At 38.2% G+C, this 241,023-nt stretch overlaps 1 protein-coding gene across 6 annotated transcripts; it reads right to left on the bottom strand.

Annotated features, from left to right (window-relative positions):
• Nucleotides 1–271: 271 nt before the first annotated feature.
• On the bottom strand, nt 272–219,451 carry CCDC141 (coiled-coil domain containing 141). Of its 6 annotated transcripts, XR_009520139.1 has the most exons (28): nt 219,393–219,451; nt 216,226–216,293; nt 212,145–212,377; nt 209,501–209,623; nt 161,354–161,545; nt 157,930–158,038; nt 149,878–150,131; nt 133,610–133,726; nt 108,264–108,458; nt 85,571–85,743; nt 80,338–80,451; nt 72,030–72,171; nt 69,391–69,510; nt 66,913–67,104; nt 60,621–60,800; nt 53,558–53,737; nt 52,865–52,990; nt 50,861–51,049; nt 49,487–49,666; nt 47,598–47,747; nt 39,411–39,551; nt 38,488–38,676; nt 29,727–29,910; nt 26,703–26,812; nt 11,377–12,230; nt 9,194–9,278; nt 5,495–5,758; nt 272–3,266 (listed from the first exon to the last, which is right to left on the bottom strand). XR_009520139.1 is itself a non-coding variant. In XM_060016516.1 (26 exons), the coding sequence occupies exons 3-26, from the start codon at nt 212,244–212,246 to the stop codon at nt 9,011–9,013; spliced, it is 4,584 nt and encodes a 1,527-aa protein (XP_059872499.1). In that variant the 5' UTR covers nt 212,247–212,377; nt 216,226–216,293; nt 219,393–219,451; the 3' UTR covers nt 7,298–9,010. The 6 variants fall into 6 exon arrangements, 4 of the variants coding, with proteins under 4 accessions (XP_059872499.1, XP_059872502.1, XP_059872500.1 ...); XR_009520140.1 differs by lacking the exons at nt 9,194–9,278; nt 11,377–12,230 and having other exon boundaries at nt 276–3,266; XM_060016516.1 differs by lacking the exons at nt 272–3,266; nt 5,495–5,758 and having other exon boundaries at nt 7,298–9,278.
• Nucleotides 219,452–241,023: the final 21,572 nt, after the last annotated feature.

The following is a 241,023-nucleotide window of genomic DNA, read 5'->3' as shown; positions in this document are numbered from 1 at the left end:
AAAAACTGCTGCTTCCCAAGCATGATTTATGATATTGTTATCACATTTAAATAAAAGTAACCTCTAAGTTCTATTTAGAAATAACTCTCTGAATTGCTACCTAGGAGGAATTTAAATGGATTTATATTCGGAGCTGATATATTTGTATACAGATCTGAAGAGTATTTTCCCCTTGTTTATCAGTAATCTGGGAATCCTGTTTGGAAACACCGGTTTTTAATCATACATTTAAAAAACTGGAGAGTTGTGCTGAGTATTTTATCTTGTGGTATGCACATAAATATATGTCTGTATTATACCGCTGTTAAAATAAGAAATGTCTATTTTAACTCTTGGTCATCAGTTCCTCATGGCACTGGTACCATTAACAAGAGGTGTTTTCCTAACCTGATTAATCATACATCACCTGGGAATTTTATATATTACCTAATTCATATGGATAAGAACTCATACTAAGAAATAGGTGTACACACACACACACACACACACAAACACATACAAAGCACCAAGATCCAAAACTCTTGAAAAGGTTTTTATTAATTCACAATGACATTAATGACATGTGACACACTGTGCTGCATAACTGCTACCAACAATTTCTCACATTTAAAGAAACCGTATAGATTTTCCTAATTCTGAGGTTCTTTGTGAGATGGTGCCATCCGTTAACTTACTGAATTTTTACCTATGATGGGATAGAGTCAGAGCACAGAAGAATGGGATTCAACTGTCAAGAAAACCAGCCTCATAACCTTAGACTGTGGTCATGACTCCCACATGTACATTCTGTTAAGCCTGAGTCATTCTTCATGGTTCATGATCCATTTTTAATTGTAATAGTAAATCAATATTTGTGCAATTATATAATATGCTGCCATAGATTTGAACTAAAACTAAAACTATGACTAAAACTATGCTTTGCTTGCATATCCATTTATAAGTCCTGGATGGAGTTGTAACAGGGCTTCACTGTTTATATGATTAAATTTATAACGCATTTGATAAAATGTAAGTTTAATACTTGGCCTTTGTGGTACGTCAGTTAGTTTTCTTTTAAGTGGTAATGTATAACACCAATTACGTTTTAGACAAATGATATATATGACCAAAAATTACCTTCAAGAACATGGAAATGAAGAAAGTACTTATAGTTACCATCTAGAAAATACAAAATGATTAGTTTCATTGAAGTTTCCTGTTAGATGTAGGTACCAAAGTAGTCATTTGTTTTCCATCTTTTAATTAATTAATAGACCAATATATGACTTTATGAAACCGATTACTTTTGAAAGTATAATATAATGGCTGACATATTTTAGCTCTGATTTCTATCAAGAAACCTTAGAAATATACTAGCAGCATGAGTCCATCCTTGCTGATAGGAAAAGCACTTATCCACGGGAGATACATTCATTCCTGTAGTGCAGCACAGTACCAACTGATAAATCATCCACTCTGGGATTTGATGTCAGAGGCTAAAAGGACTCCTTTTGTTCTAATATTAATATGTTATTGTTGGGGAAAGCTCAGCTTTACAACATTGTAATTACAATGTCTTTCTAATTTTTCTCTTTCAGTGATAATGACAATGGCAGCAAACGATAAAGTTTATGTTCCACATCAAATATTCCCTTGCTCTGTTGAGCACTGTCTCCTTCTAATAATTTACCTCTCTCAAAACCCCCCAAAATAATGCAGGAAGCTGCAAGAAAAATAAAGTGTGAGATGTTGCAACTAGATTACAAGTATCCATGATGTCTGTAATCAATTGTTGGAAAGAGACAAATTCAGGTTGCCCACCTTTTGCCTTGGCCTCAAAAGATGCCTGATTCACCATGATTCTTTTATTGCTAACTCCCTGCCTTTCTCCTGGATACTATTGGTGCAGGCCTTCTGCTTTTGGTGAACTTGCTATATTTATTTATTAGTTCTAAGAGTTTTTGGAAGATTCTTTGAGATTTTATAGATAGAAAATCATGCTTTCTGTAAACAAAAGCATTTTATTTCTTCTTTTCCAATCTACAGAACTTTTGTTTCCTTTTCTTGTCTTATTCACTAGGTAGGACTTCCAGTACAATGTGGGCTGAGAGTGATGAGAGAGGACATTCTTACCTTCTTCCCAGTCTTGGGGTGAAAGTGTCCAGTCTCTCACCATTAAGTATGATGTTAGTTATAGTTTTTTTGTAGATGCTCTTTATCAAGTTGAGGAAATTTCTTCTGTTACTAGTTTTCTGTAAGTTTTTAAAAAATTATCATGAACACATACTGAATTTTCTCAAATGTCATTCCTGAAGCAATTGATATAATCATACGATTTTTCTTCTCTTGCCTGTAGATATGGTGGATTGATTGATTTTTGAATATTGGACCAGCCTGCATACCTGGAAAAAATTCCACTTGTATGTGTAAGTTTATTTATTCACTGTTGGATTGGATTTGTTAGTACTGTGTTGAGAATTTTTGTGTCTACATTCATGAGTGATATTGGCCTATAGTTGTATTTTAATATCTTTATCTGGTTTTAGTACACTGTGGTATACTTAGGGGACAATGTTCATGTAGAAGATGAATAGTTGCTGATTGACTGAAATATACCAAGATGATCCCCTAAATCAAGAAGAGAACTGAGGCCTTGCAGCACAACCTGGGAGTGCTTATTGGCAGCACTGGTTGCTGTCTATTAGTGAATGTCTCTGGGAATTTTTTTTCCAGAGAAAGACGTGTATGGATTTTTCTAAAACATTTTGCATTGGTTTCCTCAGGCTGCTGTAACAAAGAACAGTCGGTCTTCAGTAGCTGCTGATGCAGAACCTGTGGATAAAGGAGGGTCCCACTGCACCATGCTATTTTATGTAAGGGATTTGAGCACTGGTGGATTTTGGTATCTGTGGGGGGAGGAGGTATCCTGGAACCAATCCCCCAGGGATACTGAAGGAGGACTATACCACAAACTGGATGGCTTAAAACAACAGAAATTTCTTCTTTCTCAGTTCTAAAGGCTAGAAGTCCAAAATGAAGGCATCAGTAGGACCAGGCTCTCTCTGAAGTCTCTAGGGAAGAATGCTTCATTGCTCCTCTCACTTCTGGTGGTGGCCACCTCTGGTGTTGTACGGCTTGCAGCAGCTGCATTACACCAACCTGCTTCTGTCATCACTTGGCCTTTTCCCATGTGTCTCTTCTGTGTCTCCAGGTCTGTCATGGCCTTCTTACAAGAACACCAGTTGTGGATTTAGGGCTCACCCTGACACTTCAACCAGTACAGTCCTCTAATTGAATAACAAAAAAAGTCATGCAGACACATTTTATTGTGGCCTCTAACTTCCTCTCAGGGAGCTCCCCGCATACGTTTCCTAGATGTGTAGGAAATTCATACTGCGAGGGAGGATAACAAAGCTGACTCAGTTGCCTCATCCCGATGTTTGGCTCTTTTTCCCCTCTGGTCCTATATTTCCCAACACTTAGTGGAACACAGCAGACAAATCTTTCAGGTTCCCACATACCCCATTTCCTCACAAGAATCTATCGGGGATTTTTGGTGGGGGAAATGTTCTTATTTAATCTGATAACCTAGACGAGGATGTGAGGAGAAATTCTATTACTCCTTTAAAAAGAATAGAAACGAATAAATGGGCATTTAGGAGGCATCTTCTAGAGCTGCGTTAACTTGAATCAAAGGTAGGCCTTTGAGGGTCGGCATGGCAATGGCTGCTAGAAAAGACACTTTGGAGCAGATGGGCCTTTAGCCTTTCTGATCCTGCCAGGTACCTGGTTTCCTACTTTGCATTTCCAGCTGCCCTGCTTGCCAACAGCCTGTTTGTATGGAGGTTTGCATAATACTTATTACAAAGAAAGGCGGCTTTCTGGCATCATTAGAATAACAAGGGTTACAGATTACTTGCCATGGATAAGCTTCCTTTGTATTTCATCTTGTGAATTTTTATCTTCAGAAGATTTTATTATATGATTTTTAATACTAATATAAGATAAAATGTCATTTTGTAGTTATTGGATCAATAAAGTTCTTGCAAAAGAACAGTTGCTGAATGACAAAGGGAAAAGTTTATTTCATTAGCCAGCTCTGGAGCTGTTATTTCACAAGTATTGTTATTAAGTGAGTTCTAAATGGGAAAAGAGACATAGCAGGGAGCCATCAGAATACAGATGGGAAACTTCAAATTATGTACCTATTATTGTTTTGGTTTAAAGAAAAGTCATCAATTTTTCCAGCAATGCCTATAGTTAAAATATGTTTTAATTTCACTAGGTTTTTATTACGTTAACTGGAAATATATGCACACAAACGTTCTTGTCTATACAATTCTTTCTGTCCCCTTGTCCTCTAAGGAGGATAGGGTGTTAATTTTATGGTATAAAAAAGAGGATCCAAAGAAGTGGATATGCCAAGTCCTGGCTTAAACAAATGAAATTTCTGTTGAACAGAAGGAAGAGCTATCTGGCCAAGCAGCCTCCAGAATCAAAGACTTGTTCATCTGGAGGAGTGTCATGCATCCAACTTTCACCCCCAGTTTTGGGTGGTTCATGATGTTATATAAACTCTCACCCACATAAGGAATAATGGTGTGGGGATTCTTGAGGAAAAGCCAAATTAGCAGCTTTGTGTTTCCATTTTGAGGCTGAATTCATGCACAGCTGATAACATTCAAATCTCATCTCATGTGAAGACAGAGGAGAAAATGAATTGTTGTTGCTTTGAGCAGGACACTGTTTCATTTCGTGAATACAAATTTTTTGGCTGTTTGATGCAGCTCAAGATTCTGCTTATTATAAATGGAAAACAGTCTGTCATGCTTTGGCATTTGCATTGACATGCACAATATCAGAGTGTACTAGGAGGAGATATTTTATTTTGTTTCAGCTAACTTACTTCATGGACACGCTTAAAATACTGTACCTACAACAGGAATGTCAAAAGCTTCAGATGGCAATTTCTAGTAAGGCACGGTCATGAATAAAAATAAACAGAGTGGAACAAGATGCAATATTTTTTCCTTCCTTCATTTGGAATTCAAATAATCTAATTTTTTGGATTTGGCTGTTTTTAGATTTACACTTATGAATGAAAAGCCGGTTTTAAATAAGATCTGTTCGCAACCAGATGACTGAGCTCCAGCTACAATAAAATATTGATAATTTGTGCAATGTTCTAAAGAAGTACGTAAATTCTGGTTTTGGCAGTTGGGACTTAGTCACTGAGAGGGGAGACACCCACTTCTCCACTCCACTGCCAGAGCCAGCCTATATCTTTAAGTTTAAAGTTTCAACTGGGGTGCAGCCCAGAGGCTCTGGAGGATTCTCACTTAAGTGTGGTAGGCTAGGTGAGGTTAGAACCTGATTCTGACTGGTCAATGTCCATAACAAGAAAGAATAATCAGGCGACAAATAATATCTTTCTCTTTTGACATTCCCCCACCCATCTCTCCAAAAAAAAAAAAAAAAAGAAGAGACAAATCAAGCTATGCTTATCTTTGCTTACCTCTGACAACAATTCAAGAAATATTGAGTGTGTGACTATGTCTTAAGTGCTGGGAGTATGATGACGAATAGGGCTGTCACAGATGCTGCTGATAAGGATCTCTCGCTCTAGCCAGGAGACAGATGCTCACATGTGCGATTCCAGTGCAACTATTAAGGGACGTGACATGGTCAGCTCAGGTGCTGACAGGGCACATAGCAGGAACATCTACACTGGACTTGATGGGTCAGAAGGCTTCCTGGGAAGGTTGTGTCTCCAAAGGACCTGGAAGGATAAGCAGGAGTTAAGCCACATGAAGTTGGGTAGAATAGAGTAAGGGAGTTCTGGGAAGGAGGGCTGGAGAGAAGTAAGATCATGACAGGGTAAAACCTGAAGTTAAGTATCGCTTTATGGGGGGATTGGAAGGGATGGAACAGAGGCTGGGAATGGAAGCATAGGTACTAAAGGACCTTGTGTGCTACTTGAAGAAATTTAAGGGTGAAGTGGTTAGGAGGTTCTTGCAATAATTTACTTTAAGCCTGTGTCTTAACTATAAGTGATGGTTAGCATTATTGAATGAAACACCTAAATTTTCCTGCTTCTTTTTCCAAATACTTTAGATATTATAGAATATGCAAAGATTCAAATGTAAGGATTCCTATGGTAAGTTTCTCCTGGGATTGAATGTAAAAAAACTTTACCATCAAATGTTTATACATCCTTTTATCAGAAAATAAAAACTGGAAAAAATAATTTTGCCTTATAGGAAGCTCAAAACACATTTTGTGTTGCATTCCTTCAAGGTATCGAGTATATATTCTTTAAAATTTCTTTTGGTCATTTTCACTTTCTTGTTGAAAAGTGTTTTGATATTGCTAACTGTCCAGAATTTACTCTAGAAGTAAACAGGTATAAATCATGTATATATCTCAAAATAGAAACATCATGTCCATTTCCTAAGTTTTTCATTTTTAACCAATACTTTTGGTTCATACTTTCATAGGGGGAATTTTTGATCAAGGCAAAAATGTTAACAGAAAGGATAATCACACTGAAATTAAAGTATAACCAAAAGAATAAGTGAATAGCTAATTATTCTTCACTGCTGTGGGGATTACTAGATAGTCAATAGCCCAGAAGAATATGTAGGTAGGTAAGTGGGTAGGTAGGTAAATGTATGGGTGGATGGATGGATAGATGATAGATAGATAAACAGACAGACAGATACACAGCTATCCGAACTATAACATGAATATCAGCATAATGTTTTATCCCAACATTTGAGCTCTAGGTGTATATGTATACAAATATATGATATATATAAGGTATATACATAAGCTATATATCTCAGATATATGTATAAACCTTAAGCTTGATATAGAAATCAAATATATCAGGGACTTTATATGCCTTCTTTGGTCATCACCATGGATATATGTATATCCCATCCTGCTCCCCAAAGGATTAACATGTACTGGCATGCAACAGGTAAAGCAAACCAGTAATTCCCAGGCCCTAACAACCCCAAACCAAAAATTCAGCCAAGCTGGAGTTACTCAGTTTTCCTGGGTCTCTCTGATGTACACATGCTATTAAACTTCTGTTTGATTTTCTCCTGTTAAAAGAAACTCAACCAAGCTGACAAAAAGGGATGGGAGATCCCACTAAATTAACAAGAAAGAGATAGAGTGAGACAAGAATTTGTTACCTGGTCCTGCTGGCCCTCTTTGGACATAAGTAGGTTTTACTCTTTAGCTTCAAATGGGAATAGCAATTTGGCAAGATATGCACAATACTTGAAACTGGACGAAAAGGACAGGAGAATTAAGAGACTATGAATTCCCTAGGATGCTGTATATATAAGCTTTTAATAGGTTTCTGTCAAAATTTTTAAGAAAATTAAGAGATGAAATTTTTTCATTAAATTGAATACACAGCACAAGAAAATATATGCCAACTTTTTACTTAGCCACACATTTCACACCTTTGGTTAATATCCAGTAACTTTTTAATACCAACTTGAATATATTAAATTTAAATATTTGTATTATTTGTAGACAGGCTTTACAGCAACATAATTAATGCCTCCCCTTCATCAAAAATCTATAATGAATATTCTTTCAACTAAAGATTTTACCCTAACATGACAAGACTACATTTAAAATCTAAAAACAAATGCCTCTCTTATACATGTTTATTTTTTAAAGGCACTAAAATGATGATCCTCTTTTCTGAATAATATATTTCAGAAAGGCACAGAACATTCTTCAATATTACAGTGGTAATTATAAGAAAAGGATAGAATTTATCTTGTCATCCTATTATATACTTTTTCTCTCCCAAGATCTTACTAAATGTATCCCCCTGAGTTTAATTTCAAGTCTTTGAAAAAGATATAGTCTTAAGAAATTAGAAAGGAATTTAAGCTCCAATTCAGAAAACATCATTTTCCTATATGGAAATAGTTGGAAATCACATACTAACACCATCCTTTAAGTTAATATTCAAAAGAAACAATATCTGAAAGAAAACAGTGGGCAGAAGGCAGTGTGATGACAAATTACAGTAAGCAATACAATTACCCTTAGTCTTCATAGAGTACTTTCCATTTTCCAGATCTTTACAAGACATGAAATGAAAACCTTCAGTTGCCCAAGAGGTAGATGATGAACCCATTTGCCAAATGGGAAACTGAGGCACTACTATGCCTTCCCACAGGCTGTAAAAATGGTCAGCAACAGAATCAAGATTAGAAGCAGGAGAAGCCGGTTGCAGCTGTATACACATGGCTGCCCAAAACATGTCAACGGAAGGACAGGAATACTGTTGGTCCACCTCTGCGGCTATGCTCTATCTTGCTCTGTGACACACACAGCTGATGGAGGTTTCAAACTCCATTTAAGGCTAACAGCACATCTATTCTCCAATGTCAAACCCATGAGATGAACAGGAGGAATGATTATTTGCAGTGCCATCCTCAGACTCAGGAATGTAGGCTATGTTGAAACTACATAGAATGTATTTCAATAAATGAGATCAAGACATGAAAAGCAAAATTAAAGGGCATCTTATGCAATAATGAAAATTACAATTTTAGTTCAACATTTCTACTCTTATTCTACAAAGAGATGTTTATGCGTACAATTAAAAATAGATTATCAAACAGTTGGATTTGAAATAAAACACATCTGCATGCTGATGTGAGACTTGATCTGAATGCTCTTAAATTAGGAGGGAATAAACAGAGTATAATTTGACTGTGTTTTATACTGAACACATCTCTTTTGAGAATACAAAATGTATCCTTATTCGCTGCTAATGATTTACTGAGCTCTTCAAATACATTAAAGCACTAAAGAAAATTGGATTATTTCACCGAGCAGTGGTATTCCAAAAAAGCAATACGGCCAGAATGGAGGTACACTGGGTGGGGGATACTTGGTTGGGGATGCTTGGTGGGAGATGCAGGAAAATAAACAGCAGTATTGTTGTCCTTTAGGCTCATAAGAATGACGCCCATTGGTGCCAACCGCGCAGTTACTCCGTGAGTAGCCAGTACATTAGGGACACGCTAACATAGATGACACTCAGCAGGATCCAGTTTATTCTGGTGATGGGCGGCCTGCGGTTACCTGTCACGTGGAGGATGATATTGGAAGAGAGAATGCCACTAGAGTTTTGGGCCCGAGCCACATAGAGGCCCGCATCTGCCTCGCATACCTTCGGAATGAACACCGAATGTCTTGTCTCCTTGTGTAAAACCTGCAAGTGCCCATCTGCAGACAATTTCTGGCCCTTCTTGTACCTGAAGCAGAGAGTCAGTTTTTAGAGTCAGGATCACTGTTTATTCACATCATTTCCAAGTTCTAATAAGCACTGCAATTCGGCCCATGACTACTGCAATATTCTCTAGCATTAGCAGGAACTCTGCAGCAACCACAAATCCCAGTGGGGCTGTGTATCCTTCAAGCAGAGGCTGTCAACTGGTAGCCATAGATGTGCTTGATGGGCTCAGACTGTGTTTTTTAAAAACTGAATTTTTGGACGTTTATCAATTAGAATATTGCATACGAAAATTCAGATATCCAACTCCTCTTAAAAAAACTGGGCCATCTGGTCACACTGGGCCACCATCTGCTCATGGCAACAATTACCCCAAATGGGAAATGGCACCTTCTATTTGACCTGTGTCATTCTTTCAGCCACTATGAAACAGCAGCTCAGACTCATCCCGCAAGATCCGCAGGAGAATGCCAATGCGCCGCTTTAGAGGAAGGTACTTACATAGCACTTCCTGGCGAGATGAGTTCATTTAATTTTTGTGAATTAATTTCATTAGAAGAAAATAATTTCTAATTATAAAAGGCATTTATTCAATTGGATTACTACCGTTAATGACACGTTTCTAAGAGTTTCCTACGAATATGAGCACTTAGCTGCATCATTATACAAAGCAAATGATTTGTTTATTTTGTATACTCTAGGTTCTTGTTTATTTATTTATCCCCATGTTCTTCCACACAAGAAGTGGTGACAAACCTGAAGCATTTTCTATTCCCGTTGCCTAGGTGATAATTTTGCATTTTTCTGAGTGTCCTAAGAATGATTCCCTGATAGTTTGCCAGTTGTTAACTGAGCAAAATTGTTGTAAATTCGAGGGCAAGGTATTTTTTCACAATACTGCAGCAGTTCTTCAACAGTAAATACTAATCAAGTCATTTTTTGTGTGGGCCAAAACAAGAAACACTTCAGACAACATTTTTCTTTGGAGTGAACTAATATTTAATAATGAATTAAATGATAATATTAAATAATAAATTTACTGATATTTAAATTCCTAAATACAAAATTCCTGATCTGTAAAAAACATGCAATTGTAAAGACAACAAAATAAGATAAAAAGCATAAATGGCTGCACTGTAACCCAAGTGCAATTTCTTTTAATAATCTGAGAAACGAACATTTTCTCATAAACTCTTTAGAGAGCTGATCCACACTTCAAGTACCATCAACAGGCACACACAATAATTGAAAGAGTTAATTTAATGTTTACTGAAATAGTATGATAAACAAATGCTATTTTACTTAGTTTATAAGTATAAACTCATGCTCACGTATTTGTAACTTTGTCCTCAAATAAATATACTTAAGGTTGAAAACTTGAAAAATTTCTAAACGTTTAAAAGTAACCCACATATTAAGAAAGTTAGAACTGCTTTTATGATAACAGTGATATAAAACCTGTGTTCTGCCGTTTACTTTTATTAAAACAAATTGGCTAAAAATGGTGATGTGTCTAGAGTAAAACCACATTGTTCACAGCTCAATTATTACATCACCTTTCAAAAATGGCTTTATTACCTGTCACTAGAAGCAACTGTGAAAGAAATATTTTTATTCCATCTTTCACATTGAAGAAATGTAAAAGAAGAAATCTTAGTGAGATAAACAAATATTACAAAAGTGGCATGTGTGACTCTGTTGGAAGAGGGAAAAGATGGAATTGGTAAATGAGAGAAAAGAGAAAAACCCAAATGCTTATGTTTTTTAATTGGATGTTAAATGTCATGCTTATGTAGGAATAAACAATAGGAAAGAAGTTCAAGCACAACCTTTAGAAATGCGGAATGTTAAACTGAAACCAAAAAATAGCACAACTAAGTTGCAGTGCTTTTGGAGTGGTTAAATCATTATTTTATATGGTTACCTTTTCTTTAAGGGTATCAGCCATGCGGCTACAAAAATGAGAGTCGGGGGTTCGATGTGAGATTGAATCATGCAGCGTTGCAGTGACCTAGAATATTAATCAGCTACCCCTAAACCTTTAAGTTAGTGCACACAGAATGATTTGCTCAGTGATTCAATTGGTTTCTGTTTATGGCTTGTCGTTATAGGCTACCCACCATGTCAGTGTAGGCTCTGGAAATCCTGTTACTTCAACTTCCAAAGTCACTGGAGAACCTTCCATGACAGTTACATTAGACAAGAGCCTGGAGAAATTAGGGGCCTGGCCAGCTAGGCTGACCACGCTGTTCTTTGCTGAGGTAACTTTAATCTCTTCTCTGGGAACCATTTGCCTCTGACAGGCCTGGCTGGGGCCTGGCTGAAACCCGAGGCCCGAGCATGCATCCTGGGAAGCATGCAGCCTATGTCGGGTTTTAGTGACGTTATTATCAGCATGCGTTTTCTCCGGTGTTTCTAGCAAACTTCCCTGAGCCTGGGGGTGCTGTTGCAAAGCTCGCGCATGCACTTCACCGCACATGCTCTCTGGAGGTTTAACACTGATTCTGTGGAAGTCAGTACTCTCTTCCGGAAATCTTCGGGATGTTAATGGGGGCTCAGCTTGGAACTGGGGGGAAGGCTTCTCAAAATGACTCGAAAATGTTTCTCTCTTATCATCGCAAGCATCAGCAAAAGCAGCAGGTGGCGGAAGGCCAGATTCCGGGGCCTCCCCTGGACCGCTGGTCCCTGTCTGCATCCCGTGGCTGCTTAGGTGCCGGTGGAGGGACGGGAGGGCACGCGCCTCCAGCTCCATGTCAGACGGAGCGAGGAGGGAATTGGGGCTTTCCGGGAGCGGAGGCAGGGAGACGTCATCGGGCGAGACACAGTCATATTCTTCTCCTGAAAGCACATCCACGGGCAGGAGCAGGCCTTGGACAGCACCCTCTGGGCCGGGGACCAGCTGCTTCACTTCCCGTGGAAGCTGACCCTCTCCTGCTCTATTGACCTCCAAGTCGTCCGCTGGCTTGGCCTGCTCCTTCAAAATGGAAAAGTCAAAGCTTCCAGTTAGTGGTCGAGTTTTCTTTTTCCAGATCTCAAAGTCAACCTCAGAGAGACAACTTGAGAAGACCTGCAGTGAGTGACAGCTGGGGCCCTGGCTCTGGCCTTACAGAACTTGAAACTGTTTGTCTGCTGAAGCTCAGCACAGCCCCGTCCCATGACTAAGGAATCGGTGTAAACCGACCTCCAGCCTCTGAGTGAGAGGTGACAGACCTTGCGACACAGAAGAGAGAAAGCCCTGGTTCTCATCTCTCATGATGCAGTCTCGACTGGATCCACGTCTTTCCAATCATGATCTGAGGAGTCTTCCTCTGCCAGCAAGTTCTGGTTTGGTTTATTTATCTGTCTACACTTCACAGCATTCGTGGTTCCCAAATATCAGATGTTCCCTTTTAGGTGATCCTCAGACCCTCCTAGAATAACCCTCCTTTTTTCTCAGGAAAGCCATTCTTTTTTTTTTTTTTTAAATTATTGTGGTAAAATATACACAACCTAAAATTTACCATTTTAACATTTTTTAAGTGTACAGTTTAGCGGCATTAAGGACATTCACGGTGTCGTGCAACCAACACCATTGTCCATCTCCAGAATCTTGTCATCTTTCCAAACTGAAACTCTGTGCCCATTAAAGACTAACTTCCCCTTCTCCCATCCCCCAGTCGCTTCTACTTTCTGTCTCTATGAATTTGACAACTATAGGTATCTCATATAGAGAAAGCCAATTTTAATGACTGGTTTTATTTTCTAAAAGCCCCTTAGTTTTATTCTTACGATGAAAAATATCTATTGAGCACCTATTATATACTAGGTACTGTGCTAGGCATTGCAGAGATAAATGGTGAGTAAAAGTAAATATAATCCTTCCCTCTTGGAGATGACAGCCTAGCAGGGAGGTAGATATTAAGGGAACAATCCCATGTTGTGGACTTTCGCAGGAGAACACACCAACATACAGCAGAGGAACACTTGCCACTTGTCTTTCTGTCCCATGTGGAGCATAGGTCATTCTACAAGACTGAGAAAAACAGTGATCCATCTCACACTGTTCTAGTATTTCTCTCCACTCACTGACATCCATCTCTGGTTTGAGAAGAGGTTCAAATAACCCTTCTGGCATAGACTCAAAAGAATATTGAAGCTGAAAGGGATCTCATTGATCCCAACCTACTTGTTTTATAACCACTTCATTCTTTGCCTTTCCTCAGCATTTTGGGCACATTTTTCCTTAATTAACAATTACTGGTTTTTGTCCTGTGGCTACTACTTGCACATGAGAAAGTTATGTCTTGCCTTGACTTTGAGTTCTTCATTTTAGCCCATAGTCCTGTTCTGGACATATACTTTACAGGTGATTTTTGAGAAATAAATGTGTTTTCAGATTGAAGACTAGAAGCAAACCAAAACAATGTTCCTTCTACTATCCCACAGATATGACTTACCCTCAGAGAAAGCATAATCCCAGCTGAGAGAAAGTGGTTTCCTTCAGCCATTTAGAAAAAGTTTAAACCCTGGGTCTAAAGTCAGAAGTTCTTAAAAGTTTTTCTCATTAAAAAAATTACCAACGGGATAAAATATTTGCAAATGATGTGATCAACAAGTGCTCATACAACTCAACAACAACACAACAAAAATCTCCCAATCGAAAAATGGGCAGAAGATCTTAACAGACATTTCTCCAAAGAAGACATACAGATGGCCAATAGGCACATGAAAAGATGCTCAACATTGCTAATTATTAGAGAAATGCAAATCAAAACTACAATGAGGTATCACCTCACACCAGTCAGCATGGCCATCATTAAAAAGTATACAAGTGGGCTTCCCTGGTGACACAGTGGTTGAGAGTCCGCCTGCCAATGCAGGGGACACGGGTTTGTGCCCCTGTCCGGGAAGATCCCACATGCTGTGGAGCGGCTGGGCCCGTGAGCCACGGCGGCTGAGCCTACGCGTCCGGAGCCTGTGCTCCGCAACGGGAGAGGCCACAACAGTGAGAGGCCCACGTACTGCAAAAAAAAAAAAAAAAAGTATACAAGTAATAAATGCTGGAGTGGGTGTGGAGAAAAAGGGAACCCTCCTACACTGTTGGTAGGAATGTAAGTTGGTGTAGCCACTATGGAGAACAGTATGGAGGTTCATCAGAAAACTAAAAATAGAATTACCATATCATCCAGCAATCCCACTCCTGGGCATATATCCAGACAAAACTCTAATTCAAAAAGGTGCATGCACCCCTATGTTCATTGCAGCACTATTTACAATAGCCAAGACACGGAAACAACCTAAATGTCCAGCGACAGATGAATGGATAAATAAGATGTGGTACATATATATACAATGAAATACTACTCAGCCATAAACAAGAATGAAATAGGGGCTTCCCTGGTGGCTCAGTGGTTAAGAATCTGCCTGCCAATGCAGGGGACACGGGTTCGAGCCCTGGTCCGGGAAGATCCCACATGCCGCGGAGCAACTAAGCCTGTGTGCCACAACTACTGAAGCCCACATGCCTAGAGCCCACGTGCCACAACAAGAGAAGCCTGCACACCTCAAAGAAGAATGGCCCCCACTCGCCGCAACTAGAGAAAGCCTGCGCAGAGCAACGAAGACCCAACACAGCCAAAAATAAATTAATTAAATAAAAATTTTAAAAAAAGAACGAAATAATGCCATTTGCAACAACATGGATGGACCTAGAGATTATCATACTAAGTGAAGTAAGTCAGAAGGAGAAGGACAAATACCACATGATATCACTTATATGTGGAATCTAAAATATGGCACAAATGAACTTATCTATGAAATGGAAACACAATCACAGATATAGAGAACAGACTTATGGTTGCCAAGGGGGAGGGAGCTGGGGGGAGGGATGCAATGGGAGGTTGGGTTTACCAGACGTAAGCTATTATACATAGAATGGATAAACAACAAGGTCCTACTGTATAGCACAGGAAACTATATTCAATATCCTATGATAAACCAGAATGGAGAAGAATCTAAAAAAAAAAGAATGTATATATATGTATAACTGAATCACTTTGCTGTATAGCAGAAATTAACACAACATTGTAAATCAAATATACTTCAATAAAAAAATTACTAAATAAACACATATTCCGTAGGGAATGCCCCTCCTTCTTTTGGTTTTCCTACCACAGCTTAGTGCCTCTCCTTCCATCTCTCCCTGAATGTAGAATGTTTATTTTCCTTTTCTCAGAGACTTTGATCCTACAACCTCCTGTTCAGACTAAGGATCTCCTCTATGCCATTCTGACAGCCTCTGTTTGAACACTTTTTCTGAATGGGTGCTTTCTTTGAAAAGAAGTTTATGCTTTATTTGTGTTAAGAATAACTTCCTGTATTTATCACAGATCTGCCTTCACTCAGTATCCACCAATACATCAGAATTGGCCTCTTGGAATGACATAGAAGATGTCCGACTGCTCTCCTCTTTTAACAGCCCTTTGACTATTTAGAGAATTGGTCCTGCAACCTCCAGGTCTTATTCTGCCTTAATTCCTGGAACTTTCTTCATTCTGGTCACCTTCGGAGGTCCCACTTTAATGAGCTACAAACTCCTTCATGGGAGGGCAGGGACATTTGTTGATCTGAGGGTCATGCAGGGGCAGGCAACTCCTCAATGACTTCTATGGGTAACATAGGCCCCTCTGGAAAACAATAATGTGTAAAAATTGAAGTTTTGCAACAGGCTTAGGAGGAATTTGGATAAAAGTCTGGGCTAGTTTCCCTACTCCTCACTCGCTCCTGCGGAGGAAGTGACTTACCTAATTGTGGGTTTGGAAGAAGAGACTGAGCCTGCTCAGCTCTGTGTCTTTGAGTCCCTCTCTTTTGGATGTGCCTTCCATCAAGTGGGTGCATCCACACTGGCTCTAATGCATGAAAAACCTCTGTAAGGGAAGCCTCTGTTGTCTAGCTGTGCACCCAAGTGGCTGAGGAGACAAGTCTGTCTCAACAGAGATGAAGTTTGGGGAAACCCACTAGAAAAGTCCAAGCCCTGTCCTCCAGTCCAGCTTTTACTGGTTACTGATTCCTGACTCCTGTGTCTCACTTTCAAATGGTGCTAAACTCAAGAAGGTAATCCAAGGATATTACTTTTTTTTCACTCCCTATAATTCCTGAAGTAGAAAAATACTTTCCACCAAAAATACACTACCGGATAACTTCCACTGACAATAAGAGAGAGTTTTCTCAAATCTTTTTCTAGAAACATTTCAACTTATGTTTATTTCCAGGATTTACTTACTTTTCAGGTGGAAAGTAATCAGTGGAATCATCTCCTTGATCTACATGATATGTTTTTATGAAAGTGACTTTATTAGTTCTTTGTTTGTTTTTATAAGAATCACACGGGACTATTGATTCACAATGTTTTTAATCAACTAAAATGTCCTACTTCCTCTGTCTATTAATACCACTGATAAAAGTGTTGAACACTGCAGAGTTTAGGACAAAGCCAACTGTCTCCCCAGGGCAAGGCAAACTGTCTTCCAGGTTGACACTGATGAACTATTTAACACGCTTGGGCACAATTATAACCTGACCAAACGCCCATTCAATTCACATTTCTCCACTTACCTTAAGAGACATATCGTGAGTGTGTTTATCAAATGACTTCCTGAAACCACAATAAATTTTGTCTATGGCACCAACCTAGAGTTTTCTATTAAATAATCATCTCAGAAAGCAAAATAAGGTGAATTTAACACAAGTTTTTCTGAGTAAATCCCTGTTGGCTTTTGACACTTCTGTCTTTATTCTCAAATGCAAATAGGCGTTCAGATTTTAAGTCACTATGGAATTCTACAAAAATCACTTTTAGAACTCACTGAACTATAGTTTCCTGGGTATACTAATTTTCCTTTATGAAAATGGTTTCCAGACATTCACATGTACCAACTATCTTTTATATTTCTCCACCATAAAGCCATTTTTTGCTATTTGGAGAAAAAAAGTGTGTTTGTGTGTGTGTGTGTGTTTCCAGAAAGGGGTAGATAAATCTGTGTATCTCAGCACAGACAGGGAATATTTGTATCAATCTGATGAGTTCTGGCAACGTGTCTGGGAAACTGATTTAACTCACCAAAACATCGCTCATTCTCAATTTCTTTCTCGTATAGCCTTGGCTGCTCTTTGTCTTTGTTGATTCCTTTTTCTTTTCCCACCTTCTAAAAACATGAATGATGTGTAATCTTGTCTTTAAGTTTTCTAATCTTCTCTATATACTTTTCCACTCAAAGATCTCACCCTATGAGATCTAATGATCATTAACTTTTAATTAATATTATATCTAATGATCATTAACTTTTAATTAATCCTAAATCTATAGCCTTAGATCATATCTCTGTCAGGATTTCTGAACTTTCATTTCCACTGATGGACATAATCACTTGACTCTACAATCACTGCCCTGTAGGCAAAACTCTCTCTCTTATTGTCAGTGGAGCATCTGGAAGAGAAAATATAATGATACTCTACATCCATTGAACTAAGTGTGTAGCACCAGTTCTCCAAGTCCGTAGGGTGGGGAGCCATGTTTGTGGTAAATTTAAGGGAATTCCACAAGGCTTTATCTTCTAAAATGTCTCCACAATAGGTAATCTTATCTTGGTTTATGATTTAATGAAGGTAAGTGGGAAGTGGATAAAGAAAGATATTGAACATAGGGCTTGGTCTATGAAAGGCTTTTCTGGGGAAGGCTCTTGGAAGGGGATTTGGGCAGTCAAGGAGTGACTTGGTACCCTTAAGCACTTGGGGAGGACAAGGTAAGAGAGAACAGAAAGGTGGTGAAGAACCTTTTGCGCCTCCCATTATTTTCCAAAGCAAATGTCTCAAGAACATCTTACTCCGCTTACCAGGTGATCAGGATTACTGGAAGAGGGCCCAGGGACTGTCCTCACCCACTTTGATAAGAGCACTCCACTGAATTGTTTGCTATGAAAGCACTTCCATGCTGCTACTTTATTAATCACTGTGTAATAGATGAATGGCAAGAGGGAAAAAATTTGGCATGGGAATCTATAGTATCATTACAAAACAGCTTATTTATATGCAGCAGTTTCTTGGAGCTCCCTTTTGGTCTTGTGGAAAAAGTTACATGGCTGAAATTCAGGAGAATTGGGTTGCCTGCCCAGTTCTGACACTACTTCCTGTGAATTTTGGAGGGCAAAATATTTAATCTCTTTGGGCCTCAGTTTCCTCAACTGTAAAATGAGATTTGATCAGATGATTGTTAAATCCCTTCTAGCACTAGAATTCTGTAACTCCAAATGCTGGTATCATAAGCCTTACATAGTTCTGTGATTTTAGGCAAGGCTTTTAATACTCTGTGCCTCTGTTTAACCTTAGGGGTTTTTAGATAGTCCTGCGGATTCAGCTTCAGTGCTCATCTTAGGGAATAAAACACCATCGCTAATCTGTTAGCAGTGCAATGGGCACTGCATTTACTGAATTGCTTAATTCTACCAACTGTATTTTTTGCGTCAGAAAAATGAGAAGCACTTTACTATCTCCAGGAAAAAATCCTGTGATGAACATTTTCTTGTAAGAGTTTGGTGGAATTGTTCTTTCTGACTCAAATAATTTTCTGAGAAAGAACAATACCATTTAAGGGTATCACAATTGAATGCAGTGATTCCCACATAAGCTTTTCACTTGGTGCTTCTTGTTGTCTGCCCACATGGTGTTTCATGAACTTGTTACAGCTGACCTATAATATAAATGATAGAGACAGTAAGAGGGTAAATGTGGTTGAGCTGTTTAAAAGTGAAGATTACTGCTGCCCTTTCATTTTGCCAATTGCACGAGAACATATACATGAAATGAGGTCAATGAGAGATCATAGTGTAATTATGGATTTTCACTTTTATCCTAAATATCTGATGATCTATCATGTCTTTTAATTTACGTTAAAGTAAAAGTGATTTCTCAATGAAAGAAAATCTTGCTTTTTTTATTTAAAGGAATCTGTTTCTTTAATTTTTTTCTAAGAAAAATAAATAAAAACAAGAAAGCCAGTTTTACTAAGTATAAATGAGTGTGTTTGCTTTGGCAGCAATCACTTTTGTTTCTAATCTTACTCAATGTGTGTGGTTGACAATGTAGAAAAGTGTGCAGAATTAAAAAAATAAATAATATGTTGTTGGATTTAGTATCTCTTATAACTTAGTTAAGAAAATGTGATGCATTTAATGTTATTCTTTATTATTTCGACTAGTTAGTCTCAGTCAAGGTTGATTTTGCTCCCCAGGGGCCATTTGATAGTTTCTATAGACATTTTTGGTTGTCACAACTGGGTGGAGAGCGGGTACTGCCGGCCAGGAGTGCTGCTAAACATTCTACAATGCACAGGACAGCACCCACAACAAAGGATTCTTTGGGCCAAAATGTCAGTAGTACCGAGGTTGAGTAATCCTGGTTTAGACAATCAGAGTAACCAAAGATCATTTGATATAAGGCTAAAGTCCAACAAGATGATCAAGGTGTGGCAGCTTTCCTTTGCCTCAGAGAGGAATCAGGGTTTAAATGCTACAAGCCCATCCCACGAAAAAAGCCAGCTTGCTTAATTAATGGTACTTGCTGCCTGGTGGTTGTGTAATTGCACTAGACCTTGACATAGATTTAACCTGCAGAAAAGGACATATAAAGAAGCTCTTAAGTACTGTATTTAGTTTAAGAAAAGGTAAGTCTTTCTCCATGAGATGACTGCAACAAGTGGGGAGAAATTTTTTAAACTCTCATGTCACAAAGAGTATATTTTATTTTGTTTGGGAGCAGTTGAGAAAAATGTCAACTCTGCTTGCTCTTTCAGTTCCTTGGGAGAGACACAAACATTGGGAGCAAACTTGGCAAAGCATAAAGTCAAGAGCTAATTATAGTCCAGCAGCTATGAATAGATAGTGAGCAACTTATACTGAAAATCCATCATGATGTGATTTAAATAATGCTTTTGAAATGCATATGCATTTTGTGAATATTTGCAGTTCTTGCTGCATGCTTAATTTATCTGTAATGCATAGGCTTTAAAATAATTTAACATTTCTCTAAATACTTTAGTATTTATATTTCAGTTGCATTCTATGTTTTAGTACATATGAAATATCATCTTAGAGGTAGAGTCTATGGCAACAAGATACAATCTATCAATAATTTCATGTATTAAGGTTTTCCAGGGGGTAGTGTAAAACAACAAAGTCATAACTTGGTGGTATGATAAAGAGGGAGAAGTAAAATTTGAAGTTGGGATTGAAAGGCAGCTAAAGATGGGAGAAACAAAAATAGTTTGGGGAGATGGTGTGGTGTTTGAATGGCTGTCCCAACGCCACTGTGAAATGCTATGGCTCCAGTATTCAGTGGGAGGGACTCAGAGGGAAAGAGCACAGATGAGAGATGAAGGACTAAGTAAGGGATAGAAAAGAAGGGAAGAGGACACTCACATTTCATTTACACTGGAAGATTCAGATTGATAATAAGGCTTCAATTCATTTTTTTTCAATGCACAATGACTCTAACCTCAAAACAAAAGTAATGAATATCTGAGGGTACATAGTTTTCTTTACCTTATTCCTTCCTTTATTGAATATTGTCTGCTTATTTCTCCCTGGTTCTTTTAGTAGGTCAATGCAATCATCGTGGAAGCCTTCCAAATTCAGATTCATCTTTAAAATGTTTCCCTGATGTACAAAGTGAAGCTTAGTGAGAGCCTGGGCCAGGAAAGTTGGGGGAACAGTGCCACACAATAACCACTTGGAAGAAAACATAGACCACTTGCAATCTTTCAGTAAATGTATTCCTCAAGAGACTGGCGTACTCCCACGATGTGATTTATAAAATTATCTCTTCAAGCTCACAGTTCCCTTCCTACCTCACTCCTTTGATAAAGTTGATTGCCAGTAAAAATAGGTTGTTCAAAGGCCCAGCTGGAAAAAAGTCATTGTTATAATAGGATGCACCTACAGGAGCATTCTCTAGAGAGAAAAATCATTGTGCGTGACAGTTTAAACCATCGCAAAAATCTAGGGGAGCAGCCATGAGGAGGAAATGACTGAAGATTCTGATGGAGAACAAAGTAGGAAATTCAGAGTATTTAGACAAGCAAAGTGTTTGGGAGACTCATGAAAAGAGGAAGGTAATATAATTGAGTATGGTAAAGAAAAAAAACAATTGAGAACAAACGATGCTTTGTGGGTGGTGATATTTTGCTCCTACAGTTCATGGGGCTCCGTTTTAGTCATGGAAGTAGAGGGTGTTTGCTAACTGCTGAGGAGCCAGTGTAAGAGCTTTAAAGACTTTGTGAAGATGAAAGGAGCCACAGGTACACCAAGTGACAGGACACCAGTTTAGGATGAGATTATAGGGCAACAGAAGATACTCTATACCACCTGGAATACAGGCATTAGATGGGCCTTAAAGAAACAGGCATGCTTCTCAAAGTGTACATGTTACACCAACTTGGAAGATTTGGGGAGACATTTACTGGGGAGATTTAGCTGTTACTCCCAACTCTAAAAATTAAACTGGTTTGTATTACTGGATAAATTACTCTGCTTTAGTACACACTTGATACCTAATTCCAAAGTGGAACGTAGATTGATACAACCACTATGGAGAACAGTATAGAGTTTCCTTAAAAAACTAAAATTAGAACTACCATATGATCTAACAATCCCACTCCTGGGCATATATCCAGAGAAAACTATAATTCAAAAAGATACATGCACCCCAAATGTTCACTGCAGCACTATTTACAATAGCCAAGACATGGAAGCAACCTAAATGTCCATCGATGAATGACCGGATAAAGAAGATGTGGTACATCTATACAATGGAATATTACTCAGCCACAAAAAGAATGAAATAATGCCATTTACAACAACATGGATGGACCTAGAGATTATCATACTAAGAGAAGTAAGCCAGACAGAGAAAGACAAATATCATATGATATTACTTATATGTGGAATCTTAAAATGAACTTATTTATAAAATAGAAAGAGGCTCACAGGCATGGAAAACAAATGTATGGTTACCAAAGGGGAAAGGGGGGTGGGGGGAAGGATAAATTCGGAAGTTGGGATTAACATATACACACTACTATATATAAAGTAGATAACCAACAAGGACCTGCTGTATAGCACAGGGAACTATACTCAATATTTTGTAACAATATATAAGGGAAAAGAATCTGAAAAGGAATACACACACACACATTCAGTTATATATATACAAATGAATCACTGTGTTGTACACCTGAAACTAACATGATATTGTAAATCAACTAAACTTCAATAAATAAAATAAAATAAAATAAACCAAATTGGCAGTTGTGGAAGGAGTACTAGATTTTGAATTATAACTAAGTTCATACTGCAGACCCACCACTACTGAGTGTGGGTCCCCAAGCAAAGCACTTTTACCCTCTCTGAACTTCACTCTAAAACAAAGAAAACAACATCTACCTTATTACCATCACAAGGTTATTTGGAAATCACTGAGGCAATATTTATGAAAATCCTTTGTAAATCTCAAAATGCTAAACAAATAGAAAGGATTATTATCACTGTCTCAGCCTTGACAGGGATTTCTGGGTCTGCTTTTTAATAACCCCCTGCAAAACAGAGCCACAGAATCAACCTTAAAAACATAAAAACCATACATGTATGCTCTCATAGAAACATCTGTAAAGTGTTAGCAAGCATCATTTGACAGGCTTTTTGTTTAGGCCGTAACTTGTAAGGGCAATGTTGTTTTGTTTTTTAATTAAAAAAAATTTTTTTTAACATCTTTATTGGAGTATAATTGTTTTACAATGGTGTGTTAGTTTCTGCTTTATAACAAAGTGAATCAGTTATACATATACATATATCCCCATATCTCTGATGCCCATTTCTCTTGCCAAAGAGGCCATTCCTCATTTTAATGTCCACCCAAACCAAACGTTTTTGGGCTATTGAATGTTTTTTTTTTTTTTTTCTGTACCAATCCTTTGAGCATTTACTGCAAATGCCAAAACCCTTTCGGGAGAACCTGTTTTCAGCAAAGCATAGTGTTAAATGTTGTGTGGGATGCTAAACTGAACGGGGTTTCCTCAGGTATAATCAAGGAGAGAGGCTGGGATGATCATGGTAGTTATATGTGATGATTATGGTAGGAAGAAACACAGGAGCTATAGCACAGCGATCCCCAAGCTTTTTGGTACCAGGGACCGGTTTCGTGGAAGACAATTTTTCCACGGACTGAGGGGTGGGGGATGGTTTTGGGATGATTCAAGTGCATTACATTTATTGTGCACTTTATTTCTATTTATTATTACATTGTAATATTTAATGAAATAATTATACAACTCACCATAATGCAGAATCAGTGGGAGCCCTGAGCTTGTTTTCACTTGCCACTCACTGATAGGGTTTTGATATGAGTCTGAAAGCAACTGATTTATTATGGTCTCTGTGCAGTCAAACCTCTCTGCTAATGATAATCTGTATTTGCAGCCACTCCCCAGCGCTAGCATCACTGCCTCAGCTCCACCTCAGATCATCAGGCATTAGGTTCTCATAAGAAGCGCACAACCTAGATCCCTCGCATGAGCAGTTCACAGTAGGATCTGCGCTCCTATGAGAATCTCATGCCACTGATCTGACAGGAGGCGGAGCTCAAGCGGTAATGCGAGCGACAGGAAATGGCTGTAACTACAGGTGAAGCTTCGCTCGCTCGCCCGCACTCGCTCCTGCTGTGCGGCCCGGTTCCCCTGCGAAGTGACACAGCTAAGGAAGGAATTGTGGAGGAGGCACTATTTGGGTCTGGCTTTGAGAGATGAACAATTTAGGTCAGAGAGATAGAAGGCCATGCACATGAGGTACAGTGGCCCGCCCTTACCCATGGAGAATATGTTCCAAGACCCCCAGTGGATGCCCGAAACCATAGATAGTACCAAAAGTTATATATATGTACTATGTTTTTTTCCTATACATACACACTTATGATAAAGTTTAATCTATAAATTAGGTTGAGTAAGAGATTAATTAAAATAACTAATAATAAAATAGGATAAGTATAGCAATATACTGTAATAAAAGTTACATGAATATGGTCTCTCACAATTTAAAACTTATGAATTGTTTATTTTTGGAATTTTTCATCTAATATTTTCAGACTGAGGTTGTCTTCAGGTAATTGAAACTGAGGAAAGCAAAACTGTAGATAAGCGGGAACGACTGTAAAAGTTTAGAAGCAGGAGACCTGGGAATGTGGGGTAGGAGACCAGGGAGATAGGAACCTACAATGAATGTAGAAGCACAGTGGTTTGGAAAGACCATCGGCCCCAGAACATTGGAAGGCCTTGAGTCCGAACTTTATCTGGTAAACAAGGAAGAGCTTGTAGTGAAGTGTTCTGAATGTAAAAATGACACTAGCAGGCTCCTCTAGCAGGAGTGAATAATTAGGAGGCTGCTGACTAGCGCAAAAGAGAATCCAAGTGATAGGTTAGGAATGAGAAAGAGAGGGTGCAATGCTGATTCCAGGGGTGTAGAAGGAAGGGGGAAAGTGGAAGGGGGCAGAGGGAATAGAAACAGCTTTCAGTAAGAATAGCCATGAAGGTGAAAAACTGGAAAGGGCCATCACTTTAATGGGTCGACTTTGTTTAGTGGAGCTCACTTGGAGATGTACAGCATAAATGGGAGGGATGCTGTAGATGACAGCAAAGAGTCAGAGGAAGCAGCCATTTTCAGGCTGCGTATCAGAAATCAGAAGAAACACATCCTCAGGGGGTGGGGTGAAGGTGGGGAGGAAACGATTAATGCTGAAAAAGATAATACAAAATATATGGTGTATTCATACATTACTGGTGGCATTATCATTGTAAAACATCTATGAAAAGCAAAGAATTTTTGCGTAGGTAATAATACAAAAGAAAGAAAAAAGCTTCACGTACAAAGATGCTCACTACAGTGTTACTGAAAATGGTAAAGAATTTGAAAAATCTAGATTCTCAACCAAAGGAAAAAGATAATTTGATTGGGTGCCCACTGAATTAAAAGCTTAGCAAACCATTTAGGGACTTCCCTCGTGGTGCAGTGGTTGGGAGTCTGCCTGCCAATGCAGGGAACACAGGTTCAAGCCCTGGTCCGGGAGGATCCCACGTGCTGCGGAGTAACTGGGCCCGTGTGCCACAACTACTGAGCCTGTGCTCTAGAGCCCACGAGCTACAACTACTGAGCCTATGCACCTGGAGCCCATGCTCCGCAGCAAGAGAAGCCAGTGCAATGAGAAGCCCGCGCACCAAAATGAAGAGTAGCCCCTGCTCGCCACAACTAGAGAAAGCCCGCGCGCAGCAACGAAGACCCAGCACAGCTATAAATAAATAAATAAATAAATAAATAAATAAGCAAGCTTAGCAAACCATTTTGAATGGAATGTCACTCAAATTTATGACATGGAAATTCATACAGAAAAAATAGTTGCTGAAAATAAATATAATTCTGCTCCAAGCTGCAAGAGCACCATTATGTCTCAATACCAACAGCAATCACAACAATAATCACAGGTGTCTTCACATTCAATCCTCAGGGCTATCCTGTTATTAGCTTCCTCTATTTCCTCCATTTTATAGATCAGGAAACTGAGACTCACGGCCATTAAGGAATTTACCCCAATTCATTCACAAATCCAATAATTTGGAGAGTTGGTATTCCTAGGGGGCTGTTTTATTCTAGAGCCTGTGCTCTTGATTACCTTGCCATTCTCTCTATCCTAAACAACTGGTTCTTTCAGCCAGTTCTGAAAACAGCACTAATGAAACCAGTTTTGACACAACATAGACAAAAACAATATATATATATACATATATATGTATATATATATATACACACACACACATATATATATATACATACATTTCTCTCTTTTAACCAGATTTTACCTAGACATAGTCATAAACATATTTTCTCTCTATTTTTTTACCAGCAATTTATTTATTCCATGAAAGATGCCAATGATTAGTTTAATATTTCCATGAAGCTAAATGTTCAATGACTATAATACCTGAAGATTAGTTTTATTTTCTCCAGGGCCACAATTTGGAGGAGAAAAAATAACATGTTCATTATTTATGAGCGAAAACGTAAAACTACTTAATATAGACTTTGATTTTAATGGCACACATTTATCCTTTAGGATATGATCCATGAAAATATAAACAAGACACCTTAATAGTTTAGTCCTTATTCTCAGCAATATTTTTCTCTGCAGTGATGGAAAAGAAACAGAATTAATTATCAGAAACAACCATATAATTATGTTAGAAAGCTGTGAAACAAATGTGCACATTATGCCCCTTGAGAATTTCCGTTAGAACATCTTTGTACCAGAAGACACTTGATAAACACATTTTTATTTATATCACTTAAAAATACATATTCTGGTAAGAAGAAATTACCTTTTTTTCTTCAAGCTCTGTGAGAGAGCTACATAATTCAGTAACAGATTCAAGAACCTCTTTGTGTTTGGCCACTATTTTCTCAGCATATTTCTGCCCTTCTTCAAAACCTGGGGAGGAGAAGGGTTAAATCTATTTTTAAAGCTCAAATCCTTAGCAGAAAAAAAAATCCCAGGCATTAATTGATCTCCCCAGTGTCCAGCATAAGGGCTGGTAAATAGTAAGTGCTTACTAAATACTTGCTGAACAGATAAATAAATAAAGGCATTACTGGAAAAACCAAGTATTCTAGAAAAATGGTTACATTTGCTGTGCCATGTCCCTCTTATATAACCTAAATAATGTTTCTATATTAATATTCTTAAAGCTCCATTCTAACCAGTTTTCTCCTTTTCAGAACATTCAGTGGTTCTTCACTACCTAGAAAAGTATACATTCAAGGCCCTCCATAATATGGTTTTAACCTGCCTCTCTCAAAGGTATGTCACCCTAATTCTCTCACATATTTAATCTCTGGACAAACTGAACCAGCAACTTTTCTCTCAAAACCCCATAGCCACTGAGTATTCTTTTCTGTACTGGGAATGCCCTCACCATAACCCCATCTCTGCTTGACAAATCCTACCCACTCTCCAAGGTCTACCTGAAATGCCAACGTCTTTGTAAAAATGTTCTTAATCTTTCCCAACTGGATTTTCCCTCTTCCTATTGGGATAATGATACAAATATCTATCACGTAGTGAGTGCTTATTATTTGCCTGTGGCTAGGCATTTTATATGCATTAGCTAACATAATCCTTCTCTGGTAGGTTCTACTGCTTTTTCCAAATGAGGAATGCAAGGCTCAACAGAGCCTTTTCAGGTGACCCAGACAATAATTGGAGGAGAAGGGATTTAAACTTGGACTACTGGACTCCACAGTTCAGACCAAACTAGAATTATACATTGTTATGGGCTGAATTGTGTCCCTCTCAAAATTAATATGTTGAAGACTCAACACCCAGTATCTCAGAATATAACCATATTTGGAGATGAGGTCTTTAAAGAGTGATAAAGTTAAAAAGAGGCCATTAGGGTAGGGTCCCAATCCAACATGACTGGTGTCCTTATAAGAAGGAGAGACACCAGCAAACCAGGGTGCTTGTGCACAGAGGGATGCCCATATGAAGAGACAGCAAGAGAAGAGAAGCCTCAGTAGAAACCAACTCTGTGAGCACCTTAATCTTGGACCTCTAGCTTCCAGAACTGTGAGGAAATAAATTTTTGTTGTTGAAGCCACCCAGTCTGTGGTATTTTGTTATGGCAGCCCTAGAAAACTAATACACACATTTTATACCTTTCTCACTGCATTTACCATATTGTGATTTCTAGGTACAGAGTGTCGATTCTTGAATGATGGAACTAAGTCTTATATGTCTTTATATCAAGCACAGCTCTGAGTACATAATAGGTACTCAAATTTTTTTTGCGATAAATTTATTTGCATTAAAATTCTGGGTTCAATAATGCTATAAGAATTGATATACTATTTCTAAATTATCTTACCTGATGCAAATTCTAAAAAATGCATAACTTCCATACTGAACAGATGAAGACGCATGCCATTCATTTATTCATTCAGTGATTCATTTATTCAGCAAGTATTTGTTAAGCACTTAGTATATACCGTAATGCAGTGAACTCCCTTTTCTCAAGGAGCTTACACTCTAGTAAGGAGAGCCAGACAACAGACAAATAACCATACAATATGTCAGTTGGTGATAAGGCCTTGGAATACAAACAGAGCAGGATGTGGGATCTTGCATAATGGGAGGGTAATGTAACTTTTATGGTGTCATGTGAGTACTTCCCATGTGCTGAAGTTGAGTGGCACTGAAACATAGTGATTAAATATACTTCCCTTACCCTCAAGGAGCTTATGGTCAGTTGAGAAGACAGACAAATGGAAAGGTAATTATGCTACAGTGTGAAGAATACAATAACAGAGGAAAACATAAACCATCTTATAGGAGCAGAGTGCCTCCAGAATTTTTTAGTACATTTATACGGTATCTATAGTAGGAATGAAACATCACATTAGTCTTCTTTAATTTTTCAATCTATATTTTATTGTTCTTATGTTTCTACCCTTTTCTCTGGAAAATCATTAATAATTCATTCTCAGTAATTTGATGTTAGGGAGTATAGTATATATTGTTCCACAAAATTTTTATGTCTATCCATGCATAGTGCTTCATGTAATAAGAGAAAATGTCCACCTGACAGCAGCTGTGGACAGCCAAATGAAGCACCTGGTGCTACCTTCCTTTGGGGCTAGATTTGCGCTGTCACTAGGAATTACTCTTGGCCTGTAGTTAACAATGTCAGGGAATTCATGAAAGTTATTCCTTTGCACCCTCAAGGACTGTCAACCCCCAGGGGCCTTTTAAATGGGGCCTTCCCTCAGATAGAAAGACTTCTCAGACTGACAAAGTCATGGATAAGAGGAAAGCACAACCAGTGAGATGGTCGTTTGAGTTCTCCCATTTATTCCACAAGTGAGAGGAAGACAAGGGAAAATCTTCCAGCTCTTTCTCATATCCACAAACCATAACGCTCACAGAAGTGAGAGGGCTGTAGACCTCAGTCTTAGCTTTCTACCTACTTTAAGTATAATATTATGGGAGTTTTGTATTTTTTTTGAGGAATCACCCTAGTGGAAATTAGATTTTTTTGTCTACATAAGCTGAGTATTGTTCTGGTTTTATTACCCTGAAGATGAACAACAAGAATGGGGAAGAAAGCAGAATTTAGAAGGAGGGTTTACAAATGGTCATTAAAAATCCACAGGCTTCATCTCCTACAGCCAGGAGTTCCTTCCTCTATTCACTACAGTTCACTTTTGCTCTTATCTTTAAACTTTTCCTTGAATAGGTTGGGGTAGTGAGGACCCTGAGGGCTTGCCATGCTCTGCTTTCCGTTGGATTAGGTTCACTAGAGATGTGTTCAATAGTGAATCAGTGGGTATCTTAAAAGAGACCTCACCATATAAGCGCTGAGCCAGGTCACTGATTTCCTGAATCCTTTCTTCTTGCTGAGGCACTGAGGGTGTGATAAACTTTTTGAACTGCTGAAGGAGAATCTCCACAGCTTCCTTGGTCTTGCACTCTGTGGAATATTTTCTAACTCTTACAACTGTGGCACTTGCATCTTCATACCAAAAGTGACACTAAATTAAAATGGGACAAAGCATAGATTAAAGAGACACCATCCTTCCAAAGTTCTTCATTTTGATCACTGAAATATCAAATTTCAATTTCCTCAAACTTTATATTCACATTAGTGTGAACTCTTTAAGTCCTAAGAAGGAAAACATCACAACGTGATCATATACTTTTGCACTTGGAAATTAGTCAGGTAAGAAAGTAGAAGTATGGAAATCACTCTGATTTTCCTGCCTTCTTAGGTTTGCCTGAAGCATAAGTCCTAAGAGGAATGTTGCAGACTTACAAGAACAGGCAGTCTAAAAAAGCATGTGGGAGGAGCTTCAAGATGGCGGAAGAGTAAGACGTGGAGATCACCTTCCTCCCCACAAATACATCAGAAATACATCTACATGTGGAACAACTCCTACAGAACACCTACTGAACACTGGCAGAAGACCTCAGACCTCCCAAAAGGCAAGAAACACCCCACGTACCTGGGTACGGCAAAAGAAAAAAGAATAAACAGAGACAAAAGAATAGGGACGGGACCTGCACCAGTGGGAGGGAGCTGTGAAGAAGGAAAAGTTTCCACACAGTAGGAAGCCCCTTCACTGGCGGGGATGGGGGTGGCAGCGGGGGGCGGGAAGCTTCGGGGCCACGGAGGAGAGCGCAGCAACAGGGGTGCAGAGGGCAAAGCGGAGAGATTCTCGCACAGAGGATCAGGGCCGACCGGCACTCACCAGCCCGAGAGACTTGTTTGCTCACCTGCCAGGGCAGTTGGGGGCTGGGAGCTGAGGCTTGGGCTTCGGAGGTCGGATCCAGGGAGAGGACTGGGGTTGGCAGCATGAACACAGCCTGAAGGGGTTAGTGCGCCATGGAGGGCCGGGAGGGAGTCCGGGGGAAAGTCTGGACCTGCCGAAGAGGCAAGAGACTTTTTCTTCCCTCTTTGTTTCCTGGTGCGCGAGGAGAGGGGATTAAGAATGCTGCTTAAAGGAGCTCCAGAGACGGGCGCGAGCCGTGGCTAAAAGCGCAGACCTCAGAGATGGGCATGGGACGCTAGGGCTGTTGCTGCCGCCACCAAGAAGCCTGTGTGCAAGCACAGGTCACTATCCACACCGCCCCTCTGGGAGCCTGTGCAGCCCGCCACTGCCAGGGTCCCGTGATACAGAGACAACTTCCCCGGGAGAACGCACGGCGTGCCTCAGGCTGATGCAACATCATAACTGGCCTCTGTTGCCGCAGGCAAGCCCCGCAGTCCGTACCCCTTCCTGCCCCCGGCCTGAGTGAGCCAGAGCTCCCATTTCAGCGGCTCCTTTAACCCCGTCTTGTCTGAGTGAAGAACAGACGCCCTCAGGCAACCTACACGCAGAGGCAGGGCCAAATCCAAAGCTGAACCCCAGGAGCTGTGCAAACAAAGAAGAGAAAGGGAAATTTCTCCCAGCAGCCTCAGGAGCAGCGGATTAAATCGCCACATTCAACTAGATGTACCCTGCATCTGTGGAATACCTGAATAGACAACGAATCATCCCAAATTGAGGAGGTAGACATTGGGAGCAACGATATATATATATATTTTTTTTCCTTTTTCTCTTTTTGTGAGTGTGTATGTGTATGCTTCTGTGTGTGATTTTGTCTGTATAGCTTTGCTTTTACCATTTGTCCTAGGGTTCTGTCTGTCCGTTTTTTTTCTTTTTAGTATACTTTTTAGCACTTGTTATCAATGGTGGATTTGTTTCTTGGTTTGGTTGCTCTCTTCTTTCTTTCTTTTCTTTTTTTATTAGTTAAAAATTTTTTTTAACAATTATTTTTTACTTTAATAATTTTTAAATTTTATTTTATCTTCTTCTTTTGTTCTTTCTTTTCTTTCTCCCTTTTATTCTGAGCCATGTGGATGACAGGCTCTTGGTGCTCCAGCCACGTGTCAGGGCTGTGCCTCTGAGGTGGGAGAGCCAAGTTCAGGACACTGGTCCACAAGAGACCTCCCAGCTCCACGTAATATCAAACAGCGAAAATCTCCCAGAGATCTCCATCTGAACGCCAATACCCAGCTCCACTCAATGACCAGCAAGCTCCAGAACAGGATACCCTATGCCAAACAACTAGCAAGACAGGAACACAACCCCACGCATTAGCAGAGAGGCTGCCTAAAATCATAATAAGTCCACAGACACCCCAAAACACACCACCAGATGTGGACCTGCCCACCAGAAAGACAAGATGCAGCCTCATCCACCAGAACACAGGCACTAGTCCCCTCCACCAGGAAGCCTACACAACCCACTGAACCAACCTTAGCCACTGGGGGCAGACACCAAAAACAATGGGAACTAGGAACTTGCAGCCTGTGAAAAGGAGACCCCAAACACAGTAAGTTAAGCAAAATGAGAAGACAGAGAAACACAGCAGATGAAGGAGCAAGGTAAAAACCCACCAGACCTAACAAATGAAGAGGAAACAGGCAGTCTACCTGAAAAAGAATTCAGAATAATGATAGTAAAGATGATCCAGAATCTTGGAAATAGAATGGAGAAAATACAAGAAACATTTAACAAGGACCTAGAAGAACTAAAGAGCAAACAAACAGTGATGAACAACACAATAAATGAAATTAAAAATTCTCTAGAAGGGATCAATAGCAGAATAACTGAGGCAGAAGAACAGATAAGTGACCTCGGAGATAAAATAGTGGAAATAACTACCTCAGAGCAGAATAAAGAAAATAGAATGAAAAGAATTGAAGACAGTCTCAGAGACCTCTGGGACAACATTAAACACACCAACATTCAAATTATAGGGGTCCCAGAAGAAGAAGAGAAAAAGAAAGGGACTGAGAAAATATTTGAAGAGATTATAGTTGAAAACTTCCCTAATATGAGAAAGGAAATAGTTAATCAAGTCCAGGAAGTGCAGAGAGTCCCATACAGGATAAATCCAAGGAGAAACACACCAAGACACATATTAACCAAACTATCAAAAATTAAATACAGAGAAAAAATATTGAAAGCAGCAAGGGAAAAACAAATAACATACAAGGGAATCCCCATAAGGTTAACAGCTGACCTTTCAGCAGAAACTCTGCAAGCCAGAAGGGAGTGGCAGAACATATTTAAAGTGATGAAGGGGAAAAACCTACAACCAAGATTACTCTACCCAGCAAGGATCTCATTCAGATTTGACAGAGAAATTGAAACCTTTACAAACAAGCAAAAGCTAAGAGAATTCAGCACCACCAAACCAGCTTTACAACAAATGCTAAAGGAAACTCTCTAGGCAGGAAACACAAGAGAAGGAAAACACCTACAATAACAAATCAACACAATTAAGAAAATAGTAATAGGAACATACATATCTATAATTACCTTAAATGTAAATGGAGTAAATGCTCCAACCAAAAGACATAGAGTGGCTGAATGGATACAAAAACAAGACCCATATATATGCTGTCTACAAGAGACCAACTTCAGACCTAGGGACACATACAGAATGAAAGTGAGGGGATGGAAAATGATATTCAATGCATATGGAAATCAAAAGAAGCTGGAGTAGCAAGTATCACATCAGACAAAATAAACTTTATAATAAAGGCTATTACAAGAGACAAAGAAGGACACTACATAGTGATCAAGGGATCAATCCAAGAAGAAGATATAACAATTGTAAATATTTATGCACCCAACATAGGAGCCCCTCAACACATAAGGCAAATACTAAAAGCCATAAAAGGGGAAATTGACAGGAACACAATCATAGTAGGGGACTTTAACACCCCAGTTTCACCAACGGACAATCATCCAAAATGAAAATAAATAAGGAAACACAAGCTTTAAATGATACATTAAACAAGATGGACTTAATTGATATTTATAGGACATTCCATCCAAAAACAACAGAATACACATTCTTCTCAAGTGCTCATGGAACATTCTCCAGGATCATATCTTGGGTCACAAAGCAACCCTTGGTAAATTTAAGAAAATTGAAATCGTATCAAGTATCTTTTCCAACCACAATGCTATGAAACTAGATATCGATTACAGAAAAAGATCTGTAAAAAATACCAACACATGGAGGCTAAACAATACACTACTTAATAACCAAGAGATCACTGAAGAAATCAAAGAGGAAATCAAAAAATACCTAGAAACAAATGACAATGAAAACACGACGACCCAAAACCTATGGGATGCAGCAAAAGCAGTTCTAAGAAGGAATTTTATAGCAATACAATCCTACCTTAAGAAAGAAGAAACATCTCAATTAAACAACCTAACTTTACACCTAAAGCAATTAGAGAAAGAAGAATTAAAAAACCCCAAAGTTAGCAGAAGGAAAGGAATCATAAAGATCAGATCAGAAATAAATGAAAAAAATGAAGGAAACTATAGCAAAGATCAATTAAACTAAAAGCTGGTTCTTTGAGAAGATAAACAAAATTGATAAACCATTAGCCAGACTCATCAATAAAAAAAGGGAGAAGACTCAAATAAATAGAAATGAAAAAGGAGAAGTAACAACTGACACTACAGAAATACAAAGGAGAAGTAACAATTGACATGGCAGAAATACAAAGGATCATGAGAGATTACTACAAGCAACTATATGGCAATAAAATGGACAACCTGGAAGAAATGGACAAATTCTTAGAAATGCACAACCTTCCGAGACTGAACCAGGAAGAAATAGAAAATATGAACAGACCATTGACAAGCACTGAAATTGAAACTGTGATTAAAAATCTTCCAACAAACAAAAGCCCAGGACAAGATGCCTTCACAGGCAAATTATATCAAACATACAGAGAAGAGCTAACACCTATCCTCTCAAACTCTTCCAAAATATGGCAGAGGGATGAACATACCCAAACTCATTCTACGAGGCCACCATCACCCTGATACCAAAACCAAAGATGTCACAAAGAAAGAAAACTACAGGCCAATATCACTGATGAACATAGATGGAAAAATTCTCAACAAAATACTAGCAAACAGAATCCAACAGCATTTTAAAAGGATCATACACCATGATGAAGTGGGGTTTATCACAGAAATGCAAGGATTCTTCAATATATGCAAATCAATCAACACGATACACCATATTAACAAATTGAAGGATAAAAGTCATATGATCATCTCAATAGATGCAGAGAAAGCTATCAACAAAATTCAACACCCATTTATGATAAAAACCCTCCAGAAAGTAGGCACAGAGGGAACTTACCTCAACATAATAAAGGCCATATATGAGAAACCCACAGCCAACATCGTCCTCAATGGTGAAAAAGTGAAACCATTTCCACTAAGATCAGGAGCAAGACAAGGTTGCCCACTCTCACTACTATTATTCAACATAGTTTTGGAAGTTTTAGCCACAGCAATCAGAGAAGAAAAAGAAATAAAAGGAATCCAAATTGGAAAAGAAGAAGTAAAGCTGTCACTGTTTGCAGATGACATGATACTATACATAGAGAATCCTAAAGGTGCTACCAGAAAACTACTAGAGCTAATCAATGAATTTAGTAAAGTAACAGTATACAAAATTAATGCACAGAAATCTCTGGCATTCCTATACACTAATGATGAAAAATCTGAAAGAGAAATTAATAAAACACTCCCATTTACCATTGCAACAAAAAGAATGAAATATCTAGGAATAAACCTACCTAAGGAGACAAAAGACCTGTATGCAGAAAATTATAAGACACTGATGAAAGAAATTAAAGGTGATACAAGTAGATGGAGAGATATACCATGTGCTTGGATTGGAAGAATAAACATTGTGAAAATGACTCTACTACCCAAAGCAATCTACAGATTCAATGCAATCCCTATCAAACTACCACTGGCATTTTTCACAGAACTAGAACAAAAATTTTCACAATTTGTATGGAAACACAATAGCCAAAGCAATCTTGAGAAAGAAAAACGGAGCTGGAGGAATCAGGCTCCCTGATTTCAGACTATACTACAAAGCTACATATGGTACTGGCACAGAAACAGAGATATAAATCAATGGGACAGGATAGAAAGCCCAGAGATAAGCCCACGCACATATGGTCACCTTATAAAGGAGGCAAGACTATACAGTGGGTAAAAGATAGCCTGTTCAATAAGTGGTGCTGGGAAAACTGGACAGGTACATGTAAAATAATGAAATTAGAACACTCCCTAACACCATACACAAAAATAAACTCAAAATGGATTAAAGCCCTAAATGTAGTGCCAGACACTATAAAACTCTTAGAGGAAAACATAGGCAGAACACTCTATGACATAAATCACAGCAAGATCCTTTTTGACCCACCTCATAGAGAAATGGAAAGAAAAACAAAAATAAACAAATGACACCTAATGAAACTTAAAAGCTTTTGCACAGCAAAGGAAATCATAAACAAGATGAAAAGACAACCCTCAGAATGGGAGAAAATATTTGCAAATGAACCAACTGACAAAGGATTAATCTCTAAAATTTACAAGCAGCTCATGCAGCTCAATATCAAGAAAACAAACAACCCAATCCAAAAATGGGCAGAAGACCTAAATAGACATTTCTCCAAAGAAGATACCCAGACTGCCAACAAACACATGAAAGAATGCTCAACATCATTAATCATTAGAGAAATGCAAATCAAAACTACAATGAGATATCATCTCACACCGGTCAGAATGGCCATCATCAAAAAATCTGCAAACAGTAAATGCTGGAGAGGGTGTGGAGAAAGTTGGTGGGAAGTTGAGCACTGTTGGTGGGAATGTAAATTGATACAGCCACTATGGAGAACAGTATGGAGGTTCTTTAAAAACTAAAATTAGAGCTACCACATGACCCAGCAATCCCACTACTGGGCATATACCCTGAGAAAACTGTATTTCAACAAGAGTCATGTACCACAATGTTCATTGCAGCTCTATTTACAATAGCCAGGTCATGGAAGCAACCTAAGTGTCCATCAACAGATGATAGGATAAAGAAGCTGTGGCACATATATACAATGGAATATTACTCAGCCATAAAAAGAAATGAAATTGAGTTATTTGTAGTGAGGTGGATGGAACTAGAGTCTGTCATACAGAGTGAAGTAAGTCAGAAAGAGAAAAACAAATACCATATGCTAACACATATATATGGAATCTAAAAAAAAAAAAAAACTGATTGTGAAGAACCTAGGGGCAAGATGGGAATAAAGACGCAGACCTACTAGAGAATGGACTTGATGATATGGGGAGGGGAAGGGGTAAGCTGGGACAAAGTGAGAGAGTGGCATGGACATATATACACTACCAAGTGTGTGGTGGATGGCTGGTGGGAAGCAGCCACGTGGCACGGTGAGATCAGCTTGGTGCTTTGTGACCACGTAGAGGGGTAGGATACGGAGGATGGGAGGGAGGGAGATGCAAGAGGGAAGAGATACGGGGATATATGTATATGTATAACTGATTCACTTTGTTATACAGCAGAAACTAACACACCATTGTAAAGCAATTATACTCCAATAAAGATGTTAAAAATAAATAAATAAAAAAAATAAAAAGCATATGGCACTGAAAAGAATCCAAATATCAGCTAAAGGGAAGAAAAAAGCTCAAACACACAAAATCCAGCCTATGTAATTGAAATCATTTACAATACATGGATAAATTATTGCCCAAATAACACTCTAATAAATAAATTCTCTTTTAAGAATAAGATTTAGTGTATAGATTGAGGAAATATCATTTGAAGAATAGCATTTGACCTTTTCTTGATAGAAGATAGGCATATTTTCAAAGGACAGTGGAGAATTGAGTTTCTCACTGAAAATAAATAACTGTGATGGAAGAAGTGTCTGACCAAGGCTAGAAACACTTATGCTGAGTGAGAAATAGAAACACATGACTCTGTTAGGAGCTGGCTTTAAATAAGTGCCACAGAAGTACAGCGAACCTATACATCAGTATAGAAGAATGATCATTTCAATCCTCCTTAATGTGGTGTTACATCTAAAAGCTCTATTGCGTTAGTGGGAGAGACATTTTGTATCTCAGAATAATGGATTACAAAGAACGCTCAATAACTTCAAGTGTAGAGCTTCTTCACTATGAAGTATGCCAATAATAACCAACTTGCTACATTTCATGTAATCTGTGTATACTTTGCCATTTATCCTCTTGACAAAAACGAAATAATATCAATAACAATTTTTGTACCTGAAAAATCCAAGTGTCACCTTTCTCTCTAAACATTTTCAAATTCTGTGAAATAAATGTCATTTTTGAGTGTTTTAGCAGATATCCAGCAGTGAACATAATTCCATAATGGTTAAACATATCTTGAGTTGATGTGGTTATGGAGAAATGAGAAAGTCTCATATGTTGCTGGTAAAAAGAGTAAATTAGTAAAATCTTTCCGAAGAGCAACTGGACAATACAATCAGAACCTTATAACATGCATCCCCTTTGGTCCAGCAATTCTGCTTTAGGAAATTAGCCTAAGGATATAATCATGAAAAGAGTCATGATGCATGAATTTAATGACAATAATAGCCAATGCAGCATTGTTTTAAAGCAGCTAATTTTTAAAAACAACACTACAACACAGATAACATTACAACAAGAAGAGGATACCTCTTCTATCAACTCCTGGAGATGCTCAGTCAGGTCCAAATTCTTCCTGTAATCTGTCACAACTTTGTCAAACTCATCCACATATTTCTGCAAATCCCTCATGGCTTCCAAAAGGACATTCACTTTATTATTTGGATAATTTAAGAAAAAAGTCTTATTCTCAACTTTTCCCATTTTCCTTTTCAAAGCCTGTGCAAAAAAAAAAAAAAATATTTAAGGACATTCAATTTTTATTTATGAGGCTAGTTAGTGATTAAATATTGCGGGAAAAACTTTTGTAGCTTCCTCCATTTAATATGTGAAAATCATAATTATTAAAACGCATTTTGGAAAGAATAGGTTTTGTTTCAGATAGTTTATTGATTCAGCAGCAAACATAGAGAAAATTTACTGCATATCAGGATCTATACCATAGTTTGAGAATGCTACTAATGATTTAAAAAAAGACAGTGATCATAAAATCAAATATTTTATTGTCCTCAGTTAGCTCACTGTCTCCCGAGAAAGGCACTCAAATAATCTAGCCAGTATAAGTGACAAGGGGCTGCAGGAACAGGGGAGGAAGGTCCTGACATAGGTGAGTACAAGGAAAGAAAGAGGGGTATACAAGAGGGGGATATGTGTGTGTGTGTGTGTGTGTGTGTGTGTGTGTGTGAGAGAGAGAGAGAGAGAGAGAGAGAGAGAGAGAGAGGAAGGGGAGAGGCTGGGTAGATTTGGCAGAAATCATTTTGGAGCTGCTTCAAGAGATAAATCAATTAATTATGTATTTTACATGAAGTACCCAATTGTTATAAAAATTAAGGATGATCTTTTGAGTCCTAATGCTATAAAAAAGCCCAGGGGTTAGGCATCTAGAATTGAAATGCAAAATAATTTTGCAATAATTGCAGTAGCACGCACACACACACGTACTTTCTCATTACCTGTAATTTTTCAGCATACATATCTACTTGTTGAATTTGATATTTCAGAGCTTTTAGATTTCGAGCTTTTTCATTTTTCTTAGTGTAATTAAACTTCAAATTATTGAATTTCTTTTTGATGTCTTTGAATGACTCTTTGAGCTGCAGTTCAATAAAAAGAAACAGGTGATTTCCTTAAAATGAGAACACTAATATTCACTTGAAATAAATCTAGAAAGCTATACTTCAAAATATTCATAACCTTCGAAATGTATACAGAGTGATTTTCAGTAGAAGACAGGTCTGCTAAGTGAATATATAATGTGAATTTAAATATATCCCCCAAATATAGGTAATTATAAATTGTTCTTAGTATTTTTTGATTTGTAATTTATAATTAGGATTACAGTTACGGAACATCCTTTGACCTTCAAACAAGAAAGTTTTTAACATACGATAGATTTTAAGCAACTCTAATTTTCTTATTTGTATTTATTTATTTGACATCACTTTACAACTCATTCTGTTCTCTGTGTGCTAATATTTGTTCCATATTCCAATGCTCTTATAGCCATCATGAATAAATTTATTAAGCCTCCAAGGAGCTGTCCATGTTGCAGAGGTCAATGGAGTGTTGACATTTAGACCAACGAGGACATTAGTGGGGTGGAAGAGGAGACCCAATATGACAGTCAGTAGGAAAAGGACTGTATTTGTCCAAATCCAATTAAAAATTATTTTTCATGGGCAGTTTCCAGAAGAGATTTACTTCTTAGATATAAGCCATTAACTTCAGAGGTCCTTAAAAAATGGAATGTAAGGTGACAGTTGTTGCCTGTGGTGGCAATGCTAACTTGTATATAAACAGAGTGTATGGCTATACACTGAAAACGGGGCATAGATGATGACTTTCTTAAGAATAAACAGTCCAACTTTACCAGTGAGCCAAAATTCTAAGCAGTCTAGTTCCATTAACAACAACGCTTTCTGTGCCCTTCTCCAGATTCAAGAAGGATAAACATATTAACAGGCAATTCACTCTATATTATCAGCAAACAGAAGTACAGAGAACATATAAACCGTCTCAGATTATATGGAAGCATTTAACAGCCAAGAATAAACAACGTCATGGTTGATAAATTTGAGCTATGACAAGAAAAGTCAGGAAGACATTAAAATTGTTTTCAATGACAGCAAGTAAATTATTTGGGAGGGAATAAAGGCTGGGCCCATGCTGGATTTTAAACTTATAATGCAGAAAAACATATTTGCCCCAGAAAATGCTTGCTTTCTCAAAATGCTTATTTCAAATTCTGCATATTGTAAAAACAGAACCGTGACCTTATCTTTAACATTTTCTGAAGACAACAATCTATAAAGCCCTAGCCTATTTGCATACATGGAAATTATTATACTGATGCAATTTTTGCATTTGCCACAACTATACTTCATCATCAGTGTTGTTTATTTTATATGGTAAATGAAATAGCTGAGCATTAGCTTTAAATTATAAGCACAGAGACCATGTGAAATATTTAAATTGATAAATCAGTAATATTATAAAGGAGTGGAAAGAACTGTAACTTCAAAATTTGAAAATGATTTCTCTGTTAGAACTCAGAAAAATATTTAAAAGATAATATTCAGTTGGTATATTTATGAAATAAACAATATTTAAATTTTTTGACATTTGTTGTTTTAATATGTATGTATTTGTTATTAGTGGGAAAGGACAAATGAAGTTGATTTTATGGGATTAAGATACAGACTTCCTCCTTAGTTAATCACATAAAACTTTGGCAGGAACTTTTTTCCCTTGAAGTCATAGTCTGCAAAATAGGTGCAATAACTACCACATCTGAGGAAACCAGAGATTTTTGTATTAAAAAACATGTCCTCAATAGGGAGTTATTGTAATGAGTACAGAGTTTCTGTTTGGGATGGTGAAAAAGTTCTGGAAATGAATAGTGGTGATAGTAGTGCAACACTGTGAACGTACATTATATCACTTAACTGTACTCTTAAAATGGTTAAGATAGTAAATTTTATGTTATGTGTCTTTTACTACAGCTAAAAATACAATTTTTATTTTTAATAAAAATAAAGTAAAATAAAATGAAAGGAAAAAATACGTCCAGTCACTAACATGTATCCACTGGAAAATAAAATTTTATATTCTTTTTTCCCCCTTACTGTAACATGACATATATTATAAACTTCAGTCTAAAGAAAGGAAGAGGGGCTCTGTCATCAACCAGATAACCACTGGGTTACACCCGCTTGTTTAAGTGGGAAAAAATCAACATCTATTTGAAAACTATATGATAAATGAAGAAAGGCTGAGCCTTAACACTTTAATTCTAAGACATGACATTTAAAATCTACTTTGGATTAAGAAATTTAAGACTGATAAATGATGAGTACAAATTTATTTCTGTTTGCCTCAGAATGTATGCACTTCCACTGACGATGATTTATAAAGCCAAAGATGTTCAGGCGATATGGGTATGTGAAATGGGATCAGTTTCTTTCTGACACATGAGCTCCTTTGACAAGTTGCTGGCACTTTTCTCTTTTGGTCCCACTGGAAATCTATTTTAAATCCTGTACCTTTCCCAGCTCAAATTGAGGACTATGCAGATACAAGAGGAAGGCAGCAAGCGTGAACTACCTTCAGCAATCAGATTTTCAGAAAACATCCAGCCATGCCTAAGTTTCTTACCTGCACATTCCAATACGAAAACTTAACTTCCCATCTAATCTCCACATAACTTGTGATCATATTTTTAAGGGAACTGAGTGCCATGGTTGCTCGGCTGTGGTATCATTGTTCACGCAGCTGTTTCTAACTTTAGTTAGCTTGTCAACAATGGGGAATGGTGTAGATGGCCAAGACAACTGCTCAACTGGAGCACAGAAGCAGGAAAAAACACCCAAAGCTTGGGGCAAGAAAAAGTTTACCCTATTCGAAATCTTTAAATGTTGTTTTAATTTATACTGATAAAATTTCTGAAAGTCTTAAGATAATCAGGAGAAAGATATTTTTTCAAATGAACAGTGCAATTTTCCTATCTTTCCATATGTTCAGCTCCTACATGTTTGCTGTGGAAGAAGCGGACTAATTTAATACAACTATAATTAGAAAAAAAATCATTAAGACTTTAAAACTGCAGTTCTTTTGAAACTAGCATAATGAGCATCTTCACCAAATTTCCCAGGGAGCAGTAAGCCTCTCTCAGGGTTAGGCATAAACAAAAACCTCTTAGAGAAGAAGCAGAAGGGAACAAGATGGACAACAAGGAGGCTGGCTTGCTATTTTTAGTCTTGAGGAAGCTGGTTGAGGCAACTTTGGCACAAGAATGTATTATCTGTGAGTCTGTTGCTGGCAAGGCCAATTTACGTGAGGGACATGAGACATTTTAAAACTAAGAAAATGTATTTAAAACAAGAGCTTTTCTTAGAACTATGGCACACAATTGTCCAGAAGCAAAAATACAAAACAAATAGTCCATTTCTCTTAATGTCCATTTCACGAGCTTAATTTCTTGCCCACCATTTTGCCTACTCCAGAAAAAAAAAGCTTTCTGATTCTCATTTTCAGTAACAGAAAGAAGGCTGCAATGCCATCACTTCCCAGGGATGCCTGTATTTGAAATGAAGGGACCCAAAGACTCATAACTTAACCTGAATGATTTGCTACAATTATTAACAGTAGAATATTTAGGCTTAGTGCTGGAGAGACTTTGGGACAAGACTTTTTGGGCCTCCATCTGTCCAGCAACCACACGGCTGTCTTCCTGTGCTTACCATCAGTCTTGTAGAAGCAGGAAATAGGGCCGCTTGGAAGGAGAAGACAATTGCTCCATTTTAAATTGCAGGTGGCAGCATATCTCAGTAACGGCTATTTTATCCACTCTGCAAGTTTTGTTTGTTCATAATATATTTACATTTTATTTTCTGGACATGATAACCACGATTTTAAACTTTAGCTTTCTATCTTCTTCAGTAAGAAGAGTCATTTTGCAGATGTTAAACACAAAACTTCTAACAGATTCTAACCCTATGGGATGGACATTTTCAGAACAAATTATAATCTTTCCCATCCTCTTACATATACCAACGAAACAGACTCACAGTGGGGCCTGGTAATGAGCAGTTGTGACTGTGAAGTCCCTTGGGCTTTAAGTTGCCTAGACTCTTAGTTTCCTGAGGGCTTTCCTGTTCTTATGGCCTGGCACACAGTAGTCATATTTGTTGAATGATGATAATTTAGTTTTTTTCTTAAAATGATGAATTAAGGTCATCAATTTGGAAAATAGCAATTATCTGTACTATACCATAGTGCTGCCTCATCTATATCCTCTTTTTCAGCTTCCTTTCTTACCAGATGGTGGTTGTCCACAGTCATTTTGTCAATAGCAAAGCAGTATACAATATCAGGAGGTTTAATGTCATTGGTTGTGTATTTGTCTAAGGCAGCAGCATTCCCCTATTCTACAATAATTTATTGCTGCTAATCTGCCTTATCTCCCTGGAACTTAGATGACTGATGGGTAAGATGTTGCTACAGTGTAGAAATTTCAGGCTGAAGTAATATAATTATATGAAAGCTCCATTTGCAAAATTTATTTTGGAAAAATGAATAGCAACCCAATTCTCTCATTACTACACTTTTTTTTTTTTGTGGTACGCAGGCCTCTCACTGTTGTGGCCTCTCCCTCTGCGGAGCACAGGCTCCAGATGCGCAGGCTCAGCGGCCATGGCTCACAGGCCCAGCCGCTCCGCGGTATGTGGGATCCCCCTGGACCGGGGCACGAACCCGTGTCCACTGCATCGGCAGGCGGACTCCCAACCACTGCGCCACCAGGGAAGCCCCATTACTATACTTTTCATCAAACTAATTGTTCATGATCCATAATGAGGCTCCAGTGACAAATTTCCATTAACATCATGTAAATGTAAAGGTAATTTTTTTGGTCAGGTTGCAGGAAGAAAACATGCTCGATATTAACTTATTACATTTCTAAAGAAGACATGTAAAGCATAAGGAACTGATGTTGTTCTGTCATGTAATATGGCAGAGAATATCTATAATGCTTTGTGTATTAAAAGCTTATTTATATTGCCAGGCAAGAAAATGTACAGTGAGATTCAACATTCATGCATACAAATATATCTTTGTGTGAAATGAGTGGGAAAAAACTCCACAAAATCTGGCAGTCTGAAGGGTGTGTTTTCTAGTACACATGGAGAAAATGAGTTTTTACAATTAACTAACTATGGCTTATATAGTATATAAAATTAGAAAATAATAATATTTTACCCAAAGAGAATCAAGGCACAAAACCATGGTTCTTTGTCGTTAAGGAATATCACATCACATTAAAAAAAAAAATCACATTTAGAATACCTCACTTTATTTTATCTTGAGATACTGAGTCCTTTTTTTTTTTTTTTTTTTTTCTGTTATTTTTTGCCGCGCGGCTTGTGGGATCTTAGTTCCCCAGCCAGGGATTAAACCCAGGCAACAGCAGTGAAAGCCCTGAGTCCTAACCACTGGACCACCAGGGAACTCCTGAGTCCTTTTCTAAGGGCCTTTAGTGCACTTAAAACCATGTAATAAAGTAATTTTAGTTGAAATAACCAAATGAACTGTGCTATTATATCAGATCATACAAAGAGCTTGTAACGAGTATTCGAGAAAACAAAGATAGAAGAAGAAAGCATAGTAAAAGGATACATTAACATCAGACCATACAGTGGTTGAATGGGTTCAAACATTACCTGAATGGTGAACTCTGAGTTTAGCAGGTGACAAGCTGGTGCCCAGTAAAAGTTGGTCCCCAATAAATGAGCCTCTGGCCCAGAGCTGACTCCCTGAAACCCCACAGTCCTGAAGCACACTGCTCAAGTGAAAACTGTATACTCCTCAGTTTCCTCATCTGGAAAATGAAAGTCCTCCAAAGCCAATTTCAGCTCAGATCAGTGAACTTCCAAGAAGCACTTTAAATGCACTGGATGCAAAATAATGCATTTCAAAATCAACTGAACAAATCGAATGCTATGCTTCGTCTAGTTCCCTGGTGGGCTATCTGACTTTATTTTTTTATACAAAAAAAATTAGTGTAACATGCAGCTTTTAATTTTACATAATTTTTAAGCACTCATACCAAATACTAATAATGATAATAACAATTAAAATATCAAATATTATCACAACTTAGAATCTGGCTCTGACAGTCACAATACAAACTAGACCACACATCTCTTTATTTTATTAACGGGCACTGAAAATATTCCTTTGGATTATCTTCCCATTAAGCTTGTAGTTGGAAAATCCAGGCTGTGCATGATATACTGTGACATGCCTTGTATATCTCTACGAGGAAGGAAAAGGGAAAAGGGCCAAAAGTTTTCAAAGATCCTTTGAATATGAAACTGTGACTTATATCAAACATTAGTTGGGTTTGAAGCAGAAGCAAATGGGAAGAATCACTCTCTTAATACTTAAGATCATGTTAAAGTGATGTTTGACTCCTGTATCAAAGCTGCACGTATCTGGTTTCTGGTTCCTGTTACAGTACAGACAATCCTGGTGTGTCCCTACTTTGACTGGGAGGGCCAGGCTGGCTCCCAGCAAAGGCTCATCACGAGGCAGCCCTGTAAACAGAACCACTGTGGAAAGGGCCTAAACAGGGAGACCCACCTCCATAAAGGCCACCATGCTTCAGGAAGAGGGAAAGTGAGCCATAGGCAGCTGGGAATAGCCCTTAGCCTGCTCTCTTGTGCTTTCAGTAAAATATGGTTGAACATCACAGCAGAGAGAGAGATCTTCAGCAAAAGAAAAGGAAGAAGAGGAAGAAAAAGAAGAAAGAAAACAACTTTGGGGAAAGATAGTAAAAAAAATTATTTCCATGGCTGTGAATCTAAATTTTATAGCCTGAGGAGAATTAAGATTGTTTTCCTTAAAGTGATCTGGCTGAAGTGGTGCTAACTGCAGTACAGGACCCAGAAGAGGCCGTTCTACTACACAGAGGGCAGACTACACTAGGGGTTTAACACTGAGCGAATTAATGAGTGTCTCGCCCACAGTGACTCCTGAAACACAGACTCAGAGCAGAAACTCTACAGTCCTGTGGCACACTCAACTGAAAACCCTCCATGATGCTGCTTCCTGTTTCCCTCCCACTGAATGGGATCCAAGCGGCCCCTCCTGCTCTCGTCCTCTTGCTTTCCTTCCAGCCATGCTCCTTTCCTGCACTTCTCTGTGGGCTATGGAAGGGCTAGACCACTTGCTAAGTTTAGTTACTCATACTTAAGTCCATGCTCTAATGTTGTTTGATAATATTTGATACTCACTGGTCCTAAATTGTGTAAAGAGGGCATAAACAGAAAAATCAAGAAGGTTCACCACATCTTTTTCCCTCTGCTCACTTTCCTAATGGGTTTGTGATTAATGAACTTAGAAACGTCTTGCTCTAAACAGAGATAAATCTGGAATTGTGGTACCTTTTGTTCTGCTGTCAGTTCCAGTAAGGAACCAGGACCCTCGCTAAGCTATATTTTTCTCCTAGAACAAGTAAACCTTTAGATGGAAAGTTTACCCTGGGAGGATGTGGCTCAAGTTCAGCATGTGTCTGGGGGTTGGGGGTTGGGTAGAATTGAGGAAGAGGAGGTGGAATTAACTGTGTATGGAGGAGGGGGCATGGAGTCTAGGCGTTGTTTTGCCAGAGAAGTCACTCAGTTTGAGTAAATATGAAACCAGCCACTTGACTTTGGTGATAATACTTTGTAGCCTCTGAAGCAACAAGCCTGCTCCCCTTAGCACCCGCTTCATCATGAGTCAATGGTACTTAAATAGCATCTCCGCAGACGGGAGCTGGCTGAACCGGGATGCTATCGCTCTGCACTGATGATGTGTATCCACTCAAGCAAAACAACTGCTGTGAGGGTTTGGGGTGGGTTGGGGAGGAGCAAACAATAAACCCTAATGCCACATTCTAGGTTCTTCCATGTGTTGACAATATACTGACCTCAAAAAGTTTGGGAGCTTAAAGTTCACTCAATCTTTCTGAGCCCTGAGGCCATTGCTTGGCAGATTAAAGGTCAAGGGTAAAAAGAAAGTCTCCTGATTCACTGTGCGTGTGTGTGCGCGTGTGCGTGCGTGTGCGCGTGTGCGTGTGCGTGTGCGTGTGTGTGCGTTCTCACCTCGCTCATCTCATCCCTTGCAGTACAGAACTCCAGGCTGTGGGTCAGGGCCCGCTCGTGGTCTTCAGCCTGGGCACGCCAGTTCAGACTGTCCCCCTCAAGGATGTCCAGCTGCTGCTGCAGGTGCTTTGCAGAAACATTAGAGCAGTTCTAAAAATGACAGAGAAGGGGAAGTGACGAAGGGAACTGGCAAAACAGCGATGAGAACAACATGCTATTTACCTGCATTGTGAAACTCATAAATGACATCAAAAAATATGACATCCTGATTTATTTCACCTTAAGCTTCTTTGAATATAATGATTTCAGAAAGAAGCCAGACACCCAACACCCGATGTTGGGAAAGACAAACCCTTACATTTCCAGTCTTGAAACTTCAGTTTTGAAGATTTGCTCACCACACCCAACGCCTCAGAGACGCTATTCATTGTAAGGTATAATTTTTACTTCAAAAGGCATAAAATATGCATTAGAAACATTTGGCTTCTGCACTATAATTTTCCTGTCAACTTGAGCGTAACCTCAGGTTTATTATGCAAGTGCTCCAACCTCTACTCAACGCAGAGGGCTGCCGAGGCCAAGGGCAGATGCGTACTGGAGAACAATTTACATTATTTGTGCAAAGTGAGACGTCTTACTTTTTTCTTTTTAAAATAAATTTACTAATAAAACAAAACTCTTTAAAAAGAAAGGTCCTTCCTGGGAAAAACATTCTGTTATAACAGAGACAGATATTTTGTATTTGTGTCTTTCAGTTAAGAAAATACTTTAGATCCATTGAATTCCATATAGTTTAGTGGATATCTTAAATGAACTTTGAAATAAAATCAGCCATTACGATTTTTATTAATGTTATACATACTGGATAGAATTAATATAATCTTTTCTTCCCTCAAATTAAGAATTTGGAGAAGGAGCTTTTTAAAATCAGAGCCCAATGTGTTATTTAGGAGAATTTAATCTGGAATTATTTCCATCTCTTTTAGGCTCCTTTGGTAAGGTCAGTCCAGTGGAATAAAGCAGATCCAGTGATGAGTGCCCAGATCCCTGGGTGGAGCCAGGGTTCTTGAGCTTGTCTACCCTGGGGTTTCACGGATAAAGCAGCTTCTCTGGGATAAGACTCTTCACCTATAAAATGAGGGCCCTGGGCCTAACGATCTCTCGGCTACTTTTTGGATTGGACGTGCTAAAGCAGCATTGTCCAACAGAAATACAACTGAGCCACATAAATAATTTTAAATTTCTTAGTAGCCATATTAAAAAGTAAAAAAGAAACAGTGGAAATTAATTTTCATAATATAGTTTGTTTAACCGAACACATACCCAACATGTAACCAAATATTAAAAAACATTAATAAGGTTTTTTTCATATTAAGTCTTTGAAATCAAGTCTGTATCTCACACTTAGAGCATATCTCAATTGTTGCTAAATTTCTATCAGAAATACTTGATCAGCACTTAAATCTCATAGAGTTTAGTAGACTCACATACCCAAATTGTTCCCAATATACTTAAAAGTTTTACAATTTGGGGTACCAGTTTTAAATTTAAATTAATTAAAGTTAAATAAAATTAAAAGTTGAGTCCCTTAATTGCATTAGGCATATTTCAAATGTGAAAAACGAACTGCCATTATAGATAGCACACCTCTATGATTTTTTAAAAATTAGCATGAGAATAGATGTATCAAACAAGGCTTTTAAAATCAGATTTTTCTCCTTAAAATGTTTTTCTCTGGATGTGGTAGAAACTTACCACAAATAAGTAGCCCAATGGTTTAATGTATTTTTTAATTTAACGTATACCAGGCAATGTGCCTGGTTTCTTTCATATTACAGGCCAACTGAAAGCTATATTAGGTATAAATGGTGGTGTTCTAAGTTGCTTACAGGCCGCTGAACTGACGAGATGATGTCCACCCCCAAGGAAAGAGCCAGTTTATGGAGATGGTCTATGTGTGCCTGCTTTTCCCGAGAGCGACTGAGGAGAACCTGGGCATCGTGAGCATCAGCAATTTCCTTTGGCTGTTGTAGAAACTCCAGTTCTCTTGATCTGAAGAGTCGTCCCAGCTGGAATTTAGACCATTAACAATTAACCTTCATATTTTTATGAAGACAGATTTTTTTACATTGAGGTATAGTTGATGTACAATATTATATAACTGGCAGGTGTACAATATAGTGATTCACAACTTTTAAACGTTATACTCCATTTATAGTTACTATAAAATATTGGCTATATTCCCTAAATTGTACAATATAACCTTGTAGCTTATTTTATACCTAATAGTTTGTACCTCTTAATCCCCTACCTCCGTACTGCCCCTCCCCCCTTCCCTCGCCCCACTGGTCACCACTAGTTCTCTATATTTGTGAGTCTGCTTCTTTTTTGTTATATTCACTACATTGTTGTATTTTTCAGATTCCACATATAAGTGACATCATACAGTATTTGTCTTTCTCAAAGATAGCTTTTTTAAAAAAAAAAAAACTTCTTTCCTATAACATATTTAACTAGCAGGTCAACACTGACAAGCCCATCTAAAATTATTAGTATTATAGACAAATAAGTGTTACAATGCTGCAAGTCAATAGGGTAAAATTGAGGGACTAACTCTGTCAGTTCTATTAAAGAAGAAAACACTGTTTGCTCACAGACTAAAACTTTAGCAAGATGAGGCCTGTGATCTCAGTAAATTCAGAGGCTATTTTCAAGGGATTTCAATAAGTCTCCATTTTCTGTTAATAGAGGCTAAGGACTATGAAGTTTTACTGAGCACTCTACTGATATTTGAGATATAAAAGAAATTGTTTTCTTCCCTCGAAGAGTTTACACTTGAGTTAGGGAACAAAAGTAATTAAGAATCAAGATGTTAAAAATGACAGATGTGTGGAATAAACAATAAGAGTTCGAGGAATTTTGAAGAGAGAAAAATCACTCCAAGGGAGGTGGATTTTTGGATGGAGGGACACAGGGCCTAGATGGTAGAGAGGAGACAGAAGGACCTGTCAGATAATGGCAGCACAAGAGTCAAGGCTTGGAATTAGGGATGTGGACGCCATCTTTGAGGGACCCAAGGAGAGCTCACTTTGGCTGGAACATCGGGCAGAATGGGGCCCAGTGAGAGAAAAGTCAGGGGCCAGACTGAGGAAAGCTTCTAATATCAGAATAAGCAACCTGGCCTTTATTTATTACACAATCATTTATTTTTAATTTCATAGTTTAAAACTGAGAGTCTTCCAAACATCCATGATAAGTCTTACCTCTTCTCTGACTTGGTGGAACTGGACAATCTTATACAGGATCTCCTCATAATCTTGGATTCTCTCTTTCTGGTTTTGATGGAGGTGAATTAGGTCCTTCAGCTGTTGAGACTTCTCTTTCACAGGGGCTCCTTTGCCACTTAACTCTTCTGACTCTTTTATAATGTATTGAGCCTCATCATTCAGTTGCTAAAAAGTTGTAAGCAATAAAAGAAATACAGCTTTTAGAGAGCTTTTTACTTTACAACCGACTATATGAAGATCTCAATAACAAATCACTCTCTTATTTGTTAACAAATACTGTTGTGAGCTTCACCCCCATCCCTGCAAATCCAGGCATTGGGCATGATGCTAGGGATATATTATTCCATCCTCATCTTCTCGGAACTTTTTTTAGAAATTAATTTAAACTAATTAAATTTTAAAAACACAAAAAAGTGTTTCAAAGTTAGGTGGTGAAATGGAAAGTCATATATTTCTATGACATACCAAATATTCTGGTCATCTGTTAAGTAAACATATTCTAGATACTCTATGAGGCTGTGACCATCTGTGATATTTAATACAACCAGAATCAGGTGGTATGATAAGAACACCAAAAGAAGACAAGCATAAAAATATATTGGGGAATTATTTGTCCTCTGTGATAAAAGAATGATCAAAATGAACCACCAGCCGAGCAGCACAGTAGCTATGCTGCATTAAAAGCAGTCATCCCAGAATCCACAAATAGCCACCACTTGTAGGGAGGGATAAGGCACCTTCTTTTTACCCAGAACTGCTCAGATAGCCCTTATAGGAATCTAGATCCTGGTGCACAGCTTAAAGAGGAAGCTGCTATAATTTCAGAGCTGGATTTTATGTCAAGGATAACAGTAATGGAAATGATTTAGGCTAAGGAGATAATTTGCAGAAGAGTGACCTAGTAAGGGTCTTCATGTTGAAATCAAGTACGTGGGCGTCAAATATACGCACATCACAGTGACAGAGCTAAAGAAACTTGACAACAGTTCCTGATTTAGAGGAATTTACACACATACACTTACTCATGTGCAGGGACACGTGCACACACGAAATGCAGATACATATGATACAGAGTATAGCAAAGAAACCAACAGATAGGCTAGGAGAATTTTCTAAGAGTTTGGAGGAAAGAGTTCACTGTGGGCCACAGCGGTGTGTGTGCTTTTTGTGAGTGGGGGGTGGTTATGCATTACATTAGTTTTGTCTTAAAGGAACATAAACTAGATATTCCCTAAAGGAATCTTCAAACTTCTGTTTCGGGGTTTCTTTAAAGCCAATACTTGCAAAGTAGTGACAAACAGAAACACAGGTATCTTAACTCTGCAGCAAAGAACACGAATCCAGATAGGAGGATAACATGACTGGCAAACTTTTTCGGCAGCTGTGTCAAGGTCAGGAATGGCAAGAGGTGTGTGTGGGGGGTATGGAATGCACTAGCAATCAGGGCCTGGGAACATGACTCATGGTTTTTTCTCTCACATTCTGAGGGCTCTCTGAGAGGGAGAAAGGGAGAGCACAGCAAAATTCTTGGAATTGTGGTAGGAGCCTGGGGTGCCAGTGGGTGATGACATCACAGTGATAATTTCAGGGACAGAGGACAGCAGAACCTCTGTGTCAGAGATTGCCCATCCTTGTTTTGAGATGTCTGAATCGAAAACATGTCTATACCCCTTAGGAAAGGAATTAGAGTAAATATATATGATAAATACATTAATAAGGAACTAATTTAAATTAAAATAATCTAAGATAAGAATATATTAAGGACCTTTTGTAGCCCAAATGTTTGTGTATCATCAAATATAGCACACTGCAGTTAAACAGGAAGAAAAATGTGTTTTTAAAGTGGATTTTTAGACAAGCAATGCCGTTGTTTTTTAAAAATTGTAATTCATCAGACTGTAAAAATTAATTAGGTGAGCATTGACTGAACAGTTTTTAATACTTTTTCATTCACCCAAGGCCATCAATTTGTTTCTTCACCTGGAACTGAGGTTTCATTTCATTCCATTTTTTCTGTAGACCTAAAATGGTCTGGAGACTCCCTCCAAGGTCAAGTGCAGACACAGGCATAAGTGCTTCCTGAAGAAGTTTTAAGTTGTGAGTAGTCTGAAATAGACGTTAGATAGTTATGCATATGTTTTCTTTGATACCACCAGCAAATACGTCATAATCATTCCAGTGATGACATGGTATGTCATCAAACTTTTCAATTACCATGAAAGCACTCACTACCTAGAGTGAGCCTGTGGTTCTAAACCACCAATGAACAAAAGCACAGGCCCTCTTTTTATTGTGGTAAGATATACATAACAAAATTTACCATTTGAACCATTTTTAAGTGTGCAACTTAGTGGCATTAGTACATTCATACTGGTGTGCCGCCATTACCACTATCCATCGCCAGAACTTTCTCATCTTCCCAAACAGAAACTCTGTATTGGTTAAACTCTAACTCCCATTTCACCCTCCCCTCAGCCCCTGGTATCCTCTATTCTGCTTTCTGTCTCTGTGAATTTGTCTACTCGAGGTTCCTCACATAAGTGGAATCACAATATTTATCCTTTTGTGTTCGTCTGATTTCACTTATGCTTCCAGGGTCCCTCCATGTTGCAGCATGTGTCAGAATTTCCTTCCCTTTTAAGGTGAGTACTACCCATTTACCTGTTCCCTCACCTTTCTAAGTTGCTCTTTGAACGCTCCCCACCGCTGTTTCACGGGCTTGCTTGCAGCGGCTTTAAGTTGCCAGGCTATCCGAAGGCGGCTGAGTTCCTCCCTTTCTGCCTTCTGGCTTTCCATAGTGTTCTCCATAATGTGTACTTCATTTTTCACATTTAATATTTCATTTGCTTTTGCCTGTGAAATTAATAATTATATAATGGCTTTTCTTTCCCAAGAAATAGAACATTTTGCATACAACTATTTGAGGAGGCAAACGCTTCATCATAGCCAAAGCAGAACACAGTTCTGATATCAAGACAAGGCTGGAAAGTCTGTGCACAGGCACAGCTGGGCTCTCAGAACCCATAATCTATGCTTGGACGTCAGCTCCCGAGCTCTTCATGACCCCACTGGTGTTTGAGTCCTCTCCTTTAGGATCTGTTCGTTTCCTCGGGCTTAAAGGGTGACTGAATGAGCATAGGGATCCAGAAATTTTGAAGTTGAGATTATTTTAATGCATAAGTTTTGAAGTGGATTCCACCTTTTATTTTAACACACATTAGAATATGTCAATATCTGAGTATCAGGGACCATGAGGGGGCAGATTGTTGTGGGTCTGTGTTTCTTTCTAAACTATCCCATTGTATATATTGGGTGGGCCAAAAAGTCCCTTTGGTTTTTAAATAAAACTAAAAGACATATTTTTCATTTTCACCAAGAACGTTATTGAACAACGTATTCACCCTTTTGGTCCACTACCTTCTGCCATTTTTCAGGCAGCTTCATAATTCCGTCTTCCCAAAACTTTTTATCTTTTTGAGCAAAGAACTGTTCCAGGTGCCTTTTCCAGTCTTCAAGGGAACTGAAATTTTTTCCATTAAGAGAATTTTGTAAAGACCAAAATAAATGGAAATCCGAAGGTGCAATTTCTGGTGAATATGGCGGATGAATCAGAACTTCCCAGCCAAGCTGTAACAGTTTTTGCCTGGTCATCAAAGAGGCATGTGGTCTTGTGTTATCCTGATGGAAGATTATGTGTTTTCTGTTGACTAATTCTGGATGTTTTTCATCAAGTGCTGCTTTCAGTTGGTCTAATTGGGAGCAGTACTTGTTGGAATTAATCATTTGGTTTTCCAGAAGGAGCTCATAATAGAGGACTCCCTTCCAATCCCACCATAGACACAACATCACCTTTTCTGGATGAAGACTAGCCTTTGGTGTGGTTCATCTCACTTGCCCCATGAGCTCTTCTGTTCCACATTATTGTACAGTATCCACTTTTCATCACCCGTAAAAATTTGTTTTAAAAATGGAACGTTTTTGTTATGTTTAAGTAGAGAATCACATGAGGAAATACAGTCAAGAAGGTTTTTTTCACTTAACTTATGTGGAACCCAAACATCAAAATGATTAACATAACCAAGTTGGTGCAAATGATTTTCAACGCTTGATTTGGATATTTTGAGTATGTCGGCTATCTCACATGTGGTATAACGTTGATTGTTCTCAACTAATGTCTAAATTTGATCGCTATCAACTTCAACTGGTCTACCCGACCATGGTGTAGCGTCCAGCGAGAAATCTCCAGCACGAAACTTCGCAGAACACTTTTGCCATGTTCCATCAGTGACAGCACCTTCTCCATACACTGCACAAATCTTTTTTTGCATTTCAGTTGCGTTTTTACCTTTCTTGAAATAATAAAGCATAATGTGCCAAAAATGTTGCTTTTTTCCATCTTCAGTATTAAAATGGCTACACAAAAATTCACCAATTTTGATAAGTAGTTTTTTAAATGACGCTCATATGACAGCTGTCATATACAATCTAACAAAATTGTTTCAAATGAAGTTAAAGACAACTAAGTGCTACTAGAGCCATCTTACAGAAAAAACCGAACAAACCTTTTGGCCAACTCAATAGAATTATTTAAAATTTTCCTTGTGAGCAGTTCCTCAAGTTACTCTGTTTTGTGAGAACTGAAATGTACCTCTATATACAGTTGTCCCTCGGTATTCACGGCAGCAGGGTGGGAGGCAGGGACTGGTTCCAGGACTCACCACGGATACCAAAACCAGTGGATGCTCAAGTCCCATGGTTGGCCCTCCATATCCGCAGGTTTCAACTAACTGTGGATGGTGTTTATGTTTAGCTCTGAGGTTGGTTGAATCCAGGGATTTGGAAGCAGTGGATATGGAGGGCCAACTGTATCTCTATATTTGTATCTCTATTGTGCACCAGAAGAACAATATCTAAATTCCAAGACTTCTCTTGCCAACTTTCATATGTTCTAGATCTCTGATTTGAAATCCTTTAAACAATGATTTTAAACTACTGGAAATTCAATCAGAGGCAGAAGGATAAGAGAGGTAGAGAGTAAGACAATAGGCTTTTTTTATGTCAAACATCAAAAAAATGCAGAAGAATATTTGTTTGGCAAAACAGTAATTTTTACTTTGATGGCCAGCTTTTCTCAGTAAATCCTTGAATTTCTAAGTAGCAATTGCACACGGATTTCTACAATGGCAATGACAGCTGGGTATCTAAAAGTCACGGGACCTTTTAGATTATAGTCAGAAGATAGTGCCATGAATATGTAACAGGATATTTTAAATCACAGGCCATTTTATTTTAAAATTATTTTAAATGACATTAATATTGCACATTTATATTTTTATATTAATGTAGACATTATAAAGTGTCATTTAATTGAAAAAATACCTGCAGGTGCTAAATGTGACTTCTCCTATGAATTTGGGGATCTAGTAGTAAAATGATGTATTCTGTAATTATGATGAACAAGACACACATATTATGAAAGGCATTAGACAGCCACAGCAGGCCCTAAAGCAAATCATATTTTTATCTATGCTATAAATAAAGATAGGGTATCTTTCCCATATTATTAAGAAAATATTAATCAAAATGTTATATAATACACAATTTAATGTAAACTTGGAATTTGCAGCATGTCAATGTCAACTACAATCGGAAGAGTATATGCTCTGAATGAAGCCTAGAAAAGAGAGCTATGGTAGGATCTGCTGATGCCTAGCTAGCAGGATTCAAGAAGAGTGATTATGCATTTGGCAAACAAATATTTTGGCCACTCAGAAAGATTAAATAATTTGCCTGAGGTCTAGTTAGTAAACACACTACTCATTCTACTTCTGTATAAGGTCATTGGAAAATTTGCCATCATCTAAACAGGGCACTAAATTATCCATTTTCCATGTAGATTCACACACAATGAGTGGTCTTCTGACATCTTGCCTTTCAGATATCTTGATAACTGGAAGGCAGTATTCCATGTAGCATTCTTGGTATTTGCCACTATAAATTAGTAAATTGGCACTTTCATCAAGATGTCTGCCAGATTTCTGCCCTAAATCAGTTTTTCTGATTGTGATGATTTTTAGATGCACTGAAACATTTTTTTTTAATTTCAAGCTTGAAAATCTGAGCCTCGGCAACCCAATCAAGAGCAGAACACTGAGTGGGAAATGCCAGCGGGACTTCTTCCTTCTTAGTAACCAAACTGGTTACCACACTTCAGCAATAATGCTTGTTTAAAAGCCTAATGGTCCCAAAGATATGAAGAGAATAAAAATTGTGTTATACTGGCTTTACCAAATGGCTTTACCATTCATATCGCAGAATGTCACTGAACCAATAAAGTTAAGCATTATGTGGACCTTAATTCTCATCAATGAGGAGGAATTTATTTATCATATGACAGTGGTAAGGACCTTGGGGTAAAGTAGCCATGTTTATAATGTCAAGATACAAGACCACCAAGGTATGTAGTAAAATACACACTGTTGCTGAAAACTCTAAATGGACATTTGAATATCATGAAACCTAAGTTTATTTAGACAAAGATACAAAATATAATTTTGAATGGATTCCTGCTACAGATCTTAAATGCAAATCTGACTGTACAATCTTAAACATTCTAAGTAAGTAATAAAGGACTTCTGTTTTTGGGTAGGATGGAGTAGCTAGTGGCAGAGCAGTGCTTCTGCCTAGAACAACTAGAAAAGCTGGAATAAATGCAGAAAGCATCTATTTGAAGGCAAAAAGAACTAAAGAGGCCAAGACTCCAGAGAAGGACGAACCTGAGAGTGGTAAGCTCACCTGTCACCTCTCCTACCCCAGTCAGGGGCGTTTCCCAACTCTGTATGCCGACAGGAGGCTGATCGTGAGGCTTTACTGGGGAACAGAGAAAACAACAGAACTTTTGACAGACACTAGTGGGGATGGGGGTTCAAGCACACAGCTCATCTTCATCTCAGAACATTGACAAAATACTGGGGCTGAACAGGGCAGTGGATTAAAAAACCCAAGCAAAAGCCTCTGAAAAGCAGAGTGGAAGTTTTTCAGCTATCTCCCAAGACTCCCCAAATTGCAGACCTGCCAGGGGGAGAGACCTCAGAGAAGGCCCCAAGCTCTAACTTGAAAACGCTGAGAGCCCAAGGTCAACAGAATAGATGGAGCATTGACAGGACTGTACTCCGGACTCAACTCCACCAGCTCCTGATTGGCTTAAGTGATCTTCAACCAACACCCACCTAAGGAAAGAAGATAACACCATCTGGAACTCCTACAATTTTTTTATACATAATGCTTGGCATTTGATAGATATTCTCTCATCATCCCAAGATAGGATGACAGAGCTGGAAACCGAGAGAAAAAGTAGACAATAGAAACAATTCCAGATCCAGATGTTGGACTTAGCTGACAAACACTTTAAAATACCCATGATTAATACGGTCACGAAAGTATAGGAAAGATGGAGAAAGAGAAGATAAAAAAGGAGAATTTCACTGGCAATATAAATCTAATAAGAAAGAACCAACTGGAAATTCCAAAACTGAAAAATATAATTTCTCAAAAGGAAGTTAGTAAGAAAAAGGATAGACAAAAAAAGTGCAGTTTGCAAATATGTAAACTCCCTTATGAGTGCAAATTGGAGAAATACACAATGAAGAGAAGGATATAAAGATATACTTAAAAAGAGTAAAAATATTAAAGATAGATAGACAGATATGTTCTAAATGTTCCAAGTAAAAAATAACAATTTTTTTAACAGTAAAGCACCAATATAACATAAGAACATAGGTAAAATACTCAGCAAATTTTCTCTGATGCATACGGATAGTATTAGATAAATTAGAATTATTTAATGCATATTTTGTTTCCATATAGATTTAAGAAGACCGGTCTTTAAACAACAAAGTTTGAAACAATGAAGATAAAGAGGAAATTGTAGCTCAAAGTAGATGAGGGTAGTTAGAGCCCAACTCTTCCAAATGAATTCAGGCTCCAGACTGAGATTCATCACATGTCAGAGTACTGAGAAAATTGCAGATGTCAGTCATCTTTGCAAATCTACAGAAAATAGGAGAAGGGCCAGAAAATTAGAGAAAGGAAAATGCCCTGATTTTCAAATGGGGGAAAAGATGGCCTATGTGATTTACCTGTCAGTAAGCTTGACATTGAAAACCAGGGCAATAAAGTCATCATTGATCAAGCAGATTGTGAGCACTTTGGAAAGAACCCTATGATCACTAGGAGTCAAACTAATTTTTGCCAAATTATATTATACAATTGATAGGATACTAGGTAGATAGACCTTCCTTCGAGCAGTGTCTTCCATTATAGACTTAAGAAAAAGTGGTTAAAATAAAGTACTATTGGGAATGTCCACGATTGTTTAAAAGACTGGTTAATCAATTGATTGCTTAATGGATTGGGGTAGCAATCTGCCCCTCAGACACTTTTATTAAAGATCTAATTGCAGCCACAAGAGGCTTACTTATTAATATACCGAATTAAACCCAGGAGAGATGGCTAATGCAATAGATAGCAGGCTCAAAATTAGTTTAACAAGATGGAATCATGAGTCAAAACTAACAAAGTGATATAAAATAGGAATAAATATAAAGGTTCACATTTGTATGTAAAAGATAAATAGGCGACATGGATATAAAATGGGAGAGACCTAGCCTGGCAGGAACTGCAATAAAAATGTAATGCAATTGCAGTTTTTCCATCACAGGCTTAATATGAACCAACAAAGTGAAATTATTGCTAAAAGTGCTAGTACAACCTTAGGTCTCATTAGTAAAGAATGATGTACACTTTGTACTCTGTGTTGAAGTTGTACTTTACTTCTTGTTTACATGTTATGAATGATATTGACAAATCATGGAAAATTCTGGGAGGAAGGATTAGGATGAAGAAAGAGAGAAAGCTACCTCCTAAATGATAGAAAGGATTTATATCTAGTTCACTGCAGAAAAGACTCAAATTAGATTTTGCAACTGTTTTCAAGGTTTGAAAAACTTTCGTGTGTAAGAGAAATGAAATATGCATACATTTTTCCCCCTGTGGAGCTACAGAGGGTTAGAATCAGATATGAAGACAGCTTCGACTTAACATTAAAAAATAAAAAACTTTCCTAGCAGCTGGCATTTTCTAACAATAAAATGAACAGTTTCATAAGGAAGATACTTGAAATATTGAAGGAGAGGTGGATTAACCATCTTTCAAGAATTCTGTGGAGAACTTCATATGGGCCTGAGGTCGATTCTAGGATACTTTACAGACATAACTTAACAACTAAAGTTTAGGGTACATTTCTAAATATAATGGAGCTTTGCTATGAAAAGATCTGGTATTGTAAGAAATTCTTTGAAATGAAGATTCATCCTAGATGTTATCTTTCGCCTCCGGAAATCTTGTAAGGATCTTGTTGCATGCTTTCAACATAACTCAGAACTTCTGCGTGATCTTCTGAGGACTCTATGTAATAATAATAATGTTACATTTGGATTATAGTCACTCTTTCTTGTTAATAGATAAACTAGCCTTCATGTGATAAACTCACAAGAGGTCTAGGAGCAAAGAAGCACATAAATGCTGGGCTTCAGGACTATTCTAGGTTGAATGGAGCTAAAAAGAACTTCCTAAACCAGCACAGCTGAATAACAGACAACTGAACTTTTAAATTTATGACTCTGACTTTGAAAAGTGATCCTTGAAGAAGGTGTGACTCATTTAATGTTATTCTCACCATATTTATTAAATTAAGGAACTTGAGCCCGAGGTCTTGAGTTAAAAAGCTCCTCTTTAAAAACAGCTGCCACTGCTTCTCCACTGAGTCTGAGAGACGCTCAGCTTCAGCAACACCCTCTTCCTTTCGCAGGATATCAGTTTGGTAAAACTCCCTTAGGCCCTGACATTGCTCCTCTACCTTAAAAAAAAATAAAAGAATATAAATGAAAGTTAAGAACACTTAAAAACATTTTTAAAGAGAAAAATACTAGATTCCAATAAAAGCCTATATAAAACTTAATTGGAACCTACATTTCAGAATTCTTTAAATAATTATTAAATATTGTCAACTTACTGAAAAGACATGAAAATCTATTCAGGTTTTTGACAGATCAGACTGACTGCTACTGGGTAGTAACTTGACCTGACAAGTTTATTATCCAGAAGCCCTATTTACTGTAGCCAAAATCATATTTATGTATTATATATGTGTATGTTTTGCAATTGGAGACAGCTTATGTCAAGGACCAATGTGGTTCCATTTAAAGCTGAGTTTTATAATTCAGGAGAAAGATAAACATATACAATCAAGGAATACAAATCAGAAAGAAATGTAAGTCAGTGGAAAGTTATTCATAATTAGCAAATCACAATTTGCTTCTCATCAGTGATAAACCAGAACAAAAGAGTACAAATAATTATGAATTTTCTGTACATGTATTAATATTAAACTGCCTCCATGAGCAAATCTTACTGAGGTTCATTACTTCACCTCCCTAGAATTATATTTTCTCATTGGCTAACCAAGGTAAGCAATACTAGATTATTTTAAATCACTCTCTTTGGACAGAGCTTATATAAAATCAGATGTGCCTGCAGAACCAGATCATTTAACTGGGTATTGTAGAAATGGTAGAAAATTTTTGACACAAGTTTTTATGCATTTTGAATAATACTTAATGGCCAATAGGATAAGACTCAAAGAGCTCATAACTACTGAAAGCAATATAAATGGGATAAGAAATTTCAGGCAATGGTTAGTCACTATATTTTCAAGATTTCAATATCATTCTTAATTTAATGAGCGCTGCAAAGGGCACTTAGAAACAGAAGTTGTCTCCTCTTTTTCCATAGTCCATTTATTCATGACTGTTTTCCTGATACTTGTTTCCTCAGCCCTGGATAATCTTTCCTCAGTTTTCTGCTCCTACATAATCCATCATGAGACAGTTAAAATACTACCTCCTCCATGGAGTCTCCTAAGATTCCGTAGTAAGAATTTAGCAGTTATTTCATTGGGTTCCCAAAGATAATTCTGGGAGAAAGAGAACCATAAACAGATTATTACAACACAAAGGCAAGTATGCCCACAGTGTTCTGGGCACACTGAGGAGGGACCACCAGCTCTACATAAAGTAAACAGGCAAGAATTTCCCAAAGGAAGCGACATTTGATCTGTGTCTTTCAGAATTGTCCAGGGTGAGAGGGAACAGGAGAAGGGGGCCCCAGATGGAAGGAATAACACGTGTGAAGGCAGAAGTGTGAAACACTGGCTGGTTCAGAGCACGATAAATGATCTTGGTGTGGGTGACATCCAGATAGCACAACCTGAGTGGTAAGAAAGAAGTGAGAGTGATCATTGTGCTGGCATAAAGCCGTCAGTAGGTTTCAACTCGTTTGCTACTATACTCAACAAACTGTGACACACTCTCGTTAGTTTGAAACAACTGACAGCTATCACAATGACTCGGAATCGGCATGACAGCCATCAGTACTTCAATGGGATAGTATGCTACAGGCGGGGGTGTCAATATCATGGGCTGTTGGTTAAATGAAATTCTTAAAACATAAACTTTAATTCATCCTCCTTTTCCAACTGCTCAAAAAAGCCTCCTTGAATGTAAGTGAGCATGATGTCATTATAGGGATTTCCTTGAATCTGGACTAGTTTCGTTTTTTAAGTGAATTAATGATCAACTTTAATACATTACCCATTTTGGGGTAAATGTTATAACTTGCTTCATAAATTACATTTGTCATATAACCTGAATTTCAGGAAGTGACATGATCAGATTTGCTTTAGAATGACCATTTTCTGAAAGGCATAAAGGGGAGAATTATAGGAGGCAGAGAGAACAGGCAGATACAATTTCTTTAAGCTGGGCAAAGGATGATGAGGACCTAAACTGAGAAGGTGATGGTACAAATGAAGAAGGGGAATTCAGAAATCTCTTAGGTTGTCTCTAAAGACAGACATGGGATAGCATGGCGTGTTTTTTTTTTAGATGTTGGGGGTAGGAGTTTATTAATTAATTAATTTATTTTTGTTGTGTTGGGTCTTCGTTTCTGTGCGAGGGCTTTCTCTAGTTGTGGCAAGCGGGGGCCACTCTTCATCACGGTGCGCGGGCCTCTCACAGTCGCGGCCTCTCTTTTTGCGGAGCACAGACTCCAGACGTGCAGGCTCAGTAGTTGTGTCTCACGGGCCTAGTTGCTCCACAGCATGTGGGATCCTCCCAGACCAGGGCTCGAACCCGTGTCCCCTGCATTAGCAGGCAGATTCTCAAACACTGCGCCACCAGGGAAGCCCCTAGCATGGCCTTTGATGTTTGAAAAAACAAGAGGGAGGAGATTGGGAATTAAACTTCAGCTCTGATGTTTACTACCTGTTTGGTCTTACCTACCTAACTTCTCAGAGCCTCAGTTTCCCTCATTTGCAAAGTAGGGATAATAGTAAATAAACATAGGGATATTATAAGGATGAAATGAGATCAAGAATGAAAAGTTCAGGGCCTAGTACAAAAATAACTGCTCATTAAGAAAGGGATCGGAACAGACTTTGAGCTTCTACATAGGACATTTGAAAGACAGTGGGGTCATTAATCCAATGCCAAAATACAGAAGGAAACACGTTTGAGGAAAAGATAACCAGTTGTGTTTTGTTGAGCTTCAGGAAGCTACAGAATACATAGGTAATTAGTATGATTGGAAGTTGAAAGCATTGGCCTGGAGCTCAGAAGAGCTGGGGTTGAGGAACCAGTTTTGAGTTACTGGGAAATTGAAACTATAGGTGTGTTTGTGGGAGGGTGGGTGATTTTTGTAGGGAACATGTATAGAATGTACAAAAGAGGGAGCACAGGCAAGAACTCTGTAACCCACCACACCTTAGGAACAGAGAACTGAATCAGGAAAAAGAACAGATAAAGAAGTAGACAGGCTAATTTCACTTATGTGAAATATTCAAATAAGGCAAATCTATAGGGACAGAAAGCAGAGTAGTGCTTGCCTGAGGTTGGGGGCAGGGGGGAGGGGTGGTGGAAACCAGGATTGGTGAAAAGTATACCCCAGGCCTCTTTTTGGGGTGATGGAAATATACCAAAACTGGAGTGCAGTGATGGTTACACAACTCTATAAATATGCCAAAAATCATTACATCCTAAAATAGGTGAATTTTATGCTATGTAAATTATACCTCAATAAATCTGTTTAAAGTCAAAGGAGGTGAATGTGAGTAACTGGGTTAAATAAATACAGCAGAGGGATTAAGTGGGATAAAGATTGACCGTTTCACCTGTCAACTGGTAAGTAGTAAGTATAAGCTCATAAGAATGGAGTGAAGAGGTGCAAACGGCAGGATGGAAAAGGGGATAAACCAAATGGCAGTGGGATGAGGATTAGGGAGGATCAGGAAGAAGAGAAAAGAAATGTCATCTTCCCATCCCAAGAGTCCAGTTGTGAATGGAAGGAAAATTACAGAGTGGTAGCTTCAGTGAGGGCAAGACTATTTGGGCAGAACTGTAGACCAAAGAGAAGGAAGCAACAGAAAAAGCAAATTTTTAAAATTAGAGGATGGATGCTGAAGCCAGATTCTGAAGGATGTAGGAGCAGACAGGGAGGGACTGATGGCTGATTAGTGCAGCACACATGAGAAGCTCCACTTTATTGGTGACAGTGGAGGAAGGGTGAATATGTCAGTGGGTTTGGAAGCTGAAGGAAGTCAAGGCAGTTAAGCTCAATGGACTCATGTTTTTCAGTCACATACAAGGTAAGGGCATAAGCCGACATTTAGGAATGGAAACTGCAGTAAGAAGTTTGCGACTCACTACTGAATGGGCACCAACTAGAGAGCATATGGGGGGCTCAGCTGAGCCAAAGACCCATAAATTTGTAAGAGCACCAATAAGCACAATTGTATGATTTTCCACAGGAGCGTCTGGAAGCTTGGAAAGAGAAGCTGAGTAAACAGAGTGTTGGAGTGATCTAGTATTGGGAGTTGGAAGTCAGGGTAGAAGGCAGGGAGTTGAGGACATGGGGAATGGAATGGAATGGAATTGAATAAGCACAAGCTGGTGAGAAAAGAGAGAAAGCCTGAAGGTGTAGGAGATTGACAGACTGAGAGCACTGCCGAGGTGAGGACACAAGGCTCTGCCAGGTAAGAAAAAGATTAAGTGAAAGCTGGGAAGATGAAAGGACATGAGGTCCTTCTTGGGAAAGCTCTGTTTGCAAAGCTAAGGTTCCAGCCCTAGTCCCAAAACTCCTGGTCCCAGAGGCCAGAGGGGGCCATGGAAGTAGGCGCTGAGCTAGAAGCTAAGAAGGTACATTTTTGGCAATGAAGATGCAGAAAACCAAGCACTACTTTGTACCCTCTCCACCATTTCAAGTTGAGACAAAAATGTTCATCGAGGGACTTCCCTGGTGGCGCAGTGGTTAAGCAGCCACCTGCCAAGGCAGGGGACACGGGTTCGAGCCCTGGTCCAGGAAGATCCCACATGCCACAGAGCAACTAAGCCCATGCGCCACAACTACTGAGCCTGCACTCTAGAGCCTGTGAGCCACAACTACTGAGCCCGCATGCCACAACTACTGAAGCCCGCGTACCTAGAGCCCGTGCTCTGCAACAAGAGAAGCCACCGCAATGAGAAGCCCGCACACTGCAATGAAGAGTAGCCCCCGCTCACTGCAACTAGAGAAAGCCCATGTGCAGCAATGCAGACCCAACACAGCCACAAATAAATAAACCAGATTAAAAAAAAAAGATTCTTTCTTTTTTAAAAAAAGTGTTCATTGATAGAACAACCTGTCGGCTATAATATCTCTGCCTAACCCTGAGAGTTCCAGGATAAGAAAAAATTTTAAAAATCCAGAATAAAGAAAGATGTGGAAAAGGAGGCAGTGGTTCCCTGAGATTTCCAGGGCCTGTGCGTGGCCTTCCTCCAGAGTGGTGAGAACTCAAGACTCTTAGAGAACGAGAGCTGGCAGAGGAATGTGGGCAGGCAGGATGTGGTCGTGCGAGGTAAGGGTGAGAGTATTGGGAGGGTGGTGGGAGGATGCTACCTAACTTGGGTTGGCTTTACCCCTGAGTGAGCCTTAATGGCTCTACCTCCCACTCAACCAGCAGCCCCTCCCTGAAAGGAGAGTGAACCACGAGCGCCTGGGAGCATTAGGACCAGAGTTAAATGAGGTGGGACTCAAGTGCTTTGCTATGACTGATGTCACCTTCAAGAACCTGGGACCTTTGAGAGATGGAATTCTAGTCTACCAGAGGGAATTTTACAGATTATTTAGTACAAACCAGTCAAAACAATGCCTCAGAAAAAGCTCTCAGAGGAAAATTATTAAAAGCATCAAACAAGACAGATCTGAGACGGGACCCAACAGCCTATAACTTCCAATTGTGTGGATTTTAAACAAATCACACAAATTGCTTAAGTATTCAAAGAGATTCATGACTTATTTTTAAATAGAAAATGACTTATTTTTAAATAATTTTGTTTTATGTTTAGGATATTGTAAATATTTGTAGGCCAGGGGCTTCCCTGGTAGCGCAGTGGTTGAGAGTCCGCCTGCTGATGCAGGGGACACGGGTTCGTGCCCCGGTCCGGGAAGATCCCACATGCCGCGGAGTGGCTGGGCCCGTGAGCCATGGCCGCTGAGCCTGCACGTCCGGAGCCTGTGCTCTGCAGTGGGAGAGGCCACAACAGTGAGAGGCCCGCATACCGCAAAAAAAAAAAAAAAAAAAAATATATATATATATATATTTATTTATTTATTTGTAGGTCATAGTAAAAAGGGTTTCAACACAGCCACTTTGCTTATTTGTCTGTATCTACACATACACACTTGTATTATGTTTTTAGTAAAATAACTTACTCTTTGAGCCTGTGTATGGTGCCTTGGAGAATAAAGGAGCTATAAGTGAGTGTGTGCACTGGGGTGGAGGATCTGGAACGATCCACGAGGGTTCTATCCCCTTAGAAAGCAGGAAGATGGGCAGAGGCCATTCTGTCAAAGAGGTCAGCCCATAGGTACCGTACCTCCTCTGATGACTTTAGAAATGCCACATAAGTTTGCAGGACTTGTGACCTGGAGCTGAGGCTTTGGCCAAGTATGTTTAATTCTTCCTCTAGCCACTTAGCTTTAGAAGAAAGCGATGCCACTTCATCAGGTTCAAAATCATTTTTCTCTGTCAAGAGTTTTGCAGCTGCTTCTGATTCATGTGATGTCTCCTATAAAAACAAGGCACAGGAGGTCAGAAGCTGACAGGGGAATCATGAACACTCACATTCCAATACCTTCTGTACAGCCATCTATTACAATTATTAATTGAACTTGTACCAAAACTCTCCTCAATGAAAAAGGCACATATTTTAAAATTTGAAAAAAAAAGGCACCTTAAAATGAAAACTACCTCAAATTATTCTTTCAGTCTATCACCTATACGTCTTATTTAGAACATTCTACTTTCTGTGTCACAAATAGAAGAAAGTTTGTTTAGTAAGAAAGGTTGTAAAACACATTGGCAGAAATGTTTAAAATAATTTAAATAAAATAATTATACATGATGATTGCTTTATGAAATTTACCAGTCGCTCTAGAAAATTCTTAAACTAATTTTGTTATATAAGAGATGACAAGTTTATAGAAATTGTTCACTCATTTTTTAATTTACAAAAAATGCCATATCAAGTATGCAGTCTTCTTAAAGTCTCCATCTACAACCTAAAGAGTCAGTGAATTTGACTTGCTAGGGTTGCTCTCCTATGTCTTCTTTTGAGTGCAATTTTTGGCACGTGAAATCTAACCACTGATTCAATGGACGAGTAGGTATTTTAGGCACTATTTACACAACTGCCGCAGAGCTGTGTAAAATTTCACGTGAGACCAAGCTAGGATTCAAGCAAACATGAAAGACAGATGCTCCACTCTCATTAAGAGCAAGGAGGGATTGCTCTCCTACTTGTATTTAATATGCTTCCCAGGTACTCTACTGAATGGAGGTAATTTTAATTTACCGGAGCTGCTCCCAGAGAGCCCTCTGGAAGGAGGAAGTGGAGGAGTTTCTCCCCTTGAAATTTCCTCCTTCCCTCTAAAATTTTTTAAATAAAAAAATGAAGGGACTTCCCTGGTGGTGCAGTGGTTAAGAATCTGCCTGCCAATGCAGGGGACACGGGTTTGATCCCTGGTCCGGGAAGATCCCACATGCCACAGAGCAACTAAGCCCGTGCGCCACAACTACTGAGCCTGCGCTCTAGAGCCCTCGAGCCACAACTACTGAGCCTGCATGCCACAACTACTGAAGCTCTTGCTCCTAGAGCCCGTGCCCTGCAACAAAGAAGCCACCGCAATGAGAGGCCCGCGCACCGCAACGAAGAGTAGCCTCCGCCCACTGCAACTAGAGAAAGCCCGTGCACAACAACGAAGACCCAACGCAACCAAAAATAAATAAATAAAGAAATTTATAAAAAAAGAAAAAGTACTTCTCTAAATAAAATATATGAGGCTTTCTTTTTTAAAAAAATGAACTTGAGTTCAGGCATGCATTTCATTTTAGACATTTTAAAAAATGAATTAAAAACAGCCCATTAATAATTGGTTCATCCGTGAGTTTCAGGTGGCGGTGCTGTCTGTGAAGGAGACTCTTGGATAAATTAGGAGTTTTGGATTAACATATATGCACTACTATATATAAAATAGATAATCAAGAAGGACCTACTGTATAGCACAGGGAATTCTACTCAATACTCTGTAATACCTATATGGAAAAAGAATCTGAGAAAGAATGGATATATGTATATGTATAACTGAATCACTTTGCTGTATACCTGAAACTAACACAACACTGTAAATCAACTGTAGCTCAATATAAAATAAAAATTAAATTCAGAAAAAAGAAATGATTGAATAGCGAGGCTGTTTCCTAGAGACCTGGGCACTTGCCTCACCTTCCTAACCACCTGCTGGGGCGGGCAGGGACTTCATGAAGGTTTGGAGCTGCTAGCAGGAATGTCTGAACCTAAGTCCCATGTGAAAGGGGTGAGAGGGTGCTAGAGAAGGTGCCAGGCAGAGGAGGGGGCAGTTTCTGTCTCTAAACATTGGGTGTGCAAACAACATTGTGATTTTTTTGCCTCCTGGAATCTAGCACTGATGCATGTTGCTCTTGGTAATTTTCTCTTGCAACTTACTCTAGCAGAAAATCACAAATAGCCTTGAAGAGGCGCTCTTCTGGCCTCAAGGAGCTGCTAACATCTCCTAGGCTAGGAAAGAGGGCCAAATGAGTGTTTAGCACCAGGCTATAATGCTGAGCTTCCGTGAGCTCAAACGCCCTAATAAATGCACCTGTAAATATACTTTAGATACACATAATGGTAGCCGTTTTTAAGTCATTATCTGCCAGAAGACTAATTTAGAATTGCAGCCCTCAAGGGAGTTAGGATTAAGTTTTATAGCTACTGAAAATAAAGAAAAATCATATTTACAAAACCATAACCATAATAATAACTCATTTTATTTACCTTAGCTTGTTTATCTAGTTCCAGATATGTACTCAAAATCTTCTCTGATTCAGAAAGGCTGGAACCGACATCCATTGCATTAGAAATTACTGGGCTGATTTTCTGAATGGACATTTCCACCTTTAGGAATAAAGAATATATTGCACCCTTAGTAATATATATTGGCATATATGTATGCATATGTGTAGAGGAGATAAATATTACTCTCTACATTCCCATTATACTTTAAATGTATACCAATTTTAATCTAAAAATAGTTTAATATTTCAGTATTTCCTACTTAAATTCATAATGCTGCTCTTCATATGAGGTAATACTACTGACTCACCAATAGAGGATATATGTTTACAGATATTTCTTTTATTAACAGCGATGAGATGTAGGCAATAATCCACATTCTCTAAGAATTTATTATCTATATTACGTAGAAAGGATAATTCACTTGTCAACACATCAGTAGAAATGAATTTTTCTGGTGCATTAAGTCATGATCATACACTGTACACTGAAAGGGGCCCAATTTACAGGTATATTTTGAAGCAGAGGTCCAGCATAGGTATTAGATCACTTTATGGATTACTATATTTAGGGCTGAGGGGCCCCGGGACAGCACCACATGCTGTACATGTAATAACAAAACAGAAACACGCTTAGGCATTTAATTGATGAACGTGGGGGATTATGATTTGATCTTCAATACACATGAATTAGTGAATACAGTGAGGTTTAAGGGGTTCTATTCAATTCAAGTTACTGCCTTGCTCTGACTAGAGTTCATACTTCCCAAAGTCAAATTGGCTCTGACTTGGCAGTAGCCACACAAGCAACAGCAGCTGTTTGAGTTTCTACTGTGTTTTCCACCACCACCAAATTCGCTTGAATCTCAAGCTCCAGGGAATGCAGCACTACAGCTGCCGCCATGTTTGTAATCTCCCTGGACTCAGGCATCAGAACAAGGTTCAAATTCCCATCTCTGGATCAATAACAGGCAAGGAGGCAATTTAGATAGAGACTTGGTTATTTAATGACCTCTCCTGTGAAGTCTATTAATTCTACTTGTGTAAGTCAGGTATATAAGTCCATTGTAGCTAATGAAAAAACATCATTGAAAATTTGAGACCCAGACTTTACAACATGGTTCATTAGCATTAATGTAATTGAGATATTACTAGTTTTTGCTATAACCCCATCTATGGACAAGTAATTTTCTTTTAAATTTATTTATTTTATTTATTATTTATTTTTGGCTGCCTGGGGTCTTCGTTGCTGCGCACGGGCTTTCTCTAGTTGCAGCGAGCGGGGGCTACTCTTCATTGCGGTGCGCGGGCTTCTCATTGTTGTGGCTTCTCTTGTGCAGGATAGGCTCTAGGCTCACGGGTTTCAGTAGTTGTGACACGAGGGCTCAGTAGTTGTGGCTCACGGGCTTAGTTGCTCCGAGGCATGCGGGATCTTCGCAGACCAGGGCTTGAACCCGTGTCCTCTGCATTGGCAGGTGGATTCTTAACCACTGCGCCACCAGGGAAGCCCCCAGACAAGTAATTTTTTATTTAGTCAAATAGTAGCTGCCTGGTTTTATTCCTCTTTGAAAATGGGAAATAAAATTCTTCAAACCACTATATTCACTTTGTAGAAAGGATTTTCACACATATGGTTTTATTCAGAGTGGCCATGTCCTTTGCACTGTCTTGGTTCAATGAATTATGATAATGGCAATTTATTCCTGGAACCCCTAAAACTCATCATTTTTGGTATCTACCTGCTGTTCTTGTGTTGTGTGGTGCCATGTTAACCAAAATGTGCATATTGGAGCCACGCACAGAACCATGTAAATCAAAGAGGACACAATCACAATATACACATGGTTCAATTAACACAGTTCTGTGCAAAATGAGAACTGCCTTTGTGTAAACATGTTCTGGGCTGGGAGGCAGGGAGGATGACACTTTTAGTTTTGGCAACCTGGGGCAGGGATGGTTGATGAGCAGTAGTGAATTACAATTTCATTTTGTTTGAATATAAAGCCTAATGTGGGATGAAGGGAATCGTAAGGAGACACACCCCTATCCTCCCACCGTGCCTGCATGCTGCTGTTCCCATACCATCATCTATTATCACCAGGTAAGGAGCTGCATCTAAATAGTAGCTTATGCATAAAATAGATAACCAACAAGGATCTACTGTACAGCACAGGGAACTATACTCCACATTATGTAAAAACCTTTAATGGAAAAGAATCTGAAAAAGAGTATATATATATATATATATATATATATATATATATATATATATATAAAAAACTGAGGGCTTCCCTGGTGGCGCAGTTGTTGAGAGTCCGCCTGCCGATGCAGGGGACACGGGTTCGTGCCCTGGTCTGGGAAGATCCCACATGCCGCGGAGCGGCTGGGCCCGTGAGCCATGGCCGCTGGGCCTGCGCGTCCGGAGCCTGTGCTCTGCAACGGGAGAGGCCACGGCAGTGAGAGGCCCACGTACCACAAAAAAAAAACTGAATCGCTGTGCTGTACACCTGAAATTTACATATCGTAAGTCAACTATACTTCAATGAAAAATTAAAAATAAAGAAACTTATGCAAACCAAGAAATAAATAGTAGCTTAAGGAGGACACATTTTATGAAATTACCTTTCTTAAATAGCCCTCCACTGAGGCTGTTAATTGCTGTCTATTAAGAGCAAATTCCCTGTGCGCTGAACACTGTTCAGTCAGATGATCAACTCGCCTCTTGATGCATCCCATCATCTCACGGACACCGGTCACCCGAGAGCTGAATGGAACAAGCCAGCTGTTAGTTCACTCCACCCTCATAGAGAGGCCCCAGGAACAGGGAACATTTGAAAATGAACCTTTCATGATAAGTATGACTTGATCAAAGTTACTAAGCGTCAGGCTTTAGGATAATAGAAGTTAAGAAGCTGTAGTCCTGGTACAGCAGAGACCAAAACCAAATTATGTTGTTTTGTTTAAGTCGGTCAGTCCCGAGGGAAAAGATGAGTTATGGGTTTTTGTAACCAGTTCTAATCTTCTCTTCTAAAGGTTCACTTTTTAATATTTCTTTAAGATATTTTGAGAAGCTTACAGCAAAAAACACAGTATGTTTGCCAAGAGTTTTCCTGGGGCTGTTATTTAAAAGCTTCATTTATCTAAAGATGCTCTTTGAATAGAAGTGTAGATCAGCCAATTAACAAAACACTGAATGATCCAATAGGGTAAAATATTTATGTAACACTAAGGTCCTTGTTCTGGATACTTACGAATGCTCAAGGCTGTAATCATTAGGTGAAAACCAAGGTATCACCAACAATGAGGAATCTGATGTACTTGTTCATAAAAAGAAACCAAGCCTCACACTGTCATTTTGTACCTGTGCTGGCCTCATGAGAAAATGAAAAGTGACATGACAGCTCATAAAATGAAAATGTCTTTAAAACAACAAATGAACTTTGAGTTGGACCCCATTTGCTGTGGTCTAAAGACACATTAGCAAGTTTCCTAACCATTTCCAACATAGGCTTACTAGCAATGCAAGACAATGAAAGGACATTGCTGATCCAGTGAGCACTTTAAAATTTTTCAACCTATCCCTGAGATAGAGCCACTCCCAGCATATAAGAAGTTGAAGTCTTTAATTTCCTATCAGTCGTTTCCTTCCAATACTCATAAAGATGAGCTGATAACTCTCACATTTAATTACCCAGAGCTTTAAAAGATCTTGGAACAAGATACAGATTTCAGTAGTTTTACCTCAAAAAATTAATTTATGACTCAGTAAAAATGAATTGAATTAGTAACGAAATGAGGGCAGGATCCCAACTGCCTGAGAGGGAACGGGACTTCACAGGAATGACAATGAGGCTGCCAAGAGTTTAGAGGTCATCAGGCGGCTTGAGAATCTTGTTGAATTCACATGGGATTCAAGTGTGTCCTGTGGGACCACTGGAGTCCCAGAGAAGTTTAACTGGAGGGGAAATCTCATTCCTGACGCCTAAGGTCCCACAGACATTACACTTGAAACAACTTGTTTCACATTTTAATAACTCAGAGACAGTGAAGAGTATAATCAAGAAATCAGGAGAGTTTAGCAAATAATCCTTGTACTTATATCCACAAATTCTGTAAAAATATTATATTGGTAACAGTAATCATATTTTAACTACATTTTAGACTTTGCATGCTAAAAAGGCACTTAAAAGCCCAGTTGTCCTACATGTTATGGTTTTTCTGTACAACATGCAAATTTGGAATGAGAAAGATAACTAAAAAAGAAAAGGTGAATAAGCACTGTGGAAAATAGGTACAGAGAATAAAGCTTGTCATAGTAAATGGGTAAACATTTTCTAAAAATAATCCACTTACTGTGACAAGGAACCATTTTTAATGTTTTAAGTAATCTCTTCTAATTCTCATAACTACCCGATGATCTGGCTATAACTGTTATCTCTGTTTTGCAGATGAGCAAAGTGAGGTACAGAAATGCTCAGTAACTTGCCCAGGTCACATTTATTAAATGGCTGGGCTGGGATTTGAACCTATTCATCTGATCCCAGAGTCCACACTCTTTACCACCTCATAGTACCTTTTCTGGGTCCATGACACATGACGGGGGTGGGGGGGAGTATTCTAAAATTTCACTTTCCCTTGCACTCAGTGTTGATGGAAACAGGGTTAGCCTGGCTGGCATGCTCTTTTGAAATTGGCTGGCTTCTCTAGGTAATGAAATGTCTGTCTGTAGTTTGCAAAGTGACCACTAGAGGGGCACGATATCTTATTCAAATTCACATCTTGAAGGCCCCTCCAGCACAGAAAATGGAAACGGGGAAACAAAAACAAATCAAGCATTCCTTCCATAAATATATTGCTCTCTAGCAACTCACAATTTTAATTTAGATGAATCACAACGAGCCAAATAGGATCTCTTGCTGTCTTTGGATGGATCATTCATTTTTAATTTTCCAATGACCTACGAGATTAGTCTTATTTTGTGGTGATTTATGTCTTATCCTGTATATCTATTGCATTATAAATTAAGGGAAAATACAACATGCTTTTCATTCATTTATCCTCTGTAGCCCTGAGCTACATAGCCTTGTAAGAAGCAGATCAATGCATATTTTCAAATTAAATAAAGTACACTTTGATCAATATTTAAGGGAAGACAAGACACAGATTTAAGGAAAAAGAACATATGCACAGATAGTTACTGTATTAAAAATGTCACTAGTAACGGTTTCTAATTGTTTTTAAACAAAGATGACTTTGCGGGCTTCCCTGGTGGCGCAGTGGTTGAGAGTCCGCCTGCCAATGCAGGGGACACGGGTTTGTGCCCCGGTCCAGGAAGATCCCACATGCCGCAGAGCGGCTGGGCCCATGAGACATGGCCGTTGAGCCTGTGCATCCGGAGCCTGTGCTCCGCAACGGGAGAGGCCACAACAGTGATAGGCTCACATACCGCAAAAAAAAAAAAAAAAAAAGATGACTTTGCCCTTTGCCCAGTTATAGAAGTTTTAGGCTATCCAAAGACTGCCCAATTTCTTCTTCGATGGTTTAGGATTCATAATTAGGTTGACTGATACTTCCCTCCACTGTTTCAAGCCTTATAGGGACAGACTGAATTGCCTGTCCCATGTGCATTCCCTTCTTATTTGTCACTTAGACCACATCCTTAGTACAAGAAGTTCTCAATTATCTTGCTTACCCTAGCCAGCTCCTATCTTCCTCTGTCCTCAGCTAGATCATCTCTGTCTGATCAGGCATTAATCCCTTCCTTCTACCTGATTCCCAGTTGGAGTATATCTGTCACACTCCTAACCCCAGGGCCTCTCCCTCTCCATTCCTCCTTGGTGAAAACCTAGTCTGCAGCTTACAACCAGCCCTATTCTATCATTTTCAGTTGGAAACTTGAAACACTGATTCCAGACATTTCTTCTGAACATTCCAAAACATTTTAAAACATGTATAGCATGCATATTGCCAATTTCCTCAGAGAGTGAAATGCAGATGGTTTGATCAAAGGAAAAATATGACCTCACACTCTGCCAGCAATTCTTACATTAACTGAAAATAAATTAATAGAATTCCATCAGCCACCCAGAAATGAGTCCTATTACTTCACAGTAATATTAAATAAATGATGGGACAAGAACTGGGGACTGATAACAGAAACTTGGTTGACGGGAGTGCCCGGGCATTTTGTTCTGACTCTGATGAAGCCTCATTGCTCATGTGCTGCCTGATGGGGTGGGAGAGGAGCTGCCAGTGGACCAGCTTTCTAGGCCTAACAATCTGTGGCTCTGTAACTTGCATTGGAAATACTGCTTGATCTTTGGGCTACCTGTCTATGAATGGATTAGATGGTTCCTGCCTGTAGTATGAGCATGGGGTACATCAGATTATTCCTGACACTGACTTTGACTTCTTCAAGCATCACAGATGCTCTGGAGTGACAGACTGTGAAGGTTTCTTTAGACATTTGTTAGAAACTCCATCATGGGAGTATTTTCTCCCTTATTCATTGAGCCAGGAGAGGGGAGGGAAGGGGGAAAGAAAAATGATTGATTTTTTTTTTCCCTCCCAGAGAGCAGAGACATATTGACTTCTGGCTCAAAAATAGACTGTTACATTTGCTCAATGGAAGCGGTTGCCCTGTCTTTGCATCTGTTACAAACCAGGGCTGCGAGAAGAGAGTAAATCCCAATGTTGATGTGTTCTAATGATTCTTTCCTGAGAGCACCAAGTTGCTTTCAAACCTTTCATAAATTACTATTGGGAGCCCATCTGGATTAGCAGCTGAACCAGATGCTAAGCACGCGCCAGCTCACTCTATCTCATCAGAAGGGATCAGCTGATCATTTTTTTCTTTCTGTCTATGGACAAATTATACTTTGAAAATGGGAAAAAATATCTTCCTGATCTCTGGACAGGAACGCTTCATGTTTATCATCTCTATTTTGGAGGAAACAATCGCCACCATCTAGTTTTCATCCCTACTTTGAAAAAGTGCCATTCGAACTGTGGAAGGGATATGTATGTTTTTACAATAATTTTTTTCTGACTTAAGTTGTACACATTGAGAATTACTGCCCACCAAATATCTCACACCCACATGTACCCCTTGTATACACATGACAATAAAGAAACAGCAAGTAGTAAGTGGGGCTGAAACTACAGGGTTCCTGGGTTCTGGTCCAGATCCATGCAGAGATGCCCACATGTTCCACTCCTATGAGGCCAGAGAGACCAAAACATGTCCTCCATGAAGGGTCCCATAGCTGGGATTCTCCCTGAAATCAGTAACAGGGATGGGATTCTCCCTCTTGTAAAAGGAGTTTGAAAAATGCTATAGCCCACTGCTGCTGAAGCCAAGGAATCAGACATAGCAGAGCAGTCAGGAACCCCGACTGTGCCCCAACCTGGATTTCTGGCTGCACCTCTGAGAGACCCAGTATCTCTATGGGAGCTCGGGTGACCCTGATCAAATAGCAGAAGACTGATTCTGGACAGGAGACCCTGTGAGTTCAGGCGGAAGTCATTGCAAAGCTGCTAAGGAGGAAAAAAAAAGAGTAGAGAACAAAGCAAGGAAAATAAAGCTGAAGAACAAACACTTCCCATCCAGAAGGACAATCTAAAATTTCAAAACACATGAGGAAAATGAATCCTAAGAAAAGACACTCAACAATCAAGAGCTAAATGTGCTCTACCGGAAATGAAAATAAGTAGAGCAATCTGAAAGTGACTTTATAAATATGTTTCACATCACCAGAAAGATAAAGGACAAATGAGCACCCATAATCAAGAAACAAGAAACTCTGAAGCAAAAGCAGTCAGAAGTAAAACGAAATTGGATAGGAAAAAGAATGAGTTAGGAATCCTAGAAATGAAAACAGTATAGTTATGAAAACAAACAAAAGAATTCAATGGCTGAAAACAAAGGGAAAATTAACAAAAGAGAAAACTCAATATGAGGGATTCATTGGGAACGCAGTGCGAAGAGATAGAGCAATGAAAAATATGAAAGATAGTTCAGACATCTCAGACAGACTGGGAGCCTCCAACATTCTTCTACTGGGAGTTACAGGAGGAGAGAAAAGAGAGAAAAACAGAAAATCAATATTTAAATTGCTGAACATTTTCCCTGATTGATGACATAAATCCTCAAATAAAAGGGGCACAGTAAGAGCTAACCAGACAAATATTCTCTTTTGAGGTAATTTAGAAGATATAAAAATACATTTTAATGTATTTCCTTCCAAAAAGTTTTTCTCTTGGCAGTCCTTTCCACCCCTTCCCCTCCAAAGTTAGTAAGATGCCATATACGTGATTTGGATCCTACCTTATCCTCTTAACATTTTATTGTGAGGATACTCTCTGTCTTCAAATATTCCTCAAAAACACTCTTCTGATATTGGCTTAGATTATTCCATACTGTGCTTGCCCTTAAACTATTGGAACAGTTTCCTATTTTCTGAAAATATTTAGGTGGTTGCACTATTATAAACAACACTGTAATGAGCAGTTTATTCATATATTTGTCCACTCACATCTCTTCCTCTCTTCTTTCTGGTGTTCTTTCCTCTCTAAGCCCTCTCATTGGAGAGTACTCCCCCTCAGCTGTCCAAGGCACAGATTTCTGCCCCTTTAGTCAGGCTTCCTCTGTAGACCCTGCAGTTTCAGACCTTCTAACTCTGGGATCCTTGCTATTTCACATCACATCATCAGTATTATAAATGAATAAATTCATATTGCAATGAGTGACTCCTAGATATTTTACAAGAACCTAATCTAATTAGTCCTACATTTAATAAAAAAGGGTAAACTTTGGGTGCATTCCATACTAAGAGTTTCAGAATTATACAAGCCTTAACAATGGTAACAGATTCAGACTGCAATTATGACATTTATTCAACCCCTAAAGAGAACAACTTAATACAGACATGAAAATATTTGGAAAGCGGCTGAGTTAACACTGTCATAACTCAACTTTGCAATTTCCTAAATTTCAGTATCTGATATTTACCATCTAAATATATCATCAAACTTTTTTAAGAGAAGTTATTTTAAGTTCTTAAATGTTTGGTAGAATTCCTACAAAATGTGACAATAGATGACTCTGATACAAAGGGATTTCTGATTTTGTTTCTTTGTTTTGTTTTATGTTGTTGGAGGGTGGGGATTATTTTTGTTTGTTTTCCACGTAAGATCTTTAAAAATATTTTTGCTATGACATAAACTTCCCTTTATGCCACACCAGCCCCTTAACATTTCAAATCAAGTCACCTAGTATATAAATACTGAGATAAGGAGCATAAAAGAGGCTTCCTACATGGTTGACCTTGAAGGCTGACCTCAAGTTGATGTTATGGTCTGGATGGGGAGATGATGCTGTCACAAGTCAAACAACTAAGAAATGAGTCAGAACACCACAGAGTAAAAAGTGAGATAGAGCTGACAAATACAAAGGAATTAAAAAACTATTGTGTGGTAGGTTTTGATTAGGTTCATCCTGGCTGGAAGATGTAGACCCTTCACCCATCTTAGATTATCAAATTCAACAATGGTCTTCTCAAGTCTCACTCCTTCACTTGACCCACCCTGGTCACAGGAGCTTGGGATTGTGTCTCTCTTCTCTGAAGATGTGGCCCTAACACCCACTGTCCCAAGGGCTTCCTCAGACCTAGATCACACTCCCTTGACATGTCATTCCCTTACTGGCTGTTAATAAGGTTCTGAAAACTCAGGGCCAGGTTTATGTATCTTTGACTATCCTTGAAGCCCAGTGCTGGTATGTCACATGGATGCTCAATAATGTTTTAAATAAACACAAAGAAAGAAAAACTTTGCAGGGAAGGTGAGACTTGAGTTGAAATTAGAAGATAGATACAGCACATTTTAAGTGTGTTAGAATGAAAAAAAAAATCCACATTCACTAAGTGGTCAGCCTCTTTGCTAATGACTGAAGTTGAAAGAAAGGAGACAGAGCTAGCAACCTAACAGAGCAGTTCAGACCTGAACTCCACCCCTTACCACTGTGTGACAGGTAGTAGGTAAGTTATTTGAACCTCTCTGAGCCCCAGCTTCTACACCTGCAAAACAGGGACAATGGTAATAGAAGTATCTGTATAACAGGGTGGCTTGAGGATAAAATTTGTTAATGTAGATAAAGCACACAAGCGTTGCCTTTATTGCCAACGAGCACTTGGACATAGTCTAACTCCCTCCTAACTATTTTATCTTGTCTTTTGCCTTTTCCCCTTGTCACGCTCTCCTCCAGCCACACTGTCCTTCTTTCTGCTACACCTTTGCTGTTGTTCTTCCAGGTCCACTCATCTCCCAGCCACTTGCATGGTAGCTCCTCTCCTTAATCTCTCCCCGACTACAATGTCTAAAATGGTCCCCTCCCCACAGTCACTCTCTAGCCCATTTCACTTTTTTTTTTTCACAGTTCTCATTGCTGTGTAAGAGCATCTCATCTGTTGATTTATTTGTTGGTTGACTCTTTCTTCCCAGCAGAATATAAACAGCATGAGGGCAGGCACTTCACCTATCACATTAGATGCTTGGGAGCACCTGATCTACAAAGACACTCAATAATATTTTGGGAATGAGTGAATGAATGACTGAATAAACCATGCTCTGTCTAAAGTTCATTATCATTCGCAATATCAAACAGGGTAAGTAGTGGTAGTCAACATAAAAGAAAATCGTGAAAAGAGAATGCAAAGTCCCAACTTACCCCTGTTTCTATTTCTCTGTAAAATATGAAAAATCAACATTAAATGAATAACAATAAATGTTAGAGCAAAAGGGCAATACTTAAGGTTATATGAAAGCAAAGTATTCAGTCAGGATGAGGTTTATAAGCTTAAGTTCACCACAGCAAGGTAGAATAAAAACTGGAACAGGGGCTTCCCTGGTGGCGCAGTGGTTGAGAGTCCACCTGCTGATGCAGGGAACGCGGGTTCGTGTCCCGGTCCGGGAAGATCCCACATGCCGTGGAGCGGCTGGGCCCATGAGCCATGGCTGCTGAGCCTGCATGTCCGGAGCCTGTGCTCTGCAATGGGAGAGGCCACAACAGTGAGAGGGCCGCGTACCACAAAAAAAAAAAAAAAAAAAAAAAACTGGAACAGTCTTTTATGCAGGAGCAGAAATTGAGTCAATGCTGAAGCAAGTTTACCTGTAAATTTAAATTAATTTTAGGGACAGGAAAAGCCAAATGAATACTTTATAAAGTAGCCTGGTTTTAGTGGGTATTTCTATGTTTTTGAGTTTTGTATCTTTTTGAATTATAGTTTTGTCTGGATATATGCCCAGGAGTGAGATTGCTGGATCATATGGTAGCTTTTTTTTTTAGTTTTTTAAGGAACCTCCATACTGTTCTCCATAGTGGCTGCACCAATTTACATTCCCACCAACAGTGTAGGAGGGTTCCCTTTTCTCCACATCCTCTCCAGCATTTGTTATTTGTAGACTTTTTAAATGACGGCCATTCTGAATGGTGTGAGGTGGTACCTAACTGGAGTTTTGATTTGCATTTCTCTAATAATTAGCGATGTTGAACATCTTTTCATGTGCCTGTTGGCCATCTGTATGTCTTCTTTGAAGAAATGTCTATCTAGGTCTCCTGCCCATTTTTCGATTGGGTTGTTTGTTTTTTTGTTATCGAGTTGTATGAGCTGTTTGTATATTTTAGAAATTAAGCCCTTGTTGATCTCATTATTTGCAAACGTTTTTTCCCAGGTTGTTTTTTCATAGGTTGTCTTTTGTTTCTGGTTTCCTTGTTTTTGAGTTCTGAATTGGTAGCTCACTGAGAACACAAAAAAGGAGGTTCCTCGTTTTTGCCCAATTATGGAAAACTTCACCCTCACACAAGGTCTCCGACCCAGCACTTCCAATCACCACAGCTTCCTGTGGCTTAATAAATGCATTATTCTGCTTGGCAGCAGGGTACCTTTGGGCTACCTTTACACTCAGTGCTCAGAGATGATGCCAAGCAAGGCCTAAGAGGAGGTGAGGGGGCCGGAATCCAGAGCTTTCAACCTCACCTTAAGCCTGGTTTGACCATTATCAGATCCCATGATAGGTAACTCGCATCATAACTAAATGCAAACGAATGCGCTAAAATGCCTTTGATGTTAAAGTGTACTTAGGTTATGTCACGGATATCACACTCTGAAAAGATAATAAACAATTTAACAATGACTCAGAATTATCACCTGAGCATTAGGGAGGAAACAGAAGGGCAAGGAAACATGTAAATAACCATCATTTATCCTGTGAGGCTGCTCCAATTTCAAAGGTATTTGATTCCAGGTTAGAAAAACAGTGTGGATCTGTTCCTAAAATAACTACAAAGTTCTCAGATTTACTGGGAAGATTCATCTTAGATAAATGTGACCTTCTGAAGTCCTATTTTATTAACTAACTGGAAAAAAATTAGATCTAAGGGTCTCTGAAATTCCTATCTGCCCCAGTACTAAATTTTACCTTTATTACCTCAAGATAAATGTTTATCTGCTCTATTTCTAATATAACCTTCCCCAGTTAGTGAAAATGAATATGATTTGGTACAGCTGACTGCCGTAGTCATATGAAGCAACCATGTAACTCTTAATATTTTGCTTTTAAAACTCTTTGTATAGAAGGTAAATAAATAAGTGAACCAGTTATTTATCAGGCGCTTTCTATATGCCAGAGTGGTGTTATCGCATTTGATTAAAACATCCTCTATAAAATGCATATTTCCATTTTACCGATGAGGAAACTGAGGTTCAGAGAAGTTAAATGCATGGCATTATTTTGGCTCTCACAATGCATGAAATAAAACTCCTTTGAGGGCTTCCCTGGTGGCGCAGTGGTTGGGAGTCCGCCTGCCGATGCGGGGGACGCGGGTTCGTGCCCCGGTCCGGGAGGATCCCACGTGCCGCGGAGCGGCTGGGCCCGTGAGCCATGGCCGCTGGGCCTGCGCGTCCGGAGCCTGTACTCCGCGGCGGGAGAGGCCACAGCAGTGAGAGGCCCGCGTACCGCAAATAAAAAAACAAAAAAAACAAAAACAAAAAAACTCCTTTGATACTAAGTCCTAAGCTTCTTATCCACACCAGTTTTCAAATGTCTGATAGTAGGAATTTTAGTGTTTTGTGTCCTAGTAGTGTGGCTGGCATTCAGAAGTCTAGGAAGCCATTGTGATGTTCAGTAACACATACTTTTCTCTGTGGAATTTATGTTTATTTCCATTGTCGTTATTCTAAACTCTACCTTCACTCCAGCTGTGGCTGCAACTTGAAATCTCCTTCTGCTTCTCTCCCATGGTGGTGACCCAGGTCGTTGGACAGATAAATCATTAGATGAGGAAGGGAAGCAAGTCCCAAATGGTATGCATGGGATTGAGGTCAGTGACTATGTGTAGCTCTGGTTTGTGACTGAGATTCTAATGCGTTTCTATTCAGCTTCTAATGGATTTCTATTCTACATCTACCCTCTGAATCAAAAATGTCCTTTGCCAAGTAACAACTGCACTTTACCTTCAGTTCCTCCTGCAAAACGGAAATAGTATTGATTTGTAAAATATTGTGAAATCTCAGGGCAACCAAACACCTTGGAACTACTATGAACGCTCATATATCTAGGATGTTGACAGAAATCACACTGCTAATTTTTCTTTCTTTAATCCAGTTACCTACCATTAATTCAAGTTTCTTGAAATGGTCCCTAACTATTGCTTCTTCTATTAAGACTCAGTCTGCAACCTGACGAACAGAACTATAGATGTCCCTTTGAAAAACAATATATGTGTAAAATTTAAGACTAGAAGGAGCAAGGAAGGCAAAAAGAATGAGACTAGCTAAGTAAACAAACATGTCGACCATTACAAAATGGATGGCCAAAAAGAATCACTAGAATCCTGAAAATAGACTGTAATGTAAAATAAAAGCACTTCTCTTATATTTAAGTATTGAAAATAAAGCATTACTGATTAGAACAAACAGGATAAAGTTTAGCAGTAATATGTTGTGACCAGCTTTCCTACTCTTAAGACTTAAGCATCAAAACTAAATACGGAACTTCAGTTTCTGGTCAAGAAGCAGGGACTGGATTTACCCTCATGCCTTAAACAACTCAGACATTGAAGGACAGGTAGCACAGGACAGTCATCCCTGAGAGAAGGGAAATGAATGAGGTGAGCCTTATGATTGCATCAGCCTGCTGTCTGGGAGGTAATTTCCAGACCAAAGCTCAGGGAAGTGGAACAAAACAGAGTCCAAAGGATGTACTGTTTTGAAGATACAGAGATCAGACTTAGGGGCGGCCAAGGCATCTAGAATTTCTGGGGCAGCGTGTCAGTGACAGATCTTCAGATCTGGGGAGGGGTCTCTGGCTGCTTCCTGATCCACCCACGCATGAAAGGAAACTGTCTAAGGTCAGGGAAAGTACCACAAGTAAAGAGTGGCCTGAACAGAGAAATAGTATGTATCTGTGCTTTGAGACCTACTTACTAAACTGACATGAGACCAATTACAACTGGAGACCTCACCACTTAATCCATCATCACATGACTCAGATCAATGTCAAACAGGTACACTGAGTCCAGGCACAACAAGTCCAGGCACCCCATAGGATATCTTCTGCCTGGTCCAAGATTCTTATACATTCTAGAAGACTGGGCCTGTAGCAGGGGAGGGAAGAAAGGAGCTCTCATACCCATAGGGGCCAGACATGAGCACACTGGTTCTCCTAGAGCCCAGTGGACACACCATTACCTGATGCATGACATGGAGCCAAAGTAGGGAAGCTTAGTAACTACAGCTACTGTTAGTTTTCCAAAGGTGAGAATTATTTGCCCTTTTCATAGCCTCAGCTTTTTAGCTCCTGCTGGAATATCTTGGATTATTTCTGATCTTGACTTTGCATGGTCCCAAAGCCCTGGTTAAATGTATCTGTCTGGACTCAGATTATCTTCTGAAAAGAAAATTCCCTAAACCCAAATTTACCAAATCAACACTTGTAAGCATGTCTAAAATAGAGCAGAATGAGGGTTTAAACAGAAATAAAATAATTTTTACCACATTTGACCTATTTCATTTTTCCTCAAATTGAATGTCTTTGAGTTTCAAGGGGATTGTGGATATGGAAGATAAAAACAGGGCTTACCCCATTTGCAGAATTTTTTTTGTCTCTGTCAAAACATAAGCCCTGCCATCATTTCTTCCTAGTCAGTATCTGTTCCATCATCTGCTCTTTCTGTCATCTCCATTTTGTCTTCCAATCCCTATTCTTGATCATACGTTCTCACTGCATTCTCTTTCTGCTTCTCAAGGTCCTTCTCTCTCCTCATTCCCACCAATCTCTAAGATATACCAGAGTATATCACACTGATATACTCACTGAATGTGCTCATAAAAACAACCCACCCTAGCACACTGGTTAAGAGCAGGTGGTCTAGGATGCACTAGACCATTAATCTGGATCCACGCACTTGAATTCAAATTCTGGCTCTGCCACTAACTAATCAGCTGCATGACCTTTTGCAAGTCACTTAACTCTCTGTGTCTCAGTTGCTTGTAAAAAGAGAACATTAATAGTATATTCTATGCCTTGTAGAGTTGCTGTGAGGATTAATGGGATAATGCTTCTAAAGCTGTTGAGACAGTGCCAGGCATGTGGTGGGCTCTCCATTTTTAAAAATGTAATTATTATTAATTAATAATAATGTCATCTTTTACTTAGGGTTTTGCTTGGTGAGCCATCAAGCTCATAAATGAAAGGGAATTCTAGAACTTTATTTTTTCCAGAAAGCAACAAAGGGACAGAGTAGACTCAAGGCTTACGAATTAAAAGGGAGGAAGAAATCCCATGGAGATGCTAGGATATAAAAAGTATACAGAAGGAAAGTTCTGTCTCTTCTTTTGTTCTTTCCCTCCTCGCTCCTCAGAAACTCATAGAAAGAAAGCTTTAGCATCTTCAGGTCCTAAGGTCAGAATATAGCCTCACTTCTGGATGAGCAATGCTGTGTTCAGAATTACTGTTGACCAAAATTCAATAGATACTTTTAAGCCATGTCATAATGCAGTAAAACATCAGAAGTAGGGACAAAAAATCATGCAACTTATTTTTTAACAGACTGTGGAAACTGTGAAAAAGCTTGTCACACTGAGGAAGAAATAGACTTCACTTACCTGCAGGAGGCTAGTTGGTTTATTAAGGCTTGTCCCTCCTGCAAAGCATCAGCTGTGCAGTCTTTAATTTCTCTGTGTAATTCCTCATGCCTCGCTGCCAAGACAGGCAGAGTTAAACCCTCTGATTTAAGGAGCTTAAGGTAAGCTTCAACTCTTCCAAGTACATCAAATGCCTGCCAAAGAAAACATACTTTCATTTTCTGCTCATCTAGTTTAAAGTCTACATCAATGTGCACACAAAATACTAGAGATTAAACCAGCCTGTTCAATTTATTGGTTTGCTCATAACCAAAAACAACAATCTGAGTCTTAGAAAATAGCTGTGTAGCTTTAAGGCTCCGTTTAGGGAAACTGATCGTAGTTTAGTTCAGCACAGATAAATGTCAACCCCATAAAATTACCAAAATGGTTTACATTGAGAATGTACCTATACAACACAGTTATAACTATATAAAATTTGGAGAGCCAGGTTTATTTTTTGCACATTCTGTACTGGATACAACTAACGGATGAGATGTTTTAAAAATATTATGCAGACTTTCATAACCTGAACATCTCTGTAATCTTCTTTTAAAAAAATTCCCAATAAATTGCACTTTGAACCTGAGACACCATGGGGAAGTATTCAAAAAATTTTGGGACTTTTGTCCCTTGCCTTTCTGAGTAAAAGATCTTCTGCCTGCTCCATCCAAGGCATCCATCTGTCTATAGAGAAGATTGGAATTTGGTTCTGAAACAGTGCAGAGACTAAGACCAAGGTAATATTTAGCTTCTGACATGTAAAACAGGATTATGCGGGAAGAAACATCACCTTGCAAACCAAGATACTGTCTTGAGAGAAGATTTTTGAATTTCTTTATTTTCTTCCTTTATTAGCAGATCAACAACCAGGTATGGGGGATTAAGCTTATAGAATGAACACAGTAGAGGCCTAGTTGGCATTAAGAAGGGGGAATATATGATATAAAAGCAGTAAAAGAAGACTGTGGCAATATGAGGAAAAGAGAGATCAGAGTGCCATGGTCTTCATAGGTCTCTGATAGCCCACCTGTGAACTTCGGCCTGGAGAGCAGGAGATGAGTTAGGTAAGTTGAAGAGAAGATGAACAGCAAGGGAGCTCTTGCCACGTTGCCCTCTGGCTGTACTGGAAGAAGTCACCTTACAGGGTGTTCCACACCACTCTGAAGAACAGTCCTATCCCAGGAAGCTTGACTGGGCCACCGTCAGCAGGGGCGTGAAGCCTAGCCTTCCTGGGTTGTTACAGTGGAAGCCAGTGAGCTCATCAGGGGGCCACCAGGTGAACTAGGAAGACCCCACAATGAGAGCAATGGTCTCGTGAGTCGACTACCACTGAGAACTGAGAGAGACCAGAGAGGGGAGCAAGGCTGGGTTGATGCTGAGGGAACACAGTTTAAGCCAAATGTAGAGGTTACAGCCATGGACCTGTGTAACAGCACCCATACCTCTGCACCTGGCCACCTTTGAAGGGAGTGAGTTGTTTTTTGTTTTTTTTTTAACTTCATTGAAGTATAGTTGATTTACAATGTTGTGTCAATTTCTGCTGTTCAGCAAAGTGATTCAATTATATATATATATACGGTTTATCACAGGATATTGAATATAGTTCCCTGTGTATATAGTAAGAACTTGTTTATCCATGCTATATACAATAGTTTGCATCTGCTAATCCCAAACTGCCAGTCCTTCCCTCCTCCACCTCCCTTGCCCCTTGGTAACCACAAGTCTATTCTCTATGTCTTTGAGTCTGTTTCTGTCTCATAGATAAGTTCGTTTGTGTCGTATTTTACATTCCACATATCAGTGATATCATATGATATTTGTCTTTTTCTTACTTACTTCACTTAGTATGATAATCTCTAAGTCTATCCACATTGTTGTAAATGGCATTATTTCATTCTTTTTTATGGCTGAGTAATATTCCATTGTATATCTGTGCCACATCTTCTTTATCCATTCATCTGTCAATGGATATTTAGGTTGTTTCCATGACCTGGCTATTGTAAATAGTGCTGCTATGAACATTGGGGTGCATGTATCTTTTCAAATTATAGTTTTGTCTGGATATATGCCCAGGAGTGAGATTGCTGCATCAGATGGCAACTCTATTTTTAGTTTTTTAAGGAACCTCCATACTGTTCTCCATAGTGGCTGTACCAATTTACATTCCCACCAACATTAGGAGGGTTCCCTTTTCTCCACACCAAAGGGAGTGAGTTTTAATGGCAGAATTGGAACTGGACAAGATTTGAATTTACAAATGAAATCTTTCAGATACTGTCATGTGACTTATATGTTGAGATTCTGTTTTCCCACCCATGTCCTCATGTCTTCTGAATCTGCATTTACTGAGAGTGTATAAAGCAAATTCATTCCCATTTATTTAGTAGATAGGAAATAATACAAATAATCACTACAGTTTAATGAGAACTATGTGCTTCTTCTCTACTTCGTGTTTCACAATTACTTTTCATTTTGTCAACAAATATTCCTGATCGTCTGCTGAGTTCCAGGCATATTGTTCTTAAGAGCCATGGGAGGCAGCAAGAAATTATCCCCTTATATGACTGAGGAAACTGTGTCTCAGAGAAGTTAAATAAATTTCACCAAGTCATACCTGTGCTAAGGGACAGATTTGGTATTTGTACTCAATCTGTCTGGCCCTGAGGGCTCTGCTCTTAAATCCTGGGATATGGTGCTATGTAGCAAAGGATTTCTATGGCAGGTTTATGAGAGAGGGGCATTTCCAAGAAGACCGTTAATCTTAGGTGGAAAAGGTAGGATTTAAAAACTTACGTTTTGTAAACAGTGTCTACTTTTCCTTCTTACAGGTGAGAAAGGATACAGAGAAAGATTGAGCTATTTCTCTTAGGTTTATAGGACTGTAAAAGAAAGATAGCTTTATTAAAGAAACTTTGAACCTGAAGAACTCTTCCTTATCTGATCCTTTTTCTTTCCTGCAGTTGGCAACAGAGCCAAATGTCTCAAGATGCTGATGTTAGAAAAGATGATTTGAATTGCTTCCTGGATCTTTCCATAACACACTGAAACACCACTAGGCAATAACCACTGTTTCTGGAATTTTGTTTTATATTTTTAATTTTATTGCTTATTTTGAATAAATTGGAGTCCTTGTTAATCAAGGGTTAGTTTTAAAGCCAGTGCCTAAAGCAAAAATCTGGTGTAGTCAAAATAATCATGAACTCCCTTAAGTCATGCTTAAAGTTTAATATATGCTTATAGTAATACATACTCACACCTAGGACTGAGAGCCACTGAGCTAGGATAAAGGAAGAAATAAGGATAAATCTATACTTAGATGTCAGGACACTCACTTCACTCTTCCTTTAAGATAATTCTCAAGTTCTTACTGTGAATGGGGAAGGGATACAGATTTCAAAAGTGCTTTGTCTTGCCTGTAAGTTTAAGTCCATTCTATATTAATATTAAGCCATTATAACCTTAGTAAATATCATATTTATTGTTGAGAATTAAAGAAGGAAAACATATGAAAGTAACAAGGGCACGATGGTGGAAATGTAGTAAGTACTCAGAAAATATTTGCTGGTTCTTACTCTAAATCTTGATTGATCAGACACATCTTTGAAAAATCACTGAGAAGAGCATGGCCACCTGCTGCCTGTCACTCATCCTACATGGCTTTTTCTCCTTGTGTCCCCACTGAACAGCTGCTACTCTCAGATCCTTGGTCACTGGTCTCATCTTCATAGGAGTCAGATTCTAAAGCCACTTGTACATTAAACGCATGTGTGATGTGACTCCACCCTATTCCTGAAGGTTGTCATAAAAGTATCATTTCCTAATGGCACAGAAATAAATTGAAGAGCTAAACATTCACTAGAAGGAGGAGGTGGTAGATCAAGGACCAGTATAACCCATAACTTAGAATTAAAATAGCCAGATTTTCTTCCAGAGCTTTTTCTCAGAAATATCAAAGTGTCAGGAAAGTATTTATGAATTCCTCTTCGTGTCACACTTAAGAGAACTATAGCAGTAGAAAGGAGGTGAGCGATTTCTTTCCTTCATTAGCTCAACGAATATATTTACAAAGATCTACTATAGGTAAGATGGGCTGGATGCTGTAAGAGAGCTGATTCCTTACCCTTAATCCTAACTTAACCCTAATGGGAATAATCTACAGACACAGATATAGTTAAATTTCTTAATTTTAAGAGGAGACCTCTTTCAAGAGTCTACTGTCTGTGATTGTCTGAATCATATGCAAAGCTTGTTTCTCTTATTCCCACATAGAAAATGATCTAAGTATCATTGTTCTCACTTAATCTACCCCCAGAATAGAAATGACTGCTTGTGTATTTACCAGATCCGTAAGGAACCTGATATACTGGATCCGGCCTGGAAAGAGTCTCTTTGTTGCACACATGGTACAGAACAGGTTATTTCCAGCAAGAACGCTGTGGCCTCCGCATCAACGCCTTTGGAATTCATAGTTTACATTTAGGTTTTTGTCCCCCTCTTTCTTCAAACCTTGTGTGAAGGTCAAATAGAGGTTTTACGAGTGGACTGGAATAAACAAGGATACAGGCACAAGGATAATAGTCTCTCCCTCTGGGTTCTAGCTCTTCTTGACCATTTTACATGGCACCACTCAGTTCTCAAGCAGACGAGGAGGAGATGAATCAGCTCTTTTGGCCCTGGCTTGGGAAAGAGTAAGGAGTTGCTTAGGTTTTGTGTTCTAAGATGCTAATAAATATCTTTCCTTTTTCCCTTGTGAAGCACAGGATCCCAAGCAGGTTGCACCACATGACACAGAGATGATACCAAGACTTGGCACATTTGATTCCTTTAAAAACATCTATGAGATTAATATGTTTAGCAGGAACCATGAATCATGCAGCATAATTCTTATATCATGCTGTTTCACAAAGATGTTTAATAAGTAATATTGTTTACTTCCTGACTAATTTGAAGAGAATCAACATTAAAAGAAAGAAAACAAAACCCACTGTAGAACCCTGAACATTTCCTTTCACGAATCCCAAGGCTGGAGAATGAGTTTGCTCAGAACCTTTATAATTACCAAGGATGCAAAACTTAACTCAGCTTCTAATTAGAGCACTGAACTCCACTATCTGCAGAGATTCAATTTTCCTCTGGGTTTAGTTTTTTAAAAGACCCAGAGCTTCAGTGTCTTTTCCTAAACATTACCTGAGATAACTTCTGGTGGCTCCCAGTTTGGCAAGCTGATTCCTAATTCAGGTCCTGTCCAAGATTTCAAATGCCATGAAGACGGGGGCAACAGGGTGATGTAATTTTCAGCTCCTCATACTTGCTGCCTCCTACTACTGCTCTGGCTTATTCCTTGCCTCTTCAAAGTTGTTGCATCTGGTCCCCAGAACTCCCTCCGTGTTACAAGTGTTACAAGGTCGATCGGTGATGTTACTGAGAGGTGTTTAAAATCACAAGTACCTAAAGCAGGGTTTTACCTCACAATTTGAAAAGCTAAAAAAAACACTGGACAAGAAGGCGTTTGGGATTGAAAGTGGAATGTATCTGAAGCCTTTGATTAACAAGGAATCAGAGGAACTTTATATATTGACCATTTCTTACTTTTTCTGAGATGAGTCCGTCTTAGAGATATATAAACTAGACCCATAAGTAGAACTTTAGCCAGCTAGTCACTTTATAATTTCTGGTTTTCTTTTACGTAAATTGACCCAAATGGTTTTAGGATGATCTTGGGAATATTAACATGGAATATGTCCATTTGCAATGTGCAAAGCACTTTTTTTTTCATTTATTCAACAAACGTTTATTGAAATCTATGGAGCAGGTATGAAAATGAACAAAAGCACTGAGGTCATGTTAGAGTGGCGAGTGCAGTATTAAATGCATATATAATGACAAATGATGGCTAGCACGTAGGAGTGCTTGGCTGTTCTATGCACTAGTCATGTATTAACTCATTTAGATAAAGCAAGGACTCTGTGAGGTACATATAATTGTTATTTCTATCTTACAGATTAGAAAGCCAGATGCACAGGAAAGTTAAGTAACTGCCCAAGGTCACAGAGCTAATAAATGTCTGAGACCAGATTCATACCTAGGCAGCCTGGCTCCAAAATCCATTATATTATGTTACAAAAGTGTCATCCTAGCAAATGTTTCTATATATTCACTTAATACTCCACAATTCCATTTATTTATTTACACTCCAATTCTCCCCTGCAAGATTGTGTACATTTATCACTGATTTTAAGAACTTTCATTACTTTCATTACTAAATGTTCCCTGAAGTAGAATTGTTAGACCATTTTATTTATTTTTATTTTTTTTCCGGTTGGGTGATACAGTTGATTGAAAGGCAAACTCACTTTCTCCAGGAGTTCACTTACACGGAGCTAGCTCCTTAAGAATATCTCTTCCCCATGACAAACCAAGGCAATCAAACCATACCCCAAAGCAGAAACCCAACAGAATAAGGCTATCGGCATTGTCAGATAACACTCAGAAGCAGGAAAAAAAATTATAAAGCTATATGATGACTGTATCTTCAGCACTGCATTTGGCCACATACTTGTTTATTAAATATTTTTTTTCTTTTTAAACTAGCTAAAGAAAATACTCTCGAGCAGGGTTAGTTCTTAAAGCAACAAACAGAAAAAAATACGTATGTGTATATAGTAAAATCAAAGAAGGACAGCACGTCAGAGCTGGCGAGGACCTTGAGCCAGCTCAAGGCCAGTGGCAGATGACGTCCTCATCAACGTCACCTGCCACTCCGAGCGCAGGACTCTCAAGGTCACCCCATCAAGGTGTTAGACCATTTTAGAAAAGAGTAAACTCAGGCTCAAAATGTAAATTGATTCGTCACATAGCCAATCATTTATTCATTCATTCAACAAAATGTTTTGAACACTCGGTGTCATAAAGATGATTAAGACAATCTCTCTCTAAGGACCACAGAGAAATACTATGGGAATAATAAGAAATAAGCAATGAATGCTGCCTGAAGACCTCTCAGAGGAGGTGATACGGGTGATGACAAGTCTCTTTCTACATCACTACCCTCCTTCTCAGATATGACATGGAGAATGAACTTGAAATTTGTGTTCCTGTGTATTAAAGTAATTAATCTCTTCTCTTTCAAAATGATCTAATCCCAACTACCTTGGATCAATATAATCTCTTATGAACAATATAATGTAGTTAGTTGGCCTTGAAACTCCACAGTTTCTAATATTCCACTGCTTTAACTCAATAATTCAAATAATAATTGAGCATCTACTACCTGGAAGACACTGTTCTAGGTGTTCTGGGGAACACAAAGTAAAATTGACATGTTACTTACCCTGAAGGAATTTTAATTTAGCAAAGGGAAGTAAATCTACCCAGAAATATCTGTAATACAAGGAAGAATATACTTACTGCCAATGGAGGGAGCAACAGACTGAAATTATGCATAGAAGGGAAACAAATTAATACATTCATACCTTAGAATTCAGTTGATAGCTTTATTGTGAAAGATACTCATGAGTGAGTGACAACAAAACTGTTTGTCTTGATGATAAGACTATTAAATGTAGACTGAGTTGTGGGCTTTCACGAGAAATGTAAGATGTTAAAGGTATTCCTTGATTTTGACATTTTTTCTATTTTAGATAGATATTTAATAATTGTATGTTAATAGTTTAGCCATCTTTATCAAATGTTTACTGTGGTTTAAATAGCCTGTCCCTCGAAGTGAGAGTGTGGCATCGACATATATACATTACCAAATGTAAAACAGATAGCTAGTGGGAAGCAGCTGCATAGCACAGGGAGATCAGCTTGGTGCTTTGTGATCACCTAGAGGGGCAGGATAGGGAGGGTGGGAGGGAGATGCAAGAGGGAGGAAATATGGGGATATATGTACACATATAGCTGATTCACTTTGTTATACAGCAGAAACTAACACAACATTGTAAAGCAATTATACTCCAAAAAAGATGTTAATAAATAAATAGCCTGTCCTTGAGCTCGAAAACCATGAGTTTTAAAACCATCCTCAGAGGGATCACAGAAGCAGATTAAATTAAGATATCATCTGCGTCTACAGGAGGAGGTTTGCCTCTTGATGATTTTTGCAAGACCTTAAGATCTCTGCATATTTAAGGACAGGTTTAGCATAAGATAGAAACTTCCTAGCATGTTATTCAAGACCGTTCCTGACCCCTTGCCTCTTCTACCACTTTTTGCCTCTCATCACTCCCAGCTTATACCCTACACTCCTGGCAAAATAAATTACCTGAGGTTCCCCAAACAACATTGTACCATGTAGCCTTCCCCTAATTCCTTCTTGCCCAGTCTTCCAAATTTAGCTCACTGGTCCCTCCTCTAAGAGAAGCCTTGCTTGACACTTTCCCTGGGTAAGGTTAAGGATCTTTTCTGTGTTCCCTAATGCTCTAGGCTTACTCCATCATGGCTTTTCCCACAGCACACAACACTTCTGTTTCCTTGTCTCTCCTCTAAACAAGGTTGATGGGGTCTTAAAGGCAAGGATTGTATCTTTCACTGCTTTAGCTCAAGTACCCATATGACGCATGACAACATACTAGCTGAAGGCAAAGGTGGAAGAAGGGAGGGAATAAAAGCAAGTTGCTTTTCTAAGAGAAACGGAAGTTGTTCTGGAAGTGAGAAATTGGAGACAGGCTGCTTAAGAGTTATGAAACTGAAAGTAATTATACTTTCCTTGATGTCTAGTGACAATTAGCTTAATTTCTTGAATTCATTTCTGTCACTTCAAATTCCTTCTGGATAATATTTTTTGGATCTTCTACTTGGACAGGTTTCTTCTTTCAATCTGTAGTACAACTGGTCCATTTTAGTTAATTGTTTCTCACATCTTGGCTAAAATGTATCTATTTTGAAAAAGGTAGAATAGTGTGTATATAAATTTTTTAAAATGTATCAAACTCAGTGCTTAATTATTTTGTTTTTGTCTGAAACAATAATGTTGCTGTAGGCATTACTGTTTTGTAACCCTGTAAATATCTTAAAAAAGCAACATCATCTTTTTAAAAGACATCAACTTTTCAGCAGTGATGGCAGAAGCAGTAGAAGCCATAACAATTATTATATTTCAAAGTGCTTCTGTTATGTTCCTCTGGCTGACCCAACTTTTGCTTCACCTGTGCTTTAAGGCTGATCACCCAAGAACCAGACCATGTAGTTTTGACCTCGGTCTCCCCTGCTTGCTTTCCCCAATGGAATTATATGGCTGGGAATGGAAAGCATGGGAATGAAACTTTGTGACCCATCAGTCATGTTTTACAGCTTAAGGTTCAATCATCGTTGTCATACAAATACAGGCTCATACTGTTCTTCTCTTGAAATATATATATATATTTATCTCTGATTCAAACCACATTCCCTAAACAATGATAAATAGATTTTGGGTGATCAATACATATTAACCACAGCTTCATTTTTGTGAACATGCTAGAAATATAATAAATGAGATCATCTATAATCATGAAAGATGAAAATTTGAGGGGATCAAGACGAGTTACGATAACAGGTGCTATGTTCACATTTCATGCATGTCCTCATAACTCTTAGCAACATCTGGTAACCAGAGAAACTCTTCTCCAATCAGCTATCATCCAGTGTTGACAATCAACCCGTACTTGTATTTGTGGCTAAGTGATTTAGCAAATAGGTTCACGGAACGCAGCAGATAACTCTAAAATGAAAAGGGAATATATCGGGTTCTTTGAGTTACATGGCTCAATCTCCACTTGAATCTGGTTTATGAAAAGCATCAGCAGCATTCAGTAAAGTTTCAGGAAACAAAATTAATACAGATAAATCTGTTGCTTTTCTATACACTAATAATGAACTATCAGAAAGAGAAAGCAAGAAAACAATCTCATTTAAAATCACATCAAAAAGAATAAAATACCTAGGAATAAACTTAACCAAGGAGGTGAAAGACCTATACTCTGAAAACTACGAAACACTGATAAAGGAAATTGAAGATGCTACAAAGAAATGGAAAGACATTCCATTTTCTTGGATTGGAGGAATTAATATTATTAAAATGTCTATACTACCCAAGGCAATCTACAGATTTAATGTAATCAATATGACATTCTTCACAGAACTAGAACAAATAATCCTAAAATTTATACGAAACCACAAAAGACCCTGAATTGCCAAAGAAATCTTGAGAAAAAAGAACAAAGCTGGAAATATCATGCTCCCTGATTCGGACTACATGTTACAAAGCTGCGTAATCAAAACAGCATGATACTAGCACAAAAACAGATACATAGATCAATGGAACAGAATAGAAAGCCCAGAAATAAACCCACACACCGATGGTCAATTAATCTACAACAATGGAGACAAGAATATACAGTGGATAAAAGACAGTCTCTTTAATAAGTGGTGCTGGGAAAACTAAACAGCTGCATGCAAAAGAATGAGATTAGAACATTTCCTCACACCATATACAAAAATAAAATCAAAATGGATTAAAGACCTAAATGTATGACCTGAAATCATAAAACTCCTGGAAGAGAACATAGGCAGAACACTCTTTGACATAAATCATAGCAATAATGTTTTGGATCTGTCTCCAAAGGCAAAGGAAACAAAAGCAAAAAAAAAAAAAAAAAAAAAAAAACAACCAAATTGGGACCTAATTAAACTTAAAAACTTTTACACAGAAAAGGAAACCATCAACAATAGAAAAAGGCAACTTACTGAATTTGGAAACGATATGATCGATATGAGATTCACATCCAAAATACATAAACAGCTGATATAATTCAATATCAAAATAATCTGATAATAAATGGGCAGAAGACCTGAATATACATTTTTCCAAAGAAGACATACAGATGGCCAACAGGCACATGAAAAGATGCTCAACATCCCTAATCATCAGAGAAATGCAAATCAAAACTACAATGAGATATCACCTCAAACCTGTTCAAATGGCCATCATCAAAAAGGCCACAAATAACAAAAGTTGGTGAGGATGTGGAGAAAAGGGAACTCCTGTGCACTGTTTGTGGGAATGTAAACTGGTGCAGCCACTATGGAAAACAGTATGGAGGGTTCCTCAAAAAACTAAAAATAGAAGATGGCAGAAGAGTAAGACGCGGAGATCACCTGCCTCCCCACAGATACATCAGAAATACATCTATACGTGGAACAGCTCCTACAGAACACCTACTGAACGCTGGCAGAAGACCTCAGACCTCCCAAAAGGCAAGAAACTCCCCCATGTACCTGGGTAGGGCAAAAGAAAAAAGGAATAAACAGAGACAAAAGAATAGGGATGGGACCTGCACCAGTGGGAGGGAGCTGTGAAGGAGGAAAGGTTTCCACACACTAGGAAGCCCCTTCGCGGGCGGAGACTGCGGGTAGCGTAGGGGGAAAGCTTCGGAGCCGTGGAGGAGAGCACAGCAACAGGGGTGCGGACGGCAAAGCAGAGAGACTCCCACACAGAGGATCAGGGCCGACCGGCACTCACCAGCCCGAGAGGCTTGTCTGCTCCCCCACCGGGGCGGGCGGGGCTGGGAGCTGAGGCTCGGGCTTTGGTCGGAGCGCAGAGAGAGGACTGGGGTTGGCGGCGTGAACACAGCCTGCAGGGGGTTAGTGCACCACGGCTAGCCGGGACGGAGTCCGGGGAAAAGTCTGGACCTGCCGAAGAGGCAAGAGAGTTTTTCTTCCCTCCTTGTTTCCTGGTGCGCGAGGAGAGGGGATTAAGACCGCTGCTTAAAGGAGCTCCAGAGACGGATGCGAGAGCCGCGGGTAACAGCGTGGACCCCAGAGACGGGCATGAGACGCTAAGGCTGCTGCTGCCGCCACCAAGAAGCCTGTGTGCAAGCACAGGTCACTATCCACACCCCACTTCCGGGGAGCCTGTGCAGCCAGCCACTGCCAGGGTCCCGGGATCCAGGGACAACTTCCCCGGGAGAACGCACGGCGCGCCTCAGGCTGGTACAACGTCATAACCGGCTTCTGTCACCGCAGGCCCACCCCGCACTCCATGACCCTCCCTCCCGCCCCTGCCTGAGTGAGCCAGAGCCCCCGAATCAGCGGCTCCTTTAACCCCGTCCTGTCTGAGCGAAGAACAGACGCCCTCCGGTGACCTACATGCAGAGGTGGGGCCAAATCCAAAGCTGAACCCCGGAAGCTGTGCAAACAAAGAAGAGAAAGAGAAATCTCTCCCAGCAGCCTCAGGAGCAGCGGATTAAATCTCCACAATGAATTTGATATACCCTGCATCTGTGAAATACATGAATAGACAGGAATCACCCAAATTGAGGAGGTGGACTTTGAGAGCAAGATTTATGATTTCTTCCCCTTTTCCTCTTTTTGTGAGTGTGTATGTGTATGCTTCTGTGTGAGATTTTGTCTGTATAGCTTTGCTTTCACCATTTGTCCTAGGGTTCTATCCATCCGTTTTTTTGTTTGTTTTTTTACTTAAAAAAATTTTTTTTCTTAATAATTATTTTATTTTAATAACTTTATTTTCTCTTTATTTTATTTCATCCTCTTTCTACTTTTTCTCCCTTTTATTCTGAGCCGTGTGGATGAAAGGCTCTTGGTGCTGCAGCCAGGAGTCAGTGCTGTGCCTCTGAGGTGGGAGAGCCAACTTCAGGACACTGGTCCACAAGAGACCTCCCAGCTCCACGTAATATCAAACGGCAAAAATCTCCCAGAGATCTCCATCTCAACACCAACACCCAGCTTCACTCAACGACCAGCAAGCTACAGTGTTAGACACCCTATGCCAAACAAAGAGCAAGACAGGAACACAACCCCACCCATTAGCAGAGAGGCTGCCTAAAATCATAATAAGTCCACAGACACCCCAAAACACACCACCAGACGTGGACCTGCCCACCAGAAAGACAAGATCCAGCCTCATCCACCAGAACACAGGCACTAGTCCCCTCCACCAGGAAGCCTACACAACCCACTGAACCAACTTTAGACACTGGGGACACACACCAAAAACAATGGGAACTACGAACCTGCAGCCTGCAAAAAGGAGACCCCAAACACAGTAAGATAAACAAAATGAGAAGACAGAAAAACACACAGCAGATGAAGGAGCAAGATAAAAACCCACCAGACCTAACAAATGAAGAGGAGATAGGCAGTCCACCTGAAAAAGAATTCAGAATAATGATAGTAAAGATGATCCAAAATCTTGGAAATAGAATAGAGAAAATACAAGAAACATTTAACAAGGACCTAGAAGAACTAAAGATGAAACAAGCAATGATGAACAACACAATAAATGAAACAAAAAATACTCTAGAAGGGATCAATACCAGAATAACTGAGGCAAAAGAACAGATAAGTAACCTGGAAGATAAAGTAGTGGAAATAGCTACTGCAGAGCAGAATAAAGAAAAAAGAATGAAAAGAACTGAGGACAGTCTCAGAGACCTCTGGGACAACATTAAACGCACCACCATTTGAATTATAGGGGTTCCAGAAGAAGAAGAGAAAAAGAAAGGGACTGAGAAAATATTTGAAGAGATTATAGTTGAAAACTCCCCTAATATGGGAAAGGAAATAGTTAATCAAGTCCAGGAAGCACAGAGAGTCCCATACAGGATAAATCCAAGGAGAAACACGCCAAGACACATATTAATCAAACTGTCAGAAATTAAATACAAAGAAAACATATTAAAAGCAGCAAGGGAAAAACAACAAATAACACACAAGGGAATCCCCATAAGGTTAACAGCTGATCTTTCAGCAGAAACTCTGCAAGCCAGAAGGGGGTGGCAGGACATATTGAAAGTGTTGAAGGAGAAAAACCTGCAACCAAGATTACTCTACCCAGCAAGGATCTCATTCAGATTTGATGGAGAAATTAAAACCTTTACAGACAAGCAAAAGCTGAGAGAGTTCAGCACCACCAAACCAGCTTTAAAAGAAAAGCTAAAGGATCTTCTCTAGGCAAGAAACACAAGAGAAGGAAAAGACCTACAATAACAAACCCAAAACAATCAAGAAAATGGGAATAGGAACATACATATCGATAATTACCTTAAAAGTAAATGGATTAAATGCTCCCACCAAAAGACACAGACTGGCTGAATGGATACAAAAACAAGACCCATATATATGCTGTCTCCAAGAGATCCACTTCAGACCTAGAGACACATACAGACTGAAAGTGAGGGGATGGAAAATGATATTCCATGCAAATGGAAACCAAAAGAAAGCTGGAGTAGCAATTCTCATATCAGACAAAATAGACTTTAAAATAAAGACTATTAGAAGAGACAAAGAAGGACACTGCATAATGATCAAGGGATCGATCCAAGAAGAAGATATAACAATTGTAAATATTTATGCACCTAACATAGGAGCACCTCAATACATAAGGCAAATACTAACAGCCATAAAAGGGAAAATCTAAAGTAACACATTCATAGTAGGGGACTTTAACACCCCACTTTCACCAATGGACAGATCATCCAAAATGAAAATAAATAAGGAAACACAAGCTTTAAATGATACATTAAACAAGATGGACTTAATTGATATTTATAGGACATTCCATCCAAAAACAACAGAATACACATTTTTCTCAAGTGCTCATGGAACATTCTCCAGCATAGATCATATCTTGGGTCACAAATCAAGCCTTGGTAAATTTAAGAAAACTGAAATTGTATCAAGTATCTTTTCCAACCACTATGCTATGAGACTAGATATAAATTACAGGAAAATATCTGTAAAAAATACCAACACATGGAGGCTAAACAATACACTACTTAATAACGAAGTGATCACTGAAGAAATCAAAGAGGAAATCAAAAAATACCTAGAAACAAATGACAATGAAAACACAACGACCCAAAACCTATGGGATGCAGCTAAAGCAGTTCTAAGAGGGAAGTTTATAGCAATACAATACTACCTTAAGAAACAGGAAACATCTCAAATAAAGAACTTAAACTTGCACCTAAAGCAATTAGAGAAAGAAGAATAAAAAAACCCCAAAGTTAGCAGAAGGAAAGAAATCATAAAGATCAGATCAAAAATAAATGAAAAAGAAATGAGGGAAACAATAGCAAAGATCAATAAAACTAAAAGCTGGTTCTTTGAGAAGATAAACAAAATTAATAAACCATTAGCCAGACTCATCAAGAAAAAAAGGGAGAAGACTCAAATCGATAGAATTAGAAATGAAAAAGGAGAAGTAACAACTGACACTGCAGAAATACAAAAGATCACGAGAGATTTCTACAAGCAACTCTATGCCAATAAAATGGACAACCTGGAAGAAATGGAGAAATTCTTAGAAATGCACAACCTGCCAAGATTGAATCAGGAAGAAATAGAAAATATGAACAGACCAATCACAAGCACTGAAATTGAAACTGTGATTAAAAATCTTCCAACAAACAAAAGCCCAGGACCAGATGGCTTCACAGGCAAATTCTATCAAACATATAGAGAAGAGCTAACACCTATCCTTCTAAAACTCTTCCAAAATATAGCAGAGGGAGGAACACTCCAAAACTCATTCTATGAGGCCACCATCACCCTGATACCAAAACCAGACAAGGATGTCACAAAGAAAGGTCAATGTCACTGATGAACATACATGCAAAAATCCTCAACAAAATACTAGCAAACAGAATCCAACAGCACATTAAAAGAATCATGCACCATTATCAAGTGGGGTTTATTCCAGGAATGCAACGATTCTTCAATATACGCAAATCAATCAATGGGATACACCATATTAACAAATTGAAGGAGAAAAACCATATGGTCATCTCAGTAGATGCAGAGAAAGCTTTCGACAGAATTCAACACCCATTTATGATAAAAACCCTCCAAAAAGTAGGCATAGAGGGAAGTTACCTGAACATAATAAAGGCCATATATGACAAACCCACAGCCAACATCATCCTCAATGTTGAAAAACTGAAACCATTTCCACTAAGATGAGGAACAAGACAGGGTTGCCCACTCTCACCACTCTTATTCAACATAGTTTTGGCAGTTTTAGCCATAGCAATCAGAGAGGAAACGGAAATAAAAGGAATCCAAATCGGAAAAGAAGACATAAAGCTGTCACTGTTTGCAGATGACATGATGCTCTACATAGAGAATCCTAAAAATGCTACCAGAAAACTACTAGAGCTAATCAATGAATTTGGTAAAGTAGCAGGATACAAAATTAATGCACAGAAATCTCTGGCATTCCTATACACTAATGATGAAAAATCTGAAAGTGAAATCAAGAAAACACTCCCATTTACCATTGCAACAAAAAGAATAAAATATCTAGGAATAAACCTACTTAAGGAGATAAAAGACTTGTATGCAGAAAATTATAAGACACTAATGAAAGAAATTAAGGATGATACAAATAGATGGAGGGATATACCATGTTCTTGGATTGGAAGAATCAACATTGTGAAAATGGCTCTACTACCCAAAGCAATCTACAGATTCAATGCAATCCCTATCAAACTACCACTGGCATTTTTCACAGAACTAGAACAAAAAATTTCACAATTTGTATGGAAACACAAAAGACCCCGAATAGCCAAAGCAATCTTGAGAATGAAAAACGGAGCTGGAGGAATCAGGCTCCCTGAGTTCAGACTATACTATAAAGCTACAGTAATCAAGACAGTATGGTACTGGCACAAAAACAGAAAGATAGATCAATGGAACAGGATAGAAAGCTCAGAAATAAACCCACGCACATATGGTCAACTTATCTTTGATAAAGGAGGCAGGAATGTACAGTGGAGAAAGGACAGCCTCTTTAATAAGTGGTGCTGGGAAAACTGGACAGGTACATGTAAAAGTATGAGATTAGATCACTCCCTAACACCATACACAAAAATAAGCTCAAAATGGATTAAAGACCTAAATGTAAGGTCAGAAACTATCAAACTCTTAGAGGAAAATATAGGCAGAACACTCTATGACATAAATCACAGCAAGATCCTTTTTGACCCACCTTCTAGAGAAATGGAAATAAAAGCAAAAATAAACAAATGGGACGTAATGAAACTTCAAACCTTTTGCACAGCAAAGGAAACCATAAACACGACCAAAAGACAACCCTCAGAATGGGAGAAAATATTTGTAAACGAAGCAACTGACAAAGGATTAATTTCCAAAATTTACAAGCAGCTCATGCAGCTCAATAACAAAAAAACAAATAACCCAATCCAAAAATGGGCAGAAGACCTAAATTGACATTTCTCCAAAGAAGATATACAGACTGCCAACAAACACATGAAAGAATGCTCAACATCATTAACCATTAGGGAAATGCAAATCAGAACTACAATGAGATATCATCTCACACCAGTCAGAATGACCATCATCAAGAAGTATAGAAACGATAAATGTTGGATAGGGTGTGGAGAAAAGGGAACACTCTTGCACTGCTGGTGGGAATGTGAATTGGTACAGCCACTATGGAGAACAGTATGGAGGTTCCTTAAAAAACTACAAATACAACTACCATATGACCCAGCAATCCCACTCCTGGGCATATACCCTGAGAAAACCATAATTCAAAACGAGTCATGTACCAAAATGTTCATTGCAGTTCTATTTACAATAGCCCAGAGATGGAAACAACCTAAGTGTCCATCATTGGATGAATGGATAAAGAAGATGTGGCACATATATACAATGGAATATTACTCAGCCATAAAAAGAAACGAAATTGAGCTATTTGTAATGAGGTGGATAGACCTAGAGTCTGTCATACAGAGTGAAGTAAGTTAGAAAGAGAAAGACAAATACCGTATGCTAACACATATATATGGAATTGAAGAAAAAAAATTGTCATGAAGAACCTAGGGTTTAGACAGGAATAAAGACACAGACCTACTAGAGAATGGACTTGAGGATATGGGGAAGGGGAAGGGTAAGCTCTGACAAAGTGAGAGAGTGGCTTGGACATATATACACTATCAAACGTAAAACAGCTAGCTAGTGGGAAGCAGCCGCATAGCACAGGGAGATCAGCTCAGTGCTTTGTGACCACGTAGAGGGGTGGGATAGGGAGGGTGGGAGGGAGGGAGATGCAAGAGGGAAGAGATATGGGAACATATGTATATGTATAACTGATTCACTTTGTTATAAAGTAGAAACTAACACACCATTTTAAAGCAATTATACTCCAATAAAGATGTAAAAAAAATAGTAAAAAACTAAAAATAGAACTACTGCATGATCCAGCTATCCCACTCCTGGGTATATATCCAAAGAAAATAAAACAGTGTTTTGAAAAAATTCACACACCCTAATGTTCATAGCAGCATTATTTACAATATCCAAGATATGGAAGCAACTTAAGTGTCCATCAACAGATGAATGGATCAAGAAGATGTGGTATGTATATATAATGGAATACTACTCAGCCATAAAAAGAATGAAAGTCTGCCATTTTCATCAATGTAGATGGATGCAGAGAGTACTATACTTAGTGAAATAAGTCAGAGATAGAAAGACAAATACTGTATGCTATCACTTATATGTGGAATCTAAAATGTTAAGCAAAGGAATGTATATAACAAAACAGAAGCAGACTCACAGATACAGAGGAAAAAACCAATGGTTACCAGTGGGGAGATGGAGGGGGACCGGCAAGACAGGAATATGAAATTAAGAGATACAAACTACTATGTATAAAACAGATAAGCAACAAGGATATATTGTACAGCACAGGCAAATATAGCCATTGTTTTGTAATAACTTTAAATGTAGTATAGTCTTCAAAAACGCTGAATCACTATGTTGTACACCTGAAAATAATATAATGTTGTAAATCACCTATACTTCAATTTAAAAAAAAGACAAGAAAAGCATCAGTAGCAACACTACTCCTGAGGTCCTATGTGCTAACATCGCCACCTATTGCTCATTCCAGGTACAAACGGTCACACCTCAAGCCAAAGACTAGACATTCTCTAGGTAAGAAACAGACTCTTGAGCTTTGGGTAATCATTAACCCCTAGCAGGATTAAAAGGTAATCAATTTCACTCCTGAAACTACAAAGTAAAGGCAGTGGGCACTCTTGCCAATGTGGACAATTAGGTGATAATTATGTTTTACTGAATTTCACATATTGGAATTACATTGGCTTATCGATTTTTTTGTATGTTTTATTCTCTGCTATATCTCCAGCATTTAGAACAGTCCCTGACACATAGTAGTTGCTCAATAAATATTTATTAAATAAATGAATCCGTAAAGAAAAAGGGTAATTATTCTCATAAATTTGCCACACTACTTATTTAGCAACTTCAATTTAAAAACTTATTGTGACTTTTTTCTAGTAAATAACAATATCCCTAGATATTGATAGGATTGGTAGAGAGAGAGGGACAGGTGACAATAAAAGGAAAGAAGGGAAAAAGAGGAGGGTTTCCAGATGATTGCAACAGAAAATACCAGAAACATACGATAAAAATCTGGATGAAAAAGAAATAAATATGATACGGAAGACATACTAACAGTAGTCCATTCTGCAGATGAGATTATGACATTCATTTCTTTTTATTTTAACCAAATTTTAAAAAGTTAAAGGTTATCTTAAAACTCATATGTTTTGCATTTTACTGAGCAAAAACACTCAAGCTGTTACATTCACTAATTCATATATTACCCATGGCACTAACATTTTTTCACACTGGCATTTGACACAGAAATTGAAGAATATTGACCTAGCTTTAACAAATTTGGAACAAGACGTTGTTTGCTAAAAAATGATTCCATTTATCAAGAGTGAAATTGGTTTTCGAGGTACGTTTCTTTTTTTAAAGCCCTGACGCTCTCTTTTTTTTCACAGTGCTAACATCCTTATTTGCATGTGTGGGGCGAGTCTCCACTGCTCCTACCCATCTTACTGGTGTGTCAAGAATGCCTGGGGAACTGGGACTTGGGGAACTGATGTGACATTTGACACTCTGGTTACCTCTTTTGCTGGCTGGAAAGTTGGGTGAAAAGTCTCAGACACCTCACAGCTGTTGGCAGCATGGCTTCATCAAGGATGTAGACGATCACAATCAGAAAAACCCAGCGCTCTCAAGGCACAATAAAGTGAATTCTCAAAAGGAAAGTTCAGTGCTTTGGAGATAAATTGAAGATGTAAACTGAAAATACTCCTTCACTAGTGAAAACAAAACTTTCAGACTAGAAAAAAATATTTTAAGGGATTTTGAATTTATATTAATACCTTAAATCCAGTGCTTTATTTTAACTAGGATTATTTATGAGTGTTATGCCCAGAATGGGGTAAAATGGTAACTTTATAAAATTTGGAGATTCTACAATATAAATCAAAAAGAAAAATGCCATTTACAAGCCTTGAGAAGAATTTCCTTCTTTAATTTAAACGGATTTATTTACTATATTATTTCATCATTTATTGCTTCTTAATAATATGGTAAATAACTCATTTCAAGAGTCATGATTTAAACATCTACTTTCCAAACTCCAGCTTCCATTTTTGCTGAGGTAAAAGTATATATCATCTTTCAAACTGAATTCTTAGATTTGGAGTTGGAAATTATTTCCCTGATGCTTTGACAAGGGAAAATAAATTCTAAACCTTTCTAAGTACTACTTGGTTACAAAGAATTCTATAGTATGGATGTCCCAACTGAACTAATTATAATTTGAATGCCATGGGCATTCAAATGATGAAACGGGAACTAGAAGTCAAGTGTTTGGGGTTAAGAAACAGGATTTGTTAGGATTTGACCTTAATTATCATATAAGCTTTAAAAAGTAACCACTCCGTTCTTCAATTTTTAAAAAATTACTATTGCAAGAGATATCATTCCTCCTCCTTCAAGGCCCAAGAATAATGTAAAAAGAAAAATTTCCCTGGCAAGCTACCAGATAATGACAGCAGAGGAAGCAAGAGTGAGGGAGTGAGAATGAGACAGAGAAAAATTCTCCATTTTGCAGGACTATAATGTATAGGGCTTATGCTGGAAGCATTTTATCATAGCAACATGTTCTATAACTGTTTTCCTTAGAAACAGCATTAACTAACTGGGATGACCCACTCATTTTGTAGAATGAGAGTGTAATGTAAGTTTAAACATCTTTTATTCAGGGCTTCCCTGGTGGTGCAGTGGTTGAGAGTCCGCCTGACGATGCAGGGGACACGGGTTTGTGCCCTGGTCCGGGAGGATCCCACATGCCGCGGAGCGGCTGGTGAGCCATGGCCGCTGAGCCTGTGCGTCCGGAGCCTGTGCTCCGCAATGGGAGAGGCCACAACAGTGAGAGGCCCGCGTACCGCAAAAAAAAAAAAAAAAAAATCTCTTATTCAAAATCAGGACTATTGAAGAGAAATTTAACCAGCACTTACCATTTACTTAGCTCAACAGATCCAGAAACTATGTGTTTCTTCTCTTAAAACAAAGAAATCCCAAACAATAATAATTTGAACAAATATTTCTTTGACATGTGTTTTTTTCCTACCATAATTCTACCACCTCTATTTTGGAACTTTACTATTCAAGTTTTCCAAGTTTCCCATTAGTAAAAAATTCAAAATTAAGTAACAATTTTGATACCTACCAGGACACTGTATTCAGATTGCTGATGTTGTTACTTCAAATCACAATATACCTACCCTCTGTGGGTTCCCATTCATTTTCTGTCACATTACCGAGTTTTACATCAGTGAAATTTAAGGTATTAATTCCAATAAGGCAGTTTGAAGGTGTATGTTCAATTGGGAAAGGCAGAAATTTTTTCAAACATTACCGCCATCCTCAGATACCCAAGTGATGTGAACACATGAACAGTACCACGCAGTAAGAGCCACCTGCTACAATCAATCTTAAATGAAAATAGAGCACTTCTCCCACTCAAGAAGGCCTGGAAACAGTCCAAATCAAGATCTCCCTTTGGCTGATTTAAAGTGTGTGGGGAGAGATAAATTAGGAGTTTGGGATTAACATATACCCCCTACTATATATAAAACAGATAACCAACAAGGACCTACTGTATAGCACAGGTAATTATATTCAGTATTTTTTAATAACCTATAAGGGAAAATAATCTGAAAAAAAAGATATATATGTATGTATAACTGAATCACTCTGCTGTACACCTGAAACTAACACAACATTGTAAATCAACTATACTCCAATTTAAAAAAAAAGGCAAACCAAGGCAGGGCAGTCAACCAGAGCCTTATGGTTCATGTGCCAAAAGCCTGCAATACTTATGTATCTTCACCTAATAAATGAAAGAGGATTTTTAAAAAGAGAAAGATTTTTTTGGTAAAAGTTTCAAGGTTTTTTTTGGGTTAACCTTGATATATTTTATGATAATTCCATTCCTCCAGGAGAAACACTACCATGTTGGCACAAATGTCCACCTCAAACAGAACAATGAGAGCTCTAAGATAAAAGTCTCCTGTTTTTTTTTTTTTTTTTTTCCAGTGACCTTTTACATGTCAAAGCACAGAATCTCTTAGTTTTGAGTACAAAATAATGGCCAGAGTAGGAATATATTTTAAAAGCTCCTTTTTGCTGCCATCAATTTTGAAACTCTAAGTGGAGTCGAGATTTCTGTGACGTGTTCCAGCCTGTTGAAGTCATGGGTCTCTTACTGGTTTGCCCTGATGACCTAAAATTACCAGCTTCACCTCACACTGACCTTGTTCGCGCTGTTAAAAAAATCATTTGCCTTTTTTAACCAGGTTTTCCTTTCCACCATGAGCCGACCAAATTCCTCTTGAAGCCAATTCAGTTTCTGGTTAGACAGCTGTAGGTGTTCTTTCTCCACATACTCCTTGGAGAGCAGAATCCCCAGTGCCTCACTCTTCAGCTTCTCCACTGCGGAATTCCATTCCTACAAGAGATCACTCTTCAGTTTATTTTACACATCCTCCCCTCTGGAATCTCTGGTAAGACTCAGAGGACATTTACATGTGTTGAATGTATCAGCAACCTGTCGTTATTTTCAAATCATAAAGGAGTCAATGCTACATTCCAGGTTTGAGTAACAAGACGTACGTAAAAAAAAAGAAAGGGACACAGAAAAGAGGTTAAAAAGGGAGAGGGGATGATAGTAGAAAGGGGCAGGTCAACTGGGATGTGTCTGGTTGCCCTGAATTCAGGTCACTTGCCATTTCCCTTAACAATACCTGAAAATATACCCAAAATATGGTCATCAGTGTCTTTCAATCTCTATCTCATTTTTACCTATTTTTATTCATTTAAGTATAAAAACATTTCTCTCCCACAATTTATTCTCACTGGCAATGTGGGCAAATATGCACAAGAAAGGAAGGGAAATCTCATACTATATGGTTGTTTGTGCATCTGCCTACACTTAGAACTGAAATTAAGACCTGTTACTCTGCACAAAGTTAATAGCTGTTATTGTGCAGTATTCTCTCCATCCTGACCCCAGTTTCACCTCTCCATGTTTCACTATTAACGATTTGTAAACATTTCAACAAAGGAAAAGAGGTAGGTTTTTACTTTCTATTGCATGAGGGTGAAAAACAGTAAATAGAGAAGAAAGAAAATAATAAGAGTTGAAGTAAATCAAACATATTAACATTCAATTTATTTGAAGGGAAATTCAAATTTCTTGCAAAAGAACTGAAGACAGATCGAGTTTCATAAAATAATGCTTATCTCTAACATAGGAGTCTTGTTAGCAAATTTTCTGGTACCCATCTTAGCTGAGACTGAGCAGTGAGCATATGCTGTTTGTTAAAGCATCAGAAATTTATCACCAAATTTAAAAAATCACAGTCTGACTCCATCCTGGCTTGCTCCCCACTGCAAAGTGTCCTATTATTAAGTTACATTTGTTACATTATATTGTATAAAATAATACAATTTTAGTGCAATTTACCGCTATCATTTCCATTCATTTATTTCACAAGACAACTAAATACTGTGTACCTGGGACCATGCTGGGATAGATGTCTTGGGGAATATAAAGAAAGAATAAAATATAGTTCTTTTCTTTAACAATACATAAACTATTTTATATAATTTTATATATACTGCATTATGAAGTGTATTAAATACATGCTGTTTCTACAAACACACAAATACACGTACATACACACAAAATGGTAGCATTTCAAATCACAGTTGGTAGACGCTGAAAATAGAAATTGTACATATTATTTTATGGACTTCATAGAATCTGTTCTAGTAATCGTGTAAGAGAAAAATATTTTCATCAATGGATGCAAGAATAAGTATGGTAGATTAAGGCATTGGCATTTTTTTGAGCACCAATTACGAGCTTATGTTTTGTAAGTAAAACCCTCACAAACTTAGGTTAGATGTTATTATTTTCCTAGTATTGACACAGGCTCAGAGGAGTATGTTATCCAAGGTTACATATCCAATACGTGGCAGAACTAGGACTATTCACAGGTTTGTATACAATGCTACATTCCAGGGAACTGAGGGTAGAGAGACTCCAGAATCTCCAAATTTCTCAGTGAGTGCAAAAGCAATACTCTTAGGCATGAAGATGGGCTACGTGAGTTCTCAAGATCCTTCATTTCTTAAAGAGCTATTTGTCCCCATTTAAGGACTGCTAATATGTGCCATGACATTATTTCGTAAAGCACTGTAAATATCCCTCCCACTTAAAAACCACTACTTTAACCTTATCGGGAAAAAGCAAATATTTCTAAAGCAGTTAGCGTAATTTCTGGCATACATTAATAGGCACTCACTAAATATTAGTCCCACTTTTCTTCCCGTCAGTTTTATCATGGTTCATTAGTGCCCCAAAATTTGTTCATTATTTATGGGAATTCCTGTTTCCCAGTTCTAAAATAACAATAGTGGAAGCCTTCTCCAAATGTACTGGTCAGTGTTATGTATTGATCAATAATATGAGATAAGCAAAATAAAGCAGGTTTCTTTACTGCAGTACTTCTTAGAATTTTTACTATGTTAACATGCACTGAGACTCCTAGAGGAAAACATGGTGTGAAACGTTTTGGACAAACTCCTTTGACCAAGAAACCATTTGTTTGCTAATCATCTCAGGGGACCAATGCTCCGGCTGGAACAATGCTGAGAAACACTACAGTTGTGGCTAAAAGGAGCTGAACCAGCTACAGGTTCATTTGCTTTCACAAGTCTTTGTTTCTTTTTTTGTTTTGTCCCAATCCCTCCAGCTACCCAGTTAGTCCGTTTCCTGTCTTTTGGATCCATTCTCTATTTTCTGTCTGTTAAGATCTGTGGGGCATTAATCCTCAATGAACTCAAGTAAGAAATGCTCAATATGTGAAGACATAGAGTAAAGCAGGTAATTCTTTCAAAAAATTGGCATTGACCAGAATCTTCTGTGCTTGTTAGAGGAAGAACACTTAAATATGGAGAAACTAGGGGAGGCCCAGAGAGCTGGGGGAAGGAAAGTGGAGAGGAGGTTAGGATATGGAGAGATAGGTTACAGCCATTACGTGCTCATTCTGGACAAAACTAAACTCTACGGTGTTGGTATCTTAACTGTCTGCAAGAGCGTAAGGGTTGATTCTTCTTCCCGTATGCTAGCACTGTGCTAAATGCTTTACATATAGTATCTCACTTAATCTTCACCACACCCCTACAAGGTAGGAACTATTATTATCCTCAATTTACAGATGGGGTAACTGAGGCTCAGAAGGGTTAAGAACTTGCCCAAGGTCTCAACACTAGTAGGTGGAAGAGCCAGAACTCAAATTCAGGTAGTTTGACTCTAGAACCTGCTTTCTCAACCAGTATCCTGGCCTCAGCTCTGCAGAGAGGTGATAAACAGTGCTTTTTACACCACAGAAAGATTAAACACATTAACTTAGAATTACAGACGTGAAACTTCCATAAGGTCTGGATAAGACCTGGAACTGATAAAAGTCCTTATATGACCCTGGGATTTTCTGATTTGAAATTAGAAGCCTTATTATTTCTAAATAAACACAATGCCTTACATATATAACTGAGAATTTACAGTCAAACTCAAGCTATATTTTGCAACTGGACCAAAATAATAAAGTTCTTCTCTATGAATAAGAAGAGAAATACTTGTTCTCTAACAGAGTTCATAAATCTGCCTTTAGTATAAATTTTGCAAACAATATTAAAGAGAGACTTCTGGAGTAGAGCCAAGTCTTTGAAAACCCACTGTAACCTTGTGCTTCATAATGTGTTATATAAAGTGGACTGTGACCTTCCAAGGAAACTGTAAAGGACCATTTTGTGCCTCCTATCTTTTCTTATTCTCTATCCCCAGTCTTTTTAATTACATTTTCAAATGAACTCTGTAGGCAGTAGATGAAGCTAGGTCTACTCAATATTTCTATGCAATCTTCTCAGAAAATTGGTTCTGTTTTCTTTGGGCAATCTATAGGCAGTTTCTGATGTGCTTCCATACCGTTCTGATGACATATTTCCCCAGCCATTTTTCTTTGGGGATGCTTCGCCTATTTTATTTTTGAGACAAAACTTTCCAGAGTCATCTGAATCCAGCATGCTGTTTAAAAAACTTAGTTTTCCCTGTTGTCCAGGCTGGAGGAGCCCAACAGAGAAAATCTTGTTCCTTTTTCTCTAAGCCATTGCTGTCTGCCTGCTAAGTATTCAACCTCTGACTCGGTTTCAGTCACTTTGCAATAAAATATTTCCAGTACTTGTCCCCACCAGCAGAAAGCCAAAGACTGCCATTTCCTTGGCTTTTCAGTTTGACAGATGGACCTGTGTATCTCTGAGACAATAAAGACGTGTGGCACTGTGTGTTCCTGGGCTCAGGGTGTGTCCACAGGTCACTCCATTACTTTCCTTCTTCACTCACAGTAGTAACCCTTTTAAACTGTACCTTTCAGTATTCCATTTGCTGAGGAAATGGAGCTTCTCTTGCATCCCTTGATTTTAAGGGTACTTTTAAGAGGATTAGCACTGATAGACAAGAAGGCGAAAACCGTTTCTTCTCCCCCCCACTTTTTTTTTAACAGTCCCAGGTTAGCTTTTCAAATAAAATTATGGATTGGTATAAAAATTATCCAGCCATTCAATTTAAAAAATAAAAAAATATTAGCTACTCCAATGGAAAAGAAACAGAATACTCCCAATATGTTTAGTAAGCCTTTATTCACTTCCCTGATGAAGTGGATGGGGTGTGTTTAAATGACCCAGTACCACGTGGTAAATTATTTTCCTTATAAATTTGACTTCAGAATATAATTTTTAAGTGGGAGAAGATGGACAAGAAACAATAGGGAACATATTTATAAACTGCTAAGAAACTATCAGTTGTGGAGATGACTGGCCCAAATCACATGGGGCAGAAGCATGTGTCTGGCTCATGTGTAGGACATGGCCGCTTTGGAGGACATCTCATTAGATATAGCTCATTTCTCGTTCAGTCTTTTAAGTCTACAGTCCCATTTGGTTCAGCACCGAGGAGAATTAACTCACTGACAGCAAATCATAGAATTTTACATGACTGCATTAACAGATGGGACAAACAAAATAAACCTGGCGATTTTAATCAGAGAATATTTGAAAGTCTGCTTTGAGCAGAAAATTTTTGAGAAGAAATGTTTACGCTTTTGGAGAGTGGCAGTGAGCCCTTGAAAAGCTGAAAGTCTCTGATCATGCCGAGCTGGATGGCCAGCTGGGCCACAGTTACTTCTTGTGCTCCTTTCCCAGGCATTTCTCGCCGACATACATAAAAGCAAGGGTCATCTCACTCTTGGATGAGTACCGAGTTCAGTGTCCACAGGCCATCTGAACTCTGCCCTCACTGTGGTGCATTTCAGCAGAGACACAGACAGACTGCAAACAGGGAAGAACTGTGATTTTGTGTATCACCTAGAGATGAAAGAATTGTGGTGTTTCGCTTCCCGGCCATAAGGAAGAAATCATAGCTACTGAATCAAGGAGAGCCTGTGGGCAAGAGCAGAGAAATGGAAATACACTTTTTACTCCAAATTTAGTAAGTGGCCTCCCGCAGGGCATTTTGCTTTCCTGAGCCTTACTTCTCTGCAGTGCAGAAAGAGTCACCACCATTTCACATATGCTTCGGCTTCTCTAGTGAATCAGATGTAAATTCAACGGTGGATTGGCTGTGCTTCAAATTCCTGGATTTCAGGCCCTACTAAAATTTGGGTTTTTAGCTATATTTTCCATAATTACCCTACTGGATTTGGGACCGACAGTTTACAGCAGAAACGACAGATGTCACCAAAGCAATCTTTGAATAATAGTTGCTGCTTTCTTTCTTCTCAGTCCATTCAAATATTCCAAAAGATGCAGGAAAAAACATGGCTTGGAAGCTTCTTGTTTTCTTTATTCTGTTCAGTGCTTGGCCACCAAGTGGAGCCTGTGGTTCAGGCACACAGAGCAGGGTGCTTGTTGCTAATACTGAAGCAAAAGGATGTGTGGCAGAATAAATTTTTTAAATCAAATAAAATCATAACAAATTACACTCATAAGCAAGTCTTCAAAATAACGTTTGGAGCAGAAATACATTTATTTCTTCCTCCTTGGTTCAACATAGTTTTTGGATAAAAATTTAATTACACAGGAAGTCGGGAAGAAATTGTCCCAAGATTTGTGTTTTCTGAGAATCACTATTTTTTCTTTAGTGTCTTGCCCTTGTTTTTCTTAGATTTTTGTTCCTCTTAATCACATTTTCTTCAAGTTGATTAAGTAAGGAGTAGAGCCAGATTGGGGGCTATTGATGTTTCCAATTTTTAAATCAAAATTAATAAAGTCTAGCTGGCCAAATTATTTTCATCTAACACAATTTGCCTACAATCAGTGTGCCACTGGCTGACTAGGTGATTGCAGTTTATATTAATGTCATCAAAAGATTTACTTTTTAATTTTCTAGAGAATCTGTTGGAGATATCTTCAGGATCTCAACATGTAATTCAACCATGGGGAGAATTACTAGGTTTTGATGTTCACTTCTTATGAAGATTTCCCTAAGTCAAGCAGATTAAGTTGGGAAGGGGGTATCTGTATATCTTACCCATAAGGAACATCAGATATAGATTAGAACAATGACTTTTAGTTGTTATGTACAAGATCAATGTAAAAAAACCAATAACATTCCTAGATAGCAACAATAGCCAATTATCTTTTCTAATAAAGATCCCATTTATAAGAGCAATAAACATTATGAGGCAGTCATTTGTTCAACTATGTATTTGGCAGGTCTAGTCTATGCCAAGCATTCTTCTAAATACACCATCTAGGCCAGTGAATTTAGCTCCAGTGTTAGTGATGGTGGTGGTGCACCATGTATTTTATTTTGTTTATAACCAATAAACATGGTAAATCAGTACATTGTCCGGTGAGTTTGAAGATGACCACACTGTAGAATAGAGACAAGTAGAGCAGGTTAGGGGACTCTCAGGTGCCACGCAGGGCGGGAGTTGTGTGCAGTATTAAATATGGTGGTCAGGGTAGGCTTTCTGAGTAGTGAGATTTGAGCAAAGATGGGCAGGAAGTGAGGGGATGAGCCAAGAGGATCTCTGGAGAAAGAACTTTCCAGGTTGAGGGCATAGCTAGAGTAAAGGCTCCCAGGTGGGAGTTTTCCTGCTTGGGTGGAGGAACAGCAAGGACACAGCGCGGTAGAGCTGAGTATGCCACGGAGGAAGCAGGGGAAGAAGCAGTAAGAGGGCCACGGTGGCGGCAGAGTGGGAGGATCCAGAGGCAGGGCCTTGTAAACACTGAAGACTTTTATTCTGAGAGAAGTGTGAAGCTGTTGGAAGGTCTGGGGCATAGGGTCTGACATAACTTTAAAAAAATAATAATAAATAAAAGTACAGGGCTGTCGTTTGAGAATACTTTGCTGGTGGAGGGGTGCAGGGATGCATGCACAGTGATTCCTGAGGAGGCTACTGCAATTAGCCAGGAAAGATGGAGGTAGGTCATTCCCCAGGACAGCAGTGGAGGTCATGAGAAATGATAGGATATTCTGGATCTACTCAGATGACACAGCCCAGGTGATTTCCTATGAGTAAGAGGAAGAAGAATCAAGACTCTTTTCACCTGAGTAACTGGATGGATTGAGTTGCCCTTAACTGAGATATGAAGAACTAGGCAGAAGAGATTTTGAGTGGGAAGAAGAAGAATTCAGTTGCTGACATCCTCTTGAGCCTGTCTCTCTGGAAAGGCTGTGCATAAGCTCCTGAAGTCAGTACCCACCACCCACTTCTACACACACACACACACACACACACACACACACTCACACTCACACACACTCACACTCACACACACTCACAAACTGACATTCCATTAGCAAATACTCTCACAGATTCCTCCCAAATATGCCCTAAGCCTTTTAGACTGGAACAGTCTATTTAAAGGACTATGAAGAATAAAGGCTTCAAGTTGCCTATAAGGAAAATAAGATCCCAAAGCTAAAGTAGCAAGAAGAAACTAAATACCCAGGAGTTTCTAATACATTTTTAAATGCACAGACATGCGTGTAACATACACAGCCAGTGGTTCTTCTTGTTTCTGGAATGCAGAAGCAAAATGACTACAAAAGCCAGCTACCATGAGGTGATGTTGCACCTCAATCCCAGGTAGTAGGAATGTCTCAAAGAAATGGTGTCAAGCCAGTAACATATTCAACACACTCAGTTTTCAAAAGTACTGCATAGTGATAGGTGAGAAGTGACACTACTTTTCAAAATGTGAGGGTTCGGGTAAAACATACTGGTGACATCAAACAATTTCCCTTTACTGTTTCTTGTGATAACTCATACAAAGTGAGATGTGTCTAACCTTTTCTGATTACCCCCTAAAAGCCCCCTTGTGAGCAGTTCCTTTTTGTCTTTCTCAGTCTGGGTTCTCAGGGGCTTACTGAATATGTGAAGAAAAAACTTTAAGTCTCTTCATCACTTAGATGTGGAGTCTAAAAAAGTCAAACTCATAGAAACAGAGTGGAAAAGTGATTTCCAGGGACTGTGGGGTGGAGGAAATAAGGAGACATTGGTTGGGGAGTAAAAACTTTCATCTATGAGATGAATAAGTTCTGAGGATCTAATGTAAAACGTGGTGATTAGAGTTAACGCTGTACTATATAATTGAAATTACTAAGGGAATACACTGTACTATATAACTGAAATTTACATATCCACAAAGATAAATATGTGAGGTAATAGATGTGTTAATTAACTAGATGGAGGGAAATCCTTTCACAACATATACATATATGAAATCATTATGATAAACACTCCAAATAGCTTACAATTTTGTGTCAATTATACCTCAATAAAACTGAAAAAAGAAAAAGTTTAAATCTCTGGATTCATGATGCAGGGAATCCCTGTATACAACTACCAGGTTTACAAAGAATCCAAACAGCCTACATCACCCTTTCTGTGCCTGTACTCCCCGTCAACACCCTGTTACCATCATGGGAGTGTGCAACTGTGCAGCTTCAGAAGAGAAAGTACTGTGGTGCTTTATCCTTAACAGCAGGTGCAACTCAGAGGCAGTGTTGGCTTTGGCCACTCTGCAGATCACTTTACTTTTCAACATTACCTGAAATTGCATTCTTGTGTTTGGGTTAATAAAACTTTCACTTCCAAAAATCAGCGGTGGGGTGGTGGAAAAGAAAAGAAAAAAGAAAAACAGAAGTCAAGGATGGTTAAGAAGTTGGCAGACATTCACACATTAGTGTGAATAGATTGCTTTCCTCTTAACACTTGAGAACTGCAGCATTGCGTCCACCATCACGAAATTTTGCCCATTATTTCTCTGTTGCCTCAGAATCCGGAGAGTTCCCATAGAACTGTGTTTAGTGTGTAGTCTCGATGATGACCATGCTGTAGACAGAGAGACGCATGACTTCCTAGCCAAACTGAATGTCACTTATGAACAGCAGTTTAGAAGTCCAGCCAGGGCTGACTCAGGGTAACATTTTGCTGCCAGGTTCCTGTCCAATGGAGTCATCCACTGACCCAACTAACACTAGCTGCATTTAACTCATGTCCCAGACCCATCTACTGGGTGTTACGGGGAATCCAGAAATGAATACATCATGGCCCTTGTTTTTTAGAATTTCACAGCTGTGGGGAAATCAGACATGTGAACGACTGAAATGCTAGGAAGGCATTAATTGCTTTAACTGAGCAATAAGCAACACTCTAAGAAGGGAAAGACAAGTACTGGAGAGATCAACAACCATTTCAGAGAAGGAATCTGGACCAATGCTGAGCCTATAGATCATCAACTAAAATCACTCCCTAGGCTGAAGTAGATACACAGAGCTTTAGACAGACCCTCTCTGCCCAATGTACTGACCTCAAAATATTATCCAGACATCCTGAATGTGGGTGCTTTGTTTTGCTTCTTAGCCAGTTTCTGTCCGGTCCAATCTTGAACTACATACCAAATTCTGTCCACGGCTTCTGTTTCTGCTTAGATTTTCTGTCTCAGTTGCTAACACTTTGCTCTGACTTCTACTCCTCCCTCCTCCTTGGTAACCAAATTGTGACCTCAGGCTTGCCTGCTTTTTAGCTTTATTCTTCCCATGTCAACTCTAAGATTATAATTAGCAACTAACTTTGAAAAAGAAGAGGAAGAAAATAGGGGAAAAGAGATTCTCTGTGAGGGGTCCAACTAACCCAAGTCTCAGAGGTGAGAAAGTCTGTGGTATGCATGGGAGTGATAAGCAGACCAAGGAAGCTTAGATTCACAGAGACGTACAGGCTTGGGGGCAGGCAAAGGGCAGGTCATGGGGGGCTTTAAAAGTCACAAGAGTCTGTATTTTATTTTGTATCCAAAGGGCATTTTAGGAGATACTTGAGAAAAAACTGGCCTAGTCTCAGCTTGTCCAAAGGTAACTTTGATGACGTCATAAATGATTAACTGCAAAACAGAAAGACAGGAGGCCCAGATGCCAGTTAGGCATGTGGCAGGATAATTTATTGTGTTCTTCCTATATTGTCCTATCTGCCCTGTTTCAAGAAGAAAGTCAATTATTTTCTATGCCCCTCTTGCCTTAGTGAAGTTTATATTAAGACCAAAAGCAGAACTTATCTGCAAGTCATTTTCCCTCCTGCCTTTTGTAAAAAGACTAAGTCCAATAAAGACATTATGAGAGATGTGGTAAATGACAAGGAGATAAAGGTGAGGGCCATACGAAGACAGGGAGATCTGGCTGGTGCCGGAGAGAAGCCTGGATGTGAGGTGAGGCGTGTGGAGGAGATGCAGGGTCCTCTCAGGGCAGTGCCATGAAGACACGCACGGCTTCCCTGGGGACGGCTGTGTATTCCCTCCAGGGAGACTGGAAGTCAGACCAGCCTGGCACCTCAAACAGGCACAGAAGCAGCAGAGCCACTGAAACTGTGGCCTCCATACAGGCTGAGACAATGATTGCCTCAGAGGGAAGCCAAGTGAATTGATGACCACAGTGGCTTCCCCAGTGCTGTGGTGCTATATGGACCCAGGCACATTCACAGAACCCTGGAAAGGGGCTCCAACAATGACAGATTGAATGTGTCGCCAGTCATATGGTGGGAGCTCAGAATCAGGCTTAAGTTGACTAAAAAGCAGTTTTTTAAACAAGCCAGCAATATTTCATACAAATATTATAATTTGTAGGCTCAGATTCATAGTACTACACAATGTAATTGTAGTGGACCTAGTGAAAGATTCTGAGAAACTAAAGTAGTAGGCCTGGGATGAGAAGGCAAGAAGGAGACAGAGGTAAGAATTGACTAAATTTGAGAGATGATCTGAAGTGAGGGGAGAGGAAGAATAATGTGACTTTGAGGTCTCTAATCTGGGTGACTGAAGGGCTGCAATTTCTTTAGCCAAGAAAGAAAAATGGGGGAAGGTTTAGAGGAGAGAATAATTTTAGTTGAGTTAAAGTGCTGGTAAGAAATCTATAAGTCAATCTTCCACAGGAACTTCTAAAAAGAAGACTGGAGTTGACAAGAGGGAGATCTTTAGGTCTAGAAATCATTAAGATAAAACCTATATTATCACTGTGGGATTGGATAACTCCACATGAGCAAAGTATGAAATGAGAAGAGAAAAGAGCCAAAGGTTAAGCATTTCATGTAAAGGGAGACTGGAGGAAGAGATGACATTGAAAGAGATTTAGAAGGAGCCAGGAACCATCAGACAGATGGGAGAACCAGAGAAGGTGGTGTCTCAGAGGCCAAGCTTCAAGTCATCTGTTACTTGAGAAAGAGCAGCTTCTCCTAATGCAGGTAAAGGATTAGTGGGTGGGGAGGCCAGGGAGGCAGAAAATGAAGTAATTGTATTCATTTCCTAGGGTTCTTGTAACAAAGTACAGTTGACCCTTGAACAACATGGGTTTGAACTGCAAGGGTCCACTTAAACACAGGTTTTTTTTTTAATACATATACTACTATGTTTATGATTTGTGGTTGGTTGACTCTGTGGATGGGGAAACCATGGATATGGAAGGCTGACTATGAGACTTGAGCATCCACAGATTCTGGTATCTGTGTGGGTCTTGGAAGAACCAATGCCCCAAGGATACTGAGGGACATCTGTACAACAAAGTCAGTGGCCTTAACAAGAGAAATTTATCCTCTCACAGTCCTCTGATTTAGATTTTAGAAGTCTAAAATCAAGGTATCAACAGTGTTGGTTCCTTCTTGGGGCTGTGAGGATATAACCTGTTCCAAGCACCTCTCTTGGCCGTGTAGATGGCTGTCTTCTCCCTTTGTCTCTTCATATCATCTTCCCTCTATGGGTGTCTGCCTCTGTGTTCAAATTTCTCCTTTTTATAAGTCATACTGAATTAGGGTACACTCTGATGACCCCATCTTAACTAATTACATCTGCAATAACACTATTTCCAAATAAGATCACATTCTGAGACACTGGGGGTTAGGACTTTAACATATAAATGTTGGTAGACACAAATCAGCCTGTTAGTCATGAAAAAGGTAGAATAGTGTTTTAAGGGTTGAGAAGCAATGTTTATGTTTTCTATTTTATGAGAGACTAAATGAGATATTAAGAATGAAGACAGAGGGGCTTCCCTGGTGGCGCAGTGGTTAAGAATCGCCTGCCAATGCAGGGGACACGGGTTTGATCCCTGGTCCGGGAAGATCCCACATGCTGCAGAGCAGCTAAGTCCGTGTGCTACAACTACTGAGCCTGTGCTCTAGAGCCCGTGAGCCACAACTACTGAGCCCGCGTGCCACAACTACTGAAGCCCATGCACCTAGAGCCCATGTTCCGCAAGAGAAGCCACCGCAATGAGAAGCCCGTGCACCACAACGAAAAGTAGCCCCCACTCACCACAACTAGAGAAAGCCCGCGTGCAGCAACGAAGACCCAATGCAGCCAGAAATAAATAAATACATAACTAACTAAATAAATTTATTAAAAAAATAATGAAGAGAGATACAAAATGAAGAGATGGAAAAGGTAGGACTTAGAAGAATGGATGAAAGCTTAAATTTGGAACAGAGGGGAATGGGAAACACACTGGGAGAAGAAAAGTGAAAAAGAGACAAAAAAGGACAGAGAAGAAAAGAGTCAAGTGATTTCGCTTTGAATGACTAAGTGACTGTGAAGTTAGGTTAAAGCCTGGTTGAGAATTTTAAAAGAGCCTGAAAGTTTTGTACTGGTTGTTATGGGGACAAAATAGGGAATTAATGGCTGATAAAGAAAAGAATTTGTAAGGCTAATTGATAATAGATCATTTGCTTTTTAAATAGATCTAATCAGAAAAAGTGTGCTAATTGTTTCATCTTCTTTGAGAATTAGGAAGAAACAGAGACAATGGGTGATTGAGTTTACTCACAAATAGCCTTGGTCCATGCTGAATCGTACAAGGAGGGAAACCAGGAAAAGGTGAAAGGAAAGGGGGGTGGAAATGAGAGCACTTTTGGGTGATACCATGGACACAAGTGTGGCCACAGGAGTGGGAAACTGAAGTAAAGGCCTTTGGAGTAATGAATGTCACAGAAATCTAAGGCCACTGCACTGAATGCCACCAAGTGGACGCTAAAGAGTAGCACAGGAAGGTTGTAGGGATTTAAGGTGTGACTGGATTAAGACATAAGAAAATGTCTTTTTAGGTGTCCACCTCAAAGACTCAACTTCACTATTATTATTATCATAGTAATATTACCTTGAGTTGTGATAGCAACTACAAGAAGCCATGCTTTGTGGGAATTTTTATTTAAGGGCTGACAAATGACAAGAAGGAGGAGAAGCAGGAAAAGGAAGAGGAGTAGGAGGAAAAAGAAAAGGAAAGAATATATATGAAGAATTTTTATAAAAGTCATAACTAAAAAGAAAAAATTTTTCTAAGCATTTAAACTTAACGAGCTGGTGAAGGTTTCATAAGCAGGTGACAGCAGGTAGATTTTCTGAACTCATCCCCTTCTTAGATGAGCATAAACATTCTGAGAGACTCTCTCAGTTAAATTTCTCTTGGAAATGAAAGCATATGGTTCACTAAGCTTTAAATTAACCCATAAGTTAAGGCGGAAGTAGGGTTACCAAGTGAGAAATCCCATCATTTTATAGATTCTTCCCAATGCTTGCAGGCAAATTCAATACTATTTAGACATGTTTTGCCTGCTAGTAATAAAATTGTTTATAATTTATGTTCTGTGAAAAATGACATCTGCTTTTAATTGGGAAGTTCATTAAAAAATCAGACAAGTAAAACAAATTATTTGTTAAAATGAAGACAGAGGATTTGAAATGCACTAATGCAGATGTCTCTACTGTTTAGAGACTCAGTTAATTTCTGCCTTGAGACATTTCAGATTCAGACCTCATTTTATTTTTTAAATTGGATGAAACATTATAAAAGTAACAAACTCTGCTTCATTTTGTAGATTTTCCTTAGAGATGCTGTGAGCTGATTTACTGAAGCAATATGTTTTAAAGTGGTTTTGCCATTTTTTCGCATACCTTCAGTGAAGGAATTTGGGGATGTAATGGAAGTTCAAATATCAGAATAGTCAGCTTCTTTATACAGGTTAATACATACTGAAATGAAAAGAAAATCACTCAACAATGATTGTGAAATACTTTGAAAATATTTGGACAACCTGGGAACTATAATTATACAAACTCTAGATATTGCTACACACTTCCTGAACTACCCAAGAGACCTACAAGTAGCTCCTTTTGTACTAAATAGTTCATGTAAGTGCTATTCCTGTGGAAATATTTCTATTTCAAAAAAAAAGGAACAACTGAACAATTTAAACACTTGTCTTTTGATTTTCAATTACCTGAGTAATAAATACAAGCAACAAAAATAAATCAAGTTCTAAGCTCAGACAATCATGTCTACACCTTAAGAGACTCAAAGATTTATTTAGACTTAAACCTTCCAAGTTCTTACAATGACCCAATATTTCAACTCCATCATTTAAACTCTCTTTCATTCTTCTGCAGTTCTTTCCTCCATAACCTTTGCTACCCAAAGGGTGATCCAGAGACCAACAGTATCAATGTTACATTGGAGTTTGTTAGAAATGCAGATACTCAAGCCCCACCCCAGACCTGGTGAATCAGAATCTGCATTTTAAGGTCCCCGGGTAATTCATGAGTACACTATAGTTTAAGAAGATCCGGTCTACAATACACTGAAAGAATGGCTTTTTACAATCAGATAGATGAATAAGAGAAAAATGATTATGGAAGGGGAAATTTGCAGATGGTATGATCTTATACATAGGGAATCCTTAAAAAACTATTAGAGCTAATAAATTAATTCAGCAGAGTTTCAGGACACAAGATCGATGCACAAAAGTCAGTTGTGCCTCTATAGACTAGAAATGAATAATCTGAAAAGGAAATTAAGAAAAAACAATTTCGTTTACAATAGCACCAAAAAGAATAAAATACTTTAGAATAAATTTAACCAAGGGGGTTCAAGACCCATACACTGAAAATTATAAAACATTGTTGAAAAAAATAAAGAAGACCTAAATAACTGGAAAGACATCCTGTGATCATGGATCGGGAAACCTAATATTGTTAAGAAGGCAATACTCCCAAAGTCATCTACAAATACAATGCAATTCCTATCAGAACTCAATGGCCTTTTTTTAAAGAAATGGCAAAGCTGATCCTAACGTTCTGAACTGCAAGGGAATCCTGAATAGCCAAAACAATCTTGGAAAAGAACAAAGTTAGAGAGCTCACAGTTTCTGATTTTAAAACTTACTACAAAAACCACAGTAATCAAAACAGTGTGATACTGGCATAAGGACGGACATATAGATCAATGGAATAGAAGTGAGAATTCAGAAATAAACCTATACATCTGTGATCAATTAGTCTCAATAAGGGTGCCAAGACCATTTAATGGGGAAAGAATAGTCTCTTCAACAAATTGTGCTAGGGTAACCAGATACCCATATGTGAAGAATGACCCTTACTTCATACCATACAAAAAAATTGACTCAAAATGGAGCAGGGCTTCCCTGGTGGTGCAGTGGTTAAGAATCCGCCTGCCAATGCAGGGGACATGGGTTCGAGCCCTGGTCCAGGAAGATCCCACATGCCATGGAGCAACTAGGCCCATGCACCACAACTACTGAGCCTGTGCTCTAGAACTATGAGCCACAACTGCTGAGCCCACATGCTGCAACTACTGAAGCCCGTGCGCCTAGAGCCCGTGCTCCACAACAAGAGAAGCCATCGCAATGAGAAGCCCACGCACTGCAATGAAGAGTGGCCCCCGCTCGCCGCAACTAGAGAAAGCCCGCACACAGCAATGAAGACCTAACACAGCCATAAATAAATAAATAAAATTGATTTAAAAAAAAGTTAATTAAAAAAAAAATGGAGCAAAACCTAAATGTAAGAGCTAAAGCCACAAAATTCTTAGAAGAACCACAGGAATAAATCTTCATGACCTTGGATTTAGCAATGGTTTCATAGCTTTGACATCAAAAGCAAAAACAAGAAAATTTAAAATAAATAAATTGGACTTCATCAAAATTAAAAACTTGTGTTCATCAAAGGACACTACAGGCAAAGGGGCTGAATAGACATTTCTTCAAAAACTATATTCAAATGGCCATGAAAAGATCTTTAACATCACAAGTTATTAGCTATTTTGGAAATGCAAATAAAATACAACTGATAGTACTTTACACACACACTAGGATGGCTAGAAAAAAAATTTTTTTTAATATAAGAACAAACACAAAAAGTAAGTTTTAGCGAGGATGTGGAGAAATTGAAAGCATTGTACATTGCTGGTGGGAGCACGAAATGGTGCAGCTACTGTGAAAAACAGTATAGTGACTCCTCATTAAATTAAATGTAGAAGTATCATATGACCCAGCAATTTCACTCCTAGGGATATACTCAAAAGAACTTAATGCAGGTATTCAAACAAAAACTTCTATGTGAATGTTCATAGCAGCGTTATTCACAATGGCCAAAAGGTGGGACCAACCCAAATGGCCATCAACTGATGGGTGGATAAACAAAATGTATATTTATACAGTGGAATATTATGCAGCAGTAAAAAGCAATAATGTACCAATATAGGCTACAACATGGATGAACCTTGAAAACATGCTAACTGAAAGAAATCACACACAAAAGGCCACTCATATGATTCCATTTATGACATATCCAGAATAAGTAAATCCATGGAAAGTTGATTAATGATTGTCAGAGGCAGAGAGAGAGAGGAATAAATTGACTGTTTAATGGGTATGGCGTCCCTTTTTAGGGTCATGGAAATGTTCTGGAACTACAACATTGTGAATTTACTAAATGTCACTAAAGTTAGATTTTATGTTATGTTTATTTTACCATCATTAAAAAAAAGTCTCTATTATGTTGTGCTTGTATGAGGCATTGTGCTAATTGTGTATTGCATGAGAATACAACTAATCCTCATAATGACTGCATGAATTAGGTACAATTATTACCTTCTTTCACAAAACGGGGAACATAGGCTCAGATATACAAGAAATTTGCCCAAGCGTACATCAGAAGTAAGCAGAGATGCTAGGATTTAACTCTAGGCGCTGGGAGTGTACCATTCATTCCACTGCCATATTCTGAGATACTATGTATTGCTGCCTCAAATAATGTATGATATATCTACACAGTTTAATAACATGTAATCATTAAGAAAACATATTTAAAATATGCATTTGAATAGAGAAATGCTTATGACATAATGCTAATTGGAAAAATTACACTGCAAAACAACACATACACAACTTTGTACATAAACACACACATACAGTGTATACATACACACACAGGTTTGGAATACTCAATTTTTTGTATATTTCCTTCTCATTTTCATATACACCCATGCACTATGGGTGATTTTAATTTTCTTTAGTTTTACGTATTTTCTAATTTTTCCAAAATAAGAATGTATTATGTAATCAGAAAAATCAAACAATAAACACATTTTTAAAGAGCCACATTCCTGTAGTGGTTCTGTTGATGATAATTATGCATTTAAATTATTCAAATAAGCTTGCAAAAGACTCTTCTACTTCCTTATCTCATAGTTATAAATATTTTGTAACTTTAAACTTGACTTTTTCCTCTGAATAAAGTTTGCTTGGGACCTAAGCATTGGTATTTTTGTAAGATCTCCAAATAATATTATTTAAAGGAACCTAAGGCTAAGGTCACAAATCCAATTTATGAAATCACTCAGCAACAACTGGAAAATATTTTCAATGACTTGGAAAATCGGATTAGATGATGAATCACGGAAGATTATTTTAATCTTGAAGCTGAGGAATGTGAACTCTACTATAGTAAAACATTGAAGATGATGTTTCTTTACACTATTTTCAGTTTGTTTCTCTGGCAGAACTTCAAAGATTATTTGTTAATCAAGGAGTTTACAAAAAATATATAGCCATCTATGAAAATTAAGGAGAATATGGACATAAATGAAATATATGGGAAAATCCTCTAAATCAGTGTCTCTTAAACTTTTGTGTCCATACAAATCTTCTGAGAGAAATTTGTTAAAATGCAGATTCTGACCCAATAGGTTTGGTGGGTGGAGTCTGAGATTCTGCACTTCTAATGACTTCCAGATACTGCTGTCTGGGAGCCACAACTTGAATAAGTCTTTATGTCGCCTTTAAGCCTTTTAAATGGGCATTAATAACCTCCATCTCAAAAGATATCATGCCCCATCTAAAGTTACTCTCATTCAAACTTCAGCAGTTTTCTAAAAGATTATTCTGTCTTCAATATCACTTCTTCCCATTCTTATCATTCACATTTTTTCCAAGGTAATCTTCTAAAATGCAAATCAGTTTAAGCTACTACTCCACTTAAATTGCACCTCACTGATCATCAGGTCTCAAACCCAAATGCTTACAGGGGACAGGCACGTAATGTAAATGAGTGAAGCAAAGGTGGAAGAGGAGGTAATGAGGAACGGTGGGGACTGTGGCAAACCGAAGTACACATGCCTTTTCTCAAGGAAATAGCTATTGCTAGGCTCCAGCCAAGAGCTGCAATGTCTATAGGGAAAGATGAGTCTGACAATGCCAGGTCTTCCATTTTTTAGAAGGAACAGGAAATCTGGATGCCATTTTGATGAAAATATCAATATGTTAAGATTGGCAGTGAATTTTTTTTAATCCCGATTCCCCAAACAAACTACATAAAAGCTCTGGGCATGAGATCCAGATGTCAGTATTTTTGTCAAAGCCCCTGTGCGAGTCTTGTGTGTACCAACTGTAAAGGGCCTGAACTGAAGCAAGAGTTGACACTACAGAAGTGTGGGGATTTATAGTCCACCATGGTGGTATGAAAATTACTTTAAACTGAAAACAGCTAAACAATTAGCAGCCACAGAAAGAAATACGACCTACACTTAAGTGGAGCCTCCTGAAAATACAGTTGCCATTGACCTCTTCCCGGGGAGTTTCCTGATTTAAAGAAGATTGATACTTGGCATCAGGAAGTATAAATTCAACTGCCATATACCTTCCCACTGGGAAACCTCCAGCCAGGAAGAAGACAGACTGCTCATTCCTTTATCATCAAGAAGCCCAATAAAACCTTCCATACTCTCCCACTGAAGCCCTAAAAACTTTTCTTTTGTTGAATTGATCTTTGTAAGACTTTACTTTGGGCTAGTCCATGAGTCGTCCATTACTGGGACTGCCCACGTATACTGTGTGAAAATAAACCTTGTCGTTACTCCTGTTAACCTGTCTATTGTCAGTTAATTTGCAGGGCCCCAATCACTGGAACCAAATTGGAAGAGGAAAAGTTTTCCTCCCAACAGAAGTAAAGGTTGACTCCTGAAGGCAGTTCTTCGATAGACATTATTTCTGATGTGCAGAAGAAGGAATGATTATGTCTCCTCAAAGGAGATAATAAGGAAGCGTTTGTTAACATATTTTAATATACCCTACAACCAACTCTGAACTCCAAACTTTTTTTTTTTTTTTTTTTTTTGCCGTACGCAGGCCTCTCACTGCTGTGGCCTCTCCCGTTGCGGAGCACAGGCTCCGGACGCGCAGGCCCAGCGGCCACGGCTCATGGGCCCAGCCGCTATGCGGCATGTGGGATCCTCCTGGACCGGGGCACGAACCCGTGTCCCCTGCATCGGCAGGCGGACTCTCAACCACTGCACCACCAGGGAAGCCCTGAACTGCAGACTTTGAATTCAAGCCTTGGAGCATCAAATTGATACAGGATAAAGTCTAAGAGTATTTAAGATTCTTAACCGAAGGGTCGCTTATAATCATCCATGTCTGTTATTTCTTTAACTGTTACGTATGTAAGAGGAAAATATTTTTTCATATTCAGTGAAGAAAGTATAATTAATACAAAATTACTCATACTTAAAGGCTGTATTAAAAAATCTTTTAGTTCAGTTCTTTCAACACATTCTGAATAAGGTATCACAATTATTAAGAGATATAAAAGTTGCCATATTTATTTGAATGCATTCCAGTAAGAAATGAGAGAGGAATTTTCAAAGATTATTTAGCAATAATTTACTGTAGACTAACAAGCAATACAGAACAGCTTGCTACCATTGGACTTAGCTTACCTTCTCTATGTTACCAGATTATTTATATGTGTCTCACTAATGAATCCCCAGCTTGAGGCCTTATTTCTACTTTAAAACTTCTTTGAAAGAAACAATCCCCCTTCCTCTCCTCATACCCATACTCAAAAAAAAAAAAAAAAAAGTGTAATATGCTGCTTCCTGTTTAAGGAGATCTAAAATTGGATTCCTCCTCCAGGAACAAGGAATGATATTGTTGAAAAACCACAGACAAAAACTATTTGAATGTTTACACCATGGATGGGAAAGGAAACATTTTTGGACGCACTACTAAAATGTGGGCACCTTCACAAATATTTTCTAATTGAATTATTCATGACTCCTCTTTACAGGTCAGGAAGGTGAGGCTGAGAGAGGTCAAGTGTACCCAAGATTGCAAAGTGAGCGACAGCAGGAATTCAAACCTGTTTTTTCTTATGTAGATATAACCTGAGATAGTATTGCAATCTTTATTTTTAGAAAACTTGCTAATCCAGGTAGGAAGAGGTTAGTAAAGATGGTGAAGGAAAATGTTTGAAGCAAGGTTTCTAGGTCCTTTCAAAAATCCTAACATTGTAAATAGGACCAGCATCATGGGCAAGTGATCTGTATCATCACAGCGACATTTGTTTAGAAGTCCCCATGCTTGGTTTAAGGTTCTGCTGTTGCTGTATTGAAATCTCAATACCTTTTAAAGAAAGGCCTCCATATTTCCATTTTAAACTGGGTCTCACAAATTATGCAGCTTGTCCTTCCTGCAAGGGCCAACAAAGTGATGGTAAAGTTTATAGATAAGAGAACCTTCCTTGAGGAGACAACAGGTGGTTAGCTCTCAGTGTCAGGGCCACATGACTTTCTGGAGCAGAATAAGGTCGATGCCTTAGACAGGAGATATGCTAGGGGATAACTTTCTGGGTGTGTTGCTTTCTTTCTCCATCTGCCTGGTCACTGTTTGTCAATGTATCTTTTCAGGAAAGAAAATAGGAGCCCCAACCCAGTACCAGCCAGAGGAGAGAAACAACATTAGGATAGCACTGGAATCTGACCAGGTGGACAGCTAATATATGAGAGGGAAGCAACCTGACCTGTTTCTCAGTGCGCCCTCTTCAACTCTCCATCAAGTGAGCTGGGAAGAGTATGGGAAATGGGTCTTGGAACAAAACAGGGTCCAGACTCCAATCAGTGGGAGGTTCTCCAAGGGGTCCCCCTCCTTTGTGTGTATCTGGGGTAGAGGGGCAAACCAGAAATGGTGGAGCCCTAATTCTAACAACAGAAGCACTCAGGGGCATCTCCCCGTACCTTGACCCCAATTCACCCAGAAAAGGACAAGTTAGAGAACTGGCTTTCACACCTCCCATGCCTTACCAAGTGAAGTTGCTGGTATCCAAGGGAATATTAACTCACAGGGAAAAATAACATCTGATGAGCACAAGCAACACACCGAAATACCTAAATCAGAATTAATGCACTGGACAGACCAACAATTTAATATATGAATAAAGCACACCTTAGGATATAACAAGGGGCGTTAGACAGATGAAGCAGGAAAAAAGTTATGAGGAAGAATCAGTGTGAGGAATGGGGTATGAAAAACGTAATAGCTGAAGTGAGGAACTCACCAGAAGGGCTAAATAGAAGAGTCAGTGGACTAGAAGCCCAGGTATTATAAGGGATAAAGAAATGGGAGGCTGTTAACATTATGAAGGATAGAAGTAGGACATCAATATCTACGTAATAGGACTTTCCAAAGTTATGCGGCATCTAGGAATTACCATAGTGAAGATCACAAACGACTACTTAAGATCACAAACAGCTACTAGATGCAACCAGTGTTGTGGGAAGAAACACAATGAAACCTATGCCTTCATACCATCTATGCAAATTGAAAACATGTAACTCCATATATATTTTAAGAATGGGAATATGTCTAAAGACACATATTGAACCCATTAGAGTAGGTGCCTGTGAGAATGGGGATGTGAGGAAGATAGAGAATGAAGGGGGAAGTAATAAAATAAGCCAAGAGAATAGCTGACCCGGAGATCTAGGATGAATTAAAGAGTTTGTGTAACTCTATACTGAGGACCAAACATTTAAAAATAAATAAATAAAGATAATGGATGGCTAGCTAGGCAAAAGGAGGCTAAATCACTATCTAAAGTCACTAGAGAGTCACAGAAAGACACTAAAAGAATGTTTCTTCCTTCTGGAAAGAGGATTTAAAAAACAGACATGAATCAAACAGCCTTTTTTTAATACCAGGCACTGTCCTAGGTGCTGGGAATACCAAGATGAGTAAGATACTATCTCCACATTTAAGAAATGTTGCTATTTTCCCAATCTAGTCCTATCATTTCAGCCATCTGTGAAAAGGTGTTTTTCACACTCACATTGCTTTAAATTTAACAAGCATAACAGTTATTATAATCTAAATCCTGTCTCTTTTATGAGACTGAAACTTAAAGGGAGTTTTAAGGTCACTTAGGCCCACCTTCTGTGGCCTCAGAATTCTCTTCTATTTTCCAACCTGCAAAGTTTACTTCCCTGTAATGACCATGCACTGTTATCATTTCTTCTCTAGGGAATGGCTGTGGATAAGTATGACCTCTGAGACAACTCCCGTTGGTCTCTTGTCTCTGGGTTGAACATTGTTAGGACCTTTAACTCTCATCACAGACAAATTGGTCTGATCATTGTTTTCTCTTATTCTACCTTATTTAGGAATGATCACCCTTGCCTAACCAACCACTCATACTCCATCCATCTGCTCAAACCCCACCCTTCTAGAAAGCCAACCTGGATCACCCCAGAACAGAATGTCACTCCCTCTTCTGCATTTATACTGATGGGGTCTCTTTCAACCCATGTGACTCAGGGACCCCTGCTGCCTTGAATAACCAGTTATCTTGACATTGGACTATCTAGTGTCCCAAATTGATGACAATTATCTTAAAAAACCTTTTCATCAATAAGTTATGTTTGAACTTTCATCTCTAAATAGATATTCAATATTTGATAATCTCTAAAGATGCTATTGCGATTAGGGGTTCCAAAGGCCAGCCCATAGTTGAAGGAAAATCTTATATCCTACAGAATGCTTCGTGGGAAGTAATAAAACATGAACTCCCAACAAAGCAAACATACAATTTTTTTTTTTAGAAAATAAATTTATTTGCAAGGATGCTATAGATGCTATAGGAAAATAGGCTTCTCTGCCTCCGTTTCCAAAACCAATTCAGCCCCAAAACTACTTACTGAGTACATGGGGCAATACACAGCTTCTGTATGAGATCTGTAACTGGCTCCTGAGTGGCTCAGGACCCTGAAAGGAAGTAGTCATCTTGTCTGAAATATAATGGTGTTTATCAGGAATTCATACCCTTTTCAAACAATATTTGCTTGGGTATTCATACGGCTTAGCTTATACGTATAACCAAAATGTGTAACTCTGCTATATACATTTATCCATATAATGAAATATGCTGCAGTTAAAGGATATTAGTTTACATGGGAAAATATTTATGATAAAGTTGTAAATGAAATAAAGCATGACTCTAATGCTATGTTTCTAGGGTTGTGTATTGAAAGACTAAAAGGGAGTGCACAGAAATACTAATACCAGTTATCTTAATAATGATTATCTTTGGGTTGAAGAATTCACTATTATTTTTCTTATAGTTATGAAATTTTCTATGATGTACTTTAATAATAAAATATGTATTATTAAAAATTTATTTCTTAAACCACTTAGGTGTACAACATAGGAATAATGATGGAAAGAATATCTATGTTTTTCTATTTATACACATCATCAGAGCTACAAAGGTAAACTGTAAACTATGATATGAGCTAGACTGCGGTTATACATTAACAAATATTCTACTCCAAACTGTCCTCAGGGCTGTGAGAAACCATAATAAATCCACAGTTACAGTAAATATAAGCCCAAAGTATGTCCAAGTTATGTGAATATACCATTTTTATTTATATGTTTTAAGGAAGCAACCATCCTATGCAATTCAGGTCATCTCTTGTGCTTAGCATTTAGGAATTTTTATAGACTTTTCACTGATAAAACTTGAGTATCACACGCACAGAATAAAATGCTATATGACTTCAATGAAAAAAAAACTAATTTCTCAAACAGATAAACCAAATGCTGAAACATTTTAAAGAATTTAAAAAATCATCAGCCATAATAGTCTTTTGTAACCGAATCTTTATCAGTCAGGCAAATATTCAAACCATACACTGTGAGTACCAATGTATCCTGTAGTGTTCAAAGAGAAGCAAAAACCAGCAAATGAAAACATCATGATCCCTATGAGGAGATTTCGGTCTAGATAAACGCAACCTGCTGCCTCCCCTTCCCCCACCACTACAAATCCCATCCTCCCAAACATGTAAATATTTATTTGCTTTGTATTCCTTATGTTCAACCGTTGTCTGTTAGTGTTGGCCCACTGTTTTCCTGAGCTTCATGACCTAGCTGTACGTACAACTATCAACCACCCAAGATATTAACAACAGAAAGTTCTCTAAATCTTGAAACTGATTAAAGTATTCACTGTTCCCACTCAATCTACTACAACTGGACTTTCATTTTTCTGCAGATAAAAATGGAGCACCTGTAAGGAACTTTGGAAAATATTTATAGACCCCACATGTACAAATGAGTCAATTTCCAAATAACAAGACACAATGGCGAGAGGAGCACTGCTGTGTGTCTGCTTTGCTCCCCCGGCTCTCAGCATTTTATGGTTCCATTTTGCACATCCACACACCTACAAGTTGTTGCCTGGCTGGTAGTTATTACTTTTTGCAAAACTAAGGAATGTGAAGCAAGTTAAGGAACTAGGGAAATATAAATGGGAACAGCAAGCAAACTATACAAAGAGAGTTTTTTAGTACTCCACTAAATTACCTACAGAAGTGTATTCAAGAGAAGTCCATGCAGTTTTCAATTATTTTTTTAATGTGTCTCTTACCTTTGCTTTTATTATCAGTTCCTCATGCTTACGAATTAGTTCCTCATTGTCTGAAAGTGATGAACCTAGACTTTGTTCCTGTAAATCTCTTATGGTTTTCTGAAACCAACAAGTAACCTAGGTAAGAAGCAACACAGACAGATCAAATTTCAAATGATTAGAATAAATGAGTAAAAATCCAGAAATCCTTCCTTAAGCTTTCAAAACTTAAGCTACTTCAATTTCTTTTTATATAAACTCATGTGTTAAGTTAATATAATCAGGGTTTTTTTAATTTCAATCTCTACATGCTTAAGAGAAAAAACAAAATAATACCCTAAACTCATGAGAACAATATATCATTTCATTGGATTACATAGCATGAAGAAAATAATTCAAAATCTCCTAGCAAAGAAGAACCAAAATAGATTCCCAAATTTTGGGAATATAATTTCCCAAATTTATATTCCCCTATAAACCATGCATTCTTTTAGAATATAAGATTATGAATCTGAGTGTAGTTACATAGACTCACATGAAGATATTACATAGCATATGTAGAATTATGTTTCTACTATTAAAAGACAATGCAGGGCTTCCCTGGTGGCGCAGTGGTTGAGAGTCCGCCTGCCGATGCAGGGGACACGGGTTCGTGCCCCGGTCCGGGAAGATCCCACATGCCACGGACCGGCTGGGCCCATGAGCCATGGCCGCTGAGCCTGCGCGTCCGGAGCCTGTGCTCCGTAACGGGAGAGGCCACAGCAGTGAGGGGCCGGCGTACCGCAAAAAAAAAAAAAAAAAAAGACAATGCAAAAATACTTATTTTGTTGCAATTGCTGAAAATCTGTATTCAGAAAATGACATGGAGAAGTTATTAAAATTCCATTGACATTATAAATGTCTAAGGGCATAACTCACTTGATTTACAATACGTGTCTTACACAGTGTTAAAACAACAAATAACAAAAGACTTGAAAGAAGCTGTGCTTTTAAAAATGATGATGTAAGTTGACGTGAGACTGATAACATGTGGCCCCTGGATGCAGATTCCTTATCCCAATTAAAGAAAAGAGAGTTGGAGTTTTACTCTCAAATCTTATACAGCATTATTCTCATGATAACATCATAGCTACTGATTCGTAAGAACCCCACTACATGCTAAACAGTTTGGTAGTTGATTTTCGGGCATCATCTTTTTCTCTCAACAACTCTATAACAAGTATGATATCGACACTGTAGAGATGAGGAGAGGTTAAGCAGCTTATCCAGGGCCATACAGTAAGTGGCAGAGCCAGGATCTGTCCCCACACCCACATTACTCCAAAGTCCATGCTCTTTCCACTGTGCCCTGCTACCATCCTTGGGTAACTTAAAGTTTGTGGTCATCAGGGGAAATTACTTCACATCTGAAAAATGAATCCCGGCAGCCCACTCAAAGTGGTGGCACTGCCCAGGATATGCACTAGGTCTTTCTCCAGCCTAGCTTGTCTTGTCTGTCACAGCCTCAGGATTTCTCTGAATTCTTATAACATGGAGAGACATGTGAAGCAGGTGGCCAAAGAGAAAGCTACGTTAGTCCTGAAGCTCCACACAGCAAACATACATCACAGGGCTTCCCTGGAGGTGCAGTGGTTAAGAACCCACCTGCCAATGCAGGGGACATGGGTTCGAGCCCTAGTCTGGGAATATCCCACATGTCGTGGAGCGACTAAGCCTGTGCACCACAACTACTCAGCCTGCGCTCTAGAGCCCGCGAGCCACAACTACTGAGCCCACGTGACGCAACTACTGAGCCCACGTGCCACAACTACTGAACCCTGTGCGACTAGAGCCTGTGCTCCACAACAAGAGAAGCCACCGTAATGAGAAGCCCGCGCACCACAAAGAAGAGTAGTCCCCGCTCACAACTAGAGGAAGCCCGCGCGCAGCAACTAAGACCCAACGCAGCCAAAAATAAATAAAATAAGATAAATAAATTTATTTTAAAAAAGATGGCAAACTTAATGGATAAATGTTAAAAAATAAACATACACCACAAACACACACACACACACACACACACACACTACACACACTACACTGAAGTCATTAGGGTTTACGGAGAATAATACACTCCTTTACCATTACAGGGCTGATATCACAAAGCTGATTATGAGATCAAATGTCTATACCAACACTTAGCATTTTCCAGCATGGAACAGGCAGTAAAATAGGCAGCAACGGGGTTTCTCCAGCTTTCTGCTAATTGGAAATCTTTGTTGACCAGCATTTTAGGCTACTGTCAGTGCAAAGAAAAGAATAACAGTGACCCTGTAGCAGTTTTCATGTGAAGTACGCCTCATTCTCTTCAGAACATTTGGTGATCTGTGCACAATACACATATTAGCCGGTCCCCATATCTCAAGTACGGTGTTTATTTGTTTACAATTATTTGAGGATGGTTTGTCTTTCTGGTATCCCAATTAGAACTAAATGATATGTATTATGTGCATATCAGAACCCCCAGAGAGTATTTTATCAAGAGCTATAACATTTGTACATTAATTTATTAAATTTTTATTAAAATTTCTCACAAAAGAGGCAGTAGGCCCATATAAAAACACAACTAGAGGAATGATTTAAGGGTTTCATCAAAGAAAAATGGATCCTGAACGTAACTAACTTTCAGAGATCCTTTATTTTATTAAGTACTGGGAGTGAGCTTTATTTTTAGCTAACGTGGTAGGAACTCAAAAATCTCAAGAATGCTTTAATAGGGAAAGTTAATATAGAATCTGAGTGAAGAAAACATGGATACAAACAGGTGTTCACTAATCTCTAAAAACAGGTGAAAAGTCTGAACCCTCAGATAATCTTATTAAATTCTGTGAGTCAAGGCTTGTTATCTAACATATGCCCGCAGTGATGAAAGCTGGGAAGGAGCAAGATGTTTTGATTTTTTAAAGGTGTTTACTGACCTCATCCCCTAGATTTGGCAAATACTGTTTCAGCTCCCCGCAAAAGGACACTATTCCCTCGGGCATGGCAATACTAAATATTACCTGTAAGAGAATGTAAGATCTTTGGTGGTATTCCATATATCCTGATCACACACCTGCCTGATAAAGCATACTGACTCTCTAGATCTACACATTTTTACTACCAAATGCATCCTGGGAAGAAACATAAGAACAGGTTGGCATGACACTCAGAAGAAAATGGTTCATCGTCAGGGTGTTACATCTCATCATGAGGCAGTCACATACATGAGCAGCCTCTTAGATCAGATTTACTTTGTGTGCTGGGAGATGCACGCAGAATAGACTCTCAGAGTCCATCTGATGTCAAAGCAAGACACCTTATATAACCGACAGCATGTCAACCATAATGTAAATCAGTCATTGAATCCCGTGAGTAGCTACTGCAGACAGCTGCACAGATATTCCAAGAGCACTTTTTATAAGCATTTAAATTATATCAGCTGCTGTTCGAAAGCCTCAGTGATAAGTACAGTAAATGATGCATCAGGACATTCTATTCTATAGAACATGGTCCCTGCAAAAGGATAAAAACATGAGCCAAGGGTTGGGGGCATGTGGAAAGAAAGGAAGAACACAAAGCATTCAGAGTATGGCCCGGAAATTGGTTCTGGGCAATGATGGATTAAAAGGGAAAACAAGAATATTTTTACTTTCTCTTTGCAGTTCCTACCTTTCAGATTGATCTAAGTGATATGTTTGTGGCCATCCCACCTGTCTGACATGACATTCTAAGTACTCAGTACTCAGAGGAGGTAGAACTAAGGTAGAGAAGGAGTGGGGTAGATCTGTTTTTGCGGAGAGGAGGTGGAGATTGGAGGGGAAACACTTACTAGAGGTTGAAGGGAGCCAGAGAGAAAGGGAAGGGAAATCAACAAAGACGCAAAGAAGGAGCAATCAGGGGTGTTCAATGAAAACCAAGAGCTGCCTTGGGAGTTAAAGAGAGATGCCAGGAAGACTCAGTCAAACGGTGTAGATCTGCTTTTTCCTATACTGTAGCTACTAACCACAAATGGCTACTGAGTACTTGGAATGTAACAAATCCAAATTGAGATGTGTTCTAACTATAAAATAGCTGATTTCATAGACTTAGTATAAAAAAGAATGAAAATATCTTGTTGATAGTTAATACTGATTAAACGTTGAAATACTATTTTAGATATGTTGGCTTAAACAAAATATATTACTGCTTTTCTTTTTTTACGTGACTTTTTTCTCTTTAAATTTTTTTTCACTTTTTTAATGTGGCTACTAGAAATTTAAAATCACATTTATGGCTTGTATTTTATATTTTATTGGATGATTCTGTAATTCAAGGATATTCAGAATATCCTTATTTGTTCAATGTAGATCTAAGGACTGAGTATTAATTAAGGGTAATTTAAAATAGCGGAGTCAAGACAGTGGTGGGATGAGATTATGGTTGGTAAACATGAATAGACCACTGAGTGGTGGTGAGGAAGTAGAGCTAATGACTCTTTCAAAGAAGCTTATTGGATAAGGAAAGGGGGGATTGGTTGACAGCTTCAAGGAAAGCAGAGGTAACAGAGGGGTTCTTTCCAACTTTTTCATTTGACTAGATGAGACGTAAGCATTTTTTGTAGGTGCGGGGTACTGAAGATGCATTAAGGAAAGTTGAGGCAGGAATGTACTGATACCAGAAAGAGTGGGAAGGTGGGAAGAAAGCACTACTGATCTTATCAGCTTTGGGCAAGAAAAGGCTAGTTTTTTCTTGTTGAATGATCCAGTCTCACCTGACCCCTACTGGGAGATAAGAATGAGGAAAGTGAGAGAAGTGAATAGGCCCTTCCCAGAGCGGTGTCAGGTACTATCGGCAGGTCTCAGGTTACCTCACCCAACCCTTATACCTCCTATGGTGGAGGCAGTTGCTTTTTCAACGGATAAGGAAACTGAGCCCCAGTCCTGGTAAGCAATTCATCTAAGGTCACACAACCAACAAGAGGAAAGTCCTACAGGTCAAGGCAGAAATGCCATAGTCAGAATTCATGCTTCCCTGTCTAGTGATTTTTCTTCTCATCATATCCATCTGTAGAACAAAAGGATTCCAGGAAAGAGGAATGTTTCTTATTAGACTATGTTCTTAAGATAAAACTAAAACGCAACACTATAGTTACAGAATCTAATTCTAACATGGAAGTAAGCCCTGTGAATAATCGTGGAGGCTCAGTGGACATACTGCGTTAGAGAGGAAAACGGACATGTGGGCCAGGTCTGCCAGAAGGAGTGCCTTAGAGGAAGAGGCCGGCTGCGGGCAGAGGTGACAGCAAGGACAAACTGAGAATTCCAGTTCCCAAACAGCACGTGCCAAAGACAGGACTAAAACACGGGGGACACAAGCAATAGAAGAATGCTTTCTGACAATCAAGGATAAACAACTCAGGTGGCAAGAAGGTGAACTTTTGCTGCAGCCCAAAGCTACGCATCACACTGCCATAAACCATCACGGTCTCTTTTTCTGCAATTTGTTCTACAATCCAAGATCAGATCTTATTTTTTGATCTTTGTTTAAAACTATGCTGGGGGAGGTGAACTAGCAATAAGTAATTCAAACATCTTAACAGAAATGCTTAAGGGAAGATGAAAATCTCTCCAAATCACTTTCATTTTCTTTTCCATGTGCAGAACAGTTTTTTTTGGTTTTGTTTTTTTTTGCGGTACGCGGGCCTCTCACTGTTGTGGCCTCTCCCGTTGCGGAGCACAGGCTCCGGACGCGCAGGCTCAGCTGCCGTGGCTCACGGGCCCAGCCGCTCCGCGGCATGTGGGATCTTCCCGGACCGGGGCACGAACCTGTGTCCTCTGCATCGGCAGGTGGACTCTCAACCACTGCGCCACCAGGGAAGCCCCAGAACAGTTTTTGACGAATAAACAGTTACTATTAGAGACAAAAAACTGATAAAGGAGGAAAAAGACATCAGTTATGTATCTTCTTTAACTCAAGATGTTTTGATAGTCTCTTTTCCAATTATCAAAGATGCACACATATACAAAGGTATTTTCAATTATAGTTGATAGCCTCAGGTGACAGTTCTAATGTCTACTTTGATTTTGAAGGCATGTTAGTATTATAACAACTATTTCAGCTCCTGTAAGATTTTGTTCTTTTTCTTTTTTACAGTAGGGAAACCAGTTGTCATTATTTTGTATTAGGAAACCTGGTCAAATGTGCTCTGTATTTAAGTAGGCAATAACCAGACTTCAAATAACCATTAGCTCCATTAGGTGATAACGCATATTAGGAGAAGAGGCATGGAAACGTGTCTCTGATGATTGTACTTGAGGGCCTGGGAGCAGAGAAAGAAAAAGAATTCCTGCCAAAAACATGGCTTGGGATGTATTCTGGGACTGATCTAATTATTGGCTTGTTATTATTTGGACTTCATCTCAGAGACTCTAGGAGGACAAAGCTCACAATCTTCTTTTGTGGAACTTGAAAGCCCTCCATGACTTACTGAAGTCAACTGGAAGGTATTAGTAGCTCCTCAACAAATGATCAGATCCCAGTATTCTCTACTGATGTGCAGTAGGAAAGCTAAAATATGTTGTTTGTCTTGAGGCAAAATTTTTGTTACTTTAACAGCTTCACAGATAATCTAGCTCCCTGTCTGCAACCATAATTTTATGTATTTAATTATTCTACTTGTGCTAACATATTTGTCTTCTGATTATTTTGACTTGTCTTAATATATCATTTCTCTTCTCACATCTATATTTCAAGAAAAATGGCACTAAGGGCTTCTTCCCTTCCCAAGATTGCCCTCAACTCTTGTTTGTGTTTAGGCAGCTTCTTAACCTCCAACTACTTAAACAGTCGAAACTATTTAGTCCAATGAATAAAATCAATACAGTAGTAGTCTCTGGACCTAAATTCTATTTCTAGCATTAACTCTGAGTCATTGGTAAGAATCTTACCAGCAGTGGAAGGAAGTCTTTTTTTCAAGAAGGAAACAGAGACCCAGCCGAGTGTCCTGTTGATGTGCATCTCTGCCTAAGATACCTAAGGCATGGTTTTCCCAGTATAACTTAGGGTTCCACCCTAAATGATCTGGAGCCATTCACTGTGTGTGTGTGCGTGTGTGATAGAGAGAAAGAGAGAGGGAGAGAGAGGAACATACAGGGCTACTTGGGAGTGAGACCAAAGTCTGACATTTTCATATTATCATCCCAGATCCTAGGTCATGCAGCCTAAGGGAGTTCATACTGAAGCTTTGGCCTAAACACCTAGTTGTCAGAAAAAATGAGAGCCAGAAACTATCATATTGACAGGATAAATAACTGTTACATTTTACAGGATGTTTTAATCCTTTTAAAGTGTGCCATTTAGTTTGTTTGCTTTTGAGTTGCCCTACAAAAAGCATTAAAATTAATTGGGCCTCTTTGCTTGTCTTTGGGAACCATGAAAATGAGGGCAGAGGAGAGAATGAGTCCCACTCCCTGCCCAGTATGGGGTGGCAGTGGTGTTGAGAAAAGGAAAGCCAACCATTTCCAGCACCAGAGGCAGGGAAGAAAAAGAGCTCAGGATGGTGGAAAGATACACAGGCAGCCCTGGGGCTTAGCAGACAGCTCAAGTAGCAGCTGCTAACTTTGTCACACAATGGAAGGTGCATACAATGGGAGCAGTGAAGAGCCTTTTCCAGGTAGCACACACGTCAAACAGCTTTGTCATCAGTCTTATCACTGCTGAGAAGGTAATTTAGTCACAGTGTGTGTCCCCCAACCCTCTTACCAACTTAAGTAACTGTGCCCAATTAAAATGTTGTGAAGCCATCAGTCCAACTGAATGGTATACTGAAGTGAAAAACTAAGCTTAATGAAAATGTAATCAATTACAATAGGTATAAATGAGCTAAAGAAATAGCTAAAGCGTGGAGAAAGGGAGAGGAAAATTGATTTTTAACTTAATCTTACAAATAAAGTTGACCTTTTGAATAAAGTAGGCTGGATACCAAGCCATGAAATGGCATTTATTCCCCCTCCACATAATTTTAGAAAGCTAAGATTATCTAGTGATTTAGAGAATTGGTATGGGATCTGGGTAATATGTAGGATTTTAATGTGCTGGTGATTATCCAGTAAAGCTCAGAAACTAACCATCGAAAGATGTAGTGATATGGTGAACATTTATTGAGCACTTACCATATGCCAAGCCATGCTCTAAGAATATTTACATATATAATCTTGTTTATTTTTATAACAAATTTATAAATAGACACTATTATTATTCCCATTTTACAGAAAAGGAAACTGGGGCACAGAGGCTGAGTAACTTGCCCAAAGTCATAAAGCAAGTAAATATAAAAGTTGGGATTGATATCCACACCATCTATACCAGAGTCCTCTGTTACTACCTTTGACATGCAGTGTCATTGAAAGTAATGGTAGTAGCAAGCATTCTAATTAGGAGGGGGTTCTATTGCTTTCAAAATCACATTTCTCCTACAAACACTTTAAGATACTTTGTATTTACCCTGGCATAACTTAGAGTGAATTCTAGAGGCAGCCTATGTGCTAAAATGAAATTCTGTGATAAATTTTAATCTGTGAGTGGTTGGAAAGTCATGTATATCTGTTACTGGATTGAACTATCAGATACCAGTATCCAATAATAAGATAATTCAACCCTTATTTAAGTCTTATGCCACCCAATGTTAAAAAGCTATATTCACGGGAAGCGGGGGGAAGATAAATTAGGGGTTTAGGATTAACATATACACACTACTATATATAAAACGGGTAAACAAGGACCTACTGTATAGCACAGGGAACTATACTCAGTATCTTGTAATAACCTATAATGGAAAAGAAGCTGAAAAAGAATATATATATATATATAGAGAGAGAGATAGACATACACACATATATATGTGAATACCTTTGCTGTACACTTGAAATGAACAGAACATTGTAAATTAACTATACTTCAATTAAAAAATTAAAGCTAAATTCAAAGAAAGATAAAACTTTGCTATGTTGTAGCCACTAAGCTAGGCACTTTTGTTACCTCATATTAATTTAAGCTGGTCAACCATTCAAGCTCTAAATCCTAGTTAGAGGGTAGCATCATACAAAGGAGAATATACATGTGTGTGCACACATCTGTGAGCACACACACACACACACACACACACACAGAGTTTTACAGTTGCCCAGCAGGTACAAGACTGGTGCCCTGAGGCTGTGCTTATACGTGTCATCACTGATATCATTTAAATTACCTATTAACAAAGAATATGATTACATATGGTTACATGATTATGATATACATGGTACTCAAATTATAAACACTCCCAAATGTGAATTCTATTACCCATTTTTCCTCCCACAAAGATGGGTATCTTGTAAGCATATGTGATTTGGGCAGTAAAAATATTATCTGCCTTTATGTCTTATTTAATTCTCCTAGATGTCCTTGATACTGTCTTGTAAAAAGAGACCATGAATAACCTAGTTTTAATTTATTTGTTTGTCTCACTTATTCCTGACTGGAGCAATTGAGAAAAATTACATTCATAAATCTTCTTGCCAAGATAATTAATTATGCACGAAATACTCCAAGCTGCTTCTGATTTTCACTAATGAAGCAGATTATCTGCAAAATAAGACGAGGCTGGAGCTGGGAAAAAAGGTCAGCTGCTCATCTTTAAATGTAAAACAAGTGCACTTTTTTACATCTGAAAACAATGATAAAGAGAGGACATGCTATGATTATATTTTTCAGGCTATCACATCCCAATTAAGATAGAAAACTATGTGGTCTTCATTTGCCTTTTTTTCTGCAACTGATGTAAATCTTAAGTCGCCATCATTCTGGTCACCTAATTTCTTTTCCAAAGGAGAATTAGCTAAACTACTATAGTTCAAAAGCATTAGGCTATAAGCATTTAGAAACAGAGAAGCACTAAATGCATCTTTTAAATGGCTCTTATGAGAAGATGCATTAGATATTCAGACATCCACATTATTATTCATTAGCAATCTTTGCTCTAATTCTCCGTTTAATTTTCCTTATTTTTACATGGTTAAAATGATTGACAGAGCTGATATTTTATTAATGGAAGGTTTGACAGTTTCTATGTTCCCTTAAAAAGCAGTACAGAACTGACAAAAATATCTTTACCCTCCAATGAAGCATGTGCCTCTGTGGTTCCACAATGTTCTAGGCTTATCAGGTAGATCTTCCGGGAACATGATAATCATAGAACTCAAATTATTAACAGAGTTACACTCAATTTGGTGTCCCTGCTGCTATTCTTCCCCATTGCATCATCAACAAAACTTTAAAATAGAACATTCAGGAAAAACTTGAAAACTTAGGTAAGTTAATTACGCTTGTACCTATCTGGATTTAAAAATATTTCCTTGCTCACATAATTACCAACACAGTAAACATTAATTATTGTTTCTAATATTGAGAAACTGAAGAGACTCTACTTCTTCATCAGTAAGATATTATTTAAATTGTGCTATATTCAAATAGTGACATACTACATGAAAATTATCTATGGTACTTCTGACATAAGACTATGTCTATGACGTGTTCAATTTGATATTAGGTAATAAGATAGTATGCATAGGTTAATTCCATTAGTTTTTGTTTGCTTGTTTTGTTTTTTCTTTAATAAATGTGTGTGTGCCTGTGACTACGATCATGCTTGGATAAAGGTCTAAAAGGTGGCAGCATGTCAAAGGCTAATCGCAATTATCTGTATGGATAGTAATCTCATCTACAGTTTTAACTCATTAATAAGTGAACATTATTAAGTCACAAGCAGAAAATAATACAACTATATTCTTGTTTTAAATCATTAATTAAGTGCCCATTGAACAGTATGGCTAAGATTATAAAAGTGACTTTTATTTGATCACACCTTGTGAATGCAAAATAAATAATGAAATTAGCCTTTAATGCGAGTCTTTATGTGAGCAAAGAAGGGTAGGACTGGGGGGGTATGTAATGGGTTGGGCCTTCACTGTTCTTTTCAGACATGATGATAAAAAATGTTAATACTAATATAGCAGTTTTCATGTGCCAGGTACAGTTCTAAGCACTTGACATATAATAACTCATTTGATGATTCTAACACTATGGTGTAGGTACTATTACATCACATTTTACAGAAAACAACCTCAGGGAGGTTAAATAATTGCTCAGTTACTCAGCTGGCAAATGGTGCAGTCAGGATTTGAAGCAAACAATCTGGCCCCAGGATCTGTGCTCTTACAAGCACACAGAAACAACAGTGACAGTGATTATTTACTCGAGCTGCTGTCACTGGTATTAGCAAAAGAAAGTGTAACATGGGACGTTTTAAAATTAAGAGCCTTAAATTTTATATTTAAGGAAATGACTTATTTACTGACCAATTTTTAACATTTATTTATTTATTTGGTCTCATGATCTTTTAAAAATTTTTATTGAAATATATTTGATTTATAATGCTGTGTTAGTTTCAGATGTACAGCCAAGTGATTCAGTTATATATATATATATATTCTTTTTTAGATTCTTTTCCATTACAGGTTATTATAAGATATTGAGTATAGTTCCCTGTTCTATACAGTAGGTCCTTGTTTATCTATTTTATTAGTAGTGTGTATATTTTATTTTATTTTATTTATTTATTTATTTTTTGCGGTACGCGGGCCTCTCACTGTTGTGGCCTCTCCCGTTGCGCAGCACAGGCTCCGGACGTGCAGGCTCAGCGGCCATGGCTCACAGGCCCAGCCACTCCACGGCATGCGGGATCTTCCCGGACCGGGGCACGAACCCATGTCCCCTGCATCGGCAGACGGACTCTCAACCACTGCGCCACCAGGGAAGCGCAGTAGTGTGTATATTTTAATACCAAACTCCTAATTTACCCCTCCTCCCCCACCTTTCCCTTTTGGTAACTGTAAGTTTGTTTTCTGTCTGTGAGTCTATTTCTGTTTTGTAAATAAGTTCATTCGCATCATTTTTTTAGATTCCACATATAAGTGATACCATATGATATTTGTCTTTCTCTGTCTGACTTACTTCACTTAGCATAATAATCTCTAGGTCCATCCACGTTGCTGCAAATGGCATTATTTCATTCTTTTTAAGGCTGAGTAATATTCCATTATGCATACGTACCACGTCTTCTTTATCCATTCATCTGTCGATGGACATTTAGATTGCTTCCATGTCTTGGCTACTGTAAATAGTGCTGCAATGAACACTGGGGTGCATGTATCTTTCTGAATCATAGTTTTCTCCCGATATATGCCCAGGAATGGGATTGCTGGATGATATGGTATCTCTGTTTTTAGTTTTTTAAGGAACCTCTACACTGTTCTCCATAGTGGCTGCACCAATTTACATTCTTAGCAACAGTGTAGGAGGGTTCCTTTTTTCCACACCCTCTCCAGTATTTATTATTTATAGACTTTTTGATGATGGCCGTTCTGACCGGTATGAGGTGATACCTCATTTGTAGTCTTGATTTGCATTTCTCTAATAATTAACGATGCTGAGCATCTTTTCATGTGCCTGTTGGCCATCTGTATGTCTTCTTTGGAGAAATGTCTATTTAGATCTTCTGCCCATTTTTTGATGGAGTTGTTTGTTTTTTTGATATTGAGCAATACAAGCTGTTTGTATATTTCCGAAATTGACCAATTTTATTTAAAATAATATTTATCCTTAAGATTATTACTAAATTGATTTTGGTTCTAGACTATTAGGAGTAGAGTCTAAGTGAAAGTCTGGTTCTTTTAACCACAACTGTGCATCTTAAAGCCTTACTATAACTATGGCAGCCTCCAAAAACTAAACAGTATTAAGAAACTTAGACACGTATAACAACAGTAATGCTAAACTCAGGGGAAAGAATAGGAACCGAATGAGAAAGAATTCGTAAGATGTAAGGTTTAACCAAGCAGAGGGAGGACAAGGAAACTAATATTTATTAAGCATCTTTTAAAATGGTAGGCGTTGTACTACATGTTTTACACATGTTATTTCATTTAATCCTTAGAACAACTCTATGAATTAAGTGTTATTATTTCCAATTTAAAGATGAGACTTATTAAAATAACAATGAGGTACCACAATGCACCTATCAGAGTGGCCGAAGTCCAAGACACTGATAACACCAAGTGCTGACAAGGATGTGGAGCAACAGAAACTCTCTTTTAAAAGTGGTACAGCCACTTTGGAAGGCCATTTGGCTGTTTCTTATAAATATACTCTTAGCATATACCATCCAGCAACTGTGTTCCTTGGTATTTACCCAAATGAATTAAAAATTTATGTCCACACAAAAACTTGCACATGGATGCTCATAACAGCTTTATTCATAATTGCCAAAACTTGGAAGTAACCAAGACGTCTTTCAGTAGGTGACTGGATAAATAAACTGTGGTCCATCCAGACAATGGAATATTATTCAGCACTAAAAAGAAACGGTTATCAAGCCATGAAAAAACATGGAGGAATCTTAAATGCATATTAATAAGCAAAAGAAGACAATCTGAAAAGGTTACATACTGTACAATTTCAGTTATATGACATTCTGGAAAAGGCAAAACTATGGAAACAGTAAAAAGATCAGTTGTTGCCAAGAATTAGGCAGGGAGGGATGAAAAGGAGAACAGAGGATACGTAGGGCAGTAGAATTATTCTGTACACTGCAATGGTGGATACATGTCATTACACATTCTTTCAAACCTATAGAATGCACTGCACCAAGAGTGAACCCTAGTGTAAACTATGGATTTGGGGTGATAATGATGTGTCAATGCAGGTTCATCAATTGTAACAAATGTCCCACTCTGATGGGGGATGCTGATAATGGGGGAGGCTGTGCACGTGTGCGAACAGAGGGTACCATGTACTTTCCACTCAATTTCTCTGTGAATCTAAAACTGCTCTAAAAAATAAATTCTATTTTAAAAAAGCGCACCCACTTTCACCAAAACATGAGACCCCATAAGTTAGAAAACTCACCAAGTCAAAAACCTTCTGTAATACCTTACTTTAGTTATTATCAAATCATCTTTCTGATTCTAGGGTTGGCAAGGTATCTAGATCTCCCTCAAGTATATGATTGGATTAGATAGTTCATTTTGAATCTTCATGTGATTTTTTTTTTTTTTACTGCAGAGGATAAGTGGATGAGTATTGCCACAGTCTTGAAGCAGAATGGCAAAATTACTACCTTAAAAATAAATAAATAAAACTTACTGTAGCTGCTTTTTCAATCTTGGGAAATTGTCCTGTGTTTGGGAAGCCTCTTTGCAGATAGAATGTCTCTGAATAAGAGAGGTCGTGGTTTAAAAGGGATAAACTACTCTGTATGATAAAGTAAGAGGAGTTTTTAGTGTATTCTTGGAAGCACTAGAGGCAGGGGTTGGGGGTTATGAATTCAATAGAAAGAAATAAGAGGAAGGTTCTTTTTAAGGGGACAGCAGCTCTGGGAACATGGTGTCAGGTCAGGATTAGGGGAGAGAGAAAAGGACAAAGAGAGAGAAAGAAAGAGAGGGAGAGAGCGCCATATGATATGGAGGACAAGGAACTTTGGAAACAGTTGTCTAATGAACAACTTTAAGTTTATTCTTGTCCTGAGCATTAGTTCTCCTTTGTTATGTCAGAATCATCAGTTAAAGACTATTGCATTGGATAATAGCATTCTGGGTAATGAGCATATGAAGGTGGGGTGGGGGAAGAACTAAATTGGGGAGGCGCTATGGCTTGGCAGGCAAAGCACAGAAGAAGCAGGATAGTGAATGATAGCAGTCAAGACAAAAGGGCTGAAGGTGGAGGGGGGTTGGAAAGTATATAGTGTCTTAAAGGAGGAGATGACAAAATGCAAGCCGACTGTATGTCTGGAGGTGTCTGCATTTGGGTGTCTGCTCTATGTCACCTCCTCAGAGAGGCCTTCTCTGATTCCTTCTCTGATTAAAAGTAGACCAACACAATCAAAATTCACTGCCCTAGTTGATCTTCTTTACGGCACTTGTCATTGTTCATTTGTTTATCATAGGCCTTTCTCATCACACTAAAACAGTGGTTCACATCTGGGGGTAATTTGCCCCCCAGGGGACAGTCAGCAATGTCTGGAGACCTTTTTTGGTTGTCACAACTAGAGTATGTTCTACTGGCATGTGGTGGGTAGAGGCCCTGAATGTTGCTCAACACCCTAGAGTGCCCAGGACAGCCTCCCCAAAGGAGTTACCTAGCACTGGCTATCAATAGAGCTGAGGATGAGAAAATGCACTAGAAGGAAAATTCCTGGAGGAAAAGGACTTCATCTTGTGTGTTACGTATCCCTAGTACTTATAATAGGATCTGGGTACACAGTAGGTACTCAATAAGTATAAGTTGAAAGGTTAATCATTTAAATCCTCATTTTTCCAGCTTGAAAGAACCAGTTTCTCCTGGACTCATATTTGCTACCAGCTGTATGTCTATCTCTCCAGTTCGGATCAGAGCAATAATATAAAATATATGAAGGGACCCCTTTCCTATGCATCCAGACCAGGAGATGTCCTTCCACATCATTTCTCTCTGAAATTCCCTCCAGTTAATCTGTACAGATTAAAGCATGGGCTTGGGGCAGTTATAAATATAGCCATAAATATCCTACCTATTTGAGTTGGGGGTTTGCAAAGAGAGTTCTATCCACGCTTACTCTCAAGTGATCGGGACACAAGGAATGCACAGCAAGCACATTGACAACTGACCAGAGCTGGGCCTGCAGTCTGAGTAATGAGCTCTAACAAGCCTGCAAACTCATCAACCTCCCACCCCAAAGCCCTCTAACCACTGAGCATCCAGACATAGGCCAAGGTCATATTTCTTCATTGGTGCCAGGCTACTCTTCTAAGAACATTATCTCTATTTCGGGCTGACAGACTTTTTCACTGGCATTAGCAGCATCATGCCTCCCCAACATTCAAGAAAATTGCAATGAACTTTTCAGAATTTCAAAGAAATGTAACTAAAGGTAGTGACCTGGACAGAAGCACGAAAGAGAATCCAATAGTAGAACCTAGTCATTTTCAAAACTGCTAGGGGGTATTCTCCCATTTAAAAAATCAGTATTATAATGAGAAGAAATAAAATCTTTGTTTTTATATTACTTGCTTGGGAAAACAACTTGGTAGTCTGAATCAAAGACCAAAAGATTTGACCATGATGACTGAAAAGCTGCCCCAGGAAATGGCTCATCCACATAACAAGCAAACCTCATTAGACAAGGTCAGGGCACCATCAGTGCCCCTTTGTGTTACCTGACTTTCTTGTTGGTCCCACTGACATATCTGCAGAACCTGACTCAATTCCTGCTGCTGTTGCTTCAGGTACTTGTCTAATTGCCGTCTCCTGTCTTGGAGAAGTTCAAGAAGACTGTCAATCTTCAGGCAGCTGTTTTGAGCTCCCTGAATCATCTCGGGATTCACAATAGGTCCATCACACTTGATTTTTTCTATGAAGTCAGTGAGTTGTTGACTTTTGTTTAAAAGGGCTAGAGATCGTTCTAAGAGTTCTAGAAGAAAATTAGAAAAAAGAATAGTGAGATGAGCAAGTTTTTATATAGTAATATTTGGATTCATCATATAATTTAAAATATATGTAACCTTCTATTAAAAATAAGGAATTCAAATGTGTAAACATAAAATGCCTCTAATACAACTGGTCAAATACCTTGGCCCAACTGCTATGGCGCTAACTGCCAAATGGTAGGATGCCGAAGTTCAGTGATGGCATAAATCAGTACAGGGGAGTGGAAAGACTGTGAGATTTGGGCACTGGTTCAGTTGGTTTTTAGTGGTGATATGCTGGTTAAGGTGCCTACTCTCCTTGTAGCGCTCTACATCTTGAGGTGATTGGACTAGATCTGAGGTTTAAAGGCTAATGCCTGCAGTAACCAAACAAAAGCTCAGGTACCCAGACGTCAGGGACTATGACAAAGTGGAAAATACACGACCAGTCTCACAGGATCTGCTGTCACCTAGTGCTGACCAACTGTGGACATGAGGGAATACAGGGTCAGTGTTGATGGGGCTTCCAATTTTTAAAGAATTATAAACACGGATTTTTATGTGAAAGCTTCTGATTTTTAACTGTTGTGTAATTGGTATTTTTTAAATTAAAAAATACTGAAGGATCAACAAAACATCGGCAAATGGGCCACTGGTTTGCGCTCTCTGGAGTAGACAGCATTATTGGTGTGGGCAACATCTGGTAGAAACGGGAGCTTAAGCCTGAAAACTGAAGGACTACCAAGGGAGAGAGTATAGATGGGGGAGTTGAGAGTAGCACTTTGAGGGTCCCCAACCTCACTTGGGGCTCCATTGGAAGAGCCCTTGGGAAACTACCCATTCCCCACAAGCCAGAAAACGTCATCTGTTTCCTGGATTTGTGCAGTCACCTCTTAATTGCATCTCCTCTCCAATCCATTTCATCCATTCTCCATATATTAGAAAGATCATTTCTAAACACTCTCTCTCTCTCTCTCTCTCTCTCTCTCTCTCACACACACACACACACACACACACACACACACACACACACACCCCAATGGCTTCCCAGTGTCTTAGAATTAAGGACAGACCCCTTAACATGATTTCAGTTCTGGCAGGGTCTGGTCCTTATTTTCCCTTTCAGATTGTCTCAATCTCTTTACCTCTATCCATATCTTCTTTAAATACTTCACACATGGTATACTCCTTGTTGCCCCAGAACTTTTTACTACATTCTCTGCCAGAGATACCATTCTCCTCAACACATTCCTTCTCCACCTTTATTCTACTCATACTTCAGGTCTTAGTCAATTGTCAATTCCTCAAAGGACAAACCAGACTGGACCAAATCCTCCTATTAAGTGTTCTCATAGCCAAATGTTCCTCTCATTCACAGCTGTTATCACAGCTAGTTCTACATTTATGCATTGGGTTAGCTGACTAAAATCTGTCTTTGCCACTAGGCTCCAATGCACATATGAGGACAGGGACGGTGACAGTATCCTCAGCACTAGCATAGTGACTGGCACAGGGGAGGTATTCGATAATTTTGTATAATGCTAGAATGAAATCAAATGTATTAAAAGAGGGGGAAGAATTAGAGCTATAGGTGCTAGAGATCAGCAGTCTGCCAGAGATATAAAAAAAGAGATGTTGGGAAGACTTGGGGTTTTGTGACGGGTAAGTGATAGAAACAGAAGCCAAGTCTCCAGGTTGAGAAGTGGGAAGGCAGTGATGAAGTGAAATCAACAGGAAAGGACAATCTTTGAGACATTTGTTGTTAGAAGAAAAAAAAAGGATAGACTATCAGCAGGGTTGAATACACTGCTTTTTATTTTTAGATGGGAGAACTATGAAGAACACCCAGAAAATATAAGTATGTCACACTATTAGAAATGGACTTATCAGTGCTAAAAGCCATGCATTCTGGTTAGTAGCTCAGTGTTCTTCCCACTGCGCTGTGGCACTCTTTAGCATTCTAGCATCTGACAGCTAAAGAACACAGCAATGACTGTGGTATTTGGGTCGATTGTCTCTTTAAACTGACACCTTTTTTTGAGAGATGAAGAGAGACTGAGATAAGGGAAGATGCTGTAAAGAGATATTTTGAGATAAAAAGGAAAGAATTTCAAATCGTTTATGCCATATGACCTAGATCTGTCCAATAAAGTATTAGATGGTGCTATCTGCTCAGAGTAAGAAAGGTGTGATTAGGTGCACTGGGCAATTTGATTGAGGATTAAAAATACAAAAAAACAAACAACAAAAACAACCATATTCTTGGAAGCAGGACAGGGAATGGGATAAGTCAAGCAGAAGAAGAAAAGTCAGGGAGAGCATTCAAATTAAAGTAAATCTCTTAAAAGGAGAAGTGGAAACAAACATGAACAAGATGAGAGGGACAGAGGCAGAAAAAACCTATCTGTCTAGAAAAAATTCTTACGTGCAAGGGAAAGAAATAACTTGAAAATCAGGTGAAAACAAGTTATAGAAGTCCTTGGCTATAAAACTGAAGAGTTTTGATTTGTAGAGTCTTAATGTAATCATCAGTATAATTGATTCTCCATATGTAGGTATACATATTTCCTTACATTCAAGAATTTGTTATGATATTGTGAACAGTTACATACATACACACACACACACACGTGTACGCACGCATGCACACACACACACACACACACACACACACACACAGGAAGTATGGGCAGGTGGCGGGGTTTCCACGTAGTACTTCTTTTCTTCCTTTCATTAACTAGCTCTTTCACAACAGACTTTTCAAATGAAAGAGGGAAGCACAGCTTTCCATGCTCAGGGTATTGCAGACTGACAATGGGTCAGGCCAACCTGTTCTAGTCCCCACAAAATACATATAATTAGCGAAAATTTCCATTTGCAATCTTTTTCTGGTTTTCTGTTTCAACTTTTGCCAAAATGGTATAACCACCACCATGGTACCACCAGGCATGCAGCCTCCTGAGCCCAAGTTAACATGTACAAATGCACCCAGCCTATGGTCAGTCTGTTACCTGTTACTACAGTGGTGCTTAAAGTGGATCAATTGTTCTCTAAGTTTCCTCTGTCAGCTTCTTACATCTTACCATTTTTTTTTCACTGTTTATGCTTTCCTAGCTATTTATTCCATCAGTTGATCATACAAAGTGATGTATTTTTCCTCAGGGGTAAACTACCTAGATATATCATGAACTTCAAGAAATACAAAATCTCTACAGTGCATTTATTTTAATGATTGTATTGTTCTCTATATACAAGCCCCGCTTATGACATAACACCTTGTGATGTAAGGCTAGTAGATAGTCAATAAATTTTTGTTGTTTAACTGTTTTAATTGTAATTATATCTAAAAAAATATTAAAGTATACTTTATATTAATAACTTTACAGTTTGTCATCAATATTAAGTATAAATAACTAACTTAAGATGGATAAATGAGAGATATACACAAGTCAAAGTGAATTTATAGCTTGCTAACCTTTCCAAATGACTATTTTCTAAAAAGCATCAAGGTCACATTCTGACACTGGGAACATGGGTGACATTTCTTCCAAATACATTTTTAAATATTCCAAATATTACTCAATGAGATGGTATTTCTTAAACTCATTAATGGGTATTTTAAAATATACACAAACATAGAGAAAATAGTATAATAGACCCCAAAGTACCTATATCTCAGCTGCATTTAAAATATACATAGAACATCTAAGAAAAAGGAAGTAATAATATGATTATTCCTGTGAGGAAGCTTCTTAGGCGCTATGTTCATTTTAAAAAGGCCATTGGGGGCTTCCCTGGTGGCGCAGTGGTTGAGAGTCCGCCTGCTGATGCAGGGGACATGGGTTCGTGCCCCGGTCCAGGAAGATCCCACATGCCGCGGAGCGGCTGGTCCCGTGGGCCATGGCCGCTGAGCCTGCACATCCGGAGACTGTGCTCCGCAACGGGAGAGGCCACAACAGTGAGAGGCCCGTGTACCACAGAAAAAAAAAAAAAAAAAAAAAAAAAAGAAGGCCATTGGAAAACTGGAAGGTGCAATTGTGATTCTTCAGGGTTTATAACCAATTTTCTCCTTCTTAATGTCCCTGTAGTACCTTGTTTATTGCTCATTTTGCATCTGCTACTGAGTCTTAAATTGGGATTATATACAAATAACACTTAATAAACATACTTTGAGCTGGATGTTATTCTAAACCTTGGAGATTAAGAGATGTAATAATCCCAGTCCTCCAGAGTCTCATAATCTGGTGATGAAGAACAGGGAAATAAATTATTACTACACAGTGTGCCGGGTGGTGTAACAGAGGGACCCACAGAAAGAACAGAGAGAATTCACCAATAAATGTATACATGCCCCATCAAATTGTAGGCTTCCTGAGGACAAGGGCATGTACTCTTTCAACACACTTGACTCTGGTTTTCTCACCTGGCACGGGTTCAGAAAATACTGTTTAATTGTGTGTTGTTGAATTGAAAGCAATCAGTCTGATAAGTAGTCTGGAAACTATGTTTGCTGGGAAACACTTTAACTAACTAGGCATGTTCCACCCAAAGGAGAGAAGACTAGAGAGGACACGTTAGGCTTCAACTATTTCAAGGATTGTCGCATAGTGGAGGGAATGAACGTATTCTGTAACTTTCCAGAGGGTAAAACCTTCAACCCATTCATCCTGGTTCTGATCTCTGAAATGCTACAGGATAAGTCTCTGACATGCAACATAGCCTTAGCATTGCTGAAGAAGAAAATAGTATAGATTCTGACATAAATTGAAATACCATGAATATTAGGGATAAGTTTGATTATAGTTTTTCCAGTCATGTTATTAACCTTCATTATCCTAACATTCACATTTTGTGCTACTCACTGATCAACATCTCACTTATCATAATTGCTAGCTGTAGTTATAGCTATAATTTATTTCCTTAAATTTAAAGATAATAGATATTGCTGTGATATGAATGTCTGTCCCCCTAAAATTCATATGTTGAAATCCTAATGCTCAATGTGATGACATTAGGAGGTGGGGCCTTTGGGAGGTGACTAGGTCATGAGGATGAAGTCCTCGTGAATGGGATTAGTGTTCTTATAAAAGAGACCTCACAGAGCTCCCTAATCCCTTCTGCCATGTGAGGACACAATGAGAAGTCTGCAGCCCAGAAGAGGGCCCTCACCGGACCATACTGCACCCTGATCTCAGACATCCAGCCTCCAGAACGGGGAGGAATAAAATTCTGTTGTTGACAAGTCACCTACTCTGTGGCATTTTGTTAGAGCATCCTAAATGAACCAAGACAGAAATGACATCCTTAACTGAAAATCAGAGTTTTGTTCTTGAATATGTATTTCAAATCAGGTAATCTTAATCATATTCCACTGAATTAGTTGATTAATAAATTTCACCAACTCCCATATTATGAAAACAAAGCCCTTGAAGCTACCCTTTACCCTTGGGCATATGAATTGGGAGCCAAATATCCTGACTAGAGTCTCCTGCAATCCCTGTGCTTCACGTATCACACAGAGGGACACAAAAACGTCATGATAAACATGCCACCAGGATGGAAGAATATTTTGTCATCACAAAAATAAACTATGCTTTCTGTCTTTGGCTAGCACTGTTATCCATCTTTCTAGATTAAGAGGAGGCCCCGTGGACACCCCTGAAAGGCAGGGCATTGGTCCCACCATCAGCTGGATGCCAGGGCCCTGTAGCCTAAGCCCTCCAAATAAAGCAGCATGTGCCCCATGAAAACCGGCTCACTGAGTCACAGATCCTAGTAATTGAAGGAGCCAACATTAACAACAGCATTTAAGCATTCCCTGCTTCTAGCTGCATCCCCAAACATTTATGGAAAAGTCCCTACTTCCACAACCTCCCCCTCCAGTCCCTCCGGAAAATGCTTTCATTTGACTGCCTCAGTACTGAACCTCTTCATCAGAAGCATCAGTCACTGTCAGGTTTCTGGAGGTGAAATTGTTTTGTGATGATCTTGTTGGTGGCATGAAGATTGAATTGAGGCCACAGAACCCATCTCAGTGGCCTGGACTCAAGTCACTTTCCAGTCTCCTAAGAGGAATTTGGGCACAGCTAGATTGCTGTCGCTGTATAAAAATGGGCAGGCCGTTGCTCTAATGCTGATACTTTGCTTTTTGTTTTTTTTTTGGCTTTTTGCTGTACGCGGGGCTCTCACTGTTGTGGCCTCTCCCGTTGCGGAGCACAGGCTCCAGATGCGCAGGCTCAGCGGCCATGGCTCACGGGCCCAGCCACTCCGCGGCATGTGGGATCTTCCCGGACCGGGGCACGAACCTGTGTCCCCTGCATTGGCAGGTGGACTCTCAACCACTGCGCCACCAGGGAAGCCCCATAATGCTGATACTTTTGATGCTGTTTATAACCCCTGCTAGTGACAGGTCCTACAGAACAGTAATCTGTTAAAATTATAGGTATATATGTAGTCAGATCTCAAAAAATTTACACAGGAAAGATTGAGTCCTTTAATCTTTGAGTTTTAGAAAAATAATGATCTACTATCTAGGGTCCTTTGGAGGGTGATATAAACACAATCTGTCTGTGGCTTTAAAAACAACTTTTGTCCCTGTCTAGCACGACCAGGTTTGTGAAGCTAGAAGGTGAGTTAGAACTAAGACAAATGAATTCAGGAAGCCATCCACTTGTACTCAGTAATAATTGGAAGAACCCATTAGGAAGAAAAGAAGTATTGTTCCTATCTATTTATCTAATCTGCTTTCACGGAAAAAGATTACAGTAAACAGGTGTTCTTCTACAAATGCCTTTCTTACTACAGCCCTGGTCCAGCCCAAATGCTGGTGGAAAAGGCCTAGCATACAAATTGTTGGTTAACAACTAGACAATCTTTACAGTTGTTTTGGGGGGAGTTGAAAATAATTTTATATAGTGTTTTATTAGATTTTTATCTGGAAAAAGTTCACTAATCCTTTTTTTTTTAAAGTCCAATAGTGAAGGAAAATTTCCTTATTCAGAGCTGTTATTGAAAGGGTGACCTTCATTTCCTGACCCTTAGAAGAAACAGTCACTGAATTCAACCATTTATTCAATCAAGAAATATTTCATGAGGGGCTTCCGTGGTGGCACAGCGGTTAAAAATCTGCCTGCCAATGCAAGGGACATGGGCTTGAACCCTGGTCTGGGAAGATCCCACATGCCGCGGAGCAACTAAGCCCATGTACCACAACTACTGAGCCTGCGCTCTAGAGCCCACGAGCCACAGCTACTGATCCCATGTGCCACAACTACTGAAGCCCACATGCCTAGAGCCCGTGCTCTGCAACAAGAGAAGCCACCGCAATGAGAAGCCCGCGCAATGCAACGAAGAGTAGCCCCTGCTCGCCGCAACTAGAGAAAGCCCGCGTGCAGCAATAAAGACCCAACACAGCCAAAAAAATAAACAAATAAAATTAATTAATTAATTAATTAAAACTGTATAAAAAAAGGAAATATTTCACGAGGATCCACCAAGTGCCGAGACCTCGCTAGATGCTGAGGATATGTAAGGATGAGCGAGGTGGAAATGGCTCCTCCTCAGGAACTAAGATCTAGCAGACTGCAAAACTGAACCTCCCAGAGGCTCTTCCTCTACCGCCCCTTAGAATCATTTACAACCAGTTCTTTCTTGCAGAATATGACCAGAAATAAGGCTTTATTTAACCTTACTTGGAACAAGTTGAGGTATACATAATCAGATAAATTAAAAATATACTGTCATGCACGAGCATTCCCATATTAACAGCTTTAAAAGCTTATGTGAGGAAGAAATAGTTCTTGCCTTTGGTATGATGTTCATGAAGCTGAAGGAGTGATTTCAAGGACTCGGCACTCTCAAACTCCTGAGTGTTCTGGAGGAAATCTTCCGTTTGGTCTATTTTAATGGCAAACTACAACAGAAATGCAGGAGAAAGACATATGAAAAACTAAAAAACACTGTGCCACTTTTAGTTATTTGTAAACATTTTTCATGAATTAATGGCCTAGCTGATTGTGTATGTGTTTGTGTGAGCATGTGCTGGCTCACGTGTTTGTATGAGGTTTTGTGTTTGCATGTAGTCAGTTTACAAAGTACTAGGATAAGAACTTTCTTCTCTTTCCTTTGCATTCTTTTCATACCTGGAAATATGTTATCTGTGCTGAAGTAAACCAATTTGTTTACTATTCTAATGTGTATTGAAATTTTAAACTAAAATTATTGTGTCCCATAATACAAATACAGCCACTGTCAACATTCTAAAGCAGTTTCTCAAAGAACAACCAGAAAGTTTGTTAAAAGAAACCAACAAAAGTTTGGTTAGCCAGTAACCTACATAATTATTAGTAAATTTAACTTAAGAATCCACTTGAGGTTGAAATATAGTTCATTTTTTTCTCTATAATTAGACCTAGAACTAAAAAAGGTAAGTTTCAGAATAATACATAGTCTAATCCCATCTCTACACTTGATTTTAGCCCGAGTGAGGAGAAGTAATGTGTAATTACTTATACAAAGCAAAAATACATATATTTGTACAGAAAGTGGTCCAAAAAGATACATAGCAAAGGGTTGCCTTTGTGAGAATGAATAGGATTAGGGATAGGTGAGGGGTGGTAAACTTTTAGCTTTTAAATCTATAACTTATAATTTTGTTTGCATTTTTATCAATGATTTTATGTACTTTTATAGAAATAAAAATGAAATTAGATGTAGCAAGAATGAAAAATAGAAAATTTCTCCTCTGTTTCAAGAAAAAAAAGGAAGAGCAATTTGACACCCTAAGTGGTAAGGAACATGACCAGTCTCTCTTTTTGTGTTTCTCCATAGAGGAAGTATGAAAGGGAGATGCTTGAAGTGATGTCAAAATTCTCAGGGGAATAACCTTAGATACAAATTTCAGAAAAGGGAAAAATATACTTGGTTATGCTAGTACAGTATATCCATAGTAGTGGACAAATAACTGGTTTGCTTTAGCACTGTGGTTCAAAGGAAATTATTATCATTTATAAGAGCATTTAAATCAACACATTCACCTTTGGATCAGGTGTAGAATAAACTCATAAAGGTGAAGTATCAGTGAGAAAGACACAGAAGCCTATCACAGTGCCTGTCACCTTTTTTCAAGTTTTATCCAAACTCTCATCTTTGGATTTAGTGATATTTAATATTTTTATGTGACTATTTGATTAACAAGATTTACTACATTTTGATTATTACAATAGCCATATAAAATTCAGTTATAAATGGCATGAAAAGATGAGAGAGCAACTGATGAGCACGTCCCCTTTTGAAATGCAGAGAAGGCTTCTACCATCCTGTTAGAACCAGCAGATGGACACTGTCACTTGGGGACACTGTTTCTAAACTGAAGCACAGTGTTTGAGAAGCCTGTGAGCCTGAAGCCATCTTGTACTATCAACCACGCAATAAGAAGTCATTTTGTATTTCTAAAGAACTCCTGCGTGCACATAGTTCAGTAAGTGGATCCTATCTACATATCGTTTACATCTCTAATTCATTCTATTTCTAATAGTTGATTTTAAAGACATTCTTTGAAGAGAAACTTCAAAGAAAAAGAATAAAACAAAACCCTGGTGGGTAGTTTGGTTCTCCCTGTAGATCACTACAAGAAGTTTTGGAGTCACTGTGTAACTTATATCTATATTTCAACTGGTTTGACACTTTTTAAAAAACAAACCAATAAATAAACAATGCTTTACTCAGAAAAAGCTTCCTTCAAGTTCTATTAACTTTTATCTCGGGGATATTTTCTTTTCCCTACTTTTCTTCTTTCTGCAGGTAGTACAGGATAGAAGTGGCAACAAGGGGACACTTTTCAAAGACACTATTCTTAATTTTACCCTTATTCTTTTTTTTTGAATCACTAATGAAAATTGCTTTGGCATACACAAGGGGCAGGGAAAATCACGTAGGAGTTTTCCATCAGCTAAGTATGAAGTAGTCCACAAAATTGGAAGGAGGATAATATATGAAACTTCATCTTTTCATGAGGAATCAGAGTGCTGGGTTGAATTACAGGTTGACTTACACTTCCTTTTATTTCATGTAATATCTGGAAGTCATTTCTCATCATATAGAAAATCAGCTAGTATTAATGCTCCTACCCAGTGAGAAACAAATATTGGACTTAATGTTTAAAAAAAGATAACTTCCTATGCTCAAATGACCTGAATTTCAAGGGCACTAATACTTATACCCCACTTACTAAGATGAAATGAATCAGATGTATCTATAATTTGACCCCTGTAGGTGTATTTTGCTTGGTTTATTTCTTTTCAGAGAAGAAAACTGTGTGTGGAACTTTTCCCCGAGATGATCTGTGAGTTGGACTTCAGTGTTCAAATTGTGAAAAACAAACCTTGAGAGTTACAATAAGATTTTTGCTCCTCCTTTTAACTTTTAAACGAGTTCATGATGTATGAAATTATCTACCTCAATTTTAATGTTCTATTACTAATCTTCTTTCCTTCATTATTTTGGATTTAAGTCCTGAATTTTCAGTTTGGAAATGTCATATTTTTCAACCTAGTGCTTTATCATAATGAAGCAGTGCTTTCACATCAAAATGAATGTAGTGAAATTTCCAGTTAGTATCTTACACTAAATATAACACCTCTTTTGATAATGTTCTTTGAATCTTACATTTTGAAATTGGGTTCCTCAAAAAAACTTAGGCCCAGGACTTTTTCCTTCCCTTATATTTTAACAAGCTCAGACTATGGAAACTCAACTATATGCCTTAGGAAAGTACTCTATCATATACTATGCTTACAAGTCAAACATTCTATGGAATATTCTGCAATTTCTTTTTCATAAGCAGTAGAAGAAATTGCATCTTCCAACTTTCAGTTAACAAGAACACGTTAGACCAGCATTTCCTAGTAATTCTATCATCAGGGGTAATTATTTGATTTAGTAATTGTATTACTATTATCTAAAGAGGGAAATATATCAAAATGACTTATGGGTAAAAGATCCCATTTTTACTTAATATTTATCTATTTTAATTAACTGTACTTAGTTTTTGTTTGAAGGCCTACATTTAAAATATTAACAATTTTATTTTTTGAAAATTAAAGATTAAATGTATATATCTTGGTTATTCTACCATTTTTTGAACTGAATACAATGTCTATTTGCAGAAAGAAAACATTTTCATGAGTGCTCTGATGTGGAGAAGGGGAAAGTTTTTTTAAACACAAACCTCCAAGGCATTTTCAAAAAATTCAGAGGTCAACCTGAGAAGCTCCCTCCTTCTCTCAAGCATGGAGACCAGGGCTGCCCACGCTTCACCCAGAGTTTTGGCCATGGCATCATAGACCTGGCTCTGATCCTTGTTCTCTTGAGCCGTCTTGTCTGCTTCCTGCAGGAGTTCCCATACTCGGTCTTCCAAAGCCTAAGTCCAGGCAAGAAAAGACAGAGTGTCACTCAATATAAGAACTTGGGATCATATTTTAAACATTTGGATTTTTGAAATTATATGCACTCTAGGAAGGTCTAGAAGAGAATTTATAAACACAAACTGCTGTGCAGGCAGGTAGATCAAGCAGGCAGGAGGGAGCAATGGAGACTGTGGTGAACTGCGGAGCATGGCCAGGCAAAAGACATCCACATTTAAACATTGTTCAAACACTGTAGAGATTTATCAAAAATATACAGCTACAGGGACTTCCCTGGAGGTCCAGTGGTTAAGACTCTGTGCTTCCACCACAGGGGGCATGGGTTCAATCCCTGGTTGGGGAACTAAGATCCCGCATGCCACGGCACAGCACCCCCCTAAAAATACAACTACATACCCAGGGGTACAGAATACTGTGTTGACCTCACATTTCAAAAAAGGAGAACTAATTGGAATACATCTAGAAAGGAGTAATCATGAAAAAACTATTGTGAGAAATGAACCCAGTAAAATTTATTATTTATTCTAAATAGTTGTTATTGTTAATATACTTGTGAAGCTTAGTGTAAATGTTATGAGTAAGTTCTTGAAAGTGAATAGTCATAATGTAAAAATTAGAATATCTGTAACCAACACTACAAATTGTTTGTAGTGAAGCTTAGTGTAAATGTTATGAGTAAGTTCTTGAAAGTGAATAGTCATAATGTAAAAATTAGAATATCTGTAACCAACACTACAAATTGTTTCAACAAAATATGGAAGATGAAGGGCAACATGTGCTTCCATAATTGTCTCATTTGGGGATGAAGAAGGATCCCACAGATCCCATTTTGTTCTTGATATTGGCACCAAAATCAAGGCACAATTTAAAAATATAATAGACTAACAATAACATGAACAAATTCTAAAATGTCAACAGAAAAGGAAACTAAACATGTGCTAATGCAAAATACAACAAAGAAAACAGAAGACATAAGAACGCATTTATTTGGGCACACAAAAACCCAAAATATAGCGATAGGAATATGATTAAATATCAGTTAACACCCAAAAAATGGATGTTAACTTTTCAATTAAAAGACGAACATGGGCTTCCCTGGTGGTGCAGTGGTTGGGAGTCTGCCTGCCAATGCAGGGGACACGGCTTCGTGTCCCGGTCCGGGAAGATCCCACATGCCGCGGAGCGGCTGGGCCTGTGAGCCATGGCCGCTGAGCCTGCGCATCCGGAGCCTGTGCTCCGCAACGGGAGAGGCCACAACAGTGAGAGGCCCGCATACCGCAAAAAAAAAAAAAAAAAAAAAAAAAAAAAAAAAAAGATGAACATTATCAGATTAAGGGGAAAAAAATTCAACTAATTTATGTTTTCTGGAGTCATAAAACTAAACTGAAAAGACGTAACATTTGAAATAAACTGAAAAGAAATAACATTTGAAAAGACATAACATTTGAAAATAAACTGAAAAGTCATAACATTTGAAAATAAGAGGATGAAATATATCAGGCAAAGACAAAAAAGTAAAGGAGGATTAGCAATGTTAATCTCAGACAAATTAGAAATCAAAACAAAAATCACTGTGATTAAAAAATGGTACTCTATATTGATAAATTACACAATCTGTAGGGAAAATAAGGCACTTATGATGTTTACATTTATGACATTTAAATATTTCAAGTAGGTATACCCAGTCAGATCAAAATGCAATAAAAGTAGAAATAAACAACAAAAGGCCAGATGATAAAACAAATCTCTTAGAAATTTTAAGAAAACAATTTAAAGAATAATTCCTAGATCAAATGAAGGAAAAACCTACAATTACAGACTATTTAGGAAAAAAAACAATGTTTAAATATGTTTAAAACCTAAGATATACAGATGACTTTATGCTTAGATGAAATTCATAGCATTAGACAACTTTGTTCATAAAGAAAGAAAAAATATATTAATTAAACATTCAAGTCTAAATTATAGAAAAAGATTCATAAAATAAAACAAAAATTAAAGGGGATTAATTGATTAAATACAAAATCAGAAATTAACAAATTAGAGAAAAATATAAGAAGTTTTTTAAAATGTTGATTCATTGAAAAGCCAAATGAAATATAAAAACATCTGACAGGTGGGATCAAGATGGCAGAGTAGGAAGATCCTGAGCTTATGTCCTCCCACAGACAAACCAAAACTACAACTAGATATAGAACAACTCTTTCTGAGAAAGACCTGAAGAACAGCTCTTCCAAAATTAAGGACAATTTTTAAAAACCACATCAAGATGGGTAGGAGGGGCAGAGATGTGATGTAGTCAGGACACCACACCCACCCTGGTGCAGTGACCCACAAGTGGGAAGGGGTATCACAAACTTGAAGGTCCTCTCTAAGGAGTGAGGGGTTCGAGCCCCACACTGGGCACCTCAGGCTTTGGTACCAGCACTGGGAGGACAAGGCCCCTTAACTAGCTTTGAAAACCAGCAGGGCTTATGCAGAGCTAGAGGGCTGTAAGAAACAGAGTCTTAGAGGGCTTGCACACAGACTCACTCATTCTGCGTCCCAGTGCAGAGGCAGCAGTTTGAAAAGTGCCTGGTGTTCTAGCCAGCCTGCCAAGGTTGCCCCAGCATGCCCCTGGCCCATGCCTGCTCCAGCTCCAGATGGCCTGCCAACGCTGCCCGGCACATGCAGTCTACATTGAAGATGCTCCTACTCAAGACCACACCTTAAAGACTGGGAGAAGTAACTATTTTGTCTAATCCATAGAAAAAAATACAGAAAACCAAACAAAATGAGGAGACAGAGGAATTTATTCCAAACAAAAGAACAAGATAAAACCTCAGGGAAAAAAAAAGCCCTAATAAAATGGAGATAAGTAATTTACCTGATAGAGAGTCAAAGCAACAGTCATAAAGTTGCACATCAAACTCAGGAGGGGAGGGCTTCCCTGGTGGTGCAGTGGTTGGGAGTCTGCCTGCCGATGCAGGGGACACGGGTTTGTGACCCAGTCCGGGAAGATCCCACATGCCGTGGAGCGGCTGGGCCCGTGAGCCATGGCCGCTGAGCCTCCGCATCCGGAGCCTATGCTCCGCAACGGGAGAGGCCACAACAGTGAGAGGCCCGCGTACCGCAAAAAAAAAAACAAAACCTCAGGAGGGGAATGCAGGAACACAGTAAGAACTTCAACAGATTTAGGAAATATAGAAAAGAACCAATCAGAGCTGAAGAATACAATAACTGAAATAATACACTAGACAGGATTAAACCACAAATTAGATGATACAGAAGAACATACACACAGCCTGGAAGACAAAATAGTGGAAATCATCCAATCAGAACAGCAAAAAGAAAAAAGAATTAAAAAAAAATTAGGATAGTTTAAGAAACCTCTGGGACAACATCAAGAGTATTAACATTCAGACTTCCCTGGTGGCACAGTGGTTAAGAATCCACCTGCCAATGTAGGGGACATGAGTTCGATCCCTGGTCTGGGAAGATCCCACATGCCGCGGAGCAACTAAGCCCATGCGCCACAACTACTGAGCCTGTGCTCTAGAGCCCACAAGCCACAACTACTGAGCCATCATGCCACAACTACTGAAGCCCACACACCTAGAGCCCGTGCTCCACAACAAAAGAAGCCACTGCAATGAGAAGCACGCACACCACAAGGAAGAGTAGCCCCCACTCACTACAACTAGAGAAAGCCTGTGCACAGCAATCAAGACCCAATGCAGCCAAAAGTAAATAAATAAATTTATATTTAAAAAAGAGTAATAACATTCGCATTATAGGGGTCCCAGAAGGAGAAAAGAGAGAGGGGCAGAAAACTTATTTGAAGAAATAATGGCTGAAAACTTTCCCCAAACTAGGTAAGGAAACAGAGCTTTCCTCCAAGATCAGGAACAAAACAATGATGCCCATCCTCATCACTTTTATTCAATATAAAATTGGAAGTCTTAGCCATAGCAATCAGACAAGAAGTAAAATGTATCCAAATTTGAAGAAAAGTAGTAAAATTCTCACTATTTGCAGATGACATGATACAATATATATAGAAAATGCTAAAGACTCCACCAAAAAAACTATTAGAACTAATAAATGAATTTAGCAAAGGTGCAGGATACAACATTGATATGTAGAAATCTGTTGCATTTCTATACACTAATAATGAACTATCAGAAAGTGAAATTAAGAAAACAATTCTATTTATAATTGCATCAAAAAGAATAAAATAAACTATGAATAAATTTAACCAAAAAAGTGAAAAACCTATACTCTGAAAATTGTAAGACACTGATGAAAGAACTTGAAGATGACATAAATAAATGGAAAGATATACCATGCTCATAAATCGGAAGAATATTGTTAAAATGTCCATAATACCCAAAGCAATCTACAGATTCAATGAAATCCTTATCAAGATATCCATGGCATTTTTCACAGAACTACAAGAAATAATCCTAAAATCTATATGGAATCACAAAAGACCCTGAATGCAAAAAGCAATCTTTTTTAAAAAAATAAATTTATTTATTTTTGGCTGCACGGGGTCTTCGTTGCTGCGCACGGGCTTTCTCTAGTTGCAACGAGCAGGAACTACCCTTCATTGCGGTGCATAGGCTTCTTATTGCAGTGGCTTCTGTCTGTTGCGGAGCATAGGCTCTAAGTGCACGGGTTTCAGTAATTGTGGCATGCGGGCTCAGTAGTTGTGGTTCACGGGCTCTAGAGCACAGGCTCAGTGGTTGTGGCACACGGGCTTAGTTGCTCCGCGGCATGTGGGATCTTGCCGGACCACGGCTCGAACTTGTGTCCCCTGCATTGGCAGGCAGACTGTTAACCACTACACCACCAGGGAAGTCCCAGAAAAAGGAGTCTTGTGAAAGAAGAACAAAGCTGAAGGAATCACATTCCCTGATTTCAAACTATACTGCAAAGCTATAGTAGTCAAAACAGCATTGTAATGGGCACATACCCTGAGAAAACCATAATTCAAAAAGAGTCATGTACCACAATGTTCATTGCAGCTCTATTTACAATAGCTGGGACATGGAAGCAACTTAAGTGTCCATCGACACATGAATGGATAAAGAAGATGTGGCACATATATACAATGGAATAATACTCAGCCATAAAAGGAAATGAAATTGAGTTATTTGTAGTGAGGTGGATGGACCTAGAGCCTGTCATACAGAGTGAAGTAAGTCAGAAAGAGAAAAACAAATACGGTATGCTAATACACATATATAGAATCTAAAAAAAAAACAAAAAAGGTTCTGACGAACCTAGGGGCAGGACAGAAATAAAGACACAGACATAAAGAATGGACTTGAGGACATGGGGAAGGGGAAGGCTAAGCTGGGACGAAGTGAGACAGTAGTATTGACATATATTCACTACCAAATGTAAAACAGATAGCTAGTGGGAAGCAGCTGCATAGCACAGGGAGATCAGCTGGGTGCTTTGTGACCACCTGGAGGGGTGGGATAGGGAGGGTGGGAGGAAGACGCAACAGGGAGAGGATATTGGGATATATGTATACATATAACTGATTTACTTTGTTATACAGCAGAAACTAACACAACACTGTAAAGCAATTATACTCCAATAAAGATGTTAAAAAAAAAAATGGTGGGGCCAACTCTATGTAGCTTCTCAAGTCTCCTATCCCATTTGTGTGATATTCTGTCTGCCTCTTCTGCTCTTCCTCATTTCATTCCTTGTAAACTGTTCCTCCTTGAAGGAGGCCACCTTTCTTGAAAAGCTACCCCCAGAGTCCCTCAGGTAGACTTTGGAGCACACTTCTTACGGTTCCACTTGTTTAGATTCTGCTCATCACGTTACATTTAAGTTACCAGTCTACAAGCCTATCTCCTTGTCAGACTGTGACTTTTGATTTTGTATTCCTGGCACCACTACATTTCAACCTTGGCTACATCCCTAGTGCCTAGAGTAGTAATTTTATTGAAGACATTCGAAAGTTATTTGTTGAATGAATAAAAAGCTACTCCAAAAAATGAAAGAATCTAAACTGCTAATGATGAAAAAAGGCAAACAATGTTTCAGAGCATATTTTCCTTAGGGATTGGCCACAAACTAGCTTAGGCAAGTTGCTGCATTTTCAAGGGAATTAGCTTCTTCATTAGTAAAATCAGGATGGTGGTTAATGATGATATTCTATATTCTATGACGAGTTTTATTTCAGCAATTATTTTATTTATGGATTTCAATAATCATTTTGATTGAAAAATAAAAAATAGGAGCCTGAACCAAGATGGTGGAGTAGAAGGACGGGCTCTCACTCCCTCTTGGGAGAACACTAGAATCACAACTAGCTGCTGGACAATCATCGACAGGAAGACACTGGAACTCACCAAAAAAGATACCCCACATCCAAAGACAAAGGAGAAGGCCCAATGGGATGGGAGGTGGGGCTAAATCACAGTAAAATCAAATCTCATAACTGCTGGGTGGGTGACTCACAGACTGGAGAACACTTATCCCACAGAAGTCCACCCACTGGAGTGAAGGTTCTGAGTACCACGTCAGGCTTCCCAACCTGGGGGTCTGGCAACGGGAGGAGGAATTCCTAGAGAATCAGACGTTGAAGGCTAGTGGGAGTTGAATGCAGGACTTCGACAGGACTGGGGGAAACAGAGACTTCACTCTTGGAGGGCACCAACAAAGTAGTGTGTGCATTGGGACCCAGGGGAAGGAGCAGTGACACCAGGGGAGACTGAACCAGACCTACCTGCTAGTGTTGGAGGGTCTCCTGCAGAGGTGGGGGGTGGCTGTGGCTCACCGTGGGAACAAGGACACTGGCAGCAGAAGTTCTGGGAAGTACTCCTTGGCATGAGCCCTCCCAGAGTCTGCCATTAGCCCCACCAAAGAGCCCAGGTAGGCTCCAGTGTTGGGTTGCCTCAGGCCAAACAACCAACAGGGAGGGAACCCAGCCCCACCCATCAGCAGTCAGGCAGATTAAAGTTTTACTGAGCTCTGCCCACCAGAGCAACAGTCTGCTCTACCCACCACCAGTCCCTCCCATCAGGAAACTTGCACAAGCCTCTTAGATAGCCTCATCCACCAGAGGGCAGACAGCAGAAGCAGGAAGAACTACAGTCCTGCAGTCTGTGGATCAAAAACCACATTCACAGAAACATAGACAAGATGAAAAGGCAGAGGGCTATATAACAGATGAAGGAACAAGATAAAACCCCAGAAAATCAACTAAATGAAGTGGAAATAGGCAAACTTCCAGAAAAAGAATTCCGAGTAATGATAGCAAAGATGATTCAACCTTGGAAAAAGAACGGAGGCAAAGATCGAGAAGATGCAAGAAATGTTTAACAAAGACCTAGAAGAATTAAAGAACAAACAAACAGAGATGAACAATAACTGAAATGAAAACTACACTAGAAGGAAGCAATAGCAGAATAACTGAGGCAGAAGAACGGATAAGTGACCTGGAAGACAGAATGGTGGAATTCACTGCCGCAGAACAGAATAAAGAAAAAAGAATGAAATGAAGACAGCCTAAGAGACCTCTGGGACAACATTAAATGCAACAACAAGCGCATTATAGGGGTCCCAGAAGGAGAAGAGAGTGAGTAAGGACCAGAGAAAATATTTGAAGAGATTATAGTCGAAAACTTCCCTAACATGGGAAAGGAAATAGCCACCCAAGTCCAGGAAGCTCAGAGAGTCCCATACGTAAACCCAAGGAGAAACACGCCAAGACACATAGTAATCAAACTGGCAAAAATTAAAGATGAAAAATTATTGAAAGCAGCTGGGGGAAAATGACAAATAACACACAAGGAAACTCCCAAAAGGTTAACGGCTGATTTCTCAGCAGAAACTCTACAAGCCAGAAGGGACTGGCATGAAATACTTAAAGTGATGAAAGGGAAGAACCTACAACCAAGATTACTCTACCCGGCAAGGATCTCATTCAGATTCGATGGAGAAATCAAAAGCTTTACAGACAAGCAAAAGCTAAAAGAATTCAGCACCACCAAACCAGCTCTACACAAGTGCTAAAGGAACTTCTCTAAGTGGAAAACACAAGAGAAGAAAAGGACCTAAAAACACAAACCCAAAACAATTAAGAAAATGGTCATAGGAACACACATATCAATAATTACCTTAAACATGAATGGATTAAATGCTCCACCCAAAAGACACAGGTTTGCTGAATGGATACAAAAACAAGACCCATCTATATGCTGTCTATGAGAGACCCACTTCAGACCTAGGGACACATACAGACTGAAAGTGAGGGGATGGAAAAAGATATTCCATGCAAATGGAAATCAAAAGAAAGCTGGAGTAGCAATACTCATATCAGATAAAATAGACTTTAAAATAAAGAATGTTACAAGAGACAAGGCAGAACACTACATAATAATCAAGGGATCAATCCAAGAAGAAGATATAACAAATATAAATATATATGCACCCAACACAAGAGCACCTCAATACATAAGGCAACTGCTAACAGCTATAAAAGAGGAAATCGACAGTAACACAATAATAGTGGGGGACTTTAACACCTCACTTACACCAATGGACAGATCATCCAAAATGAAAATAAGGAAACAGAAGCTTTAAATGACACAATAGACCAGATAGACTTAATTGATATTTATAGGACATTCCATCCAAAAACAGCAGATTACTCTTTCTTCTCAAGTGCGCACAGAACATTCTCCAGGATAGATCACATCTTGGGTCACAAATCAAGCCTCAGTAAATTTGAGAAAATTGAAATTGTATCAAGCATCTTTTCTGACCACAAGACTATGAGATTAGAAATGAATTAGAAGGAAAAAAAATGTAAAAAACACAAACATATGGAGGCTAAACAACACCTTACTAAATAACCAAGAGATCACTGAAGAAATCAAAGAGGAAATCAAAAAATACCTAGAGACAAATGACAATGGAAACACGACGATCCAAAACCTATGCGATGCAGCAAAAGCAGTTCTAAGAGGGAAGTTTATAGCTATACAAGCCTACCTCAAGAAACAAGAAAAATCTCAAATACACAATCTAAACTTACACCTAAAGGAACTAGAGAAAGAAGAACAAACAAAACCCAAAGTTAGCAGAAGGAAAGAAATCATACAGATCAGAGCAGAAATAAATGAAATAGAAACAAAGAAAACAATAGCAAAGATCAATAAAACTAAAAGCCGGTTCTTTGAGAAGATAAACAAAATTGATAAACCATTAGCCAGACTCATCAAGAAAAAGACGGAGAGGACTCAAATCCATAAAATTAGAAATGAAAAAGGAGAAGTTACAAGAGACACCACAGAAATACAAAGCATCCTAAGAGACTACTACAAGCAATTCTATGCCAATAAAATGGAAAATCTGGAAGAAATGGACAAATTCTTAGAAAGGTATAACCTTCCAAGACTGAACCAGGAAGAAATAGAAAATATGATCAGACCAATCACAAGTAATGAAATTGAAACTGTGATGAAAAATCTTCCAACAAAAGTCCAGGACCGGATGGCTTCACAGGTGAATTCTATCAAACATTTGGGGAAGAGCTAACACCCATCCTTCTCAAACTCTTCCAAAAATTTCAGAGGAAGGAACACTCCCAAACTCATTCTATGAGGCCACTATCACCCTGATACCAAAACCAGGCAAAGATACTACAATAAAAGAAAATTACATACCAATATCACTGATGAATGCAGATGCAAAAATCGTCAACAAAATACTAGCAAACAGAATCCAACAACACATTAAAAGGATCATACACCATGATCAAGTGGGATTTATCCCAGAGATGGAAGGATTCTTCAATATACGCAAACAATCAATGTCATAAACCATGTTAACAAATTGAAGAATAAAAACCATATGATCATCTCAAGAGATGCAGAAAAAGCTTTTGAAAAATTTAACACCCATTTATGATAAAAAAAAAACTCTCCAGAAAGTGGGCATAGAGGGAACCTACCTCAACATAATAAAGGCCACATATGACAAACCACAGCAAACGTCATTCTCAATGGTAAAAAACTGAAAACATTTCCTCTAAGATCAGGAACAAGGCAAGGATGTCCACTCTCACCACTATTATTCAACATACTTTTGGAAGTCCTACCCATGGCAGTCAGAGAAGAAAAAGAAATAAAAGGAATACAAATTGGGAAAGAAGAAGTAAAACCGTCACTGTTTGCAGATGACATGATACTATACATAGAGAATCCTAAAGATGCCACCAGAAAACTACTAGAGCTAATCAATGAATTTGGTAAAGTTGCAGGATACAAAATTAATGCACAGAAATCTCTTGCATTCTTATACACTAACAATGAAAAATCTGAAAGAGAAATTAAGAAAACACTCCCATTTACCACTGCAACAAAAAGAATAAAATACCTAGGAATAAACCTACCTAGGGAGACAAAAGACCTGTATGCAGACCTAGGGAGACAAAAGACCTGTATGCAGAAAGCTATAAGACACTGATGAAAAAAATTAAAGATGATACAAACAGATGGAGAGATATACCATGTTCTTGGATTAGAAGAATCAATATTGTGAAAATAACTATACTACCCAAAGCAATCTACAGAGTCAATGTAATCCCTATCAAATTACCAGTGGCATTTTTTACAGAACTAGAACAAAAAATCTTAAAATTTGTATGGAGACACAAAAGACCCCAAATAGCCAAAGCCGTCTTGAGGGAAAAAACGGAGCTGGGGGAATCAGACTCCCTGACTTCAGACTATACTACAAAGCTACAGTAATTGAGACCATATGGTACTGGCACAAAAACAGAGACATAGATCAATGGAACAAGATAGAAAGCCCAGAGATAAACCCACGCACATATGGTCACCTTATCTTTGATAAAGTAGGCAAGAATATACAATGGAGAAAAGACAGCCTCTTCAATAAGTGGTGCTGGGAAAACTGGACAGCTACATGTAAAAGAATGAAATTAGAACTCTTCCTAACACCATACACAAAAATAAACTCAAAATGGATTAGATACGTAAATGTAAGACTGGACACTATAAAACTCTTAAAGGAAAACATAGGAAGAACACTCTTTGACATAAATCACAGCAAGATCTTTTTTGATCCACCTCCTAGAGTAATGGAAATAAAAATAAAAATAAACAAATGGGACCTAATGAAACTTCAAAGCTTTTTCACAGCAAGGAAACTATAAACAAGACGAAAAGACAACCCTTAGAATGGGAGAAAATATTTGCAAACGAATCAATGGACAAAGGATTAATCTCCAAAATATATAAACAGTTCATGCAGCTCAATATTAGGAAAACAAACAACCCGATCAGAAAATGGGCAGAAGACCTAAATAGACATTTCTCCGAAGAAGACATACAGATGGCCAAGAAACACATGAAAAGCTGCTCAACATCACTAATTATTAGAGAAATGCAAATCAAAACTACAATGAGGTATCACCTCACACCAGTTAGAATGGGCCTCATCAGAAAATCTACAAACAACAAATGCTGGAGAGGGTGTGGAGAAAAGGGAACCCTCTTGCACTGTTGGTGGGAATGGAAATTGATACAGCCACTATGGAGAACAGTATGGAGGTCCTTAAAAAACTAAAAATAGAGTTACCATATGATCCAGCTTTCCCACTACTGGGCATATACCCAGAGAAAACCATAATTCAAAAGACACATGCACCCCAATGTTCATTACACCACTATTTACAATAGCCATGTCATGGAAGCAACCTAAATGCCCATCAACAGACGAATGGATAAAGAAGGTGTGGTATATATATACAATGGAATATTACTCAGCCATAAAAAGGAATGAAATTGGGTCATTTGTTGATACGTGGATGGATCTAGAGACTGTCATACAGAGTGACGTAAGTCAGAAAGAGAAAAACAAATATTGTATATTAACACATATATGTGGAACCTAGAAAAATGGTACAGATGAACTGGTTTGCAGGGCAGAAATTGAGACACAGATGTAGAGAACAAACCTATGGGCACCAAGGGGGGAAAGTGGCGGGGGGGTGGGGATGGTGGTGTGCTGAATTGGGCGATTGGGATTGACATGTATACACTGATGTGTATAAAATGGATGACTAATAAGAACCTGCTGTATAAAAAAATAAATAAAATTAAATTTAAAAATTAGAAAAAAAAAGAAAAAAATATATAAAAACACTGGATGGAGAACATATTGAGGTCCTTGCAGAAATGAACAAAATGACTTCAAACCCCTAATAGAAAACAAAAAGCTATTTCTGATTGAAGTCGCTACGTGACATGCCAGTGAGAATTTCAAAACATAAGATATTTAAACGTTAATCCAAATAACAGTGATCTACCTCCAAGGAACAAGTATGTTAGAATACATTTTAGAAAGAATTGTTCTTTCAGAAAAATTCTCAATTGTTTATTTTGTCCATAAATTTTACACTAGTTCCCTATGGTGAAATGATTATTTTTTTTAATGTATGAAAACAATTGTATGACACATACAGATGAGATAGACAGTACAAACATTTGCTAGTCAAAACTGAATGTAGAAATGTAGCAAACTTGACAAAGTTCTATGTTTTGTAAAGTTCAAGTCAGCATTTTGGACTTCATGGTAAATCTAATTGTCTCATTAAATTGAGTCCATTAGTTTCTGAAACCCAGGTTTAAGTAAGAATGCATTCTGGGATTTGTAGTTCCCATGGGCTGAGGACTGTATGAATGACTAGGAAGATATCAACATATTCCTTTTTATGCATCTCTAGGGTATGCCTCACTAAAACAAAGTAAACATATGTGAAAGCAAACATGTTCTGTCATTATCACAACCACATTGCCAATGCTGATATAAAATGTATTCTAAATCAAAGTTTATAGTGATCTCTTGCTATTTCTTCTAATGCTAATAACTGTCCTGACAAATTTGTTTCAAAACTCATCATACAATCCATACTAATGACCAGTATTTTAAGAATAATTGCCATTTGCTGATGGGTGAGTTGTGTTTATCTATAAATATAACAGTCTTTGAATTAATAAATATTACTAGTTTACTGTCAATCTGATTCTAATCTACTGCCAAGCATTTTGGTTATTAGATTACATTTCAGAGTCAGGATGAAGATACCATCTGAAATTTCTTTCCTACAGATGAGATCTGAATTTTGATTTTCTGAAGTTTTCTTGAAACCACACCTCGCCCTGTCAGGTAATTTAAAATACATCCAAGTAAAGAAGAGCATAAAATCTGGTTTTAAAAGCCACAGAGGGCTTCCCTGGTGGTGCAGTGGTTGAGAGTCCGCCTGCCGATGCAGGGGACATGGGTTTTGTGCCCTGGTCCGGGAAGATCCCACATGCTGTGGAGCAGCTAGGCCCGTGAGCCATGGCTGCTGAGCCTGTGCGTCTGGAGCCTGTGCTCCACAACGGGAGAGGCCACAACAGTGAGAGGCCCACGTACCGCAAAAAAAAAAAAAAAAAAAAAAAAAAAAAAAGTCACAGAATTTCTTTTGGCTTCTTTAGAGTTTTGAAATTACCAAACATACAAAAATTCAGAGAATATTTTAGAGTATTCTATTTAAGTCAAGAACAGAACAAAACAAGTTAACCCAAAACTGGGATGTATTTAGAAATTGCCTACATGTTGGATTTATCTATGGAAAAAATAATAACAAGAAAAAACTAATACTGCAGTGAACAAGCACAGCACACAGCATTCTAAATAACTTTCATTACAAGAGGTAACAAATAATACAAGAGGAATGGGATGTTTGCTTCCCATCCCTACCCCTGCTTCAATACAGTGTGTGTCTCTTAATATAAGATACTTCTCTGGGATACTTTGTACTTTCCTATCTTCCAGATGAGCAACCCCTCATTTCCCTCTTCTCTGTAACCCCAGTGAAAATACACTACCACCAGCCACAAGGAAGCCCCCCAGCTACTGGCCCAGATGTCAACTACTCAGTATTACCATTACTGCAGCCTTCCTCTCCGACAGCTCCAAGGCTGCCCTTGAGGGGTCTGTTCCTGAAATAATGCCCTGTGGCCTCCTTCTCTATCTCTCTTCAAACAATTCCTTGGCCAGAATCCTCCTCAAATTTCCAACAAAGTCCAGCTTGTTCATTTGAGCTTCATGGCAGGTAATATTACTTGAGATATCACTTAATTATAACTTGTAACTTAATTGTAACTTGTTATTTGTGTTTTACATGCATGGGGCATGGGTGGAGAGAGAAAAAGAAAAGAAATTAAACAATGTGAATGCACCTTTGTTCAATGTTATCAGCTTCTAAATACTTCATAAGATGTTAATATACAGCAAAAAACCACCCTGAGAGGAAAACAGTGGGGATTTTCATATGAAATTGTTCAAATAGTATTCAATGCCCACTCTTCAGGATATTGTAAGGGATCTCCACAACCATCTAAGAGATTAACTAGATGACTTTTAAGGTCCCATCAAATTCCATGGTTTCGTGATACAATAATCCATTAATTCACTCAACTTTATTGAGTACCTACCACTTGCAAGGTACAAGGATCAGCTGAAATCTAGACTTTGTATGCAAAATGTTCAACTTTGTTTTCTACCACATTTCATACAAAGGGGTTAATATTAAAGCTGGTGTTGGTAAAAGGCTTATGATATCCAAGTTCTTATTGAAATACAAAAATAAAACCATTGTTCATACTATTGAAGAAATGTATTTTTTCTCTCTTGATAGGAAATAATTTGTTTTTGCTATTGAAGACTTTACTTTTTCTTCCTTTCTTAGACACACAAACACTAATGAGAAAATTAAGTTGCTATGGCAGGCTTGTTGGTTTTTTTTTCTTTTTGCCAATAGAATAGCTTTTTTCTTCCCTGTCAATAGTACCTTTCTTTCATGTGAGAAACCCTTGATATGTGACTTTAGGAAGGGCCAACCCTGCTTCCTCACCCATTGACAAGGGAAGGCAATGATATAGGGCTAGCTCACAGGAGTTACCCACCCCAGTTATGAATTGGTCGATAGATGCAAGGACGAAAATGTGATTGATTCATGGATGGAAGATGTTCCAAGCCTGGAAAAGCCTATTCCTCCAGAGTCCTTCTGTGGGAGCTATCTAAAAAGACCTTTCACCAGAGTTACTAAGTTGGTAGAATGTGAACCTAAAGTAGCTGGTTGGCCATCCTACCAGCCATGTGTGAAAGCTCATCCAAGAGATGGAGAGACAAAGCCTTGACAACATTACTGTGTTCCTGATCCAGCTGTGCCTGACCCTCCTACTTACACAAATAAACACATTCAGCAATTTAGTTCACACTTCTCATGGCTTCTCCAAACTGAACCTACTTAATGAATACATGAGACAAATTAAAATCACCTCTGTCTTTGAACTGAGGGTTAGCAAAAGAACTGTATGTGATAAACATCATTATTTAGCCAGTTTAAAAAACATGTGACTCTGGAATATGGTTTTTGAACAGAGTGAAGTGTCAGTCCCTGAAGATCAGTTATTTTCCCCAGCACCCCCTTTCTGACTGCCCATTCAGCCCCTCCCCACGTCCACAATGTCTAAATAAAACTGTTTTACTTTAAATAGTTGAGGATCAGAAATAAAAGACTTAAATTTTTAAGGTCTAACAAGAATCTTGGTTTTGACATCTATAATGAAATATTAACTAATAATTGTGCAGTAATACTATCCCTTCTTTTAGTAAGTAAAATGATAAAATATTTCATAACACTTATTTCAAAACACTTTTGAAATAAACATCATGGGATCACTGTCAAGTTCAGTGTTCAATGATTTCTCCTGTCTCCACTACTTAAAATATGTCTGGATTAACTACCATTTATTACATTCACCTGTCATCACTTAGCTTATCTGTCACAATCACACAGTAATGATAACTGATTCAGAAGGAGTCCCAGGAAATACATTTTCTTAGCTTAGCCCAGAACATCTCAGTGTGGCAGTATGCACAAAGTGACTGATGTCATCTTCTGTATTCTGTTATCTTCTTCGGAGCAGGTATTTTATCAAAATGGCTGAGTCTTGATTTTTAAAAAATTAACAGAGTTGCTGAAAAGTCTGAGTAAATCTGAGCTTTAGGTTATCTATGTCATTGATTTTAGTAAATTGTTATTTTTAGTGTTTTGGCCAAAGTTACATAACATACTGCTAGCCATCTCCTTTGCTAACATTAGGGTTGAGCAATGCTCATTCATCAGATATTTGTGGAGTCCCTACCATGAGCCTGACTTTGAGATATTTTCCAAGGTCACAGAGAGACATATGACATGGTGTCCTAACAATACAGGCTAGTGTGATGTATATATTCCCATAGCATTTGGTAGGGTTGTCCTGGGCATTAACCAGTTCTAAGCCCTTTGCAACCACCTCTGCAGCTGAATCCTCCCTATCTTCCTCTACTGCTCAATGCTCCCAAACCTCAGGCAGTGAACTGGCTGCACAAGCGCGACCTGGGGGAGATTTGGGAAAATGCAGGTTCCCAGGCCCTGCTTCAGAGGAATCTGACTCAATAGATTTGTAGTGAAAAAATGGGGATCTATGTTTCTTAAAAAAAACTACCCCTTGAGTATGATGTGCAACCATGTTTTGGAAGCACTTTTCCACATATCCATTCTTCTGAGGATGGAAAATAGGACAGCTATTCATGGGTCAGTATTAGGGCTTTTAAAAACCCACCAGTTCCCAAAATATTTCTATCACTGGACTTACCAGGGCGCCTGATAATTTCTCCTTTATAGTAGTTCTTTTAACTTTAGGCAGAGGTCATTCTCTACCTAAAATATAGCAGTGATTATTCATTAGCCATAAGATAAAGAGAAACCTCCTCTCTGTGGCATACCTGGCCCTCCATGATCTGGCGACTGCCTACCTGTCCATCCCTATTTGTCTCATGATCTTTTTCTCAATACCCTTCTCCCTTGCCTGTAGCCCAGTGATGCAAAATTTCTTACTGCTCTCCTAATGCTCCACATAGGCTCAGCTCTGGGGCCTTGGTATGTGCTCTTCCTACTGCTCAGCTGTCTGCCACACCTTTTATACCTAGAAAATAATCTTATGAAGAATGCCCTGATTCCTTCCTATACTCTCCTTTTCCCCTGTAACTATATTTTATACAGGTTTCTGCTGAAGCCTCTCTAAACTTACTGGACTTAACTTGTTTAAATGTTCATCTTTTGATGTTTGAAACTTAACTTTAAATAGTCCCCTCCCTCCCCCAAAAAAAGAAAAGGGGAAGGGGAGAGGGAGAGGGAGAGGGAGAGGGGGAGGGGGAGGGGGAGAGGGAGAGGGAGGGGGAGAGGGAGGGGGAGAGGGAGGGGGAGAGGGAGAGGGAGAGGGAGAGAGAAAACTGCAATGTTAATGGAAGAATGTTAACAATTAGTATATCTAGGTGAAGGATCTCTGTAGGATTGAAATTTTTCAAAATGAAAAGTTAACTACCCCAAATGGCCTACCTTTGTGTAAGTTTCTGGAGTATGGGAAGCATCGTACTCATCTTTTTTTTTTTTCTTTGCGGTATGCGGGCCTCTCACTGTTGTGGCCTCTCCCGTTGCGGAGCGCAGGATCAGCGGCCATGGCTCATGGGCCCAGTCGCTCCGCAGCATGTGGGATCCTCCCGGACCGGGGCACGAACCCGTGTCCCCTGCATTGGCAGGCAGACTCTCAACCACTGCGCCACCAGGGAAGCCCCCATACTCATCTTTTATTGCCCACATCTAATACCTGCTTTCATTAACTACTGAATGAATCAGTGAGCGAGAGGAATAGCACATTAATATCTTGATCTCTTTTGATGCATGAGTTAAATTTTACCTTGTGGAAAATAGTTTGAATTCCAGCTGAGGTTGGAGGGGTTGGGGGTTGGGATTGTGGTAGAGGGTCAGGAGCAGAGGAGGCTGGACTTTCTAAGCTGCTGAGACTGTTTCTACAGGGTAGAAGGTGCAAGAAATGGTGAAGTTGGGATGAACTGTCCCCCAGGCAAAACTTGATTACAAAACGTATTCCCTGTGTCAGGCCCCATGCTTTGAGAATTATTATTTTTTTTTTTAGTAGGGGCTGAGGAAGATTTTGCACACCCATAAAAATGTAGCTGTCTATTCATTTGGAATTTCAATTTTCACACAGCAGAAATACTTCTAAGTTACAATTATCAAACTTTTAATTTTATCAGACATTCTGAACTTCTTAATTATTACTTACAACAAAAATAAGTGCCTACCAGTGACCTATTAGTCCAACTTTCCCCACATATTACTTTCTTGATTTGTATCGAAATAATAGTTGACCTTTCCAAAATAATAATAATAATGACTGTAGTTCTATCTTTTTACTAAGATATCTTTCTATCTTTACACTAATGTGTCTCTTTAGCACATTTACTAACGTGCTAAGGAGACACATTATTCCCTTGTAAACTGGAGGACCCATCCTACAAATGAGCTTCCAGTTTCTACTTATGTCTTAATTTGGGAGAAAGTTGCCCTATCAGGGTGTTCCTGGGGAGTTAAAAACACCTGGGCCCTCACCTCATGAGTCTTCTCTGAGCCCTTCTTTACACCCTCATTCCCTGTTACTTACTTTAGAGCATAATAAAGCCCTCCCTTCACCTTGGTGCCTTCCTTAAACTGGAAAAAAGAGGCAGGTGGGTTACACAAAATATCACAGAGAAAAATTAGTTAGACACTATCTGAAGTGCAAAAAAAAAAAAAACCCCAAAACTACTTCAATTTTTCAAACTCTAAAGAAAAAAAAATCCATTTCTTGTCCTTACTTTGGAAAAAAAAAACCATATTCTCAGATATAAAAAATCCATTGTCAGGTTAAAGAAGCCTCAGGGCAGTCACCAAATACAACACTTAGATTAACTGACAGTAGCAGTAATAACATGTTTTGGTTTTGCTTAGTTTTTTTTTTTTTTTTTAAAAAAAGCTAGTTGATTAAACAGAACAAAATGGAATGCCCAGTTGACAGTGTAAGCAGGCTTTGTGTTGACAATGAGATATGGAGCCTCTAAGATGAGCAATAGCTTGCCTCAGGACTCGGTCAAGGCCAGCTTAATTGAAGTTTTCCTCTCCCACTTGTTTAGTCATTAAACTCAGGAAAGTATTTTGGAATTGGATCAGAGAAAAAGACACTCTGGCCAACATCATAAAGCTGGTTATTTAAAGAGATGCTAAAAGGCACTACTTTCCCTTTGGGTTCCAAAAGAATAGGAAATCAAAGCTATTCTGAGATACCTGAAAAATGCACTCTTTTTAAGTGTAGCTTTGAAATCGCTGGTTTTAAGTATAGCATATTTTATGGACATTATACCATCTCAACTGCCATGCAGCACACAAAAAGGATTATGGATTTTCTCTTCAGTGGAGCATTAAATAGTCCTCTGAATAGCAATTTTTTAAAAGAGCAAATATAGGTGGCATATCCTGCATATGTTTTCCTGATACTGCAGAGTCTATCTGTAACACACACTGCAGGATACAGGTAACAGTTTCTGGTTCATAGAAAAAAAAAAACCAAAAAAACAAAACTCAGTTTTACCGCTAAAGTGAAAGCAATTAATTTAGGATACTTAAAAGCAAAGAGTGAAATTTTTGGAAACTTTTGAGAATAGTAGATTGTTAAGTTCATTACTTTTGTCAGTCTCCTGCACATAACATCACAGATTTGTTCTGGCTTTTGCTGTTCTTTTTAACTTACTTTGTTCTTGTTCTTTTTAGAATACTTACACTTTCATTTCTGCCTACCCACAACCTCTTAGTCTTCACATCCCAATTCCAATGCTGCCTCTTCCGTGAAACCTTTCTATTCACCCCAGCCAAAAGCAATTCCTCCTTTGCCTGGATTCCTTTGTCACTTTATTTTCACCTTTCTAATTTGCATGTTACATTTCACTCTATAGTACAATTGTGAAAGAGCAAGTTGTAAATTCTGTCAATTATAAACCAGATGAGAGCACTGACTTTCTATAGGACAGTACAGTATTTCTTTTTTTCAATTTGTTCAAGTTGAAGCTACCGCAAAAGGTAAATAGCAAAAAAATAGTAAAATCAGTGCCTCAAAATTCATATTCTGAAAAAGTTTTGACTTAAAAAGCCAACAGAATTAGATGTTCCATGTGCCATTTTAGTGATTGATGGGCTTCTTATAAAGTAGCCCTTTGTGTTTAGAAGACTAAGATACTAAAACAGTCATTGAGACATTAGTGAAGGATGTTTGCTTACAAATGCTGATGAATCTGCAGTAAAGAAGGGAGGTCAGGTACATTCCAATGACACCGCCGCTCGACATAGTCAGGTACTGGCTAATGATACAGAAAGCCAATTCAGAGAACAAATAAAGCTAGAAAATAGGCTTATTGAAACTTGATTATTGCACAGATATTGCTAATATGATAATTTTTTTTACTATACATGCAATGTAAATATGGTGATATGAAGGAAGAATTCCTTTTTTCTGCTTTATTGTTGATAAACACAACTAGCTCTGAAATGTAGAAAATTAAATTGGATTGCATTGTCAACAAATATATTTTGAAATTTAAGTTTTGTGGGGGTCTATGTTCTGATGGCACAACTGAAATGACAAGAAAATATCCTGGACTCATACTAAGGAGATTTGCTGCAATGAAAATCAACATCACGCTTCCTTCATCAAGAAAGTCCTACTCTGGAAAAGAAACTACAACTGCACTACACGGTGTGCTTAGTGACATAATGAAGATCGTAGATTTATAAAAGCTAACGCATGACATTTGATATCATTTTCTTTATTACGTGATCAGATGAAAGCTGGTGATGGCCAACCACTATTGCATGCTGAGGTACGATGGTTACTGAGAGAAAAATTTTTTTCAAAAACGTGTAACTACAAAGTAAACTTCCAGTGATTCTGTAAAGTAAAAAGAAATAAATAAATAATAAAATAAAATTCATATCCTGAGAAGAAAGGTCATTAAAATTTTCTTTCAGATAATAATTCCTTAAAAGCCAATTTTTAAAAAAATCCAGTTTCCATTAGATTATAAGTTCCCAAAAGCCAGACCACGCCCCACTTTCTTTAGCCTCCCACTGCTCCAAGTTCAAAACCTTGTGGTTTGTCAGTGTTAACTATTATTTGGTGATTCAAAAATACTACTGTGTCTACCAAGCCAACGCTACAGTTTACATGGCTCTATGTACTTGCCATTTTAAGATTAAAATCTCCTTGGATCCCAGTACTTAATACAAATCCAAAAACGTAATACATATCCCAAATATTTCTATTATCTTGGCGTGTGTTTTCCTAGAGACTTCAGGAACTGATAAAATATATTCATGATCTACACCACTGATGAGTGAGGTACCTTCATATTTAGAAAAATAAATGACTCCTACAGCCTTATTTTCATATACGTAGAACATGAATGGTGAGAGAGATGCATTCATTATAAAGACCTATCAATACTGAGGCCTCACTACTGTATACTTCGATTACTCAATACTACATTTTGTCTTGTGTCAGTAATTCTAATTTAACTACATAATGCTTTTAGCAGTGTTCAGGTAGGCAAAGCTACTCAGAACTATTACATATTTTCTTTCTCTATTTTCTTTATTCACACCTTGCTTTATATCAAAAGTAAAATGATTATTCTACAGTAGGAGACTACACTTTAATAACTGCAACACACTCATCAGAAGAACTAAAATAAGAAAGTAATGCAATACTAAATGCTGGTGAGGATGCAGAAAAACTGAATCCCTCAACATTGCTGGTAAGAATATAAAATGGTATAGCCACTCTGCAAAACAGTCTGGTACTTTTATATAAAAATAAACATAAAATTACCATAAGACTCAGTATTTATCCCAGAGAATTGAAAACTTCTGTCCACAGAAAAGACTGTACATGAATGTTCATAGCAGCTTTATTTGTAATACCCCAAACCTGGACACAGCTAATATGTGCCTGAATGGGTGAATGATTAAACAAACTGGTACATTCATACCATCGAATGCTATCTAGCAAAAGAAAGGATGAGCTATGTTACATACAACTTGGATGAATCTCAAGGGCTTTATGATGTGTGAAAAAGACCAAATGCAAAAAGTCAAAACTGTACGCTTCCATTTATATAAATAACATTCTTGAATAATGAAATTATAGTGATGGAAGACAGATTCGTGGTTGCCAGCGTTTAGGGGTTGTGCCTGGGAAGAGATACAAATGAGTATAAAGAGGTAGCAGAGGGAGATCTTTGTGATAAAGGAATTCTTTGGTTGCAGAAGTGGTTACACTAAATCTACACATGTGATAAAAAGATAGAGTACTATGCAAATACATTGTATCAATATCAAGTTCCTGGTTTTGTATTATACTATAATTGAGTATGTTATAACCACTGGAGGAAACTGGGTGAAGGATACCCAGGTTCTTTCTGAACTAACTTTGCAACTTCCTGTGAGTCTAAAATTATTTCTAAAAATGGTTAAAATTAAAAATATATAAAAAGAAAATAAAATCTTGTAAATATGTAAAACTGGATGGAATTCAATGACAGTAAGCATATATATACTAGGACTCTTCTGGGCATCTAGGTCTATATTGTTGCTCCATATTTATTTTTTAATGTTACTTGTATGCTATCAGTCTTCCTCTAGATTGTAAGTTTCAGGAGGGCAATGATTTTCATCTGTTTTGTCCACTGATGAATCCCAAGAGCTTAGATCAGTGTTTGCATACATAACGTATTCAGTCAAAATCTGTTGAATGAGACAAGTGAGACAGTAGATCTATTGCTTTAGCATGTATATGCAATAACTTACGGTAAAAGATGAAAAGATACAGTCTCAGATCCTGATCATGAGAATTGTAATAATCATACCAAAACATCTTTTTATCTCCTTAACTTTCCATTTGATCTTGTCTTTCATTTACTCAAGTAAGTGCAGACACACAGTTACTCTAACTGTTGCTTATGTAAGTTCTCAGTAAACAAAAAATGCCTTGTTAGCCTTGAAGTATATAACTTGACATTGTAAAGCACAAAAATAATTTTAAAAATATGAAGTTCTATTATATTTTTAAAAAATAATAATAGTTAGGACTTCCCTGGTGGCACAGTGGTTAAGAATCCGCCTGCCAATACAGGGGACACGGGTTCAAGCCCTGGTCCGGGAAGATCCCACATGCCACGGAACAACTAAGCCCGTGCGCCACAACTACTGAGCCTGCGTTCTAGAGCCCGTGAGCCACAACTACTGAGCCCACGTGCCACAACTACTGAAGACCACACGCCTAGAGCCCATGCTCCACAACAAGAGAAGCCACCGCAATGAGAAGCCCACGTACCACAATGAAGAGTAGCCCCCGCTCACCACAACTAGAGAGAGCCCACACACAGCAACGAAGACCCAACACAGCCAAAAATTAATTAATTAATTAATTAAAAATAATAATTAACATTGACTTTAAAATGTTGTAACAATATAGTTCAATATATCAGTATAGCTCTTAGTCTCATAGTGATGGGAAGATTATTTAAATAGGTAAGACATGAGAAAATAATTTTGTGCTATTTTATCATTATAATAAGTAACTTTATTATAACAATATAATAATAATACTTTATTATTATTATGATCACTTAGAATCCAAAGAATTCCATAGAAAGCATTTGCGTGTCTCAATACAAGGCTGTATCTTGTCCTGCTACTCTAACCATATGAGGATCTTTAGAACTAAAATATAAAAGTTTAATTTTACCTAATTTTGTCCTTAGCCTGTATGTGAATTATGTGACGTCCCCCACCAGGTGTTCCTCTGGCCAATCCACATTGCCTCCGCCAGGGGCCCTAAGGATCTGCACACCAGAATCTTCCATGCTGGCACAGGACAAGACTTAAGTCACTTTTCCCCATTGGGGACCATGGCACCTTCATTGTAGGCTGTGATGTAAAGCACTTTTTGTGAAATCAAGTGTACACTTCTAGATAGGATGAGGCCTGAGTGCTCAGCTTGTGCCAGGAGACCTCAGGATCTGGCATAGTGGAAAGATCATGACAAACTGGATTTTAATCAGAGTGGGAGTCCCAGCTCAGCCAGTTACCTGCCCTGAGCAAGTCATCAAACCTCTCTGAGAACAGACTGGTGGCTGCCAGAGGCAATGTGCTTTCCTCATAATATTGTCATAAGGACAAAATGAGATGATGCATGGAAAGTGTTTAGCACAGTGCCTGGCCACTGCAGTCTTCTATAAGGTTAGTAACTGTTAGCATCATCTTCATTACTAACAGTTGCCAAAATGTAAGATAATGGTAAGGTCATAAATGTTCTGGAAACCACACACTTCCTTTTATAGGCAGTTTACACCTTTATTTCACTATCAACATAGGATATATACCCTCCTCTGTAAACCATACTTATTGAATTTAAGTTTTAGTTTATACATACGGTATGGAAACAAAATGGCTTTCTGGCTTAAAATATTTTCTGATGCAAGAGAAAGGAACATGCCATGCCTAATTCCAGCTGTGAGAACCTGATTGCACATGCCTATTTGATGGTGTTATCACTCTGCCCTGTTTGTAAGGCACACACATAACTGGCACACACATAACGGAACTCGATGTCTGGTTGGCTTCCAGTTTGAAACAGAAGCTGCAGCTAATGGGCTGCTGAAAACCCTGAGGGCCATAGCTGTCCAGGGTGGAAACAGCCTCTAACTGAAAGCTTGCCGTGGCCCTCATTCAGTTAAGAATTCTTGGGGCAACTCTTTAACTTTCAGTGGTTCCTGTGCTAAAACCAAATTAGTAAAATATCAGATGGTTCTGCTGTTGCTAGGAAATGTCAGTAACATAAGCCATGACAGAAATGGACAAAATTAAGAAAACTAACTTGGAAAATTCTGACATTGTATTGAATCAGTCAATGTGGATTAAAAACAAAAATAAGCAGGTCTTTTTTTTTTTTTTTTTGGTCACTTTTCAAACCAGAGCCATTTACTAAAGACCCATAAAACATCCATTTTAGCAGAAAATCTACTCATAAAGGAAATGCCAGAAACACCTTTCCCTTTCAAAGTTACAACTTATTCCCTTTATAATTATATGTAAACAGAATCAGATATTTTCTTTTCCTCAATTTACTGCGAAAAAATTTCTGTACAAAGATTTCTTTTGTACAGACCCAATAAAATACAGTATTTTAAAACAGATTTAAAATGTATCCAAAGGGCTCTACAACATTATTTTTCATAAATGGATTTTCTTAACTTTTCCTTCTTGGGTATTTGCATACAAATGACTCTTCCATGTCTGCTCCATGAAATGACGTAAATAATATAATTAGAAATAATCTACAGGTGCATGGATTAGATTATTAGCAGTGGTTTCTGTTGTTTGAGGAGTGTGCCTGTACCCTTGGATTTGTTTAGATTTTACTACCTTTCCCTCAGATCTGTAGCTTTTTATGTGACTGAAAAAACAGAGTCCTGGAGGCTTATCAAGAATGTCATTGTGTGTTTTACTGGAGAACTTGAACTCTACCATGCTTGAATAAAAAACCAAAATAAGAACAAAGAGAATGACACATTCCCTAAGACTTGACGAAAGCTAGGACATTGGGAAGTTTTTGTACCAAACAGAAGGATAAATAAATACAAGTACTAAACTAACATTTGTTCACAGGATGAAGCCAAAGTAGAGGAAAGAGACAGCTACTTCTGTCTTAAAGAGTTAGCTCTCTTCCCTGACCCAGAAACAAAACTTCTCACGCCCAATACTCCCACAGCCCCATATTTCAAGTTTGACCTTAAATTCTACCTTCTCCATGAAACTACTTCAGCTAAATCAATTTCTCTTTTCACCCGAACTTGCCTATTGTACTTTCACTATCATCAATTTTCATCTGGGGACCTAATTAATCATCCAGTGCCTTGATGTTGTGATTTCACTGCTTCATGGGTCTCCTAGGGTCATTTCCCGATATGTTATTACGTATTATAAATTTCTAGAGGCCAAAGATGTCTCTTCCGTTTCTTTTGTGCCTCCCCACCCTGAAATGCCAAGTACAGAGCCAGGAACACAGCAGACAGGGAGGCCAGTCCAGCAGAGCAGAGCCATCATGGTGCTAAACAACTAGACTCTTGCAAATCCTCTAAGATCCACGGCCGTAACATTGATAAGAAATTACAGAGTGGTCCTTTTCAGTCAATTGAGAAGTCACATCCTTACAACTCTCGAATGAGTGGGATTTTATACTCCAGCTAATGGCCGAGGCATGCAGCATGCTGAGTACAGACACAGCACAGAGGCACACCACGGCAGTTGGAGTCCCAGCTCCACTGCTTCCCAGCTGTATGGCAAATGGCTTGTGTGTTCATTAGTTTCCTCATTTGTAAAATGGGGATTAAAAGTAATAGTAGCTGATAATCATTCAACACTTACTATGTTGTGAAGCACTGTTCCAAAGTCTTTAAATGTTTTAACTCATTGAATCCTCACACACACCTTATTAGGTAGGCACTATTATAAGCCCATTTTACAGATGAAGAAACTGAGACAGAGAGAGGGCAAGAGTGTAACTTTCCCAGAGTCACACATCTATGCAGCAACCCCGGGATTCACATCTAGGCAGGCAGAGCTTACATGCTCACCTGCAAGGTGTATTGCCTCTCATAAAATTTACCCCTCATGATTATTTTAAGGATTAAACAAATTAATAGTTTTAAAATATTTATTAATACTTGATATTAAATATTTTAAAGTGGTTGACACATAGCAAGTACTCAATAAAAGTCCACGGTATTATGTTTATAGGTATGTCATAATTTAGGCTTCAAAACTCTACAACTAATTTAAACAAAAATGATCTAGATAATAACTTAATATATGCTGACACAATCTCTGCCCAGAAGGAAGCTTACACTCTTAGGAGAAATATATATGCATGTAGAAAAACTAAGCAAACCGATGTTAAAAGTGACACTACCTGATGAGGAAGAAGCCATTAGACCTGCAGGTGGCAATTGTGGCTTGCCCTTGCCCCATCCAGCGTCTTATCACATAGGGCTCTAGGTAGCTCCTTTTAGCAGGTACCCAAGATGATTCTGGTGTAAATACTCATAAACCACACTTTCAGCACATTTATATAGGCCACACTTGAACAGGTACCATAATAGAGTGTGAGACTATACTTATATAAAGAGGTGCTGATTGAGAAGCCCAGCGGAAACAAGTGGAGAGAGATGGGCCCAAGGTGGGGCTGGAGCCCAGGGAATGCTTCCCAGAGGAGGGAGACTTAGCATTCTAAAGCAAGGACATCAGTGATTCACTCGGAAACGCATCCTCCAGCTCAGTTAAAAGAAGAATAATGACACAAATCAGAAAAACTAAAAGTATGAATAATTTATCAGTTCCACCCTGTTCTCTTAGGAGCCCAAATGTTCTGTACGTTAATAACTGAGTCTTCTTAAAACCCTCAGAACTGCTGTGAGCAAGATGAACACGGTATGTGAATACCATTAAATCATCACTATTGTCTTTACCACAGTCCTTTTTTACACATTTCCTTTTTTACTACACAGAGATGAATGGTTCCTGAAATTATGTAAAGGATACATGTATTCACTCATTCACTCATTCATTTATTCACTCATTCTACAAACACAATTTGTTGAATATCTAATCTACGCACAGTGCTATAGGTCCTAAGGGGAAACACGTTCAACAGTCTAATGAAGAAGACAAAAATGAAACATAGACGGTATTCCATGAAACAGATGATATAGTAGAGGTAGGTAGTCTACAAGTTGCAGAGGGGCCTCAGAGGAGAATGTGGTCAACAGCATAAACGGGGAGGATTGCAGACAGGTTTCAGAGAGCAATAATAACTTCCTCACTGTCAAATCTCATGGCACATTCCTCAAACACGCTGCTGCTTCCAACACTATCCAAGACTGTCTTGAAATTTCCTTTTGCCCAAATCTTGTGATGAGACCCTGATTATTTTTGCCTCTAACCTTCCACGGCCCTTTCCCAATTCCATTGATGGCACCTCTGTTCAAGCCTTTTAATGTGGTTGTTTGATGGTAGTTGTTTCTCCTGGTTTGGGCCAGAGTTTCTTATTCTTTACTGTGCATGAGAATTATTGCAAAATCTTTTTAAAATGTACAGGTGTCCCAGCATTCCCTTGACTTGGGTTTTGGGGCCTGGATATATGAGCCATGTGCTTTTCTTTTTTTTTTTTTAAGATTCTTATGCCAGTCAGGATGAGAACTACCTACGTAGGCCTGCCTACCTCTAACTGTCCCATGTGGAGACTGTTCATTTTCACGTCATTCCCTCTCACTGGTTTCCTGAACTGCCTCAGTTCTGGGCCTGGAAACAGTCATCAGACTGAGAACTGTGGAGCATGAAGTCACCGTCCCAGAATTCTCCACCCAGGATACCATTTCTAAGACTACTTCTACTGGGACCATTTGGAATCTGAGAACTGCCTCCTACTCCTCTTGCCCTTGGTCACTTGTGAAAGACCCTCTGATCATCTATCCTCTTTATAATCCTCTCCCTGATTCCTTTTCTTCCAAACTTCACCACTGTATCTCATGGAAATTCAGATTCATAGCAGGCAAAGTCTTCACTAATTCTCACACTCCACTACTTAAGTGAAGGCTGCTCTTCTCCCCTAACACTGGTCTCTCCCACTGTAACGAAATCATCTCTCTCAATCAGCATCACCTTCTTACTTCAGTCAAGTTTGTTGGAGAATGGCCTACTTGTGCTATCTCTGATTCTTCTCTTTACATTTGTTCCTTCATTAAACAACCACAACTTGGTGTCCAGCATCATTGCTCCCCTGAAACTACTCTAGTAAGTGATACCAGTAACCTCCAACCTGTCAAATAGAAAGAACATTCCAATTAAAATGGCACTCCTTTGGCAATTATGTAATAACATCAGGAGGACATCTACTTTTCTTATCTGACAGGCGTTAAGGTTTGGGATTATCATGGACTTTTCCCTCACTCTCTACATAAAATAAATGATCTGATTCTATAATATCTTCTTCACAACTTATTAGTTTAATTCAACTAAAATATATTTCTATTATACATAACATACTGTGCTACCTGCCAAAACAAGGACTTTTAATTTATTTATTTTAACATCTTTATTGGAGTATAATTGCTTTACAATGGTCTGTTAGTTTCTGCTGTATAACAAAGTGAATCAGCTATACATATATCCCCATATCTCCTCCCTCTCGCGTCTCCCTCACACCCTCCCTAACCCACCCCTCTAGATGGTCACAAAGCACGAAGCTGATCTCCCTGTGCTATGCAGTTGCTTCCCACTAGCTATCTATTTTACATTTGGTAGAGTATATATGTCCATGCCACTCTCTCACTTTGTCCCAATTTACCCTTCCCCTTCCCCGTGTCCTCAAGTCCATTCTCTACATCTTTATTCCTGTCCTGCCCCTAGGTTCTTAAGAACCATTTTTTGTTTTTTTTAGATTTCATATGTATGTGCTAGCATACAGTATTTGTTTTTCTCTTTCTGACTTACTTCACTCTGTATGACAGACTCTAGGTTCATCCACCTCACTACAAATAACTCAATTTCGTTTCTTTTTATGGCTGAGTAATATTACATTGTATATACGTGCCACATCTTCTTTATCCATTCATCTCCTGATGGACACTTACCCTGCTTCCATGTCCTGGCTACTGTATATAGAGTTGCAGTGAACACTGTGGTACATGACTCTTTTTGAATTATGGTTTTCTCAGGGTATATGCCCAGTAGTGGAATTGCTGGGTCACATGGTAGTTCTATTTTTAGTTTTTTAAGGAACCTCCATACTGCTCTCCATAGTGGCTGTATCAATTTACATTCCCACCAACAGTGCAAGAGGGTTCCCTTTTCTCCACACCCTCTCTAGCACTGATTGTTTGTAGACTTTTTCACGATGGCCATTCTGACCAGTGTGAGGTGATACCTCATTGCAGTTTTGATTTGCATTTCTCTAATGATTAGTGATGTTGAGCATCCTTTCATGTGTTTGTTGGCAATCTGTGTATCTTCTTTAGAGAAACATCTATTTAGGTCTTCTGCCTAAATTGGGTTGTTTGTTTTTTGATATTGAGCTACATGAGCTGCTTGTAAATTATGGAGATCAATCCTTTGTCAGTTGCTTTATTTGCAAATATTTTCTCCCATCCTGAGGGTTGTCTTTTCATCTTGTTTACGGTTTCCTTTGCTGTGCAAAAGCTTTTCAGTTTCATTAGGTCCCATTTGTTTATTTTTGTTTTTCTTTCCATTACTCTAGGAGGTGGGTCAAAAACGAGCTTGCTGTGATTTATGTCATAGAGTGTTCTGTCTATGTATTCCTTGAAGAGTTTTATAGTGTCTGGCCTTACATTTAGGGCTTTAATCCATTTTGAGTTTATTTTTGTGTATGGTGTTAGGAAGAATTCTAATTTCATTCTTTTACATGTAGCTGTCCAGTTTTCCCAGCACCACTTATTGAAGAAGCTGTCTTTTCTCCATTGTATATTCTTGCCTCCTTTATCAAAGATAAGGTGACCATATGTGTGTGGGTTTATCTCTGGGCTTTCTATCCTGTTCCATTGATCTATATTTCTGTTTTTGTGCCAGTACCATACTGTCTTGATTACTGTAGCTTTGTAGTACAGTCTGAAGTCAGGGAGCCTGATTCCTCCAGCTCTGTTTTTCATTCTGAAGATTGCTTTGGCTATTCGGGGTCTTTTGTGTTTCCATACAAATTGTGAAATTTATTGTTTTAGCTCTGTGAAAAATGCCATTGGTAGTTTGATAGGGATTGCATTGAATCTGTAGATTGCTTTGGGGAGTAGAGTCATTTTCACAGTGTTGATTCTTCCAATCCAAGAACATGATATATCTCTCCATCTGTTTGTATCATCTTTAATTTATTCCATCAGTGTCTTACAGTTTTCCGCATACAGGTCTTTTGTCTCCTTAGGTAGGTTTATTCCTAGGTATTTTATTCGTTTTGTTGCAATGGTAAATGGGAGTGTTTCCTTAATTTCTCTTTCAATTTTTCTTCATTAGTGTATAGGAATGTAAGAGATTTCTGTGCATTAATTTTGTATCCTGTTACTTTACCAGATTCATTGATTAGCTCTAGTAGTTTTCTGGTAGCAACTTTAGGATTCTCTAAGTATAGTATCATGTCAACTGCAAACAGTGACAGCTTTATTTCTTCCTTTCTGATTTGAATTCCTTTCATTTCTTTTTCTTCTCTGATTGCTGTGGCTAAAACTTCCAAAACTATGTTGAATAGTAGTGGTGAGAGTGGACAACCTTGTATTGTTCCTGATCTTAGACGAAATGGTTTCAGTTTTTCACTATTGAGAACAATGTTGGCTGTGGGTTTGTTATATATGGCCTTTATTATGTTGCGGTAAGTTCCCTCTATGCCTACCTTCTGGAGGGTATTTATCATAAATGGGTGTTGAAGTTTGTCAAAAGCTTTTTCTGTGTCTATTGAGGTATCATATGATTTTTATCCTTCAATTTGTTAATATGGTTTATCACATTGTTTTGCATATATTGAAGAATCCTTGCATTCCTGGGATAAACCTCACTTGATCATGGTGTATGATCCTTTTAATGTGCTGTTGGATTGTGTTTGCTAGTATTTTGTTGAGGATTTTTGCAACTATGTTCATCAGTGATATTGGCCTGTAGTTTTCTTTCTTTGTGACATCCTTGTCTGGTTTTGGTATCAGGGTGATGGTGGCCTTGTAGAATGAGTTTGGGAGTGTTCCTCCCTCTGCTATATTTTGGAAGAGTTTGAGAAAGATAGGTGTTAGCTCTTCTCTAAATGTTTGATAGAATTTGCTTGTGAAGCCATCTTGCCCTGGGCTTTTGTTTGTTGGAAGATTTTTAATCACAGTCTCAATTTCAGTGGTTGTGACTGGTCTGTTTATATTTTCTATTTCTTCCTGGTTCAGTATCAGAAGGTTGTGCTTTTCAAGGAATTTGTCCATTTTTTCCAGGTTGTCCATTTTATTGGCATATAGTTGCTTGTAGTAATCTCTCATGATCCCTTGTATTTCTGCAGTGTCAGTTGTTACTTCTCCTTTTTCATTTCCAATTCTGTTGATTTGAGTCTTCTCCCTTTTTTTCTTGATGAGTCTGGCTAATGGTTTATCAATTTTGTTCATCTTCTCAAAGAACCAGCTTTTAGTTTTATTGATCTTTGCTATTGTTTCCTTCATTTCTTTTTCATTTATTTCTGATCTGATCTTTATGATTTCTTTCCTTCCACTAACTTTGAGGGTTTTTTGTTCTTCTTTCTCTAATTGCTTTAGGTGTAAGGTTAGGTTGTTTATTTGAGAAACAAGGACTTTTAAATTTGAGTCTCTTTAAGACTCTCACACTCAGAACTCTAGTCCAAGTTCCAGTGTCTCCATAGACATCTCTTAACTCCAGTGGTTTTTCCATTTAAGTTCACCCTGTATATTGTTTTAAAGGTAACCTTTCTCAAACTCCATTTTTAGCAAACTTTCCCCTACTTTAAGAACCCACTCTTGGCCACAATCAAATCTAACTGCATAACCCAACATGTCCTGCCTTTCAGCCCAAGCCCTTATCCTCCATACAAGTTTTGCCTTATCTCAATATTTCCTGGCAGTGTTCTTCATGTGCCTATGTGTATCTTGCTTACACTTGTCTCAACAGCTTTGCTAACCCATTCTCTGATCTGGAATGTCATTTTGACAAGCAATCCTTACCTGTCACTTGCTTTGAGATCCAAATAATGTTCTCATCTCTTGGGCTCGTAACTCTTGCATGAGCCATCTGTCAGCACCTTGTATATAGTTTTTCATATATTGATATTACCTGGCAATGGATATATTCTGAATATTAATCCTACCTCTTTAAATAAATTAGAGTGGCAGTAATGCATAGTGACATAAACTATTGTGGAACTTGGGCAAAAGCCACTACTGAACTTGTTTAACCATCTGGTAAATGTGAATATATCCTTGATGTAAGGATTAAATACTTATTGCTAGTATGATGACTGGCACATAAAAATGGCCAATAGGTAGTAAACATTATTGCTTCTGCAAGCCTTTCAAGGGGTAGGAACTTGTCCTCATTTTGTAATGTTTCATGGCCATAACCCTTTGTGCACCCAATTCTGATCTGTGTACACAGAGGATGACCTATAGTTATACATTGGGTCCCTAAGTCAATGATGAAAATTCTGGTAAGTATGGTGAAATTCTACGTGTAAGTTTAGCTGGTTGTCTTGTAGAAATATAAACCTGAGTTATTAAAAGTAATCTCTCACAATGACTAATGAATTGGCCAAAATGGGAATTTCAGGATTGAAAATGTTGCTTGGTATTCCTGTGTTTACTTAAACTTTTTTGCAGGCCAGTTGTAAGTCTCAGATAATATGGAAAACCTTATTGTTCTTGAAAGAGAAAGAAAATCCAGAATTTATAATTATTTGTCCTCCTCATCTTGATGAATTATCCAACACTTTTTCCAGGGGGGTGGCTTAGTTCTGAAAAGCAGGACTTACCAGAGATTTAAATCTTTACCACATTTACAGACCGTGTATGTCCTTCTCTAAGTACAAAACACTAAATGACAATAAAAACTGGTGGACCACTCAAGTTACTAGAGATTGTATTTTTTCAGTAACATTTGCATCCTCTCTTTTGTTTATTATTCAGAATTTAGGCCACCGCCTACAACCATAAAGGAAAACTAGTCATATGTGAAATACTTATAAATGAATTAAGCAACACAAAGAAAAATTCTTTGTTAGTCCAAGTTTTATAAATATGCTAACAAAAATATATCCTTGCTCTATATTCATCACTCAAGTAACAAAATATATAGTCTTTAATGACCTGTTAACCAACATTAAGCAAAATTAACCAAGGCATATTAACAGAATCCTTTCAGCTGTTTTTAGAATCTGAATTGCATTTGGCCGCCCATGTTATTAGCACTACTAAGCAACAAAACCATAAGAAGTCCACTGAGCAATATCTGAGAAATGGATGAACAATGAACAACAAACTAATTACATATAAAATCATTAACGAAATGTGCACTAATGCTTTCAGAACTCACAACCAGATAATTCACCATTTAATTACTGCCTTCTACTGTCAGCCTTTCAAACTAGATTAATATTGATACAAAGCTTTCTTTTCATTCTTTCAAAATGCTTATGTAATTTGTTTTAAAGAAATTACTCTTTCAAGTAAAATCAATTGCAAGAGCTAAAACACATGTGCAAATGCAATTACACTCCTACATTTAAAAAAATATTACACTGGGAAAAATATACCTACTCCTGTGAAAGTATCTAATAACACTGCTTTGTTAATCACCTTCAAAAAATTACCATTAGAAATATTTTGGTCTACTTTTCTTTCATTTCTTGTCCCTGAAAGAAATCTCATCTCATAATTATCCTTTTCAGATTCTCCATACATTGGCTTGATTATAAGCAGACTTCTCCTGAGCTAAAAAATAAACTATTTTCATTCCCAGAAGATTTAACCTCCTTTAGTCTCTAAATATTCACTGTCTAATACGGTAACCACTAGCCATTTGAAATGGCTAGTTCATATTGTGATGTGCTATAAGTATAATGTACACACAGGATTTTGAAGATTTAATACAAAAAATTAAAATATCGCATTAATAGTTTTTATAATGATTACATATTGAATGATAATTTAGATATATTAGAATAAATTAAACATATTACCAAATTAATTTCACTTGTTTTTACTTTTATTATTGGGTGAGTTTTGGTAATTTGTGGCTTTCAAAGAATTGGTTCATTTCATTTAAATTGTTGAATTTATGTGCACAGAGTTGTTCATAGTATTACTACATTATATTTTTAATGTCTGTGGGGTTTATAGTGATGCCCCATCTTTCATACCTAATACTCGTAATTTTTGCCTTCCCTCTTTTTACCTTTCTCAGTCTGGCTAGAGGCTTATCAAAATTTTACTGACTTTTTCAAAGAACCATGCATTTCTCTGTTATTGTTCTGTTATCTGTTTCATTGATTTCTGCTCTTATCTTTATTTTTTGCTTCATTCTGTTTGCCTCAGTTTTAATTTGCTCTTATTTTTCTAGTTTCTTAAGGCAAAAACATAGATTGTTGATTTGAGACATTTATCCTTTTCTAATGTAAGTGTTTAATGCTCTAAAATCTACATTAGGCTATTAGAAAATTTAAAATTACATATATGTTCAATAAATGGTGCTGGAATCCCACTACTGGGCATATACCGAGAAAACCATAATTCAGAAAGAGTCATGTACCAAAATGTTCATTGCAGCTCTATTTACAATAGCCCGGAGATGAAAACAACCTAAGTGTCCATCATCGGATGAATGGATAAAGAAGATGTGGCACATATATACAATGGAATATTACTCAGCCATAAAAAGAAACGAAATTGAGCTATTTGTAATGAGGTGGATAGACCTAGAGTCTGTCATACAGAGTGAAGTAAGTCAGAAAGAGAGAGACAAATATCGTATGCTAACACATATATATGGAATTTAAGGGAAAAAATGTCATGAAGAACCTAGGGGTAAAACAGGAATAAAGACACAGACCTACTAGAAAATAGACTTGAGGATATGGGGAGGGGGAAGGGTAAGCTGTGACAAAGTGAGAGAGAGGCATGGACATATATACACTACCAAACTTAAGGTAGATAGCTAGTGGGAAGCAGCTGCATAGCACAGGGAGATCAGCTCGGTGCTTTGTGACCACCTAGAGGGGTGGGATAGGGAGGATGGGAGGGAGACACAAGAGGGAAGAGATATGGGAACATATGTATATGTATAGCTGATTCATTTTGTTGTAAAGCACAAGCTAGCACACCATTGTAAAGCAATTATACTCCAATAAAGATGTTAAAAAAATTAAAAAAATAAAATAAATGGTGCTGGGATAATTGGATATTCACATGTAAAAGGATGAAACTGAATCTGTATCTTACACCACTTATAAAAGTTAACTCAAAAGGATTGAAGACCATGAAACTCCTAGAAAACATAGGAACAAAGCTCCTTGACGTGTCTTGGTAATTATTTTTTTGGATATGACATCTAAAGCACAAGCAACAAAATTAAAAATAAACAAGTGGGACTACATCAAACTAAAAAGCTTCTGCACAGCAAAGGAAACCATCAACAAAGTGAAAAGACAACCTATGGAATGGGAAAATAATATTTTCAAATCATATATCTGAAAAGGGATTAATATCCAAAATATATAAAAACTCTTACAATTCAATAGCAAAAAACCCCAAATAACCCAATTAAAAAATGGGCAAAGGATCTGAATACATTTCTCCAAATTAAATATATGAAAGGCTAACAGGTACATGACAAGACGCTCAACATCGTTAGCCATTAGGCAAATGTGAATTAAAACGACAATGAGAGGGGACTTCCCTGGTGGCGCAGTGGTTAAGAATCCTCCTGCCAATGCAGGGGATATGGGTTTGAGCCCTGGTCAGGGAAGATCCCACATGCCGCTGAGCAACTAAGCCGGTGCGCCACAACTACTGAGCCTGCATTCTAGAGCCCGTGTGCCGCAACGAAGAGTAGCCCCTGCTCGCCACAACTAGAGAAAGCCCACGCGCAGCAACAAAGACCCAACACAGCCAAAAATAAAAATTAATTCATTCATTTAAAAAAAAGAAAAGAAAAAAGCACAATGAGACATCATCGCTCACCTGACAGAATGACCGTCATCAAAAAGTCAAGAGATAATAATGCTGGCATGGATGTGGAGATAAGGGAACCCTTGTGCACTGCTGGTAGGATTGTAAATTGGTACAGCCACTACGGCAAACAGTATGGAGGATCCTCAAAATGTTGAAAATAGAACTACCGAATGATATATTTCTGGGAATATATCCAAAGGAAGTGAAAACAGTAACTCAAAAGATATCTGCACCCGCATGTTCATAACAGCATTATTTACAATAGCCAAGACACAGAAGCAACCTAAGTGTCCATTGATGGATGAGTGGATAAAGAAGATGTGGTATATACATACAATGGAATATCATTCAGTCATAAAAAAAACAACGAAATCCTACCATTTGCAACAACATGAATGAACCTTGAAAGCATTGTGCTAAGTGAAATAAGTCAGAGAAAGACAAATAGCTGTATGATCTCACTTACATGTGGAATCTAAAAACAAAACAAACAAACAACAAAACTGAGCTCATGGATACAGAGAACAGATTGGTAGTTACCAGAGGCAGAAGGTGTGGAGAGGGGGAATTGGAGGGAGGTGGTCAACAGCACAAACTTCCAGTTATAAGATGTAACATACAACACAATGTCTAGAGCTAACACTGCTGCATGATACGGGGGAAAGTTGTTAAGAGAGTAAGGGAGTTCTTATCACAAGGAGAATTTTTTTTCCTTTTCTTCTTTCTTTTTTTAATTGTACCTGTATAAAAAGATGGATCTTCGCTGAACCAATGTGGTGATCATTTCACAATATATGTAAATCAAACCATCACGCTGTATGCCTTAAATTTATACGGTGATGTATGCCAATTATCTCAATAAAACTGGAAAAATAAATAAATAAAAGTAAATATGAGATTGCATTTGTGGTTCACATTATATGTTTCTATTTATTGCTGCTCTCAGAAGTATAACACACTAGCAAAGTATTTTCTGTCCAACACATTAATAAAAGTTTAATAGCCTATGGGAACAGTGAAGCAGAAATCTCAGGCTTTCAGAAAGCAGCTGCAACAGCCTTCAGTGGTTTGGGTTTCTCTAGTTCCGATTATGTAAATACTTCGGATATGTTTTGAGCTGAACTTAAAGTAAAAAAAAAACATGTCCTACGAAACTGAATCTAACAGCTCATGGTTTTTAGAGTTCCCTCTCTACTGACAGAGTAATTAGGATTTCTGTAAGAAAATCAGCCATCTGTATAACGTGAGTTACTGGGCTGAACGGTGAGACTGCCCTCTCACCTTCTCTGTCTTCTCATTTCACTGGCTTGACCCAGTGCCTGAAATTTGTACCATAGAAGCCCCCTTACTGGTCCTCTGGCCTGAAACCTGGGGCTTTGGTTTCCTTCCCACCACTGTGTCTGCCGGACCAAGCAGTGGGGAGAACAGAGGGAGGAAAACGCCATGTGAATTTACAACAAGCTCAGGGACCACAGGTCCTCTGGTCAGAGAGGACCCCCTACCTCAGAGATTCAGGCACCTGCCTGTTGCCTCCATCTTCACCATTGCTGGGGGATTGCCTGGGCTGGGGAAGAGAGAATAGAAAAGCACAAAGCAAAGGCAAAAGCACAGTATTTCCTCCCTTTCTGTCTGACTCACAGAAGTCGTCTTTCTAGTGCTCAGATCTGAAAGAGAAGACTTTTCTGGAACTTTTTCTGTCCATATCTGATGCATACTTCGGAGTGTCAACTTGCTTTTGAATCCAAGCTGGGTAATATTGAAGAGAGAAAAAACAATACTGCTGGCTTGGTGGCCTTTGGAATTCTGGTCTCTTTCCCTAATCTACATGCTAGTCCCTCCTTTTCAGCATCCTCAGCACACAAACATACTGCCAAGGTTTATAGCTGCATTTAATGGAGACAGGGTAGAGGCTATTTATTCCATCTTTCCTGGAACTGGAACTAGTATCCAACTTTAAGACATTAAAAAAAAAAAGACAAAAATTCTAATCTCACTCAAGTCCCTGAACTTCAAATATGTGTTAGGTGGGAGATAGAGGATACAGGTAATTTGAAGATCAGAGCTAACCACAGAATCAGAAGTTTGATGTATTCTCCTGAGGACTAATAGCTAGATGAACTTGTCATGAGAATGATATAGCCATGTTATTTGAAAACATCTTGAGTTTTACACATTTATACTTATAGTATATCTAAGATAAGTCTAGAGTTTAGAAAAGATGCATTCTGGCTAAGGCTAATCAGGTAGGAGTCGTACTAGACTTAAAACAAATAAACAAAACAAAATCCCCTCATTCTTGGTTAAGTACAATACTTACTTATGGCTTTTCTGGAGAAGAAGTATCTGTTGCCTTCTGTATAGAATGAAAAAGGTATATTTTTACCCTGACATTTAATATAACTCAGTATATTGAAGATTGGGAGTGGGGGTGAGTGGGTCCTATGCTACCAGCTACAATCTTACCTCTACTACCCCTCACTTATATTTCTTGAACTGTCAGAGCTCTGCCTTGTCAGTCCAAATCTTGGACCAAGAACCTCTTTTCATAACTAATAAGGACTATGGGTTCTACTTTCCATTAAAAATTTTTGCTTGTAGATTTATATTTTAAAGGAGTATTTTAAAATAATTAACAGCTTGGAAACTACAGGCCTATGATCTCAAAAATGTTAGTTGTGATCCTGACTTTTGACCAAGTTTTCAAATAGGAATATGTTGGTGACAAATAACATAAAGCCCAACCAACACTGGTTTAAACACTCACAGGTTCATCTATGTCACAGCAATAGTCCTAGGGCTCAGCATACTCTTCCACAGTATAAAAGTAGCATAAATAATCAGCTTATAAATTTATTCCCCTATTGTTGGACATTGTTTTGTTTCCAGTTAGGTTATTCTACCAAAAACATGTGAAAAGATGCTTAATATCATAGCAAAGCATCTTCATATCTATATCCTTACTAGTGCTTTCATTTCCAAGGATGAATTCCCAGAGGTGAGGTTGCTGAGTCTCAGGATGTGAATGAGCATTTTACATTTTAATGCTTGCTAGTTTCCAAAATGATTGTGTTAATCCAAATTCTCACCAACAGTATAGTAGAACGCCCCTTTCCTCACATTCTCACCATCACTGAATGTTATCAATATTTTAAACTTTTAATGGTGTATAGGCAATTAAAAATTTATCTTTTTATCATTATTTAGTTTCATTTCTCAGGCCATTATTGACATTGAGTTTCTTTTCACATGTTTATTGGCAATCTGCCTCTCTTCTGTGAATAGTCTATTTTTTATTTATTTATTTTTGGCTTCTTTGTCTTTCTTATCAACATGAAGGAGTATAACCCTTTGACTGTCATATAAATTGCAAATATTTTCCTTCCAGTTCATCGTTTGTCCTTTAAATTGGTCAGTGGTGTCTGGAAAACTCATATTCACCTCCAGGACAGCTCATAAATCACTTTCTCTGTCAAGCTTCCCCTAGTTTTCCTGGCAGAATTAGTCATTCCTTCCACAATATACCCATAATATTCTGTGCACACCCCTGTGTGCTGAATTATAACTACAAACTTTTTCCTCCTGATCAAGAAAGTATATTAAAATTCAAGTCAAAGAGACTAACATTATAATAGATGTCTTTGCATCTGCTTTTCAGAATCATTTTTCCAAAAGTAGATCATTCACAAACTGCAAAATTTTCTTCTTATTTATTTACTTATTCATCATACCATCTTTCATTTTAAAGAATCTTAGTTCTGCTTCTCAACTATCTATCCATGAAAACTCTTGCTTTCTTCTGCCTGTCTCTTTTCATTCATGAGCGTTGCCTTCAAAATCCCTAGAGGATGCCACCATTGCTCTTGCCCTCTGTTCCAGTTATCTACTGCTGTGTGACAAACCACTGCACACTCTAAAGACCTAAAATAACAATTATTTATTGTGCTCATGATTCTCAGGCAGGGCTCAGTGGGTAAGACTTGTCTCTGTTCAGCATAGGTCAGGTTGGAAGCCCAACCAGGTCTGGAGAATCAACTTTCAAGATGGCTCAAATGGCTCGCTCACAGGGCTGGCAAATTGGTTGGCTGTTGGCCAGGATCTCAGCCAGAGCTGTTGCTGGGACCCTCAGTTCTTCTCCACATGGGCCTCTCCGTAGTGCTCCTTGACGTACTCAGTTGGTTAGGTTCCAGGAGCAACTATTTGAAATTACAGGAAGAGAAGGCAGCCAGTCTCTTGAGACTGGACTGGAAACTGGCACCACATCATCTATGCTGTATTCTTTTGCTCAAAGCAGTCCCAGAGTCTGATCAGTTTTAAGGGAATGAACATAGACCCCACTTCTCATTGGGAAGAGTGCCAAAGACTTTATGGACATTTTTAATCTACCGTAATCTTCTTGTATATTGGGTCCTTCTAGAGTTGTCAAAAAAGTTGTCAGTATCTGCTATAACCAAGCCCTGCTCTGTTCCTTGCAGAAGTGTGGAAGATGCTTCTCTTCTTGTAGACTCTGTGTCACTTGGTGTCCCAGCCACAAAGCAATACGATGAGTGCTTCATGTTTCCCACAGGCCCTTCAGCTTCAGCCAAGGAGCCCAACCTTGACTGCTAAACCAAGACAGGGATAAGATAGAGAGCATCCTTTCCAAATTTTGTACTATTCAGGCTCTGTGCCAACAAAATTTTCTCCTTATAGAACTCCTTCCCCTCTAGTAAATCAACTCATATCAACACTTCATTAAGTATGGACATCCTCTGAACTGCGGCTTAGCCCAAACTAGTAACAAATTATTTGTGATATCTGCAATCTTAATGTGCCTTAACTCCATGTCTGAGAAGCCTATTTCATGGACTCTCTAGCCTCTTAAACCAACCTATCTTATAAAAACAATATTTTATAAGATTGCCCATGACACTTTCCAAATACAGAGAATGCTATTCGAATTTTATTTTGCTCCACAGCTCCATACTGTTCACTGGAACTGAACATCTGGGAAAAGAAATACCCTGTACACTAGGAAAGTGTTAAGTCAGCCAGGGAAAATCACTGGGAAGTTTTGCTGTTTCATAGTTGTGAGAATACTATTTTTGTTTTTTAAATATAAAAGTTCTCTATTCTCAAAAGCCTAAAAGAGAAATTATACCACCCACTAGTTCCCACTCCCCCAGGAACCCTGCATTGTTCCTACATTGTTTCAGTGGCCTTTGTCAAAATGATCAGTGAAAATATGCCAGGTACTTTACATGTATAGAACACTAAGACACAGATCCCTTTGAACCAAAGATCAATTAAGTGTTGGAATTTGGAAGGTGCCAATTAATTTCACCTCTCTCTCCTCAAGATTCCAAATCAACTGAGAAACAGACATCAAGGTCAGATATGGATCAAAATATCTGCTCTTATTACTGGTAAAGCTGGACTGGAGGGTGGGTTTGATTTGACTTCCTACTTTTTCTCTTTAAAAATCTAGTCCTTGTGACCTGCCTATGGAGACAACTGGGTCTGAGGTATAGACACATATTTGGCTGCTCTGTGTAGGTTGGATTGTGGCCTTCCTCTTCCACATAGGGACATCTGGCCAAATCATGCAGAAGCAGAGAGACTAGAGAACCTGCAGCCCACGGGTAGTCAGAGTCTGCAGAGAGAGCCTTTGAGGCTGGCTTCCCCATGGTGGCCACTTCTTCCCCTAGTCTCACCAACTGGGTAACACCCCCCACCCCCTCACTCCTAAAGGAAGAGAAGGGAAGAGAAGACATGGGTGAAAGCATCGTCCACAACATTTCTGAGAGAGTAGAATTCCCTAACTTGTGGGTCTATAGGAAACACGAAGGAGAGAAAACGAATCTCCTATATGAAGTAAACATTTAGGGTAAAACACTGCTATGACATAGATAATGTAAAATAGGTTAGTCCTCTTCCAATACTGTTCTAAAGCGTTCCATCACATTCACAACACACATGCTATAAAATTTTCTCTAATATGTAAATATATATAATTCAAGTCACACAGACTTACTTTATTAAAATATATTATTAAGACCATCATCAAGAAAGTGAAAAGATAATCTACAGAATGGGAGAAAATATTTGCAAATCCTATATCTGACAAGGAATTAATATTCAGAATATGCAAAGAACTCCTACAACTCAGTAACAAAAAACAAGCAACCCAATTAAAAAATGGGTAAAAGACATTTGTCCGAAGAAGATATATAATTGTCCAGTAAGCACATGAAAAGATGTTTACCGTCATTAGTCATTAAAGAAATACAAATCAAAACCACCACAAGATATCACTTCACACCTAATAGGATGGCTATAATTAAACACACACACATACACACACAGAGAAAATAACAAGTTTGGGCTTCCCTGGTGGCTCAGTGGTTGAGAGTTCGCCTGCCAATGCAGGGGACACGGGTTCGTGCCCCGGTCTGGGAAGATCCCACATGCTGCGGAGCAGCTGGGCCCGTGAGCCATGGCCACTGAGCCTGCGCGTCCGGAGCCTGTGCTCTGCAACAGGAGAGGCCACAACAGTGAGAGGCCCACGTACCGCAAAACAAACAAACTAAAAAACAAGTTTAACCGGGATGTGAAGAAATTGGAACACCTGTACATTGCTGATGGGAATGTAATATGGCACAGCTGCTGTGAAAAACATTTTGGTGTTTCCTCAAAGACTTAGCACAGAAATGCCCTATGACTAGGCAATTCCACTCCAAAAGAATTGAAAGCAGGTACTCAAACAGATACCTGTACACCAACATTCACTGTAGCATTATTTACAGTAGCTGAAAAAGTGGAAATAACCCAAGTGTCCATGGACAGATGAGTGAATAAATAAAATGTGGTATATCCATATATTTGAAAATTATTCATTCATAAAAAGGAATGAAGGTCTGATACCTGCTACAATATGGATGACTCTTGAAAACATTATATGCTAAGTGAAATAAGCCAGACACAAAAGGATAAATACTACATGATTCTATTTACATGAAATACCTAAAACGGACAAATTCATAAGGGCAGAAAGTAGATTAGAGGTAACCAGGGAAGGGAGGAGTGGGAGTCTTTGCTTAATAGCTACAGAGTTTCTGTTTGGGGTGATGAAAAAGTTTGGGAAATTGATAGCTGTGATGGTTGCACAACATGCTTAATATAATTAATGCCCCTGAATTGTACACTTAAAAATGGTTGAGATTGGGCTTCCCTGGTGGCGCAGTGGTTGAGAGTCTGCCTGCCGGTGCAGGGGACATGGATTCGTGCCCCAGTCCGGGAAGATCCCACATGTCGTGGAGCTGCTGGGTCCATGAGCCATGGCCGCTGAGCCTGCGTGTCCGGAGCCTGTGCTCCGCAACGGGAGAGGCCACAACAGTGAGAGGCCCGTGTACCGCAAAAAAAAAAAAATATATATATTTTTTTACCACAATAATAATTTTTTTAAATAATGTATTCACACTAAATATTCCAGCTTACAGCAGAAAATCACATTATTCCTTATTTAAGGAATAAGTTTTAGTAAGACTTTAAACTTTACTACTAATACATTTTGACTATTCATTTTTAACTAAGTAAAGAGAAACAGGACAAAAATAAACATTCACTGGGTCAGAGATTTAGTCAGAATCAGGGAGTTGATAGATTTATGAGTCAAGTCAGAGGTGAAATTTTTCAGTTTTTTATACTTTAAAAGGTCATTCTTCACTGAATGCTAATATCATATATTAAATACAAATACAGGAGCTAGGGTCCAGAGGTTTTCTTGGTTCTTACAGTTGTAACTCCTTTGCACAATAGCAATGTAGTTACTTGCAAGATGGATACTGAGGGATAGAACGTTCTCAGCAACATTCGTAAGGCATTTCCAACCCCTCTTTTCCTCTTTGACCATCTGAGGATAGTGTTGACAGTGGCCACAGACAGATCTTTGTTACCTGCTTACATCTCCCTCTCCCCTCTCCTGAACTTCTTCTTTCTCATTAAAAATAATGAGTCTGGTTTGGGAATCTAGATGCCTTTAGGGAATGAATGCTTTTTCCACATGACTATGTTTTCCCCACTGAAAATAGGGAAATATTTTTTCTCTGGACACTCCACAGGAATGGTTAAGTACCCTGCTGAAAGGAAAATCAGATCTCTGGGGTATAAGATATTACCAACATTAGAAACACTCATAAAAATTCTGTGTTTCCAGAATTTTTCCCTTTAGTCTAAATTATTATGGTCTGAGATATTTTTCAATGGAAGGCGGAAAATAGCTTTTCTATCAAATTAAACATCCAAATTTCTCTGATATATTAATTATCAACAGCAAGCACTTCTATAAATCATTGCATGTCTCCCCTAGATTTCCTTTTTAGGTGTTTAAGGGTATCTGTTATTATCATAATTTTTCAAATAAAGAACCTGAGACAAGAGAGTCTATCTGCTTTGCCCAAAGCAGAGTGGACTCAGCACAGAACTCCTACACCCTCCCGACACTCCTAAGAGTACATTCTTCTTTATAATTAGAACAAATCCCAGGGCCCTGTGCATAGGAAAAGGACTGGAATGAACATTAAATATGAAATATTATTGGCTTATTGAACTACTAATGTTCCTATCATTCAAAAAGCTCATATTAAAAATGACTTGGTACAACAATTTTCTGCTACAGGTTAAGACTGTACCTACCCTAACAGCATAATAACTAGTACATTGATTAAATTAGTGCTCTATCTATTTGCAATATGGAAATCACATTTTTCTTACTTAAAAAAGTATTTTGTCAGCAAATCTGAAACAGACTTCAGACTCCTTGATTTTTTTTAACCAAAACGATGTTACTACTTAAAATTTCTTGGGGGTAAGTGGCTGGTTTGTTGGGTAATGTGGGGTGGGAGAGAGTATGGGAGATAGACATTAAGAGGTCATGGTTAGAGGCCTGCGTGAAGCCAAAAGGCCTTTTTACTTGAGACCTCATGTTCTTAGATCCACGTACAGAGAGGCAGAATGGTCCCACTATTCCATTGCTTGTTATGGTAAGATCCGCAATAGATATGAACCTTTGATTCATCCTCTCCCAATCATTTTTACAGATAAAAGCGTGAAGTCCAGAAGGCTAGTCCATAGCCAGAAGACGGGCATTAAAGGACAAGACTTTAAAATTGAGAATCACAAGCACCTTCTAAAGATGGATCCTGTTGATGGAAAACACTTTTCCAGCTGAGCTCCTGAATGGACGTAGGTATGCAAATTTGAGCATAGTCGTTAAGGAGAGATGAACTGCTCTGCTTACAAAAGAATTCTCCCTGGAGTTGTGGGCCTGGACAGGAATAGGATTGGGGCGGGGGAAAGAGGTAGCCTGAGAGACCCAGACTGCTGTGAGCTTCCCCACCACTCACAGTTCATCAGTGTACCTGAAAGTGCTGGCTGGGCATGAATTGCTAGCGGAACCTGGGGAAGGGATGTAGCTTCAAATCCAGGTTAACTTTAGAAACAGTCGGCAGGTACACATGAAGGGGCTGGGGACACAGGAGACCTTGAGAAAGTAAACCTCTGTGGATGGGCAAGAATTGCAAGGAAGTGTTGGGTTTCCACAATTCATAATATTAAGCTTTTTGTGTAGCAGCAAAACCTTGAATTGTTGGCCAAACGACACTAGTTAGCAGCACAATTAGTGCTATAACATAGGTCTTTTGATTCCTGGTTCAATGACTGTTCACATCGTGTGTTTTTTAAGATATACCAAGGACTTCCTGGTCGCCAGGGATTTCTTCCTTGAAAGACAGCCCAGAGCCCAGCGCAAGGAGCTGTCTACACAGGAGAATAAATTCTGGATTCTAATAGCCCCCTGCTTCAGTACTAATTCTTTCTTCAACTTCTCAGTCTGATTTACCCTTTTACTTTTACTACTGCTGTTGGTATATGTCAGAAGCAGAACAGATCTGCCTCTAAATCTAGGAAGCAAGTGGAAATTCCAGCCTAGATGTTCAAAGAAGCCAGTAATATTAAAGTACTGAAGACACAGAACATCTAGTCATTGCAGCCTTCTGAATCAAACCTCTTTGATCTTAGTGATGACATTCATTTGCTTAAGAGGGTTATTACTCACAGAGCTGGCTGCTGCACAGGGCTCCGTTCTCAGACGGAGAAACCACTTGTAGTTTAACGTCTTACCTGTCACTGTCTTGAAATTCTTAACAATTTTATCTTTGACTGTGTGTTTTATAAGTGAAGTCCAATGGGACAACAGAGGAAGTGCTGGGGGATGGGAGCTTCATCTCGCGTGTGGTCCTGCCCTCCGGGGGGAGAATCTCTTTGCTATCCTGTCTGCTTTCCCGCCCCTGCTCAGTGATCTCTGTCATCTGCCCTGGCAGGGGTCAGGGCACAGCTCAGGAAGGGTTGGGGTTAGGCCCACACCCTCTGCACTGAGCTGGGACTGAGGCCCAGTGCCTGTGAGGGGTGCGCTCACCCCACATATATCCCCATGGCTGAAGGAGCCAGACATTACATAGCAGATTAAAAAAACACCATGACAGGCCAAGAAAAAGCTTTTTCCTGCTTTTTGAACAGGGAGTCCCACATTCTCACTTTGCACAGGGCCCCACAAACGACATTCTTGTCTCTGATTAGATACCTTATCTGGCGATCTCAAACCAACACTGTTTCTAGATTCTTAACTAAATAATCACAACATATAGGTAATAATAACTCTATTTATTAAAACCATTCTTTGGTTTCAAGAACTCTTAATATTAAATATAAAATCGGATATTTTCAATAGTTCGAGAGGGAAAAAGCCTCTATATTATTTTTGCCAGCAGGTCTCATTAACAATAGGAAGTTTGGATCTGTTGTTGTGGCTTGACAGTATGTTGCATGAAATGGAAAAATGAAGGAATTTTTTTTTTTCCACTGAGGCAGCCAGGAAAAAGAAGGTACTTATTTCTCCACAGTGAAAATATTATCACTCCATATTTTCTATCACATTAGGGAAAGTTGAAAACAATCTTGTTATTTCTCTCCAATGTTGGTGTTTGCTCATAAATAACTATAGTGTTTTTCCATTACCTATCTGGCACTATGTTAACCTGGACATAGGCCAGTGGCATCAGGGGAATCAAGAGGAAGTGTAAGAAACAGCTTTTTATTTCTTTTTAATTTTGTATCTGCTTCATATCTTAATATCTTACCTTAAGCTTGGCCAAAAGAAGTTCATGATCATGAAGAAGTTTTTTGGTTTCGTCTTGATTGCTTCCAATTTCCAGAAGATTGGGCTGTGATTCAGCCAATTGAAGTTGTACCCACTTGCCACACTAAAAATAAAAATGAAATAAAATGTACTTTTAGTTCCTCTTGTTCCTTTCCTTTCACCCTTCTCCTTTTTTTTCTTTTCTTTTTTTAAGTTTCCAGTTACACTGTGAATACTTTATTCTTTCCACAGAGATAGATAGGCCTTACATAAATTGAAATAGAACAGGTCTAACATAAATCCATGCCCTGTCTTTCCTTCTTTTTTTTTATGCTTAGGATAAATTCCTTTCTCTTAGCATACTGGATATAAATTCAAAATTCCCAAATGAGGAATATATACAGTAGATTATGTATTACTGAAGAGTACAAAATTATAGAATAATTCACACACTTTTACATTCTCTCACTCACAAAACTGAACTCTATAAAAATAGTGATCTGAGCAAGTAGGGTGCAAACTTCACCAAAGGGAAAAGGTTTCATAAATGTAATGTAGGCTGATTAGTGTCTTTACACTGACCTTGCTGATCCAACCAGAAAGAATAAACAGCAGATGAAGCAACTGATTTTTCCCTTATTCCAAAGTTAAAACAATATTTTCCAAATTTTGTTGTTGAATATTCAATAAAGTATGTATAAAAGTGTCAGTGAAATTAGATGTGTGACAACTGCTATTTGAATGCAGCCAGCTTGTTTTCCACACTTAGGACCCTTTCATTGCTCCAAGATATAACTCATCATTGCATTTCCTAAGGAATTGCTTTTCTAAGAAGAAACAACCGATGAAGCAAGAGGAACTGCTATGAGGCATGTGCACGTGGCTAAGTGAATTGCTGAAGAGAAATGAGAAACCACATGTCTATTCTAGATCATTAGTGCCCTGAGACTGTTTAGAAATGAGAAGTCCATATAGAGCAGACACAGGCACTTCTACTCCCTTCAGATGGACTTCCCACTTTGAAAAGCTTGGGGTTTATTCCATATGGGATGGCAGTGAACTAAGGGAGCTGGGGAGGGAGGACGGAGGGAACATTCTTAGAAACACAGTTCAGTTAAAATAAGAGTTTCCAGTACAATTTTAGAGGTTTTATTTTCTTACTGTCAATTTACCTCTGATTCATCATTTACTCTGTATGCATTCTTCCTCATCCTACTCTAAGAAATGTTTCATATTTAAGGGAAAGAAAATTTAACTTTTTTTAAAAACAGTAATTTTTCCTCTTTTCCCTCTCTGCTGAAATTTGCAGTTACTCAAAGCATCATAGAATCAAACACGAATTATCAATTTTGCTACTTTTGCTTCAGGCTTCTTTCCATGTCCACTCATTGCCCTTGAAAAGAATAGAGGTCAAGGGACACAGCAGAGGTTCTGTTTATGTAGACCAAGTCTTAAGAGCCCTGGGGAATCGGCCTGGGTAGGCACACTTTGCATTCAGTGCTTCTAGAGTGAATCATTTTGCTCAATGTCAAGTGCTGCTTTCCTGTTAATAATTTTCACATTAACATAAAGTTCGCAGCAATTAAGTGAAAGTAAACAGGCCTGTCGTCTATGCTTCTTACAAAAGGCCAGAAAAGTCATTCAATTAAGCTTGGGGGGGCTCTGAAAGTAACAGGCTGTGGTGAGCACCAGCTTGTTTGCTAAATTCCCTTCATTAAACACTGAATTCCTGAGGTGGTGAGTTGTCTAAATCCAAGCATAAGGCTTCAGGGATTTTTACAGGACATATTCATAGGAAATAAAATCATGGATGCCTTCTTCAACCTAAAGATGTGTGGTCACCTTTGCAAATAAGCAAACTGTTTTACATAAAACATGCAAAAACCTTGAAGGGAATTGCTTTTATAAATTATTTTCCTTGTGGATTTTATTTTTAATTTATCTCTGTGACCTGCCAGGGAGAGGAGAGAGAGATGCTGTGAGCACATGACAAAATAAAATAAAATAAAATGGAAAAAAAAAAAAAAACCTTTAAGCCCCAAGTGGCTTCAACTTCCTGCTGTTAAGGGCAAATTTGACACATGTCCTCAGCACTTTCCCCGGTAGGGTCTTTATTCCCCCAAACATGTGACAAGGATTTACTAGTGTCTTTACCATGTCAGAACCAAAGTTGCAGAGGGCACGTGTCACAGTCTCTTATTAGGTGTTCCCTGCACTCATCATGCCAAAACAATGCCACCCCTTATCTGCTGGGACCCTCCTCTTCCCTCCTTCATCACATCCACTCTCAAAAATCACAGACATTTCCCAGGTCCACTGGACTCCAGCCTGGCAATCACGAACTTTTAATCACAAATGCTTTGTCTTTAAAAACCAAACTGAAAGTATATGGTAAAGTTTGTTGTTGCTTTTTAGAAAAATCAAGCTGCTTATAGATGTTTTCTGGCTAACCGAAAGAGAAACTAGCAACTGGCTGAAACTTCGAGGTTTTTCTCTTAGTTGCAATTTAAGAAAGCAATAAGATGTAGCTGCTGGGTTATTTTCTAAATGCCGTGTACTGCCGATTGTGTGGAATGTTCTTTAGGATTATCAGCACACAGCAAGAAGCCCACAGCTACACAGAAAAAAGGAAGTTGTCAGCTTACCTTTATGATGGCTATAACGATTTTGGAGTCCCCAGCCTGCACAGCTACTGAACTGACTGTCGTCGTAGAAAACTCCTCACCAGGGCTTCCTTGGCTGGACATGGTACATTAGAACCAGAGTTTACGCTTTGGGTAGCCTCCGTACAGTTGTGTGTCTGCTGATCATTTCAGAAGGCAACCACCGGGGTTACTTGGATTCATTCAGGGCAAGAGCTCCCCTCGCACTGATTACTCTGCCAAAAGGAAAGAACAGGAGGTTAAAAATAGACAACCCCATTGAGTTTATCATGAGAGACAGAGGAAAGAACGGGAGAGAATAGCCACACCCCTAGTATGGTAACACTGAACGCCTGTTATTTTGGCCATTATCTTAAATGCAGAGGGCAGCTTCTAGCTCTCTGACTATCAGCTGATGTTTGATAGCAAATGGAAAAAGAATTACATCCTCACAACCCAAATTACTTTAGCCACTGAATCTATACAGTTTTGGTGGGCTTTGAAACCAGCCAGTCATTAACCTGGGTATCAATCTTTTCAAAATTTTTGAAGTCTCCTCCATGCAAAGAAAACTCCCAAAAATGTACTTTACAAATAAGTTCTGGTATTTGTTTTGGGATTAAGCCACAAAATTGTTTGAAATATCTTTTTGGATTAATCTGTTTTCCTAAAACTTACTGCCTTTTGTCAAATGAAATTTATATGAAATGGTCACATTTTCTCAGTCTCAGATTTCTTAGGGACATTTTAAAAAATATTTCAATGAGCAGTTATCAATAGATATCTACCAAGTCAGGATTTCTTTAAGACCATCTACTCCACTGAACAGTATTTTCAAGTCCAGTTGCCACAACTACTAGGAAGTAATATACTTTGCTGTTACTTTTAATTGCAGCAGGAAAATGTTTTGGGTTTTTTGGATTAAAGGTTAAGACTATGTATATTTCGCTACACTTTTTAAAAAAAGGATAACATTGTACTTCAGATTCGGTTTTTACTTTTCCCCCATGCCTTGTGCAGGAAAATTATAGACAGCTTAAATCAGAGCCCAGGATCGGCAGATTAATCCTATTGCTAGAAACTCAGTGTGTGTTACAAGTTGTCGGTGGTATTAAACAGCAGCTGTTGGATTCCCTGTCAAGAAACAGCTGAAAATAACCCTGAAGCTTAGGTCAGAGGTCAGATGCAAACACATCAGAGATACTGACTCCAGAGCTGCTGGAGCCATCGGAAATCTCTGGAACAAAGCCAGAACAGAGGATATAGCAATAAACAGAGTTAAATGAGTCCACTCGCTGTTTAAACCCTTAGCTCAATTTAAAAGCACGATCAGATTCAGGGCCAATATTCAGAAGGCTGAGTCAGCACCACTGTTTTGTTCTGCTAAGGTTCATGATAATATTCTTGAATCAAAGGGGAAATAGTGCTTTTACATATACTTTGGTTTCAGCAACTATTTTTTTTCCCAGAGCATATCCTGGCTGCTCTGCAGTTATGCAGCCATGACCTAGTTGCCTGCTGTTCCAGTGAAAGGAAACCACCCTGGATCCCAGTTCCTGGGCTCTGGGAACTTTACTTGAGGCCAGAAAGGGAGCATTTGGAACAAGCTCGGGAGAGCAGATGACAAGAGACACCATGATGTAGGAAATATTGTAAATGGTTTCATTTTATGGCAGGGATGGAGAGCTTGCAGAGAACCAACCCAGACTCTCTGTAGGGGCTGCCTCAGTGTTGAAGGCGGGCTCCTTCCGCTTTAGCAAATAGTTGGTCCAAACAAACCAAAACAAATTGAGTGAAACCAGTTTTCAGCTAATTGGCCTGAAGGAAAACCAAGAGTTGACAACTGTGTCACATAATCTCTACACCCTAAACTAAAATGCCCAGAGGAGCCTTGCTTAAGCCTTTGTGTACACGGCAAACCAGAACAGCAAACAGTGACCCACACCCAAAATACACAGTGCACTTTCGCCCAAAGTTAACCCTACTGTTAGAAACTCAGTGTGTGTCAAAAGTTGCCTAAAGGCCCTCAGGAGGCGAAGGGAACTTTTGGCAGCAGGCTGCACAGACCACGGCTAGAAATGAGTGGTTATGTCCACAGAGCCCCACTTCAGGTGGATGATTATGTAAAGGGTGTGGAGGGCCGTGTGGACTGTGTGGAATCACAGGCCCACAGGAAGGGAAAGGAAGGAGAGAGGTGGGGAGGAGAGAGAACACCACTGAAAGTCTGATTAATTCCAAGGCTTAAGGGCAAAGGGAATTAGAAATATTTAAGACTTTGTTAAAAGATTAATCCAACAATTCAGCAGCAAAGGTAGTATCTATCTGTGTATAGATGACCTTTCTTTCCAAGCAGTCCCAGAGTGTTGCACAGAAAATGTTTTCTGCATTGGTGGACATGAGCAATAATGTAAACTGCATATACGAATTTAAGTGGTTTCTAACTAATTTTCTTTTAATTCAAATTCTTGGCTTTAAAATCTTGAAAAGACTTGAATCACTTTTCTCTCCCCTTCCCTTGCTTTCTATTTCTTTCCTCTTCAACTCTTTAGTCCTTCTCCCTTCAGAAGCTCTGTTTTTCAGACCTCTCCATCCACATCTAGCTCATTTAGAACCTTGGTCTATATGTCCCTTTATCTAGCATAATATTTAATTGTAAGTTGCATTATTTGGAGAAATAGTTTGGAGAATAGTAAATATATTGTACTAAAGAAATTGCTACACTATAATTATACTTTTTAAAGCTTTTTGAGCTTGTTTATACTCCACCTTCCCTATCATCACCAAAAAAAAAAAAAAAAAAAGACAAAACAAAACAAAAACCCTTACAGGCATTCTCATATTCTTTGCAGTTTATAGAGGATCTTGCAGAGGTTATTATGTCTTCTCTGTTTATCCCTCTGGGAAATGTCTGTTTTTATACCAGCTGAATTTTAGTGAAAAATCCTCTGTGGGGAATCAAAAAGCTATAATTGGATTCTGTAGAATTGCAAATAGCACTTCTTTCCCCCAATTTTTCTTTATTGTGGGAAAATACACATAACAAAATTTACCATCTTAACTATTTTTAAGTGTACAGTTTCAGTGATATTAAATATATTCATAATGTTGTACGACCATCACCACCATCTATCTCCATAACTCTTTTAATCTTATAAAACTGAAACTCTACACGCACTAGACAATAATTCCATTCCCTACTCCCCCAAACCTCTGGCAACCACCATTCTACTTTTGTCTCTATGATTGTGACTACTCTAAGTATCTCACATAAGTGGAATCATATAGTATTTGTCCTTTTGTGACTGACTAATCTTATTTAGCATAATGTCCTCAAGGTTCATCCATGTGGTAGTGTATGTCAGAATTTCCTTTCTTTTTAGGGCTGAATAATATTCCCTTGTGTATATATTCCACATTTTGCTCATACTTTCAGCCACTGATGGACACTTGAGTGGCTTCCATGTGTTAGCTATTGTGAATAATAGCTAACCTTTGCTCTCTACCTTAATTCAGTTATTCTATCCAGAAATATCATTGTCTTCTTCCTTTCATCTATCCAATTCCTCCCATTGTTTAAGACCAAGATAAAGAATCAACTCCTTTTAAAAGTTGAAATACCTACTTATATTCCCCTTTCCTCAAAATTTAATTGTAATTCACAATTTAATAATTGCCTTGAATTATAAACTTGTATTGTTTTCTATTTATTTCACTTCCATTGGTATTATTTCTTAACTAGATTTAAGGCTCCTTATATAAAGGAGTTATGTCTTAATGTCTTTTTTTTTTAAATCTTTGCAGACCACCTCAAGGAGTTATCGTAGAGAATAAAAGAGTTGCTTTACGTAAAGCACTTAGAAGAGGACCTGACATTTAGCAAATACTATATACACACACACACATATATAAATATGTGTATGTGTATTAGTATATATATGGAGCACAGTACTAGGCACAGAATTAGTGCTTATAAATACTGGCTGACTGATTGAATCACATTAGTCATATAGAAAAAAGTTTTGATACAATTCACTCATTCAGTGTTTACTCATGCAACCAATAGTTATGAGCATTTGCTACATACCAGGCACTTACACATTAGGAATATAGCAGTAAGCGAAACAGGTCTCTACTCTCGAAAGGGTGACATTCCTGTGAAAAAAGACCATAAACAATGAAAAACATAACCAAGACAGAGATCCACAGTGATAAAAGCTAAGGGAAAACAACTGGTAGTGGTTAAGTAGGCTGAATCACAAAAGGTTACATTTAGAATTTGACAGAGAAATCAGGGGATACTTTCAGGGTATTTCTATTGGAATACAGAGATTAACAGGAATAATAAACTGATAGTGATTCCAAAACAACAAGAAAAAGTAAACCATACAAAATGGCAAAGGCAATGGGTTAAGGGCTCTGAAGTCAGACTGCCTTTACCTCTCTGTGCCTCAGTTTCCTCAATGCAAATTGGAGATAATGGGAATCTCTATGTCATATAGGTTTGTTGAGAGGATTAAATAAAATAACATTTGTAAAACACTTTAATGCCTGGCACATAGGTGGTGTTCGGATAGTTATACATGATCATTTCTAAGACAACATCTGTTAAGGGATTTCCTAAATCTAGTAACTGTCACAAAATTTGAAATAACTTTTTAAAATTAAGTTGAATTACAACACTTGGTAGGCAACCCAAATGGATGAAATATATTAGAGAGACATAAAATATGCATTACCAGGGAGGAAATATTTCAGTATAATCAAACGGTAAAAAATCTCAACGAGTCAGCATTTCTCTAGAATACCGTCTTTAACCATTCACTTGAGACAAAATTTTCCCTAACTCATCCTTTGTATTATGTAATACTCTTCCTGGCACCTCTCATTTATTTCTTGGTTTACAAGCACTGTCACTTAACATCCATAAGTAAAGTGAAGCTGCTCTTTCCTTTTAAAACAGCCTCCATTCTGGCCATCAACTTATTCTTCTATGTAGGTATTCATTTGTTCATTCACTGAATATGATTAAATATCTAGTAGGTGTAAGGCACTGTTCTAGATGCCAGGCACAAAGCAATAAGCAAAACAAAGTTCATCCACTGATGGAGCTTGCCTTCTGGTGGGGGAGGCACAACCAACTAGAAAACAAACAAACAAGAATACATATATAATGATGTAAAGATGTAATCAGTGTTATGAAGAAAAATAAGGCAGAGTAAGAAGGTGAGAGTGAACAGGGGAAGAGGGATACTACTTTAGGAAGGAGTCAGGAAAGTTCTCCTGAAGAGATGAGATTTGAGTAGAGACCAGGATTAAGTTGAAAAGAGCAAGATATGCAGATATCTTAGGGAAGAACATTCCAGGTAGCTGGGCACACTTGCTATATCTGAAAAACATCCAGTAGGTCAATGTGGCTGGAGCTAAGTGAGGATTGAAAGAAGAGGACACTGATAGAACATTATATCTACCAGGTAGGGGTCCGGTTTGCCTGGACAATCATGGTTTACATCTGTTTCCCTGGCAAAATTACTCTTAAGGCACCTTCCACTCTTTAAAGAGTCCTGTTTGGATGATAAATTATGTGGTAACCCTGCTATTATGCCAAGGTAAGGACTTTGGATTTCATTCTGAGAGAGATGGGACATTAATGTGAGGTTTTCATCCAAGGAATGACATCATTTGACTTAACATTGTTAAAGAAGCTCTTCATGGTGAAGACTGTAGGAGTCAAGAGTGAAAGCAGAGGTAGGATGAATTCCGTAGCACCCAAAACACAAATGCCAGTACAATTCTCCTTTGGGATGTTTCTTTACAGACACTTAAGTTTTACTTAAGAAACATCATGACTCTTTTTTAACAGTTTTACATTCTGTGTACATTGACTGCCATAGAATTCCTTACAATTAAATGTATGTAATGACATAAATCCCTAGCTCCTCCATAAGACCTAGGAGAATAATTATAAATAAGCAACTTCAATATCCAGCAAATTTCCCTTCTATAAGTAGTAAGGAAAACAAAGCAAAACAAAACTTGGGAAAGTTCAAAGAATACCTAGCGTGGTCAAAGATCAAAGACGGCTGTACTTACTATAATTTTAAGCCATAGTTTACCAAAATGATGTGTGAAATGACAGCAGTATCTGTTCAACTATCATGTACATATTTTCCTAAAATTCTCTATTTAGACCAATGTATGATCTGGAAAACTGTCAAATACTTGTGTAGAGTTTAGTTAAAATAATCAGCAAATGTGGCTATGATTGATTTGGCAAAACTTTCTTTTCTGAGTGGGAGAGATGTATATGATACTTCAAGCCAGAAAAGATTTTTTTAAAAAAATCACTGAAAAGCTTTCATGTAGAAAGTTTATTTTTAAAATTTAAACTCACAAGGCTTTCTACCTGCATTGGGCTGTGCACCCAGGCTTCAGTGTAGCAGGGTTCTTTCTCTGATATAATTCCAGTTAACATAATGAAGTGTCCTGAGAGTTACCCTTTAGAAGGGAGGGTGAGTAAATGAGAAGACAAGAGTCTTCGTCAACTTGATTTTGGAAAATTACACTTCTTTTGTTTTTCCATACTGTTGCTAAACTCCAGTTGAGGCTGAGAATTTCCATCCCAGAGTAACTCCCAGGGAGGCCTAAAGAGCAGCAGTCCTTCCAGCTGCTTGGGAACCCAGCAGTGACACTAAGGGTGAGCTGCCACTTCTCCATGCAGCTATAATTTTTGCCAAGGAAGGAAAAATAATATAAAACTCAAGAACACAAAGATCACATAACCTCAACAAGATGGTGTTATCCATGGATTCTAAGCAGGAAGTATGCAAAGAATTAAAAAGAGAACGTTTCTTTTTTTTTAATGACGTTTTATTAAGAAATACTAAGACCTAAAGAACTTAATGTATATGTGCATATATTTTGTATACAATATACATATGTGTGCAGATGATTATACGTAATAAGACTCTGATAATAGTGTTATAATGGGCTTTCTCAGTTGTATGAGGTGATATTTCATCATTTACTGACAGTTTATTGGCAACAGTTTAATGACAAAGCCCTTTTTAATAGAATTCCCCTGTAGATTATGTTTTTAAAAACTTAACTGAGTTTCTAAAAATTTACTGTATGGTTTTTGAGATCTGCATCCTCAGTCCAAGTAAGAATGCCTCACACCAGCATTCAGAAGTCCCTTGCTATCGTTATCTTCATTTTTGTTAATACATCACTCACCCTAGTTGTGGAACCCACCTGAAAGGCAATGATTGTTGAGAATGTCCGGAAGGATAAAGAAGTTACTAACACCTGCAGGAAAAAGGATATTCATATACTCAGGCTTTTAGGAAAAGCAGGAAACAAGATGAGAGAAACTCAGAGAAATCTGGAAATCAAAAATGGAAACAAAAGTAGCAGGTCGTTTGTGCCCCACCCCATACAACTCACACCACTCTGAGCAAACCGGTTTCCTATCACAAATTCCACTCTCACAAAGGAAGGACTTCAAAAGCAAAGTCAATTTACTTTATGCACAGTTTAGATTCTGCTCTGGCATGTCCCTGCCTTAAGCTCCTGCTATCAGGGTGAGTTGAAGGCCTCACCACTAATGTCTCTTGAGCACCTGCTGTACACGGGCCCTGATTTCTTTCATCAGCCCCATCCTCATTAAATCCCTTTAGGTTTGTAAAATTTATAACCAATTAATCTGGCTGGACCTCTCAACAACCTTGTACAGTTGGCCCTCTGTATCTGAAGATTTTTATATAAGGGACTTAAGCATCCGTGGATTTTGGTACCCACAGAAGGTCCTGGAAGCAATCCCCTGTGGATATCAAAGGATGACTGTACTATAGTCAAGGCAGGACTGTTAATTCTGCCGTATGAGTTGGAGAATTGAGGCTAGAGAAGTTAAAATGGCTTATTCAAGTTCATGAAGTGAGTGAGTCTAGAACCCAGCCACTTCCCTCTTACTCCCTTGCTCCAATGCCACAGGGAGTAAGTTCTATCCTAATGTTGGATGAAAAATTATACAGATATCCATACAAACCAGCTAGTCCGCAAAAGTTGAGCATTCTCTGACAGAGCCCTCTGAGTCAGAACACTACACCAACCACCCTTAAAAGGCAACAACAGAAGTACAAAGCCACATATCTATTCTCAGCTTTCCCTATTTGAAAACTAAAGATAAAATACACACATGAAGCAATTTGGCCAGAAAAGCTTTATAACATAGGAAATATACAAAACTAAAATGTCCTGTAAATGACAAGAACCCTTTTAAAGAATCTTCCAAATCAACGTGAACAATCATTAGACAGAACAGCTTTATGCATGGATGTAAATTAACATTATAATAAAACTGATTTGGGTTTGTGTCATAGTTCTTTTTCTGCTCTTGTTAAAATGAAATCACATCAAGGATTTATCACATAGACGAATGGAAATCAATTCTTTAGTAACATACACTATAGGATTGTTTAGTGATTTGTTTAGCCATTTGTATGAATTATGCATTGATATTCATCTTTCTTGGACTTAAAACATGAAAGTATCTGCTTTTCAAATGTCTGTTTAAAATCTATCTTATGTACTTTCAACTTCTCAGGTTCCTAATTCTATTTTATTAATTTCTCCATACTTTAAACAGCTAAGTGTAAATATAAATAATTAAAATAAGACGTGGTTTCCTTGGATTTTCTTTTTCCCATGTACCTCACTGATATTTAAGAAAAAAAATTCATGGGGAGGGGAAATAGCTGTTTTGAGCATTCATTTTGAAATTTACCAGTATGTTGAATATTCAGTCTGTCTTTACTTGCCATTTCATTGGATTATGTCATATAGATAAATTTAATACAGATAAAAAGTAGAGGCATATATGACCATGTTTAAACATGGGCTGACTCCCTGAATACCTGAATCCACTAACTTTGGCCTTTCCACTAGTTTTTCAGAACATATTTTTATGTAATGATTTCCAACTTTTAAACTACCACACTCTGGTCTAATCTGTGAAATTACTAACCCATCACTTCCTTCTTCTTGCCAATGGCATATCATGGAGAAAATTGTGTTGTAATATTAATTAGGTTTTAAAAGATGTTTGGGGAAAATATTTATATTCCTGTGGAGATGTTTAAAGATACTTTGAGGTATCACAAATTTTAGGCTTAGAAATATTAGTATTCCAACTATTTATTTTTTCCAGGCTTATTGAGATACACTTGACATACACCATTGTGTAAGTTTAAGGTATACAATGTGTTGATTTAATATATATACATATATATATTATTAGACCCCCAGAATTCATCTTCTAACTGGAAGTTTGTACAATTTAACCAACATCTATCCATTGTCCCAATCTCTGAGCCCCTGGTAACTACCATTCTATTCTCTGTTTCTGTGAGTTTGGCTTTTTTTTTAGATTCCACATATAAGTGATATCATACAGTATTTGTCTTACTCTGTCTCACTTATTTCACTTAACATAACACCCTTGAGGTCCGACCAGGTTGTTGTAAATGACAGGATTTCCTTCTTTCTCATGGCAGAATAATATTCCATATATATCACATCTCCTTTATCCATTCATCCATTGACAGACACTTAGGTTCTTCCTGATATTGGCTATTGTGCATAATACTTTAGTAAACATGTGAGTGAAGATATCTTTGATATCCTGGTTTCATTTCCTTTATATATACACCCAGAAGTGGGATTGCTGAATCATATGGTAGTTCTATTTTTAATTTTTTGAGGACCCTCCATACTGTTTTCCATTGGCCGCATTACTTCCACTTCTACCAACAGTGCACAAGGGTTCCCTCTTCTCCAGATCCATGCCAACATTTGTCATCTCGTCTTTTTGATGATGGCCATTCTAACAGGTGTGAGGTGATATCTCGTTGTAGTTTTGATTTGCATTTCTCTAATGATTAGAGATGTTGAACATCCTTTCATGTATCTGTTGGCCATCTGTATGTCATCTTTGGAAAAATGTTTATTCAGTTCCTCTATTTTTTAATGGGATCAGTTTTTTGGGGTTTTTGGGGTTTTTTTTGCTATTGAGTTGTATAAGTTCTTTATATATTTTGTATATTAACCACTTATCAGACATATGCTTTGCAAATAACTTCTCCCATTCCATAGGTTGCCTTTTCATTTTGTTTATTGTTTCTTTCACTGTGCAGAAGCTTTTCAGTTTGATGTCACCCCACTTATAAATTATTGCTTTTTGGTGCCATACCTAAAATTTGTTGCCAATACCAATGTCAAGGAGCTTTTTCCCTATGCTTTCTTAGGATTTTTATGGTTTCAGATCTTATGTTTAAGTCTTTAGTCCATTATGAGCCACTTTTTGTGAAAGGTGTAAGATAGGCGTACAATTTCATTTTTATGCATGTAGTTATCCCAACATCAACTATTAAAGAGACTATCATTTTCCCATTGAATCTTCTTAGATTCCTTGTCAAATATGGGGCAGTTTATTTCTGGGCTCTCAATTCTGTGCCATTGGTCCATTGTTTTGATTACTATAGCTTTGTAGTATAGTTTGAAATCAGGAAATGTGATGCCTCTGGCTTTGTTCTTCTTTCTCAAGATTGCTTTAGCTATTCAGGGACTTTGGAGTTATACAAATTTTAGGGTTGTTTATTCTAGTTCTGTGAAATATGCCATTAAAATTTTGATAGGGATTGCATTGAATCTACAGATGGCTTTGGGCAGTGTGGACATTTTAACAATATTAATTTTTCCGATCCATGAACACATATCTTTCCATTTTCTTGTGTCTCCTTCAATTTCTTTCATCAAATCTTGTAGTTTTCAGTGTACAAATATTTCATCTCCTTGGTTAAGTTTACTCCTAAGTGTTTTATTTTTTTTTTATTTATTTTTTTTTTTGCGGTACGCGGGCCTCTCACTGTTGTGGCCTCTCCCGTTGTGGAGCACAGGCTCCGGACGCGCAGGCCCAGCGGCCATGGCCCACGGGCCCAGCCGCTCCACGGCATGTGGGATCCTCCCGGACCGGGGCACGAACCCACGTCCCCTGCATCGGCAGGCAGACTCTCAACCACTGCCCCACCAGGGAAGCCCTGTTTTATTATTTTTGATGCTAGTGTAAATGGAATTTTTTTTTCAGAACAACAAAGTTGTTGTTCATGTATAGAAATGCAACTGATTTCTGTATGTTGATTTAATATCATGCAAATTTACTAAATTTGTTGATTAGTTCTCATAGTTTTTCTGGTGGAGTCATTAGGGCTTTCTGTATATAAGATAATATCATCTGCAACAAAGGCAATTTTACTTCTTCCTTTCCAATTTAAATATTTTTTCTTTCATTTTCTTGCCTGATTGCTCTGGTTAGACTTCCAGTACTATGTTGAATAAAACTGGTGAGAGTGGGCACCCTTGCCTTGTTCCTGAACTTAAAGGAAAAGATTTCAACATTTCACCACTATTATGTTAGCTGTGGGCCTGTTGTATGTGGCCTTTATTATGTTGAGGTATAGTCCTTCTATATTCAATTTGTTGACAGGTTTTATCATGAAAGGATGTTGCATTTTGTCAAATGCTTTTTCTGCATCTATTGAGATAATCATTTGATTTTTATCTTTCATTCTATTAATGTGGTGTATCACATTTATTGATTTGTATAGGTTGAAATTTCTTGCATTCCAGAGATAAATCCTGCTTGATCATTATGTATGATCCTTTTAATGTGCTCTTGAATTCAGTTTGCTAATATTTTATTTAGAATTTTTGCATTTAAATGCATATTTTTATTATTATATAAATTTCAGGTGTACAGTATTATAATCCAGCATCTGTATACACTGCAAAGTGATCATGACCACAAGTCTAGTTACCATCCTTCACCATACAAGTGTGACCCCCTACCCCTACTTTGCCCACTCCCCAACCCCCTTCTCCTCTGATAACTACTAATCTGATCTCTGTATCTGTGAGTTTGTTTTATTTTGTTTGTTCATTTGCTTTGTTTTTTTATAGATCCCACATATTAGTGAAATGATACAGTATTTGTGTTTCTCCATCTGACTTATTTCACATAGCATAATACCTTCAAATTTTGTCACAAATGGCAGGATTTCATTATTTTTTTATGGCTAAGTAGTATTCCATTGTGTGTATGTATGTATATATACACACATCTTCTTTATTCATTTATCCATTGATGAACACTTAGGTTGTTTCTATATCTTGGCTATTATAAATAATACTGCAATGAACATAGGGGTGCATGTATCTTTTCAAATTAGTGTTCTCATGTTCCTCAGATAAATACCCAGCAGTGGAATAGTTGGACTATATGGTAGTTCTATTCTTAGTTTTTGAGGGCTCTCCATACCATCCTCCATAGTAGAAAACAGTGTATGAGGGTGCCCTTTTCCTCACATCCTCTCCAACATCTGTTATTTCTTGTCTTTTTGATAATAGCCATTTTATTTTATTTTATTTATTTATTTTCTGTGGTACACGGGCCTCTCACTGTTGTGGCCTCTCCCGTTGCGGAGCACAGGCTTCGGATGCGCAGGCTCAGAGGCCATGGCTCACAGGCCCAGCAGCTCTGCGGCATGTGGGATCTTCCCGGACCAGGGCATGAACCCGTGTCCCCTGCATTGGCAGGCAGACTCTCAACCACTGCGCCACCAGAGAAGCCCAATAATAGCCATTTTAACAGGTGTGAGGTGTATCTCACTGTGGTTTTGATTTACATTTCCCTAATAATTAGTGATGTTGGCCATCTGTATGTCTTCTTTGAAAAAATGTCTATTCATATGCTCAACCCATTTTTAATTTTATTTTTTTATTTTTCTACCCATTTTTTAAATGTGCAAATATCTACAAATAGTAACAGTTTTACTTCTTCCTTTCACTTTGAGCTTTTCACTGTTGAGTATGATGTTATCTGTGAGTTTGTCATATATGACTTTTATTATATTGAGGTATGGTCCCTCTATATCCACCTTGTTGAGAGTTTTTATCACAAATGGATATTGAATTTTATGCATCTATTGAGATGATTATATAAATTTTATCCTTCATTTTGTTAATGTTATGTATCACATGGATTGAGTTGCAGATCTTGAAACATCCTTGCCTCCTTGGAATTTAAATTCCACTAGAGGGTGGCGTATAATCCTTTTAATGTATTGTTGGCTTTGGTTTGCTAATGTTTTGTTGAGGATTTATGCATTTATGTTCATCAGGGATAGTGGTCTGCAATTTTCTTTGTGGTGTCCTTGTCTTGATATCTGGGTAATGCTGCCTTTGTAAAATATGTTTGGAAGCTTTCCCTCCTTTTCAATTTTCTGGTATAGTTTGAGAAGGAGAGGTATTAACTCTTCTTTACATCTTTGGTAGAATTCTCCTGTGAAGCTGTCTGGTCCTGGAATTCTGTTTGCTGGGACATTTTTATTTATTTATTTATTTTTATTTATTTATTTTTTGCGGTACGTGGGCCTCTCACTGTTGTGGCCTCTTCCATTGCGGAGCACAGGCTCCGGACGCGCAGGCGCAATGGCCATGGCTCACGGGCCCAGCCACTCCGCGGCACGTGGGATCGTCCCAGACCGGGACATGAACCCGTGTCCCCTGCATCAGCAGGCAGACTCTCAACCACTGTGCCACCAGGAAAGCCCTGCTGGGACATTTTTGATTACTGATTCAATTTCAACATTAGTCATTGGCCTGCTCAGATTTTCTATTCGCTTATGATTCAGTTTTGGAAAAATGTGTATTTCTAGGAATTTATCCATTTATTCTAGATTGCCCAGTTTGTTGGCATATAATTTTTCATAGCAGTCTCCTGTGATTCTTTGTATTGCTGTGGTATCAATTGTAACTTCTCTTTCATTTCTGATTTTATTTATTTGGGCCCTCTCTTTTTTTTCTTGGTTTGGCTCGCAAAAGGTTTGTCAATTCTGTTTATCTTTTCAAAGAAAGCAGCTCTCAGTTTGTTGAGATTTTCTAAATTTTTTCACTCTTTATTTCTGCTCTGATCTTTATTATCCCTTTCTTCCAATAATTTTGGGCTTTGTTTGTTCTTCTTCTTCTAGTTCTTCTAGGTGTTAAGTTAAATTGTTTATTTGGGATTTTTCTTGTTTCTTGAGGTCAACCTGTATTGTTTTGAACTTACCTCTTAGATACACTTTTGCTGCATCCCATAGATTTTGGTATACTGAATTTGTTTTCATTTGTCTCTAGGTATTTTTTTATTTCTCCTTTAATTTCTTTGATGACCCATTGGTTGTTCAGTAGCATGTTGATTAACCTCCTATTTTGTGGTTTTTCCTGGTTTTATTTTTCTCATGATTGATTCCTAGTTTTATAACATTGGGGTTGCAGAATATGCTTGATATGACTTCAATCTTTTTGAATTTATTGAGACTTATTCTGTGACCTAATACATGATCTAGCCTAGAGAACATTCTACATACACTTGAGAAGAATATGTATTCTGTCTTTGGATGGAATGATCTGTATATATCTGGTCTGATGTGTAATTTAAATCCAATGTTTTCTTATTGATTTTCTGTCTGAAGGATCTATCTATTGATGTAAGTGAGGTGTAAAAGCTCCCTACCATTACTGTATTGCTTTCAATTTCTCCCTTTAATTCCATTAATATTTGCTTTATATATCTTGGTGTTTCTCTTGGTGTTGAGTGCATATACATTTATAAATGTTATATCTTCTGCTGCATTGACTCCTTTATCATTATGTAATGCCCTTCTTTGTCTTTTATTACAATCTTTGTTTTGAAGTCTATTTTGTCTGATATGAGTATGGGTACCCAAGCTTTCTTCTTATTTCCATTTGCATGGAATATCTTTTCTATTCCTTCACTTTCAGTTTGTGTGTGTCCTTTCTTCTGAAGTGAATCTCTGGTAGGCAGCATATAGATGGATCTTGTTTTTTTAATCTATTCAATCATGCTATATCTTTTGACTGGTGAATTTACACTTAAAAGTAATTATTGATAGGTATACACTTATTGCCATTTCGTTCATTATTTTCTCACTATTTTCATAGTTCCTTTCCGTTTCTCTCTTCTCTTGTGTTTTGGTGGTTTTCTTCAGTGTTATGTTTAGATTTCTTTCTCATTTTCTGTTGTGTATTTACTATAGGTTTTTTTCCTTGTGGTTACTGTGAAGTTTATATATAACACCCTATGTAAATTGTAGCCTGTTTTAAGTTGGTAGCAACTTAAATTTGAACATTTCCCAAAGCATTACCTTTTTATTACCCCCCCCACATTTTATACTTTTGATGACACATTTTACATTTTTTATTTCATGCATCCCTTAACTAATTATTATAATTCTGGTTAATTTTACTATTTTGCCTTTTAAGCCTCATGCTTGCCTTAAAAGTGACTGATCCACTATCTTTATTATATACTTATCTTTTCCAGTGAGATTTTTACTTTTGTATGTTTTATAATTATTAATTAGTGCCATTTATTTTTAGCTTTAACATTTCTTATAAGGCCAGTTTAGTGGTAATGAACTTCTTTAGCTTTTGCTTATCTGGTAAACTATCTTTCCTTCAATTCTGAATGATAGCCTTGCTGGGTAGAGAATTCTTGGTTGGACTGTTTTTTCTCTCAGCACTTTGAATATGTCATGTCACTCCCTTGTGGCCCGTAAAGTTTCTACTGAAAAATCTGCTGATAGCCTTATGAGATTTCCCTTGTATATAAGTTGTTTTTCTCTGGCTGCTTTTAGGATTCTCTCTTTATCCTTAACTTTTACCATTTTAATTATAATGTGTCTTGGTGTGTTTTGCTTTGGGTTCATCTAATTTGGAACTTTCTTGGATTCCTGAACCTGGATGTCTGTTTCCTTTCCTGGATTATGAAAGTTTTTGGCCACTAATTCCTCAACTGAGTCTTCTGATCATTTCTCTCTTCTTCTAGAACCCCTATAATGTGGATGTTATTCCTCTTGATGTTGTTCCAAAGGTCCCTTAAGGTATCTTTGCTTTTTAAAATTCTTCTTTTCATTTTGCTGCTCTATCTGGTTGAGTTCCACTGCTTTGTCTTCCAGCTTGCTCATTTGTTCTTCTATCTCATCCAGTCTGCTGTTGAACCAGTCTGGTGTATTATTCAGTTCAGTTTTAACTTCCGTTTGGTATTTTCTTATATTTTCTATATCTTTATTGTAGTTCTCACTGTGTTAATCCACTTTTTCCCTGAGTCTAGTGAGTATCTTTATGACCATAACTTTGAACACTTTATCAGGTAAATTGCTTATTTTCATTTTGTTTAGGTCTTTTTTAAGGTCTTTTTTTCTGAGGTTTTCTCTTGTTCTTTCTATTGTAACATATTCCTCTGTCTTCTCATTTTGTGTAATTCTCTGTGTTTCTTTCTGTGTATTAAGTAAATCTGCAATCTCTTCCAGTCTTGAAGGAGTGGCTTTATTTAGGAGATGTCCTGTGGGGCTCAGAGGTACAATCCTGCCTGTACACCAGAGCCTGGTGCTCAAAGGGTGTCCTCTCTGAAGGCTCTGTTTGCCTTCTTGTTGTGGTGGAGCCACAGCTGCTGCTGTGATGCACTGGTGAGTGGTGCTGGCTCCCAGACAAGCTACGGGGTCCAGCCATGGCTGCTGCACTTGATGGTAGGTGGGGCTACTGGTTGGCTGGCTGAGAGGACTAGCTGAGGTGCAGAGGTGGGTGATGCTCTCAGTGGGGCATGCCTACTGGCACTAACAGGTTAGAGGGAGAATTTCAAAATTTGCCTGCCAGTGCTGCATTAGCAAGGTAACCTGAGGTTGCAAAAATGTCTGCAGGGAGAATTCCAACTGGTTCCTGTCTCTCTGGCAGATGCTTCAAGATAGTAAGTGGGTCCCCTTCACCTATGATCCATGCACTTTTCAATCTGGTGGTTTTTTTAAAATTTTTTTGGTGGTGGTTTTCAAGTTGAGTGAGTCTGCAGGTAGGCCCCTTAAGAGTGAGTTTTCCATTCTCTGCAGTCTATAGTTTTCTTGGACATACTCCCTGTTGGTTTTCAAAGCCAAACGTGCTTTGGGGGCTCATTTCTCTGGTGCAGGATTTAAGGGTTGAGATGCCTAGTGTGGAACTCAAATCCCTCACTCCTCATGGAAAGGATCCATAATGTTGTGATCCCTCCTGATTGTGGACTGCTGTGGCTGAGGTGTGGTTTTTTCCCCTTGGTGAGACCTTATCTCAGTCCTCCTACCTGTCTCAATGCTGTCCTTTTATCCTGTGTTGTGGAGGCTCTGCCCATTCAGTTTTCAGGTAACTTTCTGAGGGAATTATTCCATATGTAGTTGTAGATTTGTTGTGTCCATTGGGAGGAGGTGAGTTCAGGATCTTCCTATGCTGCCACCTTGAACCCTCTCTTCTTGCATTTATATTCATCAGGGATACTGCCCTATAGTTTTCTTAAAGTGTTTTTTGCAGTATCCTATAGATTTTGGCATGTTGTATTCCACTTTTTTTTTTTTTAGGGCATTTAAAAATTTCCTTCTTGATTTCTTCTTTGACTCATTGGTTGTTCAGGAGATTCTTATTCCTACTTTTTTTTTTAATTTACATTTTTTTCCCATTTAGACCTATGTTTTTCTTTTTCTTTTTTTTTATTTTGGCTGTGTTGGGTCTTCGTTTCTGTGTGAGGGCTTTCTCTAGTTGTGGCAAGCAGGGGCTACTCTTCATCGCAGGGCGCGGGCCTCTCACTATCGCGGCCTCTCTTGTTGCGGAGCACAGGCTCCAGACGCGCAGGCTCAGTAGTTGTGGCTCACGGGCCCAGTTGCTCCGCGGCATGTGGGATCCTCCCAGACCAGGGCTCAAACCCGTGTCCCCTGCATTAGCAGGCAGATTCTCAACCACTGCACCACCAGGGAAGCCCGTCTTCTTCCTACTTTTAAAATCACTTTTGTCTACTTTGGTTTATAGATACCTGGACAAGACAGGAGGGTGATTTGGCTGTATCATCAGCCACCCATAGGTCACAGGGAGATTTGACTGAATGGGCCAAACAGTCCAGGTCAAACAGGTGGTAGAACAAATAATATGGTTAATTTGAGTTATTACTCAATTCAGGAAATTTGATATCCCCTCTCACCATTAGCATCCACAGACTGGTTAGGTTTGAGGACATATGAGTTATGTATTTGGACAGTTTCCTTAATTTTCTCCTTCATGGCTGTCAGGAGGCCTGGAAAAGTAACACGGCTGAAGCAAAGGCACATTTTAATCAAACTGAAGTATGAATTCAAACTCATTTCTTTAAAAACAGAACTTTGAGATTAAGGAATTAGAAGGAAGCTTTTTGGTTCAGAATGTATGCTCCAGAATAATAATGAAGAGGGTGTATTTTATTTAGAATCTCTCCCCAGAATTCCATCTCCTAAGTATATTTGGATGTGAAAATTTTGCAGAATATAACAGGCAGACCAGCTCATGGGGAATTGCAAGGCAGAGGTCTTTGTACCTGTTTTTGTAGCCTCACAGTCTCTGCTCCTTCCTGGTCTCCTCTGCCATGGGCCCCTTGCCTCAGTGCCATCCACTCCTGCCCTTACCTGGTTATTAACCATTTCCCATCAGGGGGTTCGTAATCTAACGTGTTAGTTGATGCTGACTTAAACTATGGCTCCTTTTAGATGAAGCTGCATTGAGAGGAGTCTCTTGACAAGAAAAGATGGCATTTTTACATTCAGAGAGTAGACCCTCAGAACGCAAACCTGTGGTCTTGTTCTCTCTCTCTCCCCTATCATCACACTTGTATCCCTTAGAGAAAAGCCCTGTAAAATGGTCAAATGGGTTAAAAACAAAACACAACAAAAACTTGATGGCATATTAGATTCCATGCAAATATTCATTTATTTTTTCAACAAAGCACTTCTGATGTTCCAGGCATTGATTTAGGCACCAGCAAAACAATGGGAAGGAGACCCATGGGGTCTTTGCCCTCAAGGAATTTGCAGTCTAGGAAGCTCACAGAAAAAAATTTCAATATAGGGCACTGCTCATGTGCCAGCTAACCTCTTATGAAAGAGTTTATGATTTCATATAATTACCAGAGAAACACTTTCAGGTATTTCCTATTGTTAATCTCATTTTATTAGGGAAACTGACCTAGATACATTAAATAACTTATCCAAGATTATGAGGTTAATATGGCTTAACTCATGTCAACCCAACACCAAAAACAAGACTATTAACCACTGGCTCTATACTGTAGAGCCAAAGCTTGTGTAACTCCAAAGCAAACTTACAAATTGAAAAATTATACAGCTAACCCATAAACAACATGGGTTTGAACTACATGAGTCCACTTACATGTGAATTTTTTTCAATAAATATGTACTACAGTATTACAAAGTCAGCACTTGGTTGAATCCACAGATGTGGAACTGTACATATGGAGGGCTGACTGTAAAATTATATGAGGATTTTCAACTGCAGCAGAGGGTTGGTGCCCCTAACATGCATATTGTTCAAGGGTCAACTGTATATTAATAATTTCCAGGTAAGCGCTACACTTGCAAATTCTTTTTACCATCAATCTGACCACAAGAGAGAATTGGTTGTGGTTTGCTAGTCTGGGGACCTGGGTTCTTGTTTCAGTCTATTTCATCTGTCATTAATGTTGATACAACATGCTATTCTTGTACATCTTTATTTACCCCATGGGTTGGGCCTTGTTATGTGTGTGCTTTACACTTTATATGGAAATATTCTACTATAAATATACTTTATATATTTATACTGTAATACTACAATTATTCTCCTCTTCTTGCAAAACTTCATGTTGTTTCTCCATTTTCTCCTACCCTTCCATTTTCACTATTTTCTGGTTGTTTTGTACTTCTCTCTTATACTTTTTCTTCTCTGCATTCTGCATACCAATCTTGTTCTCTCTCTCCATGCTGTATACTGTGCCCATTCAAGTAATACAATCTACAGCTACTGCTTCTTCACTTCCCTTCGTCTTTTGTCTTAATCATCTTTAAGCATATAACCTTTTCTCTTCATTCCTTTAAATCTGCTGACACCTATACTCATCCAGGGATTTTTTTCTTCATTTACTTATGCTACACAAAAAAATTCTTTCAGTACAAAAGAGCTGCTTCTATGTTATGCTATTAAAAAGAAATTTTGATTTCTGTTTTGTTTTGAAAGCAGTCCTAAAAGCAGTGTGGTACTGGCAAAAGAATAGCTACACCAATCAGTAGACAGAACAGCAAGCCCAGAAGCAGGCCAGGAAACTTAAGAACTTATTTTCAAGGGAGTATCAGAAATTAATGGGAGAGATAGATTATTCAATAAGTAATGTTGATAACATTTGATGTTCGGAAAAATCTATCATATTAGATCATTATCTCATATAATGTGCCAATTCTTTTGTATTTAAAAGTGAAAAATTAAAACTGTACAAGAGGAACAAAATTTAAGCTGAAGGAGCAGGACTTAAGCTTTAAGGCAATGTAAGAAATCAAAAAGAAGATTGGTTAATAGATTTCACCATAAAAATAAACACACTAACATCACCAAAATTCATGAAGATTAAAAAAAAATGACAAACTAGGAACAATACTGCTCCAAGTATGATAAAGGATTATTAAAAAACTTCTACAAACAAATAAGAAAAAAGGCTAAGACTCCAGAGGAAAAGTACACAAAAATAATAACCAGCAAATCATCAAGGGGAAACACAATAAATAATACCAAATTATTAAATTATTTTCAGCCTCACTGGCAGTTAAAGAAATGTAAATAAAATGCTTTTTTCAAAAATTTGCAAAGACTTTTAATAAATAACACTTCGTGATGGAAGGAGTGCCATGAAATGGGCATGCTAGCTTTTGATGGGAACCATAGATTTGCTTCTGGAAAGCAATTTAATCATAGCTATCAAAAGTCCTAAAATATGGATACATTCCAATCCAATACTTCCACTTTAAGAAATCAATCTCAAGGATAGACACAATAACAGTTAAATACAAGAATGTTGACTGCAGCATTACTTATCAAAGCATTAAGAAAGAAAGAAAGAAAAAGAAGGAATGAACTAAAATGTTTTGCTTAACAGTAATAATAGTTAAATTATGGTATCTACTTATCATTGACTATTACACAGCTATTGACTTGCACTGGAAAAAAACTAATAAAGGGAAATTTTTATGTTACAATGACTGTAAAAAGCAGAAAATAAAGTTGAATAATTGTATAATATTGTTAGGTAAAATACAAAGGAAATGCATCAAATATAAACTATATTTTCTGCATTGACAAATTATGGGCAATTTTTAATTTTTAATATTTTTCTCTATTTCCTAGGGTACTTTTTAAAAACAATAACTATACTTTATTCTTATATTTAAACAGAATTTTAAAGAATAAAGCAAAAAGGGACAGTTGACCACAATCATCACTCAGTTTCCAACTAATGAATGAGATATGTTCTAAAAATCTACTGGTAGGTCAGTTGTTCATAAATTGCAACATACAATAATATTAATACTAAGTCTCTAGGTCATCCAACAGAGTAATTTACTTAATCCACAATGTAGCTGAAGAAGACCAATTGAATTTTAATCGTTTTGGTAGGAAAATATGTCCCCAGTTCTAAAAGAATACTCTAGGAAAGCCTGGTCCTGTCATCACTGCAGGACTTCCCCGAAGATTCAACTGTGTAGACAAGTGGGTAGAGCAAATAGTCCTATTCTGAGAGTGTTCTAGATACAAGAATAAAACAGATTAGAAAGAAAGGAAAGTCAAAGGTTGCTGCTGACTCTTTCACGTTCCCTCCCAGACTTTATTTTGACTAAGGATAGACACTGGCAATATTACTTATCTTCAGGGATTTGGACGAACGCATCATCCTGGGATTGAGGTACTTGACCCTTCCAATACAGGCATGGCTTCATTAGCATCAACCTGCAGCAACAGAGTTATCATTGAAATCTTCAGAGTATTTTCTTTGCTTATCCATTCTTAAAATGGATCTTTGTCCGATACAAAATAATTTGTTTGAAATAGACCTGAAGAGAGGGATGTAAGCAGATTTAAATGCACATTGTTTTCTCAAGGTATTTAAACCCATGATGTTATCTTCTACATATCTGAGATATTAAGACTTCAATGAGATTTACTTTTTGTAGCATTGTGAAAATAAAAAAGGTATATTCAGTTTTAAAATTCTATCCCCCCAGATTTTCATATTTTTTTTCCTACTTCACCTTTGTTTCAACAGATATTTCAGAATATACTTACTAATACTTGCTAGGCATTTAATATTTAGAAGCTCTTTAAAAATACCCATTTTAACAAAAAAAATCAGAAAGTAACAAACGTAAGAAAATTATGATGACCTATTAATTCCACACCTCAAAGATAACTTATTCAAGTTCTAAAAAGTTATTTTTATTTTTAAAATGGAATAATATTTCTATAGTTTTGGAACCTGTATGTTTTCACCCAATAATATACCATAAATATCTTTCTTTTCAATAGACTTTTACCAATTTCAAAAAACATACTTCTGTAACAACATAATACTTTAACCTTACAGAATAAGCTTATTCAAACCTTTGGACTGTTTGCAATTTTTTATTCTTATAAACATATTTATAATTAAATCTTTTCAAGATTAGACTCTTTAAGTGGAAGTTAAAATTCCAAAGACAGCTAAGTTACAGTTTGGTGCAGTGCAAGGCTATTTAATAAGGGAGTATGATTTACTAACCATTACATTTTATTTAATCATGGTTACAAACTAACTTTTATCCTTATTGTTCACTTCTTTTCCAGTTTTTCCACCTGTTGTTTTTTAGATACTTTTTTGACTTCTTCCTGTCACTGTAATTCTCTTCCTCTTGGTCCTGGCAAAAACTGGGTATTTTTTGTGCTTATTTTAACTTTCACATAAGAGTTTATGCTTATGAGAATACTTTTGGGTAGATTTTATGCAGAAGGTGGAACAACTTTGTGGATACATGTGTCTAATGGGAAATCTAGAGATGTGGGTGGATACTATAGCTAGTAAAATGAAAATATTAATAATAAAGGTACATTCTTTTTCATACACGTATTTTGCTTGTATGTTGAACTGTCACTCAAATGTACCTAACTTAATTGGACAAGGTATAAGGCATGCCAACTTCCAAATTCTGGCAACTCTAAACTCCTGGTAGCCATTCTGGAGCTGCTACTATGTATAGCATAATATGATTAATTGTGTTATTTTAAAATACAGCTAACTTTGTTCTAATATGCATTCCCCAGCCCCAAATACACATTCGCCTTTTCAGTCTTAAAAATGGACTTCTTGAGGGACTTCCCTGGTGGTCCAGTGGCAAAGAATCCGCCTTCCAATGCAGGGAACGTGGGCTCGATCCCTGGTCAGGGAACTAAGATCCCACATGCCCCAGGGTAACTAAGCCTGCACGGCACAACTACTGAGCTCGCACACCTCAACTAGAGAGCCTGCTTGCTGCAAACTACAGAGCCCACGTGCCCTGGAGCCTGCGCACCACAACTAGAGAAAACCAGGATGCCACAAGTAGAGAGAAGCCCGTGAGCTGCAGTGAAGAGCCCGTGCGCCGCAACTAAGACCCAACATAGCCAAAGATAAAAATTTAAAAAAAAAAAAAAAAGGACTTCTTGGTAGGAACAAATTTAGCTACTACCTACTGTGATGAGAACCTAACAACTTCTGACAAAGTAGGACTTAGAGAAAGCCCTGAGTTTCTGTGCTAAGCCTGTGGGAAGGTAGGATGGGGGCTATTGACAAGGGAAGGAGAAGCACAAGGGAAAGTGTGCTTAGCCTCTGTCTTCTAAGACTCCAGATTATTTCAGAATAAAAGAGTTACATTTTTGTTTTAATCAAAGATTTCAGAGACTATTGCTAGAAAAAATTTAAAGTTAAAAAACTAATTTGAATAGATTCAGAAATGCAGAATTCATCAGATTATGTTATACAGACCAGTATGACTTAATTCTCCCTAGATGGGATGAACAATCTTTATTAACAGAAACCAAATTTATTGTCCAAAGTGATAACATACGAAGAAATACATATCAAAATCTGTTGCCATGAATTATAGTTTTTAACATTTTTATTACATTTACAATGTGTGTGGAACATTATAAGGATTTACAGTAGAAGCCAAATATCCCAACCCTTAAAAATCAAATAGGAAAGACTGGATGAATCATACATAAATATCTTTGAACACAAGCATTGGAAACATACATATGATTATAATTTTATAGCCTTATACAGGTAACCACTATATGTAACAGAACAGGCAGGAAGGGTAAGACAAAGGGGATAAAAGTCACTGGAGTGTGAAATAACTATAGCTGGGTGGTACAGAATAAAAAGACAATATTGAAAATATGATTTGTAAAGGCTAAAATGTCCTGCAAAAACATAGCTATCCCCTATGCACAACTGTGAGGTAGAATTCTCCCCACCCCGTTTTCTGGTTTCTTGACCACCATTTGGGGGATTTTCCTGTCCAGATGGTTCTCTCTCACACTGCTGTACCTGGGAATGACTAGTAGTACATGTTCTTTACTACCGCCATTGAACAGAATCTTTTCAGTTATCAGTCTTATTTTACCTACTGAAAACGGGTGGCAAAAGTTAGTAACATAAACTAATGCTGTTTCTTCTAGTTAATATATCACCATGCTTGGGTAAGTACTTTAATCTTTCAAGGAATTAAATTAATTCTAAAATTCCAGGGATAGGAACCATTTGGGGAGCTGTTTCAGGCAGACAGGCATTTGCTTCCCTCAACACCAACTACCAACCGTGAAGAATGCCATTTCTATCCCAAACCCACTTCTAATACTTCAAATATGGGTCATAAAAATAGTTTACACCTTTCTACACATTCAAAATATGGTGAAAATCCAGGACACAGCACAACCACAATGAAAAAAGGTATGGCAGTTTCTTTTAAAACTACCCTGTGACACAGAAATTCTAATCCTAGGTATTCAAGAGAAATGAAAGATTATGTTCACATAAGACTTTCGTTAAGAATAATCATAGCAGCTTCATTCATAATTGCCAATACTGGAAACTGCCCAAATATTTATAAATAGGGACGTGAATAAATAAACTGTAATATAGTCATAGAATGGAATACTTCTCAGCAATAAAAAAGGAACGAACTATTGATACACTCAACCACATGGATAAATCTCCAAAACATAGTAAATGAAGAAGGCTTCTAAGAGTACATGCTGTGTGACTCTACTTATACAAAGATCTAGAATGCACAAATCTGATTTACAGTAGAATAAAGAAGAGGATGCTTGTGGGGACAGGGGGCGGGGGGAACAAGGACTGACTGGAATGGCCATATGGGAATTTTCTGGTAACATTTTATATCTTGATAGCACTGTATGCATTTGCCGAAATACAGCAGATACACACTTAAGATTTATGCATTTCACTGTATGCTAATTTTACATAAAAGTAAAAATGTAAGCAAACATTGAATTCTAGTTAATGATATGTATGCTAAAGTATTTAGTAGGAAGTGTGTAGATTTCTGAAATTTAAAATGCATCAAAAATAATCTGGATTGATGAATTGATAGATGGATAGGTATGTGATAAAGCATAATGCGAACTAGCATCTGGGTGGTGAGTACACTGTAAAATTTTAACTTTTTTATGTTTGAAAAATTTTATAATAAAACGTTGGGGGAAAAAATCCAGGGTGCAATGCTTGCCAAATAATGTTGCTGAGAATTTCATCATTGATCTCATAGCAACATAACCATCAAATTCATCCAAATAGTGTCAACTTAGAAACTTAAGAGTTTGTGAAAGGATATTCCTGAGTGTGAGGTGAGCAACCAGTTTTCAAATCTATGCTGACTGATAATTGTCAAAGTGATACTTCGATCTCCTCATACCTTAATAAAAATAATACATATATTGACAGTATATTCTGAGCAAGTTTCTTGGCTGTGTAGACTAACATAAGAGTTAAGATGAAAAAACATTAAGGGAAAAACCAAGCATAGACATTTTTACTGACTTCTAAAACAACCAGGGTAACAGTAATAGAAGAGATGTGTAGAACCGAAACGTGATGTGAGGCTTGATCATAGTGAACAGGTCTCTTTTTCTGAATGGAAGGACATCTGAACCGTCCACCTGTCTCTTCAGGGAGCAACACATTTAGGGACACCCTAAAGAGATGGCATTTGACTTGTAAATACTTCTAAAGTGGCACCTTGAGATTCACCAAGAATGGCTTCAGAATTTAGTCTTTTGACAGAAACAGTTTTCTACATGCCTTGGATCCGTAACAACGCTGCTCGTAATACCTAAAGCTGGTAACTATTTTTAGTTATTTGCTAAGAATTCCTGTATCATGATACATGGGTATTATGTGTATTGCCTCCTAAGAGTTTTCTAACAAAAATAATCTTGATTCTTTTAAAATTTTACTTACTGCTTTCACACTACGTAGTCATGGTTGTGGCTTTCCTGTGATCTCTTAAGTTCTTCATGTTCTAGTACAGGCTCTGCTTTTTCTTGAAGCACACGGACTAGTTTTGACATGTTCTCGTCTGCTTTAAAATATTACGGTCGTGTTATTCAGCATCATATCTAGGACGCTTTTCAGTCTTAAAACATTCCCCCTTGTTTATGCTATTTCATGGAGCACCCTTAGTTCTATCAGCCTCTATTACAGGACCAGTCTTTTTCTGTTATTATCACTACCCAAGTTTACCAGGATTACTCTTCTCTAACCATAACAGCACTAACGGTGGCCAGATTCATGCTCTTGTTTCTATAGGTTGGTGCTGACTCACTAAGATCCTAAGTATGATTTTTACTTACTTTCTTACTTATTGATGGAACTGTGTCATGTTCTGTCAACCTCAAAGTAGATGATACTCCTCATTTGTCCTCCATCTGGCTGGCCTATCATCCTGTCATAAAACAGTTAATTTGTCAGATTTAAAAGGCTTGCTATTTACTGCCAAGCTCGTTGACCCCACCCTTGGTATTTTCAGTGTATAGAATGGAGGGAAACGGAGCATTGGGAGGTAAGCAGACAAGGTTCCCTTTCCCCCAAGACCCCATGCTTCCACCTGTGACAAGAGCAAGATTAAAGAATGCTCCATTTTCTATTCTGAAAAGATAATACCTTCCACTTTGAAAGACATTTTGGCTTTCAATACTTTTTTAACATGATTGTACTTCATTCTTAAAATTATTTGATATGATTTCTCTATTTTACAGATCCAGAGAAATTTAGTGATTTTTTTACCAAGGTCAGTAAATGACAAAGCCAGACTTTGAAGTCAGGTATTTAAACTCCAAACTCTTTGCATTATATTCACTATAGTTCTTATTTTAGCCTTTATGATCTTTCCTCTACTATTCTTGCCACTATTCATGTATCTTAGCTAAAACTAGATTTTCTGTAGCACACACTAAAGTCAAATAATGTCAGGTGTTTTATCTGTGCTTCATTTTGCCTCATCAAGGTATTCATTGCCCTACATACCAAGAGCGTATTTTCCACTCCCATCTAGAGCTTTTTATTTTTAGAACTGAAAGTTAACACTGGTTAAGTTTGCTAATTAGGTTAACTGGTCAGCTATGTTCCAGCCCATCTTCGTAATCCTAGAGAATTTTTCCTTTCAAGGTTTAAGCAAAGACATCCCAATCATAGAACTCTTGTCATTGATGATATTTACCGATGTTAATTTCCTCTACGGTTTTCAATAGGCTCAAGATGGGGAGGACTTTAGCAATTATAGTATGCTTGGTTTTTAGTAACCTCAGTATTTTATTACGGTCCTGTGAGGACGGGAAAAGTACACAGTAATTTCCAATCTCTCTGGCAGAGAACTTACAATGTAGTAGAAAATTCTGAATTCTTTCTCCAAATGCAGATGGTACAGTGAGACAGGTTCACAATCAATCATGACATTTGTTACAGTGGGTTTATGTATGATTTACTCAGCACCATCAGAAAAGTAACTGTCACGTTCACATTAAGGAGAATGCACTAACTATAATAATAATACACTAAATAGCACATCCCACACATGAACTGACAGGGTAATGAAACAAACGACAAACACGTTAATACTAGGTAACACTTTGGAGCACTGGCCAATTTAAAGGCCTGTGAAGTGAGAGAAATATCCAACCTTCTACACAGCAAGGAAACCTAGAACTGCCACTGATATCTTAGTTGGCAGGCTGAGCAGTTTCATCAACATGACCAATGAGCTATAAGAGTAGAACAAGGTCACCAACAATGAGGACTGGGAATAAAGTCAATTTCATCTGAAATGAAGTTATCATCTTCACATATCATAACTCTGCCGGGTTAGACTTGTGTGAAGAACCGAGGCCAAAACTGTCCTTAGATATGGAGCTTACACGGGAACAAATACATGACATGAAGTCAAAAGGAAAAAAACAAAACAAAATGAAGCTGGCCCAATTAACATTTCAGTAATTCCCTGAGATGAGCTAAAGTAATGTGGAAAGTTGCAGCATATACCAATTAGAAATGATGGTTCTTTCTCCGTTATATCTGCGGGGCTAATGTTAATTTATGATGTACAAAGAACTTGTCATTTCAAACAGACTGCAGTCACTTCCTTCACAGGTATTCCAAGTGAACTATGACCTTATGAAAAAAATCACACTAGGGCACTGTTGGGTTTTCATTCATAACTGTCTATGTGTATACGGATATACAAATAGAAAGTAGCAGCACAGTTACAAATGAAAAGCAACAATATTTATTATGTGATAAAAACATATTCATCTTCATTTGAACTACTCAAATTACAAATATTTCCAGATGTGCCTTATTTCACTCTTGCTGTAG

Source organism: Delphinus delphis, chromosome 7 (assembly GCF_949987515.2).
Source record: "Delphinus delphis chromosome 7, mDelDel1.2, whole genome shotgun sequence".
Classification (NCBI taxonomy): Eukaryota; Metazoa; Chordata; class Mammalia; order Artiodactyla; family Delphinidae; genus Delphinus; species Delphinus delphis.
The sequence above is the reverse complement of the archived record's forward strand: the minus strand, read 5'-3'. Positions and strand labels throughout refer to the sequence as shown.

What these genes read in the sequence shown, in the direction of transcription:
- CCDC141 (XM_060016519.1), bottom strand. Translation starts at nt 212,246, where the DNA reads ATGTCCAGCCAAGGAAGCCCTGGTGAGGAGTTTTCTACGACGACAGTC. An exon ending in TCTCGTCAGTTCAGCGGCCT is followed by an intron (nt 47,748 to 49,486) that starts GTAAGCAACTTA and finishes TGTCATTTTTAG; the next exon opens with AACTGCTCTAATGTTTCTGC. An exon ending in TCCAGGAGTTGATAGAAGAG is followed by an intron (nt 29,911 to 38,487) that starts GTATCCTCTTCT and finishes ATTTTAATTTAG; the next exon opens with TGTCACTTTTGGTATGAAGA.